A 285,026-nucleotide genomic window follows, 5' to 3' on the forward strand; every position below is an offset into this window, starting at 1 on the left:
CAAAGCCCCAGGTTCTTCCCACTATTCTAGGACCAAGGGCTGCAGACTGGTCATGCAGGGCAGAGTGAGGTATGCTGAGAGTCACAGGGGTTCGGTAGAGGCAGCAAAATTTCCAGATGGAGGGAGGAATCTAAGAAGTCTTTTTGGAGGAAGAGGCCTCTGAGATGGAAGTTAAATGATAGGCAGTGGTGGTGAAGAACATTCTAGGTGAAGGAAAGGATGTGAGCCAAAGTATTTGGGTGAGGGGTTAGGAGAGAGGGAACGGGGGAGTTCTGGGCAATTGGGGTGTTTTAGCATACATGGAGGGGAAGGGTATGGGATAAGGTTTATGTCAAGTCCGTAGGAAGTTGGGTCTTGAAGTAGTGGGGAGTCCTTGAAGGTTGTGGGAGAGGAGATTGATCTGATCAGGACTGTGCTATCAGAAAATGTGTGGACAGTTATTTCTCCTCAAAGGCCAGGCTTTCACCTTGACTGTTGTCTTCAGACAGAGGTGGACAGGAATGGGGCAGAGCTGAGGAGATACTGGTTGGCACCACCACCTTCAGCCCAAGACCAGAGTGGGAGAGAGAAGAGAGTGATGGGTGCTCAGGACTCCAGGCTGAATTGGGGGTGGAAAGTAGGGGGAGGAGCCAAAGACGCCTTTCCCTTCTCCCTTGGCCACCAGCCTCTGCTGGCCTGAGGTCTGGTCTGTGAGGCAGAGCACAGAGCAGCCTCCGCTGTCTGCGTGAGTTCCTGAGGGGTGAGATCTTTAATTTTTGTCTGCTGAGCCCTGATGGGCGAGGGGCCAACCTGTGTTACAACCTCCTAGAGGCCCCTGGGCCAAGGCGCTCAGACCAGAGTGGACAGAAACAGGGAATGAGTCATGCGGCCCTGTTGGGGCCCCTCAGGATCTGGCAGCAGCTCACCCCTCCCCCTCCTCAGCCTGGCTGAGGTGGCCTTTCCTGGGGATTTTCAGGGCCTCAGCCTGTCCCTAGGGCTTGGCGTTCTAGAGAGAGAATTGGGGCACCTCACTGAGTGCCCACGCTCTTGATATGTGATGCAGGGGGAAAAGACTAGATTGATGGTGACATCATCCTCTATTGTGCTCCTGGAGGATGAAGAGTGGGAGAGGCTGCTGAGGCCTCCCTGGGGAGGCTTATTGTAGGAAAGACCCCACAGAAGTTCCTCTTCCCTGCCCACAGAGACCTCATCCTTCAGGTGTGAGGAATGTCACTGTGTCCCAGCCGGAAGCAAAGAGACCCTTGGTGACAGCCACTGCAGAGTTCTGTAAGGCTGTACACTTGTCCTGCCTGGGGACTTGGAAGAATTCTGCAGGATGTGATTCTTCCGTTACCCCGACTAAGCACATGAAGTCCTGTAGTTACACCGGGAGGAATGGAGAGGAGGACGTCTCCAGCAGCTCTCAGTGCTGGTCTTCAGAGCCTCTGCTGGAGGAGAGGTTATGCTTCAGTACCCAGGAATTCTAGAAGATTCTGCTCCAGCCAGAGTCTGGGGGAATTTATACAGGTAAGTAGGAAATAATGTCTGAGATAACAGCTATCGGCTCACCCTCGTGCCAGAGCCTGGGAACAAAGGGAGACAGAATGAAATCAGTCATTTTGAAGAGCGGCCCATTTTACATCATCCCAGGCATCCTGGAGTGGGTACAGCATGCCGTAGTGGAAAAAGCGTGGACTTGGAGCACTTCTGACTATTTAGATGAATCCCTGATGGACTCCTAGCTCTGTGGCCTTGAGCAAGAGCCTTCACCCTTTCTGGGCTTGTGAAATGGACATTATGCTGTCCTCCACAGAGGGATCCATATACATTCCTTTTATGCCCCATTTCCGTTCCCAAAAGAAAAACAGAGGGTAGAGATTGAACCTTAAACAAACCATATCATGCAGGGTAAACTTGATTTCCTCCCTTCTCTGTGGGTGGGAATCAGATTCACTGAATCTCAGCCGGCTGGCATGGGTGGGAGATGTAGTGCAGTGGTACTGCACTTGCCTAGCAAGCACAAGGCCCTGGGTTTGATCCCCAGCACCCCTATCCCCCCAAAAGAATTCCATGTGAAACTCACTGTGCTTCGACCCAAAGTCAATCCTTAGCTGGTAAAAGGCCTGGACAGGTGGGGTATACTTGTGTGATAACTGTGACTGCAACTCTGTGTGGCTATCAGCAACACATCACAAGTGGTGTGAGAACTTCTGGCCACCAGAGGTGGTCTTTCCACCTCTGTAAGCTGCCTGTGGTTTAGTGTCTGCAACTCCACAAATCCAGAGCAAGTCCCCATGTAGCCACATACTGGCATTGTGGCTGTGGGTGAGTAATTTTTACCTCCCTAAGACTTTCCTTGTCTGCTACACTGAAATAATAGTGCTTCCTTCCTCAGATGACTATGAGGATTCGTGAGAAAGTGATTGAGACACGTAGCACCATGCCTGGTACATTTTAAGTGGCAGTGAGTGGAAAAGCAGACATTGATCTCCTTCAGTGACAGAGTACATGGGACTGGCTAACTAATTTGCCCTGAATGAGAAAGTAGCAAGAGAGATCATCATTATCTCCATTTTCAGATGAGAAAATAGAAGGCAAGCAAATCTCAGACTGAGCTCCATTTACAGAAGACAGGGGTATGGGAGCCCCTTTCAAAACACTCACCGTGATGGGCCCAATCTCTGGGTAGGCATCCACCACCCAGCCAGCACATCTTGCTCATCCAGAGAAGAGTGGCACTGGCAGACCAGGCAGGGTGGTTGTGAGTTCTGGGGAGATGCCAGGTAATAACATCTGAGGTAGAGTCATCCTGGCAGTCTCTGCGAGCCTTGAAGACCTTGCACAGGAGGGACCTGAGGCCTCCCTGTATCACCTCCATTCTCCAAACTGGAGGCTGAAACTGCACCGTGTGGAGTCCTAGCTGCCCAGCGTCTGCAGAAGGAGTCCTGAGCCCATGAACTGTTCCCATCTGGAAGGCTGGAGGCCCAATCACCCTTCCTCTTGTGGTTCTGACTCCTGATTAACCAGGAAATGTGTTATTTGTTCTGAGCAGGGGAACAAGCTCTCCTGGGGAGAGGAATTCAGGACTGGAGGTCCAGTCACTTCCAAAGAAGAAAAAATCCTTGGAATTCTGTCCGGAGTCTGGGTCTCAACAAAGAGAACAGAAATGCAGTCCTTGTTTTTGGTCCTTATTTACCAAATTAGTTCAGGTTCTGGTAGCTCTCTGACTGCCAGCATTAGTCCAGCAAGACATGGGAAAGCAATTAGGTTACTCTGCGTGTCCAGTAGACTGCCATACCCCGGGTGGTGCAGTGTCTGGGCGAACCTCACCCTGCCAGAATCTCTTCATCAATCCCTTGAGACTCTTTCTGCAGGGCTTTCCTGACATGATTTCCCTCCTCATACCCAAGAGATGGGTGAGTGGGTTTAGCATCATCAGTGGTGGGGAAGTGACACATGGTGAGTCAGTGGGCCATGCTGGAAAAAGCCTCCTTTCTCTTACTGGGCAAAGAGGATTGAGGGGAGCAGTAAGTTCTGATCACCCCACTTCTCCAGGGAATTAAAGTGCAGACTAGCAGACAGGGTGGAGGGCATTTGGAAATATGCACTGTAGGTCCTTTGGTGGTGACAGCAGTGGAGGTAGTTAGAAAGGTCCCCCTTCAATTGTAAGAAGGGCTCAGAGTTAAGGCAGGATAGTGTGGTCTTAAAAGCTTGGACTCAGGTGGGAAGTGACCTGGCTTTGTATCCTGCCTCTGCTGCTTGAAGCTGGCTGTGTCATCTTGGGCAAGCCCATAGCCATCTCAGCCTTGGTGTTCTCCTTAGTACACGTGAGATCATAATGTCGCCTTTGACTGGTTAAATGAACCAATCTATGCAGCATGCTTAGCACAGTGCTTAAACCATACTATTAGTCTCTATAATTTTTTTTGCAACTAAAAACAAAACAAAACAAACAACAACAACAACAACAACAAAAACACTGAAACTCAAGTGTTTATGGGAGAGGGGATGTTGAGCTGCTCCTCAGGTTCCAACACTATGGGACAGGGAGGCATGGGCAGTACTTGGAAGGTGGGGACAGAAGGATGGCACTGTGATGGGGGCAGCAGATGCCAGGCTTTGGAGTAGATGACCCAGGCTGTGGGGCCCAGGAGAACAGGGTGGGAATTTCCAAGGACCACTTGTACTCACCGAGGGGTGGGAGGGGCGCCGGGTGGGGAGGGAAGTGTGTCTGCGCCAGGGTTTTGGCTGAGGCAGCGGTGAGAGGCTGAATGGGCGGCAGACTTCCAGAAATGCAGACGGAGGAGACGGAGCAGTAATAATGACTTGGACACACAGGAGGAAAAAATAGCTCAGGGACGAAGATGACGCCAAGGTTTCTGGCCTTGAAGGGCTCTTGGGGATCCGAGGTGAGCATTTAGGGATGAAGAGGAGAACTTCTGAAGGCAGTGAGAGAGGTAGGGAGCCTGAAACTGAAGAGCTGGGCAGATGTCCAGGCAAGAGAAGGACAGTGTGGAGCTGAGGCTTCTATCGCTGTGAAGGGAGAGAACCGAGCATTCTGGGAATTGAGGTGGCATTTATCCTAAAGTGCAAGGATAGGACACAAGGAAATCTTCAGGGCCATCCCGAAAGTCAGCAAGCACAGGAACTTGAACCAGTAGCTACTACCTGGTATTCAGTCTTTCTCTCTCAAAATGGGTCTCCTGACACCATTCCTTTTTATCCAATGAGATCATTCTGTCTTTGGTTCAATTAGCCATGCACTGAACACACGTGTTGGCTATCTATTAGAATCAGGCACTGATCTAGGTTCGGGGGGAGCAGTGGTGAGCAAGAGATTGATTCCTTTAGAGATATTATCGTGGCTTGGGAAGTCAGACAATAAATTATTTATAGGTTGTTGAACAAGACTCTTCCTAGAAGCAGCAAAGCCTAGAAAAACAGGGCTAACTATTCTCACGTTCTGAAGAGATGTACAGGATATCTTACTAAAGAACAGGTTCAACAACTCCCAAATGACATCCCTTGCTTTTAGTCTACAGATAAAAAGGATGAGGTGACTAGGTAGAGAACAGTTGTATTAGCAGACAGCTCTGAGATTTCCTCCGGAGTACTCCTCACTGCAAACCTAGTGAAGGGGGCACTGATTGTCTGCAAGAAGAGGATGGCTGACTGCTGTTATGGTTTGGATGTATTATTATTATTTTTGTACTGGGGATTGAACCACTTAACTACTGAGCCACACCCCCAAGCCCATTTTATTTTTAATTTTGAGACAGGGTCTAGCTAAATTGCTTAGAGCCTTGCTAAGTTGCTGAGACTGGCTTTGAACCTGCAATCCTCTTGCCTCAGCCTTCTGAGCCACTGTGATTACAGGTGTGCACACCATGCCTGGCATGGTTTTGATCTTAAACGTCCCCCAAAGTCTCATGTATTGAAGGCTTGGTCTCTGGCTGTGATGCTATTGAGAGGTGGTGAAACCTTTAATGGGTGGGGCCTAGTGGAAGGAAGTTAGGTCACTAGGAGTATGTCTTGAAGAGGATAGTGAGATCCTGACCCCTCTTCCCCTTTTTCTTCCCAGTCTTCAAGAGGTGGGCAACTTTGCTCCACCACACACTGTCCACCATGATGTTATGTTTTGCCCTAGACCCAAAACAATAGGTCATGAAACCATGACTACTCTGAAACCATGAGCCAAAATAAATCTTCCCTCTTTTTAAGTTGGTTATCTCAAGTATTTTGTCACAGTTACAAAAATCTGACTAATGCAACTCCCTATAACTGTCCCTCCATGGATGCTGGGTGAGTTGTTGGCAGTTACTGGTATCCCAATGTACGAAAGCATAGCATGAAAGTTCTTGGGAGAACCCAAGATGTCTTTCGGAATTGAGGATGTACATAAATAAAGAGGCCTGTGTGCACCCCCATCTGGAAAATTGTGACTATGGAGCCTGGCAGGATTGGCCTTTGTGGCAGGGTAAGGAATGGCCAACTCAATATTGCTTTGCCTGGCATGGACTGAAACATCTCATGGGTAGACAGGGGATGCAGAGATCTTCAAGAGGTTGTCCAGAGATGGCTCTGCTATGAGAGTGCAGGGTGGAAGTCCCCCAAGAACCCACAATTGTGCTTATGAAAAGGAGGCCTGCTACATAAGACTTTGCTACTTTTCCTCCAATATCTCTTGCCCAACTTTGGCAGACCACATCCCACTATCCCTGCTACAGGGTCTGAGGTCAAGGCCTGGGGGGGGGGTAGATAAGAAGTATAAAATTAGATGTAATATTGATTAAGTTGAGATTTTAATTTAAACAGAAGACTGTAGTGTCTGAAAGTTGGTTTTAATTACAGAAATGAAATGGTCCTTGTGTTTGGTAAGGATGGGCAAGCCATCGACTTTACCTGAGATGTCATTAAGGGCAGGGAAAGGGAGTAATGGAGAAAGCATAGCTGTTTCCTGGTTGTCCCTCTTCAGATTCAGTCCATTCAAAAAATGAGTTGCTGGGGTTGGGGTTGTGGCTTAATGGCAGAGTGCTTGCCTAGCATGTGCGAGGCACTGGGTTCGATTCTCAGCAACTCATATCAATAAATAAAATAAAGCTCCATTGACAACTAAAAAATATTTAAAAAGACAAGTTGCTGACCAAATTATATTGTTATATTGTATGCATGTGTGAATTTATAACAATGAATCCCACCATTATGTACAACTATAATGCACCAATAAAATATGAAAACAATGACAATGAAAAAAACATTTGCACATGTAAACAAATAACAAGATCATTTAAATGGGTTGGTGGAACAATAAAAATGAAGTAGGGTGATGTGGGAGAGAGAAATGACATGGGGGTGGGTGGGTCAGGGATGGCCACTTCAAGAGGTATGAGCTGAGATGCAAGTGAAGTGGTGAGGAACAAGTATTGAAGACATCTTGGAAACACAGGTTCCAGGTAGAAGGAAGTGGGCACTAACTTGGCTTGTTTAAAGAGCAGAGAGAGGGCACAGCAGCGGCCATGTGATGAGTACCAGGCCAGGAGGTGAACTAAAATCACAGCAAGAAACTTCTTGAGTGAGCCTTGGTAGGCCAAGGTAGGACATTAAGGTTTTTTTTTTCCCATCATTAGATATTATCTGTGACAGTGTGGGAGGCTGTAAGCCAGTAGCTCCTGCCTACTTTTTCACTCTGCCTCCCTAGGAAGTAGTGCCCCATAAAAATGCACCCAGGGCAGCCATGTTTGCCCAGGCCTTTAGGCTTTCAGGCAGGGGGCATGGGTGAGAATAGTGGGCTGCTTACTTGCTGGTACTCAGATGGGAGGCAATTGGCACTTGCACACCTGTCTCCCTTGCATCCAACACAAGATGTGAGACTAAATATGCATACAGGCTCAATCAAAACTCCTCAGGTCCCCCTTGGAGGGAATGAGAAGCTGGGGTAGGTATCCAAGGAGTGGATTGTGAGCCAAAAGCAGAACGCCTGGATTTCATTCCCCTCTTTGGCACACGCTATTTCTGAGTAACCTTATTCAAGAGGCTCCATGTCTATGCCTCCGTGAAAAAGAGGACACCTTTTCTAGCAGCCACCACCACTGCCCTGACACCACAGGAGGGGGATTAAGATCAAGGAGCCAAAGCAACTGGCAGACTAAAGTTCAAACTCCAGGATTGCTAGGGGCTCGGCCAACTCCACCAGGGGGCGCGCGCCCCAGGCGTCCTTCCAGGGCTGGGTGTCCCGCTGCGGCGGAGCGAGGCCAACTTCTGAGTGCTGCCCTGCGCCTGCCGTCTCCTACGGGGGGGCACCCCCAGCGTCCAGGGCAGGAGGCAAAGGGGATAGACGCCAGTGCCTCTGGCCCAGGCCCTCTTGTCTTTGGGGTCTCCGTACCTCGCCTAGCCTTTCAGACTTGTGAAGCTGCCGCACTGGTCATCAGACCAGGAGTATGTCTGTGGAGTCAGGCGCAGAAGATAAATTCGGAACAGGTGGGCAGTTGGAGCTTGTCCAGGGCAGGAGAAAGGTGGCTCAGGTGTTCCTGTCCAGGCAGACGCCATCTGCCCTATCAGCTCCCCTGGTCAGCCCCGCGCCGCCCCCAGCTCCTCACGGGTTAATCCCCCTCGCCGCCCGCTCGCTTCCCGGTGCCAAAGTGGGTGTTGCTGGAATTCCTCTCTCCCTCGCTGGTAATGAGGGGGCCGAGCTGTCCCTCCGAGGAGGGGGCATGGCGTGGATAAAAGAGACGAAAAAGTAGGGGGAGGTTTCCAAAAATAACCCCCTCCTGTTCCCCTTCAGACGGCCACAGTGCCGGGGAGGGATCGCGAAGGTACCGTGGCGGTGCGCGCCCAGCTGCAGAGCAGCGCGGACTGAGGCTCAGGGCGCGCAGTCTCCGCCGCTCGCGCCGCGCAGCCCTAGCTCAGGGGAGAGCCAGACCCCTAATCAACTGCTTCGGGGACCCATAGACGTGAAGAAGCGGGCCGCGGGGCGGGTCCAGAGAGCAGTGTGCGAAAGATCGGGCTCACCCATTGCAAAACCCTGCGCGGTTCCTGACGCCCACCCGCCAGGCGCCATGAGGCCGCCGACTGTCGCCCGCTGTCTGGGACGCGCCCTGCGGAACCCCTGGAGTGGCTTCCTGCCGCTTACCCTGGCTTTCTTGGTGGGCATAGGGCATGCCCAGAGGGACCCCATAGGGAGATACGAGCCGGCTAGCAGGGACGCGAATTGGCTGCGGCGCCCCGGGGGTAGCCACCACGCAGCGGCTGCAGCCAAGGTGTACAGTCTGTTCCGGGAGGAGGACCCGTCCGTCCCGGGCTTGCGGCTGGCGGAGCGGACCCAGCTCAGCTGGGGGAGCCCCAGGAGGCCCGTCGAGACCGAGGCCAGGAGGCCTCCCCGAGCGCAGCAGCCGCGCCGAGTCCAGCCACCTGTGCAGACCCGGAGAAGCAGTCCACTGGGCCAGCAGCAGTCTACACCCCGGACTCGGGCCGCGCCGGCTCTCCCGCGCCTCGGGACCCCTCAGCGGCCGGGGTCTACACCGCGAGGGCGGCTCACGGGGTGAGCACGGGAGAGGGAAGCATGGCGGGTACTGGGGACAGCGGGAGTCGGGACTACGGTGCTCACATTCGTGGAGAGGTGTGCAGACAAGAAGAGACGGCACTGGACTCGTGTCCTTGTGCCTCTGTCATTAGCACTGCGGGGAAGCAATCCCAAGGTTCCCACGCCAGGGATCTGAAGAGTTTAGGGCAAAGACCAACCGTCCTCACCCTTTCAAACCTATTCACACGAACCTCGACGTTAAATCTTTCTGCAGGCGCCTCTACAGGCGCCCACGCTCCTCCCGCCCTCAGCCAACTAGCTCTAGCAGACGCACTCAGCGCAGTCGGGATCAGAGAGGCAGCAGGGAGCAGGGGGGCAGCTGGGTGAGCTCTCCCGGCCCTTAAGGCCAGGGGGGAGGTAGAGCTGGCTCAGGGCGCGAATAGGTGGAGGATGTGGAGGGCACCTGGTCATGAAGACTGATGCGTCTCCAGGAAGGGGGCTGGCAGCAAAGCCGGTGCGCTGAGACAAGTGTATGGTCTGGGGCACGGGTCGGCCTGGGCACGCAGAGGGCTGGGTGTAGGCGTAGGTATGGGCTTAGGGGCAGTTTGGGCAGGAATGTCTGTGGCACAGTGGGTGTGTGGAGAATTGGGTCTGTTGTGTGCGGGTGCATCTAGGTGTCAGCGCCATTTGACCGCGTTGCAGGGCTAAGCCTCCTTCCACACATGGGATTTTTTTTTTTTTTCTTCCTTTGGGTACTACCCGCTACCCTCCAGGGGCCCAATTTTAGCATGAAAAGGCTTCTCAGGAACTCTCGCTCCCAACAATCCAGGATCATAGGGGCGCAGCAGGGCGCTAGGTCTTGCACAGGTGTCTCTGTAATAAGGGCACAGGAGACCTTGGCAGTGCACAATAAAGTCTGGGAAGGATTCTGGCAGGCCCTCTTGGCTTGACCCTGATTTACCAATAGGGTTTATTCCCCGAGAACAGCACAGACACTTGCACCCCCAATTTATTCCTGAGGACCTTCTGCCTCATGGCCTTTGTTCTGCATGTTTTTTCTTGACTGGAGCACTCTTCAATATTTCAGCAGGATTCACTCTGTTTCATTCAGATCTCTGATCAGAGGAGCCTTCTCTGACCACTCCCACCCCATCTCTCCCTTCATCCTGCTTTATGTTTCTTCATAGCACTTATTCCATCTGACACATTATCTTTCTGTTTCTGTTTATGTATTTAGGATCTGGCCTCCAAGCCCACACTAATGCAAGTTCTATGAAGTGAGGACTTGGTTTTTTTTTTTTTCCCATTTCTGTGTTCCCAGTGCCTGTACATAGTTCCCTAAGTATCTGTTGAATGAGTGAATGATCTTCCTGCTGCCCTCCCTAAAGCCAGCAGAGAATGAAGCCCTTTGCTGCCAAGTCCTCCCACGTAGAATCATTCAATGAGTACTAATGGAGCACCTGCTGTGTTTCAGTCTTTTCCTTTCCTGACTTGTGCAAGTGAATACATGCTTCATAAGAGCATGTGCTGAGCATGGGAAAGGGGGCAAGGGCCTAGAGACCCAAGAGTTGTTCCTGCGGGGACAGCAACCCAATTACTTAAAATCAAGTTGGAGAAATGAGCAGATATGTGCTGGTGAATGTGCTTTTGAGTACTGGAAACTTCATGTTAAATGCAAAGAAATGGGACGGTGTGGCTGAGGAACTGAGAAGGAGGCCCTGTGACTTGGGTCCCTAGACTCAATGGACAGCAGGTGAGGAAGCAGAGGAGTGATGACCAGAGTGGGGTCTGGAAGTGAGAGTGGCTGATGTAGCACTGCCCAATGACAAGGATTTCCACTGTTGACACTGACCCAGGGGCAGAACTGCAGACCTGATGTAGAGGAGGCAAGGGAGCTGAGACCAGAGATGGAATTTGGGCTGGATCATGGAGGAGCTTATACTGTAGGCAGTTAAGTGCAAGTGGAGGAAAGATGAAGTGGGATCGGAGTAGGAGGGTGCACTATTAGAAATGATAAAATAAGATGTAGTGAGCAAAGGAGATCATCACCCCAACAAGGCTGGTGGATAAACACAGGCGTGCAAATGCTTGGGCTGGGTTGAAACCATAGGTACCTCTATACACAGGTGCCAGGTCACGTCATGTGTGGGTTAGCTCCTCCCCCAGATTGTCTTCTGCATCTTTGGTAAATAATGGGTTCCTCTGATGTGCCAGTCAGCCACTCCATGGCAGCTGGGGAGGGACTGAGTGGTATTTTCTTATACCGACTCCCTCAACCGGAGTCCATTCTGGCTAACGGTTTCAGACTGATCATTTTGGCCGTTGTCTTGTGACTACTCAGCGCCGAGGACCAAGTGCCACCTTCTGGTCAGTATTGGAACTGCATCACTGCTACTGGAATGATTCATTCACTCATTTCACTATGTGCCAAACACCATGCTGGACCCTCCCGTCATTACATCAGTGGCCAAGCCAGACAACCTCTGTCCTTCTGGAATTTTTTAATGTAGTGGGGATTTATTTTACAAAGTGAAGATTTTTGAAGTATGCACCAGGCACAGTAGCAGATATCTTTCCTGAACTAATGAATCTTACTGTCTATAGGGGGACTTTTAGAGCAATTGTATTCTAGTCTTCAGTGTTTCTTGAACAAGTCTCAGAGCATATCACCTCCATAATAATTCCCCTTATTCTATTATTTTCTTTAAATTGAGGAGCTTCTAAAATAATAGGACTTAGTGTTTTATTTGTTCTAAAGTACTTTATTAAGTTTTACAAACATACAAAGAGATAGTGAAAAGAATGGAACTCATAACCCAACAAACCATAATATTTTGGCATATTTTGTTTCCAATTTTTTTAGTTGAAATTTCTTATATAATTTTGCCTCTCTGTTTCCCCAGAGTTAACTATTCCCGTGAATTTAATTCCAACATATATTTTTTTTTACTATTATTACAGATGCATGTACCCATAAAATATACAATATTATTTTTTGCACTTATTGAATGTAGAATACTGGGCTCATCCAATCTCAGCAGTATTCTCCTTCTACAATTTGATTTTTCCCCTTCCTCACTAAACTTTGGAGATTTAACCATCTTAATATAATTAGCCCAAGTTTATTCATTTTAACTCTTGTTAATTGTTCCTTTGTCTAAATATACCACAGTTTATTTATCCATCCTCCTGTTTTGGGACATTTAGATGAATTACATTTTTTTTTGCCATTACAAACAGTGCTTGACTCATTGTTCTACATAAATAAATTCTTAATTAAAGGGAAACTTTGTATCATTATCATAAGTTGAAAGTAGTACCACTTGTCAAAAGGAGAAGGTAATTGTAGGAAAATGGAAATGAAAACAAAATGTTCTTCAGTTCTGGTCACACAGACACCATTCATTATCTTAGAAGATCAATCCTGTAGCATGTTCTCCCCATGAAAAGAGGAACTGGTGTGTTTTCAGGGGAGGATCTGGCCATGAGGACCCAGCCTCAGACAGAGACTTGCTCAGTGACCTCACAGGTTAGAGCGATCACAGAACAGGCAGGCACTTCTCACTGTGTTCCTCAGCATTGCTGAATGTTGTGATCACATAACCCTAGAATCCCCTTCACTCCTTCCAGTGTTTTTCATTCTGCTTTGGAGGAAGCACTGGATTCTACGGAACAAAGACATATTCAATATATCCCACATGTCACGTACTGTATGAGCCTCTAGAGGTACCAAGAGCAAAGGGAAAGAACCTTTGAGATCCCCAAGACAGAGACCCAGACACCCAACCACCTGAGACAGCGGGTGCTACTGATGGCATTCAGGGGAGAAGGGGAGAAGCTGATAGATGTCAGAGGTGGTTTTACACAGGGGAGGCAATGTCTGATCTGGAATGTAAAGGATTTCATTCAGCATGCAAGAGAGGGAAGGAAGGCTTCCTAAACAGAGGGAGTAGCGGAAGCAAAGACATCCAAGTGTGACACTGATGGTGACAAGCTTATATCCTTGGAGGAGCACAGCCTTGGCTGTGGATGGTCATGGAGATGGGGGAAGAATGTTGAGGGCAATTAGACTATACAGGCAGTCCATAGAGAGCTGGGGGAGATTTTCAACAAAGGGCCAGTCTGGTCAGAGGTGTTAGCCAGATGTATACCCAACAGTGATGCTGGACACTGGGCTAATGTTTGCTGAGTAGTTTTATCTGGAATACTGGGCTCATCTGATCTCAGCAGTATGAAAGCTGACTTCCAGCGAGTCAGAGCCAGTGAATCTGTGCCCCAACTAGCCAGGCCCATCTGCTCTTTGTGCTGGCCTGAATGGTCATCTCCCAGCGGATTCTCCTTGCTCAGCTGTACTTAAGACTTTCATATTGGCTTTGCAGGGACTTTAGTGTCTCTCATGGAATAGTTGGATCTCTCTTGAGTGTCCTCCCAGCCCCCAGCCTGGCCTCTTGACTGGCAGCCTTTGATTCTGGCCAGTCCTCACTGTGGCCCTGACATTCCTCAGGGCTCCACTAGGGGCAAGCCGGGCAGCTACAAAGTTTTGCTGAGGGCATTTCTGGTGACAGATGGCTCAGGGGGGGCTTCCTTGGGCTAAGCTCCGTGGCTTGCCAAGCAGACCCCTCAATGCATGCTGACGGGGTTCCCACAGGTCCTAGTTCTCAGAAAACCCCAGGACAGCCAGACACAGTGGCACACTCCTTTAATCCCAGTGCTTGGGAGGCTGAGGCAGGAGGATCACAAGTTGAAAGCCAGCCTCAGCAATTTATCAAGGCCCTAAGCAACTGAGTGAGGCCCTGTCTCAAAAAATAAAGAGGGCTGGGGATGGGCTGGGGTTGTGGGTCAGTGGTAGAGCACTTGCCTGGCACATGTGAGGCCCTGGGTCCCCCTCAGCACCATATAAAAATAAATAAAAATAAAGGTTTTGTGTTCACCTACAACTAAAAAAAAAAAAAAAAGAGGCTGGGGATGTGGCTTGTTGGTCAATCTCTGATATAAAAAAAAAAAAAAAGGAAACCCCAGGGCATTCAGTCTGTTTCCTCTCAGAGACAGTCCAGCCCCCTCAGAGGCTGTGTCTTCCACAGTCACAAAGGGTAGTGACTTCCACAGGGTTGGGTTGTTTTCCCCTGCCACCAGGGTATGCTCTCAGATTCACTGTGTCTGAGGAGCAGCCCCTTCCTCAGGACCTGGTGACTTGGGCCCCGACAGGGAGTTGGCCTTCATGGAACCAGAAAGCTGCTGAAGGTGGTGGCCTGAAAGACAGAGCTCTGGGCCAGCGGGACATTCTGGGAGCTCCCTGGGAGGCAGCTCCTCATGACTTTGGACCAAAGGACTAGGAATGGGCCTCAGGTTTTTCAAGCTGCAGGAATTTATTCTGAATTCTTTGTAAGGCTCCCAAAACCACACAAGCTTTGGGGTCCGCTCAAATGTCAAACAACCTCCTAAGCGGGACCAGATGCTCGCCATACTGGCCACAGGGATCCCAGGAATGGCCAGCTGCTCCATCCTCTGGCTGCTGTACCTCTCTCTGACCTCTGCTCCCAGTGAGCGCTCAGTGGACAACTTGTACTCATTATTATGGAATGCAGGGCACTGGAGCCAGGCCCCAAGGGGTCAGCTTTCCCCAGGAGGGACTCTTGTGGGGAGTCACCCTGGTCCAGACATTTAAGTCTTTGGCTGGACAGAGAGGACTGGGAAATGTGCTGGTCCTGCTAGTGTCCCCCAGACACCTGAGAGCAAAGTTCGGGGGAATGGGGTGAATGCCCTACTCAGCATGGAAGGTCAGTGTCTCCTGTAGGTGCCCTCCAAGCCAGCATCAAGGGGCAGCTGGGGGAAGGGCTCCATTAACCTTCCCAAATGAGAAGTGTGCTAACCATGTCCCCAGCCCCATTTTCCGCCCAGCTTGCCTTCCCAGAATCCCCTCTCAAACAGAGACCTGAGCCCAGCTCCTTCAGCCTCTCGCTCAGCACTCAGTCTGATGAAGACAAGGTCTCCTCCTAGCGTGCGCACATTTGTTGACACATACTTAAGACTGTTCTGTGTGTGTCTTCTGACTCCCTTAGGTTGCCAGTGTTCACAGGGCAAGGGGCATGGTGATTGTGTTTTGGTGAGGAGCAACGTAGAGCTGAGCCCACCCAGGTTTGAATCAGGCTCTGGTGCTTTCCTGTTGTGTAGCTTTGGCAAGTCACTGGACCTCCCTGAGCTTGCCTATCATCTTTAAGGTCACTGTCCCGTTGCCTTCTTTTGCATCCGGTGTTAATCATCACAGCCACCTGATGAGGCAGGCTTATCAACTCCACTGGGCAGGGGGAGAGAGTGAGGTTCTCAGGGCCACACAGGGAATGGCAGAATCAGAATTCAACTTAGATTTGCATGACCCCACAGTTCCTGTCCCTGGGCCAGGCAGCCTCCCTTTGGAATGGGGAAAATCTCCCCAGCCTTGCAGTGTTCTCCTGTGCCTTGTCTACAAAGGGTGGGGCCATTGGAGGGTTCTATGAATAGTTCTGGCTCTCAGCATCCTTGTGTTGACCCTGTGCTGGTGACCCCTTGCAGGAGGAATGTCTGCGGGGGACAGTGCTGCCCAGGATGGACAACAGCAAACAGCACCAACCACTGCATCAAACGTGAGTGCCTCCTACACCATCTACACCTACCCCCCCACCCCCACCCCCTGTAGGCTAGGCTGAGGACTGAGGACGTGGAGCAGGGGTGTCTTCCTCAGCCTGGCTCCTGAGGGTGCAGCCCATCCCCGGAGTAGAGGACATGTGCAGGGGAAGGGAGGAGATTTCAACATCTTCCAACTGGAAGTGGCTTCTCCAAGCAAATTCCCACACATGGTTTAAAGATTCCTGTATTCCCTTCTGCAGCACCACTGTGCCCATTTGTGCCTTAGGTGCCCACACATACTTGTGGTCTGCAGAGTGTTTACTATTACACAACATTACTCCAATCTCTTCCCAGGCATTATCTGGCCCCAGAGCCTCCCTATAGCACACACGATTTGTGTTCTGTGCTACGGGGATCCACCTCTATTCTGGCCCCTGGCCCAGCAGTCCTGGCCTCTGTCAAGCATTTCACTGGGATGAGGCTCTCTCTGATCCTGAGTCTGGACCGGTCTTCCCTTGGACTGCTCTGGAGCCTGGAAGTCTGGCTCAAATGAAAGGAAAGAGAGCAGTGCTCTTAGCTCTGTGGAAACCAAGGCTTGAGGTAGGAAGAGCCATAGGTTCCGGGGGAAGCCCCATGGTCTTCTGATCTTGAGCCCCCTAAGAATGGCATCAAACAAAATAGCAATGACAAAAGCCAGTACTGATGCAGTACTCCTTTGTGCAAGATGTACTTTCTATATCCTATGGGGCAAGCAGTGCCACTCTCCATTTTGTGGGTGAAGAAACCAAGGCACAGATACTAACTTGCCAAAGTCACATTACCAGATATTGGAAGAACTAATTGGAACCCAGAAAATCTAACTCTGGGATCCCACTTCTTAATACTTGTACCCTGCTACCACTGATCTAACCTTATTTTTCTGGGCCTCACTTTCCCCATCTGTGAACTGGGTATGACAGTGTACTGCTGCTGCTGCTGCTAGCTAACAGCTGAGCATTACTAACACAACACTGTGCTGAATTGTTCACATGCCTCTCAGTAATCCTATGAAGTGGGTATTTACTTATCAACTTCACTTACTGATGAAGAAACTGAGGCTCTGCTTGGTTAGAAAACGTAGCTGAGAATATGTTGTGGCTACAGGTGCTGGAGCTGGGCTGGATTTGGGCAGTCTGACCCAGAACCACTATCTTCTGATCTTTGGGGCTTTATTCCCTCCCAACACCAACTGAGTCTGGGCATCCCCACAGGTGATATCAGGAGCCCCTAGCATCTTTTGCATTTGTACCCCAGGACCCCTTAGGTCCAGGCCAGAACCCCTGTTTGACTGCTTCTCCTGTAATGGCCACTGCCTCTGCCAGACCCAAGTCTGACTGCAAAGCCTCTTTTTTTTTTTAATTTATTTTTTTTATTGGTTGTTCAAAACATTATAAAGCTATTGACATATCATATTTCATACAATAGATTCAAGTTGGTTATGAACTCCCAATTTTACCCCAAATACAGATTGCAGAATCACATCGGTTACACATCCACATTTTTACATAATGCCCTATTAGTAACTGTTGTATTCTGCTACCTTTCCTATCCTCTACTATCCCCCCTCCCTCCCCTCCCATCTTCTCTCACTACCCCATCTACTGTAATTCATTTCTCTCCTTGTTTATTTTCCCATTCCCCTCACAACCTCTTATATGTAATTTTGTATAACAGTGAGGGTCTCCCTCCATTACCATGCAATTTCCCTTTCTCTCCCTTTCCATCCCACCTCATGTGCAAAGCCTCTTTACACCAGCTCCCCTTCCTTCCTCCCTCAATGGTGAGCACCAGGGCCTCACAGCTCACAGTCCAGGCAGGCGACAAAATGTATGTGTTCCCAGCATGGTGGATGCTCTTGTTGCCGGTTCTCCAATAACTCCAGATAGGCAGAAGCTCTGGGCTAAGTGATTCTAGCTGTTGCTGAAGGCCACTGAGCAGAGTTTTGGGTCCATCATCAAAAGGTCTGCCTTAGGGACCCTACTGACATCTGGATGTTCCCACAAATCCTAGGGATCCTATTAAAAAGCAGATTCTGATACAGCTGGTCTGAAGGCAGGGACAGGTATTCTGTGTTTCTAACAAGCTGTCTAGGGTTGCTGATGCTGCTGGGCCAGGGACCACACTTTGAGAAGCAGGGCCTTGGGAACTCTGGAAGCCATGGAAGGGATTTGGAGTTGGAGGTGGGGAGAAGGCTGGTATGTTCTAGAGAGCTCAGCCCTTGCAGGGACGGCAGCGTTGGCCAGTGGAGTGTGTTGCTGAGGCTGGAGTTGCGGCAGGGGCAGGGCAGCTTCACAGGGGGTGGGCTTCTCCCCTGCTGCCTGAGGGCTCTGGGCCTGGCCACCATCCCTCTGCACCAGCCTGGAGGCTCAGTTTTCTGACTTGCTTGTGATCTTCCAGCATTTCTCTCTGCCAAACTGGAGTTTCAACACTGGAGACTCGAGGTTGGGTGGGTGTAGATTGTCACAGAACCCGTGTGTGTGTGTGTGTGTGTGTGCACCCTTGCGCTCCTGTGGGTGCTGTTCCAGAATTCCCACTCCCCCATTATTTATTTCTCTCCTGGGCCCTCTCTCTCCACCGCCTGAGGCGGCCACCCTGACCCGGGCACGCAGGCAGGCTGGCAGCTTTCCTGGAGGCGTCGCACTTGAAGTCAGCTGGGGCAAGCTCGCCCACCGATGGGTTGTGCGCTAATTAACTGGTCCCTGCACTGTTTGCTTGTTGCTATTTTGCTGCTAATGAGCTTAATGAGAACCACGTGGGCGGAGGGGTGTTGTCTCTGGATGGCTGGGTCCAGAGCTCTATAGAATGTGGGGCTCTTGGCTCTACACCCTGCCAGCGGACTCCCCTGCATCTCCCTCTCCCCTCTCCTCAGCTGCCCTTCTGGCTGGAGCAGAGACCCCCATGCAGGGGAACATTCAGGATTTTGTCCTAGCAGTTTCACACATGTGGAGGTACCTTCCTGGCCAGTGGGAGATGACCATGGACAGAGAGGGGTGGTGACAACCCCCACTGCCAGGAGTGCAATCTAGGCCCAGAATCATGTGGGGACTCAGTCTCTCCCTTGGCCTTCCAGATATCTGTGGGCCTGACCCACTGCCCAAGTGCAGAGTGCTAGCCCTGGTTCAGTTGCCCCCTGGCCCCAGGCTCCTCTCTCCTCCTCTCACGGAAGCGATCTTCAGTTGTCCTAACACACAGACCATCTCCCAGCTACCACTGGACCCTCGCCACTGGACCTCAGGGAGGCTCTGTGTTTGCAGGTGCCCACTGCGCTATCCCCAGCTCCTCCTTCCACCTTGGCTGGGTCTGGAGCTGGGCCATCGTCTCCTCCCCTGGTCCTGGTACCTGCCTTTCTTTCTGTGGCCTTGCCAGCCCTGTTGGGTGATTTATGTGTTTATGTATTTGTAGAGGCAGCTGCCTGGGGCCTGCCCTGCCTGCCCACTCTGCCAAGGGGAAGAACTGTAGGGTGTGGGGTGACAGTGTCCTGTGTATAGCTGCTGCTCTTGGAAGATTGTCCCTCCTTCCCAGACTGGCTCACCCCTCCTCCATCTCAACGGGGGAAGGGCTATGAAGATTCTCTTGCCTCCTCATTTGATCTTGGCTGGAGTGCATAGGGGCTGCTCTGTGGAGGGCAGAAGAGAGTTGTCCCTGTAGCTGTTGAGGAGAGGCCTATCACCAGGCCCCAAACCCATGTTATAAGGTTCAAGGTTAAGAGCATGTGCTTTAGATTCTGGCACCAAGATTCAGGGAGGTGTGTGTTTGAATCTCAGCTCTGGGTCCTTATGCATGATTGGCCCTCTTTCAGCCATAAAATACACATAACAATGTAGAGTTGTCTTTGAGAGTTAATGACAACACTCTATAGTCCTTACCGTGTGTCAGGTACTATTCTAATACCTTTATATTATTAACTTTGAATCCTCACAATGACCCTATACTCAGGTGCCCACTGCGATATCCCTAGTTTGATTTTTCTCTGCATTTGCAGATGAGGCCAGCTGTTTGTCCTAGCCATACAGCTGGGGAGAGTTCAAGAGTTCAAGACCTCACCTCCATGCTCCCTGCTAGATGAGCAATTGTGTGCAGATAGCCTGGCACATGGCTAGTTTAGCTGGTAGTTCAGGCTGTGCCAGATTGCCTGGGTTTAAATGCCAGTGCTACCATGTAGTGGCTGTGTGACTGTGGGCAAGGTGGTTATGCTCTCAGTTTTCACTTCTGTACACGGTGACTAATGAGAACAAACGAAATAACTTAGGTCAAATGTTTTAGTTCAAGGCCCAGCATGTTCTACTATGTGCTCTTTATGTGTTTGATTTGATTTTGAGGGCAGAGTCTATGTCTCACATAGAGACATATGTAGCACATTGGGCACAAGGTAGAATTTCACTGAGAAGGGATCAAATGGGCTGGAAAAGTTGCTCAGTGGCAGAGTGCTTGCCTAGCAAGCATGAGGCTCTGGGTTCAATCCACAAAAAAGAAGGTACTGAATGATACAGGGCCCATCCCAGGCCTCAGCTGAGAGGTCACTTTCTGTTACTCAAGTTCTATCAGCCTTTCCAGAAACTCTCCACATGCTCAGGGGACCCTGGGAATTAAGACACTGGACATTGCTCCTGACTTCTCCACCATCCACATGGTTTTATTGGTGCATTACAGTTATACATAAGGGTGGGACCTGTTGTTACATAGCTCCTGCCTTCTTGGTCCAGAGTCTCTGCACACATGGTGGGCATTTGAACAGCATTCCCTCTGGTTCTCATCTCAGTCCTACAAGGACCACATTTCTTCCAATCTGTCTCCTCTTGGCTTCCCTAAGGGAGCTTGCCTGGCTCCACCCATGCCAACTCTGTCCCAAAGGGGAAAACTGGCAAGTGGGTAGGCTCCCTGAGTTCCAACCTTTGTTCTATCATTTATCACCACAATGGTATTAGGCATATGTAAGTTAGGGATGAGTTTCCCCATATGTGAGTTAGGGATGAGAATGTACCTTTAGTAGTTATCAGAGCAAAGTGATCATGCTAGGCACAGTGGCACACACCTGTAATCTCAGCAACTCAAGGGGCTAAGACAGGAGGATTGCAGCTTTAAGGCCAGCCTTAGCAACTTAATGAGACCCTGTATCAAAATAAAAAATAAAAAGAACTGGGGATGTGGTTCAGTGGTAGAGCACTCCTGAGTTCAATCCCTGGTACTGCCAAAAGAAAAAAAAATGGGGTGATTTCATGAGGTGATTGATACACCGTGCACATAGCTCAGGGCTTTGTCTTGGTAAGTGCTTAAAAAACCTTAGGGAAAAGGGTGAGATTATATACATAATGGAATTTACTCAGCCATAAAGAATGAAGTTATGGCATTTGCTGGTAAATGGTTGGAACTGGAGACTATCATGCTAAGTGAAATAAGCCAATCCCCCAAAACCAAAGGCTGAATGTTCTCTATGACATGCGGATGCTAACACACAATAAGGGGGCAGGGGAGGGAAGATTAGAAGTTCATTGAGTTAGACAAAGGGGAATAAAGGGAAGGGAGGAAGGGGATAGGAAAGACAGTAGAATGGATTGGATATAACTTTCCTATATTCATGTATGAATACATGACAGTGTAACTCCACATCGTGTTCAACCACAAGAATGGGAACTTATACTCCATGTATGTATTGTATGGCAAAACCACTCTATTGTCATGTAATCTAAAAACAACAACAACAACAAAAGGTGCCAGGAGCCAGAGGTTGGAACCTGGGGGTGGTCATCTCTGGATGGACCATCCTGTGGACTCAGGAGTCGGTCGGTTGGAAGGTGGGAAGTGACTCAGGGAATAATGGTGTGACCTCAGAGTCTCAGCAGTACCTTGTATGGGACACCTTAGATCTTCCTGGTGAGCATGTATGTGTCCCCGTGGGACTCTTTGCCCAACATAACATTAAGAATGGGTCCTTCTCTGGGAGCTTTCTGCAGCTAGGTTCTGGGTCCTAGGATACCAATGGAGCGCCTGGCGCTCCCTCCACACCTTTATGTCCTTTGTACCTGCTTGATACATGTTTGTTAAAGGACTGAGTGAACAGTGGATCACATAGGTGACCTTCTAGTTTCCTCTATCCCCAGCTGCTTGTCCTTTGCTTGTCTCCTTCTCTACCCAACATCTTTGATTTTTTTTTTAATTGATGCTGGGGATCAAACTCAGGGACTTGAGCATGCTAGGCAAGCACTCTATCACTGAGCCACATCCCCAGCCTTCTTCCCAACATCTTAATGTTGGGCTTCCCCTGGATCTTACAAACCTTCTCCTCCAAAGAGGGAGCCATGGGCACCAAATCTAGCAAAATTGGTGCACCCGTAGGTACATGCAACACACAGTGACAATAATGCTGGTGCCTACTTTGCCAGGATGCACTAAGCACTGCCATCTCCCTTCACTCTAGAGTGGTTGTCTTGCTATTCCATGTCTTGGTCTCCCCCAAACCCATGTTCCTGCCTGTTGTTTCCCCTCTGTCCACTTTTAAATATTGGGTTTGCAAGACTTGGTCCTGTGTCTTCTTTTCTTCTGCACTCTTCCTGGAACAATCTAGCACTTTCTCATAAATGTAAACATCGTCTCGGGGCCACTGAATCCTAGATTTATATATGTCTACAGCAAGACCTCTCCCCTGACCTCCAGACTGCTGCATCTGCTGCCTGTTCAACATCTGTTTGTGATACCTCCCAGACAGCCCAACCCCACCTTGTCCCAAGCGAACTCATGATTTCCCTCCTTCTGAGCCAACTCCCTACCCAGGTGTTGCCCACCCTGTGAAATGCCATCCTCAGACACCTCAGAGCCATCCAGGTCACCTTCCACCAGGTCAGGCTTTATCACCCATCCCTCCCCGAGGTTCCACCTCCACTTTTCCTAACATGTGTTTTCTGGAACACTAACAACCTCTCCCCTGCTACAAGATCTCTTTCTTACCTGGAAGCCTTTGCAAACCAGACTTCCCTTTCCAAATCTCTTGTGTACCTTCCTTTACCTCTCTGCTTTCCCCCTGCTGGCTGCTGTCCCTGCTGCCCACTTAGCCTCTTGTTGTGTTGTCTCTGAACCTGACTTGCTTTCTAGCCTGGACTCGGAGCACTTACCCCTGACGTGCAGAATCCCGCCTGGACTCCTGGAACCTGCCACCTCCAGGCAGTTGCACATGCTGCTCTCTTCCCATCTGCTTCCCCTCCTCAGGACCCCTGTCATCTGTCCTCCAGAGCCGCCTGCCTCCAGCTCCCCTTCTCAGAGGGGCTACCCCCAACTGCTGTCAAGAGCTGCTCTTCAGCAGCCTCATTATTCTGGATCTCAGCCCTTTGACTTCACGTCTCACATCCTGATTTCTGTTGTACTTCTGGATTAGGGATGGTCTCTCTAAGTTGGAAACTCCATGAAGAGAAGGAAAATGTCTATCTTCATTACCATCGTAGGCAAGTAGTAAATATGGGACGCGTGATCATTTTCTAGGTGAGGACAGGAGGCACACAAGGGAAGGAAACTGGCCTAAAGTCACATGGTTAGAATTCAAACAGCCTGTAACTGTTTGAAGCCTGGAACTCTTCTGTGCTTCTGTCCCACTGTGATTGAAGCCCCAGAGCTGGTGCCCCATGATTCGTAGCTGTTTCCCGGGAAGAGACGCATCCCTGGCTCATCCCTGAGAGTGGACATCCTAGGTCCTCAAATCTTTCTCCCTCACTTCCTGAGGCTTCTGAGGATGGATCTGCCCAGAGGTCTTGCTCCTCATGCCTGCTGGAGCTGGTGGGAATTGGGGCTGCTGTCTGCCCCAACCCCTGGCCCCCGGCCCCCAACTGGCCCAGCATTGCAGCATTTGCTAATGCAATTAACAGGCCGGTCCAGGCGGAGAGGCTGGGGGCCAAGGTCTGACTCACACCTCCCCTTCCTCCCCTCGGGCCGCCAAACGGTAGAGGCCCACTTGGCCTGCCAGACGGTGTCTGCAGAGAGCGCGCCAGAGGCCAAGAACGGCATCTTTCTCTCATTAGAGGCTTTTATGTGAACACAACTGCTATTTTGGAGCTGGGCGCTTGGCCGGCCACTTGGCCGACTGCGGAGCCCAAGTGCTGTCTCCAGCAGTCCCGAGCAGCACAGCTGTGGTGGCAGACGGGCAAGGCCCTGAGGCCCTGACTTCTCCACAGCCTGGGGGCTCAGGCCTGGGGTCAGGGCCCTGGGGACATTAAACCTGGTCAAGGCTTGAGTGGGAGAGAATGAGTCCCCAGTGGGTTCTGAGCGGATGTGTGAGCCAGACGGGAATTCCTCAGGGCTCTCTGATATCATGGCCCCCTTCCTGTGGAAACCAAGGGTCATGGTAGAGGAGAAACAGCTCAGGGCCACAGGTGCATCCCCCAGTAAGCAAACTCCAGAGGCCAGCTGAGGCCTCCACATGGGAGCATCAGGTGAGGTGCCCAGGAAGGGGCTGAGGCAAGTACTGCAGGTGGATAGAGATGGTCAGGGATTTGCAAAGTCTTCCAGGTGAGAGAGAGACCCCTTAGCGGGGGAGAGGTTGTTAGTGTCCCGGATCACAAATGTTAGGAAAAGTGGAGGTTGAACCTGAGGAGCAGCTCAGTTTCAGGGTGTGGGGGCAGGGCCTGGAGTCTGGACTGGAGCTGACATTTACCTCCCCAACAAGAGAGAGTGGTGCTGGAAGGCTTAGAGGAGGGAACAGGCTTAGGGGGCCCATTCTGACATCACAGATGAAGGAGAAGATATCTCTGGGATCTAGGAGAGAGAGCTGATAACCAATGCCTTGCCTGAGAGTATGGGTCAGGGAGGAGAGGTAATGGCTATACTGGACATTGGAAAGCAGCTCAGCCTCTGGACCATTTCTCTAACCAGGGCCTAAGTTGACATGGCTTTCCCTGGGAAAACGGTCATGCTGAGAAGTTCAGGAAACCATCTTGCCTCTGGGGATATTTTTCTTTAAAAATAAAACAAAAGCTTTGCAGCACTATTCACTAGCATTTTCTGTAATGATAGAAATTTCTGTAACTTGCTGGCCAATATGGTAGCCATAAGCCACAGAAGGTGGTTATTAAAGCTCTGGGAATGTGACTAGTGAGACTGAGGAACTGAGTTTTAAATTTTATTTCATTTTAATCTGTTTAAATTTCAATGCTTCACACCCAGGATCTCTGTTGAGACTTAGAACAAGTCTTGGAGACAGGAATTGTCAGCCCCCATCTTATGGAGAAGATGTCTGAAGCACCGTGAGGCATCTCAGTGAAATGAGAGGTGACCCAGGTCATGCAGCTGGGATGTGGCTGAGCTGGTGTCAAACAAAATCCTTCTGACCCCCTACTCCATGTTCTTCCTGCTATCAGGGAGCTGATCACCAGAGGCCCTGAGCAGAGGCTATAGCAGCTTGCATGGTGGGAGATGTTTCTAGATTCCCCCTCTAGGCTTGCCCAATTCGAGTTTGGTCTTCTCCCAAAAGTAGAGGTTTTGTGTGGAAAATCTGAGCAAATCTCTGCTCTGGTGTTTTGGAATTGAGTGAAGGTAGAAGGGGCACAGGCAGAAAGGTGGGGGTGTCGGGGAAATAATGCCTTCTATTTCTTGCTTTTGGAGCAATTTTAAGAGTTTTCTCCTCCCCACACACCTCTTTTGGGGTCCAGCTAACTCTGTAGAGCCAAACTCTCCATATATCCAATGTTTAGTGAAGAAGAGAGTATGGAAAAGACAGGGTTCCAGAAGATCCAGAATTATGAATGGCTAAAGACTGGCCCAAGTGGGCATAGCTGGGTACAGCACAGCCTTGTATTGTCCGAGGGCGCAGATCTCTGGCAGGGAGGGCCTGGTGTGTCTTTCTGTGACCATCAACCCTGGAGGGCTAACCATGGCAGCGTCGTGCTGATAACCTCTACCAATAATCCAGCAAAGACTGATTAGAGCCCTATAGCTCATATTGTGCTGATTTCTCAAGTATGAGGCATGATCTCTACTCTGTAGGAAAAGTGCACAGGATGAAGTTCCAAGGGCAAAACATGAAGACTTCCTGGCCCACCGTGGTTGTGGGTTTTCTCTCTTAAAACCCCACTGCACTGTATGGAGCCAGCTCTCTGGGGGGCTTTGGCCTTCCCTCCACTTTATGCAATAGCCACCACACTGGTGAGTCAAAGATAACTGATTTCCTTTAGATACCTTAGTTTTAAAATCGGTGCTTATTTGATGTAGATGTGTTTTTACAGTCTCAGGATACAGACCACTGTTGTTCCTCCCAAAGTATCACTGGATTTTATGCACCATTACAATACTCCAAAATTTCTTAAATACCAATGTACAGTGGCTGGTTTTTCATTTTTCCAAGTGAGGATATTAGGGGAAGAAAAAATAACTATCATTTATCAGCACCTTTAATTAAAAGAAACATTTTAACACCCCTCTTCCCTCCACAAAAGATACTTTTTTTCTTCTTCTTCTTCTTCTTCTTTTTTTTTTGGTATTAGGGATTGAACTCAGGAATGCTTAACCCCCAAGCTACCTCCACATCCCTTTTTATTTTTAATTTTGAGACAGGTCTTGCTAAATTGCTTAGAGCCTGGCTAAGATGCTAAGACTGGCTTTGAACTTGTGATCTTCTTGCCTTAGCCTCCTGGGCTACAGGGATTATAGCCATGTACCACCATGCCCAGCTATGGACAGTTTTTAAATTAGAAAGACCAATATCAGGCCAGGTAGGTAACTCTGTGGTAGAGTGCTTACCCAGCAGTGCTCTGGAGGCCTTGGGTTAAATCACTAGTACAAAAATAACAATAATGAAATTTAAAAAAAGGACTGGGAATGCAGTTTGATGGTAGATCTACTGGCACAGCATACACAAGGCCTTGGTTTCAATTGGAGCCCCCATTGTGGGCCATTTGGGGGTGATTTGGGGGAGTAAAGAAAAGAGGAGTTTACCCTCCAATCCCACAGTGCATATGTTCAGCTCAGAACTAAACATTTGAACACCTTAGTGAGGAGGTAAGGCATTCTGCCTCTTGCTGAGACTTGTGAAAACCACACAAGACAGGACACACGTGATAGGATGCAGGTGAAGCCGGCGAGAGCTGGTTCAAAACCTATGAAACCCTGACAGCTGTTGGAGGATCTGCCTCCACCAGTGGGGCCTCTGCGCCGGCTCCCTCCTTGATGGCTGATCCTGAAGGCTTACCTTCCCAAGTGGATTTTTTCCCACCAACACAACTGCCTGGCTTGGAAGCCTTTTCAAACTTTTATTTACCATGTTATATACATAAAGTGCTTTTTCATAGCTTTCCCCTCACCCTGAGTTGTTCATTGCACCAACCTACGTCCTCACTGAGGACTGAATTCCCTGTTGGGCAAGGGACTACCACACACGGAAAGCCCACCACTGGGCTGAACCACCTCTGTGTGGGGCTCAGTCTTGCACATCTCTGTGTCCCCAGCACCTGTCTGATTGAGAGGAGGAGCTCATTGATGTCGGTAGAAATAAGGCAGGACCAGAATTAGGTGGTCAAAGCAAGGCACAGGGGCTTACCTTGCAGGACTGGGGTCCTTGAGTTTCTAGAGAATAAAAGATCTTATTGTTAAAGTCAAGGATGGGCCATCTTTGGGGCTTAGGAGGAGAAAGTGGAGACTAGACTCTTTCTGATGACCATCTTTGGGGCTACCATCACCTGCTCAGAGGGGGGAGTTGTATGACCCTCCTTTCACCCATGCCAGGCATTGGGCCTCTGCTGGCACAGAGGGATGGGACCACTCAGGCCTTCCCTTGCATCTCCTCTCTAAAAAGAAAAACAAGGCAGAATGTTGTCCTGGGCACATCTGCCTTCCCCAGTGTTCATGGACCTTGGTTTTGTCACTGGACAGGAATGGAACAAGGTCCCCCCAAGAGGGTGGAGGAATCTCAGTTCAGCCTGTGTGGATTCTAACTTAGCCCCTGAAAAGAGTTTCAGTATGTGTCAAAAGCAAGTCACAAGCAAAGATTTATTGGAGGACAGCAAAGCACATACCCAAAGGCAGTGTGCAGACACCCCTCACTGCTCAGACAAGAGAAGACTGGTGACACACCCAGAGTTGAGCTCTGTGAACTTATGTATGATTTTCCTGCGAAGAAAAGTGAAGGTTCCCAAGTAAACTTTTGTGAAAATAAAGTCCTATGTCAATCTTTTGATATTTGGGATCAGAATGTTTCTTTCTGGATAAGCAATCCAGCCATGAACCAGTTGTGGGCCCATTACATGAGTCTTTGACTCTGGTGACATTAAAATTGAATATGTTTTTGTTCTAGTTGATCTGATGCAGCATTTGCTGGAGATTTTGTTCATGTACCTAAAGAGACAAGCACAGCTGGTCGTGTTAAGTAGGTCTGGGTCTACATCTAGTAAGGGTCTCTTTCTCTCTCCCTAAGAGCCCAGCTGTCTTGGTTTTGTAGCAGGCTGGCCCCAGCTGACTGCTCTGTGGTGGTGGTCACAAGGGCCTGCTGGGTGGTCAGGTGGGGGCTAAGCCTGCTTAGGAAGATGGAGTGGCAGCCAGGTGGTAACCAATATCCTGCTGTGGTGGCAGTTTGTACTTGGAAAGTGCTCTGGTTACAATTGTCTGGCATGGTCTGGGGGCCTGGGGCCTTCTGGGAAGGAGTTGCAATCCTCCAGTGAGACATATTATTTCTCCACTATCTGCTGATTGGGCAGGCTAGCCCTTGGTGATGTCCATTCTTCTCACCCTCTGAGCTGCTGACCAGCAGCACCTCCTCCAAGAAGCTTTTCCTGACTTTCCTACTCCCTGATCCAGCCTGGATTGGGGGCTATAACTGACACAGCACTTGTCCCATGGCCTGTGTGTCCTGCTTTCTGCAGGAGACGGCATGCTGGAGACTCTGTCTCAAGCCTCCCACCTAGTGAGGCCCACGAATGGCCGTAGAGTGGCAGCAAGGGCTGATTTACATCTGCCCTCATCATGTCAAGGTTACTGTGTGAGCTTTGGAAGGGTCTGGGGTTCTGGGGTCTCCACCACCAGGACTGACCTCCCAGGGCAGCTTTTCAAGACAGGGTTCCAGGGTGCATTTGGTGGTCTACTTGAAGCCAACAGATCCTTTTTCATTACCAGCTCTGGGCCAAGGCTTAGAGTTAGTGGGGAGGAAGAGCAGCCGCTCCAGCCTTGCTGGGGGTCAGTGAGGGCAAGAGTCTTGGCTCAAATAGACCCAGATTTGAATCCTGGCTCCATTATCATTTAGCTGGGCAACCTTAGACAAGTCTGTTAACTTGAGAGGCATGATCTATACTTGGAAATCATCACACCTGCTGCCTAGGATTGTCGTGAGGATTAAATGAGATAGTCTAACAAAGCACTATGCCTGGACAGCGCTCATTGGGCAGTAACTGCCATAATGAAAAAAATAATGGTTGTGTCATTGTGAGGCATATGCTGAAGATACAAAGAGATATAAGGACAAGCACTGCACTCAGAGGGACTGACTCTATAGGTTGGGACATTGAGACACAAATGTGAAAAGCCCCTTGTACCTGGGCATGTCCACTGAGTGCTGTGCACAGTAAGTGCTTTTCCTTGTTTGTTTGGAGGAGGAAACGGTAGCTGAGAGGTGGGTCATCAGGGATGGGGAGGTGACCTTCAGGGTATAGTAGCTCTTAGGTAAGTGCACAGGAAAGAGAAAAGTGTTCCAGGGAGGGGACCCAGCACGTGCAAAGGCAGGAAGAAGAGAGCAGAGGCGACTTTGGCCTGAGCAGCCTGACTTAGAGGAATGTTAGAGGGGTCAGACTGGCTTCACTGCCAGTCTACGGACTGGTCTCCTGAAGATTCTGGGGAGCCACTAAAGGTCTCTGAGAGACAAGTGACATAGGACGTGTGGATTTTAGTGCTCCTTTTGGAAGGAAGGGTCAGCCAGGCACACCTGGACTGGATAAGGGCACCTGACAGTTTCACAAATAAGATTAGAATAATTGAAGTGACGAGGTCTGTGTATATGTCTTTGCTTTCTCAATGACCCTGGATGGCCGTGCCTACTCTCCCTCCTCTCCCCAGCACCCAGCCTGCTGGTTCCTGGAAGCCTCCAGGGCTTTGAGCCTGCCTAGTCCTCTACCTGGGTCTCCCTGCACTGCTTCCACCTCACTCTTCAGAGAGGGGCCCTGATCACTCTTCTGAGTGCCCGGAACGCTGCCTCGCCCAGTTATTTAGCCCTGGTGGTCTTCACAGCCCTTGATACTGCCCGACACTCTATCATGCTATTGTTTTCTCGCCTGCAGTTGGTCTGCCTCACTGGACTGTAAGCCCCACACAGCAAGGACATTGTGCTCGCTACCCAGCACACAGTAGGGCCTCAACAACGATTTATGGAGTGAATAAGTGACAGATAGATGAAATACTGGGTTTAGAGGGCCCAATATGCTCTCCGGGGCTCATACCTGTTCTCCAGGAGGTTCCAGGAGGCAGAGGGAGGGCTCAAGGTGGGCCTCCGCATGTGACTCTCCCTTGATTGCTCATCAGTGGTTGTGGTTCTGAACTTTGCAAGGTGAAGAAAGGCAGTGGAAAGAGAAGTCATGGCCTGATGGCTGCTCCCAGGGTTGGATTGGAGCAAGGGCCAGTTTCAGCCCCACCCCACCCCTAGGCTGGACCTGTTTGGGGATGGAGAGCAGGTGTTCTCTGAAGAGGAGACAGGAGAGACCGTTATGCTGAAGTGCCTTCGAGAGGCCCTTTAGCGTTTCCAGCCTCCTCAGTCCACTCCCCGTGATTCAAGAGGAAACAGGCTCGGTGGGTCACACAGCTCATGAGCAACAGAAAACCCCAGCAACTCAGATCTGACTTACAGGCCAGTTGTTTTAGTCAGCTTTTTCACCGCTGTGACTAAATGACCCAACCAAAACAACTGTAGAGGAGGAAAAGTTTATTTGAGGGCTCATGGTGTCAGAGGTCTCAGTCCATAGACAGCAGGCTCCATTCCTCGGGGCCTGAAGAGTGTGGCAGAAGGAACCAGCTCACATGATGATCAGGAAGCAGAGAGATTCCACTCTCCAGATACAAAATATATACCCCAAAGCCAGGCCTCCAATGAACCACTTCCTCACCTGCCTCGTTACCACTTGGTGAATCCCATCAGGGATTAATTCACCAATTAGGTTAAGGCTCTAACCCAATCATTTCTCCTCCAAACCTTCTTACATTGCCTCACACATGAACTTTTGGGGGACATCTCACATCCAAACTGTAATACCAGTGTTGAGGCCTTTCCCATAACAGATATTTATTTATTCAAAAATTTAAAAGATATTATCTATTCAATGTTGACTGAGAGTCTACTCTGTGACAATCTTGAGTCCTGGGTCTACCAGAAGGCACAAAATCAAATGCCTCCTCTCAAGGGGGTTCAGCCGGGGAGGAGTGGACATTTAGGTGTAACTACACTGCCAGCCAGTGTGCTTCCCGGCAGAGAGTGCTGCTGTGAGCCAGCCCATCCTCGACTCTAGTCATTCAGTCTTTGACGTCTGGTCCAAAAACCAAAGACAAACTCCTGGAGGCCTCTGGGTAGAAGGAAGAGAGAAACGAGCCCAGGTTGTCTTCTGGGACCAGGAATTTGGCTTCCTTGGTGAGTGAGGGGCCTGGCAGCACTCAGACCACTCGCTGGGTCAGGAGGGTGCTTCTGATGAGAAGGCATCGGGCATCCCATGGCCTAAGAGTGCCAGGCCCTGCTGTCACTTCTCTCCCTGTCTCCTCAGCCGTGTGTCAGCCGCCCTGCCAGAACCGAGGCTCCTGCAGTCGGCCCCAGCTCTGCGTCTGCCGCTCTGGCTTCCGGGGAGCCCGCTGTGAGGAGGTCATTCCTGAAGAGGAATTTGACCCCCAGAACTCCAGACTGGCACCCCGACGCTCCGTTGAGGGGCCGCCCAACTTACGCAGGAGCAGTGCAGCTAGAGGAGGTCCTGTGGCTAGAGAACAACCCCCGGAGCCACAGCTGCCACCAGCTGGGTAAGTGCCCACCTCATCGGGACCGCTGGGTCCAGGGCTGAGACCCTGTCGGAGGGGCTTCTTCCTTAGGATGGTGCGGAGAAGGCCGATGGTGTCCCTCCTTCCCACTATCCATCCCTTCTCCTGCCCCTTCAGGGCTGAGAGCTGGGAGCAGGCATTGGGGTTGGCAGGGGCTTCACAGGTGGGGAGGAAGGGTTGGGGAGATGAAATCTTTCCCCTTCCAGAGCTTGGGAGAAAAAGCTGAGGAGGACCTGTTCTGCATCAGGGTCTCTTGGTTCTAATCCTTTGCCATTTCCTGGGTGGATGACCCCCGGCAAGTTACTTATCTCTGTGTCTTTGATTCCTCATCAGTAAGGAGCAGACAGTGTTAATAACTATATTATGGAATTGTTATGAGGTATAAGTTAGATAGTATAAGGAAAATGCCAAGTACAGTGCATGGTGCCTGTGTTTATAAATGTTCCTCCTCCCCCTCTCCTGCCTCCTCCCGTGGTCTCCGTGATTGGAAGTGCTCCTCTGCAGAAAAAGCCCCTCTGTTCACTTGCCAATCAGCCTCTCTCCTCAGAGGGGAAGGGAAGAGGCACGTGGGTGCAGGAGATGGGATAGAAGTGGACCCAGGGAGTGTTCCGGGCAGGAGTCCCTGGCCTGCTTGCCAGTCGATCTGGCTAGACTTTTTCTAGCTCAGGACAGGAAATCTGAACTCTGTAAACTGGTTATTTCTAGGGGGCCGTGTTTTGCTTTTGGTTTTTCACGTTGGTTTTTCCATTTGCTTCTACTTAGGAAGTTCTTTCTGAGATGTTGCAATCTCGTCTTGCTGAACTAAGGGGAAAAAGGACTTGTACTCTCAAAGGCCAAGAGAACTGGGGAGGATGCTGACCTTGAGGTCAAGTCTCCAACAGGAAAGGTCAGAAAGACCTGCTGAGTGGGAGGGAGAGAAAGGAAAGGAGGCGGGGGGGTGCATCCAGAAACTCTGAAAGGAGGTAGGACAGAAAGAACAGGGTCTTGGTAAGTTGGGGTTCCAGGGTCCTGAGCACAGGATGATTCCCAAAGGAAGAAAGGAAGGATAGATTCAGGTCAAGGCCTAGCAAACTCCAGGGTCAAATCCAGAAGAACTAAACCATGTAGCCAAAGCCTGGGGATGCTGGGACAGAAACAAGGAGAAAGCCAAGGGTCCAAGTGGACAATACAGAGGGCCTGGAATTGACTGTGAGCTGGTGGGCAGGGCTAGGCCTTATTCCTATTGGTCCCAGATGTGGGTCCTAGGCAGGGGGGCCCAATATGAAGGCACCTAGAAATATATGAGAAGGGTCAGCTCTGGGGCCACCCAGAGGCAGGGTGCACACAGAGTCTAAGCTGGGCTTTTCCCCTGCAAGTTTCCGGCTTGTGGGATTTATTAATGTGTAATATGCATGTTCATGCTACTTGGCAAGTCACACTACCCCTTGTGCCCCTGAATCAGAACCATTGGATGCTTCCTGTCCCCTCTTCCACTCCATCCAGCTCCTCCCCACCCTTCAAGGCCCAAGTCCACTTCCTTCAAATGCCTCCCCCCACCTTGTCCACCCTGCTATCTGCCCTCTTGCAGCACTTCCTTACTAACCCAATGGGGAGTGTCTGTGCCCTGTACCTGCCCCTGGACTATGTGGGGCAGAAACTTGCTTCAAATTATAGAATTAGCCTAACAGAAAGGATGGTGCTATTGAGAGGGCAAAAGAAGGTGACACTCTGCTGGTCCCCAGGCAGGTGCTCCATGCTGCCCTTGTGTGGCCCTTTTCACTCATCTTGGGATGCTCTGTCCATTTGCTCATAGGACCAAGTGCTCCCTGAGAGCAGGGACTGTCCTGATTGTTCATGAATGTGTCCCTGGCACCTACCATTGTGCCTGGCACACCACGGGTGCTCAGTCGATATAATCTGAATGAATAAATGAACGGCTGGGAGGTTGAGTGTGAGCCTCAGTCCTCAAGGATGATTTCCTGTGTGTAAAGCACTGTGGGGGCCCACAGCAGGGCTGTCGTCTCTGACTTTCACAGGCTCCCTGGCCAGGGGCTACTGTGATGTTCTTAATAAGCTGCAGCCTCCAGGCCAGCCCTCTCCCTCTCTGCCCTGGGGCCTCCATGCCATGAAATCTGGGAAAGTCCGAGCCGGCGGCTGCTGTCGGCTCAGCTGTGTTTTGATTTGGGAGGCCAAATCCCACTTGCCTGGTGGTGTCAGACATTTCCTGTGAGTTTGGCCAGGTTTCCCAAGCAGCCGTTGGCCTTTCTCCTGATCGCAACTTGGACAGGCCCTGTGTGTCCAGATAGAGGAGTGACATGCCTCAGAGGGCCTTCTAGGAGTGGGAAGGGGACACAAGATGTCTGGGAGGGGAAACACTGCAGGAATTGGTGATGGCCAAGAGGCCTGTTTCAGAGGCCCAGAGACTTGTGTCACAGAGGCAGACAAGAGGGAGGGGCCAGGAGCGTCTCAGGCAGCAGGCAGGATGCCCTGCAGAGGGCCAGATGTGGATTGATATTGTGCAGCTGCAGCCCAGGCTGACTGCAGGGGCCTGGAGACTCCCCCGAGCCCCAGGTCCAGAGTTCTTCCCCAAAGCTGGGCAGAGGTCTTCCCACCTGGGGAGCAACAGCTAAGCAGTTGGGCAAGGGCCTTGAGAGATGGAGAAGGAGCCAGTTACAAGAATTGGGGACCAGTAAGCTATGGAAAATAATGGTTTGGACTAGTATGCAACCACTATCTGAATCTCCTGGGAACTTGACAACAGGCCACTTCTGACTTGGCAGGTCTCTCGGGTGAGCATCCCTAACATGGGTGAGGCTGATGCTGTTGGTCCTTGGACTGTAGTGAGTAGCAAGGGTCAGAGCCTTGGCTTTGGATTCAGAAACTCCTCAGTTCCAGTTCTGAACTTACCACTTATCAGCTGTGTGACATGAGGCACACATCCTAACTTCTCTGAGCCAATAGTCTTCACCTGATGGCATTACAGGGAGGATTAAATGTGATTATGTAAGCGGAGCCCTAGTTACAGTGCCTAATGTGAGTTAGCATTCAATACCTGGTAACCATTAGCAGCAGGTTTTCTTCACCATGAGGATTTGGGTGGAAGAGCATAGGAAACTGGGTTCTGTGTGTGTGCGTGTGCGTGTGCATGTGCATGACACTGGGGCACACCTGTTCTAGGGAGAAGTCAGAGCCCAGATCCAACCTCAGAGCAGGTGTGACCTGACAGTAGCAGAGCCTTCAGTCATTAGCTGCCACTGGCCATATGGGGAGGAGCGTGAGGGGAGGTTTAAAGAATGGGGGGTGCCTGCTGGGTTTGTTCCTTGGCCAAACCTGAGGGCCTAGAGGTTGAGCCCTGGGGCCTCCCTAAGCAGGCCTGGTCAACATCCAGGTAACAAGGGGCCTGAGGACATGCTGATCAGGGTAGGTGGGTGGCGGAGAAGTGTCTGGGGAACTCTGGCCTCACGGTGATGGCTCCCAGCAGGCGCCCCCATAGAAGCGCTGGTGTCTGCCTTCTGTTGAGTCCCAGTCTCTGTCTCTTCTGGATGTTCCCTCTGCACACCCCACCTCTGAAAGAGTCCATGTCTTCATTCTCTGTGGCCGCCAGAACACATTACCACAGATTAGCAGGTCAGAACAACATGGGTCTGTTGGTGTGCCGTTCTGTCCATCAGACATCTGACACGGGGCTCAGCAGGCTGACATCAAGGTGTCCCAGGTGTCCTGGAGGCTCTGGAGAGAACCTTGCTCATTCAGGTTAGTGGCAGATTTCAGTTCCTTGCAGTCGCAAATGGAGGCCCTCATTTCCTTGCCGGCTGTCCCTTGAGGGCTGTTCCTCATCCCTTGGCTTGTGGCCACCTTCCTTCATCTTCCAAGCTGGTGAAAGCAGAAGTCCCTTCATGTGTGTCTTTCCTCTGCCCCGCCCTTCAGCTGCGTCCCTCTCCCTGACCCTCCTGCCTCCTCTCCACACTAAGGGCTCCCACAAAGACCCTGGACCCAGCTGGATAATCAGGACGGTCTTCCTGGATTCCTAAAGCAGCTGATGGAATCTCCTTTTAGCCATTTAGTGAATCGTATCCACTATACCAGGAGACAAAGATCATGGGGGACAACCGCACCCACCCCCTGTAGCCCGCCCCAGCTGGGACCCTCTAAAGTGTGACAGCTCCCTCTTATCCAGGGCTTGCCACAGGTGTGGCCCTACATGATCTGTTCCCCCTAATCTTGCTGATACCGCCAATATCAACCCTCACCCCATGGTCCCCTCACTCACCTTGCTTTGTCACACTGGCCAATTGTTTTTTTTCTGCCAGAGATGCGCCCACCCCAGGGTCCCTCAGAACTTGCTAACTCCCCTCCTGGAACACGGCTATTTCTGTTGTTTCTGAGGGATTCCATATCAAAGCGATATGGTGGCTTAAAACAGATACTTCTCTCCCAGTTCTGGAGGCCAGACGGCCTAAGTTGAGGTGTCAACAGGGTTGGAGGCTCTGTGGGGAATCTGTCCCAGGCATCTCTATTAGAATGGGGTGGCTCCTAGCCATCTTTACATTCCTTGGCTTGTAGCTTCATCAACCTGTCTCCAAGGGCTGGGATGGAGCTCAGTGGTAGAGCATTTGCCTAGTGTGCACGAGGCCCTGGGTCCAGTTGCCAGCAAAGGGGGTGGGTAAGTTCTGACCTCTGGAATCAGCTTTCTACTGTCATCTCTTATAAGGATTTCTGTTGGATTTGGGGTCTGCCCTAGTCTGTTATGGCCTCATTGAAACCTAACTAATTATGTCTGCAAAACCCCTATTTCCAAATAAGGCCACACTCACAGTCCAGGAGTGAGGACTTTAATGTCTCTTCTTGTGGGGACATAACTGAACCCACACCAGAACATTCTTCCCCACCCCACCACTGCCGGACCCTCTGTAGCCATCTAAACCACACTCTCCAAACTCCCTACCTACCACCTGGCTACGTTTTGTTTTTTTTTTTCCTTCTCCAGAACTAACATCTTAGATATTTTAGTTATTTATTTGATTTACTGTTTTTCTTAGCCCAGTAAAATGTTCAGTGCAGAGGGCCCAGGGTTTCTGTCAGTTTGCCGACCCTGAACACTGCTCAGCCCAGAGTGGAGCTACTGGCCTTGTCTCCTGAACGTCTTACAGTTCACAGCCTCAGGTTGCCAGGGTCCTGATATGGTTACAGGGAAAGAGGGCCTCAGAGAGGTGAGGTGACTCGGCCCTCTCCCGTGGCCCCACCTGACCCATGCTGCACACTAGCCTCTCATGCTTTGGATTTTGAGGAGAGGTGGAAGGGGACCCCTGAGCACATGTGGCAGTGTGCGCCCAGGTAGAGGCCCTCTTGGCACTTCCCCACATGTGACCTTAACCTCCTGTTGCTAGAGCGAGGCCTCAGCTGGGAGAGCTGCTTCCCTTCTTCCCCAGGCCCTGCCTAGATCTCCAGTGGGCAGAGCCAGGACTGTGTCCCCAGATGGGTGGCCTCTGTGAATCTGAGGGAGCAGAACGATCTCTCAGTGGACCTTTGTGCCAGGAGTCACTGCAGGGAGACCCAGGCATTCCTTCCTGAGGGCAAAGAGGACAGAGAAGCCAGCATCCCTTCCTGACATCGACAAGGGATTGTCCCAGGATTTGATGAGGGTAGCTGGGAGCAGATGCCAGCATGGTGATCCAGCTGAGCAGCTTGTGACTTCTGTCCTCTCCCCCAACAGCAGCAACAGGGGTGGGGGTGGGAGAGGACAGGGACAGGGCTTCCTGCAGGGCTGCTGTGGACAGTTCTCCTGGTGACATCATGAACCTAGAGCCAGAACTCAGCTTTGGTTAGCAGGAAAGAGGCTCCATGGCACTGGTATTGGGGAGTCCAGGCTGGTGCCTGGCCGGTGCTGGGCGCCCTGTGGGTAGAAGGCTGGTGGTTGGAGGAAGGGCTAATGATAAGGTGCAGAAGGCAGCTCAGTGTGTGGGTGTCAGGAAAACTAATCCCCATCGCTTGGGGTGGTTGGGAGGATTGGAAGTCCTGCAAGTGGGGTGATAGGTGGGGGGTTTACCATGCAACAAATCTCTACACCTGCTGACCTACTTCCCATTCTATGGCAAGTTAACATAGGGCACCGCGTTTACCAAGATAGGATTTTCGCCACTTCACTGTCTGAGATGGGGAAACTGAGGCAGTATGGGAGTTGGCATCTAGGTGGTGGGCCTGTCCTGGGAACCCAGGAGATCCTGGTCCAGTCAGAGGCTTGCCTGGGCCTCTAGTCCTGGCTTGGGCTCCAGCTGCCTCCCACCTCATCCTTCCCTCTACACGCCTGCTTGTTATTTTGCATGGCATAGCTCTGTTTGCCCTCCTTCCTCCTCATTCAAGTCCCTCAGACCCCAAACCATTCTTGGATGCCCTTGGGACATGGCAAGAGACCAGCTGGTACTGGAGAACTTGGGAAGGTCTTCGTTCTCCCTGGGCTTCAGTTTGCACCTTTATAGACCAGAGGGCTGGATCAGCTGTCCCTAAGCTCAAGAGCTGAGGTCTCAGATTCTGGCTTCCAGCCTGGCCATTTTCCATCCCTGAAGGTGAACATGCCTAGTCCCCTGCTGCCTACTTTTAGGGTCATGACAAGGACACCTGAGCCCCTGAACAGGACAGACTTTAGCCGTCCCTAACTGTCCAGCCTCAGATCCTCCTTTTCAGTGCAGCAGGTTGGGGTGCCTGCACCCTTCATCAGTGTCTCCCCTTCCTCCTGGCAGCGAGCGGTGCCTCCCAGCTGGGTTGATTCAACTCTAGTACTTTTGGGGGTCTCCAGGGCTTGAGCACCTTCCCTCCCTTTCTTTTTTCAGCCCCTCCCCCTTTACCTTTTCCTAACCTGTTTTTATAATCCTGAATCCCCATTTTGCCTCCTAAGGTTTCTGGAACTCCCCAACCTTAAGGACCTAGAAAACACTATTTTGAATAGACAAAGAATCTGGAGACCAAATTTTGCTTCCCATCTCAGCCACTCTGACCTTGCAAGCCACTGAACTTCACCAAGCACTGATGTCCTTGTTGGTAAAATGGGAAAGACAATTCCTTTTTCACTGGGAAAGTTATCAGGATTAACTGAGACAATGTGTGGGAAAGATGGCTTGGGGAGCGTCTGTTATTTTTGTGTAGCAGTCCTGACAGAGAGCTGGGGTATTTGCTTATGCCTCATGTGTGTGCATGGGCCACTTGTAGAAGTTCCTCATGGAAGTCCTCTCTCACAACCTTTTCATGATTTTAACCTCATGGTTAATTTTAGCTGCTGGACTCAACACCACAGATGTCCCTCCCCATAGTCTCTGGGACAAGGTACACCAAGAGTTGTGCAAGGCCACACCTTCCTGGAAAGCTATATATTACAATCCTAAACTATGCTTCTTTCCAGGTGGGAGAAAGATGTTTCCCGTTTCCTCACAAAGTATGTTGCTTCAAGCAATTTTCTCCATCTGGGTTTGACCACTGAGTTTCTTTCTAGGTTCTTCTGAAAGGGAGGTGGACCTCTGGGGTTTTGTAGTGTTCATGTGCATTTCTTCAACCCACACACATAGCTGGGACTCGTGAGTTCAGGCCCCTGGCAGGACCACAGCTGGCCGTAGGGTATGAAGTATAAAAAGAGAGCAGATCTGGACAGACACAACCCAGGGCACGCAGTCTGGCTATGCTTCGAACTGGACCTAGGGGTCCCTGGGGAGGTTGTGAGGAAGGTGGGGGCCAGTGTGTCTTCTTTCTCCCTGTGTGGTGGAACTGGTGAGTCTCCCCTTTCCACCATGCTTTGCTCAGTGCAGATACCTTGGGGTTAGTGACGAGCCTCTGAGTGCTCAGGGGAGAAGGGGAGCCTGAGCCTTCTGACACCTCCTCTCTGCTCCTCACATAGGACAGCTGGGCAGATTTGAGGAAAATGGTGCCTGCTTCCTGCACACTACCTCTTCCCTCCCCACCCTCCTATTTAAGCCCAAAAGTAGACATCTGGCCAAAGGTGGCCCCCAAAGACTGAGTGCCTCCCTTCTCAGAATGGAGGATTGTCAGGACCTCCCCAGCTTTGCTTCCCAAAAAGGACTGCATTGGTCAGCTTTCTGTCATCATAACAAAATACTTAAGATCATTAACTTTATAAAGAGAAAAGGTTTATTTCAACTTACTATTTTTGGAGATTCCAATTCAAGATCTGATTGGCAACCAGATGGTAAAGGCTGGGAAGGTGTGGCAAAGCAAACTGCTTACCTCATGGCCAGGATGCAAGAGAGGAAGAGAAAGAGACTAGGCATTCAAGGGCATGCCTAGTGACAAAGGACCTCCTACTATGTCCCACCTCCTAAAGGTCACACCACCTTCCAACAGCACCACCCCGGGACCAAGCTTTTAACACAGCTTTTAACACATGGGATTTGGGACATTCGAGATCCAAACTAGAGCAAGGATGCCTGCCAGCCCAGCCTCAAGCCTTCCGAAATCTTCTGAGATTTAGACTATGGCTTCCTTCCTGCCCACAGCCTGTGGCTTGGTGATGGAGAAAGCCTTGGGTCCTTTCCCTTTTCTGAGTCTTCTCTGTCATCATCATCATCATCAACAGGACTCATTCCCAGCACTCCCATCGCACCCCTGCTGTGTTTTAGGCACTGTGCTAGTTGACCCTTCTCTTTCTCCTCCCTGTGGTCCCCAAATCAAAGTCACCAGCAAAGTGATATGCAGAAAGTGGGTGTTGCACGGAGGTCTTTTGGCCAACTGTGTCCAATAGTGGCCTATAAATGGGGGGTGGCAGGCAGCTGCACCTTTCACTGGGATGTGGGCAGAGGGGTAGGGGGAGGCCCAGTGCTCCCCATAGCCTTCGTGGTGGGTCTAGATTTCTGGTTAATGGGTAAATGTTTGGGTTAGGATTGGGTAGAACTAGGCTCTTGGTCAGGGTGACATTCATTTTACTCAGTTTAACAGTGGAGTGGTGGGTAGGATAAGATTAGAGGCACAGCAATGGTGTGGCTTGGGGGTGAGATTTTAACCTGAGGGTTGTGGTTGGGGTTGGGGTTGGGTTTATGGTCAAGTAGAACTTAGCACTGTGGCTTTTTGAGTGCAGTGTGGTTGTTTTTGTAACCTCCTGTCTTGGAGCCTCAATGAGGAAGCCAGCATCCTACGGGCTCCACCTCCTTTAGTTCTGGGGACACCACAAAACAGGGGTTGAGAACCTGGGCTGTGAGCCAGACAGACCTCAGTCCATCTGATTCTGTTGTTCATCCTCCATTGGATGTGTGTGTGGGGGGTTCCCACCTCCCTGAGTCTCGGTGTAAAAGGACACTGCTGCTAATGCCGGCCACCACACAGCATCCAGGTCTGAGTCACAAAGGAATGAGGATGAAGGGCTGAGTCACGAGGCTCGCTGCTCAGTGCTTGAGAGCTGATCGTTTTTCTTCTCTGAATCATTCGGAGTCCCAGCAGCGAAGAGAGGACATACTCAAGAACAGTACAATAAAGGGTCCATTTATGAAGGCATGGGCATAAATGGATGGGGCATTCCAGGGTGGCCATGTGTGAAGCCCCAAAGCTTCTGGGTCCAAAGGGACGAAGGGCCAGCAGTGGTTGGAACCCAGAGTAGCACAGCTATAGGACAGCACCACTTCCAGGGCTACCCCTGGGGCCTATCTGGAGGTAGTGGGAGGATGGGACCCCCTTGAACCTCTTCCTGCCCTTTGACACCTTGCTGGGTTCCTCATTGGCTCAACCAGGCTGAAAGGCAGAGAGTGAAGGAAACTCTCAGGCCCTACCATGGGCGAGGTGGCAGGGGTCTGCAGTGTCAGGTAGGTTTCCAGCACATTTACCAGTTCTCACAATGCCCTGGTGAGGACACTATTCCTGTCACCACCCCCCCCCCCCCCCCCGCCTACGACAAGAGAACTGAGGTTAACCTGTGCTTCCCAGCATTCTGCTGAACAGCCTCTGAAGCCAGTGAGCTTGGCAAGTGCAGGGACTTCTACCTCAACTAGAAAGCTACAACTAGGGCAGGTGGTGCATCCAGAAAAATCCAGAAAAATCTGGGAAATGGTAAGAGCCTGGGGCAGTGTTCCCCACAGTCTCATGTGGGGCATGAAGGGAGCTCAGCAGCCTCAGTAGAACACTAACGCTGGCAGTTTCCAGCACAGGACTTTAAAAAGTAGCCACCACAGACCCTGTAGCTTGCTGTACTCACAGCGCTTAACTAACTTAACTACTCTAGGATTTTTGTTTGGAAGGAAAAGGTTAGGGAGCAATGAAGCAAGAGGAAATGGAAAGACAACCAAAGCTCTTTTTCAGATGCCTGGTAAGGTCTGCCCCATGTGAAAGCTTTGTACAGAACGCTGGCTCCTCAGAGGGTGTCATCCCCTGGGGCTGTGCACATGTGACACAGGGCGTGAGCAGAAAGCTGTGGGGAGAACATGCTTCAAAAGTTCTAATGGAGGTTTCTTGGGCCCTGTGACTGGGGCTCAAGGTTTTCAAATACATATCAGGTTCCAACCCTTGTCCCGATGTAGAGGAAGTTTCTGATTTATGGGCCCAACAGTTTTTCCAGTTACTCCATCTGTAAATCTGCCATCAGTTAATTCAGTTGCTCCTGTCAGAAAAGGCACTGGGAGCTTACCAGGTAAAACTGCTTCAGCAAAGCAAAGTGGTGTTATGATAACAGATCTAAGAAAAGGACTCGGGAACGTGCAGGCATTTCCACTCGAATGGAGCTCACTGGATCACGCATGCACACATTCACCCCACCACGGGAGAGGAGCTGAGGGGGGATTTAAGCTTAGCAAAGGAGAAGTCATCTGGCGACCCTATTATAAGATGGCTGCATTTAGGACCCAGAGGGGTGTGTCTGTCTGTCTGTCTGCCTGCAGATGACATAGCGAAGATTGCTAAATGATTTCCAATAACGAAATGTGAAAACACACAGTTTCTTTGTTAGTCGCATAACTGTGGTTTTGTGTTGGTGATTCACTATGGAAGTGAGTAGCTGGTCCAGGCATTCTGTGGGGATTTTTCTCGTCTTATTTCTCCTAAAAAAATATTTGTGAAAGGTCTAAAATTCAAGGAAGTGGAGTGCTTTTTGAGGAGAAAAATCCCTGTTCCTTGCAAAACAAAGATTACAAATCTTTGTGGAGCTACCACACTTCTTCTCCCAGGGGGCTGCCCACCCAGTGTTTTCCTCCCCGGCCCCCAGCCCCCCACCCTGCCTAACTCCTCTACCCACCAGGGTGGCACAGGGCCTGGCTTGCGTCAGAGGCGCCTTGCAGGAGTCTGATATTGCCCATGAGGCGGTGTCCTCTCTAAGCCCAGCCAGGCCACACCCTTCCAGGGCCACTTTCTTGGGGAAAAAAAAAAACAGATTTCATATTTCTGTCTTGGATGGAGATCAGAGGCCTTACAGAATACAGTAGCGTGAAAGGAAGGAGCTATGAAATGATTTATCCCCCAAAGATAAGCCTGAGTGCGTTTCAGCTCTACCACTTAACAGCCAGGCCTCCTAGAGCAAGTGATTCTGCCTCGGAAGCCTCAGTTTTCCCACCTGCAGGATGGGGGAATGACCACCATCATCTTACAGAATTGTCAGGTGTTACTAACATGTAAATGCACCCGGCAGCGTTTAGGTCTTCTATGAATGACATCCATTCTTATTTGCCCATGATTCTGGGGTTACCTGAGCCTATTGTTTATGTGAGAGTGATAACAGCAGTCACTAGAAACTCTTGAGAATCTGCCCAGAGGTTCGAAGGTGTTTCTGACCTTATTGAGGCTTCCTGCCATAGGCAGGGTCAGGAAATTACCCACTGAAGGCTGAAGGCTGACAGAGCTCAGGCCTGGAGACCCCACCCCTGCATTGAGCCTGGATGGTTAACAGCCTATCTTTGCTTTAGTTTTCTCATCTACAAAATGGGGGGTGACAGTTCTCATGGCTGGGGTTCTTATCAAGGAAGCTCCTTACCAATGTCAAGACATAGCTGAAATGAAAAATGAGATACCTCAGCAGGTGCATTTTAGTGGCAATAGGTTGGGAGGGTTAGGCTAAGTTGCTGAATGAAAACTTCTCAGGTTGGAGTCTGAATTTCTGTAGAAATCTTTTGTATGTAGCCCTGGATGGGAAGAGCAGGAAGAACAGGCTGGCTGTGGACAGCCAGGACTTTGGCCAGCTCTCTGAGGAGTGCACCCTTGACCTAGGCCTCCAACTGCTTTGTTGATGATGGGTTTGTCCAGGAAGCTTCAGAAGTGGGGAAACTCATTTGAAGTCATGGACTGGCCTTACCGAGCAAGCTGACACTCTAGAGGATCCACCTAGCAGAATACTGGGGACACAAGGGCACAGGGGATGAGAGTACGGGTTGTGAGTTGCACCCTAAGCCAGGCCTGCTAAGCTCTGTGTGTGTATGCACATTGGGGAGGGGGTTCAAGATGGCGCATGGAGAGGTCCCAAGAGCTGTGAGCTGGGAACTCCAGGGTTTGGGAATCAGACACTTCATAGCCAAGTTGGTAGTGGTGATGTGCCCATATACCAGGTTTCTCTATGGCTTTGAGAAATGGCGCTTGCTCCATTCCAGCAGCCTCATGTTCTTCTGCCTCCTGCTCCTCCTCTAATCTCCTGCCCCACTTGTCAGGTCTCGCAGGCCTTGCCTTATTCTCTGGATGGCTTCAGTTGTCCCACCACTCCTGGGTTCATCCACTTTGTAATTCAGGCATGACACCATGGCAGCCTGTGGCCAGAGCCTGAGAGCTGGGGGTTCTGCTGTAGTTATGGGAGGAGCAGGCTGAGCCTCGGCACCCATCAGATCCCAGCTTTAGAACCCAGGGTGGTGGTTCATGAGACACAGGAGCCCTGCCAGCTCTTCCCTTCCCCATGCAGAAGTCATAGGTCATGCTGGGACACTGAGTCCTACCTCTGGGGTTTTTGTTGGGAAACCTCTATGAAGTCATATATTTTGGTGCTTAGTTTGTGTTCAGTAAGTGTCACTGTCATGGTAATCCCCTTATCCCAGGGACATACATCCCAGGATTCCCCAGTAGATGCCTGAAACTGCAGATTGTACTGAACCCTGAAATTGAATACTTTTTTTTTTTGGTCTTCACTAGACACTTATGGCTCACTGTGGCTATAGCTCTTAGAGTTTGGAGTATGACAATAAAACTAGGACCAATTTATTTTCCTTTCTTCACAGTTTCAAGGATAGCAAACTCATAGTTTTTAGAAAACTCAGCAAAGTTTTGTTTTGTTTTTCTTTCCTTGTTAAATCAAGAACTTTTACCTAAAGGAAGCATTATGCAGCTTTTCTTTGGCTTCTCTTTTGGCATCTGAATTGTCAGCATCATTACTTTTGCATGTTGGGGCCAGTATTAAGTAAGATAAGGGCTACTCTAACAGAAGCATTGTGATAGCATCAATCTGATAAGCAAGGCAGCTACTAAGTGACTCACGGGAGGGTAGTGTATACAATGTGGACATGCTGGTTGAATGAGTGGGACAGAGTTGGATGGTGAAAGATTTCATCATGTTCCTCAGAGTGGAACACAATTTAAAACTCATGAATTATTTCCAGAATTTTCCATTTGACATTGTTGAACTGTGGTTGACCTTGAGAATAACTGAAATGGCAGAAAGCAAAACTGCAAATAAAGGGGGACTACTTTATTTGATCAAGATGGGTTCTATAGGGCTCCTATAGAACACTGTGGCTCCCAAAGACTCCACTGCTTCACCCCAATCACCTACCCTGGGCAGCAGATTCTCAGAGGAGAAGTCTCGTGGTCTCAGCTCAGCTGGCTTCCTGTCCTTGGATTTGAGAGCAGTAACCTCCCTTCAACATGAGCATGAGCATGAGCATGAGTAATGGCCAGGGGAAATTCAGGCCTTGATCTATTCTCCAGTCACACATCTACACACACCTTTGGTCCTTGGGTTTAACATCCCCAGGTGTCTGCCCCACAGCATCCTGTGCTATTAGCTCCCATAGCTGCACCCCCTAAGAGACATTCCAATAAGGCAGGAATAAATAACCATTCTTGTGTGAATTCCTTACTACCTATTAATCCTTCTACTGTTCATTCTCTGTATGTCCTGATGGATTTTTCAGACCAGTTGGAATAAAGGGTGTTCAAAAGAGGGATGATCTCTGAGTCAGGTAACTAGCAGAGATCTTGTTCAGGCACAGCCTTGCCTGCGGCCTTCAGTCCCACCCTCCGTCCCTCCCTCTCCCCGCTCCTTCCTTCCAGCACTAGGAGTACTAGATGACTTGGACTTGTGCCTTGTCCCTAAATGCTCAGATCCAGGGATCTGGCATGCAAAAGTGGCTAAGGCACACCCAGCTCATTGAGGAGCACTGCCTGCCTGGGCAGTGTGGGCGCAGGGCAGGATGGGGGTTTCATCTTCAGGGAAGGGTTTTGCAGGCTTATCTTCCTAAGGCACCCCTTTGAACCATGTTACTTTCTGGTAAAAACACCTTCTTCAGGGCTCCCCTTTTAGGCATGAGGCCCACAGGATGAGGCCCAGACTCTTGGTCTTCTACAGTCTAGTCCCAAAATATAGTTCTCAAGCAGAGACCTAGTATAGAAGTTCAGAGTCCAGGATCTGGAATCGGAATATCAGCAGGACACAGTATTTGACTCCTAGCTGCTAGTCATTGCCTGGGTGACTAGACAAATCATCTAGTTTCTCTATACCTCATCCATAAATAGGTATAATACTGTCTTCCAATTTTCTTTTTTGGAACCAGGGATTGAACCCAAGGGCACTCAACCACTGAGCCACATCCCCACCCCTGTTTTATATTTTATTTAGAGACAGGGTCTTGCTAAGTTGCTGGGGCTGGCTTTGAGATCACAATCTTTCTGCCTTAGTCTCCTGAGCCACTGGGATTACAGGCCACGCCTGGCTCTGACTTCCAAATTTTAATGATAAATACATTAATATATGCAAAGTACTTACCATAATGCCTGGCATATAATAAGCATGAAGAAGCTATTTGCTGTTTTTATGGTCATCCTTGCCTCCTGTTTCCCTTTAACCAGACAGGCCTCATCACACACTGGACATCACTGCTGACACATCCCTGAATTTGTCCCTTTGTGTTTTTGGTCTTCTCTGCTCTCCCAACCCTTCCTCCAGCTCGCTTCTTACAACTCTGGAAAGCCTTCTCCAGCCACCCAGCCCTAGTTCCCCTCTTAGGAGGCCTGGAGCATTGGAGCTGGACAGCTTACCTGGCCATGAGGCCGCTGGCTCCCGCAGCTCTCCTGCTTTTCCTCTCTTGAGTTGTTATGAAATGCTGGCATGCAGGGCCTTGTCCGTGGGCCAGCGTGGATGGCTGTGCATGTTGCTCCCTGCACCAAGAGTGCTGGTCAGGAGATGAACAAAGCTAAAATATGGCCTCCTGCAATCTGCCTGAAGGAAGCGGGGCAACTTCTGTCACTGGCCACCCAGAGGCTCCCTTTTCTTTCTTTCTTTCTTTTTTTTTGTGGTTATTACCATCAATTCTGATTCTTTTTATTTTTTTTATTTTGTTCTTACTAGTTATACATGACACTAAAGTGTCTTTTGGCATATCATACATACATGGAGTATAACTTCTTGTAGATGTAACATGATATGGAGTTACATTGGTCATGTATTCATATGTGCACATAGGAAAGTTATGTCTGATTCATTCTACTATCTTTCTATTCCCATCCCTTACCATTCCCTTCATTCCCCTTTGTCTAATCCAAAGCACTTTTAATGTCCACTGCCCATTGTGAGTTAGCATCCACATATCAGAGAGAATATGTGGCTTTTGGTTTTTGAGGACTGGCTTATTTCACTTAGCACAATAGTCTCCAGGTCCATCCATTTACTGGCAAATGCCATAATCTTGTTCTTCTTTATGGCCGAGTAATATTCCATTATGTATATGTACCACATTTTCTTTATCCATTCATCTGTGGGAGGACTCCTAGGTTGGTTCCCTTGTTTAACTGTTGTGAATTGAGCTGCTCTAAACATTGATGTGGCTGTGTCATGGTAGTATACTGATTTTAAGTCCTTTAGGTATAAACCAAAGAGTGGGGTGACTGGGTCAAATTGTGGTTCCATTCCAAGTTTTCTGAGGAATCTCCATATTGCTTTCCAGAGTGGTTGTACCAATTTGCAGTCCCACCAGCAATGTGTGAGTGAACCTTTCTTCCCACATCCTCACCAACATTTATTGTTACTTGTATTCTTGATAATTGAGGGACCCCTTTTCTAATCCATGCAAAGGCAACAGGTATACTAGGCCACCCTCCCTCCATTTCCCTATCTGGATCCATGCCTTCCCATGGTGCATGATGGGTCTGTGCACCTTTCAAAGGCCTCTTAAGTGCCCTAATTCATGAAATCCAGGTTTCCCACAAGCTGAAAAGTCTTCCCAGGGGGATATCAAGAGGGCAAGACCCAGTCCCTTCCCCTCTGGGGGTCTCTGTCCCTGGCCCAGCTCCAGGGTGGTCCGGTGGGCCCACAGGGAGGCAGAGGACTCTTGGTGGAGCTCTTCTTCATAGTGGGAGGGAGAGGGCCGTTGCCCCAGGAATATGACTCTTGGGCAAGTAGGTAGAATAGGAAGGGCATTGCCTGGGCCCTGGGCAGCCCCTCGGGGCCACCTTCTCCTCCCAGCTGTGTCCCACACTGGGTGTGGGCCTCGTGCCCAGGAAGTCTGCTGGCTCTCCTGCCCAGCCAGAAGAGAACACAGGCAGGCAGCAAGCCAAGGGGTGTGGGCTTGGCAGCCGGGGGCCCCACAGAGCTTCACAGTCCACAGAGGTGTGAGGCGTGGGGTGGTGGAGGAGAGCAATGAGGCTCTTAGGGGTCTCTGGACCCTTTGGGAACTGAGGCAGCACCTACTTCAGGGCCGCTCTGGAGGCAGGCCTGAGGTCTCTGGCGGGGGCTGGGTGTCCTCCCTGATATTCCCCAGAGCGTGCAGAGCTGGAGCCTCCAGCTTAGTTACCTGCCTGGAAACAGGGATGCTGTGTTCTCTTCCAAGCTAGCTTCCAAGTAGACCAGGGTGCAACTCTGGGAAGCAGAGACCCCTGCAGGGTTCGGCCTCCACCCCGCCCCCATCCCTATCCTGTCAGCCGCATCCCCTGGGGTCTGTGTGCCAGAAATCCAATCTTCTCAGACCTGGGTGTGGCCACGGAAAGAGCGAGAGGCCCCAGGCTTGGCCTCAGAGCAGCGGGTGTAACTCACAGGGCTGAGTGGGGTCCTCAGGCAGACCAGGGAGGCTGACGGGGTTGGGAGGGTGGCCCAGCAGCAGAGTGATCTTGAGACACCTGGGGGACACCTGGGAAGGGCTGACTTTCACCCTTCCAGGATGGGCAGTAGGGAGCGAGGGTACCTGTGTAGATGGTGCCAGGCAACAGGCTGGTACTAGCCCCACCCAGGCAGTACTCACTAAGCTCACTGCCCTATTCTCTCTGCCTTTGGTTCCTGCGGTGTGTGGCAGCCCAGTGCCATCTGACCCTGGCCCGTGCAAGGCCTCCCTGGCCAGCCAGATGGAGAGAGGAGGCAGATCTCTGCCCTCTCCAAGCCTTGACAGCACCCAGTTCCTCCGGTAAGACTGAGCCACTTGGGAGGCATCAGGGTGTGTAACCTGCAGCGAGCTGGGCCTATAATCATAGGAGGGGGCTGCTGCTGCCCCTTCGGCCTGAAGCAGAGGTTCTGGGAACCGGTCCTCCTCTCTGATGCCCTTACCCTACTCCATTTCCTTCACTGCTGCTGCCTCCCAGCTGCCTTCACGGCCTCTACCTTGTTTGTCCCAAGTCCTGTTGGCCCAGGGCTCTCCACCCTTCTCTCGGCTCTTCACACTTACGTTCCCCGGTGTTTAGGTGCCACAGCTTCCGGAAGTTACAAGGAATACTGTGAACTCTCAATACATTGAAATCCATGATGGAACTAACTGGAAACTATGACAAAGAAACAAAACCAAAGCCAAAAGGAAAAGCCGGCCCTAGGCACACATGTGCCCGTGAAAAGAGCGAAATGTGGAGATGTCGAGTGACGCGGGTGGGCTCCTGGCATGGTTTTCTGCTAATACGAGCCGATTGCCTGTTCATTTGTTTAATCGTGCCCTAGCAGACAAGTGGTAGCAGGCGCCAGAGGTTGGAGAAGGATTTACGGGAGTAAAACTTAAAACTGAGACTGCTCTGTTCATTAACAGATTTTCCCCCTTCCAACCGGGAAGCAGGGTTAATGTCCTCTGCAGCTAGTTCTGCGCGCTCTCCCTGATCGGGAGCAGCCCACACCCCAGCTCAGCAGCCAGCACCTCCTCACTCAGAACCCCCCCCCACCCGTCCTGTGTCTTTGGCCCCTGGACTCTATTTATTTATATTTTTAATAAAGTGCTAGGGATTGAACCCAGGGTCTTGTGATGCTAGGCAAGCACTAACACTGAGCTACATCCCCACCCAGTCCTTAAGATCCATCTTTTTTTTTTTTTTAATATTTAAGTTGTAGGTGGACACAATACCTTTTTTTTTTTTTTTTTTAATTATTTTTATGTAGTGCTGAGGATCCAACCCAGGGCCTCATGCATGCTAGACGAGCGCTCTACCTCTGAGCCACAATCCCAGCCCCTTAAGATCCATCTTGAGGTACAAAACACTCATCATGTCCAAAACCAAGCCCATCATCCACATCTTGTAGGACTCAGATTGAGGTCTGGGCTCCTGGAAGCCCCTCCGTCCATTCCACTGGGAATTTTCTTTTTCTACTCTTGAACATCCCTTGAATTCATACCTTTTTCTTGGTCCCATATTTGGTCACTCCTGGCCCAGACCCTAGCCAAAGCATTCCCCAGCTGGTCTGTAGCCCTCCCCTTCCTAGTCTGTCAACCACCAGGGAGTCTTTCTCCAGAATAATCATCATTTAGGAATGCCCACTGCATCCTGTCCTAGACCTACTTGGAGACCAAGAGTTCTCAAAGCCAATGCTAGCTTCTCCTGAACCTCTCACCGTTTTGTTTTGTTTTTGAACCGGGAATTGAACCCACTGCACCCCATTCCCAGCCCTTTTAAAAAATATTTTATTTAGAGACAGGGTCTCACTGAATTGCTTAAGGCCTCACTAAATTGCCAAGGCAGACTTTGAACTTGCGATCCTCTTTCCTTGGCCTCCCAAGCCACTGGGATTACAGATGTGCGTCATTGTGCTGGGCTACCCTCACCTTTGGTCAGGTGCTGGTCTCTTTGTCCAGCCTCCATTGGAGCTAAGAGGGGAGCTAGTGCCTTGGCCCCTAGTGCCTGCATGTGACAGACACGCACAAGTGCTTCTTGATGAGTGAAAGAGGGTAGACTCTTCCTCAGACCATGTCGTTTCTCTGCTCCAAGATCTCCAGGGATGTCCCCTTACCCAATCAATACAGCATTTTAGGCCCTCGTCCATGAGGGCTCAAACCTATTCTTGAATCCCTCAAAACCTTAATGTCCTCATCTGTAAAATGGCGATAGAAGTGACAGATGGTGGGTGCATTTAGGATGACGTTAACCTGGCTTAGTAACTTGGCATTTGCACATATGTGTTCTGTAAACTTCAATAGGGCATAGAACTTCTGCTCATTCTGTTTCCTATAAAATGGACTATAAAATGGGGTAGTGAGTACTAACTCTTAGGTTATGGAGAGGCCTACGTGAGGGAATGCATGTGACGTGCATCATTGGCACCAAGCTGGGCACAGAGTAAGTATTCATTCAATTATAGCACTGGTTGGTCCCCAGCCCCAGCCCCACTTCCTACCCACCACCCCTCCCACACATGTAAGCACTGTTATTAATTTTCCAGGGTATCCTTCCAAGGTTGCTTTATGATTCTGCAAATAAATACAACATGTATCCTTATTTTCTGTATTTTTACACAAAAGTTTACATGCCCTACACCAGGAGTCAGCAAACTTCTTCCATAAAAGGCCAGAGAGTAAATATTTTAGGCTTCCTATGACATATGGCTTCTGCAACTACTCAGCTGAATGGCTGCAGAGCAAAAACAGTGCTAGACAATGAGTGTGGCTGTGCTCCAAGAAGGCTTTATTTATGGAAACTTAAATTTGAATTTTATATCATTTTCTCATGTCAAGAAATGTTACTCTTACGACTTTTTTTTCTTCAACCATTTAAAAACTTAAAAACCATTGTTAGGTTACAGGCTATATGAAAACAGCTGGTGGGTGGGATTTGAGCTGTTGTTTATTTCGCATTTCAATATATATCTTGGAGAACACTCCTTACTGATGTCAAGGAGCTGTTTCTATGTCCAGGGTGCATGACTCCATTCCTAGATAGATCCTAGTGTTCTGGTTTTCTTTTTTTGCCATGCTGGGGATCTAACCCAGGGCCTCAAACATGATAGACAAGCACTCTACCACTGAGCTACATCCCAGCCCTGTTTATTTTATTTTGAGACAGGGTCACAGTAAAGTGCCAAGGCTGGCTTTAAACATGTGATCCTCATGCCTTAGCCTCTAGAGTAGCTGTGGTTACAGGGGTGCATTACCCCCCCACCACTGTCTTTAGATTCTAGTTTTTAAAACCAATCCCCTGAAAGGACACTTATTCTGTACAAAATATTTCGCTATTACAAAATAGTTCTGCTACGAATGGTCATGTATCATCTTGGATATATACCACTGCCTTAGGTCAGGTCCCCCAGAGGTGGAATTCAGGTGTGTGAGATTCAGTGGGAGAATGCTAAGGAGAAGGAAAGCAGAATGGGACATGGAGAGACCCAAAGAAGGATAGATTCCCAGGTAAATCAAGCTTTGGCCCAGATGAGGCTGGAGTTTACAAAGTTGTCCCTTCTTGAGACAAAGGGGGAGAGGCTTTTGAAGTTCTGTTGGGGCAGCCATTGGCTGGGCAGTCATTGGCTGGGTAGTCAAGGTGGTGGGAGGAGCGTCTCAGGAGGTTCCCATTAACCAAGCTTGGGACTCAGAAGTCCCAGGTGGAAGTCTTTGGCTCTCCTTTACAGCTGCTGGGAATGCAAAGGGGGCCTCGGGAGAACAGCAGTAGCACCTACCACAGCAGGTTTACCTGCAGAATAGTCTCTGAGGGGGGATTGCAAGGTCAGAGCATACATGCCTTGTGCTGGGAGTATAATGCAAAATTGTCAAAATGCTGGCCATAAGAGTCGAATCAAGCCAGGCACAGGGGCATACACCTGTAATCCCAGCAGCTTGGGAAGGCTGAGACAGGAGAATTGTGAGTTCAAAGCCAGCCTCAGCAACTTGGAGAGGACCTCAGCAATTTAGCAAGACCCTGTCTCAAAATAAAAAGTAAAAAAAGACTGGGGATGTGGCTCAGTGGTTAAGCACCCCTGGATTCAATCCCTGGTATCACCTCCCCCGCAAAAAAGAGTTGTATCAGTTTATATTCCTGCCAGCAACATCTGAGAGAATGGCCTGTTTCTGCAGTCTCACCCATTGGGAGTGTTATTAAACGTTCACAGTCTTGCTAGTCTGATGGATTAAGACTTCCTGTCTCAGAGTAGTTTTCATTTGTACATTTCTAATAAGAGGTCGAGCATATTTCTTCCTGTGTAAGAAACATTTTTTTTCCCCCTGTGAACTGTTTCTTCATATCCTTTGCTGGCTTCCTTTCAGGGCCACTGGACTCTTTCCTGTTTCTAGGAACTCTTTAGATGTTACCGAGATTCCTCTTTTGTCTGTGATGTGATTGCACATATTCTCCCCGTTGGGTCATTTATCCTCTACTTTGTTTTAGAGCAGTTTTGGCCAAGCAGAGGTTTTTGATCATAGAGTTTTTGATTAAGTAAATTTTGGGAAACACTTAGCAGACTTCCTGCCACCTGGTAGACACTGACTGGCTTTTATTTCCTTTCCCTTTCTTCGCCTCCATTCTGTGCTTTATTCAAACTCTGCTCCTGATTCTTTCTTAAACATGGCTGGTGCTTCCCACTTATGGGCATCACCTTATTTTTTTCCTAATCTAGAAGAACTTCCTCCTAATTCTGGGTTCTAGAAACCCTACGCATCCATTTAAGTACCAGCTCAAAGGTCGCTTCCTCCTGAGACTTTCTGGAGTCCTTCTAGTCTTTCTTGCATCTGCAAACCTGTTCCCCACCACAGTCCAACTTGGGTCCTAGTTGTTTGCAGGCATTTACATGCTTTTCTAAGCCTCCATTGCCTTATCTCTAAAATGGAGTTTCTGGGAAGGATAGAGATTTATTTTTATTACAAAATAAATATATATTTATTCTGTACAATGCATATTTGTTGTTTAAAAAATTCCCAAAATACTGACATATGTAATGTTTAAAACTGTAGTTACCCACGCACAGGCACTCTCATCCCAAGGAGCAGCCACTGTATACAGATCTTTCCAGATGTTTCCTTTTGCATATATCAATGTCTAAGGCAGAGGGCGAAATTTTTCTTAAAATATAAAACCGGAAGCATATCATCCATATTATTTTGCAACTTACTTTTCTAATCACTAAAGTAACATGGATAAGGGGACATATTTAAAGCATTTTGGCTCAGCTGGATGTGGTGGTGCATACCTGATTATAATACCAGGTACCTAGGAGGCTGAGGCAGGAGGATCACAAGTTTGAGGCCAGCCTGGGCAGCATAGCAAGACCCCATCTCAAAAAATAAAAATATAAATAAATAAAAACTGAGCAGTTGACTCAGTTTTCAATGAGTGGTAATGATAATGATTCTACCTTATATTGATATAATGATATTTTCAACTTGTCTTTTAACAGCAAAGACTCTTCAATAACAAAATAGTATTTGGAAACCTATGTTATTTATATCTCTATAAATTAGAGTGAAACTGCCAGGCAAGGGTGGAAATGGTTGGGGTGGGTGACTTGGAGCCCCTCACTGAGTGTCTCCACATCACCATTTGAAGATCTTAGTGTGGGGTCAGGGTATGGGCACACTCTGCACATTTAACTGTGTGGCACAACTGTGGGTACACACTATGCAGGTTGTTTTCATGTGGTTTGGAGGTCCCACGTAGCTGGAATGGGAATTTTTCCCCCCGAATTCATTGAAAGACTCCTGGAGTCTGGGTGAGAGCAGAACTTAGTGGATCCCCCTTGGCGTGGTATGGTGCTCTCTGCAGTGGCCTTTTTTTTTTTTTCAAGGTTTATATTTTAGTTGTAGGTGGACACAATACCTTTATTTTATTTCTATGTGGTGCTGAGGATCGAACCCAGTGCCTCACGCATGCCAGGCGAGCACTCTACCTCTGAGCCACAACCCCAGCCCCCTCACCCCCACCTTGCTATGGACTTTTTATGGTCCACAAAGAGGCAAAATGAAGTCAACGTGGTGAGATTCCCATAACATTAAACTTATTCAAGTGTGTTTTGGGCACTGCGATGTCTTTTCTTTCATGAAATGATGGTGGTAATCATTGGTAGGTGTGCATGTTTTAATATTACACCTAAATAAAACGTTGGCCACTTACGTTGGTCCCCCAGATTTGCTTCACAGTTTCACTAATCCATGAAATCCTGAGGTCTAGATGACGGTTTGGGTCCATTCTGGCAGCTTTGCTGGGACTTTCCTGGAACAATCCAGAGAGATAACAAGTTCCATCCTGTGCTGTATAAGTTTGGGGACCCCTGTCCTCAGCTGAGGTGGCAGCAGCTCTTCTAAGAAAGTTACCTTCTCACTGGGGCTCTGCTCACCTCTGTTGCCCTTGCTCTATTGTCCATAGGGGGACACTGCTTCTTTGGACCACCCTGGACCAAACAGGGCACCAGACTCTTCTGATGCCCCACCACCTGTCTGAGATCAGGATGAGACATGCAACCAAGACCTGGCTGAAGGCTTGTGGTTGGTTAAGGGAAGTGAGTGTAGAGCTGGCACAAGGCCAAGTGACTGGGCTCACAGACCCCACGGCTCACAGTCTCTACCCTGGCCCAGCTGCCTCTGCCTTCTAAGCCAAGAGGGGAACAGCAGCCAGCTGGAGACCCCCAGGGGGGCAGAGCCAAGAGCCTACAGCCCTGCCCACTGCCCTCTCTCCCTGCCCACCTCAGAGGATGAGGCTGAGGTGAACCATTGGGATAGCAGCCTCTATGCAGGGAGAATCTGCCGGGAACCTTGCTGTTATTCCTGTTACTTAATTCTCCATCACAGCAATAGATGACAATAAATCAGGCTCAGATGACTCTGGTGGTGAAAACATGTTGATACCAGATTAGGCACTTGGGTTTTTATATATAAGGATGCTCGGGCAGCAGTAGCAAGTTTGCTTGTTTAAAATTATTTTTAATTTTTTTTTAGTCTGTTTATTCCCTTTAGATGAAGAAGACTTTTAAATGACTCAGTCACATTTTCTTATCTGGCTTGGCAAGAGGTATTTAGTACAAACTGTAACTAACCCTTTTCTGTCCCTTTGTTCATGGACTTTAAAATTCCAGCAAACTTTTCAAATTGTGACCATTTACTTGTTTTCACAAAATAACCACACGGTCTCCATGTGTTCTCAGTCCTCTCAACAGTCCAGGGATAGGAATCTGGGGCTGGTGGGTTACAATTTTATGAGACAAACAACTCAAATAGTTAAGACGTCAAAGGTCATGAGCAGAAAGTTTCCATACAAATAGGAAATAGATTGATGAACAAAATTTCAACCTCAGAAGTAATTTTAAAATGGGAGATAAAATCAACTTTGAAGTGCCGTTTTGTACTCATTCAAAGAACAAAGTACAAAAAAAAAAAAAAAAAAAAAAAGCAAAAACAGCAACGAAAACCTAACATGCTATGTGGTGAGGTTCTGCTCTACAAGGTGTGTTTGTATATTTTGATGTGATCCTTCCAGAAAGCAAAGCGCCATGCATATTAGAGCCGTGAATGTTTGTAACCTTTGACACAGCCATTGTAGCCCAAGGGACTGAGTTAATCCTAAAGTAGTAACCCTTTTCAAAATGTTTATTATTTTAAAAAATTGGAAACATGTAGAAAAGATGAGAATAGTCCAGTGAATCCTCTGATAAATAAAAATGTTCATTATTTAAAATTTTCAAATATACAGAATGAAATAAAATAGTAAAGGAATATTTTAACAGAAAAAAAAATCCTATGTGTAAGAATGTTCACCATGAAAAGTTTAAAGCAATTAAAAAATACTAGGCGACTATTTGAGAAAGTTGTGATTCATCTTCAGATAAAGTATCATGGGACAGTGAAAAATATAGAATCCCAATCCGGTGGCTTGGGAGGCTGAGGCAGGAGGATCAAGAATTCACAAAGCCAGCCTCAGCATCTTAGCAAGGGCCTAAGCAACTCAGTGAGACCCTGTCTCTAAGTAAAATATAAAAAGGGCTGGGGATGTGGCTCAGTGGTTAAGCACCCCTGCATTCAATCCCCAGTACCAAAAAGAAAAAAAAAAAGTGGAATCCTGTAGAGTGTGATCTAATGTTAAGTGAAAAGATCAAGTTAACTTGTATCTATGGATGATGATGATAGTGTAAAATCACTTATCTGAGCAAGGGTTGGGAGGAAATAGGCGAAAGTGTTTGCTGGTTGGGTGGGGAATGATGCATTCATGTTTTTCTCCTGGAATATTGTTACTATATTATTTATAATAAAAATAAACATTAGAGGATAGGAAAGGCAGCAGAATACAACAGACACTAGTATGGCAATATGTAAATCAGTGGATGTGTAACTGATGTGATTCTGCAATCTGTATATGGGGTAAAAATGGGAGTTCATAACCCACTTGAATCAAAGTGTGAAATATGATATGCCAAGAACTATGTAATGTTTTGAACAACCGACAATAAAAATAAAACAAATAAATAAATAAATAAACATGATTCTACGACATGTACAATCAGAAAAATGAGAAATTATATCCCATTTATGTATGATATATTAAAGTGCATAAATACATTCTACTGTCATGTTAAACTAATTAAAACAAATTTTAAAATTTAAATAAATAAATAAGAGGGAGATTCTGGGCTCTGTCCCTGAATCCACCTGTAAATGGGTGCTCCACAGTTAATTCATATAAAGGGTGATATGAAGAAGTGGCCAGATGAGGGAGGGCACAGAGAAGCTGCTCCTGGGATGTGACCCCTATGCCATGGTTGTCTGTCTCCATAGGACCCTGAGTGGGCTCAGCCAAGTCCTCCCCTCCCAGCAGCACGTGGGGCTGTCCCGAACGGTCAGACGTTACCCAGCCAGTGCTGCCAGCGGCCAGCTGACTTCCAATGCTCTGCCCGTGGGCCTGGGCCTGGAGCAGAGGGATGGTCCCCAGCAGGCAGCATCTCCGGACCACCTCTTGTCTCCCTGGGGTAAGGCTGTCCTGCCTCGGGACCTAGAGGAACAGGACATCTAAATCTCCACCCCTCTTTAACCCACCTCTACTTCCTTCTCCACTGTCCCAGAGGAGTTGAATTGACACCTTGTCCGTCATTCTTTCAGTCAATCAAAAAACAGTATTTGGGTACTTGCCCTGGGTTGACTCTAGGCTTGCCAAACCAGCTGGTCTGGACTTGGCCCCTGTGGAGACCCTGAAACCTTGGCTGCTCTATCTCTGCCTGTCACCACCCTTCCTGGATCACGAGTCCCCCACATTTCCTCCTTGATGTCTTGCTGGTGGCTTCCCTACACGTACCAAATGTACCAAATAAAGGGCTTGATCCTTGTTCCCGTAATCGGGCCCCCAAACCTGCCTCTAATCATCCCTCAGGCCTTATCCTCCCCGCTTCCTATAGAAAGCCCTCCTTCCTGGTCAGCTTGAGCAACATTCCATTCCCTGCCGTTTGGTCCAAAGCCCAGCTGCTGCACTTGCTAGCTGTTGATGGGGGGCCGCCTGGAAGTCTCTGAGCTTCGGTCCAACAGTTAAATGGAAATCTTAGGCTAAACGTACCCAAACTGCCCATGCTCAGCCATTTTATCCTACACAAATGACAATTTCTAGTGGCTCTGCCTAAAGCAATACCCATCACGAGGGTTGAGAGATAAGGTGTACAAAGCTGTATCTGTGAACTTCCCAAAGGTGTTATCCTGCCCCCACCGTGGACCTGGCATTCCATAGGTACTACGCAAATGCTCTTGGGGTGGATGTACCTCCTGTCCCACGGGCCTCTCTAACCACGCTCTGGAGGTCACGGCTGTGCCTCTCAGCCCTGCCCCCTGGACCCAAGCCCTCTCTCTGCAGGGCAGAACCTCACAGAGAAAATCAAGAAGATCAAGATCGTCTTCACCCCCACCATCTGCAAGCAGACCTGTGCCCGCGGGCACTGTGCCAACAGCTGTGAGCGGGGCGACACCACCACCCTGTATAGCCAGGGCGGCCATGGGCATGACCCCAAGTCCGGCTTCCGCATCTGTGAGTCTCTTCCCAGCACCCAGATGGTTCCTGGCTGGGCCTGGAGGGCTGGGGGGCTAGAGGGACAGGCCTGCCGTGGACCGGAGCCCAGTTCTCCCAAGGAAGGAAGCCCGCTGCTCTGTCCTGTGGCTCCATCCGTTGTCCCAAGTCACAGGGAGGGCTGGCTGAGTCTTCACCCAGCCTGGCTGTGTGACTCTAGGCAAATCACATAACCTCTCAGACCAAGTTACCTCCACAGAGAAATGAGGGAGTTCACAGTGGGGCCACTGCCTAGTGTCCTGGGTCATCATGGGGAGACATGGAAGGACTTTTTAGAAAGAAGGGCTGGTTACTTCTTTGCTCTGGGGACTCAGTGGGTACTGGGTTCCCCTAGCCATCCGCATCTCCTGTCCTGCTCTGCCTGCTTCTCTCTTGTTACCAGCAAGCAACATGGGGGGATGGGTGCCACTGTTCTCTTGTAGATTTCTGCCAGATCCCCTGCCTGAATGGAGGGCGCTGCATTGGCCGGGATGAATGCTGGTGCCCTGCCAACTCCACCGGGAAGTTCTGCCACCTGCCTGCCCCGCAGCTGGAGAGGGAGACTTTGGAGAGGGGCTCCCGCCACAGGGCCCTGTTGGAAGGCCCCTTGAAGCAATCCACCTTCACACTGCCTCTCTCCAACCAGATGGGTGAGTGCAGCGCAGTGGGCAGCAAGCCTGGGAGGAACCCCAAGTGGGGGCGGGCCACCTCGCTGTGCTGGCTGGGGACAGGGAAGCACCTCCAGGCCTTCCTTCCCTGTCAGTCCCCCATCTTTCTCCCCCACCGCAGGGCTCTGCTCCCTTCCCTACTCCTCTTTCCCTTCCATCTGAATTCCTCCCTGTGCTTTGGCATTTACCCTGGGCTGGGGGAAGGCACAGCAATGTGAAGTCAGGGTCTGCCCTCAGGAACCCATGGAAGTCTTAGGTTGGATGGGAAGGATGGATGGGAAGCAGAATTTCAATGCGCAACTTTTCATTTTCCCTGTCTTTCATTAGCAGGGGCCCCCCAAAAAAATCTTAAAAAAAAATAAATCAACCAGGTACATTGGCACATGCCTGTAATCCCAGTGATTTGGGAAGCTGAGGCAGGAGGATCCAAAGTTCAAAGTCAGCCTCAGCAAATTAGTGAGGCCCTAAGCAACTCAGTGAGACCCTGTCTCTAAATAAAATTCAAAAAGGGCTGGGGATGTGGCTCAGTGGTTAAGTGCCTCTGGGTTCATTCCCTAGTACCAAAAAAAAAAAAAAGATCCCCCCAAATAAAAACAAAACAGAACAGAGTTCTAGAGTCAGAGATGGAGGGGCCCTTGAGCCCAGAGTGCTCTGGAGAGGCTGTGTGGAGGGAATGACAATCAGTTAGCCCTCCACTGATGGGCAGCATCTGGATCAGCAGTGGGGAGGGATTGGTGTTAGGAAGGCATGGAGGGGGACCAGGTAGCAGCCTTGGTTAGAGGTCAGGGCTGCACAGTGTTGGGGTCAGGAAGGTAGATAGAACTTCTTGAAGGTCCTTCTGCCAAGGAGTTGGCATTCCATCCTGTCTTCAAGGGCGGGGGCGGAGGTGGTTGTTCTGTGGTTCCTAATTGCAAGCAAAGAAATGGAAAGGGAGTTTTGGGAAAACACACGCCAGTGACGCGCCTGGCTCAGGGCTGCAGGCACTCTTAAGTGGGTGGGGCAGTGCAGGCGGGACCCCGCTTCTCAACTCTGAACCCCACTCTGTGCCCAGCTTCTGTGAACCCCTCATTGGTGAAGGTGCACATCCAGCACCCGCCTGAGGCCTCCGTGCAGATCCACCAGGTGGCGCGGGTGAGGGGCGAGGCAGACGCGACCCTGGAGGAGAACAGCGTGGAGGCCAGAGGTCAACCCCAGCTCCCCTCAGGCCCAGGCCACAGCCATTGGGACAGCAACAGCATCCCTGCTCGGTCTGGAGAGCCCCCTCGGGCGCCCCCCGCAGTGCTGCCTAGGCATCGGGGACTGCTGGGCCGGTGCTACCTGAGCTCTGTGAACGGACAGGTAAGGACGCAGCTGCTGCCTCATCCCTGTCTTCCAGGACAGCAGTGGCCCTCCACCCTGCCCTCCACCCTCTTCTTTCTCCTCCTTGTTTTGTGGAATGTGTCCTTAGAGTCTCCCATTTCCCAGATGGGAAGCCCAGGGTACAAAATTATCTGCCTCTGTAGAAACTGGCCTCCTTGGTCTCCACTTGGTACCTGTCAGTCCCCAGGCATGCAGAACAGGACCTAGGAGACCTCTGCAGAGGAGCTGTCACCAGCATCCTCAGGCAAACTAGAGTTTGGTGCCAGAACATCCTGGGATCTCTGAGAGCTGAGCCTAGGACCCTGCAGCTCATGGGCAATAGGGCTGTTAGGGTCTGGCAGGGAGTTTGGCCTCTGGTCTTCATGAGTCACAGAAGTGTGGAAGTAGTGAATGCAGGTTACACAACAAAACCCTGGTGGTGCCAAGATGAGAGGCGCTCCATTTCCCCTGGAAGAGACGCTAGGAGGTTAGACCTGGGGTGGTTTTTCTTGAGGTTGCAGCTCTGTTTCTGAGGATACGGGAGCTGAGCAGGTGGAGAGCTAAGGGATAAGGACCTGAGCCCCAGGTCCTTCCTGGCCCCCCAGCCTGTGGTGTTCCTGAGCCTGGCCCTGCTCACAGGGAGGGTGGCCCCAGAGTTCCATGGAGGTGCTTGGAGGAAAGCCCATTCTTTGGGACTCTCAGCCTATGCAGACCTGCCCAGGCAGGATCTTGTGTCTACAGTGTGCCCCCCACCGATACCCGGTTAGTGGCTAGCAGGGTGAACTGGGGCTTCCTTTCTCCTGGGCCCCCTGGCTGTGCGCCTCCCTATCCCCTCCCCCACAGTGGGGCGTCCTCTGGAGGTGAGCATTCTGCATCCTGGGCTTTCCTGGTCCAGCTGTGTGCATAGCCAGAGAGGGAAGTGGAGGCCCACAGGTGTATCCATGTCCTCTTTTCCAGTGTGCCAATCCTCTGCTCGAGCTGACTGCCCAGGAGGACTGCTGTGGCAGCGTGGGAGCCTTCTGGGGGGTCTCCTCCTGTGTTCCGTGCCCACCCAGACCAGGTGAGTGCTACTGCCAAGGTCAGGGGGTGTGGGAAATCTCTCCCAGGGCCTGGTCTCTCCTGCAGGGCATGCCCATGACCACCTCTGGCCCTAGGCAGTGAACAGGCTGGTAAGCCTGCAGGCTTTCCAGATCGCCTTGAGGGAGCCTCTGGCCAGTGCTCAAGAATCCAGACAGCTCGGCCGGCCCAGCCCCTCTGCCCAGGAAACCTGGCCCATTGCTGTCTTCCTGTGAGGGGCTCCTCCTTCTTGCTGGTGCTGGGCCCCCTCCACCTACTCCCTCCATATGCCCTTGCCCAAGCACCAGGGGCCCAGAGTTTTGATTTGCTGACCCAATGTTTTCCTCATTTTCTCCTTGGAGGGACCCTGAGGCCTCTTCCTCACTCATCTCTGTTTCCATTTCCCATTCTCTGAACAAGGGTTGATTGTCTGTCCCGGAATGTCCTTAGTATTTTTTGTTTGTTTGTTCTGGGGATTGAACCCAGGGGCACTTTATCACTGAGCTACATCCCTTTTTTATTTTGAGACAGGGTCATGCTAAGTTGCTTAGGGCCTTACAAAGTTGCTGAGGCTGGCCTCAAACTTGTGATCCTTCTGCCTCAGCCTCTGGAGTCACTGGGATGACAGGCGTGTACTGCCATGCCTGGCTCCTGCCCTCTTCTAAATGGTAAAAAAGCCCAACATTCATTCACTCAGCAAATACCCCGGGGTACCCCATGTGCCAAGCACTGAGACTCAGGAGTGAGCAAAACGCCCGTCAGTGCTTGCTCTTGTGGGTGTTGGTACGACATCTGGGAGGGGTGACAGGTACCTGTGGCTGGGCTGGCTGCTGCCTGCTTGGGCTGGCTGCCCCTCGGGGCCTCATTCCTTGGCCTGGGCCTGGTGTGTGTTGCTTTGGCCTGTCGGCAGTCAGCTCGGTGAGTGTGTTTTGGGGGGGCCTGGAGTGAAGCCCAAAGGTGGGAGGGGCAGGGCTGTTCCCAGCATGAGACTCAGCAGTGGAGCAGTGGATACACTTTCCAAACTAAAAATAAGCGCAGACGGCTTCTCGGTGTGATAGAAATTTTAGGGAAGCCGCAAAGGTTAGCATTCAGATCTCAGGGTCCCTCCACACTGCCCCGGCTCTGCCCGCCAGCCTCTCCCTGCTTCATCTGCTCATCTGTGAAGACAGGCTAGTGCCAGGCTTGGGGTCTGCTGTGGAGGCTTAACAGAAAGGAAGCATGTGCTCAGCATTCGGTTGAGCACTCGGCATTCGGTTGAGCACTCGGCACTAGGTTGGGCACATGGCAGCTGCTCCACTCGGCCCTGCGTGTCTGCGGGTTCTGCATCTGCAGGTTCAACCAACCACAGGTTGAAACTATTTGGAAAAAAACCCCAAAGGGCTGGGGTATACCTCAGTGGTAGAGGGCTTGCCTAGCAGGCATGAGGCCCTGGGTTTGAGCCCCAGCACCCCCAAAAAGTTAAAATAAAAATTCCAGAAAGTTCCAAAAAGTTAGAAATTGAAGTTAGAACTTGAAGTTGCCCTGCACTGAGAACTGTGCTGAATCCATACTATTGAAGGAAGTGTGGTCCTGTGCTCCTACAGCCTCCTGCTTGTCACAGACCCTCGGTGTGTCTCCTGCGCTTGTTTGAGCAGGTTCACCGCACCCCCTTGTGGGTGCATTAGGCCTATGATGGCTGCTTCTGTACTGAGCAGGCAGACTTCTCTCTTGTCATGATTCCCTAAACAGTTCCATAGAACACCTGTCTGCGTCGTGTTGACATTGTGGAAGGTGTTGTAAGTAACCCTGCGATGAGTTATAGCATAAGGGAGGGTGCGTGAAGGTTGTGTGCAAATGCTACCCCATTTCATGCAAGGGACTTGAGCTCACAAGGATTTTGACATTGATGGGACCCTGAAACCAATCTGCCATGGATACCAAGGGGTGACTGCAATGATGACCATCTTCATCATTATTAGGAGGTCTCCTCAAGAAAGGAGAAAAGGACCAACCCACCCACCTTGGGAAGAGATGCATGAATGGCTCAGCACCTCCCCTGCGGGCCAGAGATATTTTTTGCACTTTTCTTCTTTCCTCATTTTCTTTTTTTTTTTTTTTTTTTTTTTTTTTTTTAGAAAATGATGAATTAAACAGAATTTATTTCCAAGATCTTCAAAGATTATTCCAAACACGAAGTATCCTTCTAAAAGTATCCCAAATTAAATCAAAGGCACATCATCAAAGTCAAACACTTGTGACATGAAGAATTCTTTTAGGTCATAATATTTTCACATTACTTTGTTTTTAATCATTTGCAATGCTCTGTATGTAGGTCCTACTTTAAACATTTTTTTAAAGGCATGAAATAATGTAGTATCTTTTTAAAAGTGCAACCACAAAGTAAAGGAACTTAAAAAGAGTTCAAATCTGCTTCTTACATAAAATGAGACAACCTAATATATATCATAACATGAATCTTCCTAAACAACACCTCTTGTGTTAAATAAAACAATCTTCTTATTTAGAAAAAATCAAGGCATCATTTGATTAGTAAAGTCTATTCTTCCCCCACAATTTTATACTTTCTTATCTTCATTTAGTAATTATAAATTTATGATAGAACAAATTTTATTATAGTATAAAAATCTTAGGAACAACAAATTACAAATACTCCATTTTTTTTAATAAACAAAAGTGTTTTCCTTCCTAAAATGTAAACATCCAGTTAATAAAACATACATGATATTCTAGGTATAGCAACACCAGTAACTCACTTATTAAAGAGGTGTATTTTAGTATATTGGTGGTAAGGTTTTTATCTTAATACAAAGCACTTCTTCAGGAGAACCAAGCCATTATTACTTAAAACAATTCTATTTCTTCACTCAGTTTCCTTATTTGAGTAGAAAATCATTAATTTCTGTAGAATTTTGGCTGTAAGATCAGGACACTGGAAAGGTCTGAAATATCTCAGTCATTTGGCTAAAGAAAAGTGTTTTCTTGAGACTTGGAGTCAGTCATTCATTACTTTGTGCTCGAAGGCATTTCTCAACAAACTTCTTCCAAGTCTTCAAAGTAAAATGCAGGATCTGGGCTCTCGGAAGGGGTTGCTTCCGGCTGGAACTCCAACCAGCAGAGCATCCTTACAGGCATTCTGCATGCAGTACTGCTGAAGCTCTGCCGCAGCCTGAGAGACCTTGATCCTCTCCACGCTGGCCTCCAGCTTGAGCTGCTCCACCAGGCGCTGCAGGGCGCTCACGCTGGCCCCGGAAGACATGGCGGCGGCGGCGCTGGCTCCGAGGGCGGCTGAGCCAGCTCTTTCCTCATTTTCTTTCCTCCTTCCTGTCAGACCAATTCTTGAGACTTCTATTTCCCGCATTCTGTTTAGTCAACAAATATTTGCATCAACCAGGACCCCTTGAAGTACCCCTAATGGGCAGGCTCTGAGTGGACGTGGTGAGGTAAAACCAGCACCTCTAGCTCCAAGCTTATAGTCTAGTGGAGGCCATGGTCAGTTGCAGGGGGTGCATCAAGGAAAGAGGCTCCTGTAGTAACTGGACAAGTGCCAGGTTCTATGAAGACATAGACAGTGGAGCCAGGCCATCATGGGTGCCCTTTCCATGTGTTCAGAACCATATTCATAAATATACAAATCTAGGATGCCAGTGTCTCCCTTAAATGTGGTGCTTTTGTGCAGTGCCCAACCTGCATGTCTGTACACTGTGGGGAAGGGGACCCTACCTCAAACTGGTAACTCTTAGAGGAAGTGATATCCAAGATGAGGTCTGAAGAGTGGTTTGGGGGTAGGACAGTCAAAGAGGCCGGGAAGAATTTAACAACCCACAAAAACTGCATAGAGGTGAGACCAGGAAAGTGAGCAGTAGTCCCTTGTGGGCCCTGAGAATTCCTGGCTCTCCTGAAGGAAGCAGGCAGGTCTGAAGCCATGTGTGTGGGCGGGTTCTGTTCCCTAGAGCTGGCTCAGGCAGACAGGGACCATTAGTTCTCCTAGGGGCATCCAGTACCTGTTGCTGCTGACCAAGGTGCTGACCTACCCAGGAACCACCTGATCCAGCAGGGCTGTCCCAGGAGGGCGCAGAAAGGTTTCATCCAAGTGCCAATTCCACAGTAGCATCATAAGTTTTTCTTGTTGGGCTGGGGTTGTAGCTCAGTGCTTGCCTAGCACTGCCCCCCCCCCCAAAAAAAAAGGAAAAAACAACCTTTTGAGGCCTGGACACGCCATGGTGGTGCCCAGGAGGGAAAGAGTGGGCTTAGCTGCCAACAGCTGTGGGTGGAAAAGGAAAGGAGTGGTGCGCTGTGGCCGAGAAGTGGGGTTCTGGAAGGGGCCTCCCTAGAATCCTGCTTCACTGTTGGGTTCCACCTCTAGCCTTCTTCATAGCTAAGGACTGTGCCCCTCTCAGAACCTTCCTTTGGGCACATCTTCAAGCCTGTGGTATCTCAGGTTTGGCCCTCAAGCATGATCCTGAGCCCTCGAGATGCAGCCCTCTGGGTGGGGGACAGCACTGAGGGTCCTGCAGGGTCCTTTGGGGTCAGTTTCTCCTCTTCAACTCCACGAGCCCACTTGACAGTGATGTTAGTGACCAGAGACATGTCAGGGGATAGTAGTGGAAATGACAATGGAAGCCACGCTCGATCCTTCAATTAAATGTCGCATCCAGTGCTTATAGGATTTAAACAGGAGCACGAGGCATGGCCAGTCAGAGTGTGAGAGCCCCTGGGGGATGCAGGCTGGGAGGCTCCTGGTCAGGGACAGCTGCTGTAAGTGGAAAATCCTGTGCTTGATCCCCTCGGGCAGGGCTGCTGGGCAGTGACCACATTCCTAGACCTCAGAATCTGTTCAGAGCACGGGGGAGCCTTCATTTGGGAGGAGAAAGAACAGGAGAGAAGACCAAAATGTGCACTTCAGGGACTTCCTGCCCACCCTGCCCACCCACCTGCCCCATTCCTGGTCCCAGTGGTGTGCCAGCCTCATGAGCTCAGCCCCCCTGCCTGTCCAGAGACCCTGATCCCAGCAGAGCTGGCCCGCTCTGTCCAGTAGTGGCGGGCACAGGAGCAGAGCTCTGTGACTCAGGTGCCCAGATGCACGTGTGGGTGCAGAACACCAATGGCATCCAAGGCTCACTCCCCTCCCCCACTGTGTTCAGCACAGCTCAGCAAGCTGGGCACCAGGGTAGAGACCCCAGAATGTCAAGCATTCTGGAACACATGAAAGTGCGGCTGGGCAAGGCATAGAGAAGGGGCAAGACACTGGGGAACCTAGTTTCATGTCCGAGCCTCAGGCTGGGGGTGAGGGGACATTGCTGTAAGCAGATGGGACAAGCAAGCTGCCATGCAGGCTTCAGGGACTGAAAGGATGAGCTGCTAGAATGGTTTTGGGAGATGCTTGGCTAGAGAGGCAGGACTTCTGGGTTCTAGAACATTCTTGGCCTCGGTGGCTTTGCCTCTCTTTCTCCTCTGATAAATAGGATTATGCCTCCTTGAGGAAGGCCGCTGCAGAATACTGTTTCCGACAGGGAAAGAACTGCCTCGAGCATCCGTTGCATGGCACAGACAAATCCCTTTTCTTCCAGAAGAATTCCACAGAGCCTCTTTCCTTGGAGAGATGGCTCCAGGAGTCGATCTAGGCTGCCTGTGGCAGCATGTCCCCTGCTGACCTTACAGGACTTAGCCTGAGCCATGTCTTCCTGCCTCCTTGGGAATTATCAAAGGTCCCAGCTCAGAGCCTCCGCAGTGCCCCTGCCAGAGTCTGGGGAGCACACAGCTCTGAAAAGCCACTTTGATTGAGGCCACATTTTTAAGTTTCCATATAAGACAGACATCTGGGTTGACTGGAAAGTTGGCTGCTGCCCCATGGAGCTTGGCACCGACTGTGTCAACCCCAAGGCCCCTTTGCTGGAACAGGCGGGGCTGGCACACGGCTGGAGGCCCGCAGTGGTGGTTCCAGCTGTTTGCCACGAGATCATCTTCCATCTGCCTGGCCTGGGACAAGTTCACCTCAGAGCCCAGGCCCCTCCCTGTATCACCAAGGACAACTGACTCTCTCCCTCTGTCCCTTCAAGGAATTTGTCATCCTTCCCTCCTAAAAACAAGAAAGGCTTCCAGTTGCTGAACTACACTATGCTAGCTCCTCACCTGTGCGGTCACACTTAATTTGCATGGCCACCTGCAAGCTGAGGATCTTGAACCTGTTGAATGATGAAGAAAGCGCCCCTCAGAGAAGGCTGAGGAACTTGCTTAGGTCACACAGCTAGGACAGGTGGGGCCAGAGCTCAAACCATGATGCATCTGATTCTCAGAAGACCCAGAGCTTACCCATCATCCCAGAGAGACTGGCACCTGCCTGAAGGAGACAACACTTGGGATACTAGACTGGAATTTCCCAGACAAGAGGATGCACGCCAGGATTGTGCATGAGTTAGTTGTGCACAGAGGACAGTGTCTGTCAAGAAGATTGGTTGAATAGACAGGCAGTTTAGCAACACAGCCAGGCCCATGAGTTACCAGCAACAATGTTTAGAGAATTGGCCTAGGCAGGTGGTAGACTTGCTCCATGTGGTTCTAAGAGAAAAAGCCAAAGTGTGTATGTTTCTGGTGAGCAGAACTCAACTTGAAGCTGAGCTCAAGGGACAACTTGTTAAAAACCCCAGGTGCCCAACAAGGCCTCAAGCATGCGAGACAAGTGCTCTTCCACTGAGTTACGTCCTCAGAGTCAGAAATTGACTTTTGAAGGGACAGGTATTTATTTAGACATGTTTGGGGATTTCTTTGAAACCTTCAGCAGAAAGAATGCTTTGATTTGCTTTGGTCCTGACCCTGGGGCATGAGGAGTGTCACAGATGGAGCTCTGGGATGCCAGCCCCTGGGGAGGCTGGGGAGGTGGGCTGGAGGGGAGATTTGAGGCAGGGAGCCTTGGGGCAAGTCACAGCAGCAACATCACTATTGTCCTGTATCCTCTGGAGAACTGGTAAGTGCCAGGCACCACACTAAGTGCTTTCTCATTTTATCCTATGATAACTGTGTTCCCAGGCATTGGTTGCTCCTGTGCCTATTTTACAGATGTGGAAGTTGGTCCTGAAACCACAGGTCCCTCTGACTCCAGACCCCTGCTTCCAGTAGCTCTTGCAATGCGCCTGCCTGAGCTCCTCCTTGTGTGCTGCCTCAGACATTGCTAAACAGAAGACCCTGGCTTGGGCAACAGCCCCTGGGTGGGGCTCCATTCTCTGGGACTCTGGGTGAGGCACCCAGTCCCCGGCCCTAGAGAAATGGGATTTTCGGAATTCCAGTTGTTGGGCTGAAAAAGTAACAGCTGGTGATGTTCCGAGAGCTTCTCCCAGGAGACTAGAAACCTCCTGGGAGCTGTGGTCCAGGCTGAGCTAGTTCCTTTCCTGCTAGCAGGAGTGTGTGTCCAGGAGGCATATCTGTCCTGCAGGGCTCCAGGGAAGGCTGGGGTCCTAGGGCTGGATGGCTCCTGTCTGAGGTGGAGGTCTGCCCCGACCTCCTCCAATGTGGTGACATTGGCTTTAGTGCCACTCTGAGGCAACAGTCAGAGGCCATCTGTGAGAGAAATGTCCATCATCACCAAGGGGAGCTGCTGGCACCTCACCAAGGAGGAAAATCTGAACAGTGGCTATTATGTTCATTACTAAAATTTGATGACCGTTGAGCTCAGAGTTTCACATGCTTATTTATTGCCCACAATAGCCCCATGAGGAAGGACTTGTCATCCCATTTTATTAATAAGAAAACCCAGGCCCAGAGAGGTTGAGTAACTCACCCAAATTCATCCAGCTGGTGCAGGGCAGCAGGCCAAGGTGCTGTCCTGGAGAGATGCTGGAAAGAAGGAAGGATGGGAGGGGAGGGGATGAGAGGGAAAGGCAGGGCAGGAGGGGGGAAGGGAGGGGAGGAGAAGGGAGGGGAGGGGAGGGCACTAGTCCTTGGGAAGCAGCCGCTGGGCCGTGCCAGGCATCCTGCTAAGTTCAGTCTGATGTTCATTGTTTCTGCAAAGTTAATCCTCATGACAACCCTACAAACTGAGTTTCTGTCCCCACGTCTACAGATGAAAAACTCCAGACTGAAGGAGGGTAAATGTGCCCTGGTCACAGAGTGAGACAGAGTCGAGTGGGTAATTAGATGTGGGTCCAGCGGCCCCAGCACCCACTGGGAGAGTAGAAGTTTCTCCCCAGTGGATGTGCCTGAGGTTGCAAATCAAGTGGGCCAAGGCTCCTGCCTGTTCCTGTGCCCCTGAAGCCCCAAGCTCAGCCTCATCAGCCATGTGCATGTTTTCCCTGGGGAGAGAGGGTGTGTGGCAGGGACCCTCCATCCCTCCCTGCTGTGGACACCTGTCACTGCAGGCAGAGATCTTCAGGCTTGTAAACAGCACCATGGCCAGACACATGTCTTCACGTCTCCTCCCAGTTCTGCTCTGGGAGTCAGGGCCAAACCCTTCCCCAGCGATGCGTTTGCCTTCTGTGGGAGTCCTCACAGCCGGGGGAGGATGAGTGGGACAGGGCAGGACGCAGTCAGGGGACCCTCTGCTCCTTTCCACAGTCTGTGGACAACAGGAGTGTGGACAGGGCGAAGGTTAAGGGCCAGAAGAGCAGAAGTCAAGGCCTGGAGACCACGTAGCCCTGTTTCTTATCAGGAATGTTGCCCACGCTGCCCTACGTGGCTCTCATGCATTTTGTGGTGTTTAGACTCCTTGGAGTTCAAGCTGATCCCAACGGGTCCCTTGGGAACCGCTTTGGTTTTGTGGGGTCTCAGCGTGCCAACTGCAAGGATGCTGAAGCCCCCAAGTGTCTCCTTGAAGCATCCGTGGGAATTACAGCTTAGCCACTCTCTCAGGATCTCAAATTCTCTCTCCTCTGACCCTTTCTTAGGTCCTAGATCTGGTACGGGGCCATGAGGATTGGGACGGGCCCTCACTGTTTCCTTTGTCAATTCTGCTTGGCACTCTGGTCAGACACATTGTGGGGCGCTTGTCAAATATCTGATTAGTTATTCTGACCTCCTTCTGAGTATCTCTACGTGTTGCTTTCCATTCCTTCTCATTAAAAATAAAAATAGTGGGGGATCTCGGGGAAGATATAGGCTTCCTGCTGGGCAGCTGCCTCCCTTGGCCTCCCGTGGACCCTAGGGTTCTCTGCCTAGACAACTCCTAAGGCTTGCTGTGAATCCATCCATTAGTTTATCTGGAGGCAGCGGAAAGAATGGTTCAGAATTTCTCCTCTGAAGCCAGACTGCCTGTGTCCCTCATGCCAGCTCCACCCTTAAGCACATTTCCTAACTTCTCTGTGCCTTGGTTTGCTCATCTGTAAAATGGGAATAAGTACACACCTCCCAGGGTTTGTCACAAGTATTAAATAAGTTAATACATGTAGAGTCCTTCCAATAGGGCTTGCCCTGAGTAAATGAGGTTCTGGTGTTTGCTATTATTATTATTCGATTCCATTTGAAGAGTGTGACCCTCCTGCTCCAGGTGCAGGCTTGGCACGAGAAGCAGAGCAATGATCTGACAAGGTCTCTGTCCTCACAGAGCTTACGCTTGGCGAGGAGATGGACAAGCAAACAGTCAGACACAACACATAGCAGGTTGGGAGCTGGGACCGGGGAATGCTGATGTGTGTTGGGTGTGCAGGAGAGGCGCCTGCCTGCGCCCTCACTGTGTATTGCTTGAAGTTGCTGGTGACTGAATTCCTGCTCCAGGCCGCATGGCCATTTCTTCTTTCTTTCTCCCAAGGAGTGATAAGCTGAGTTTTCTGGTTTAGATGTTGACTTGGTCTCACTGATGCTGGGCACCTCTAGATCCTCATGGGAGGGGTGAGGAAGGAAGCTGAGAGCCCTGGCGGTGCGGGGAGGGGTTATTTGGTGATGCAAAAACTGGAGCATCATCAGAGACAGTGGCTCGGTACTTGGTCCTCTCTAGAAGCCTGCCTTCATGAAGCATTGACCAACCTTTCTCTCCAGCCCAGTGAGAGCAGAGTCCTCTTACCAAGGCAGGACGTGAAGTCACTATAGAAAGAGCATGCTCCAGGGCTGGGGTTGTGGCTCAAAGGTGGAGTGCTAGCCTCGTATGCTTGAGGCCCTGGGTTCAATCCTCAGCACCACGTAAAATAAATAAATAAATAAAAATAGAGATATTGTGTCCATCTACAACAAGAAGAAGGAGAAGGAGAAGGAGAAAGAGAAGGAGAAGGAGAAGAAGAAGAAATCTCCCACATTAAAAAAAAAAAAAAGGAAAGAGCGCCTTCCAGACTGGCGGATGCAGCGAGTCATACAGTCCTGAGTTCTCAGGTTTTCTGCAGGTGCCACAAGCTGGTTCCCCTCCAGCTCCCCTCTATCTAGCTCTCTGCCACTCCCTTCCAGATCACTGATGTTAGGTGCAAAGACCTTCCACTTAACATCTCCCTCTTGACATGTGGAGAGGCTGTGCTTCCCTGGCCCACTGGCTCATCCACATCTCCCCAGCCTCTGTCTGTCTGTCTCTGTCATGCAGACGGGCAGTGGAGTACCATAGAAAGAGCATGCATGGCCTTTGTGACTGGAGGCCTGGACTCAACCCTGACTCCGCTCCAGCTAACTTCCTCACCTGGGCAAGTTACTTTACCTCTCTGAGCGTGGTTTTCCTAATCTGTCAAATGGGGATCAGGAACCCTGCCTTACAGAGTTGGAAACAGAACAGCATGCTCCAGTGTCCTTACAACTCCGAAATGTCGCCTCCATGTTTGTGGGTACTATTCCTCAGCCTGCTGGAGCTGCCCTGCATTCTCCCCCACCTCTGCTCTTCATAGTGTTCAGAGGCTGCATCTAACCACAGGCTGCCTTCTGAGTCTTTCCAAATAACATCCTCTCTTCCCTCCTCTCTGTCCTCAGTTCATACCACCAGGCTCCATGCCAGGGACACCCATGTTTCCCAGCCTCACTCCCATCGTTCTGTCTCAGTCTAAGCATTTTCAGAATCCACAAAAGTGATCTCCACAAAAGTGGGCCAGAGCCCAGTCCCCACAGCAGACAGTGCAAGACAGGCCAGGACATGAAAAAAATATTAGCACTTCAGATTCACATTTTTAAAAATTAAATATTAAGCTTTACTAGTGTATGTCCTCACTGGCCTGTCTGCATGTCAGACGGTCACATATCTTGTTTGGTATGTGATGTGTCCTCAGGGAAGGGGTGTTCCAGGAGGCCGTGGCACTTACTTATGTTTGTCTTTGTCACATAACAACATAGCATGGTTCCCAGAGCTCGGCTGACTTGACTGGACTTTTATGTTGCCTGGTGTTAACAAAAGCAACCCTCACAAAGTGGAGAAGTGACTCGAAAAACTTCCTGCAAAGAAACCATGGATTCAAAATAATACTCCTAACATAATTGAAAGCAATCAGAAGAAATTTATTGCTGACACCCCTCACTAGGATGTATGATGTATGATGTATGATGCCATCTAACGTTCCATCAGCCATATCCCAAGGGAAAAATAATGATGACCTACCAGATGTGACCCAAAAGGTGCCCTAAGAGCCAAATGATCAAGACTCTGTGAATGTAGGTATGTAGCTGCTATCATCAATAGCAGACCTTTCCTTTAGTGTGTAATGTGCCTGGAAAGAGCAGCTATGATGAAATAAAAACTACTGCTATTAGAAAATATTTAACAATGCAATGGAGGAAGGATAGCATCTTCAAATGGTGCTGGGAAAACTGGAAATCCATATGCAACAAAATGAAACTGAATCCCTTTCTCTCGCCATGCACAAAAGTTAATTCAAAATGGATCAAGGAGCTTGATATCAAATCAGAGACACGCCGTCTGATAGAAGAAAAAGTTGGCTACGATCTACATACTGTGGGGTCGGGCTCCAAATTCCTCAATAGGACACTCATAGCACAAAAGTTAATAACTAGAATCAACGAATGGGACTTACTCAAACTAAAAAGTTTTTTCTCAGCAAAAGAAACAATAAGAGAGGTAAATAGGGAGCCTACATTCTGGGAACAAATCTTTACTCCTCACACTTCAGATAGAGCCCTAATATCCAGAGTATACAAAGAACTCAAAAAATTAGACAATAAGAAAACAAATAACCCAATCAACAAATGGGCCAAGGACCTGAACAGACACTTCTCAGAGGACGACATATAATCAATCAACAAGTACATGAAAAAATGCTCACCATCTCTAGCAGTCAGAGAAATGCAAATGAAAACCACCCTAAGATACCATCTCACTCCAGTAAGATTGGCAGCCATTAGGAAGTCAAACAACAATAAGTGCTGGCGAGGATGTGGGGAAAAGGGTACACTTGTACATTGCTGGTGGGACTGCAAATTGGTGCAGCCAATTTGGAAAGCAGTATGGAGATTGCTTGGAAAGCTGGGAATGGAGCCACCATTTGACCCAGCTATTCCCCTTCTCGGTCTATTCCCTAAAGACCTAAAAAGAGCATGCTACAGGGACACTGCTACATCGATGTTCATAGCAACACAATTCAAAATAGCAAGACTGTGGAACCAACCTAGATGCCCTTCAATAGAGGAATGGATAAAAAAAAAATGTGGCATTTATACACAATGGAGTATTACTCTGCATTAAAAAATGACAAAATCATAGAATTTGCAGGGAAATGGATGGCATTAGAGCAGATTATGCTAAGTGAAGCTAGCCAATCCCTAAAAAACAAATGCCAAATGTCTTCTTTGATATAAGGAGAGTAACTAAGAACAGAGTAGGGACGAAGAGCAGGAGAAGATTAACATTAAACAGGGATGAGAGGTGGGAGGGAAAGGGAGAGAGAAGGGAAATTGCATGGAAATGGAAGGAGACCCTCAGGGTTATACAAAAGTACATACAAGAGGAAGTGAGGGGAAAGGGAAAAATAATACAAGGGGGAGAAATGAATGACAGTAGAGGGGGTAGAGAGAGAAGAGGGGAGGGGAGGGGAGGGGAGGGGGGATAGTAGAGGATAGGAAAGGCAGCAGAACACAACAGACACTAGTATGGCAATATGTAAATCAATGGATGTGTAACTGATGTGATTCTGCAATCTGTATATGGGGTAAAAATGGGAGTTCATAACCCACTTGAATCAAAGTGTGAAATATGATATATCAAGAACTATGTAATGTTTTGAACAACCAACAATAAAAAATTAAAAAAAATAAAACAAAGAAGGATTTATGATAAAAAAAAAGAAAATATTTAACAAACACAGAGACACTCAAACATAGCTGTACAATTGATGAAAGTATAAATCTTTCTTTTGGGTTCCAGGCATTGAACTCAAGGGCATTTAATCATGAGCCATATCCCCAACCCACTTTACTTTTTTTATTTTGTGACAGGGTCTCACTAAGTTACTTAGGGCCTCACTAAATCACTGAGGCTGGTCTTGAACTTGCAATCCTCCTGCCTCAGCCTCCAAATTGCTGGGATTAGAGGTGCCACTGGCTGAAAGTATAAATATTTCTAGCATGTCTCATGGTATTTGCAAGAATCTATTTCAACAATAGAACATATGAAGAACTAATTTTTTTGTAAGTCACCAAAGAAGGGAAAAACCAGAGAACACATATTCTTAATAATAAATGACACTTTGGATAAAAATAAACTATCAAACAGTTCTTGTAACTGGTGGTATTCGATTGAATGAAAAGATCTGGGGAGCTGGGCATGGCTGGGCATGGCAGACTGTACACATACCGTATGCCTGTCTCCCAAGCTACTTGGGAGACTGAGGTGGGAACAACGCAGCAAGGTTCTCATGTCAAAAGAAAAAAGAAAAAAGGAAGGAATTGGGGTAAGGTGACAGGGAAGGAGAGATAAACTTTTGTCAGAAGTTTACAGGAAATCATGTATAGCTAACTTGGGAAAGCCAGGGCTATCTTTTTATGGAATTCTACATGGAATAAGGCCCATGAAAGTCACTCGTGCCACTTGAGGACGACTTCCTATGTTTTGGCACAAGAATTATGAAACTTAAAGATGGGTTCTGCCTGGTTTTGTTTTTGTTTTTTGCAGTGCTGGGGATGGAACCCAGGACCCATACATGCTAGGCAAGAGCTCTACCATTGAGCTACATTCCCCACCCCTTTTTAATTTTAATTTTTAAATTTTTTTTATTTGTTTTAATTAGCTCTGTATGATAGTAGAATGCACTTTGATGCATCATATATAATGGAGTATGATTTCTCATTCTTCTGGGTATACATGTTGCAGAATCCCACTGGTCATATAGTTATACATGTACATAGGATAATAATGTGTGTTTTATTCTACTATTTTTCGTACCCCCACACCCCTCCCCTCCCTTTACTCCCTTCTACCTAATTTAAAGTAACTCTATTCTTCCCTAGCCCCCCACCCACCCTTTGTGAATTAGTATCCTCATATCAGAGAAAACATTTGGTTTTGGGGTTTGGGGGATTGGCTTATTTTGATTAGCATAATATTCTCCAGCTCCATCTATTTACCAGCAAATGCCATAATTTCATTCTTCTTTAAGACTGAGTAATATATATTTTATGTATATATACCACATCTTTTTATCCCATTCATCTGTTGAAGGTCACCTAGGTTTGGTTCCATAGTTTAGCTATTGTGAATTGAGCTGATATAAACATTGATGTGGCTGCATCACTGTAGTATGCTGATTTTAAGTCTTTTGAGTATGTACTGAGGAGTGGGATAACTGAGTCAAATGGTGGTTCCATTCTAAGTTTTCTGAGAAATCTCCATACTACTTTCCATAACGGTTGCACCAATTTGAATTCCAACCAGCAAAATATAAGTGTACTTTTTTCCTACATCCTCACTAACATTTATTGTTGATAATTGCCATTCTGACTGGGGTGAGATGAAATCTTAGTTTTGATTTGCATTTCTCTTATTGCTAAAGGTGTTGAACATTTGCTCACATATTTGTTGATTGATTGTATTTCTTCTTCTGTGAAATAGATTCACTTACTTAGCCCATTTATTGATTGGGTTATTTGTTTTATTGGTGTTGAGTTTTTTGAGTTCTTTATATATCCTGGAGATTAATGCTCTATCTGAGGTGCGTCTGGTAAAGATTTTCTCCCATTCTGTTGGCTCTCTCTTCCTGTTATTGGCTGTTTTCTTTGCTGAGAAGCTTTTTAGTTTGAATTCATCCCATTTATTGATTCTTAATTTTACTTCTTGTGCTGTAGGAGTCTTGTTAAGGAAGTTGGATCCTAAGCCAACATGGTGATTTTTCTTCTATTAGGCACAGGGTCTCTGCTCTAGTGCCTAAGAATTTGATCCACTTTGAGTTGAGTTTTGTGCAGGGTGAGAGATAGGGATTTAGTTTCATTTTGTTACATGTGGATTTCCAATTTTCCCAGCACCATTTATTGAATGGGCTATCTTTTCTCCAGGGAATGTTTATGGCATCTTTGTCTAGTATGAGGTAACTGTATTTATGTGGGTTTGTCTCTGTGTCTTCTATTTTGTACCATTGTCCTGGGTGTCTGTTTTGGTGCCAATACCAGCTGTTTTTGTTACTATGGCTCTGTAGTGTAGTTTGAGGTCTGGTATTGTGATGCCTCCTGCTTCATTCTTCTTACTAAGGATTGCTTTGGCTATTCTGGGTTTTTTATTTTTCCAAATAATTTTCATGGTTGCTTTTTCTAGTTTTATGAAGAATGTCATTGGGATTTTAATTGGGATTGCATTAAATCTGTATGATGCTTTTGGTAGTATGGCCATTTTGACAACATTACTTCTGCCTATTCAGGAGCATTGGAGGTCTTTCCATCTTCTAAGGTCTTCAATTTCTTCCTTTAGTATTCTGTAATTTTCATTGTAGAGGTCTTTTAACTCTTTTGTTAGATTGATTCCCAAGTATTTTATTTTTTTGAAGCTATTTTTGTGAGGGGGGTAGTTTTCCTAATTTTTCCTTCAGTAGATTCGTCACTGATGTATAGGAACACACAGGTGTTGATTTTCTATCCTGCTACTTTGCTGATTCATTTATGAGTTTTAGAAGTTTTCTGGTGGGATTTTTTGGCTCTTCTAAATATAGAATCATGTCATTGGCAAATGGTGATAACTTGAGTTCTTCTTTTCCTACTTGTATCCCTTTAATTTCTTTCTCCTGTCTAATTGCTGTGGCTAGAGTTTCAAGGACAATGTTGAATAGAAGCAATGAAAGAGGACATCCTTGTCCCAGTTTTTAGAGAGAATGCTTTCGATTTTTCTCCATTTGGAATGATGTTGGCCTTGGTTTAGCATATATAGCTTTTATGATGTTGAGGTATGTTCCTACTATCCCTAGTTTTCCTAGTGTTTTGAACATGAAGGGGTATTGTATTTTGTCTAATGCTTTTTCTGCATCTATTGAAATTATCATATAATTCTTGTTTTTAAATCTATTGATGTAATTAGGTATGTTTATTGATTTCTGTATGTTGAATCAACCTTGCATCCCTGGGATGAACCCTACTTGATTGTGGGAAACTATCTTTTTAATATGTTTTTGTATGTGATTTGCCAGAATTTTATTGATAATTTTTGCATCTATGTTTATCAGAGATATTGATCTGAAGTTTTCTTTCTTTGATGTGTCTTTGTCTGGTTTTGGTATCAGGGTAATATTAGTCTCATAGAATGAGTTTGAAAGGTTTTTCTCCTTTTCTATTTCATGGAATACTTTGAGGAGTATTGGTGTTAATTCTTCTTTAAAGGTCTTATAGAACTCAGCTGGAATCTGTCTGGTCCTGGGCTTTTCTTGATTGGTAGGTTTTTTATATATAACTTTATTTTGCTTATTTATTTTTTATGTGGTGCTGGGATAGAACCCAGTGCCTCGTACAAGCTAGGCAAGTGCTCTACTACTAAGCTACAACCCTAGGCCCTTGATTGGTAGGCTTTTGATGGCATTTTCTATTTCATTATTTGTAACTGATCTGTTTAAGTCATGTATGTCCTATGTTTGGGCATGTCATATGCCTGTAGAAATTTCTCTATGTCTTCAAGGTTTTGTATTTTATTGGAATATAAATTTTCAAGATAGTTTCTAATTATCTTCTGTATTTCAGTTGTGTTCATTGGGATATTTTCTTTTTCATCACATATTTTAGTAATTTGAGGTTTCTCTCTTTTTCTCCTCATTAGTGTGGCTAGAGGTTTACCAATTTTATTTATTTTTTCAAAGAACCAACTTTTTGTTTTGTCAATTTTTTCAATTGCTTCTTTTGTTTCAATTTCATTGATTTAAGCTCTGATTTTCATTATATCCTGTCTTCTACTGTTTTTGGTGTTGATTCATTTTTCCTTTTCTTGGGTTTTGAGTGTAATGTTAGGTCATTTATTTGTTGACTTTCTATTCTTTTAATGAATGAGCTTAATGCAATGAACTTTCCTCTTCCCCTTGCCTTCATGATGTCCCAGAGATTTTGTTATGTTGTATCACTATTCTCATTTACCTCTAAGTATTTTTTTTTATTTAATCTCTGATTTCTTCAGTTATCCATTCATCATTCAATATTGTATTATTTAGTCTCCAGGTGTTACAGTAGGTTCTATTTTTTTATTCTATGATTGATTTTTAATTTTATTCCATTATGATCTGATAGGCTGCAGGGCATTATCTCTATTTTTTTGTATTTACTAAGAGTTGCCTTATGGCATAATATATGGTCTATTTTAGAGAAGGATCCATGTTCTGCTGAGAAAAAAGAGTATTTGCTCATTTATGGATAAAATATTCTATATATGTCTGTTAAGTCTAAATTATTGATTGTATTATTTAGATCTAGACTTTCTTTGTTTAGTTTTTGTTTGTAATATCTATCCAGTAGTGAGAGAGGAGTGTTTAAGTCTTCCAGTATTATTGTGTTGTGGTCTAGTCGGGTCTTAAAGTTGAGAAGGGTTTGTTTGATGTACATAGATGCTCCATTGTTTGGGGCATAAATATTTAAAATTGTTATGTCTTGTTGATATATATTTCCCTTAAGTAGTATAAAATGTCCTTCTTTCGTCCTCCTGATTAACTTTGGCTTGAAGTCCACTTTATCTGATAGGAGGATAGAAATCCCTGCTTGTTTACATGATCCATGTGAGTGATATGTTTTTTCCCATCCTTTCACCTTTGGTCTGTGGATGTCTTTGCCTATGAGGTGAGTCTCTTGGAGACAGCATATTGTTGGGCCTTATTTTTAAATTCAATCTGCCAGTCTATCTATGGCTTTTGATTGATGAGTTTAGGCCATTGACATTCAAGGTTATTATTGAGATGTGATTTGTGTTCTCAGTCATTTTGGTTTATTTCTGATTTTTAATTTGACTTAGTTTCTCCTTTGATTGACTATTCTTTTAGCTATTGACTATTCCTTTGTTCCTCTCTTTGCTGGTTTTCACTTTTTTTTTTCCTCACTTCATCCTCATGGAATATTTTGTTGAGAATGTTCTGTGGTTCTGGCTTTCTACTTGTGAATTCTTTTGTTTATCTTGGGAGGTTATTTCATCTTCAAATCTGAAACTTAATTTTGCTGGATATAAAATTTTGGGTTGGCATTCATTTTCTTTCAGAGATTTAAATATATGATTCCAGGACCTCCTAGTTTTGAGGGTCTGGGTTGAGAAATCATTTGAGATCCGAATTGGTTTCCCCTATATGTAATTTGATTTTTTTTCTCCCACGGCCTTTAAGATATTATATTTATTCTGTATTCTCACTATAATGTGTCTTAGTGTGGGTCTGCTGTAATTTTGTACATTTCGGGTTCTGTAAGCCTCTTGTATTTGATTTTCCATTTCATTTTTTAGTTTTGGGAAATTTTCTGATATTATATCATTGAAAAGATTGTGCATTCCTTTGGTTTGTATCTCTACTCCTTCATTTATCCTAATAACTCTTAAATTTGGTCTTTTCATGTTATCCCATAATTCTTGGATGTTATGTTCATGGTTTCTTACCATCTTCTCTGCATGGTCAACTCTATTTTCAAGAGTATTCATTTTGTCTTCATTGCCTGAGGTTCTGTCTTCCAAGTGGTCTAGTCTGTTGGTGATGCTTTCTATTAAGTTTAAAATTTTGTTAATTGATTCCTTTATTTAGAGGACTTTTGCTTGTTTTTTCCCCCCACAATCTCTAACACTTTATTGAAGTGGTCTTTTTTTTCCTGTGGTTTCTTTTCCTTTGATTTCACTCCTTATACTATCCTTAGTTCACAGATCAGTTTAACTATGTATAGTCTAAACTCCTTCTCTGACATTTCTTCGACTGTGTTGTCTTGATTCTGTCATTAGAGCATCTTGGTTTGGGGGGGGCATTTTATTCCCTTGTTTTTTCATGTTGTTCATGTGTTCTCCCATCTAGTAGTATGGATCTCAGGCCACACAAATTCTACCAAAGCAGACTTATAGTGTCCCTGAAGGTTTCCAGCACCTTGCCTTCAAGGGGGGAGACCAACATCAACAGCACCCAATGCAAACAACACACAGCCCCAAACCCACTAGATCCTGTCAAGACTTCCACAGTTTTCTTGCAACAGAGACCCATGAGTTCAATTACTGTCCATACTATCCACAGCAAATTTGCCAAAACGGTTCACAATTCCAAATGTTGGACAAAGAGAGAACAGAAGTGTGCAGAATATGATGTTCATGAGGAAAGGAGAGGGAAGACAGAAGCAAAAATCTACAGTAAGAATAGACAAGGAATTGACAGAGACTGATGGTTAGCTGGAGAAAAGATAGAGAATCCAGAAAAACAGACAAGCAAAAGGAAAAATATATACAATTAAAAACTTAAAATGTAAGAATACATAACAAAACTGCAAAACACCATCCATACACCACAGTCCTCAACAAACTGATGTCTGAAAAATACCCAATCCCCAAAACAGTAGAGATGCTAGAGAAGAGAAAAATATATATATTTAAAAATAAAAACAAAAGAAAGAAAAAAAATTCAATGGAAAACTGAAAAACTGTTTGCGTCGAGTTCAAAGTTTTCTCAGTCCCGTCTCTGATTCTTCATGCGATTGCCAGACCCAGACCGGCCTATGAAGACCCCCTCACTATCATGCTGATCTGGGTTTCAGATACCCCAGGCTTGGTCACATTGCAGTCCCAAGATCTCGATCCTGTTCCAATTTGCAGAGAGATCACCAGGGATGCGCTCACATAGAGGAGCGACCCTGAAAAGAAGCTGCAAGATGGCGGTCACCAGCACTCCCAGTGGAAGACTCTAGGAGCAGCCAATTTTGCAGACACCCTGATACTGGACATCCAGGTCCCAGCCAGTGTCCCCAAACAGAGGCAGCTGTACCCCGAGATGGCAGTGGTGGTAAACCTGCTGGCACCCTGCCCCCGTCCCCAGGCACTGGCCAGTGTCCCAAGGGAGCTGGCTGTGTGTAACCAAACCTTGCAGGCACTCTGGCAGTGGACCTCTGGGCAGCAGCAGCAGCAGCAGCGGGAGATGGGTCGTCAGCAGCGACACAGGTGGTAGTGGCGCCCGGAGAAAAGACCTCCAGGCCACAGTAGCAGTGGCTTTAGGGGACAGTGGAGTAGATAGTAGCTGCGCTCAGAGAGAAGACCTCCTGGTGACAGTAGCAGTGGCATGGTGGTAGCCACACCCAGGGAAAGACCTCCAGGTGTGGTGGAAGCTGCTGCAGCTGCCCTAGGAGAAATGACTTCTGGTGACTGTAACAGAGGCGACTGGGGTATAGGAGGCGGGGGCAGTATCTGCCCTTTTTAAATTTTTTAAACAAAAAGATGATGTTCCGTGTCTCCTGCGCTTTCCAGCAAAGGCAGGGGTCTGTGAATAGCATGCTACCAGCAGGAGCTCTCCAGGAAGGTGGGCGCACTCTGTCTCTCCATAGTAATGGAGATGTGCCCCTGTTTTATTTCATGTCAGTTATTTGGGGTTGTTGTTTCTCTGTGGAAAGGGGCGGGCATTGTGAAATCAAGGCAGGTTGTGCATCAGCTTAAAACACTGGTAATCATTTCCTTGTTAGTCAATCTGCAATCAGACATCTCCTGTGTATCTGTAATTATTTAAAAAAATAAGACCTGTTGAGACATATGTTATGTTGCATAACATGAATGTAGTACAATATATACTATATGTAATATCATAACTCTATATTAGGTATATAGTCAGAAAAAAATATTTTCTTCTTTGTATTTTTATATCTTTATTTTATTTATTTATTTTTATGTGATGCTGTAGATCGAACCCAGTGCCTCACATGTGCTAGGCGAGCGCTCTACCGCTGAACCACAGCCCCAGGCCCTTCTTCTTTGTATTTTTGAAAACATTTTTAGTTGACAAAAATTGAATATATACACATATATACATATGATATACAGCATGATGTTTTGAAATACGAATACACCACGGAGTGGCTAACTCAAGCTAATTAGCATGCATATTACTTTGCATGTAATATACATGTTAATTAGTTCAATTATTTTTTGGTATTTTTATTTTTGTGTTGAGTATACTTAAAATCTACCTTCTGCATGACTTTTCAAGTATATAATACATTGTTATCGATTATAGTCACCATGTCCTGGAATAGGACTCTTGAATACTCCTCCTGTCTAACTGAAATTTGTACCCTTTGACTAAGATCGCCCTAACCTGACCCAGCCCTGGTAACCACATTCTCCTCTGATTCTGTGTGTTTGCCTTTTCATGTTCCACACAGAGGGGAGATCGTGCTGTATTTGTCTTTCTGTGCCAGGCTTATTTCACTCAATATCATTTTGAACACTAGCAAGGTGGCCGAGTGGAGCCTGGTGAGAGGGAGGCAGTGTAGTGGCCCAGGGCGATGGCTTAGGGGGCCGGGCCACAGAGCTGCTGAGGGGGCTGGACATCCAGACTGTGCCTCACTTCCCAGGGTGGGTGACAGAGGAGCCCAGGGGACCTCCAGTGAGACCTGTCTGTACCTTCACTCCTCAGCCTCCCCAGTGATTGAAAATGGCCAACTGGAATGTCCCCAGGGGTACAAGAGACTGAACCTCACTCACTGCCAAGGTAAGAATGACCCAGGCCAGGGCTGGGCTGAAGTGGAAATGACCGGGCCTGCTCTGGGGGAGGCAGCACCACCCCCAGCCCCAGAAGGAGGAGTGTCTGTCACTTCCTGGATGGCCTCCACTGGCATCAGCTTGGGGAACCTATTGGGGCTGCTGGTTCTAGAGGCCAAAGGAAGCCAGGGACATTTGAGGGAGTCAAACTCCCTTCCTCCTTCCCATCTTCACCCTGCCCACCCAGAGCATGGCCAGGTACCCCCCTGGGGCTGTGTGTGCTTCCTGGAAAGGGAGGAATTTCCACTGAGGCAAGGGGTGGAGTCAGCCTGAGCTGGTGGGGACTGTGAGATTTTCCCAACAAGGAACCTTTAGCTGCTCAGGCCTCCTTCCCACCTGCCTCACCCCACAGCCAGGAAAAGGAAAGAAGTTTATACAGGTGGCCTCGGTAGGGCGCCATGAAGCCCAGCCCTGCCCTGGCCAGTGCTCTGAGGGCCAGCTGAGGCTGAGGTGTTTGCATTATAGAATCCACAAAGGAGCCAGGCCCCTGGGCACCTTGGGACAAAGGGTGATGGAGGGGCTCATGGCTTTGTCACTACTGGAAGTTAAGGGAGGGTGAGAAGTGGGACCTGGATGGCCAAGGGGCTAGAAGCCTTCACTGAGGGGAAACTACTGCCACTGAGCAGAATCGGTCTCTGAGTGGGGGCCCTACTGAGGTGTGGGCCTGTGATCTGAGCAGATGCCTCCTGCCAGTAAGAGGCTGCTGGGGCTGGTGAGGTCAGCGGGGAGTCCAGGCAGCTTCCCTTTGGAGAGCTTGGACAACTGGGCAAGTGGTCTGCATGGTTTGCTTTGGAGGAAGAGGGTTAGAGTCAGGTGATTGCCCAGATTGCCACCCTAGATCCCCTAGAACCCTCTTCAGGAGGGAAGAGCCCTAGGAAGCCTGGGTGATGGGATGTCTACTTGTGGGTACAGGCTTTAGAAGGAATTTCTGGCACGAGGATAAGAAAAGGTGCTTGGACCAGGCAAAAGGGAAGGCCTCTGGCCCAGCCTAGCTCAGGGTCAGACTTTCTCCAAGACAGTGGGCTAAGGGCCTAGTGAACAGCAGGTGCAGGGAGGGCTCTGTATTTTTGTCCTTGATGGCACAATAGGACTGTTCACATCCAAACAATTCCCAGCATCCTCTCCTGCTAGTTTACCAGTCTGGAGTTTTATGTTTTCTGACTATTCTCAGATTCTCAATGAGCTTTCTTCCCTTCCCCACCCCCCGCCTTTTTTTCAATTTTTAAAAAATTGTTGATGGACACAATACATATATTTATTTATTTACCACTGAGCCACAACCCCAGCCCCTTTCCCTCCCTTTTTAGAGCTCCTTTTTAGAGCTGGATACAGGACACCAAGCCCCTCCCCCAGTCCTGTCCCCTCAGCCAATCCTGGTCTCCATGTCTGGGAAGGAACCCGCCTATCCCTGCACCCACAGGCCCCATCCCTCCTCTCTATTTTCATTCCTATTTCCAAAGAATATGACAGTGAGTCCTGTGAGCAATATCACTGTGCTAGTTGCTAAATACACAGTAATAGGCAAGACCCAATCCCTGCCTCAGGTAAAGATGGTCCCCTAAACAAATTACAAAGGAGAGAAGGTTCTTGACGGGTGCCATGGGATCCAGTGGTGGATTCCTATCCCAGACTGGGAGGATCTGGGAGAAGTGATACCCAAACCAAGACTTTAAAAATGAGCACAAGTTGGTCAGCTAAAGGGTGTGCAGACCTTCCAGGCAGAGGGAATAAGCACAGGGACAGTATGAGCTGGCTGGAGTGTCTGAGAGGTGCTGGGCTCCCAGCCTACGGAGGCACAGAAGGTAGATAGTACAGGCAAGCCAGGATCTCATCAGAGCCACCTCCTCACCCACTGGCTTTGAAACATGGAATACCATGTTTTGAGCTAGGGGCTCCCTCTTAAAGTGACAAGGAGGCCTGAAGCTTCTCAAGTGAAGGGAGGCACATCAGGTTTGTGAGGAGATGTGTCACTCTGGACAATCTGGAAGCATGTGGATGGGTTTCCCTTCCCAGCTCTCAGTGATGTCTCCAGGTGCCTCTGCCCCGATGGGGTGTCCTACCAAGGCATGCTACCCCTTGGTGTCCTAATGGCGTCATCTTTTGGCCCCCTCTTCCTGTGCCAATTTTCCCAAACCTTCAAGTGAGCCAGTGACTCATGACTGGCTGCCTGGCTTATCTGCTAGCCCCAGGTGGCTAGCCCTGGCCTTTCATGCTCAGCATCTGTGCTGCTATCATGGTTCACAGAGGCACTGTCACCAAAATGTCCCCTGACTTCTTGGAGTGTGAGAGTTGGGACTTCCCCTTGGCAGGAAAAATATGCAGCCTGAGAAGTTCTAGACAGGATAGAGGAAGCGAATGCACCTTCTTGCCCGAGGAAGAACACGAGCGCCCGTGGGCTTGGGGGTGTGCAGCCTCACTGAGGTGTTCACAAGGCCTGCAGACGTGCCCTCCTAGCCCTCTGCCTCGGCTTACCCTTGCTGACCCTGCTCCTCCTTTCCCAGCCCCTTCAGCACTATGCCCTGGCCTCCTTCTTCCTGTTCCCCCCCTGCAGACACTTCCCCAGGGTCTCGCGCTCCACAGAGGTGCTCCTGTCTTTCAAGGAAGAGAATAAATAAAAAAGGACTTGGCTGTCATTTATCTCTCCAACCCAGACAGTCCCCCTTTCTGTTTCCTCTGCGTGCCACTTACCAGAGTCACCAGGGTTGAGGAGCCTCAGTTTCTTTATCTATAAAATGAGGACACTTGCACCAACCTGGCAAATTGGTTTGTGAGAGTTAAATGGGATAGTGTACATCAAATACCCAGTATACTCTGCAGCATGACAGCCATGCTCTAAACGTGAGCTCTTACTATTAGGACCATGCCAGTTATTGAACCAAGCAGTTTGCAATTTTTCTCTTATTTTATCTTCCCCCAAACACTGTCTAGTAGTTATTCCCATTTTGCAAATGAAGAAACTGAGGCACAGAGAGAAGCATCACACTTAAGAAATGGCAGCTCTGTTGCCATCTTGTTGTTCTATTTGGAGAAAGCATTCCTAGACCCCTGAGCAGCCCCTCCCTGTTGTCAGGCCTCGGTGGGACAGGTGCTTGGTCTCTCCTCCATCCCTACAGATATCAATGAGTGCTTGACCCTGGGCCTGTGCAAGGACTCCGAGTGCGTGAACACCCGGGGCAGCTACCTGTGCACGTGCAGACCTGGCCTCATGCTGGATCCGTCGCGGAGCCGCTGTGTATGTGAGTGCTGGCAGGGACCAGGGGTGGGGGACACCCTCCAGGTGCACCGGCCAATCCCAGAACAGTATATTTCCCTGGGCCCTGTCACCCTCTGCCGAGGGCCAGGGTCTGCTACTCAGCCTGGAGTTGGAGCAATGAATCAAACTGATTGGCCCATCCTGAGGGAATAGAGAGAGGTGGTTACTGACTCGAGTTCTGCCTTGAGCTTTCCTTCTGGGGCTTTGCAGGTTGGAATTCAGGTTTTCTATTTCTTATTTTTCCCCTCTGATTATTTCTGTCCCATGTGCTGCCCCACTGACTTTGGGGTACACGTTTATCCCTGTTGTAGCATCAGGTTGAGCCAAGGCTGCTTCTTCCAGCGCCTGAGCTTAGCAGCCTGGTCACGTGGCTAAGTGACCTTTCTTAAAGGACCATACACAGATCAGTGGTGCAGCTGACTGTTCCCTGGGCCTTTCCATAATACTGTGGTCCCTTTTGAATGTCCATGAACATGTATATGTCATGAGTCATGAGCATTAACATGTGCGGGCACACATGTACACACAGGCAGCTCTGTTTCCAGTTACCCCTGTAGTTTTCAGCTGGGAGGGACTCAGGCTGGCAGCTTCTGCCCTACTTCCTAGTGGCAGAGCTGAAACACAACCCACAGGGGTTTTGTTGAGCAGAAAGGTCAGACCAGAGCTGAATAGACTGGTACTGACTGGCCCCTGGGATGCAGCCACTTCCGGCTCAGCAGGACTCCCTGCAGCAGCCAACCCTTAGGTCTGCAAACTGCCTGGTACTGGGACTAGGAAGGCCACAGGGAGGAGTGAGACTCTGGTGCCACCCAGAGGGAGCAGCCCATGGGAAGGGCAGCTAGACCCAGTGTCTCCAGGTAGGAACCTTAGGAGGCGGACCTGGAGAGTGAGGGAGCCCAGAAAGGGAGAGCACATCCTGCCACCCTCAGGAAACATCACAGGGGCAACGACAGGTGATAAAAACCTTGAGGGGCTTCCAACCCTTCCTTCTCCTCCACATCACTTAGGATTCCTTTACATCCAAGGTGACTTTTATTTATTAGGCCCAGAAAGAGACCCTTAATTCAGGAAAGCTCTTCATTTTCCCTCCTCCTCAGTGTTACCTGCTCCAGCCCCTCCATCGATTCCTCTCCCTGTGGGTGGGGGTGGCGGGATGTTTCCCTCCCTCCTTTGCTGCACTTGAGCAGGGTCAGCAAAGCAGTCTACAGGGGCCGGTCCCCACTGGGGTCAGTCATCTCCCCCCGAAACCCAATGGGACAGGACCCTTTCTTCCCAAAGGAGCTGGCTGTTAGAGGCAGAAACTGCTCCTGAATGTCCAGGGCTCGTGAACTGACTGACAATTGACCTGTGTGTAGCATATGACCTTGACAAGTCACTCTCACATACCTTGCTCCTATCTCCACGACACTGTAAAGGTGTATTAGTCAAGAGTCTCTGGGTTGCAGGCGACAGAAAACCAATACAAACCACCTTAAGTAAAACATAATTGATTGGCAAAACTAGGAAGTGTTGGGGGCAAGTGTGGCCTCGCTGGTTGGATCTAGGCACCTGCAGCATGTCCCTGTGGTTTCTTGTTCTCTTTCCTGTGTCAGTTTCATAGCTCCTTCAAAGTGGCTGCCAGATGCTATGGTAAACCACATTCTGTCTTGCAAACTCAATTTAAAAATGAGAACCTCTTTTCCAACAACCCAGGTAAAGTCCCATAGCTTCTTATCTTTGGGCCTTCCTAGGCAAGTGCCCATCCCTGACTCAATCACTGACCAGGAGTATGGGCTATGCTTCCTCAGCCAGGAAGAGGGCCAAAGCTGGGAATGGGGCAGTATCCGTAGAAACCAGGATGCTTATACCAGAATATGGGGCACAGACACTGTACAGGCAGAAACAGAGGTGCCCACTACCAAGGCACATCATTATCATCCTTATTTTATACATGCTAAAGCCAAGGCCAAGGGAGTTGTGTAGCTCAGTAGGCATAGGGATTTGAAGTTAGCCTGACCAAGGCACCCAGGATCATGGACTCCTTAGCCTTGACTGTTGTCCTCTTCCCCCTTCCTCCACTCACCTGCAGAGAGTCTAGTCTGTCCTTTAATGAATCAAGTCTCTTACAACCTGGCATGGCCTCCACATCTTTCACTGAGGTAATATATCAGTATTTACTGTCAAAATACAAGAAAGGGGGACACATGGGGACTTTAGTAAATACTGGAAAGAAGCAACTGGAGACAAGAAGCTTCATTCTTACTCCACGTGAGGAGGGAGAGCCCAGAGCCTCACCAAGTGGATAGCATGAAGAAACTCAGAAGTATTCTGCTTAGGCATTCCTCCCAAAGTTCTTGGGAGCATTTTTCAGGGTCCCCAGTTTCCAGACTGAGACATAGGCCAGGCTAGTCTGAGCACATGAAGCCAGACACACTTCTATCCGTGGCCCTCAGTCTGCACTTTGCCCCTCCCTCTGGCCACCTGCCATCACCATGGGTTGTGTCTGTTGCAGCGGACAAGGCCGTCTCCATGCAGCAGGGACTGTGCTACCGCTCCCTGGGGCCTGCCACCTGCACCCTGCCTCTGGCCCAGAAGATCACCAAGCAGATATGCTGCTGCAGCCGTGTAGGCAAAGCATGGGGCAGCAAGTGTGAGAAGTGTCCCCTGCCTGGCACAGGTAACCCCCTGTCCCCATCCCAGCTCTGGCTATCAAGGGGCTTCCTCAAAGTCAGTGACCATTTCCCCAGCCTGGGTAGACCCTCTTAGGCCAGAAGACTCTTAGTCTTCCCTTTCTGCTTAAGTGCTTATCCCAGCCTGGGGCTTCCTCCTTCCTTGCTGCCACAGTTGTCCCAAACAGGGAGGGAGAGGGAGGGGCCTGGTTTCCTGCAGGAACTATGTCACTCAGCTTGTCCTCTGTGCTGGCTTTGCAGAGGCCTTCAGGGAAATCTGCCCTGCTGGCCATGGCTACACCTACTCAAGCTCAGACATCCGCCTGTCCATGAGGAAAGCTGAGGAGGAGGAACTGGCCGGACCCCCAAGGGAGCAAAGGCCCCTGTCCCAGCCAGCAGAGAGGCAGTCACTCCGGGCAGCCACCGACACCTGGCTTGAAGCTGGGACCGTCCCTGACAAGGGTATCTAGAGTGCGGGAGATATTCCCCTTTCCTCTAAGTTTTCAGCACCTTGAAGAAGCTTGAGGTGTTTATCCTATGTTCCTGGGGTCCCATTTCTGGGGCATTAGGAAAGGGAACATGAAGCAGCAGTATGCAGCCCTGGGAGCCTTCTCTCATGGCCTGGCTTGACCAGAAGGCTTCATCCCCTTTCTTTCCTGTGTGGGGTCAAGAAGTGCCACATCCCAGGAGGTTGCTTGCAGAGGTGGGAGAGGTCTGCAGCAATACTTCCCCAGCTGACCGAGCCTCTCAATCCCCTGCCCAGCTATCCCGATTTTGGGTCTGGTGGTCACTGCTCTTGCAAGTGAATCCTGGAGCACCTGTAGGCTTTTGGTTCCCTGCCCTGACCTTAGGGTCAGAGCACTAATTCCAGCTCAGTTGCCTAGGACTCAGAAGGTGCCCGGCCAGAAAAAGCCTGGGTCTGAAGCTCCTTGGCAGGTGCTATGGAAAACCATGAAGTCATGCCCAGGTTACTAAGCAACACTGAATTCAGGAGGCCGTGAGTGTATTAGGAACAAGCCAACTGTGCAATCACCAAAATGGGCCCAGGAATCTGGAACAGACACGACAGGGAGGACAGAGCCCCTGTTGTCATGAACGCGAGCACTGGCCAAACCTGGGGCAACTCCTCTCCATCTAGCACTGTTCCCTGGCCCTTCGCCCAAGGTAGGGGGCTGAGTGACCCATGTGGCCAGAAGGAGATGGTAGCTCAAGGAGGTGGGTCATAGGACTGATGGGGTGGACTGGCCTAGAGGGGTAGGACTTCTGTCACTGGAGGCCTTAAAGTAAATCAGAAGACTTCCCTTCACCAAGCAAGAGGCTGAGCTGGGCTACTTGCAGACTTGGACTTCTATGATGATCAGTCCCAGTGGGTAGGAAGGGCAGGCAGAGGCAGGTAAGAAGAGTCGATTTCTGCTGCTCATCCTCTGGGGACAGGATCAGGGGTGCAGACTGTGAAGCAACCAGGCCACAGGTGAAAGGCAGAGAACTGCTACTACTTTTCCCTAAGCTCATGTTCTAACCTTTACCTCCCCAGGTGACTCTCAGGCTGGCCAGGTGAGTAAGTCCTCCTACCAGGGAGGGGGTAAAAGTGGTAGAAAGTGGGAACTGGAAGCCACTAGAGCCTCAGGGAAGTGTCCCATGAAGGAGGAAAAGTAGAATAGACTATTCTTCCAAGGACAGACTCTCCTCTCCACATTGATTTTACTTGGGGAGATGATGAAGTGGCAGGGAGGGGGAGAGGTGCTGATCCTAAGACCCCATTGTCCCCTCATGGCAGTGATAAAAACAGCCCTGGTTATGGAGCAGCCTGTGTAAGCACCCTCTGACGGGGATGGTCTGGCCATTCGGGAAGTTTGAAGGGACTGTGCCATTCTAGTGTTCAGTGCCACGTATGAGATCCAGAGCTGGTTCCAGTTCATTCCAGATCTGGCACTTCCTGAGTCAGTTTAGCTTATACCTCAAGGTCTCTGCGGGTGGCTCACGGGGAAGTATAGGTACACTATGAAGAGTCTCAAATGGCCCCACAGAGAAGGGACATCCAACTCCCTTCCCTGGGCCCAGAATTCCCCTGTGCTCCCAGGACTGGGCATCCTTCTAGAAACCATTCTAGAAGCAGAAGTGGGCATGCTTCAGCCTTTGCCAGGCTGCTAATAACTACTATTCCCTGCACCTGCAACCTGCAAACTTGACGTCCCCCAATACTGTGTCTCTTGTGTACTTGTGCTCCACCAGGAGCACCACAGGCTGTCCTCCCAGACCAAGGCTTTCCTTCCTTGCCCTCACAGTCCCAGTTATATCCCAGCCTTCTTTATCCTCTGCTTCTCCACTGCTTAGCTGCCTCTGTCCACAGCTGCTGTGAGGGACACCAGGTGTGGCCCTGGGTTCCAGTTTCACCACACTGGTCCGGTGACCTAGGGGTCTAGTTTACCTCTAGTTTACCTCTCTAGCCTCTATCACTGTGTCTGTGATGTGGGGATCATAGCCTTGATACCATACCTACTGATGTTCTGCCATGTGCCAACACTGAGCGGGCACAAAACATACATGAGCTCGTTTAGTATTCCAAGCTACCATCATTAGGCAGTTGAGCAGATTAATTAAAAGCTTAGATAGAAGTGCCCACCAGGATGCCAAGCACACAGGAAGAGCTCATCACCACCTAAATGAATGAAAGGGAAGGAGCGGGCAGGAAGCCTAGGTGGAGTGAGTGTGAGGGGAGCTCACGTGTCATGCAAATGACAGAGGAATCCAAAGTGACCTTCTATTTTCATACAGATAACAACCAATGTCACCTACTTACCTGCCTGGATCCCAGGTGAGTCCCTCCTCCTAGAAGCTCCTGGGGAAAAGAGAAGAGAAGGAAAGGGAGATCTTAGTCTAATAGTGGAGTTACAATGCATGAGCTGGTCCATGGGGCTCACATTGGAGGAAGTCACAAATTACAGTGGCATGTATACACTCTGGGAGCCCTAAACACCTGTGGGATTGGCAAGAGACCCTGTGATGCTGTGCAAACATTTCCCTATCCACCTCACTCTGAATCTCATGGTGCCATTTAGTGTGTAAACCAGGCCAAAGAGGAGGCACTAGCTGAAACAGGGGTTGGCTGGGTCCCCAGAATCTCTCCCCAAGGGCCTTGTCTTGCCTCCTGAAACTGTGGATCTGCTTCTCACTGGAGCTGTGCTCAGAAACCAGGAAGCTGAGTTTCTGCCCATAAAATGGACATTGCCACCTGCCCTGCTGGGTCAGGCAGTGGGTGTTGATATTTGCGATAGAGTTCTGTAAACACTGAAATGCTTTGCAAAATTGAAGTGCTTCAGTTCTGCCTCTATTAAGTTGGCTCACTTGGACAAGGGGCCATTTTTGTACACCCTTAGCCTCCTTTCCTAAAATGGAGGGTGAGACTGAATGCATGTTAGAATTCTCTAACTCTATATAGTGCCAGGTCAGGTTTCAAGAGACTGGGAGGCACAAGGGGTGACCCACCTAGGCTCCAGGTTCTTGTGAGTCTGAACAACAGGAAGGAGGGAAGGGTCATTGCCAGCCTGGGGGCCATGTTCCCATCTGCCTTCTGTAGGTGATGACATCAGAAGACCAACACCACCACTGCCTGGACAAGGGATTCCAGAGACCTGGGAAGAGGAGCAAGTGACCCCCTCCACTGTTGTGAAAGTGACCCTGGCCCCCCCAGGTAGCTCTAGCAGTCCTTGAAGCTCTCTGCCCCAACCCTGGGAGCTGTGACTATTCAGAGCTGACTCCAGGGTAGGGGCATCTCCAATCAGATGAACAGACTCCAGTGGATTCTGTCCAGGCTTTGTGGCCTGCCTCATTTTATAAAGAGCACAGGGTCCCCCTAGTGAACAGGGGCCCTCCCTGGGACACTGCTCAAGCCCAGGATGGGGAAGGGAAGGGATGCAGGGTATTGGGGAGGCTTACTCAAAGGCCCCCAGGAAAATCAGGGTACCCTCTTGAGGGGGGCTCATGGAGCAGGAGCATGCTGCCTGCCCCCAGGGAGAGAGATTTCAGGAAGGAACCAAGTTCTGTTACCTAAGGTTGTCCAAGTGCCAAGAGCAGGCAGTCTGCTTGCTCCCTCTGGTCAGCTATAGTGAGAGGCGGGTGTGGGGGAGATCCCTGGCAAATCCACCTTGCTCTGGAATGCGCCCTCCTCAAAGGTCCATTGTCTGGGGACTTGTTTCAAGAGAAGCCAGACTGGTAGTGTCGCAGCTGCTCCCTGTGCACATGTGTGCCCTGGAGCCTGCCCTCTCTAGAGGCTGGCTGTGTTCTTAGCCTCAGAGACTGAGATCCAGAGACTAATCATCTAGAGTAGGAGGCAGGGTGGCCCCAGCCCTGGACTTCCTTCAGCAAAGGGAAAGATCCTGTAGCCTGAGGGAACAGTCTAGAGAGTGAGGAGTGGAGTGGGGTTTGGACTTTCCCAGGGTCCCCTGCTTACTCCCCCTCGGCTCAGCTCCACAGAGCTTGATGTGATGTACCCGGTGAGGGACTCAGCTGGGAGTGCTGAATCTCTGACAAAAAAAAAAAGGGTCTGGAGGAAGGGACCGGGATACAGGGAAGCTGGGCCAGTCTCAGCAGTGTCTCTCAACAATGTGTGTAACAAAGCCCCACCTCAGCCTTTTACCTAATCCCCCTTCTCCCCTGCCATCCCCTAACCTCACCCTCTGGGCAGCACATAGAACCTGGCTTGGGACCCCCACAGGTCCCCAGAAGGGCACAAACTTGTTGCTAGGCCCAGGAAAAGGTAGCCAGTGTATACATTGGGTTTAGTTCAGTTTAGCAAATACTGTGAAGCCCTCTGTGTCCACACACAGGTCACTTCCCATCCATTTCCTTAGAGATCCAGGGCTCTCTCAGAGTGGTAGGGGCAGGCAGGGAGCCCTAGGTGTGTGGGCTTCAGGCTAAGACCCCAAGGAGATGCAGATGCTGAAAGCCTCATTCATTCATTCATTCATTCATCCATTCACTCATTTGACACACTATCAGTGCAAGGTGCTTCTCTAGTATTAGGGATACAATTCAAAAAAACTACTCTCTGCCGTCTCTGAGGCCTCAGCCCTGGAGTCTGCCCTCCATCCAGCTTCCTAACTTAGCGCCTGTCTCCCTACTTTTTACCCAATTACTGTCACCCAAGGCATTTCCTCATTTCAATGATTTTGGCCTGTTTCTAGGAGCTCTCCGGGCCCCCAGTCAGTCCGTCTGCCTCTTGCTCCCTGAGTGACCTGAGACAGCTCTGATCACAACCCTTTCCATGTTGTCCTTGCTCACACATCAGGCTTAGGGCATCCTAGACCCTGTTCAAAGAGCCCAGCCCTCCTCTCCCATTCTCCCCCAGTGCTTTCCCCTATGCATTCTACTCAACAGATCTGTCTGTCCAGGGTAAACTGGGCTGGATTTGCCAGGGACAGTAGCCCTGGGCTCTGTGGATGAGAGCCACCCACATTCAGGAGAGGTCAGGCTGGTGGCTCAGCAGTCTTCCCAGCTGTTTGTCAGTAATTAAAACTGATCCCTGTAGGCCAGGGGAACACACTACTGTGAACTCCATCCTGGATAGGGTACAGGGACCCAGCAGAGGCCCATCTTGGATAGGGTGCAGGGATCCAGCAGAGGCCCCATGGATCTTACACGAAGCCATGATACACACGGATATAGGGGGCCTGGCAAAGGTGGGATGGACTTCTGTTGGCCATCCTAGACCCTGAAACCCTTTCCCCCAGGCGTTCCTTACCCCACTCCACTGCCTCCCACCCCTCTTCACCCTGCCAGAACCTCTGCTCTGCTCCGTCTCCTGTAGGCATTGATAGATGTGCTGCTGGAGCCACTAACATCTGTGGCCCTGGAACCTGTGAGAATCTCCCAGATGGATACAGATGTGTCTGCAATCCTGGCTTCCAGTTGCACCCCAGCCAGGCCTACTGCACAGGTATTTACCTGGGTGTCCTGCACCTTCTTAGTGGCCAGGGTAGATGGGAGCAGGGACTAGGGGATGGGAGTCCAAGCAGTGTACAAGCAGTGCCGTGTGGTTGAAGAGTTAGAAGCACAGTCGCTTTGGACAAAGCTAACTTGACCTTTTGGAGAAGACCAGTCCATGAGCCCCATCCGATGATTCTCCAGCCCCAGGAGAGTGGGAGGTACCCCAGCCAGTACCTGGCCACCTTCCCCTTAAACTAGCCATGTTGCTGCCTACAAAGCAGATCACTGTCACCACTGGGGCCATCTCTGGGTGAGATTGAGGCCAAGATAAATCATCAAGTGTGGGCCTCATTCCTCCCTCTGCAATACTTTTGTGCAAAGGAGACACACACACTGTGGTCTTAAAGGAGAAAGAAAGTAATCATGGGGCCACTGGGAGAAGGAGACAAAAGGCAGGAAGGAAGCGGAAGCAGTCACCCCAGCCCCTAGTGCCTGTGTGGACCTGATGGGCCAACCCTTTAGCTTTTAACCTAAAATAACTTCATTTCCCCATCCTCACCCTTTCCGTGCCACATAGCACCCTCCCTAGTGTGGGCAGTTTGCTGGCAGATACCCAGAGAAAGGCATGCTGGCCTCCCTGACCTTCCTCCCTCCCTCCTTCTGGTCAGATGACAACGAGTGTCTGAGGGACCCTTGCGCAGGGAAAGGGCGCTGTGTCAACAGCGTGGGCTCCTACTCCTGCTTCTGCTATCCCGGCTACACATTGGTCATCTCAGGGGCCACCCAGGAGTGTCAAGGTAAGCCAAGCCTGCCCTAGCCCTGCTTTGGGCTGTGATGGGCGGAGGAGAATGAGTTTGTCTAGGCCCACACAGTGAGGAACCAGACGTTCACAGCCCCCAGGCACAGTGCAGCAATGTGGTGGGCACGGGAGGCACAGGAAGAGGGACGGGAGTCTGGCCTGGAGCTGGGAGGAAGCTGCCCATACACAGGGATGGCAAGGAGGCAGTGTTTGCAGGCCTCAAGGAATTGTGCCTGGAGCCAAGAGGGGATCAGGACACTTGGCTGGAGATGGGGATCAAAACTCAGGTCTCTAAACCCTGTGTGACAAGGAGCTGCTTTCATTTTAGGGAAGGGGGGCAGCCTGTGAGGATGCAGAGCTGGGACTCCTGGCAGGCTGGAGAGCCTCTGAGAAAGGAGCTCAGGTCCCAGCAGCTTAGAGACACTGCAGGGCTTTGGGCTTCCCTGGAAAGAACTGCGCCACCACTAGGGAACCCTTGGTAAACACTCTTCAGTGCAGACCCTTTAATAGTATAGAATACTCCCTGTCACGTTCCTAAACTAAACTAAAACACTCAAGGTCACTCCAGGGGAACTGGGCTATGCAAAATAACCACACAAGAGACAGAGATATCTTTTTCTTTGGGGGTCCTGGTATGGCTCCTGTGACCTTAAGGGTCTTCAGAAAGAGAGAGAGCAGCACATACTGACCCTTTTTTTGAGGAGAAGCCATTCAAATGAGGCAAGGGGTCAGGTTTCAGGGGTTGAGTCTAGCTTTATGATGTCTGCTGTCAGCAGGTTGAGTGACATCAAGGAAGGCCACACCCAAGGGCAGAGTAAGAAAAGGGGACACACAAAGTGTTTCCTTGGAATATTCTATCCCAAACAGGGCAAAGGGATAATATCACAGGTGAGCATAGCTTAATCCATGGGGCAACATGCCTACGTCTGAAGACGCGTCCTTAAACTTCTGGGACCGGGGCAATGTCCAGGTCACTATGAGATGTAGTGAGGTCAGAGCCTCTCCGCTCAGGGAAAGAGAATGTGAAATCATTCAGACTGGCTGCCCACAACTCCCCATATATTTTTATGAATGAGTTCACAAAGGATATAAGGAAGCACTTTTCAGGCAGCACCTTAAGATTATAACTGTTAGGAAGCCTTCATCTTGAGAATGGCACAGCCTCTTGTTGGAGCTCACATTGCTGGTCCTGACCAGGGAAGCCCAGTGGTCACTCACAGTCCCCCTGGGGTGCCTGAGGAAGCTGTGTATCCTTCCACTGCCAAGGTCCCCTTAGGTTCTGATCCCCAAGAATCTTGTCTGCAAGATCCAAAGCCATCCAGCTTCTCTCACTTGATTGTGTTGGGGAATGAAGGAAGAGGGGACAGATCACCCAACTTCACAAAGAGTGGGAGAGTTCTATGCACCTTTCAGTGACACTCAAGCATGGAGCCCCTGGGTGCCAGGCACTGTGCTGAGCTGAGGATACTGAGATACATGAATGCAGGTGGTAACACTATGGACTCCAGATAAATAGGCAACTAGCTCTGTAGGAGAGAACTGGGGGAGACTTCCCCAATGGGGTACTTAACTGGGGTACAAAGATAATAACTGCCATTTAATGAGCACTTATTATAAGCCAGCCCTATCCTAATTATTTTAGTTTATAAAACTCATCATGCCAACCCATATAGTCCTTAACCCCATTTTATTGTTTAGCAAGATTAGGTTTAGAGGGATGAATTGAAACACTCAGGGACCTCACACCTAGTTGTGGTTGAACCCGAAATAGAATCAAAGTCACTCCAGCTCCAAAGCATGATTTGCTTCCAATGACACACCCCCTTACATGAAGGGTGTTGGCCACCACTGTGAGCATGAAGAGGAATGGAGGGAGCATGAAGAGGAATGGAGGAAGCAGAAATTATTCCAGGCAAAGGGAACCATTTCTATAGAGACCAGAGTAGTATTCCCTGGCACACCCTGGGAATAATGATCAAGTCAGTATGATTGGAGTGGGGTACACGGAGGAAGTGGCAGGAGTCAAGGCCAGTTTGGGAAGTGACTCAAGTGCCAGACTAAAGTGCTTGGACACTGTCCTGCGGGCAGTGGCAGCCAGGAGAGTGTGTAACAGAAGGTGGTGGTTGGGTCAGCTGGCTGTCAGGGAGGTGGCTCAGGCAGCAGTACTTCTCCAGGCTCCAGTGGCCTGGGCAGGTGTTGTAGCCAAAGAGGCTCTGCTCTCTGCAGACCCAGCTTGGAGAGCTGGCCCAGGATGAGCCCTGGCTGCCACAGGGAGCTGTGTCACCAGGACTGGCCCTGATGAGGCATGCTGCTCTGTGCCAGCCCGGGTGTCCAGATGTCTCTGCCAGCCTCAGCAGCTGGGAGAGGGGGTGGGGCTTAAGGTCAGCTAAAGTCCCCCCACCCCCATGGAACTTGGCTGCCGCTTGAAGAGCTCTTATCCAGCATAACACTTCCTAAATTTTGCCAGTCTCATAAAGTAGTATCACGTTATTTTAATGATTTCATTTCATATTGATTTTTATTTATGAATCAGTTAATTTATATACTTTATTAATAGAAGTCATCACAACTTGTGTAAGATAATATAAGTAGAAATAATATGTTATTTAAATATTAAGTATTTACATAAACATTCTAAATAGTATTTATATTGCTCTTAAGCATGAGCATCTCCTTGTGCATTAGCCTTTGGATCTCCTCATGTGTCAATGGCTTGTTCCTGGGGTGGTTGGTGGCTATTTTTTCTTGTGGCTTCTTAGGAGCCTCTTCTCTATGCTAAATGTTTGCCTGGGTTTAGATATTATAACTCTCATTTTGTTCTCTTTCTGCTAACCTTATCTACTTGTCCTTCTTTAAATGTAAATCCTTAATTTTGATCTATCAAATTCACCTTTTTGCCTTGATTTTAATGCTTTGGAGATTTTATTGAAGAAGCCCTTTCTTTCTTTTAGGTCACAAAAATATGCTCCTACACTTTTTTTCATAAATGTTTTATCTTTACCTTTTATGGGGCACCTTAATTTATCTGGGGTCCATCTTTGCATGGCAGTTAAGAACATGCCCCATCCCCCTTTTCCGTTTCCATTTTTCTTCATACAGAAAGTCAGTTTTCCCAACACCATCTTCAGACAGTGGTCCTAGCCCCACCTTATTTAAGGGATTTTTATCAAATTCCCACATATGGTTCTGCCTAAAAGTGTTTTTTTCTTTTCATTGGGATTAGAACTTCTCAAAGTGAAGACCAGTTATTTACAAATGGCTGGAGAGTTTTTACTATGTAGGTTCCTGGGCCTGTTCTGCACTGCAGGATCAGGGCCTGCAGATGGGAGCCTAGGAATACGCATGTGACACCTCTGTCAGCTCCTCTGCCAGATACTGGGGGTTTTCTGAAGAACTGCTCAAATGAAAACACTGCCCGTAAACAAAGACTTATTATTGGGTTCCTTTATAAGCACTTAATGGGGTTCTGTGCCGGGCTTGGAAGACGCCAAGATAATAACGCACATCCCCAGTAGTTAGGGAGAAAGAAGCCAATCAGTGAACAGTTGTGCTAAGGTCTGAGTCCAAAGGGAAGCTTGGGAAAGAGCATACAGGCTGGAGAGGAGGGGTTGGGCTTGCCAAAAGATGAGTAGGAGATAGTCAAACTGGTGGGTGGAAGACCATTCCAGGCAAGCAAACAGCACAAGCAGAGGCTCAGAGGCAGGTCCCATGTGTCAGAAACCAGGAGGTGAAGAGACAAGAGGTGGAAACAAGGAGAGAAGTGGGTGGGCGCCGAATCCTGGAAGATCTTACTTACCAGGCCAAGAAGCCTGGATTATGGGGTAGGCTTAATGCTGGAATAATAACGGCTAACATCTTCATGGTTACCACTGCCAGGTAGGTACAGTTTTGAACACTTCACCTGGATTATCTCATTTCAGAAGGATCCTGTGGAGTATTTGAACCAGTGCTGGGGAGGAGCAGTGTGATTAATTTGACTGTGGGGGCAGGGAATGGGGAATGGTCCCAAGGACCCAGAATTGATGCATCAAGTCACTGCTGGAATAAGAGTAGGAATCTGCTGGCAATGGATGTTAAATGCTCCAGCAGAGGCATTTATGTGAATGGAGACTCAGAGGTTGGGCCAGTGGAAATCTGCTAGGAATAAGGTTATACCGAGGGGTGTGTGCAAATTAGAAAACACAGTGAGGCCAGGCCAGGGTCGGGAGCCAGTCTGCCAGGGCTGGAGGTGGCAGGGAGCCCTGGGAAGGTATGTAACAGGGGAGTGGCAGACAAGGCTGGGGTTTAGAATCATCATGGCACACCAGTACGCTTTGGACAATGACATAAACCTCTCCTAACCTTTCAGAAGGTCCCCTAGGGGTAGCACAAATGGCTACTGTACTGGGGCCAGGAAGGGTGTGGTGTGTTGTTGGCCTCCTCAGATCATGCCATACAGACTGTCACTTGACTCAAGATCAGCCCTTGCATCAGGATGAGAAGATAGCTGAAGGGGTCTTCAGGGTCCCCAAAAGTAGCTACCCCATGGGAAAAAGGAGCTTAGGGGTCAGCAGGGGTCTGAGCAATCTCTGACCTGGCTCAGGAGCCCTCTGGGCCAGCATGGCTGCAGCTAGTGTGCCCTCTTCTACTGGACCTTGGCATGGCATCCTTATCCTCAGCCTCTAGAAAGGATGCCTTGGGAACACCCCCTCCCCCCTCAGAGCTGCCTTTGACTCAGGGCCATCCTGTGTGTTTGCAGATATAGACGAGTGTGTGCAGTCATCAGTGTGCAGCGGAGGGCGGTGCAGCAACACGGAGGGGTCCTATCACTGTGAGTGTGATCAGGGCTACACCATGGTCAGGAAGGGACACTGTGAAGGTAAGGAATGGCGATATGGGGTCAGCCTGTTGCCCCACACACTGCTCATCACCAGCTCCTCTTCTAGCTTGTCCGCATGATGCTGAGCCCACGCCTATGGTCAGGAACATGTCTGTGAACTCTTGAGCCTTTCTATCCTTCAGTGACCTTTTACATCCCCCTGAAGCAAGAAGTGCAAATCTATATGACACTCAGGGAGCATCTCTGCACATCTCTGCCCTTTTACTTTGAAAAATGGCTCTCTCCACATGGCAGTGGAAGAATGGGTCTGTCTGGGAGCCTTTGTCTTCTTGCTAAATCTTAGACACCCTCTTCCCAGGCCAGGGTGTCAAATCCTTGCAGAAGGACTAGGTCTTATGCTCCTGAGACTGGTTAAAACACCAATAAATGAGGGTAAATCAAGGTTCTTTCTGTGAAAAACACTTCCCTGGACCCGAGCTTAGGCTGGGCCTTCCCAGGATTCCTGGGCCAGGACTTGCCTTGTTTGGGAGGGTCCTGGAGTAAGGGAGAGCCCACCTTCCCAATGCCTTGAGAATGGAGAGCCCACCTTCTCAATGCTACCACCATGGTATAAAACACAACTGTTTTCACCCCCAGTGTTACCTTCTTCTCCCAGTGCCTCCCTCTTTGAGCTCCTCCTCTAAAACTCAGGCTTATGCATGATCAAAGCTGGAACTCACTCCCCTTGACCTCATTCTACCCAAGGAGACAGGACAATGGGGCATTTTCCAGGCAAATGGACAGTGAAGGTACCCACCACTGGATGGATGCCTGCTATATGCAGGGTGACTTACCGAGTGCTTGGTCGATAACCTTATTTAAGCATCACAACAATATCATGAATTTTATATTTGGGCTTATTAAAAAGAAAAACATAATTAAAGAAAATGAACCAAGAAAATACCAGAGCATTAAAAATATCAGATTTATACTAACCAGTCTGTCTTAAGGGCACAGGCTCTGGTGCAGACAGGCCTGGGTTTGGCTCTTGACTCATGTCTGGAAATGGAAACCGTCATGCACATCGCAGAGGCTCTAGTGAGGACCAGATAAGCTAATATTTACCAGGTGCTCAGTGCCATCTCTGGCACTTACAGACCCTCAGTAAATAGGGAAAACATTGTTACCTGAGAGCCCTGTACCTTTTCATGTTCAGATTCACCACCACCACCAGTACCCTCCCCTGGACAGCCTCCTTCCCATCCAGAGGAAAGATTCTAGACACACACCTCATGTGGAAGGTCAGGCTGAGTTCCTGGCCCGGGTAGATGCTCCAAGACTGTTGAAAGAAAGAATGATGTAGTCTGCGCACTTCTCCAGGTTTCCACTAGTAACCACAGACCCGGCCCATCACCCCGGGAGCCCAGTCAATTTCCTCTCCCTCTTTCTTCTTTCTCCAACGAAGAAACCACTTTCTCCACTGAAACCCAAAGTCTCTGGTGAAAGGCTGAGTGGTCTGGACAGTGGCCCATGCAGTAGTCTCAATGGCATTTCCATCGTACCAGAACTCTGGGTTCCCACGGACAGGGAACAGATTCTCTTGCAGACTGCCAGGGCCTTTGCTATTCCCCACCCATATCCAAGGTCCCCTGAGCTTGTGGGCCCTGCCTAAGCATCCTCCCCCTCTCTACCCCGTGCTTGCACAAGGAACAGAGCTGGTGCTTCTGTATCTCTTCATGCAAAGACTGACTTCTGGAAGAGAAGCTCAGGGATCCTCCCAGTTCATAGACAGCAGACTGGCAAGCTGGTCTCTGGCATGACCATTTCCATGGGTCCCTGGGAATCTCCTCAATAGCCTTTTGCCCAGAGGATAATGGGCAAACTTTTCAGGCACATTGTCCCATTCTTTAGATGGCAAACATTTGTTGAGCACTCACTGCAGGCCAGCCATGGCTGGGAATACAGCAATAAATAGATAGCTACCAAAACATGCTGCAATCTTAGATTAAAAATCAAACCCTTGACTAGACAGAAAAATCTCCACCCAGTGAGTGGCTTCAGTTCAGGGACTGACAGATTGGTGGAACAGCCTTAGGATATCTGGATATTAAGATATCCACTCTGTCCAGAATCTTCATCAGGTTCCTTTGGCTTGGCTTGGCTAATGGCTCAGTCATACCTACTCTGTGCTGGAGAGAGAGTGCTTCTGTGGCTCAAGTGGAGACTAAGGGGCTCCCTGGATCTTCTGCCCTCTCTTTCCCTCTTGCTGACAGAACTCACTTATGATCCTCGCCACTTGGGGCTCTGGGTAAGGAAGGAAGCCAGCAGTGGCATGCTGGGACAAACTAGATAATGCTGCATTACCATGTTAGTGACACAGAACACAGCAAAGCTCATCATTGCCATGTGACCATCACGGGTCAGCTGGGAACTGCCCCATGTTTCATTTCTCTAGAACAAGGCTAAAGGAATATCCAGTCCCTGGTATGTGAACAGTCTCCATGGAAAAAAGAGCATGCTAGAGCATGGCATACAACTAAATGCTTTGATCCATAAATGACACATATCATACCCACTCACAGCTTATTGGCCAGAACTAGTCTCATGGCCCCAGGGACCAGGAGGCACAAACCTACTATGGCCCAGAAAATGAAGAGCTGGAATATTTGATGAAGAGCTTCAGTGGGTACCACGTGTCTTCTGTGCAGGAGCCCAGCATCACTTGCTGCCTGGCACATTAGGGGCAGGAGAGATCTTACGGCAAACCTAATCTTCCTACATTGCCTGGTTCCTATGAGAGAGATCTAAAAACTTCATTTTTTTCTCAATGTACTAGAAGGATCCTAGCCTCAAATTCTTTCTCTTCATTCCTGAAGTCTTGCATTCTTGAAGCAGGGATTGCTTCCCAATAACTTTGTGCCTCCTCCTCCTTCGGCAGCCTCAGCCAGGACCAGCAGGTCATGAAGGTAGATGCTCTCTCCTGGGTGGCCAATGTCATCAGTCCTGGGTCCTTCTTCTCTCCATCTCTGTCTCATTCTTTCCACCTTGTCTTTACAGAGAGCCTTAGAATATCTGAGCCCACTGTTACCATAACCCAACTAGGGGCTCATGGTTGCCTTTACCAAGATGGGTATTAACTTAGTGTCTCCTGAGATCACTTAGGAATTGTGAGCATCTCCTTGCTGATGTTCACCTGAATAACCACCTGTCCTGGGCTTGAAATGGTCTCAGACCACAGAGGGCTTGAATGTGTCCTGAATTCTGCAGGCCAAAAAACCTCAGCGGGGACTCATTTTCACCCTCCATCTTTGGGTCTCTCCTCCTCTGCAACACTAGCTGCTGGCATTAGTCCCTAAGCAGAAAGCCTGTGCTCTGCCCCTTGACCTGGCCCTTGCATTTCCTCTGCGGTGCTGAGTAGGTCTTTCTTCTAGGTAGGGGCTCTGAATCTGAAAAAGCTGGTGAACTTCCTCCAAGAGAATGGCAGTTACCCACATAGGAAGAATAAATTCTCCTGTTTCCTTTGGAGCTTGGCCAATCATCTGTCACCACTGGTGACCAGGAGCTATATGCAACATTTGTGCCAGAGAAGCAGAATGTCCTTCTGCAGTTTCAACCTTGAGTTCAGCCACTGTGGTCTGATTTCCCCACCTCATTCTAGGTCCCCTGGGTAACTCGACGATAGACTCCCCGGGATGCCAGGTCACTGGGGGAAAAGCCTGCACTCAGCTTCTTGGGGAAAGAGCTCCCACCTCTTCCTTCCTAGCACTCTCCCTCCCTGGGTCCCCTCTTCCCCTGCATATCTATCTGGTTGGTGCCCAGGTCATCCTTTCTATCTAATGTCCCTGGATCTCGGCAGAGTGGGATCCCTATGGCTTTTGGCTGGAAGAAAGGGCTGACACCTCCCTGGCAGGGAAGATTTGCCGGCTTTGCCTCTTCAGTCTGAACTCGGCCTCAAGGCTGGTCTGGGCCAAATCCAAGATGGGAGTTTCATCCTTGATCCTCATTTCCTGGGGCAGGAAAGTTCATTTTGATTCCACTGCCCCTCTGGTGATCTAGTCTGGGACCTGTGGCAACAGTCCAACTGGTGACTGTGCCAAGCACATCTAGTCCCAGTCATGTCATCTTTGTAAAGAGTAGGCCTTCACCCAGGAAGATATGAAGGCCCATCCCAAAGAGTTCAGCTCACAAATAGAGCCCTCTGACCTCCCAAGCTAATGGCAACCACAGCCTACTGTACCCACCCAGGGAGTCTCCCTGTCTTATTTTTAAGTTCTTCCAACCCTCTTTTTTTTTGTGGACAGTGGGTGGGAGGCAGAATTGGGAACATGAGGGCATCTCTCATTTTTTCCTTGTTTTCATCTAGGCAGAAACTCCCCAACCAAGGGCAAAGTCAAGGATTTTCTGTGTCCCAGAGCCGCCCATGACCTGTGGTTCCCAGGGATAACTAAGGGAGGGACGGTTGTTTTATAGATATCGACGAATGCCGTCACCCTGGCACCTGCTCTGATGGGAGATGCATCAACTCCCCTGGCTCCTACGCTTGCCTGGCCTGTGAGGAAGGCTACAGGGGACAGAGTGGGAACTGCATAGGTGAGGGCTGCTTGCCAAGGCAGCGAAGGCTGTCCGGCCTTGGGATACTGGTTGAGCCCACACACAGGGAGAGAAAGGTGGGCAGAGGGAAGTGGCTGGGAGGCAATTGTCCTCCATGACCCAGTGTCCCAGAGGACACAGAGCCTGACATGAGTGGGCTTCAGTTATGGTGCTCTGCCCTCTGAATCAGCAAGGGTGGAGGCCTCTTCTGCTCCCTGGCCACATCCGTTCTGAAGCTACAGCCCCGTGTCCCAGAAGCTTCTGTGGATGACTCCTGTGGGGTGGGGTGAGGAGCCTGAGGGTCTTAGGATGAGACTGAGTGGTGGGGAAAGCCGACAGCCAGGCCCTTTTGCTCTCCTGCATGACTGCACTATCTAAACAGTGCCATTCAGCAAACGTGGTGTCCTCCTCCCTCCAGAGGCTGCTTGGTAGCAGTGGGGGGAGTGCTCCTTCCCTTCAGCCCCCGCAAGAAGGGCCTGGGGTTCAGAATGCCAGGAGGAACTTTGTTTTGAATAGATGCTTTGAGGCTCTGGAGAGGGCAGACATTTCCCAGGCCCTTGAGACTGCCATAGCCACCCAGGCATGGTTTGGCCTCTCTCCACACTGCCCGCCCACCTATTAAAGCTGGTGGTCAGGCTGGGAACGTGGGTTGTTTGATGGCAGGTAGGAGAGGGTCAGACCCGCAGTGAGGTAAATCTTGGACATCTCATTCTAAGTGTCCTGAGATGGGCTAAACCAGCCCAAGGCTGGGGGACCTGGTCCTTTTTTCTAGGACATATGCAGAGTACTCTGTGTTACCAGATGGGGTTGAGGAGAGCTCCTGGGGAGGGGACTCTGCCCTGCCCAGGTGTGATAAGGAGCCTGGCTTCATAGCCTTCCCAGTGTAGCCTACCGAAGCCAGCATAGTCCCTCTGGAGGCCGATTCCAATTGAAATGCTCCATGCCTGCCAAGAGCAGCTGCATGAAGGGGAGGAGGCCCTGTGACATCTTCTCACCCACAGATGTGAATGAGTGTCTGAGTCCCGGGGTCTGCACCCATGGAAGGTGTATCAACCTGGAAGGCTCCTTTAGATGCTCTTGTGATCATGGCTACAAGGTCACCTCAGACGGGAAGGGCTGCCAAGGTACAAAGATACTGAAGCACCCCACCTCCACAGGCAAATCAGCCTGTGGCTCTCTCTGTGTGTGCCCCCATATCCACCCAATCACGTATCCCTAACCACGCTGACCTCACACATCCCTGCCAAGACCTGTGCTTGCCCCAGTCCCTGCCCACCTGTCCGTCTGGCTATCCCGGCATGTCTGCCCTGCAGAATCCCACACAGAACTCAATGGCCTGTTTCAGATGTGGACGAGTGTGCCACCCGGGCCTCGTGCCCTACAGGCCTCTGCCTCAACACTGAGGGCTCCTTTACCTGCTCGCCCTGCAAGAGTGGTTACTGGGTGAATGAAGATGGCACTGCTTGTGAAGGTAGCCCTGGGGAGGTGGTGGCCAAAGGGACAGAAGGAGACTCTATTTTCTGGCCAGTCTTGGGGCAATGGAGAATCCAGCTTAGGCTAGAGGGCCCTATGAAGGGACTTGGCCCCAAAGAGAGCTTCTATTATCATAATCCCCATGTTCAAGGGTGAGGACAGGATGAATAGGAGGTCACAGAGACCAGAGGAAGCTGAGGTGGGAGCTACCCATGGAGCAATCTAGAGAAGAGTCGTGGGGATTGACATAGAATTCCCCCAGCCAGGGCCTGCCCTTCCCCAGAGGCCCCAAATGTCCTCCAAGCTTGGAGAGGGGCTAGAGTGTGTTGAGGGCCTCACTGTCACTGGCTGGGGGAAGCCCTCCTGGATCACTGGCTATGGCTGTCTGTCTGCCCAGACCTGGATGAGTGCACCTTTCCCGGAGTCTGCCCCACAGGAGTCTGCACCAACACTGTGGGCTCCTTCTCCTGCAAGAACTGCCACGAGGGGTACCGGCCCAGCCCCCTGGGCCGCACCTGTGAAGGTAAGAGCCCCGTCGTGTGGGAGCACAGTTAGGATACTAACCTGCTCCTCTGCAAGCAAGAAGGAACTGGGGCCTCCCTAGAATGGCGGGCTGGCTGGAGACACACATTCTCTCTCCTCCCGGAATGGAAGTCAGAGAGGTGACCACAGATCTGGGTCTTATGAGCCAATAAGCCACTGGTTCACAGGCTTCAGTCTACTTGAACATCACTGAGGGGCATGGTTCACTGTGCAGCTCCCTGGGCCTTGTCCTAGATTTACCCTGTGGACTCAAGGGGCCCTTGGAATCTGTGCCCTGACAAACTCCCTAAGTGTGCTTCATAAGGGTGGCTGCTGGGAGAACATTGACCTGTACCAGGCAATCTGTAAGCCAACTTGAAGAATCAAGTTTCTGGTACCTTCTCAGATTCACTGTATCTGTTTTCTTGGTTCATTTCCCATTTGTTTTCCCATTGCTTCTCATTGAAATCAGAGGCCTCTTAGCAGTGACAGGGGCATAAGGCTTTGGCTTCACTGGGCTAGGGCTGCTGGGCACTGTGGGCTGTGAATTAACCTGACAGAGCAGGGCCAAGCAGAAGGAGCAGTAGTCATCCTGCTCCTATTCCGTTCTAGATGTGGATGAGCATCTGCCACAGACCAGTAGGAGGGGGTGCACTGTGTCAACACCAAGGGCTCCTTCAGCTGTCTGTGTGAGACAGTTTTCCAGCCCTCCCCAGAGATTGTGGAGTGTGGGGGGGAAGGGATGCTACTCCCTCACCAGCTTCTCCCAGCTGCTCTATGCTGGGAGGATGGTCCCAAAGGTTCAGTCTCCACAGGCAGGCGACAGGTCCTCTGGAAACCTCCCCCTCAAAGCTGGCCTTGGGAGGTGTCACCGTCAGCTGCCTCCCTCCCTTGTGTGGCCCTGCAGATGTGGATGAGTGTGAAGACACCCAGAACAGCTGCCTGGGAGGCGAGTGCAAGAACACACCTGGCTCCTATCAGTGCCTCTGTCCCCCAGGCTTCCAATTGGCCAATGGCACTGTGTGTGAGGGTGAGTGGCCTGACTGTCCCCACTGAGGGTTGAGACAGTAAGTGAATGGGGAGGTTGGGACACCTCACTGCCATCTTTTCCCCTGCAGATGTGGATGAGTGTGCAGGGGAGGCACACTGTGCGCCCCATGGCGAGTGCCTCAACAGCCATGGGTCCTTCTTCTGTCTCTGCGCGGCTGGCTTTGCCAATGCAGATGGAGGCACCAGCTGCCAGGGTGAGAAGCCAGCTGTGTCTGGGGGCTGGGACAAGGAGTACTAGAGTCAATGCAGGGGCTTCATCCTTCTTCATACCGGTACTGAAATAAAATAAAATGCTCATGGCTGCCTGCATGCACTAGAAGATGGAAGGGCAGGAGTGATGCGGGGAGCCAGGTGGGCAGGGAGGGACTCAAGAGTCTCTCTGCAGAGCCTCTCTGTGATGTCTGTAGCAGGCACCCTCTCTCCAGTCACCCTTTACCCCTTGACAGAGGCCTGGCCCCAGCACTCCTCCCCATAGCATGGTCTCTGATATCCAGCTCTGGACTCTCCTTAGGATTTTCTAGCCCTTTCCTACCCCAAGCCACTCTGTAGCCATCTTATGGGCTACTTGGAGCCCAGAGGAAGCTGAACCAGGTGATAATAGGGAAGAGATCATTGGCTGGTTCTGCTCATATGTGTCTGTTTTCTAGATGTGGATGAGTGTGCAGCTGCAGACCAGTGTTTGGGAGGACACTGTGTCAACACAGAGGGCTCCTTCGACTGTCTGTGTGAAATTGGCTTCCGGCCCTCCCCAGAGAATGGGGAGTGTGTGGGTAAGGACTCCAGAGGAGTGGACAGGACTCTACCCCATGTCTGTGCACTTCCACCCCCATCTGGTCCTCAGCTCCCTGGAATAAGAAACTTCAGCTCCAGGGAAGCAGAGTGCTTTGCACAGATTGATCATACGATAGATAATGCATTTGAGCCTCTGCTGGCCCCAGGATTGTTCAAGGATGATAAAATGAAGACAATCACAATTTTTGTGCTGGCACAACACACAATCTAGTTTTAAAGGCCAAACTGATTTAGTCAACATTAAACACCTGCCAAGTTCAATGTTCTTTGCTAAGACAAACAATTACAGACAATCAAGAGACAGATACAAAGACAGCTCCCTGTTATCCACTCAGGAAGGGTTGCATGCTCTGCTGGTAGAGCATGGAGGAACAGGAGTTTCACTGAAGGCTAAGATCTCAGTGCTTCCTTTTTTTTTTTTTTTTTAATACCAGGGATTGAATCCAGAGGGCACCGAACCACTGAACTCATCCCCAGCCCTTTTATATATTTTATTTAGAGGCAGGATCTCATTAAGTTGTCAAGAGCCTTCCTTTGCTGAGGCAGGCTTTGAACTCACAATCCTCCTGCCTTAGCCTCCCAAGCCACTGGGATTACAGGCGTGTCCCACAGCGCCCGGCTCAGGGCTTCCTAAATAGCAGACAGTTCTCTTTCATTTAGCCCTGCTGGGTTGGGAGAAGTTTCCCTGAACTTACTGTTCCAGGGTTGAGGCGAGCATAGTAAATTGGATCAGATGAAAGACCTCAGAAATTATGGGACATGACCTTGTTGCAATGCCAGTGAATTAAGGTTACTGGGGTCAGAACAGTGACCTGGCCACATCTGTCTCCTCTCATGCCTCTGGGGACAGACATCGATGAGTGTGAGGATAACAGAGAGCCGGTGTGTGGGGCCTGGAAGTGTGAGAACAGTCCTGGCTCCTACCGCTGCGTCCTGGGCTGCCAGCCTGGCTTCTACATGGCCCCGACTGGAGACTGCATCGGTGAGTAGGAGTGGGGTGGAGCGGGAGGGCTGAGGACATCTGTTTTTCCCTGTATGGAGCTAGAAATGATTTTCTCCTGAGGACACTGTTTGTACAGCTGTTTGAAGTTTGTATGTTTTCCATACAGCCCAGCTTACCCCAAAATTGAAAAGGAATGTTACTGTTAGTTTTCTTGTCCCATGTTCAGAGGTTGCTTTACAGATCTTGGTGTTAATGGACCAGATAAGTGCTCACACACACTCCCTCTACCCGGCCCCTACTGTCCCACAGACATAGACGAGTGTGCCAATGACACCATGTGTGGGAGCCACGGCTTCTGTGACAACACGGATGGCTCTTTCCGCTGCCTCTGTGACCAGGGCTTTGAGACCTCGCCCTCAGGCTGGGACTGTGTTGGTGAGAAGCCTGTGGGTCAGTCACCCAGGGTCTGGGCCAGGAGGGCCACTGGGTTCTTCTTAACCTCCAGGGGTTGTGACTATCCTTAAAGGAAGCCCTAGCACCTCTTCCTGAATCATTTGTGGGTTCATGGCTCCATGATAGGTTCCCAAAGGGTGGGCAAGGGAGCTTCAAGGAGGAGAGAAAGATTTCAAGTCACCTCTCTAGCTGGCCCCTTGGCTAGGCTGGTAGGGGAAGCATGGCCAATCCTGCCGGCAGAGGAAGCAAGTTCATGAAGGAAGGTGCCCACCCCCACCCCTCTGGCTCCCCCTTCCCTGGAGACCTCGGGGGCTTGAGAAGCCCCATGTTTGGAAAAAGTACACAGTGGGTAGACCTTACTCTTTGGCCCTTTTGTGACCCCTTTCTGCCACTCCTCTCTTCCATCCTATGCCTGTCCATCTGTCCCTCGTTCCTGCTAATTCATGCCCACTTTTGCTTCTGCCAAGGCCTAGCATGGTTCTTTTCAGTGGATGAGGACCTGCCTGGCTGGGCTGGAGTCAGGGACAGGGCATACAGGCTGCCTCTTCTCTGCCCAAGAGCCTGTCCTCACACCTGGCAGATGTGAACGAGTGTGAGCTCATGCTGGCGGTGTGTGGGGCCGCCCTCTGTGAGAATGTCGAAGGCTCCTTCCTGTGCCTCTGCCCCAACGACCTTGAAGAGTATGATGCCCGAGAGGGTCACTGCCGACCTCGGGTGGCTGGAGGTGAGACCTGTGAGCTTCCCACAGGACCACTCCCCCATCCCCCACCCTGCCTCCCCTTTTGTCATTTACCATGATGATTCTCTGCCTTTCAAAAGGCATCCCTCCTCTAGCCTCTAGTTCCTGAGAGGGAGCCGGGTCGGGACTGTGCAGTAATGGAGGTGCAGGGTGGGAATGAGGCACAGAGCGGGGAGGGGAGCGAGAGGCCGCAGGAGCTAAGACGAGTGGGGCTCTGCTCCAGCCTGTGCAGCGTCCAGGCTACTGGGCTGGGATGACCTAGAGGAGGCTCAAGATCTGAGGCTGACTTCGTGTGGCCCCAGGACCTCAGATTAAACCTTGGAGTGACCCTAAATCCATCCAATCTCTGAATGAATCTTCGGGATGAGGGGAAATTTGAAAGTGAGCTAAGCTGGACTCTCCCCTCCTGCTTCCCATGCTTCCCACTCTGCCCCAGAGCTGCGAGCTCAGCCTCTCAACCAACCAAGGCTGGGCTGAGTCAGCTGGTGACCTTGCAAGGAACAAGGAAAGGTGGGAAGGGCAGGGTACCTGTGAGGCAGAATGAATCAGAGGACAGACAGGGTACATCAGCATAGAAAGGAAAGGTACAGTACCCACTCCTGGGATGTCCAGTGGGCCAAGTGAGACAACATAGTAACAGCATTTTGTACACTTGTAATGCTATAGAAATGTTGAATTTAAAAGATACATTCAAGGGCTGGGCGACTCAGTAATGAACTGACAATAATAAGGGGCCTCTAACACACACAGCTCAGAGCATCCCTGAGGCCCCGACAGGAGACCACGCCCCAGGCCCCATTCGCATGGAATGCTACTCTGGGCAGAAGGACCATCTACCGTGCTCCAGCCTCCTTGGTGGGAACTCCACGCAGGCTGAGTGCTGCTGCACCGAGGGAACCAGGTGGGGGGATGCCTGTGACCTCTGCCCATCTGAGGACTCAGGTAAAGCCTCAAGGGTCCCAAATCTTCTTACATCAGCTCTGCAGTGTGACAAAGTGGGGAGGGGAAAGGGGGCACATCCCTTCCCTCTCTGAGTCTACTGCCTCCCTACAGTTGAATTCAGCGAGCTCTGCCCCAGTGGTAAAGGCTACATCCCTGTGGAAGGAGCCTGGACGTTTGGACAGACCATGTATACAGGTGACCTCCCTCCACACACACCTCCCCATACTCCATTTGCCAGAGTAGGCCCTAGTTTGGTCTTCTAGGAGGTCCCTAGGGAAGTCCGGCACCAGCCCTGGCCTCCCTGATTACTTCCGTCTTTTCCGTCCCAGGGCTGACTCCCTACAGAGTTTTAGCTGGAAACTCTAACCCAAGCTCCTCCTGGAGTGTCCATATGACCCTCACTCAGGTTCCCTGCTCCCTTAAGTCTGCACCCTCTGGAAACAGACTATGGTGCCTTGGCCAACACTCAACTGCCTGTATGTGAACACAGGGACAGAGGCGGGGTACTGCTGCACAGAGGCCAGACACACTAACCTATGTCCCTGGCCCCATTTACAAAGCCAGAAACTTAGCAGAGCCCATACTCCCAAAGGGGAGTTTCAGGTATTGAGCCTTAGTCTTGAAGCTAGTTCTGAGGAGGAAATAATAGAAACAGAAATACCCTCTGTGTGTGTGTGTGTGTGTTGTCCTGGGGAATCAAATCCATATATGCTAGGTAGGAGTTCCACCTACATGCTGAGGACCACAGCCCCAGAAGTAGCATTTCTTGAGTGCTTGCTATGTGCTGAGTACTGTTTTAAACACCTTAAGTATATTACCACCTTCTCATCCTCATGACAAGTATAAGAGGTGAAGTGATATTATCCACAGTTTTTTAGATAGGAAACTAAGGAGAACTGAAGAAACCTGCCCAAAGTCACCCAACTCAGAAGTGGCAGGGCCAGGATTCAAACCCAGACAGTCCAGCTTTGGAGCCCCTGGTCTTAAGTACCACCTCATCCTGCCTCCCCTTGTCCTCTCACCTCAGTTCTACCCTCCCACAGATGCCGACGAGTGTGGGATGTTTGGGCCTGCTCTCTGCCGGAATGGCCGGTGCCTCAACACGGTACCTGGATACATCTGCCTGTGCAATCCCGGCTACCACTACAACATCTCCCGCAGGATATGTGAGGGTGAGGATACACATGGCCCCTCCCACCCCATCCCCTGCTGGCTAATCCCTCTCTTGCTGGGAGACCCCTTCCTGGGCAGGATGCCCATTGCAGGCAGGTCTGAGGTGAGGAGAGCTCAGGACCATCAGCAATTGTCCCTCAGGAGGGGTCTTCCAGGTTGGGCTGGACTGGGGAGATCTTCAGGATCAGCCACAGGTGAACACCCTTCCATGAATGTAGTCCATGGACAGGCCACCTTGGCCCTGCCATACTCCTGCCACCACAGATCACAATGAGTGCCAGGACATGGCCTGTGAGAATGGCGAATGTGTGAACACGGAAGGCTCCTTCCACTGCTTCTGTAGCCCCCCGCTCACCCTGGACCTCAGTGGGCAGCGCTGTGTGAACAGCACCAGCAGCACAGGTGAGTGACCTTAGGTATGGGCAGCAGGGGGCACAGGCCTAGGCTGAGAAGCTCATGTGCCCCTGGGCCTTGTGCCACCAGAGGACCTCCCTGACCATGACATCCACATGGACATCTGCTGGAAAAAAGTCACCAATGACGTGTGCAGCCAACCCCTGCGTGGACACCGCACAACCTACACAGAATGCTGCTGCCAGGATGGCGAGGCCTGGAGCCAGCAGTGTGCTCTGTGCCCCCCTAGGAGCTCTGGTGAGGGGGACACCTGCAGGGCTGGGCCCACCCTGGGAAGGGAGACACTCTCACCTTGGAAGGCAGGAGTAGGCGATCAGATCAGTGACCATGTCTTACATCTCAGTTATTTGAAAATAAAGTGGTGGTGGTGGGTGGGGAGCACTACTAGGAACTCCCAGGAGTCATTAGTTACCATGTGTTCCCTGTCTCCTGGGGGAGTGAGCCAGTTGAACTAGCCCCCAGGCTTTAGCTAGTGGGAGTTGAAGCCCAGCTTCTTTCCTCCATCCTTCCTGAAAGAGGTCTATGCTCAGCTGTGCAACGTGGCCCGGATCGAGGCAGAGCGGGAAGCTGGAATCCACTTCCGGCCTGGCTATGAGTATGGCCCAGGTCCAGATGACCTGAACTATGGCCTCTATGGCTCAGACGGTGCCCCCTTCTACAACTACCTGGGCCCTGAAGACACTGTGCCTGAATCCCCATTCCCCAACATGGTCAGTCACTTGGGAGACCTCACACCAGTCTTTGAGTCTCCTCTGCAGCCATCTCAACTCCAGCCCCACTACATGGCCAGCCATCCAGGTATGTTGTTGCAAACACAGGGAAGAGCAGACACTGAGACTGTTTCCCTTTTTTCTCCTCCACCTGCCCATCATATTGCCAGTGGGGTGAGGCTACAGAAGGTGAAAGATGCGCCAAGCCACAGGTCACTCAAGACTCCTAATGCCTGGGTCAGACCCCACCAATTCCCAGTGAACTAGCACAGAGACACAGGGACATAGGGACAGGACATTGTCCCAACCTCAAAAGCTTCCCTGTAGAAGTGGAGAGAAAGCAGTTTTGCTCAGGTCTGTTCTCCCTCCACACCACTTACAGGATACAGAACAGCCGCTCTGAGGAAGCCTGACATTCAAACTTGTGACCTGAAATGAGAATTAAGGATTTTTAATGACTTTAAAGGTCCACAGTGGTCACCGCCCCCCCCCCCAGTTGGTGAACTGACTGCCCCAGGACTCAGGCCTTGAATCCTCATAAGGAATTCAGGCCTGGGCACCTGGACACAGTACATACCACAGGCACTGCCACCACATCAGACTAGGACCAGTCAGGTGGGATGGGGTTTTGTTCAGAGGGTGGGAGGTGCTTAGAGAAAGGGGTAAGGCAGATTAGGGTTGTGTTGACTGAGGCCTGCTGCCACTCTCCCACTTGGAAAAAAAAAAAAGAGGATGTAAAATTTTAAACAATAGCACCCCCAACCCAAAAACTACACAAAATACCCAATGGCTGGGTGCAGTGGCACACACCTACAATCCCAGAAACTCCAAGACTGAGGTAGGAGGATCACAAGTTCAAGGCCAGACTTAGCAACTTAACAAGACCCTCTCTCGAAATAATTTTTTAAGGGGTAGGGATGTAGCTCAGTGGTCAGGAGCCCACTTGTGAAAGCAGGGAGTCTCAGCCTTCTTGGAGCCCTTACTTGTCTCCCACCTAAAATGACATCAGAGTGTGGCCTTTTGATTTAGCACCTTTCTATGGGAATTTTATGACCTCCCAGCCTAGCCCACTCCTGGGATCACCAGGGACAGCCTTTGTTCTGGAAGGTGAGGGTTGCAGGACTGAGATTCGTCTAGGCACAGGCCTCAGCTTTCCTCTCACTCCTTGCCAGAGCCCCCAGCCGCCTTCGAAGGGCTTCAGGCAGAAGAGTGTGGCATCCTGAATGGCTGCGAGAATGGCCGCTGTGTGCGTGTGCAGGAAGGCTACACCTGCGACTGCTTTGAGGGCTTCCAGCTGGATGCAGCCCATATGGCCTGTGTGGGTAAGTTTAGGGTCCTGATGGAGAAGTGAGACTGCCCCAACAGACATAGGACTGCCCTTGGGATGGCTGGGAAAACCACTGCTGCCCCCTAGTGGGGTGCAGGGCTTCAAGCCAGGGTGAGAAAGCCAGAGGTTCATGGTGGACTTATGAAGCTCTTCCCCCGGAATTGCTAGACAGAAGAAAGGCAAAAGGCAAGGTCTTGGGCACACTGTGAGGTCACTGCCCCTTGCTTTTTGTCCTTGAGTTGTTTGGTTTTGGGAGGAAACTTGGCCTGTCACACCAGGATTCCATTGCAGAACGGGAGCCAGGGCTTAGTGACCAGAGGACAGAAGGGCACCCTTTAGCTTTCTCCTTTCCGTTTCTTTTAGATGTGAATGAGTGTGATGACTTGAATGGGCCTGCTGCGCTCTGTGCCCATGGTCACTGTGAGAACACAGAGGGTTCCTACCGTTGCCACTGTTCCCCAGGATATGTGGCAGAGGCAGACCCCCCACACTGTGCTGCTAAGGAGTTGCAGTGAAGGGTCAGTGTGGGCAGCTACCTGGAAATGGCCTCCTGCCACAGGCAGAGGCCTTGAGGATGCTTTCCTAGCTGGGACAACACCATGATATCAGGCTGGGGCCCTCTGCCCGGGTCTGACAGCCTTGCCTGCTTTCATCTCTCCCAGCTTAGGCTTTGGCTGTGAGCTTCCACCACTGCCTCCATGCCCTTGCTTGGCTCAAACACCACCACTTTAATGCTTCAGCCACTGGCCTGAGGCCCAGCACACCACCTATCTTGGCCTTGCTATGGGATACTTGTCAAAGGACAGCTGTCATTCATCTCTCAACCCCAGGCTATGCAAACATGCAAGGTCTCATGGCCTCACACTGCAGACACCCCTTTTCAGCCATGATCCACATATCAACTGATGATTCTACAACTGGGACAGAGGCCACATCTGCCCTGAATGGTCCTTCAGAATCTGTGGGACTAGAAAGGGTTTGGGAGAGTTTGAGGGATGACTCTAGTGCCCCCTCTTGAAGCTATCACCTCCACCTAGCCACCTGCTCTAGGCCCTGAATTTGCCACAACTCCATCCTGTAGCCAGTTCTGTGGCCCCAAGGAGGGGAAGAAGATACCCTCATCTCAAAGAAGCAAGACTGGCATTAGCTTGCCAAGTGTAGGAGACACAAATGAAGAGGGGCAAAGATCCCGAGAAGTCTCCAGGAGAGCAATATGGGAAATATGAGAGTCAATACAGAAGGGGGAGCCAAGGCTTCACTGGAAGTCTAAAGAGTAGTCTGGAGTAAATAAATATTCAAAATCCACCCAGTGATAGCTCCTGTGCACCAGCAGCAAGGGCTGCCCCAAGACAGAAGATCCACCTCCAAAGACCTTTATTAAATACATATGCTTCTTCCAGAAAACAAATCTCTTCAGGACTCTCTTTTTGTGAAAATCAGTTAAATTCTCTAACAATAAAAAGGTTTATTTTCTAGTGTGGTCTTGTTCAGCAGAAACCAGATTTCCAAATGTTTGCCCCACCCCCACTCAGAGGCCCCTTCGCCTCTTCCCCTTCAGAAAATGAATGTCCAGAATCCCTAAGTTTGCAGGTAGAAACTCACTCCATCCTGGGCTAGCTGTGAGTTCAAAACCATGGAACTTTATCATGTTGGTTAAATCAAAATGTTAGATCTGAGACTGTGCCTACCCCTGATGGCCAGCTCTGGCAAAACCCTATCAATAGGTTTCAATGGGAAAGGTTCTTACTATTCCAAGCCAAGGACAACTCTTGACTGCATTTCTCTATGAATGGCAATCTAAATGAACAAGGCTGCCTGTGATGGGAGACATGGAGATGAATGCTACTTTCTTAATTTAATCTGTCTGTCCTACCTGCTGCTCTGATTGTCGGCTATCACACAATAATTTATTGAATGCTTGCCACATGCAGGCACTGTGTTGAGTGCTGTGCATAAATTTCACTTAATCATCTAACAATGCTACCTACTATTTTTATTCCCAATTTACAGGTGAGGAAATTGAGACAGAAAAACTTAGATCTGCTCTAGATCATTATTCTAGTTGATTTAAACAAAACAAAAATAAATGGTTCTTAAACATGTGAAAGCAGTCTTTCCTTTATAATAAAAGAAACTGAAAATGCAGTGAAATACTGTTTTACAAATATTGGCAAAGATCAAAAAAGTTGTTAAGATTCCTAGCTAGCAAGCATCTGGAGAAACACACCATGATAGCTGATGGAAGTATAAATTGGTACAACCTCTGAAGAGGACAATATGGCAGTGTCTTTCAAAATTACATAATAGCACTAACTCTTTGATTCAGTAATTCCACTTCTAGGAATTTAAGTTTCAAGATATATTCTCACCAAATGTGAAATGACTTATGTAAGAGGTTATTTATTACAGCACTATTTGTAATAGCAAAAGATTAGAAACAATTTCTACAGAACCCTAAAAATCAAAACAAATTGCCTTGATAAGAAAGATACCCAGGAAAAAGGGAGGTTATTTATTAGCATGTAACATCCTATTTATCTACAGAGACAAGAGAAGTGGATAGCTGTTACTTCATCCTTGCCACTCCACCTTACACCCCATCATTCAGAGAACTTTTTACCATTCCTCAAATACACTCTGTTGGCACTGTGCTCCTAAATGCTGTTTCCACTGCCCTCCAACCTTTCTCTCTTGTCCTAGTAGACATATTGAATGCATACAGTCACATTTCCTTATTAAAATTTCAAATGGCATATTATGTATGCTGTTCTGCACTTTGCTTTTTTCCACTTTATGCTTGCAAATAAATACCTGTCTGATTCTATTTTATAGCTGAATACTATTCCATTGAATGGATAAACCATAATTAATCACTGACTCATCAAAAGATAGTTCCACTGTTTCCCATCTTTTACTAAAAATGCTGTAATGAATATCCTTGGTCACATGTTATTTCATGTTTTATCTATGGGATTATATCTCTGGAATAAATTCTTAGAAACAATGGTGGTTGTGGGGAGGGTGACAGGGTGGACAGGTACCATAATGGAACACTTTCCACTAAACCCCTTTTGTGTCTTTTTGAATTTGTACATGTACTACTTATCAAAAATAAATATTTTTAAATAAAGCTGCTGACCACAGACTGCTTAAATGTCCTCTCCCTTTATATTATTTATCTGACTGTAGTTTACAATTAAAGTCAGGTGATGATTATTTCAAAATTCCTTAAAGCAAACTTCCCTTAAGCAACCCTGTTGAAAAGAAAACATGGATTTTAAGAAAACAATTATAAACATCAATCTCAAACATCAAGAAAAGTAAAAAGAAGCTTCCTGCCTTTTAGACAAACATGCAAAACCATAATGTTCAAATGGACGGTGGTAGGCCCTGCCAAAGGCCAGGTTCTAGAGAGGGCTATACTATTTGGTACACCTGGTTGCTCCTGCCAAATGTTGGTCCTCCACGCTGATGCTTCCTAACAATAGAACAGGATGCAATTCTCAGAAGAAAGTATTTCAGGACACTTACTTTAACAGTTCTTCCCAATCTCTTACTTCTGAACAGTTTTCCTCTTCATCCCTTGAATTCAGTCAACATTCCCACAAAAAGAAAGTAGGTGGACACATATAGTATATAGTTTACATATAGTCACTATCACTACATAACTGAAGAACGTGATTCCATAATAAAATCAATGAAGAGACCCTAAGTTTTGAACCAAAACATAAAGCAGACTGAAGAGTTCCCTGTTTTTTTTTTGTTTTGTTTTGTTTTTTGTACTGGAAATTTAACCCAGGGGTGCTCTACCACTGGGTTATACCCCCAGTCTTTTTTGAGACAGGATTTCACTAAGTTGCTGAGGCTGACCTTAAAAACTTGCAATCCTCCCATCTCAGCCTCCCATGTCACTGGGATTACATACATGAAACACCATGCCTGGTAATCTCCCTTTGTCTTCTTTGGTTCTTGCATTAGTATGGTGTTTGCTAAAGAAAAGACAAGGTGAGTATTGCCTAGCATGCATGAAGCCCTGGGTTTAATTCCCAGCACTCAAAAACAAGAGGGTGTGGGAGGGGCAGGAGATGGCCCATGATGCCCAGCACTTGGATACAAAGTTAAATAAACTCAATTTCATAACAAATAAGTTCTTGACAACCTCCTCTTGGAAGAACAGGTAAAACCAAAGATCTTTCCATTGACAAAGGGAAAATATAAAGGATTCCTAAATGAATTTATACAGTGAGTAAAATTTGTGAAAATATCTTGTTAGCCCTTATGGCTTGCCAGGAAGAGGGCAACTGGTCAAAAAGGGCCTGTAGAGGAGCCTAAATTTGTTTAGCATGCTATGTAGTTCAAGCAAATGGCTCAGTGTCCCCTTGCTGATGTCATTCCCCCTTGCCCTGTGTTCTTAAGTCACCCCACTCCAACAAAGACTTCTTGTGGTCACTTCCAGCTTCCCCATGAAGCATTGTCAGTGTGAAGTAAAGTGATTTCTCCCGAAGCCACCATTTTTTAACCACCAAATTCCACTTCTTTCATTAATAGTAGACACTCACATATAATGGCTTCTGCAGTCTAAAAGACCTAGTTTCTGCCCAGTTGACCACTGCAATTTAATGGAGTATATACTTAGCAACTAAAGCTGTTATGCTTGTGCTCAAGAGTTTTTAAACCACTAAAGCAGTAAATAACTCATAGCCAGCTCAATGGTGAACACCTGTAATCCCAGTAACTCAGGAGGCTGAGGCAGGAGGATCACAAGTTCAAGACCAACCTCAGCAACTCAGTAAGACCCTCAGTCACATAGCAAGACCCTGTCTCAAACAAAAAAATAAAAAGGGATGGGAATGTGGCTCTGGTTAAGAGCCCCTGGGTTCGATCCCTGGTACCTCCCAAAAAAATGTTCTGAAAGAAAGGTTCATTTTTTCACTTTAAATGTAGCAAAATCTCTTTTTAAGGATGATGAAAGTACTTAAGTAATCTGAATTGAAAATGTTATTAGGCCCAAATATTGGCAGCAATTTAACTCTTCATTCTCAGCGTCTTAGTAACTTGTGTACACAGACACTTCATGGTATGTTCCTTCCTGCCACCTTCCATAGACTGCTAAGATCTGCTAAGTTTCCAAGAGTCCCCTTCTTTCCTCTAACCACGTGACAGTTTTCCCCCCTCTATGTCCTAGATTGTCCCACACATAAGTATCTAAGGTTCAGTCACAGATACTTTGTTTCTAAACTCTATTTTCATTTTTTTTTTTTTAATATTTATTTTTTTTTAGTTTTCGGCAGACACAACATCTTTCTTTGTATGTGGTGCTGAGGATCCAACCTGAGCCGCACACATGCCAGGCGAGTGCGCTACCGCTTGAGCCACATCCCCAGCCCCTCATTTTTTTAATAATAATATTTTTTTTTTTAGAGAGAGAGAGAGAATTTTAATATTTATTTTTTAGTTTTTGGCGGACACAACATCTTTGTTTGTATGTGGTGCTGAGGATCGAACCCGGGCCGCACGCATGCCAGGCGAGTGCGCTACAGCTTGAGCCAAAACCCCAGCCCCTCATTTTTTTAAATATTTATTTTTTAGTTGTAGTTGAACACAATACCTTTATTTTATTTATTTATTTTTATGTGGTGCTGAGGATTAAACCCAGGGCCTCACATTAAACCCAGGGCAAGCACTCTACTGCTGAGCCACCACCCTAGCCCTTATTTTCACTATTTTTAATAATGAATTTTCATATCAAATGACCTTAATTCCTATCTAGTCCAGAGATTCAAGTTTCTGCTATAACAAACTTTAAGTGAAAGATGGATTTAATCAACAACTCTCAGAATCAACCTGATTGTGGTTTCCCCCACATTAGTATTAAAAAGTTATCTGTTAGCTGGATGCAGTGATTCACATCTGTAATCCTAGCAATTCAGGAGGCTGATGCAAGACGATCACAAGTTTGAGGCCACAGTGAAAATTTAGCAAGACTCTTAGCAACTTAACAAGACTTTCTCAAAATAAAAAATTAAAAGGACTGGGGATGTAGCTCAGTGGTAAAGTGCCTCCAGGTGCCAAAAAATTAAAAAAATTATTTGTTATGATGGTGGTGCAAATTCTTTTTCAGTTTTCTGTCTTTACTATTCTGGTCCCCTAGCATCATAATAGAATTATTTGAACCTCCATAACCCATTTAAAGGCAAACCTAAACAAATACTTTAAAATGCACTGGAATTTGTGGTTTAAAATCTTTTCATTTAGACACCCTAAAGTAGGATTGCCATGTTTAGCACATAAATGTTATGTATTGTAGACAAAGAGTAGACATACTTATATTACAAAGATTAAATGATATTAAAAAATTTGTTGTTCATCTGAAATTCAAATTTAACTAGGCAGTTTGCATTTCATTGGTAACCCACTCTTAAAAAAGACCTCTATTAAAGAAGTACTCTAGATTAGACAAAGAGAAATGAAGGGAAGGGAGGGGGAATGGGAATAGGAAAGATAGTAGAATGAATCAGACATTACTGTCCTATGTGCACATATGATTACACAACCAATGTAATTCTACATCATGTACAACCAGAAGAATGAGAAGTTAAATTCATGTGTATAATGTCAAAAATATACTCTACTATCATGTATAACTAACAAGAACAAATTTTAAAATATTTAAAAAATAAAAAGACTTCTATTACTGGGCATGGTGGTGCATGCTTGTAATCCCAGCACCTTGGGAGGCTGAGGCAGGAAAATTGTAAGTTCAAAACCAGCCTCAGCAGAGACCCTGTATCTAAAATATTAAAAAAAAAAAAAAAAAAAAAAAAAAAAACTGGGCATGTGGCTCAATGGTTAAGTGCCCCTGGGTTCAATCCCCAGTACTGGGAAAAAACAAGAAGACCTCTATTAGCTACATAATGGAGTTACACTTTCAACTATGCATAAGAAAGACATTTTATACCATAAGGAAGATGAAGCAACATATCCTAATAGGATTCGATTACTAAATGGTCACAGATCTTGAAATGTCTGTATGAATACAGAGTATCGAGGCTATTTTTCAAGTTATTCAGGTACCAGAGTTTGTCCCAAGTTTTATGGGGGATGGCTCTTGTTTTTTTTTTAAATCCTAGCAGATCTGTGAATATGACAATATCACATGGGAAGTAGTTAATGGGCTGCATAGAAAATAAGAAAATGTCAGTAGCACACTCATAAAGGGTGAAATGTGAAGCTAATTTGTGGCACATACCTGTAATTTCTGCTTCTTGGGAGGCTAAGGCAGGAGAATTGTAAGTTCAAGTTGAACCTGCATAACTCAGTGAGAAAAAAAAATGTATATAAAAACCAAAAAGGGCTGGAGGTGTAGCTCAGCAGTAGAGCACTCCTGTTTCAAGCCCCAGAAGGTGGGTGGGGTGGGGGTGTGAAAGGGTGAAATGAAAAAGATAACAATTCATATGCCTTTCTCATCAGTTCTGACCTAGTAATCAGTGTTCAAGTTACCCAATCTATAAAATTGATCCAAAACACTCTAAGGACTTTCTTTAAACTTAGGCTTTTATACATTGTTATACATATATGTTCAAACATTCTGGAGGCTAGAAAAGTAACTCCAAATTTGGAGGATTGGAGGCTCTATAGAGTACACTAGTAATTAAATATGAGGTAACAACATCTATAAGCTTGGCCTTAGCATTGTATAGGAGCTGGGGAGTAATTTAGGCCAAGTGTAAAAGCTTCACATTCTGAAAATAATAGTGGAAAAACACAACACTTCTGAATTAAGAAAAATAAAATTGAGAGAGGGACATGATTAGAAGGAAACTTCTAGAATTCTACTAATCGCAGTTCCTCAGATTGGTACAACTGATGGCAATCTCTGGATCACTAGTCATCAAGTCAAAGTTTGACAGAGAAGGATGACCCACAGGAGCAGCCTTGCTCTGCTTGAGGATTGTTCAATACTTGAAATGAGCTTCGGATCAGTTCTTGGCTGAAGTCCACCTGGGCCCCCTTTACGAAGGCCAAGCTATCAGAATCAACCACAACTCTTGCACCACCCTGTTCGAATACCCTGAAAAGACAGGAGGAAGCATTAGTGAATACCACAAACACCAAAAACAGGATACCCTCTAGGGCCAGAAGTGCATATTCTAAAGCGGGTGATTCCTTATTACCTCTTAATAGGTGCTGATTGTCTTTGAAGCAAAAAGAATAAATACTGGGAAATATATATGGGCTTGGGCCTGGAATCTAGTCCAGCCTGACTCTCTATCCATTACCCCATGGACTAAGCAGGCCAATTTTCCTTCTACAATTTAGTTATTTTGAATCAAGCCGACCAATCTTACTGCATCCTCACAGTGTCAGAAGGGCGGTCGTTAATCGTCCTTAACAAGCCCTTTAAATCTGGAATAAAATTGCACCTTAAACTGGTCACTTTTTCCCCTCCCACATATTCTGAGGACCCGCCCCCTCCTCCTTGCCTGTCGTCGGGGTTGACAACTGTATCCAGTGAAAATTTATACTGGAATCCCGAGCATCCACCTCCCTCCACCTCCAGCCTGAGGAATTCTGACCCTTCGGTGATTTCCAGAAGCCTCTGAAATGCAATAAGAGGAATCAAAAATGTCAAGCCAGCAGTGGTAAAAGGGTAGTAAAGGAGAGTCCCAGAGCTTGGCTGGGCACCGCCGCCCCGCGTCTGGCTGGCCTTCTTACCCGGACGCAGCTGTCTGTAAGGTGGATCTGCCCTTCGCTAGCCTCGGGGCTGGAAGATGACGCCTCCCAACGCGTCTGAAGTCCCGGACAGGATGCGGAGAGCCTGTGGTGCAAGGGAGGAGGATGAGCCCGGGAGCAGAAAGGGTCCCAGGCGACCCCCACCTGAACCGTCTCATGCCAAACCCTCACCTCCCCCGGGGGCTTTAGTTTCTTATTTGCTCTGGAGGCGCAAAACCTGACACCCTTCCAGTCTTGGTACCTGCCCCTCCGCCAGGGAATGACCGCTCTTAGGGCCGTGGCCGTTAGGGACAGGCCCCTGGCGGCCGCCATCTTCCCCCAACAAACTCCGCCCCTCGGTGCGCCCTTCTCCCCTTCGCCGCCTAGAGCTCAGGAGGCGGGAAGGCGGTCAGTGGGCGTGGCCGCAATGAGACCCGCCCCCATCGTGCCTATTAGGTCGTGTAGAAGAAGTTTGATTGGCTAGAAATGCTCCCGATTGCGGAAGAGGGGCCGCACCAGTAGAACCGGGGCGGAGTCCTGAGGAGACAGGCAGGGGGCAGCGGGGCTGATTGCCGCTCGGCCCCGCCTCTGAGAGGACAAGATGGGCGGGGACAGCGGGCTGCCTTCTGGCCCGGCTCCTTGGAGCGGAGCGGGGCGGGGCGCAGGCGGACCGCAGGCGGACCTCAGCAGTGGTTGCTGGTGACAGGTCGCCTGACTGGGCTCCTCCCCGCGCCCGCCCCGACTAGTTTATCTTGTGACCGCGGCAGCCACTTCGTATTTCGAGCTTGGCGCCTCGTTATCCACGATGGGTTTCCTGGCTATAGCGATCCTGCTCCTAGCGTTCTTCGCTACCATCCAGGCCGAGCCGGTGCATTACAAGGACTGCGGTGAGACCCTCGCCCGCCCGAGATTCCTGCGCCCTCTGCGCAGCGGCGCCCAACGCTGAGACCCCGGGGCCGGGTTGGGCGGGTTCCTGGGATGACGAGGCTCAGCCTGGACTCCGGGTGCAGTGGACTGGATTGGGGGAGGAAGTACCGGCCTTGACGAAACTTATCGCATACAATTTTGTATCTTTCCTGTGCAACAACTCGTGTTTGGGGAGGGGGGGTTCCTTGTACGCTTTTTAGGTGGTGCTCTTGCTGAAGTTCCCTAAAGTTTGCAGGGAAGATATCTGAAGGTCTGTATACAACACAGGGGTTGAAGGAAGGGGCGCTCTCTCTTTTTCTCTCCCTCTCTTTCTTCCTTTTTTCTTTTTCTCTCTCCCCCTTCTTTCTTTCCTCCCTCCCTTCCTCTTTCGTTTATTTAGGGGGTACTGGGGATTGAACCCAGAGGCACTTTACCACTGAGCTACATCCCCAGCCCTTTCTATTTTGTATTTTAAAACTAAGTCTAGCTGGGTGTGGTGGTGCATGCCTGTAAACCCAGGGGCTTGGGAGGCTGAGGCAGGAGGGTCATGAGTTCAAAGACAGCCTCAGCAATGGTGAGCGCTAAGCAACTCAGTGAGACCCTGTCTCTAAATAAAATACAAAAAGGGCTGGGGATGTGACTCAGTGCTTAAGTGCCCCTGGGTTCAATCACCCCCCCCACGCACAAAAAAAAAAAAAAGAAAGAAAGAAAGAAAGTAAGTAAGTCTCACTAAATTGCTTAGGTCCTCGCTAAATTGCTGAGGCTGGCCTCAAACTTGCCATCTTCCTTTCTTTGCCTCCCAAGTCACTGGGATTATAGGCATGCACTACCGGCAGAAAGATCGAAAGTTTCCCTTGGGCTATAGAATTTTGTGATTTTTAATCAGTTTTTCCTCCTATAAAAATCATGTTTCTAATCATATCTTATGACACATTATTCCCTGTTGATGCTGTGGTTGGAATCTTTGTTGGAAAATACAACAGGTATAGAAATTCTGAGTTCATCAATGCAGTCTACTGTCATGAATAACTAGAAAGAACAAATTTTTTAAAGAAAAGAAATTCTGAGTTCATTTAGTCAAGTCTATAAAATTAATTGTTGGAGCAGAACTCCAGCAGTTGTATTGAAAGGTAGAGATGGAAAGGTATAATGATCAATGAAAGAGGTCTGAAACTGATTTTGCAAAATATGTGAGCAGGAAGGAAACATGGAGATCACATAGTCAATCGTGAATTCCAGAGATGTTAGGTAACCTACCTAAAGTTATACAGCAGAATGGGAAAACAGGGTAAGTTTGCTCCTTTATATCCAGTGCTGGGGTAATAGTAACTGCTTACTAAATATTTGCTGAAAAAGCAAATGAGGTAATATATATATTTCCCACTGGGTCATCAAAACTCACGTTGAGGGAAAAGCAAAGTTGGGGACTTGGGAAATAAGAATTAATAAAGGCCTATTAACACTTAGCAAATGTTAAGCAAAATGTTCCACTGAATTAGAGGACTGGCATTTAAAAGATGCTACTATTGCTTCAAACTACTGCCTTTCCCTGCATTAAACTGAGTGTCCCACATTTGGATGAAGACACTATGTTAATTGTTTGGAGGTACTGGAGATGAACCCAGTGATTCTCTACCATGTGCTACATCCCCAGCTTTTTTTTTTTTTTTTTGAGACAGGGTCTCGCTCAATTTTTCAGGTTGGCCTCTAACTTTCAGTCCTCCTGTCACAACCTAACAAGTCTCCAGGATTATAGACTTGTGCCACTACACCGCTGGACTCTATTAATTTTAATTTTAATAATGCATTCGGTCCTCACAGTCTGTTTTACAGAAGAGGAAACTAAGAAACATAGAATACCTTGCTTAAGATTTTACAACTAGGGGCTGGGGATGTGGCTCAAGTGGTAGCACACTCGCCTGGCATGCGTGCGGCCCGGGTTCGATCCTCAGCACCACATACAAACAAAGAAGTTGTGTCCACTGAAAAACTAAAAAATAAATATTAAAAAAAAAAATTCTCTCTCTCTCTCAAAAAAAAAAAAAAGATCTCACAACTAGTAAGCAGTAGGAAAGAGGTGGGTCTTTGTGACCCACTTTAGATTTAAATAGTAACATTAAAAAAGAAGTGAAATAAATCTGGAAATTATTCTATTCACTTGGGGAAAAAAACAAACAGGTAAACACCTATAGGAAGAACTTCTTAAAGAGAAGTAGGATTCCCATCACAGCTTTTCAATATACTTTTTTTTCATAATTAATAAGCCAGCTAGCATGATTTTTATTAGTTATGACTAATTTGAACACAGACTGTAATGTGATCAGTGAATTACAATTTAGAAATATTCATATTATTGAATCTCTTTAGAAAAATTATACCAAAATATTTCAGAAATGTATATTGATTGCTATATCAGGTTTTTTTCCCTTTTATTTTATTTTTTTAATTTTTAATTTGTTCTAATTAGTTATACATGACAGTATAATGCACTTATATACATTGATATATCATACATAGATGGGATATCATTTCTCATTTTTCTGAGTATACATATTATAGAATCACATTGGTCATACAGTAAGAATGTCTGTTTCATTCTACTATCTTTCTTAACCCCATATCCCCTGCCTTCTCCTCCTTTCTCAATTTACTTTTGAATTGACAAATATAATGTAAAAACTTCAGCAACCACATCAAAAGATTTTGCATTCCACTTTCCACCCACTTTCCCCTGGGGTGGGATTTCCTCAAGTGAGAAATAGAACTAAGCAAACTTTGGTTTTGTAATGTTTGCAAGTTAGAGCTCAGTTTGTTCTATTGACCCTGGAAGTTCAAGAAGCTCTTGTTCTTGTAAGGGGAAAAAAAATGGATGAAAGAGTTACAAGTACAACTTTTTACTTTGATCCTACTAGATCATGTGACCTCACCTTTAAAGAATCAGGTAGACTATAGACATCGAAAGCCTTAATGTAGGTGCTGAGATCAACAGATTGTTAAAGTTCAGGGATTTTTGTTTATTTTCTGTCTACAGAAGGTGGGATGAAGTGAAAGAGGGTACATCTCACATTATTTAGGGTGCTGAATATGTTCAGTTTAAGAAGTTTACTATAAGTGGGGTATGGTGGTGCTCATCTGTAATCCCAGTGAATGGGAAGGCAAAGGCAGAAGGATCACAAATTTGAGGCCAACTTCAGCAACTTAGCAAGGTCCTAACCAACTTAGCCAGAGACTCTGTCTCAAAATTAAAAAAAAAAAAGAAAAAAACTTTAAAAGGGCTGGGTATGTGGCTCAATGGTAAATTGCCTCTGGGTTCAATCCCTAGTACCACCCCCCCCCCAAAAAAAAAAAATAACTTTGCTATAAAGGAGAAGCAAGCTGAGGAATAAGTGTTATTTCCATCCTTGCTGTTGCAGTTGGTCAATATAACTTCATTTTTTATTTGATTGGAAGAGTCTGCTTTAAAAAGACTCTTCCACCAAGGGCAAGCACAGAGAAAGCAAAGTGCATCCACTTGGGCTTCTCAATTCATGTCCCACTTTTATAGTATTAAGCTAATTTGGTGACTGCGCCAAGTGTACTCTCAACCTGCAATTTGCCTGCTGTTTTCATGCATTCTGCTTTTAAGACAGTAAGACTCCATTCTGTTGACTACAAACATAATTTCTGTCCATGAAGTGTATTTGAGGTTGGAGGCTCAGCTTTGGTGTCAAACGAAGCCATCCAGGAATAGCTATTTAGATTAAATTAAGGGATCAAATCCAAATATGATAAGCATAATAAAGACTTAAATGGCACTACAGTGTTCCAGATACTCATCTAAAAGCTGCATGCATATGTGTTAACTCACCTACCCTCTAAGGCAGGTATGATTATTATCTTCAGATGTTAACTGTATTGCCCTGAAGTTACATGGTAAGTGATGGAGCTGGTGAGATTTCATACCCGAGCAGCAGGCTCCAGAATCTGCCTCTCAGCAATGATGGCTAAATGGCAACACTTGACCTAAACTGTTACTGTTAACCAGACTCCTTACTCAACATTCTCTTCCATTCAACTATCCAGTTTTAGGGGCCTAGATAGGGAAATGGGATTGTTTTTCAAAATTTGTACTTACCCGGTGCAGGTGGTTGCACACACTTGTAATCCCAGTGGCTCTTGGGAGGCTGAGGCAGGAGAACTGCAAGTCCAAAGCCAGTCTCAGCAAATTAACAAGGCCCTAAATAACTTGGGGAGAACCCATCTCTAAATAAAATATAAAAAAGGGCTGAGGATGTGGTTCAGCATTTAAGCACCCCTTGGTTTAATCCCCAGTAACCCCCCCAAAAAAAAAGACAAACGTGTGTGTGTGTGTGTGTGTGTGTGTGTGTAGCATTTATTATGTACAAAGAGCACATTTGTCGTTGATTAGAATGAGATTAAAAGAAAGAAAAAAAAAAGACACACTCCCTGCCTCAGGGACACTTTAGGGACCACTGATTTAGAAAGACACCAGAGCATAACTAAAAGATGATGGGAGGGATAGGGACAAATTGGGAGCAGCTGGTATCGGGATTGCAAATGGCAATAATAGTACTACAACTTAAGTCATCCTGGTGGCCCTTGTGTGCTGCTTTACAGACCTGTTTTAAGATGGAAGGAGTTTCCTGATACCACCACCCCAGGATCTAAAGTGGGAGCTGGAGGGCTTGCTTACTCTATATACTACATAATTTGCTTCTATCAAATAGGAACAGTTTGTAACTCCTTTTAGGGAGAGTTAGTTCAGAGACTTATAGAGAATATTAGCTATTCCTTAGTATCTTATTCTCTTCTTTTAGCTAACTCCTTTTAAACCTAATTTGTGAATCATTAATTTTTGAAACTGCATAATCAATTTTTGAAACTGGCAGGTCAGATTAATTCTATTGATGACTCTTCCTCGCATCTTCCTGCACTGCCTTATTTTTAAAACACATATAGTGTTTGTAAGCATATCATTTAGTTATATAGACATAGGCCAAGTATGTACTTTAAAGGAAAGGAAACCTAGACTCCATGTTCTTGTTTAACACAACTGATATTTCTGCCATCTTGACTGTGTGAAACAGCCCTATCTGGAGTGAAGTTAAATTTGGGTCCTAAGTTTTATTGGAGCTATAAAAACCTTGATACAGATCCTCTGTATCTCTTTGATTCTTGAAAAAAAAAAAATCAAGGTCCTAATGACTTAGTCAAGATTTGAGGCACTGCCTATTATTTTTTGAGCCAAAATATCTCATGACTTATAGAGCAGGACTCAGGTTTCTTCCCCATGGAAGACAACAGAATCCAGTACTATGGAAAGAGTGCAGTTTGCAGTTCAGAAATGGAAATAACTTCTCTCAAGAGTCATTTCCTCTCAAGATGGAAGGTAATTCTTTCTAGGGTCATTCCTCTTTGCAGGGTTAAGATGGTCATTCTTCTTAAATTTCTTAGTCCACTTGCAAGTGGGTGGGCTTCAGGATCAAATTTAAAAAGCCAAGACTGGACATTCTGACACATTTCATTGTTTTACCCATACCTTTAGTAGTAATCCTTTGTTTCTTTAGGAAGCCAGGCTGAGGTGAAAAAAAATGAAGAGATTTCAAGAAGATAGGATACTAGGTTTACCAAATGGTTCACCAGGAGTTTAAGGAAAGGCTATAAAATCTGGACAGAAGTTTCTTCATCACTGAAAATCACAAAGGATATGGGGTTGAACCTCTAAGACAAAAAGAGAATAATCATGAGGTGAAGGAAACCTAACAAGGTTTTTTTGGTTGAGTTTGAGCCAGGATCTTCATCCAGGTTCCTCAGAGAGTTCTCAGTCTGAATTCCTTAGTGTGTCCTTTCATTTGTCACCGTGGCTGTGTATGTAAACCTTCCTCCAGGTTCCATGACAGGGCTTCCAAGTCTTAGACCTGTTCATTCTAGGCAGTGTGACCTTGGAGAAGTCACAGTAATCCTTCTGCTCTTCTGTTTTCTAACCTCTAAAACAAGGATGGTAAAGTCATTGTGCTGTTATTTTTATTTTTTTCCTTATCCTCAGGGGCCTCAGCTTTCTCTCGTTCTTGCCACCCATGATATAATCTTTATTCTAAACATAGAATGACTCAGGAGCTAAGAACCCCTGGAGCCTGGAACTCTAAAGAGGTTCTATCTTTTCTGAGTTCTGGCAGACTTCCCAACAAATAATAAGCACCTTAAAACAGAATTTGCTCTTGAAGAATTTGGGATAGAAAGATGATATAACTCTTTTTTGTTTGTTTTGCAGTACCGAGGGTTGAAGACAGGGGCACTCTACCTCTGAACTTCATCCCTAGCCCTTTTTTTAAATTTTGAGACAGGGCCTCACTAAGTTGCTGAGACTGGCCTCAAGCTTATGATCATCCTCAGCCTCCCAAGTAACTGGGATTACAGGCACATGCTACCACACTGGCTGATGTGACTCATTTCTGAGCTTCCTCCTTGGAGGAAAAACAACCTTTTAGCTATTTTTACATAAGGTACAGTTTTTGAACAACTTTCATCAAATTTACATACTTACATCTTTGCTAGAAAGGGGAAATAGGAATATTTTTATTAAAGGAAGATTGGGGCAACTTTTTTGTTTTTTGGTACTGGGGATTGAACCCAGAGGTATTCTACTACTGAGCTACATCTCCAGCCCTTTTTTAATTTATATTTGAGATGGGAACTTGTTAAGTTGTCCAGATTGGCCTTAAATTTTAATCTTCCTGTGAGGCAAACATTTTCAAGGCTTAAGTTTAAATTGTAACCCGCCCCCTTACCATTTGAAATGCAAAATAAGAATCTGGAAGCATTTGGAGTTTCTTTGATTGTAGTTTAATCTCTTTAATATAATCTTTTGTGTGCATGGTTTCTAACAAATATTATCTTTCTCTTTGTCAAGAGACCAACTAACTTCCTTTTTGTCCAATTTATAGGATATGGTTTTAGCAGCAAGACAAACCAAATTCTCATTTTTAATTGAAAGAATCCATACCAGGAAAGCATCAAAAAAGAACAGGCACTCACTAAACGGGAGACAGCGACCTTTCCGTTAGGTAGTGGTCAATATTTCCACCTATTTCAATAAGTTTTTTCTTTTTTCCCAGGTTCTAGAGTTGGAGTTATAAAAGAGGTAAATGTGAACCCATGCCCCAACCAGCCCTGTGAACTGAAGAAAGGACAGTCCTACAGTGTCAATGTCACCTTCACTAGCAGTGAGTAAACATGGTTTGACCTTAAATTTATGCTAAAGCATAGCATAAACATCAGGTATTAGAATCAACATGGGAACATAGGGGTGGAGGGTTGGTAGTCAGGAATTCTGTGACCTTCCTTCCAGTTTGTGCAAAGCTGGATTCACTATTCCCTTAGATACCCTTCTTGTACCAACTTCCCATATGCCCCTTTCTAAGAGCCCCTCCCAGACTCCCTCTAAGCCTGGAGGGTGATTTTCCTGTGTTCACGGGTTAGAAAAGACAGCATGACTTTTCTCTCTCCTACCTTGGCCCATATTGCACAGCAGGATTTTATAGCTACAGACTGTAACTTTAGTACAGATTCCAATACTGTAAACTTTGTAACTTCCCCAGAATGTTATTTCAAGCACCCTACCTTTCAGCCATTAAGCCTGCATCCATCTGAAAATGAAGGTACAATTAATACTTAGTAGCCTCTGTAAGGTTTAGAGAATCCACTGGGACACACAAACCACTTCTGAGCCATCTTCTTCAATGTGAAGAAGCAGTATTGGGTTGTTGTCATGTACCACGTTCATCACATTCAGATTGCCAGAAAGAAGAAATGTAAAATGTTTATTTCTGGATAGAGTATCTACCTTGAATCTGTCTCTCATTTCTGTGCCATGGAACTTGACTAGACAGTCAATAAGAAAACTCAAAGTGCCTGTCATGTCTTTTCCATGAGCCTACAGACTGCTCTAACTGTGAGCTCCCTGTTCTCTCTCTTGCACTGTACCATGGCCCCTCAATTATTAATAAATAAAAAAGTCAGGCGCAATGGTGCACATCTATAATCCCAGGGGCTCAGGAGGAAGGAAGATTACAAGTTCAAAGCCAGCCTTGGCAATTTAGCAAGGCCCTAAGCAACTCAGTGAGAACCTATCTCTAAATAAAATACAGAAAGGGCTGGGATGTGACTCAGTAGTTAAGTACTCCTGGGTTTAACCCAAAAATAAAGAAATAAAAGAAATGCCTTCTAAACATAAGTCATCCCAATCCAGGCAGAAAGAATGAAACAGCCATTACTCTAAATCTCCAAAATACCTATCAGCTCATGACTCTTGATTAACTTCATAATACCTTTATTCCTTCTGCCCATTCTATCATATGGAGGGTAGAGGCTACCAAGAAATGTACCTCTTTTTAATCTTACCTAATATCTAAAAAGTTAACGATTTCATGTTGTAACAGATCATGGTATTAAAATATATTTATATACAATATACTTTTACAGAAACTCATGTAACTAGTAATTACTAAAATTTACTGCCGAAAAGTAGTTGCCTTCTCAGGTAAGCTTATTTCTCCAGGTAGCTCTGTTCTCCTGAGAAACTATGAAAGGCAGTGGAGAGCAAGGTGGGGTTAGAAGAGAGAAAACAGCTCCTGTTGCCTGGCAGGCTGGGTATCCCTACAATCCCAGCTACTCAAGAGCCTGAAGCCGGAGGATCACAAGTTCAGGGCCAGCCTGGGCAGCTTAGCAAGACTCTCCATAAAATGAAAAGTTTAAGGGGCTGGGTTTGTAGCTCAGTGGTAAAGTGCTTGCCTCGCATATGTAGGGCACTGGGTTCAATCCTCAGCACCACATAAAAATAAATAAAGATACTGTGTGTTCATCTACAACTAAATAAATATATTTTTTAGAAGAAAAGTTTAAAAGTGTGGGGGGCGGGGGGAGCAGGGATAAAGCTCAGTGGTAGAGTGCTTGCTTAATATACAAGAGACCTGGGTTCAATTCCTGGTCTCCCACCGCCAAAAAAAAAAAAAAAAAAAAAAAAAAGCAGCCCCTGTTGATTGATTGCATGGTGCTAGGTACTGAGCATAACTGCGAGGAGAAGTACCTGGGAATTATGAAATGTGGACCTGCTGATTTGCTTGAGAACCTATCTGAAGATTTGATTTAGAGTTTTTAGATAGGCTATTTTCTTCACCTTCTGATTCTTTTTCCTCGTAGGTACAGAATCTGAAAATAGCACAGCCTTCGTGGAAGGCATCCTGATGGGTGTGCCAGTCCCCTTTCCCATTCCTGAGTCTGATGGTTGTAAGAGTGGAATCAACTGCCCCATCCAAAAAGACAAGACCTATAGCTACATGAATAAACTGCCAGTAAAGACTGAATACCCCTCTGTAAGTGACACTGTTGAGGACTTTGGGGACCTTGGGACAGGATTAGAAACCTGAGGACAGGGGACTAGAAATCAAAGATTGGGGAACAGGGCACCTCATCTCTATGATGAAGAAGCAGGAGACTTAAGGGAGAGGAGAAAGATTTGAATGTTAGAATCATGAAGAAGGGCAGATATTTTTATGTGCCTTTGTTCTTTCACTGGACCTAATGACATCATTTTTACATATAGTATTTTACTTGATATCATGAACAACCTGTGTGGAGGTGATATCAGCTCTGTCTCAGAGACAAAGAAGTCTGAGCCTTTGATGTTATATAGTTAGTGGCTATAAGAATAGCCTAAGTTTAAAGCTGAGTCTTGTAACTCCCAAGCCTGTGCAATGTTAAAACATTTCAATGAGGTACCAGATAGTTCAAGGTCCGAGTTGACTTAGCATTGTCATCAGAAAATCCTGATTTTTCCTTCAATCTCTTAACAAGAGAACAATACAGTTTGTTAGCTCTATAGCAGAGAGGTAACTTATTGCACCCTCTCTTCTTACCTCTACCTATACCTCTGACCCATCCCTGCTTACCTATATTTTCTGCCAAGCACTTCTGAGTAGATGGTGCCGGGGTGAGCCTGTTTAAAGGTATGACTCGTAGCTGGGTGTGGTGGTTCACAATTGTAATCCCAGTGACTTGGGAGGCTGAGGCAAGAGGGATCACAAGTTCAAGGCCAGCCTAGGCAACTTAGCAAGACCCTGTCTCAAAATAAAAAATAACAAGGACTGGAGATGTAGTTCAGTGGTAGAGTGCCCCTGGGTTCAACCCCCAATATATAAAGAGATTCACATATAGGGAATCTATGCTTAAGGGATGTTAGCAACCCTGAAGGTCAGAGACAGGTTTGTAAAATAGCAGAGTAGGCCATGTGATCCTGGGACCTTCCAAACCCCAGTTATGTACAGTGTCTAGTCAGGGCTGCACGCAGGGTAAGTATTTAACATTTGATAGTCACTTGATTTAAGTCACTCTTAAATGAATTACATTTAATTTGAAAATTAGCTCAAACTGCATTAGTCAATACTAAGTAAGTGAAGCAGTAGTTCATGCATATAGTCATAAAAAACTTACAAAGCAAGTTTCCAAAAGCTTTTATCCTTGTCAATCAAATATTGCATGGTGAAGAAACCTTTGAGTACAAAAGAGAGGTAGTAACTAATGACAAGTGAGCTGATGTCTACATAAGAAAGGACCTGCGGGTGTGGGTGAGTTAAGAATTGGAAGAAACAGGGCTGGGAGTGTGGCTCAGGGGTTGAGTACCCTGAGTTCCATCCCTGGCACCAAAATAAAAACTCTTTGGGCCATCTTTTGTGCTTTGACATTTATATTTCTGGTTAACAAGAAAGTTGCCTTATACCTAAGAATCTTTCTGTTCCTTAAGATTACTATTGGAGGGCTGGGGTTGTGGCTCAATGGTAGAGTGCTTACCTAGCACATGTGAGGCACTGGGTTCGATCCTCAGCACCACATAAAAATAAATAAATAAAATAAAGGTATTGTGTCCATCTACAACCAAAAAAAAAAAAAAATTACTATTGGAGAAGGTTAGATTAGACTGCCAAATATTAAATGTAAAATTATTATTCCCAGAAGGCTTTATGTAAATGTCATTGATCTAAGAGGGACAAGAATGCTTTAGAAATTATATTTGATAGATTGACTTTTAGAATGGCTATTGTTAACACCAAATCATAGGCATAACTTGGTTCATTCCTCTAAGTTTAAGCCACAGTTGGTGCCCATTTCCTAAGTGGGCTTCCTAATGGCATGATTTAAGAAGAAAACTATGAGGAATTAGGTGGTTGTTTTTTATAATTTCTATTTAGGCTACATAATTAAGCCACTTATGGATTAAGGTCAAGTCCTCATTTCATTTTTCCCAATTCATTTTCTCTTTTTCCAGATAAAACTGGTAGTAAAGTGGCAACTTGTGGATGACAGACAAAATTCCTTCTTCTGCTGGGAAATCCCAATACAGATCAAAAGCTAGAGCTATTTGATGCTGATTTGTCTATGTGGAGGTGAGAGGGCATGGGTGGAGGGAGGGGAAGAAATCCAACCTGAAACTGCATGAGTGCCATAAGATGAAAGGAAATTCATCATGAAAGGAAATTATGCCTCTCAACTTCCAAAAGCATCTGAGGCCCTGTTTCTTAGAACTGGTACCTTTGTAATATCCTTTGTAAAAAGGTGGAAGGAAAGAAGAGAAAGTGAAGTGAAACTGTAGGGTTTGGTTCAACTGTCTCCATTGTTTTTTGCTATTGGAATAAGGTGGGCCCAACCTGACAGAACAAAGGAAGTTGCTTAGGGCTATCAGATACCTTCCCTAGGGCTACTGGGCTTCCAAACCACTTCTGTCTAACTGGGATGTTACATCTACAGGTTCCTCCTCTATAAGTGCCTCACTGAGTCTGGTGCATCTGAACAAGAAATCTGCTGGCTCTGAACAGCACCTCCACCTCCATTGCCTCAACAGTAGTGATCTGTTCTCTACTGATATCCAGAGATTCATAGGAGATGTCATGTTCTACAGCAGAAAGTCAGCTGTGGATAACTGGTTCTCTGATGTCTTTTGTTCTGTCTTAGGTGGTTTTCGTTAAAGGCAACAGTTGGTTACCAGATATTTGATTCTTTTTTTTTTTTTTTAACAATATTAACTTGTATCCTCTTTCTGAACCTGGAAATGAACCTTCGTATAAATAAAAACTTGTCAGTCTTGTCTTCTGCATTTGGGCTGTGGTCATGTGCTTCTTACACATAGTGCATTCCCCAGACCTGTGGGAGGTGGGTACCCAGTTCCATGTCCCTGAGAGACTCTCTTTCCTCCTTTTGCCCAGTTAGACCTCATCTATCTTTTGATACAAAGTGACCTTGTTTCACTTTATTTTGCACAATCTTAGACCACAGAGTATGCTTGATAGAAACAGTGAAAGCAAACATCACCTAGTTGAATAATAACACCTGAAAGGGTGAGGCATGGTGATCTTTTGGGAACCATCCACCATGATGGAGAAAGCCTCAGAGATTACAAATAAAATGTGAAGTTGAAGCAGGTACTGGTCAAATTAGCTAAAGTTTGGAGTTTTCTGCTCTCAAGGTAAAAAGTATAATTATGGGGTGCATAGTTTGCCATTTCAAATCCACATACTGTGAGCTTTTAGGTGGGACCGGGGTTATCACGATATTCATAACTGAGTTGAGTAATGAGCACCTTGGAAAGTCATCCATTGTTTTTTTTTTTTAAGAGAGAATTTTTAATATTTATTTTTCAGTTTTTTCGGCGGACACAACATCTTTGTTTGTATGTGGTGTAGAGGATTGAACCCGGGCCACACGCATGCCAGGCGAGCACGCTACCGCTTGAGCCACATCCCCAGCCCCAAGTCATCCATTGTTAAATAAAAATAACTCTTTTCTCAGTTGAGTTCTGACAAAATGTTTATGAGCAGATAATTCATTTTGGTCCAGTTCTTATTATGCCCATAAGTTCATAGACCCTTGAATTTCTTTGGCCTGTGAGTTTCCCAGGATAAACCACCAGGGGACAGCAATGGGTCAGGAATGAAGTTATCAACACCCAAGTTTGCTAGTTAATGCTGGCAGCCGTTCAACCACAGTACCATTTAAGCCATCTTTCATATATCCTATCCCACTGAGTCTAGAGGAACAGCCCACCTTGTCTCCCAATGCAGACCCCAAACGTATCAGAATTGTGTGAATCCCAAAGGTGGTTAAGTGCTGTGGTCTCTGGCTTCAAACTGCCTGTGGTTGAATCTGGCTCCACCATTTAATTCATAGGACTGCAAATGAGAGCTTTCAATCCCTTCATCTCTCTGTGTTTCAGTTTCCTTATCTGTTAAGTAGGGATAATGATAGGAGGGGAGGGCTGAGAGGATTAAATGAAATGAGGCATGTGAAACGCTTAGATGACCCATGGCATGTATTATACTTGTTGTCAAAGTTAGCTTTTGTTGTAGGAGACAGACACTGTTCTTTGTCTGGAAATAGCAGGAAAATCAGGAGGTTCAGTCTGATGTGTGTGATGTCTCCTTAGGAGTGAGGCTAGCTTCTGTGCACAGGAACTTCCTCGGGGACTCAGAAAAACTCAGTTTTTATGCATGTTTGCTGACTCCCTATTCCCAGAAGATTCCTCATGCTTTTTAGCTTCTTTGAGGTTAGCAGCTACCTGCCCTCGTGTGTTTTTAAAAAAGGACAAAAGCAGCTCAGCTAGTATAATGCACTCTTCCCTGAGAAGGGGAACCCAACAGCTGGGTCTATTTACCCATCAGCCATCAGGAGGCTCTGCAGATCCTGCAACTGTGGGTTAGGTTGGCTCCTGTGGGGGGATTAGTTTGAAAGGTCTCCTACAACAGAAAGTTCACAGTGGTTAACACTGGGAAGCACTGAATCTTAAGTATACAAAGAAAAAATGAGAAGCACCTCTGCTTATAGAATAAAGGGAACACACAATGTAACACCTCAGATCCCCAGTTTGGGAGAAGGTCAAATGTGAGTGCTGGTATCTAGCCCAATCTTCATGCTAGTAAAAGCAACAAGCATGGAATCATTTCAAATGCTGCATACTTGGTTTTGAAATGGCAGTTGATTTTTTTTTTGTCCTTTCCTTTTTTTTTTTTTTTTTTTTTTTTTAAGAAACAGTCTTATGATTATGCTTTGCAAAGGTGATAAAACAGACTGGTCTCAAAAAACACCCGCAGGCATAGGAAAGGTGACCTGAAATAGTTCCACTTAAAATGATGTTGGATTAACCATTCACTGCAGATAATCCAAAAAGCAAAGAATGCTTCAAGGACTAGGTTGGTATGAGGACAGTCATGGCACATAGAAGAGTGCTGGCACGGGGAGTTGGGTGTACAAAAGTCATCAAGGTGAGAGTCACATTCATTTACCAAGGGCCTTCTCAGAAGCAGCCAACCAGGAATAGAAGTCAGGGTGTGCCTTACTCAAAGGCCTGGGATACTCAGTTGAGATGTTTGCTGGGAATGTTGACTGGAGGACAGTGTTGTGTGACCCAAGGTAGAAAGTGGCTCTGGATCTCCACCCATGTTGCCTAAAAGTCTTTAGAGGAGTTGGGCCATTTTAGGTGGCTATCTTTTTCTCTGGAGAGAATATCCTGGCCTGTCTTTCAGTTTCTAAACTGAATCCGATTCACTTATAGCTGTCAATTGACTAGCAACTAAATGGTCTGGGTGTTGGTTTCCATGGAAACAGCTAAAAGGCCCATTGCTATGGGAACCTACCATGTTCTCCAGATCAGGGGTTTGGTTGCTAGAAAAGGGTAGTGGGAGGAGGGAGTCCAGGAACTGGGTTGCATAGGTGGCTTAAGGATCCCAGAAGAGGGTGAGCAATGTGTGTGAGCAGGTCTGGCAACCTCCTAGAGTGTCCTCTTCTACTTTCTGCAGGCCTTCCCGGTCTGTCCTCTGCTCATTGCCCCATGGCAACCACCGAGCACAGATGCTTGTTGTTCCAAATGGACAGTAAGAGCATGCGATTCTGGAGCAGATTTGGCATATTGATGCTGTCACCCTCATCTGCAGGGGCTCTGAGAGGGAAAGTCCTGGCTCCTTCCGTCAGTCCCCTCTCCACAAATCATGTGTCCCAGATAAGCAGCCAGCAGGTGAAAGGATTAGCTTAGCTCTGACTGCCAGCGGGTCAGACCAATAACTTGGCAGACCAAACGGATGGCTGCTGGCCTTGAACATGGCAGACACTGGGTGTACCGGATCCAAAAGCAGAAGGACAGGTCAGCAGCAGCAGTCTCTGTTCTCTGCATTAGAGAAATGCATTATTTTGCTCTCTACACCCCTACCTAACCTCATGCTCACCCACCAAAGGGAGCCCTGCAGACAGATTCAAATATAAAAAGTGAGGCTTGATGGAGATTCTCAAAGTACCTGCACAATGGTCGGAAGATTCTTTTTGTGTTTTAAGGGAAATAACTCTTAAGCCAGTGTTCAGTGGCAAGATGTTTCTTTCCTGAAACAAAGAGAAAACATCCTCGAAGCTCTGCCATTAACCATTGTAAATGTGTAAAGTATAGATTGAAGGGACTGGCCTGTGTCATCTCCAGGGCCTCTGTCAGGATTAACAGCTTATGATCACTGAAGGGAAGCTTGAGCACCACAGGCAGGTGGACACAGACTCATCTCTTTTTAGTCCCCATACCTGTGAGGGTGAGGACAATCCCTGGAGTCCAGATGGGCTCAGGACCAAGGCTAAGGCCAAAACATTTGATTTAGAGATCATCTCAGATATGGTCTGGGTGTTGGTTTCCAAGGAGCTTTCCCCTGAGTCTCCAGAGCTCTAAGATCGGTGGTGTTTCCTCTCCCAGTCTTGCCTGCTCCTGCCTGGAATTTTTGTTTGTTTTGTTTTTTATTTTTGTTTTGTTTGGTCCTGGGGGTTGAACCCAGAGGTACTCTACCACTGGGCTACATTGCCAGCCCTTACTATTTTTTTTTTTTTTTTTTTGAGATGGAATCTTGCTAAATGGCCCAGTTTGGCTTCAAATTTTCAATCCTCCTGCTTCAGCCACCCAGTAGTTGGGATAACAGGTGTGTGCCACCATGCTCTGCTGGAGTTTATTGATCTTGGCCCCTCCCAAGGAGTTGTAGAGCCTAGGAACCCGACGCCAGAGAGAGAAGCCACCAGGATTTGGACTGCGCCACAGGACAGTGTGTAGTGGCAAGATGCTTCTTTCCTGAAACAAACAGAAAACATCCTAGAATCTTTGGGGAGGGTTTTTCACTTTGGAAGACAGCTGTTAATTATAGATTTTAGTTGGGTTTGCATCTCATCTCTAACTTTCTCTGGCTGCTTGACTTTGGGGTAAGTTTATTAACCTCTTAAGGGCCCAATTTCCTCAGCTATAAAACAAAATGATAAGAATACCCACCTCTAGTGATAACATGAAGTGATAAGTACCCGAGAAAGGTCATTAGTATTATTATTATCATTGTCCTAGATAAGGAAGGAAGGTTGCAGCCATGGAAACTGCTGTGGCCTAGAATCATAGGCATTTGTCATGCATTAGTCTTCCAAATTTAATTCCAGGCACCTTTCAAGATAGATGGCCTCCCCAGTGCCCCACTCTGCTTTGCCTTCATTAAGCCAGAGTCTAATCCTCTCTTTATGACACTTAACCACATTCTTTTTCATGTCCAATTTTTGTGTGTCAGCTTACCTTCCGACTAGACTGTAAACATCTTGAGAATAGAGACTGCCCTTTCATCTTCAAGTAAATGCCTAGAACTTAGACTCAGCAATTATTTAATGAATTTTTTTAGTAGAGAAAAAAAATGCTCTTTTTATTTAGGTTTCAAATCTGACCGTTTAACCCTCTAGCAGCCTTGTCTCCAAAGGGAAGGAAAGTAGCGGTAAACTTGGTGTCATTCCTCTGAAAAATAGCACTGGAGTGCCCTATCCTGGATTAGCTCTGGAGAAGACAGGCTCACATCTCCTAGAAGCCAGCTGTCATCTGTGACTAGGACTCACTGACAAGGCTACCTTGTCTCCAGCCTGAGGCTTCCTGGCCTCCCCTCGATTGCTGCTCTCTGGGTCACAGTGATGACTCTTAGCCGCAAATTGTATCAGATTGCCTCTGGGAAGAGGAAGCAGATCTGGTTTACGCAACTCTCTCCCCTTGGGTACACTGGATGTCTGCAGCCCTGGAGCCCCTCAGCTCCCCATCAGAACTTGCCAATGTGTGGCTCAGCAAGAACAAGGTCTAAGGTTCTAGAGAGGGTCTCCCAGATTGTGGTCAGGGAGAACTATCTCCCTTCAAGATGGGTAACAGGGAAAGTGTTGGGGTCAGGGACGAAAGCCGAGGAATATAGAAGAAAAGGCCTCCTCAGCCTGACTCATGTGCCATGTGACCTTGTGAGTCAGTTAACCTCTTCTAGTTAAATACCCCACAGAAATGTTGACTGGACAAAAGCAAATGATGGGTGTGCAAGTGTAGTTTAGAAATACAAAAGGAACACAGATGGCTACCAGTTGATCCCTTATGTTTTCCTGCTTAGATGCTGTTGACTGGATGATCTAGCTGGGAACACCCACAGAAACCCCCAAACCCCACAAGAAAAACAAAGTCCTAGATTTTATTTATAAGGACAAGGTTAACATTGACTCAATAAAGACTTTGGCTATGGAACAGACCTATAATGCAGCTGACTCTTCTGAAATATTAGTTCTAGGGGTATTAAAAGACTCAGGTGAGCCAGGGGGCATGGTGGCGCACGCCTGTAATCCCAGCAGCTCTGGAGGCTGAGCCAAGAGGATCACGAGTTCAAAGTCGGCTTCAGCAACTTAGGCCATAAGCAACTTAGTGACACCCTGTCTCTAAATAAAATATAAAAAATGGCTAGGGATGTGGCTCAGTGGTTAAGCAGCCCTGGGATGAATGTTCAGTACCAAAAAAAAAAAAAAAAGTACCCTTTGTCATCCTGATCATCTGCAGGCTAGTGGAACTTATATGAACAGGATAGTGTGCATTTCTTCAACTAACACTTACTGAGCAACTATTGTGTGCCAGTCACTGTGCTGAGTGCTGGGGATGGGGAAAAAAAATGAATAAGGCAGAGTCCCTGCCTTCAAGGAGCTCAGAGTCTAATGGGGAAAGCTAGTGGCAAGCCATCAGTGTGATTTAGTGGTACAATGCCATCGCAGTTGCATGTACAGAATGCCATGGTAACAAGAAAGAAGAGCACTGTGGGTAATTCACTCTGGAAGAGAAAGAGCCAGGTTGAGCTTCGCTGGAAATAAAGGCATTTAACACTGTACTCAATCTTTCTTTTTTCTTTCTCTCTGTCTCTTTTTTTTTTTTTTTTTTGGTATTGGGGATTGAACCCAGGGTCACTTAACCACCGAGACACAAGACGCATCCTCAGTCTTTTTTTTTTTTTCTTGAGATAGGGTCTTGCTAAGTTGCTTAGGGCCTTTCACTAAGCTGCTGAGGCTAGCCTCAAACTTGCAATCCTCCTGCCTCAGCCTCCCAAATTGCTGGAATTACAGGCATGCTCCACCATGCCAGCTCAGTCTTTATTAACCCATCCTTCTTTCATTCTTTTATTCATCCGTTCAACAAACAACCCTGCCCTTTCTTTTCTAAGATTTTTTAGAATATTTATAGAAGTGAATTTACCTCCTCCAGAGCTGCTAGTCTTGTTTTCTCTTAAAGTTCCTCCTACTTAATTTACTATAGAACTAAACATATTTGGTTACATCCTGACTATGCACCCAGTATAAACCAGGTTAGAATTATCTGTTTGGACATTAGAATTCTGGCCTTCACCAGGTGTAGTGGCACATGCCAGTAATCCTAGCAATTTGGGAGACTGAAACAGGAGGATCGCAAGTCTGAGGACAGCCTGGGCAACTTAGCAAGACCTGTCTCAAAATAAAAAGATAAAAAGAGCTGTCAGTATAGCTCAGTGGTAGCGTGACCCTGGGTTCAATCCCTAGTACCAAAACCCAATAACAACAAAAAGGTAGAATTCTGCGCACACACACAGCCACCCGCCCCCCCGGCCCCCGCCAGCCCATCTTGTGCCACTTCTCACTCTGTCCATGCTCCAACCACATTGATCTGTTTCAGTTCCTCCAGCTGGCTGTCCCTTTCCCCAGTCATGGGACCCCTCACACCCACCCTCTTTCACTTAGCTGACTCTTACTTGTCCTCTGCATTTCTGCTGAAATGTTACTTCCTCGGGGAAGCCTTTCCTGACCACCTCCTCCAGATCAGATCAAATACTTTGCTAGACATTCTCACAACACTCTATTCTCTGCCTTCCTGGCATGATTTGAAATTATACCCTAGTCTGATAGTCTGATTGTCTTTCCCAGTAACTTGTAAACATCATTGGAACGGACATTTCTGTTATGCTCATCACATGACCCCAGGGTCTTGCATAGCTCTCAGTTTAAGGAACAGATGACTAATAATTTTTTAAATGATTAATAAATGACTGATTCATAACCTTTTTAAAAAAATTTTTGTGACGATCTTCCTTGGGCCTAAATGGTTGTGTGTCCCCAATCCAAAACAATACCAAACATGAAAGCAAAGGCCCCTAAGAAAGAAGGTAAGCCAGGGGAGGGACCCAGAATAGTAGGCTTAACTGAGCAAGTCAAAGCAGAAGACTGGAGCCCTCGGCAGGGTCAGTCCTAGCAGGTAGTTTGAGAAAAAGGAAGAACTCTTGATTATCTTATATCGCCTAAGGTTTTGAAATCAGCAAATAAGTATTTGTATCTATAATCTTGATGCTCAGGGTTACTTGTGTCCCTTGGGTGTAAGATGATGTACCAAGGACACAAAAGACTGGATAAAATTAACCCACTTTTCTTCTTCAGTATTATAACTAGACTTTGTGAAATGAGGGGTTGGGGAAGAGGAGGATCATTTTATATTAAAACCAATACTGATATACAGTAGAATATAAATTTCATATGATTATAAAAACTCACAGGAGATTTTAAAGACATTAATGTCATGACTTCAGCAGTTTGTTCTGGAAAAAAGAGTCTGAGAATTATTCATACCTCAGTATATTATTCCAAAGGGTTCTGTACAAACTGAAGTTTTGGAAATCAAATAATATTATAAATGAAAGAAGGTCAGGTGCATAGATATACCAACTGTAATACCAGGAACTCGGGAGGCTGAGATAGGAGGATCCCAGGTTCCAGGTCAGCCTGGGCAACTTAGCAAGACCCTGACTCAAAATAAAAATTAAAAATGACTGGGGCTATAGCTCAGTGATAGAGCACTCCTTGGTTCAATCCATAGTACCAAGAAAAAAAAAAAATCCCAGCTCATTTAGTCTGATTGGTGAATTGTTAATTAGATCTTATTATCAAGATTCATCCTCAGGCTGGGGATGTGGCTCAAGTGGTAGCACGCTCGCCTGGCATGCGTACGGCCCGGGTTCGATCCTCAGCACCACATACAAACAAAGATGTTGTGTCCGCCGAAAACTAAAAAATAAATATTAAAATTCTCTCTCTCTCTCTCTCTCAACCCCCTCTTAAAACAAAAAAAAAAAAAAAAAAAAAAGATTCATCCTCTTAGTCACTTCTCCAGAGAGACTTGAGGCCACTTCTTTGTCTCTCTAGGAAGGATCTAGATGAATAAGCTCCATAGGGTATTGTGTCCAAACTATTTTGGGACAGAATCCTGGGGAGGGAGATGAAAACAGAAAGAACAGAGAGACTGTAACTTCCTGTCATTGTCTATAAGGAAATTATTCTCTAATCTCTCCGTGTGATTCCATTGCTATCTGTGTTTACCTTGACTCCAAGAACAACCTGAGCTCCCTGAGATGGGCCTGTCTGTTTTTGACTCTAGGAACCTTGAAACCATGCACAACAATACTAGCCACTGTCCACCCAGGGAATCTCTGAGATCCAGTAGATAAAATCCTGGGAAAGATAAACATCCCAATTGAAGAGCTCTCATAAGGAGCAAAGTTCTCCAAGGCAGGCAGAGGGAGCAGGGAGTTGGAGAGAATGGTGGGCCCTTTTCCTCTCCTAATCTCCCTACCCAATGAGGGAGCTGAGCCTGGGAGAGCAGCCATGCTGATAGGCTTGTGATCACAGGGGTTGATTCCCAGCAGGGGCTGAGAGGAAAGAGACAGTGTTCTCAGACTTAATCGCTACTGCTTTTAACTCCCCCAAAGCAATCTCTAATGGTCCCTGGTTGGTGCCACTCAGAATCTCCACCCCCAAACCCTATGCTCTGTGCTCTGCCTACCTGAGTACATCCTTCTCAGCTTCTTAGCAACTCTGAATCTCAGATCCACGCCTGTCTCTCCTTGTCCACTGCATGGTGACCCTATTTATTCAGTGTCCAGAAAAGGAGAGGAAGTGAGGCTGAACCTGCAGACTGGATACTGCTTCTGGAGTGTTCCATCAATCACCCCCAAAGCAGCTCTTAGATGAAAGGACCAGACCCACAGGCAAAATGTAGCAAGCCAAGGGTCCTGGGTGGCAGATGCTTGTGAGATTCCAATGGCGGTGATGTGATCTGGAACCAGAGGGCCAGGCTGCACCCATGTCAGGGAACGGCTGGAAATAAAACCAAATAGGACAGAGTGGAAAAACGAGAGTCATCTGCAAAGAAAAAAAGGGACGGTAGCGAGCCAAGCGCACAGACTTGTTGCTAGAGAAGTCAGAGATGAGGACAAGAACTCCTGGACAACATTGTCTCCACTCCCTCTTGACAGCATTTTCTCCTTTTCTCATAACCTCTTCCATAAATCACCTGTAAGCTGCACTGTGCTGGCTGCACCCCCTTGAAATTGCAATCTGGCAGCCCAGAGATTGGCATTCAGGGACTGTCTTTGTCACGAAAAGCAGAAATCTTGTTTATTTTGGTAAATTAATTGCTGGCGGAGAGGATTTTCATTTTCTAACCAGAACAATAAACAGAGAGATGGCAAGGGCTGGAAAGCACCTAAAGGTGACTCTGGGTGAGATTGCCAGACAGGGTGGCAGAGATGCACATTTCTTGGTGCCTCTGGATTTAAAACCAAAAAACATCGGTCAGGACTATGTGTTGAGCTGCATCTGTGCTCCCACACAGTCCCTGACCTCTCACCCCTCAGCCATCTGCAGGGAGTGCAGACCATCTAAGCTGCCCTCAGGTGCTGGGTGACCATGTCTGGACCTCGGCCACAATCCCAGCCACAGCTCTCAAGTGATGAGTGCTGCAGAGCAGGGTTAGGAGAGGATGCCACGTGGCCATTTTCATAAAAATGCTCCAGGAAATCTTATTGTCATAAATGTCACTGCAGCCTATGTACCTAATGCTTGTCCTGCCATCCTCCTAGACACCAAACCTGACCTGGCCATCTTTCCCCATAACAAGGCTGCCACTCAGGAGCAACATGTGCCTTCTCACCATGGGGAAGGAACCCTTTGTTTCTCACCAAGGATCTGGTCCCTTGATTGAGGATGACCCTCAAGGGACTTAACAGAATCCACAGACACACAGCTGTCATCTGCACATACTACCAAGAAACCAATCCTGTCACAGCCTGGGAAGTGTCCCGTTGATGGAGGACAAGACTGTTGCAAGGTCATTTGGGGAAAGTTTCCTGGAGGGGAGGAGATAGTGAACCAATTATTCAAAGGGCATTTATTGATTTGGCAGAGAAGGGGGAGGGCACTGCAGGTTATAGGAAGGGGATGGTTTGCAGGCAGGAGGAAGTAGAAAGCTGATTATGAAGAGTGGGGGCACTCAGTGCTGGAGACTGGGGGTGGCCCCGTCAGTGAGCAGTGAGTGGGCCTAGGCAGGTCCCCCATGAGTAAGCTGGGCATAATGTGGGATACACACCTGAACATGCTGCAGGTCTCCAAGCAGGAAGAATAGTGATCCCAGCACAGCACGTGGGATGAGGTGGAGCTGGAGGCTGAAACACAGGTTCCAACAGGAACTTCTGCCTTATTAGTTGCTCAGCACCAGAGGCAGAACCAGGACATTAGCTGCAGAAAGAAAGGGGGTGGGAAGAGAGTTGGGCCCAAGAAGGAAGTTGGGCCGGGCAGGGTGGTGCACACCTATAATCCCAGTGACTCGAGAGGCTGAGGCAGGAGGATTGCAAGTTGGAGGCCAGCCTGGGAAATTTAGCAAGGCCCTAAGCAACTTAGTGAGGTACTGTCTCAAGAAAGAAAAAGGGGGCTGGGGATATAGCTCAGTTGGTAAAGTGCTTGCCTTGCATGCACAAGGCCCTGGGTTCAATCCCCAGCACCACAAAAAAAAAAAAAAAAAAAAAAAAAAAAAAAAAGAAAGAAAGGAAGGAAGGAAGGAAGGAAAAAAGAAAAAGGTCTGGGGATGTAGCTCAGGGATAAAGCATCCCTCATCACCAGGAAAAAAAGAAAAAAAAGAAGTGGGTCAGGGGGTGTTGAAGGAAAGTCCACAGGAGGGAGAGAAGAACAGCCTGGATCTCAAAGGAGCAAGTTTATAAAAGCAAACCTAGAAAAAGCAGACACTTGCCGACTACACCCCAGCCCTCTGACCCCTGATCAACACCTATGAGGCAGTTCTACCATTGAAAAAGAAATATCTTCACGTCTGCAATCTGATTTGACCATAACAACCCAGTGAAGAAGGCAGGATCCAGGGTTATGTTCATGCAACAAGAGAGGAAATAGAGACCTGTAAGGGTTAAAGTGACTTGCCCAAGGTCCCAGCATGCCCCATCCCTCTCACAGGGCACCCATGAGAGGAGCTCAGAGCTCAGAGGGCCAGGCTTCCCTTTCCACAGGGAGTCCTCCTGACTTGCCAGTGACCTCATCCTTCAGGCTCTACTCCTCCAACCACCCCAAAGTGACATCCAGCTTCCCAAGAGGCCTGGCCACTAAATCTCCCTTAGCACGTCAACCACAGGTGCTGCTGTGTCCTGAGGTCCTCCCATCCTGGGTTGGACAGGGGACCCATGGGTCCCAACTCCACTTCCCTCTCCGGGCACTTTTCTCTGAACTGTCTCTGCCTCAGGGCTCCTCGCTGGCTCCACATCAGCTCAGGCGTCTCCCTAGGTCTGGCTGGAGGGTTGGGTCATTCCCCACCCAGCTGTTTCCAATCCACCTTCCTCCTGCTCTGCAAGGACTCCCCCCTCATTCTTCCTTGGGTATTTCGCTCTCTTTTATTGGAAAAAATATAATTGGCTGGATGGGAGCTTGCCTGTGTTTTATTGTTCAGAGCAAGGGATTTTCTATCAGTCCTGATGAGAAAGAGTCAACAGAATATTCTCACCACCTGCTGCAATAGGCCATTTCATTCAACTAAGTCGGGATGCATGTGGGGAACTGAGCTTCCCTGGAGATGGAGGATGACAGATTTGTCAAATGAGCTACTGTCCCTCACTTGGGGTTGAAAAGAAACTGAAATCCCTACTAAGGTAGGTGGGGTGGGAGTAAGGTCAACTTGGACACTCTCTGCTCGGCTCCTGTTTTAGACCTGAGTGCTTGTCCCACCCCCAACCAGGACCCTTATCCTGGAGAGGTCAGGGTGGAGACGCTCTAGCTTCCAAAAGAAAATAGCAATAATGAGAAAAAAAATGTGAGATAACTGTATTGCACAGATCCCACCTCTACACCCAAAGCCAATAATCTGAAAATGTTCTGTAGGCAACAGAGCACTCCCCTGTTGAGTGTGAGGAATCTGGGAGGAAAAGAGAAGAGAGACGGGTATCATCCAGAGGTTGTCATATTCCTGTCTACAGTAAAAATTTGTTAATTCAAGAATGGCCCCTGCTAGTCACATGACTCAATATTTCCAACTTGCGATCCAGCCACAGCCTCCAAGGGATCCTTTCCAATTGTGTAGCCCAGTGGATATCACTCTTTGTAGCCACAGGACCCCTGTCTACCGGAATCTTTCTTAGGCAGCTCAATATTCAGGATTGGTAACAATGACACAGCCCTGAAAAAGGGGTAGGAGAGAACTGTCAATCCAGCACTCCCTTTCCTTCCAACTTAAACCCAGCAGCACCCCTTACTTATGGTCATAAGGTATGAAGATGAGGGGTGAGAAGTGGAGGTAGAGTTGTGGTCCATGGGGGTAGTCTGAAAACCGCTTATCTAGTCCCCTTTTATAAATGAAGAAACTGAGACCATGTGGAGTTCCCTCAGGGACCAGGTCTTGGTCGATGGACCAGTTGTCCCTGCTCTCATTCTCTCCTCGGGGCCTCTGCTCTGCCCATACATGGATTCATTCATTCTACCAGCATCAATGGAGCTTGTACCTGCCACTACACTGGCCACAGATGTAGCAATGAATATTGCATGGACCTGCTCCCTGCAGTCAATGCCACCTTCTCAGTAAACCTGGTAGCCGCAAATTTTTTCCCACCCCAGCACAAGCCCCCACCCTGCCTGTCACTCAGACTCCCAGAAGCCAGAGCTAAAGATAGAATTGAGGGCAGCGTTTTAAGTCAGCAGCAGCAGACCTGGTTGGCCGAGTGAGGAGGGGGAGCTAAGCCGACCTGGCTGGTGGAGTAGGGAGTCAGGAAACTCCTCAAAGCCGTCAGGCTGCATTTCTCTGATAATGAACCATTCCTACGAGACTGGCAATAGCTGCTGCTGGTTTTCAGACAGAGACCTGGACGGGTTAGTGGAGCTTGACACCTCACTCTAGATCCCAGCCTTCCCTGGGCTTCAGATATATTCTCCTGGCTTTCACTCCTCTGTACCCACCACCTTGCTGCCCTGAGGCTTTGGTTAGTCCCACACTCAGTACAGAGATCCTGCTTCTACAGATCTGTTCTGATCTCAAGTTGAGGTTCACAGGTTAGGGCCAGGGGAGGCTGAAAGGTGAGGCCCAGGATGAGGAGATCAGGCCCTCTGCTGGGAGCCTGCAGGGCATACATCCTGGAGTATTCTGCTGGCTGACAGAGCCTGGATGTGGCCTGAAGGACTTCAGGGAGCACCGGGTGGTCATCAGACCCCACCCATCTGGGTTTCTCCTCCCATCTCTGGGCCACCTGCTTCTCTTTGCTGCTCCCTGGCATAGGTAAGCTGATGCTCACAAGCCTCACATATGTGTGCCAGGAAAGGAAATGGTGGGAGGGGAGAAGAACCAGCTTTACGCCCACTTCTGGCCAGAGCTCTCCATCCCCAGGCATGGTGACCTTCAGACAGTAGTGAGGCCGTGGGAAGAAAAGGGGAAGGAGAGATAGGATGAGCCACCTGAGCTGCTCACTCTTCCTCAGAAATGCAGAAAAGGAACACAAGCTGCTTCCTTATGCAGCCGGGCCTCATTGAGCTGGGATTCCCGTGATCTAAAGATGGGTCAGAGGCTCCCAGGGAGACAGGATTTAGACCAAGTGATGAGATTTGTCCAGACCTCCCGAGGAAGGGTCACCGCAGCCCCTCACCAGCAGCACCACAGCATCAAATGAAGTAACAGAGACAAAATGCCACCTGTATCCCTGCAGATGCCCAGAGTCCCCTGTCAACCATACTTTCTGAAACAAAGGGCTTGGTGAGAGCACCCAGGAGGGACAGGCCAGGGAGCCAGAGGAGGCCCGTCTTCCCACCATTCACCCTCTTCCTCCCACAGTGGCAAAACAAGGACTAACCCTTCAAGAACCTGCTTTCCAGGTACAGAAATAGTATGGAAGGGTGGGGTGCGGGGGCTGGGGCTGCCACATGCTGCTTTTCCCTGGGAATTCTGGGTAAGAATAATAATGAGGCTATTAATAACTTCTTACCTCTGTATAAGTCTTAAGAGACCTTTCTCAAGATGTTTTTACCGCCTGCGCACCCAAGAGCTCAATTGATTTTTAAGACAACCCTGTGAATCTGAGGTATCATCAGCCCCGTTTGGTGGATGAGGAAACTGAGGCACAGGGAATCGATCAGGTCAGGCTGCTAATAAATGGCCGAGCAGGGCCTGGACTCAGACTTCTTTGGGTCATCTCTCCAATTACCTTGTAGAAATGGGGTTCCAGAAAATCAGGGCTCTCTGCTAGGCTGTTATGAGGTTAACTCCAGGGAGTTCACACAAAGTCCCCCAAGGTGGTACATTAGTTCCGTAGGTCAGTTAGTCAAGGCCACTTGCCCAGCACTTCCCATGATTCATGCCCAGTGCTAGGGCTCAGAAACACATTGTTTCATTCTTTTGCCCAGACTGGCCTCAGACTCCTGGGCTCAAATAATCCTCCTGCCTCAGCGTCCTGAGTAGCTGGGACTGCAGGCAAGAGGATCTATGCCTGGACAAAACATAGATCTTACCATCAAGAATCTCAGAGTTTGGCGAGGAGAGAGAAACACCTTTGAATGGTCTCAATCCCACTTAATTAGAACCAAGACAGCACAGAATGTCTTTGGAAGCACAGAAGGGAGCCCGAGCCAGCATGGAGGATCAGAGAGGGCTTCCTGAAAGAGGGGATGCACCAGCCAGCTCCTTCACCAAGGTCATTCTCTCTGACTGTGCACCTCTTCTATATGCCAGCCCCCTTCTTCCTAACCTCCTGCCTCCTTCCAACTGGTACAATCAAGCAGCAGTGGCTGCAGGCCAGAATGAATCCATCTGGCAACCCAGACTCCACTGCTAGAAATGGTCAAGGGTCGGATTCTGAATCCACCTGTACTTGGACTTGCCTTCATGTAGTAATGAACTGCACACCATCCATAGCACTCATATACACTGCCAGTGGACCTGCTGACTATCAGGAGGAACAGGCATACTGCCCAGTCTGCAGCAAGCAGGTAGATCCTAGGGTGTAGCAGGTAGAGAGAGCTAAGGGCAGATTAGCTCCATCTACCCAAGGATCATCTCACATGTGCAGTAAACTAGCCTACTTTAAAAATCCGCTGATCAGATTCCACATTGTTCTAGCTAATTCCTGACACTTAACGGCTTCTCTGTCTCTAACCTGGGTCTATCATGTCTGCCATTATTAAACTTAACCTTCTATTTAGTCCTTGAAGGAGACAAGACTGTTGGTTATAGTTCTCAGAAAAAGGGTCTTCCTTAGATTTGAAATCCATATTAGGGAGTGATATCAGCCAAACTATATTGTTATATCGTGTGCATGTAAGAATATGTAACAACAAGCCCTATCACTATGTAGAACTAGAGTGTACCAATAAAAAATATGGAAAATAAAATAAATAAATAATTTTTTAAAATCCATAATAAATTACTTCTCCATCTGAAGCTAATGAATCTATAATTTTCCCTCATTAACTCAGGACTTATCCTTACTTCCTGTTAGGGCTTCTCCCCTTCACCTTTAGTTGAGAAATCCAACCCTGCACAAAGAGTAATCCTAAGGAGCTGATCTGCGCTGTGGACAGTGGGAGGAGGGCAGGAGCCAGGGGACATTCTGTGGGCTTGGCACAGACTGTGTGGAGTACCTGGAGGGGCGGGAGACCCCGTGAAGAGTTGCCTGAGGGCTGGATGATCACACCGGCTCCTGGGAGGGGCTGCAGGGTCTCCGCAGGCTCTGGACCACAGTCGCCCTGTGTCTGGAGGTGCAGGGCACCTAGCGTGGTTTGAGAGGTAATTATGGGTGCTGAGGCTAGCAGAGAATAAGAGTAGGTATTTGCTAAACCCTTTGTCTCAGAACCTCATGTGCAGCAGCTCACTCATGTGACACAGGATGCCTTTCTTATGTGTCCCCTCTTCCTACTGGTTTCTGGCCAAAAGCCAGCTTGCCAGCACAATGATCCTGGAAGTTGTCCCCATGATGCCCTCTTCTTTCTAAGGAGGTACTCCTTGTGCCACCCTGGTTAGCAGAGGCTACCGGGCTGCCCTCACAGCTCTACCTGTATGCTCTGGAAAATGTCCCCACTTGGCATTTGGTCCCATCCTCTAAGACACTGCACACCATTCATAGCACTCTCGTACACTGCTAGGGGCTCTGCTGACTATCAGGAGGGACAGGCATACTGCCCACTCTGCAGCAATCAGGTGGAGGGTGGGGAAAAGTGGAGGAAGAGGCAGAGCTCCCTGGGGCTCAGCCTTGACCTCCTCACCCACAGAATGGGGCCACTCATATCTGCCTTCCCTGCTGCCCAGCAATCAAATAAAGGTCATTGAGACGATGTATGTGTAAAATTTTTGTTGACAAACTGTTTAAAAGTGCTCATTTAGTTATTTTCTGGGCACAAAATAAAACCATGTGAGTGCAATAATAGATTTCTAGGCTTGTCTGCAATAACCTAGTATTTCCCCAGCACTTTCTAATGTACAAAACATGCTCATTTGCTTACATGCCATCATATTTGAAAGAGCCTAGCATGACGCCTGACATAAGGAATACGCTTAATAAATGATGACTATTCTTTTCTCCCTCGGTCCTCCCAGTACCTCTCTACCCCACCCCCTGCCCCATTACTGGGAATCCAGGGGCACTTTGCCACTGAGCTATATCCCTTGCCTGTTTTATTTTCTATTTTTAAGAAGACAGGATCTTCTTAAGTTGCTGAGGCTGGCCTTGAACTTGCTGTCCTCCTTCCTTTCCCACGAAGCTGGGATTACAGCTACACCACCACTCCTGGCCCATTCATTTTATAAGTGAGAAAACTGAGACTTAGGGAGGGTAATGGATCTACCCAAGATTCTTTCAGATTTGCAACTAAAGCCCTCAGATTCCAAATCTTGGGCCCCTGAAATCTCCCTACTTGACTCAGGGAAACTGCAGCTTCCAAGATCCTAAACTTTGGAGAGAGCGAAGAGTCATCTGTGGGGTTGGGGGAGGCCGGTACGGCTCTGGGGCTCTTTTCTGCCCCATTCTGCAGGACAACCCTGGTGAGCAGTTTACAGAAAGCCCAAGTCTGGGAACAAGTGGAGAAAAGGGAGCAGGAAGTGGGGAGAAGAAGAAAATAAACAACAAGCTGAAGACAGCCGGAGAAAGCAAATGTGACCAGCGAGGCAGAGAGCTGATGGATGGCAGCGTCTCTGGAGGAGGAGAAGCTGGGCCCAGAGGATGGAGAGAACAGGCTAGAGGCCCAGGGAGGGTGGGGAGAGCAGTTCTTGGGGAATCAGGCGTGCAAAGAGCTGTAGTTGCTTCTCCGTGCAGGATATTGATGGCTTATTGACCCGAGGCACGGGAGGGTGACTGCAGGGGAGCTCAGCTCAAGGGTGATGGTGGCTGGCTGGCGGGGGAGGCAAGGGGGGGCCAGACCTGGGCAGAGATGAGGGAGGGCGGAGGTGAAAGGGAGGGAGTGGGGTGACTCCTGGAGGAGCTGGGGAGGGCACTGTCTCAGTACCTAGCCTGAGTTGCTTGAGGTCACCTGGGGTCTCTTGAGCCCTAGAATCCCTCGGCGACTGTGGCCTGCCCTCTGGGAGTCATGCCTCTGAAGGCCCTGGGCACCCTGGCCCTATTCACACGCCACACTGGCCTAAATGCTTAGCATGCATCGGACAACACTCAGATAGTTGCGACAAAATTAGCCAATTTCCAAAACCCATTAAATACGCCTCCTGATAGCATCTCTCAAGGCCATTTTCAAAACTGTGAAGTGCTGGGGGGAGGCTTCACAGTGACTAGCTCTAAGCTCTCCTCTCCCCCGGGCTGGCCTGACTCTGTGGATGAATGATTCCCTCCCTGATTCCTGCAGGGCTAAGACCCCGACTCCTGGAACCCCACAGCTGGCACCTGCAGTGGCCGTCCCCACAAGGTGGGTCCTGGTACACTCGTGCAACCCTGACTGATGCTGCAATGTACCGGGCTCCTGGACTGTGGGTTCCAGCTCCCACTTGGCAGGAAATTGGTTGCGTGACCCCACTTCTGAGCTCCAGTGGCCCTTCTTATAAGATGAAAACAAAATGAATTTGTAACTGAATAGGGAAAAGAAATGAAATTTTTAAAATCATAGTGTTGAAAGGGATCTTTAAGGGCTGGGGATGTGGCTCAAGCGGTAGCGCGCCCTTTTGGCGTGCGTGAGGCCTGGGTTCGATCCTCAGCACCACATACAAACAGAGATGTTGTGTCTGCCGAAAACTAAAAAATAAAATATTAAAATTCTCTCTCTCTCTCTCTCTCTCTCTCTCTCTCTCTCTCTCCTCACTCTCTCTTAAAAAAAAAAGAAAGAAAGAAAGTGCTTCAAAGGAACAAAAAAAATAGTAATCTTAAGAAAAAAAGGGATCTTTAAAATGATCTATTCTGCTTGCCTCACTTTACATTTAAGAAAACCAAGCCAACAAATTTCAGAGAAGGAATGAGACTATCCAATGTCACACAGCTAGCTGGCAGCAGAGCCAGGACAAGAAACAGGGCCTTCAGCTCTGGGGGTCTACTCTTCCCATGGCTCAGTTTGAAGAGCACAGGAATAGATATGAGAAAGAAGACTGGAATTGGAGTTTGAAGACCAGACCTCAAGTCCCAACTTTGTCACTTCATAGCTGAATAATCTTTGGTAAGTTATTTAACCTTATTTGCTTCAGTTTCCTCATCTGTATCGTGGGGAAAATAGAAGCTTCTACATGGGTTTTTTGATCATATAAGTAGATAGTATCCTGCCTGGTTCATAAATAGGCACTAATGATATTAGGGATCCTTCCCACCCCCCCCCCCACTCTTGCCCTCCTTTCTCCCTTATTCCATAAGAAATTCTACCTTTCATTTGATTATAAATTCCTTGAGGGAAAGGGCTGTGCCTTATTCATCTTTATCATCTGGGTGCCTGCCACATAGTAGAGCCTCAATAATAGGAGACTCAGAAACACTAGGAAAACACCACAAAGTGGCCCTCTGTGGTCCCTCTGGCTATTGCCACAATTTTCTGAGGGAACTGAGGAGAGAACACCTCTGTTGGAGGGTGTGAGGCTGTCCCCTCCCGGCTTGCAGTCTGGAGCCCAGGACACTACAGCAATGAACAGAGGCCAGGCGCTGGCTGGAGATGCACAACAGGAAGCCACTCCCTGCAGGCACGTGTTTGAGGGCAGCCAGGGGATCTACTGAAGAACAGTACCTGGGCTCCCCTCTAGTTTCTTTGTGCCCCTCCTATGTAGAATGCAAATAGACAGCCCAGGGTAGGGATAGGGATGGAGGGAGAGGACAGTGTAAGTGGAATGCAGCCATTGAGCTGTACCACCTGTCTGCCCAGACCAGCAGTGCTCAGCTCAGCCACACATGAGAGACACTGGGAGAACTCTCCATATATACTGATGCTCAGGCACAGTGATGAAAACAAACTGCACATCTATAATCCTGTTACTTGGGAGGCTGAGGCAGGAGGATCTCAAATTCAAGGCCAGCCATAGTAGCTTAGGGATACCCTATCTCAAAATTTAAAAATAAAATAAAAAAGGGCTGGGGGCATAGTTAAGAGGTAGAACACTCCTAAGTTCAGTCCCCAGTACAGCAGGAAAAAAAAAAATACTGATGTTCAAGCTCTATCTCTCAGAGATCCTGATATAATTGGAGTGAATCTCGAATATTGGGATTTTTGAAAAGTTTCACAGGAGCTACTCGTGTGCAGCCAGGACTGAGAGAGGACATGGGATACCAGAGGAACTCTGTGTTATCTGGTGGGTGTGTCAACACAGTCAGTACTAGAGAACTAGATTGGGAATCAACAGCTCTGCCCTGCCCTTGCTGTGGATTCTGGGCAAACCATTTTATGCTCAGGTTTCTAGGCCCTGTTTAAAGAAGGGATAGACTGGGGCTGGGGTTGTGGCTCAGTTGGTAGAGCGCTCGCCTAGCATGCGTGAAGCACTGGGTTCAATCCTCAGCACCACATTAAAAAAAATAAATAAATAAAGATATTGTGTCCACCTATCACTAGAAAATAAATACTTAAAAAAAAGGGATAGACTGGGAGGGGGGATGATCTCCAGTGGCTGAAACCATTCTTTGACTATGAATCTAGGAAAGACTGCCAGGGACTGCTGTGCTTCTCTTTCCTTCCCCTACCCCCTGAAGTTGATAAAAGAGTCCCAGAGAAAAGCTGGGCATGGAAGGGCACACTTTTAATCCCAGTGGCTTAGGAGGCTGAGGCAGGAGGATCGTGAGTTCAAAGCCAGCCTCAGCAACTTAGTAAGGTCCTAAGCAACTCTGTGAAACCCTGTCTCTAATAAAATACAGAAAGAAGGGGCAGGGGGTGGGCAGGAATATGACTCAGTGCTTCAGTGCTCCTGGGTTCAATTCCTAGTACCAAAATAAAAAAAAGAAAGAAAGAAAAAGAGTCCCAGAGAGAAGAGGCCTGGCCCTTGTCCCTACTGCTTCCTGCATTTCCATTTCTGACGTGACCCAGGGAGGGGCCTCATAGGATCCCTTGGACCACTGCCTCTCAACACTTTTTTTTTTTTTCCGTAGTTTTGGGAATGGAACCCAGGGCCTTGCACATTATAGGCCAGCTCTGCCACTGAGCTAAATCTCTGTCCCCTTTTTTCTTATTTTAGGGAGAGTGGAAGAAATAAGTAAATGGGGGGTGTGCTGGTCAGAGTTCTCCACAGAAACAGAACAGTAGGACACACACGTATTAAGAGATTTATTTTGTGGAATTGGCTCACACAGCCGTGGGAGCTGGCAAGTCTGAAGCCTGCAGGGGAAGCTGGCAGGCAGGACCTCTGAGCCAGCAGCCCAGGCTGCAATCTCCAGGCAGGATTTGTTCCTCGGGGAAACCTCCGAGGCCTTCCAACTGGTTGGATGAGGCCCACCTACATTATGGAATATCAATTCCTTTACTTAAAGTCAACGGATTATAGAAGTTAACTGCATTGACAAAATACCTTCACAGCAGTACCCAGATTAGTGTCGAGTAATGGTAGGGTAGCCCAGCCAAGCTGTCCCAAAACTAACCATCACACTGGGAAAATTCGCTTTCCTCTTAATTGATTTGTATTTATTTTCTAATATGTATTAGGATCATTCTGTTTATCAAAACCTTGGGGAAAAAACAAAAACAATCTTGTTTCTCCAGCTATTATTTAAAAATTTAAAAATTGAGCCAATTTTTCCAGGCATGGTGAAGCACACCTGTAATCCCTGCTATTCAGGAGGCTGAGGCAGGGAGAATAGAAAGTTCAAGACTAGCCTGGGCAACTTAGGGAGAACCCGTCTCAACAGAAAAAGTAAAAAGGGCTGAGGATATAGCTCAGTGATAGAGCGTTTGCCTAATTCCATCCCAAGTATAAAAATAAATAAATATATAAATAAAAAGAAAAGAGTCAATTTAGAGAAAAATATTAAGTGAACAATGGTAGGTAGTACTTGAGAAAGACAAAAATCATGAAGGTGGTACCTCACAATAAACTTTCCAAATGATGATATTGAACTTATTTAAAGCACACATGTTTGAATGTCAGACAAATCTGAATTTGGACCAGTTCAGTAGTTCTTTCTCTTTATCTCTTTTTTGGGGGGAGAAGTGGCACTGGGGATTGAACCCAGGGGTGCTCTATCCCTGTGCCACATCCCCAGCCCTTTGTATTTTGAGGGAGGGTCTCCCTACATTTCCCAATCTGGCCTCAAACTTGAGAACCTCCTACCTCAGTGTCCGAGGGGGATTACAGGTGTAAGCTACCACACCCAACCAGCTCTGCCTTCTCTAACTACATGACCCTGGGCAACCCTCCGGATTTATTTCATTAACTTCTACTGATCTTTGTTCTTGATTCTTTGTGCTTTTATTCAGTTGTTCTTTGTCTAACTTTTCTTGGAAACATCTTTTTTTTTTTTTTTTTTTTTTTGCTGGGTGCAGCAGCATGCAGCTTTAACCCCAGGTACTTGGGAGGCTGATGTAGGAGGACTACAAGTTCAAGGGCAGCCTGGGAAATTTAGTGAGATCTTATCTTGAAATGAAATTTAAAAGGGTGTAGTTCACTGGTAGAATATTTGACTAACAAGTGTGCGGCCTTGAGTTCAACCCCCAGTACAAGGAAAAAAAACTTTATTAAGATAGAATTGCCATACCATAAGCTTCATGTAATTTAGGTGTATAATTCGTAAGTTTTGACCTGTGTATCTAAACACCAGGAAACTATCCTCGTAGTAATGAACATTCCTATTTCTTCCAGAAGTGTCCTCATGTTCCATTGTAATTTCTCCTTTCCGTTCCTTCCCCCACTACTCTTCCAGACAAGTGACCTGTTTTTTTTGTCACTATAGATTAGTTTGCATTTTCTGGAGTTTTATATAAATGAAGCAATGCTACATATACTCCTCTTTTTGTCTGTCTCTTTCACTCAGCATGACAATTTTGAAGATTATTCATGTTCCATGATCAATACTTCATCCCATTTTAATGCTGGGTTGTAGTCCTTTCTATTGCTGTCCCACATCTTATTCATCCACTCATTAGTTAATGGCTATTTGGGTTGTTTCCAGTTTGGGATGAGTCTTCACATGGACTTTTGCCTTCTTTTCTAGTGGGAAAATACCTGGGAGGAGAGTAGCTAGATTATATATGATAGGTGCATATTTAACTTTTGAGAAAGACCAAACTATTTCAAAAGTGGTTGTGCTGCCCAGTGGGGCAGCACATGATTGTCATTCCAGCCACTTGGAAGGATGAGGCAGGAGTATAGCAAGTTCAAGGGCAGCTTAGCAAGACCCTGTCTTGAAATAAAAATAGAGAAGAAGGGCTGGGAATGCTGTTCAGTGGTCCCTGTACTACAGGGGTAAAAGAAAAAGTACCTGTATCATTTCATGCTTCCACATCATCAACACTTGGTATGGTCAGTCTTTCCTCCCCACCAACTCTGCTGCTGCATCACCCCCACCCAGGACTGGGGATTGAACCGAGAGGCCCTATACCACTGAGCTATATTGCTAAGGCTGGTCTCAAGCTTGTGATCCTCCTGCCTCAGCCTCCTGAGTTGCTGGGGTTACAGGGATGAGCCACCATGCCGGCTCATCCCAGCTCTATTAGTTGAAAAAAATTTTTTTCTCCTTTTAATTATGTTTGCATTTTTGTAGAAAATCAGTTCTCTGGCCGGTACAATGGCCCACACCTGTCATTCCAGTGACTCGGAGGGCTGAGGCAGGAGGATCACAAATTCAAGGCCAGTCTCAGCGTTTTAGCAAGACCCTAAGCAAATTAGGGAGACCCTGTCTCAAAATTAAAAAAAAATAAAAAGGTTGGGGATATGGCTCAGTGGTTAAGCCCCCATAGGTTCAATCCCAGGTGCCAAAAAGAATTTAAAAAAAGGAAAAAGAAAATCAGTTGTCCATATATGGGTAGGTATGTTTCTGAGCTCTGCATCTGTCTCATTGGTCTATTTTTCTATCTTGATGCTGGCATTCCACTGTCTTATTTATCATAGCCTTTTAAGTCTTGAAATCAGATAATGTTGGCCCTCCAACTCTGTTCTTTTTTTTAATTGTTTTGACTATTCTATGCCTCTTTTATTGCCATATTAATTTTATAGAAACTTGTTGATTTCTATCAAAGAAAGGCCTGCTGGAATTTTCAATGAACCCAGTGCATCTATAAATCCATTTATACAAAATTGACATTCAAACATTGAGTCTTCTGACCTACAAAGTATAATTTATAATTTATTTGTTTAGTTATAATCTGTACATCTTTTGTCATCATGATTAGAAGAACTTAATATTTTGCTATTTTGTTGAAGTTTTGCAAATGGCCTGGGTATTTTAAAATTTAAATTACTGAATGTTCATTGAGCTATAGAAATACTGTTGATTTTTGTATATTAATCTTAAGTAGGTTGATTTTTTTTTCAGTACTGGGAATTAAACCCAAGGTGTATATGCTAGGCAAGCATTCTACCACTGAGCTACATCGCCAGCCCTATATGTTGTTCTTTTGTGTAAGATCACTTGAACATACTTTTTTAGTAGATTCCATAAGATTTTCTACAGATAGTCCCATTGTCTGTGACAGTTTTAATTCTTTATTTCCAATATAAATGTTTTTTTCTTGCCTTTTTGCACTAGCTAAACTTTATTACAATGTTAAATACAAGTTGTAAGAACATATTTTTTTTTTCCCCTTTTCCCTGATCTTTGGGAAAAAACATTCAGCCTTTTACTTTTGAGTATGCTGTAGCTGTAGGTTTTACAAAGTTTTATTTATTTGTTTGCTCTTGTCTTTGTTTTTGTTGTTGTTTTGTTTTTAGGTTGAAACTAAGTTCCCTTCTATTCTTAGCTTGCTGAGAGTTTTTATTAGGAAAGATATTGGATTTTGTAAAATGTCTTCTTTCTATCTATTGAGGTCTATGGATTTTTTTTTTCTTTTCTTTTCTTTCTTTCTTTCCTTTTTTTTTTTTTTTGCTTTTTTGGTGCTGGTGATTGAACCTAGGTGCTTTACCACTGAGCTACATTCCCAGCGCCAGCCACCACCACCACCACCACCACCACCCCCCTCCCCCGCCGGCTTTTTTGGAGACAGGGTTTTCTAAGTTGCCCAGACTAGCCTCAGACTGCAATTCTCATGCCTTAGCCTCTCAAGTGGCTGGAATTACAGGGGTATGCCACTACAAACAGCTCTTTTTTAAAAATTGAGATCTGAGATCTTATGGCCTTTATTATCGTAATTTACCAATCATTGCAAGAAGTGTTAAAATCTCCCACTATGATAGTGGATTTTTCTAGTATTTTCTTATAATTTTGTGATTGTTCTCCTCCCCATCCTGCCTTTTTAAAGGCTATGATGTTATTAGGAACATGTAAGCTTGAATTTTTGCTATAATTGTTTGACCACTGAATTAAGCTTTTTATCATTATGCTGTGACTCTCTTCATCTACAGTTATGCTATTTTTTTCTTTTGGCCTTAATGTTCATGTTAGTAAAATAGATTTTTAGAGGGGTTAGTGTTTGCCTAGTGTATTGTTTTACATTTCCTTTGTATTTTTATATTTTTATGCTCTTTAAAAATAGCGCATAAAGGCTGCGGCTGTAGCTCAGTCGGCAGAGCGTTTGCTTAGCATCTTCAAGGCCCCAGATTCAATCCCCAGCACTGTGAAAAAAAAAAAAAAAGCTTATAACTAGGTTTTGTTTTATAATCTAGTTTGAGAATATTTTACTGTAGCATTTAATCTACTTATATTTCATGCAATTACAATAAACAATATTTGGATTCATTTCTATACTGTACCTTTTACATTTCTTCTGTCTCATCCTTTCTAAAACTTTTTTTCTTGACTTTGTTTGCATTATCTCAATTTTTCTCATTCTATTTTTTTTTTTTTTTTTGGAGAATACCTTCTCTATAATTAGCCTCTTACTCTGATTTGGCGAGGGGATGTTCTGGGGATTGAACCAGGGCCACTAAACCACTGAGTCACATCCCCAGCCCTTTTTAATATTTTATTTAGAGACAGGGTCTCGATAAGTTGCTTAGGGCCTTGCTAAATTGCTGAGGCTGGCATTGAACTTGAAAGCCTCCTGCCTCAGCCTCCTGAGCTGCTGGGCTTACAGTTGTGCACCACCATGCCCAGCTTCTATCATTAGTCTTTTGATGATTATCTCAGAAAATTACTACAGGCTTAATTTATTGAAATCTAAAGTTAACAAATATTTATTTATTTACTTAATGATACTGAGGATCAAATCCAGGAACATTCTATCTCTGAGCTACATTCCCAGTCTTTATTTTCATTGCCCCTTTAAATTGCTCAGACTCTGACCTTGAACCAACAATCCTCCTGCCTCAGCCTCCTGAGTAGCTGGAATTGCAGATATTTGCCATGCCATGATGCCCAGTTAAAGTTAACTAATATTTTTACTCTCTCTTCAAACATTACAAGGAATCTCGAACATTTAGGCTTTGTCTCTTGAACCCTGAGCACCTGTAAAAATTTCGGATTTAATTTTACTAGTCAAATTCTTTTTTATTTTTGGCAGTACTGGGGATTGAACTCAGGGACTTGCATGAGCTAAATCCCCAGCCCTCAAATTTAAGCTTGCTAAGACTAAGAAGACATACTCAGAGTCATAGTGAGCATTAGTGGTCTGCTCGATTATTTGACTTTCTTCTTTTATTGGGTAGATCCCTTACTTCCTTGCCAGATCTTCCACGTTAAAAATATTTTATCTGAATTTTTCAGTGAAAGGATTATTTAGTGTATCTAGTGTTAACAGATTCTCTAAGTAATACTGCATGTAATTAGGAATAGCAGAGGATTATAACCCAGAATATGCAAGCTTCAGGAACCACAGGAATAGCCAAGGAAGTTAAGACAAGAGAAAGAATTTTTGGAAACAAAAAGAACATTATCTCAGGAGTTGGCATCAGTTCATTAGTGGAGACGGTGTGTCAGGCAAATGTTCTTGTGCATCCGGTTAGCCATCCTGTGACTCATGCAGCAAGCTGCAATTTGGAAAGTCCTTGACAAAAGTTCTAGGTACAAGCATAAGTGCGTAAGAGCCCTTCAGAGAGACTTGAGAATGGTTCTTATCGCAGGCATGTGTGCAGGAGGGCCCTCCCTTCTTAACCTCTGGGCTTCATTTGCTTCCTTATTTTCCTTGCAGTTCTGGGGATTGAACCCAGAAGCACTCTACCCTGAGCTACATCCCCAGCCCTTTTCATTTTTTGAGACAGTTCTTGTTAAATTGCCAAGTCTGGCCTCAAATTTACACTCCTCCTGTCTCAGCCACCCCAGTGGTATTCATTTATCTTGTTAAGATTTAACTAGTGACACTGTGACACAGTTTGGTTCTGACAATGTTCACACTAGACTTTCATGTTTCCAGAAATAGAGGTCTACCTAATCTCTCTGAGCCTTGATTTTTCTTTTACATTAAGAAGATGTAATAGCTGGTGCATACCTGTAATCTCAGTGGTTTAGGAGACTGAGGCAAGAGGATGGCAAGTTCAAGTCCAGCCTCAGCAACTTAGCAAGGACCTTCTTTAAAAAAAAAAAAAAGTAAAATGGGCTGGGGATGAGGCTCAGTGGTAAAGCACCCCTGGGTTCAATTCCTAGTACCAAAAATAAATAAATAATAAAAGAGATAATGATTTTTTAAGGAATAAGTAAGATTATTTAATAAGAATAAGTTAAATTTAAATATATAAATATTTGTATAAATGCATTCCTTAAAAAGAGACAGCATACATACTGAGATACATATTCTAATACATTGACAGCTAGTTTATTCTCTTGACTCACTTATTTTTGTGCAGAACCTTGAATAAATGTCTTTCTCCCATTTTTTTTTTTTTTTGGTTAACTAAAGGATATTCTGAAATTTCAAGGTAAAACTTATTATTTGCAACTACTGATCTGAATGAATCAGGTTTGGGGGGGTGGGGTCTTTCATGAATCAAAGCAAACTAAAGAAACAAGGTGGTTTCCAAAGTCAGTAGAACTGATTTCTTTTTCTTTTTCTGTCTTTTTTAATGCCAACAGACAGCCTCCCTTTTCTCACTTGCTGATCTTATAATAAATAAACATTGCAAAATTGAAGTTAGAAAATAAATGCCTTCTAACAAATACCATTTTATTGCTCTATTTCTCTCAAATAAACAATTGCTAATTACAGAGGGCTCTAAGTGCCACAGGAGTCGAGGGACCCAGTGAGTTGAAGGAGCTGACAAATCTTCCTAGATTGTGTCTGATATCCTCATGCACTTAAGAGAGAGGGTCTGAGCACCGCAGGCTGAGTCAGGAAGATCCTAAGCAACTTAGTGAGACCCTGTCTCAAAAATAATTATTTTTTAAAAAAGGGATTGGGGTTGTGGCTCAGTGATTCAGCACCCCTGGGTTCAATCCCTGCTATAAAAAGAGAGGGGATTGGGGCTGGAGGTTTGGACCTACATAGGAAAGTCTTCCCTCCCTGCCCTTCACTTCCAACCACAGTTGGGGACTCAGCTTGCCCTCCCTGGCCCCAGGACCATGTGATTCCTGAGGAAGTTACCTTCAAGCTCTTGTCTGGCCAACATCCTTTAGGCCTCCTTTCAAGAGGATTTAGTCCATTTTTCTAGTCCTGGCACCGAAGCCCCACTATCGTCACGCAGAAGCACCAACGCCAGGTATCTGTGTCTTTCAGAAAATTGATATCATTTTCTCTAAGGCCGACCCGCTGCGCCCAGCTTCCCCTGGGTGAAGCCCGTCCTCAGCAGGTTATATGCACCGAATCATCTAAACCTCTCAGGACTCGGCTGCCGTCCAGTCTCTTGCTTCCCCTTCACAGCTGTAAGAACCTGCTCTGCATTCACTGCGATCATGTCCTAACTCGCACATCCGCTGCTCCCCGCTAAGGTCACCAAGGATTTCTGAGATGTTAAATGCACCGAGCATCTTCCAGTTCTCATTTCACTTGACCTTTTGCCGTGTTTCCCCATAGCTGAGCACTCCCTCTCTCACGGATCACTTTTTTTTTTAATTGCAGATGAACACAATACCTTTATTTTATTTATTTTTATGCAGTTCTGAGAATCGAACCCAGTGCCTCCCACATGCCAGGCAAGGACTCTACCTCTGAGCTACACTCCCAGCCCTCACAGACCACTCTTCCCTTCACCCCTGTGATTTCTTAGCTTGGTTTTTCCTCTCCCCTCCTGCTTGCTTCCTTTCAGGTTCATTCTTGTCTCCCAACAATCACATGCTAGATTTCCTCGAGGCTGGGACCCACCCTTCTCTTTCCAATAAGCCCGATTCCAGGGGCATCTCGTGCATATGCACAGCTTCCATTATTTTCTCTGCTATTCTCCCCCCAAATTTGTATTTCCGGTTCAGATCCATATATCCCTGCGCCTGATGTACGACTCAACCCGAGTGTCTCAGGCTGAAGGGTTCAAAGTCCCTCAGCTCATTTCCCCCACACCTGCTGCTCTTCTGGGAGACTCTCCTAGCAAATGGCACCATCAGCCATCCAATAAACCAAACCAGAGAGCTGGGTATGGTTCCTGACCTCCCTCCACTATCCCCTGCCCCATCTAATCCACTGCCAACTCCTGTCAGTTTTCTCTCTCTTACCTGTTCAGTCTCTCTAATCCCTTCAATTCTAGCCAGGTCTGATGGCCCATGCCTGTGATTCCTGAGACTCAGGAGACTGAGGCTTGATTGCAAGTTTAAGGCCAACCTGGGCAACTTAGCAAGACCCTGTCTCTAAACAAACAAACAAACAGTGCTGCAAATTTAGCTCAGTGGTAAAGCACCAAGTTCAACCCCCAGTACCAAAATCATCATCATCATCTGTTCACTTCTAACTCTCCATTCCTACCCCACTGTAGGTTGTCTTTTTTTTTTTTTTTTAAAGTGGATTGAACCCAGGACATTTTACCACTGAGCCAAATCCTCAGCCTTTTTATCTGTTTATTTATTTTTGAGACAAGTTCTTGCTGAAGTTGCTAAGGGTCTTGCTAAGTTGCTGAGGTTGGCCTTAAACTTGGAATCCTCCTGCCTTAGCCTCAGTAGTCACTGGAATTACAGGCATGCACCAACACAGCTAGGCTAATATATTATTTCATGTGGGCCACAGTAATGGCTTCCTAGCTGGTATGCTTAAACTCATTTTGTCACCTTCCCCCAAAATCTGCTAGCTTGAGTGCTCTTCTAAAAACAAATCTGATCATATCAATCTCTTCTTAAGCCTTCAATGGCCTCCTGATAATTTTAGGATATAAACAAATTATGTCTTAGATCCTGTTATCTCTCCACTGTCACCTGGATCATTGTTCCCTTTTATTTTCTTCCCACTGGCCTCACTGGCCTTCTTTCTTATCTTCTACCACAGGGCTTTTGCACAACCTGTTTCTTCTTTTATCTGGTTAGCTATCTTCATACTTTAGTGCTCAATCTTTCCTGAAATTCCTTACAATATAAGATATGTCTCTTTTTTAAAAAAAATTTATAGTTGTAGATGGACAGAATGCCTTTATTTTATTTGTTTATTTTTATGTGGTGCTGAGGATCAAACCCAGTGCCTCATACATGCTAGGCAAGCGCTCTGCCACTAAGCCACAGCCCCAGTCCCTCAGATCTCTCTCTTACAGCTTCTTATAATATGTTATTGCCATTATTAGTAGCTTTTGTCAGTTCCAGTCTTACCTGTTTAATTATTATGTCATTGTCTAATGTGCAACACAGACACCTCAAGCTGTTTTTTTTCCTAACTGTATCACAGTGCCTAGCACAGTGCCTGCCTCATAGTGAGCATTCAACCGATACTTGTAAATGAATGGATTCAAAAGAATAGATACTACTGTTAAGATAGATATTTTGTTTTTCTCCCAGTGCTAGGGATCAAACCCAGGGCTTTGTGCATGCTAGGTAGGTGCTCCAGCACTGAGCTCCACCCAGCCCTGATAGGTACTATTTGTGACCCTATATTACATGAGCAAGTTGAGTCTCAGAGAGGTTAAGTAATATGCCTAGTTAAAAAGTGTTTGAGTCAAAATTTGAATCTACCTTTTTGATTCCAGAGCCTACAACGCTTTAGTAACATTCTGCTTTCTCAAATAGACAAACATCAAAACCAGATTTACTGACAGATTTCTGTGAACAGCAGTTGCCTGAAGTCACATCTGCATAGTCCTGAAAATAAAATAAAACAGAATCATGGGAGTCAGAACAGAATCCTAGAATACTGGAACTGGAAGGGATTTAGAAATCTTCTGGTGGGGAAAAAAAATTAGGGTGGAGGCTGGGTGCTGTAGTTCATGCCAGTAATCCCAGAGACAGGAGGATCACAAGTTCAAGAACAGTCTGTGCAACTTAGTGAAAATAAAAAATAAAATAAAATAAAAAGAGCTGGGTGTAGCTCAGTAGTAGAGTGTCTCTGAGTTCAATGCCCAGTACCTAAATAATAATAATAAAATTCATTTTAAAAGGATGGGGGTGGGGTAGCTCAGTAGTAAAGTGCTTGCTTAGCATGCACAAGATCCAGAATTCTATCCCCACTACAGAAAAGGAGAGGAAAGAAAAAGAAAACCTCTGATGAGAAGTAATCTGCCCAAGTCACACAGTAAATTGACAGCAGATTTAGGGTTAGAACTGACTTGAAACTCAGGGCTTTATATCTGAATTTCATACACCCACCCTGCCTCCTTTTCCAGAGCAGGAGCTTAGTGTCCAAGGTCTAAGGTTCAATCCAAGAGCAGTGGCTTCCAATGTTGTGTTTTGCTTTTCTTTTTCTTTTTTGGTATTAAGAATTGAACCCAGGGGTGCTTTACCATTGAGCTACATCCCCAGTCCCTTTTATTTTTTATTTTGATACAGGGTCTTGCTAAGTTGCTTAGGACCTTGCTAAATTGCTGAGGACCTTGCTAAATTGCTGAGGCTGATCTTGAACTTAACAATTCTCCTGCTCCAGCCTCTCAAGTTGCTGGGTTTACAGGGGTGAACCACCACACCTAGTTTAGCTCTAAATTTTTGAACCACTATGCTGTGTTTCCCCAAAACAGAGAGTTTTGCAAACATGTTTTAAAGTCTAGTCACTTATGTCTTTCTCTAGCATTTGCATATGTGTCTAGTACATTTGTCATGTCAATTTCAAAACCTAGTGTAATAAAAACAAACATGAGACATTCTGTATGTTCAGCTATAGTAAGATATATTATTAAGGCCAAAAATAATAATAATAAAGCCACAGTAGACTTTGTATAGTCTTCTATTGTCCTAATAAGTACGTGTGTATTCTGGGAGAAAATATAATCAATCATACTCCGGTTGGGAGTTGGTCTAAGGAGCAAACTTTTACTCTTCATTTTCTCTACTTTGTATGCAATTATTACACTATTATTTTTAAAGCTGAAAATATGCTATAAATGTAAATATACATCATTTCACAGTATGATTAACTCAAACCCACCACAAGCTGCAATGGTTTAAGACTAGCAGTCATGTAATGCCCCTATTCACACACAAGTCAGCACCCACAACTGTGAAGGCAGCAGAGAGAATACAGGCTGGTGTCAGTTCAATCAGGGTTCAATTCCCTACTTCTGCCATTCATCAGCTTTATTTAACCTCTGTCAACCTCAGTTTCCTCGTATATGAAATGAGATAACACCACCTCAGAGTAATGATAAGGATGAGAAAGATAATGCACATCAATCACTTCTTGTAGAGGTTGGCAGGTACTGAGCAGTTAATTCAACAAAACATTCTTCCCCCGTCACAGGACTCCCAGCTATGCTCATGCATGTGTGATAGGAGATGTGAGTCTGCTCAGCCAAGGTCAGCCAGGCTTGTGAGTAGAAGAAAGGCCTAGTGGCTATTTTTTTTTTTTTCAATCTGTGTGCCACCCATGTGGCTTCCAGGATTTCCAGCTATACCCCAAGAATTATGAACCATTATCCTGGGAAGAAGTCTTGCTTATGGATTTTTGTTACTGTTGTTTGTTTTTTATTTGCTTGTTTCTTGTACCTGGAATTAAACCCAGGGGTACTCAACCACTGAGCCACATCTCCAGTCATTTTTTTGTATTTTATTTAGATATAAGGTCTCACTGATTTGCTTAGGGCATCGATAAATTGCTGAGGCTGGCTTTGAGCTTGTGATCCTCCTGCCTCAACCTCCTGAGCCGCTGGGCTTACAGGTACATGCCACCACATCTGACTTGCTTGTGGATCTTGAAAAAGGGTATAGGGAGTTTGTTTGAAGAACGGATCACCTGAGTTGCTTCTTCTTGGTTTAGTTCATTCCCAGTCAACCCCTTTCTCTAACTCCCAGCCAAGATTTTTACAAGCTTGGAAAGTTCAAGAAACCACAGGATTTTTTGCAGATCAGTCTGACCCCAGGTAAGGTTGGAGTCACTGTGGACCATCTTAACCAAAATTCTGAAATCCAAGACAATTTAAAACTAAAAGCTTTTATTTGTGTTATAAGTCTAAGGTGAACCCATTTGAAGGAATGCCCTCACTTGAACTGCTGAGATCATTAATGTCTTTATTGGTCATCTTGGGGTGACTGGTGATACATTTTACTGGAGAGATATTGATATGTTTGATTGTGTGGTGCCGCCCCAGACCTCACTTAGGGTTCTATGCAATATCCAATAAAGCATCATATGGTCTGGTTCAAATCTGAAAAATTCTGAATTCTGAAAAATATTTCACCCCAGGGGTTTCAGATAATAGGTTGTAGATCTGTATTTCCAGATAGGACTTTAGGTCTTCCTTGTCCAGAGCCCAGCTTCTTCCTATCATTCATCACAGTGTCATCTGCTGGGATAGACAAAGCTGGCTATTGATGTAGATGCCTAGGGGACCTATCAAGGTGTCAGCACCACGGATAGCGACAGCCCATGAGAAGCAGCTCAACAAAATTTGATAATGTCTTCAATTCAGGATTGTTTGTGTTTGGTTTTTTCTGTTGTTGGTGGTGGTGGTGGTTGTAGTGGTGGCATTTGGTTGGCTTTTGGGGAATCGGGACAGGGGTAGTAGAGATTGAGCCCAGGACCTCACATGTGCTAGGCAAGTGTTCTACCCAGAAATTTTTGTTTCCTTTTGAGAAGGGTCTTGCTAAGTTGTTCAGGCTAGACTCAAACTTGTGATCTTTCTGCCTCAGCCTCCTGAGTAGCTGGGATTACAGGCATGTCCCGCTGTGTCTAGCTTTGGACTCAGTTTTTCCTCCTAATAGAGAGACTGACATTTAGAACTTGCCTGAGAAACACAGCCATGTTGTTTTCTAATAGTAAAACACAAGGTATAGGCATGGTGGGGGGAGGGGGCAGCTGATGTGGTCTGGGTTCAGGAAATAAATGTGTTTCTTATCTTTTTTCTTCAGCTGGTCCCAGGCTCTTCTCTTTTGACATTATTAAAAGCCTGGCAGGTACTTTGAATGTTTGTTTCTATCAAGTTTCCTTGCCATTTTAATCTGGAAGTACTTCTGGCTGTTTCCTTTCCTGAGTGTTCTGTGTTGCCTAGCCACTGAATTTTCTGAGCCTTACCTGCCCAGCAACCAGGTAAATGGGTAAGAATGGTTAGGAATAGGCAGGAAGTTCCCACTGGACTCCTGCCAACCCTGGTCATTCTAACAAAAGAGATGTGCTCAAGTTATCATTAGGTCCCTGAGGAGAAAAGAGCTGGTTTCCTTCGCTACTAAGTGAAGTCATGCCCAGTCTCAAAGAAATTGAACCATCATTGTTAAAATAAATGCTTCAAATTGCAAGCATAGCTGGGGTGCACCCAGTAGCTGAGTGCTTGCCTAGTCTGCACAAGGCTCTGGGCTGAATCCCCAGAATTGCCAAAAAGAAAAAAAAAAAAAAGGCAAGCAAAAAGTCGCATATGTTAGCACTACAAGGGATCTCAGAGCTTGTATGCTGGAAGCAATAGAAGTAGAATAGTTTTTTTTTCTTTATTTAATAAATATTTACTAATGCTGGCTTAAGCCAGGCATAGGTTAGATGTGGGGGTTAGAATACAGCCTTATCCTCCTCCCAGAAACACAGAGTCAGGAGAGGGAGAGAGACAAGTCACAGAAGAACAGTGTGCTAAATGTTATGGTGGGGAGAATACAGGCTGCTGCAGGGTGCCAGGCGAGAGGCATCTGATGTAGGCCAAGGAGTCTGGGAAGAGACTGGGAGGAAGAATTACCTGAGATCAGCTTTAAGAACATGCAGAAAGGTGGGAACAGAACAGTTCATTCAAACGCAGTGTGCACCGCGAGGAAACTCAGTCTTGTCCTCTCTTATTTGTATTTATTTGATCTTATTTCACAGCTAAAAATAATCCTTTCTCAAATGACCAGAGTCATGTCTGTCTTCCATCCCCAGAACCTACACTGTTTCCTATGTACATGCTGCCTGTCAGTCCATGATGGGTTGAAGTCCTCACACATCAGAACTGTAGCAGTGCAGATGATTTAACACTAAAAACCAGAACAGTGCAGTAAAATTTGGACACACTCTAGGCCTCTAATACTTGTCATCCTGCCCCAAGAAAGATCCTTGGCCTGGGGCCACCCGCAATGCAGAAATTGAAATTGCTCCTGTGTTCCTATGACTGGTAGTTCCTCCACAAAGTGTGTGGCTAAAGTCTCCTCTACATGTTCTTGAGAAGATTTAGTTTGATCCCAGAATGAGCCGTTGTCAGCCAGTGAGGCTTGTCTGAGCTGCTATATTTCAATCTACAAAAATAGAGCTTATTCCTGGATTACCTATCCCGATGTATATTACAAGGGTAAAAAAAATGGTAGATTCATAATAGGCCCATTGAAAATGCAAAACAATACTCACATTATCAGTGACCATTCTAGGGAGGGGAATGTAGCTTATGCCAGAGAGCCTGGTTAGCATGTGTGAGTCCCTAGATTCAATCCCCAGTAGTAGAAAAAAAAAATTAATGTTGGCTGAGGATGTAGTTCAATGGTGGATTGCTTGCCAAGCATGTACAAGGCCCTGGGTTCCATCCCCAGCACTGGGGGAAAAAAGTGATCATTCTACTGGGAAGAAATCAAAGTCAGGCTACCCTGCCAACCAGCTATTGACCTGGCCAAGTCTTCTTCTGTCTCTAACCCTCATGATTTTCCCCATAGTTGGATTCTACAGATGACTCTTGAAGGTCTCACATTGTTTCATGATTTTTTTTTAATAACACTTTGGTTTATAACCTGGAAGCCTTAGGCAGCCCTTGTACACTGAGCGCTGGGACAACTGGGCATTAATCCCAGTGTTTATGTCCTGATTCATGTCCACTGGTACCAAAGCTCCCAGAATGGGCTGGCTGGATTGCATCAGGGATAGGTCTAGTTGTCCCTGGCAAATTGCAGTGGCTACCGTCCAGTGAGGTCCTTCTTGGCTGGAGCTGTGAGGACTGGGTGGTAGCCAGGGAGCTGGAAGAGAGATTCAAGTTGCAAGTCCTGGGAAATTCTTTCCCTAGATGTAAGCAGAATTTAACTGCGGAAAATAGTTTCTGTAACATTGGGACAATCCACCGCAGCTTAACAGGAATCTTGATGGATGAAAAGAGTTAAACCTATTACCAGTTGGCTATGTGGTCTCCCTCTCTCTTGCTCTCTCTTTTCTGGCCTCTCTTTATCTTGTCTCATCACTCCCTCGCTTTCTCCTCTGTCAGCACCTGACCTTTGTCAAGATTCCAGCTTTCCTTTATTTCTTCCCCTTTCCTCCCCTCCATCTCCTCTGCCTCCGGCTTCTCTCCTGCCATTCTCTGCTTCCTCCCCACTGTGTTCTTCTTTGCCTTCCTTTTTTTCCCCCGCTAGGATCACTAGGGCTGTAAGGAGAACATAATCCTTTAGAAAGCTGACCTCATTTATTGTAATTCTCCCACCAAGGCAGGCCAGAGGTAGAGGTCACCCCCAACTCCATCATTGTTCCTGCTGGGAGTAAAGATATTGAAAGAAGAGGTGAGTCCTCAAAGGGTACCCAAGGTCTCAACCATTCCCTTGGTGAATATTTTTATTTAAGCTTTAAAATAATTTTAAGGTAATGCATGTATATTGCAGAGAATTTAGAAAGTGAAAAAAAAAAAAAGAATAAAGAGGAACATTTAAGTGAACAATAGTCTCCTCTGTCAAGAGGTAACCATTGCTGAGTGTGATGGTTCATGCCTGTAATCCCAGCGACTTGGGAGGCAGAGGCAGGAGGATCACAAGTTTGAAGCCAGCCTTTGCAACTTAGTGAGACCCTGCCTCAGATAAAAAAAATAAAAAGCTCAGTGGTAAAACACCCCTGGGTCAATCCTCAGTACAGCCGAGAGAGAGAGAGAGAGAGAGAGAGAGAGAGAGAGAGAGAGAGAGGGGGGGGGGGGAGCAGAAGATCCCTTGGATCCACAAGTCCAAGACCAGCCTAAACAACACAGCAAGACCCTATTTCAAAACAAAACAAAAAGAGAGACAACCCTTAAAATCATTTTAGGGTTTTTCTCCCCCCCTTGGTTTATGTGCATGCCTGCAGTTATGATATATGTGCCATTTTGTAACCTGTTATTTTCCCCGACTTTGCAATTCCTCCACTGTATTGTAAGCTTTTTAAAATATTATTTAAGTTTGTTTACCCATCATCCTGTTTGCTAGACATTTACATATGTTCTAAATTTTCTGTCCCAATAATTTATGCCATCATGGTTCATTTCATGTGCAAAGTTTACACAGTCAATCTGTTGCAGGGTGGGAGAGGGAGGCCATGGAACCCAGCTGCCCAAGTTGGAATCTGTTCTGCCCTTATAAGCTATGTGGCATGGAATAAATTAGATGTCTCAGTTTTTACATCTGAACAATTGGGATGATAAGAGGAGCTGTTATAATTTTAAAAATGGTTCATCTAAAGCAGTTAGAGCAGTACCTGGCGCATACTAGTTACTCAATAAATGTCACCAATTAGTATTGCTCTGGCACAGTTTCGCATTGGTATTCCCATTGCTCCTGCCTCTCTTGCCCTTTCACTTGTGGGTGAGTCAGCCTGGGATCTTCAAAAGGTGTTTCAGAAAAATGAAAGAAAAACAAAAGGGAGTTGAACAAAGGAAGCACATTAACATTCTTAGCCTTTGAGTTTGGCAAGCACAAGCATCTAAGCCAGCAGAGATGTGGGGCCTTGTGCCGTTCCAACCCCAACTAAGGGGTTACATATCCAGGGAGCCTCTTCCTACACTTTGAGTTGTTTCCTCTTGTTTCTTCTCCTGCTCCCTCATCCAATGACCCAGTCGCTGGGATACTGGTGAGGGTGATTAGGGCTGCTGGGAAAGAGGGAGCAAAATCAACTCTGGCATCCAAGAGACCTGGCTTCAAACCTTGCTTGCCATTAGCTGAATCATGAATCTGGCACATTGATTTAATCTCCATGAGCCTTGATTAAAAACAACCTAACTAAATTGTTCTGTGGATTAAAAGATAAAAGCTTTTGACACAGAATGGGCACTGGGATGGGCTCTCACCTCTTGTCTTGGGCTGAAGAGTAGAAGTTCCCAAGAAGCTCTCTGGATTGGGTTCTTAGTACTATTCATTCTTTTGCCTTCCGGCAGCCTATCTCCTCAAATCAGGATCTGGAGAGGAAGGAAGGCCCATTCCCCTCATCAGCACATCAGACATAGACAGAGCAGGGTAGCACACGGAAAGTGTCTTCCTGAACACAGAGGAAGAAAATCTTTCCTGGCTTAGAGAGTCACTCCTGGGACAAACACACCCTACCCTACACAAGTGTTTGTGCGCACGCGCGCGCACACACACACACACACACACACACAGGAGCAGTTCTGGGTCCTAAGTGTTAGCTCTTCAGAAGACTCCAGTAGGAGTTTGGACCCACTCTGTATTATTCTCATGCTACTAGACTGGCTCTGGCTTCCAGAGCAGGGACAATGTGGGATCATGCATCCATCTAATTTATTTTCCCTTGACTTGGTATTGATCTCCAGCTAGTTCTTTTTTCAAGTTGGAATTAACTTCTCATTGCCTCATCTTGTACATGTATACAAGAATCAGACAAAGTAGTGGCTGAGCATATGCTTTTAAAACAGTAGAATGCAAGGCAAATAGAAAGCACTCTCATTCTTCTACCGGTTTTCATTCTGCCACGGTGTCGGGTGGAAAGAACACTTTAGTCTGCTTGCCACTGATGATCATCCCCACCCCATCACCCGACACCCTCACACTCATATGCTCACACATCTCTGCTCTGCAAAAGTGAGAGAGTGCCAGCAGTGCAGGTTTCTCTGCCAGGGAGCAAATGCTCACATGCCCCCAAGGCAGCTGTGGATGCCAGAGTTAATGTTGGAGTTCTGAGATGTGCAGTCTGCCGTTGCCCTGTTTTTCCACCTTATGCTCTTGCTCAGCCTCTCAAAGTTGCAGTAACTCACACCCACTTTCCTCCCCAGGCTTGAGTGAGCATGTGTCTGGCAGGAAAAGGGGGAGTTGGGCAGAACTGGTGCTGAGAACTCTCCTCATCTTTCCTGGGAATGAATCAGTGTGATTCCAAAGAAATGGCCTTGTCTTCAGTTTTGCAACCTCCTATGAGAGAGGAAGTGAGCAGCTGTTAATGAACTTGCAAAGTCCCCAAAGGAAAAGTTTAAGAGATAGAGAATAGACACCATTATTGGGTGTGTGTGTGTGTCTGCCTCTCACCAAAAGGCCTGACTCAGAAGCAGTGAGGGTTTCCAGGTTTCTTTCCCTCTTGGATCTAGAGTCAAGAATTGGTTCCCTCTACCTGCCTACACTCACAGTGTGTGGAGCTGGGCCACCCTGAAGCTGTGTCCATGGGCACAGGATGTTGCTGATGGGTGGTCCAAAGGCCCACCTGTCCCTGCCTTTTGCCAGCCTCCCTCTCCTTATTACCCAGGGCTTTGTCGGTCACAGCACAACGTGGCCCTGACCATGAGCTTGACCATGAGGAACTGGGCTCACTGGGCTGGGAAGGGGCTCACCTTCCCCTTTATGGAGAGGATTCAATATGAGGCCTATCAAGTAGCAAGGAAAGCAGATTTCTCTGTACTCGGTGCTGATTTACATCCTCTAGGGAACACTGGGGGAAAAAAAATCAACCCCTTGTAAAAAGAACTAAGAGTTTATGCATGAAAAAGCATATGAAAGGAAGTCCCCAGGTGGAAGAGATTAGCAGCCCTAGCTGACTCTAACAAAAACTCACCAGTGGTTTTTTATTTTATTTTTCCCCTCTCTTGAATACTGTCAGACAGGTGGGAGGAGAAGAACAAGGCACAGGGGCATCTTATTCCAGATGTTCATCCAGTGCTGCTCTGTCCTTTATCTACAGGCGTCACTCTGATTCCAGCAAGGATACCTGCTGCCTCCTCCAAGTAGGCTTCTAGGGCATCTCCACCTCCCAGCTCTCCTGGCCCATGTTGGACATTACCTTTCCATTAAGACAGTCAAGAGAAGATAAGATGAAAGGGTTGTTTTGTGTTGTGTTGTGGTTTTTTTTTTTTTTGGCTTAAAATTTTTGTCTAGCATGTGTGAGGCACTGGGTTCGATCCTCAGCACCACATAAAAATAAATAAATAAATAAAGGTATTGTGTCCATCTATAACTACAAAAAATTTTTTAAAAATTTTTTTCCTAGGAACTAAAGGGAGATTAAAATTGAAAAAAGAGTATAAAAGCCTGGAAACTGGGCTGGGTTGTATGTAGCTCAGTGGTATAATGTTCACCTAGCATGCACAATGCCCTGGTTTCCATCCACAACACTGCAAAAAAAATAAAAATTTAAAAGCCTAGAAATTTGGGGGTGACTGGGTACAGTGGCACACGCCTGTAATCCCAACAGCTTGGGAGGCTGAGGCAGGAGGATCATAAATGCAAAGCTAGCCTCAGCAACTTAGTGAGACCCTGTTTCAAAATAAATAAATAAATAAATAAAGGGGGGGCAGGGATGTGGCTCAGCGGTTAAGCGCCCCTGGGTTCACTCCCAGGTACCAAAATAAATAAATAAATAAAAATCAGTTTCCTAGACACAGGAGTCCCCAACATTATTTCTTGATGTCCATGCCCTTCCCCACAGTCAGTCTCTCCTCTATTCTCACCCCAAAGTGTCTAAAGTGTCTTAAATCCATCCCCTGCTCCCCAGCCTGCTGACCTGGTCTTGTTTGAATTCTTACCACCTCCTTCCTGGACTCTGCCGCAGTTTCCTCACCTGTCCTTCAAACACCTCTCTCACTCCAGTCTTCCTCCCAAAACTCCCTCCTCCCTGAGCCTGGCTGGCTTGCCTTGTGAATGTCTCATTCTTTAATAAAATTTAACCTAAATGTCACCTCCTCCAGGAAGCCTCTTGGGACTACCCCAGGCAGAGCACTTTTTACTTACTCATGACAGCATTGATCTCCATGTGTCCGAATTGCTGGTCTATCTACCCCAAACCCTTCACCACTAGGACTTGTGCTGTACTCAGAGGGGCTGACTTCCATTGCAGAGCAAGGAATGCTTGATGGAGAAGGGAAGGAAGGGATCGAGAGGGAATGGGGAATGGAATGGGCAGTTGCAGGGTTAGACTCTTTCATCCCAGAGCCACCATCTGAACCTGTAAAAAGTGATTTCCTTAAAAGAAACTCCATTCTTGTGCTTGTTTTAGCCCTCTCTTCTCTGTTACAGATTTCCTAGGGTGCTACAGTTTGTTCAAAGCTCCTGCCAGGGCTTAGAATTCTAAGGGAGCAAAGACCCAAGAAGATTAGACAGCCTCAGGTGGCACTGCCAGTTAGTGACAGAGGCAACTAGCACCTAGGTTTCCTGGCACCCAGAGCAGGGCCTTTAACATAACACCAAAGGCCTCTCTTGGAGCTTTCCCTCCAGGCAGTAGCGTATAATTATCAACATTAGTTTTTTGGATTTTATATGCAGCTTTTGCTTCACTGGCTTTTTTTATTATCCTTTCAATTAGTAATTCGGTAAGCAGCCCAGTCATGGAGCAAAGCCAAGGTAAGAAGGGAGAAGCAGAGAGAAGCCAAGTAGGGGCCAGAAGCCCTTGTGAGAGGGAGGCCAGAGAGAAGCAAAGGTACAGAAAGGCATATGAAAACAGGGGACCAGGTCTTGTGGAGGAGGGAAAAGGGGATCTGTGCAGAGCTGTGAGGTCCAAGAGTCCTCCTTTTCAAGGGGTTTATATTCTAATGGGACTGGGGCAGGAAGAGCAGAATATATTTAACACAATGATCACAGGGACAGACCACAGGCAGAGGGAGTTGATAAAGGGGGCTAGCTCCTGGCCACTCCTCTGCATGTTGGGAACTAAAAGGGACAGCTCCAGATGTTCCATGTCTTTTGGAGTTTACCATTCAGTGTGCTGTGGCATCCCTGGATAGGGGAAGGGAGGAATCCCATGTCCAGAGCCTGGTTCCCAGTGCCTTCCAGCTCCAGCCCCCACTTCAGTCTGTTCTGCTGTTTCCTCTGCAGGTCCTCACTGACCTTCAGAAAATAAGAATGCTCTTCCAGCCCCTACTCTTGAGTCTCACTATGGTAAGACTCAAGACTTCATGGGAAGAATAAGACTTGAATAACTTTATCTACTCACAACATCCATTAAAAGGAAACTGAAGTTGGGGTCAGATAAAAAGCAGAATAGATATAGTGACACATGCCTGTAACCCCAGCCACTCAGGAGGCTGAGGCAGGAAGATTTTGGGTTCAAGACCAGCTTCGGTAATTTGGTGAGACCCTCAGCCACTTAGAGAGATATTGTCCTAGAATTTAAAAAAAATAATAATAATTTTAAAAGGCTGAGACATAGGGGCTGGGGTTGTGGCTCAGTGGTAGAGCACTTGCCTAGCATGTGTGAGGCACTGGGTTTGATTCTCAGTACCACATATAAATAAATAAATAAAATAAAGGTCTATCAACATCTTAAAAAAAAAAGGCTGGGATGTAGCTCAGTGGTAAAGTGCCCCCTTAGTTCAATCCCCAGTACAAAAAAAAAAAAAAAAAAAAAAAGCATAGAATCCCTGTGGTTAGATCTGAGCTCTCTCACTGAAATAACAAGAGACTGCTCAGCCACTCAGAGCCTGTTGGTTGCCAATGTATCACATATGTCCCCATATGACCCCTCAGAAGTTGGGTTCTCAGAGTCACGAGAACCCAAAGGTTTTGGGAGGTTAAGTAACTTGTTCAAAATCACAGTTCATAAGTGGGACACTGCAAATAAAACTTAGACCTATGGGTTTGCAGCATGCACACTTCTCAGCCGAGTGCTGCCATCTCGAAATTGAGAGATTTAATCTGTGAGCCCTGCGTCCTCATTTATAAAAATGGGAGGGGTGGCTAATAGAATTAAGACAATTGAATGCGATTATGTTGGTTAAAAGATAACCTGGCATACTAGCGTGCACGAGGCCCTGGGTTTGATCCCTAAACAATAAATAAATGACCTGGCATGGTATCTGGTATATAGTAAGCACTCAATAAATGTTTTCTGTGTATTTCTCTTTTTAGGGCAGATCAATATTAAAACTCAGGGCTTGGGAGCCCTGGAGCTCCTAAAGGCTTTAAGAAACCCAAGGGCCGCGCATCGCTGCTGGAGGTGCGGGGGAGAAGGGCTGGGAGAAGGGCTGGGAGAGAGGGCTGGGCTCCCGGCGCCAGAGCAGCGGTTCCAGCTGCGCGCCCCTCGCTCCGCCGCCTCTTCTGGGCTCCGCGACTTCCCGCCCCGCCCCGCCCCGCCCCTCCCGGGAGCTGGGTCCGGAGTGCCTGGTGGGCTGATTCCGGAGCGTGGAAGGGAGCACGGAGCACCGAGGCGGCGGCGGCGGCGTGAGGCGAGGAGGGGGGAGTCTCCTCGCTGCTCCCCCAAGTCGGCGCGGAGCCGCCTCGGGCCGGGCTGAGGGCTGCGCGGCGGCGGCGGGGCCCGGCCAGGATGCGAGGCTCCCGGGACCGCGCCGGGAGGGGCGGGCGGCGGCGGGCGGCGGGCAGGAGCTGTCCGCGGTGCTGAAGCGGCGGCGGCGTCAGGACGCGGGGCCAGGAGCCGGGGAGCCCTTCTGGGAGCTCTATCGCGGCCGCGAGGCGGGGGCGCCGTCGCTCGCCGGCCGATGCCGGGTCCCCGAGCCCCGCGGAGGAGGCGGGACCGTCCGCAGCGGGACAGGTAAGGGGCCGTCTGGGGGCGCAGAGGGCGCGCAGAGCTGGGCGCAGAACCTGAAGTGAGCCCGGAGGGCAGTGGGAGCCCTCTCAAGGATGGAGCTCTGATTCCTTGCTGGCCTCACCTTGCGCTCTTCCAGAGCTTGTGCCATGTCCCTCTCAACCTCTCACCCCATAGTCTGGGGCCACTAGGAGGGGTATGAGGCACCAGGACTATGACAGGCACCTGGGCATCCTGAACCCACATCACCTGGCCTTGACCTAGACCTCCAAACAGCTTTGGGACACCCTGCCCACTGGATACCAAATCACTGATAAGAGTCTCCCAGAATCCATGGTACCCCAGTACCTTCCACAGTCCTGCCAACATTAGCCAAATCTGAGCTGTCTTCACTAAACTACCCTCTCCTCCTACCTAAGCCTGGTTATCAGGGTCACTGCGGTAGCTGCAATCCCCTCTGCTCTGAGATTTATTTGCCCTGGAAATGGCCCTTGGTCAAGGGAAGGGTCCACCCCCTCAGGAATGATTAACCCATTTACCCAGCTAGAAAGGAGGTACCAGGAGATGCCTCAATCTTCTCTGGTGGCCCTCTTCATTCTCATGAAAGAAGGCCAGTTTTGCATCATACTGTTTGGTGCATGAGGACAAAGAAGGGGAAACCTAGGTCCTGTTTCCTATTGTGTGCCTGAATGCTGATGACCCTAGATAGAGCCTCCATTTGGAGTTCTTTCTGGCAAGAGTGTATTGAATGAGCTCATTCAGGCCTGCAAAGTGTTTCCAGTTCCTCAGAGCAGAGTACCAAGAGTAGCAGAATGTAGCAATCAGAGGAAGACTTGGCTAATGGCTGTGGCTGACCATACTTTGTAGGGCTTCATCCCCATCCTCTACCCTGGCACAACTTCCCTACCCCAGTGGTAGAAAGAGCCCTAGAATAGGAGTCTCTGGCTGGGCATTTAGCAGCTTTGGTCAGTTATCCTTGCTCTCTGACCTTTTTCCTCACCCCTAAGGTGGGAATAAGAACTCTGAGGTTCTGTTCACCTTAGGGAACTGCCTTGGGACTCAGTGAAACAGTGCACCTTATCAGAGGTACAAGCTTCTCACTTGTGCATCTCCAGACCAGTGTGAGCCACTGCCACTCTTCCCACCCCCTAGCCAGGCCTGCTGGCAGTGACCTGATCACTATCACCCTTACCCTCTCTACTCCCAGCCCAGCCATGACTCCCTTTGTCCTTGTCCTCCCTGGAGTTTCAGAATCAGCAAAGTCCAATTCATAAGTCTTGAAGAGATTAAAAGGTTTCCTTCCCTCTCCCTCCTCCTCCTCCATCATCACCTATAGAAGATAATATAGGGTGAGAGTCTGACTCATGGGTTTTTATTTTTTTTAATTTTTTTCCAAGAATCACAGATCTAGGGAAACAGCTCCTTGAAGGCAGGGATTGTGTTGTTTTCATCTCTTTGCTTTCCTCCCCACCCCCTCCCCCACAGCACCTGGAAGATAGTAAGGACTCAGTAATTGGGTAGAAAATAAGGGAATGAAATAGGGAAATGTATCAGAACAAAAGCATTTGACTGGGAATCAGGAACCTAGCGTTCTGGTCCCAGATCTGTCACTGTCTCAGGCAGGTCCCCTCCCTTTTGTGAGCTTCAGTTTTTCTCATCTGTAAAAGAAGAGGGCTAAAGCAGATAGATGAGCTTTAAGATCCAGGCCCTAAAATTCTGTGGGGCTCTCTGCAGCTTTCCTGAACCCAAAAACCCCTCAGTTCTCCTTGACTACAGCACACCATTTCTTAACCTGGTTTGGGGACAGAGTTAATGGCCTTTCAGTGACAAACTGGATTTTATGAATGGAGTAGAAAGGAGCATTAGGAACCAGAAAATATATCTTTTTTTTTTTTTTTAAGATCCTTCTCTTCCTTATTTCCTTCTGAAAGTCATGAGTGTCTACAGAGTGGCTAAGTTGTTAAGACCCCTACCTCCAAGCCAGGAGGCCAAAAGCCACCACCACCATTAATAACCTTTGTGAGTAGCCATAGGCCAGGGACCTGACCTTTGGCCATCTCTTCCCAGGGACCCTGGCTGGCTGGGATCTCCCTCCTTGAAGATTGAAGGAGGGGACAGTTAGGAAAGATCCGTTCCTACAGAGAGGTTCCTTTTTATATATAAAAACAAAATGAGCTTCTCTGACAATAATTTCCCTCAACTATGGCAGGCCCAGCCAGTGCTCAGAAAAACCTTAGCTAATTGGCACTTGGGTAGAGCTGAGTAAGCCATGCCAGTGACCTCCCTGACTTACTGTGTGAGTGCCCAGCCAGGGTGGGGAAGCAGCCCTCCTTCTCCACATCAGTGTTTTCTGGCTCCCAGCTGTTGGTGCAGCGCTGGCAAGAATCAGCTCTCTGGAGTTAATGGACAGTCACTAACCCTCATAACAAAGTGACGGCAGCAGCAGCGACAGCGATCACAGAGAGGGGCTTTATTTTCTGCAGGACTGGTCTGTGAGAGAGCTGTCCTGATAAGGGTCTGAGCACAATATGCTACCCCTCCATCTGCAGCTGGCTGGTGTCCACCCTACCCCCACAGCGGTCAGGGTTCAGACCATCTCTGGTCACCCAGGCAGATAACATCAGGCTTCTCTTCCAAGCAGGGAGAACTACCCATTGCCTATTGCCTGTGTCTCCCTCCTGCCCTCTCCTTGCTAAGACTCTGGCTCTGGCCCTTCTGAAAGGCCTCAAAGGAAAGAAAGGAGTCAACCATAGCATATTTTTAGGCAATCTTGGTTATTTGGGGCATGGGTTGGAAGAACTGAAGAAGAGGCAAAATAAATGCCACATGGGGATTAAGAAACGGAGAGTGCAGTTCTAGTTCTCCAGTACCACGAAAGAAAGAAAGAGAGAGAGAGAGAGAGAGAGAGAGAGAGAGAGAGAGAGAGAGAGAAAGGAGGAAGAAAGGAGTGTGGATGTGGGGGTATAGCTCAGTAATGGAGTACTTGCCTAGCATGCATGAGGTCCTAGGTTCAATCCCCAGTACCAAAAAATAAAATAAAGAAATGGAGTGTGCATGTGTGTGTGCGTGTACATGTATGAGGGGTTGAAACATTGAAATACACACATACAAGTCCCTTCCCCTGCAAGACACGGGCAAAATGGCAGAAGCAGAGAATATCTGGAGATGTGCCCATTATGAATCACCTTTAGTGCAATTCATCTATGGCTCTTAGAGGAACGTTGAGCCCAAAGTATAACACTTCAGGGAGAAAGACCCAGAATGAACAGCCTTCACTTGAGGGAGAAGAAACTTCGCAGTTCTCAAAATTTTCTGCATTTTCTAATCCTCTTTCCTCTCTCAGAGGCTCAGTTGGCATCCTATCTGGGACAAGGGTCCCTCTGCTGCAAGCTGGGGGAGGAATGAAGACTGGGTCTCATTCCTGTTCTTTGTATCAAGTCTTCTTTTTTTCCTTTTCTCCTCTTTTACTCTCTCTTCTCCCTCTTCCCTGCCGCTGCCACTCCTACTCCCTGCCGCCCCCAAAGCAAACCAAGCAGGAAAGAGGGCCTGATGCTCTACCTCTCCATTAGGTGTGTTATCTTCCATCATTAGATGTGCTGTTTGCTTCTAAGTGGTTCGGAATGAGCTACTTCGGTGGAGAGACAGGTTGTTTCAGCAAGAATAAAGATTTGATTTCCACCTGAAAATGGGCTAATTTGAGTAGTAGAGCCACCATTCCAATCCTCCCAGCGATTTTCACCCTCATCAGCCAAAACCCAGGCTGGTGAATATGCTTTGAGGGAGAGGCCAGTGTGGCCCATGGGAGCCCAGGGTGTCGGGGTAGGGCGGGGGCGATAGAAAAGAGGACAGATTGATTCTCCCCAGAAGGTAGCAACAGCAACTAAGACACCTCCCATGGAAACAGAAAGATTCCAGTTGTTTTATCCATTTTTCTTGGGTTCCCCCCTCAGCCCTCTCCTTTCTGGTCCCCTCCTCTGCTCTGCTGTTCTTTTCTCTCACCAAAGGTCCTTCTATGATTCTCAAAGCTCTCTCCAGTCCTGATCATTACCCAGGGCTTTAATTCCATTTCTACCAGAATATCCTAAAGGCACTTGCAAAGCAAACTCGTTCACTTCTCCCCACCCTGCTTCTTAATGTGTGTGCTCATTTCTCCAGCTTGGTACTTGGCAGGTCTTCTCAGTCTAAATATTCTTTTTTTTTTTTTCCTTAAGCCCAAGAAATACTTTGGGCTTCTTTAATTATTTTTAAATTTAATTTTAAATGGACAAATAATGATTGTGTATATTTATGGTGTGCAATGTGATACTTCTTAAATTATTATTTTTCTTCTCTATTCTTTTTCGGCAGTTGTGGGGATTGAACCCAGGGCATCATACACTAGGCAAGCACTCCACCCATGGAGCCGCATCCTCAGCACCCTCCTCTCCTCTCTCTGTTGTGAATTTCTAAAAGTCCTCTTAGAGGAATGTTAGATCTCCTGGGAGTCTCTTCCATGTCTCTTAATTTTCTTTCTTTTTTTAAAATTTATTCTTAAGTTTTAGGTGGACACAATATCTTTATTTTACATTTATGTGGTGCTGAGGCTTGAACCCAGTGCCTGGTGCATGCTAGGCGAGCGCTCTACCACTGAGCCACAACCCCAGTCCATCTCTTAACTTTCTATCATATGTTTTATATGTTCTGTTTTACTAATATGTTTACTTTATATGTTCCGTTTATTAAAAATTTTACAATTTCTTCTCTTACACTAAAAGATTACTGTTGAACTGCATCCATTCTATTGTCCAATCTCTTTGCTGAGTTTTTGAAAAATTAGACAATTATTTCCAATTTTGAAAACTTTCCTGTTTGTGAATTGCCCCTTTTTCAAAAGACCCTGTTCATATTTTATAGGTAAAATGTTCTCATATCTCTCTGAGGGTATGAATTCAGAAAAGGTTTTCCAAAATTCCTTCCTTTTTTAATACTTCCTATCACATGAAGAATTTGGGAATTTTATTGAATTGCTTGTTCTATTTTTTTTATGAAATGCTTCTCTTTTATTTTCATGAATTTGGTTTTTTTTTTTAGTTTTTTAGTTATACATTGACACATTATCTTTATTTTGTTTATTTATTTTTATGTAGTGCTGAGGATCGAACCCAGGGTCCCTCACGTGCGAGGCGAGCCCTCTAACACTGAGCCACAACCCCAGCCCCCATGTATTTGTTTTTCATGATTCTTTTCTGTCTATTTATACTTATGAATGGGGGAAGATGTTGACTAGAATAGGCAGCTGGTATGGATTTCCTTTGAGGTTAGGTAAGTTTATTTCCTCAATAGGTCAATTCCTTGAATGGGAATTGTCCTGTAGTGTTTGGGGTCTGTAGGTTTAGCCACAGTCACTTCTTCATCAAGGATTCTTATTTGTGCTTCTTCTTTTCTTTCTTTCTTTTTTCTTTTAAGTATTGGAAATTGAACCCAGGGGTCCTCTACTACTGAGCGACATCATCCCTTCTTATTTTTTAAGACAGGGTCTTACTAAGTTGCCCAGGCTGGCCTCAAATTTCTGATGCTCCTGTCTGAGGCTCCTGAGTTGCTGGGATTACTGGCGTGTGCCACCACACTCTGCTCTCATGTGCTCTTCATCTCTTAGGAACCTCTCAGTATTTCTGGCCCACTGATATCATTCTTTTTTCCAGTTTTGTTCTGATTTCATTCTTTTAAAAATACGCATCCCATCATTTTAATGAAAATTAAGAAAAAAAAATAGGTGGTCTTTGTGCTCAGGCTGCCCTCTTGAACCTGCAGCCTCTCCTTAGTTCTTTCTGTCCTAGCTGGTCACATCACCTTCTATTTGATTGACAAAACCAGGAACCTGGGGATCTTTCTTGACTCCTCTCTCTCACTCATTTCTAGTTAACAAAAAACTCCTGTCCATCTAGCCTCCTAACCACTTCTCAGATATGACTGTTCTCCATCCATTCTGCCAAAGAGCAGTTCAGTCCCCCCAACTCTCTCTCTTCCCCCTTAATTGTACATATTAATGGGGTTTGGTGTGCTATTTTAACACATACATGCACAGTGTACTGGTCAAATCAGGGTAATAAGCATTTCTCTATGCTTATCATTTGATTTTTGGAGCATTTGAGCTCTTCTCTTCTAGACTGTCATAAAATGTATAATAGGTTATTATGAACTCTAGCCACCCTACTGAGCTGTGGAATACAAGAACATATCCTTCTTCCTGGCCATTCTGATGCCCATTGTCCAACCTCCTTTTATGCATCCTTCCCCATAACACTTCCTGACTCCAAAAATTACTATTCTACATGCAGGTCAATTTTTTTTTTTTTTTAGCTTCCATATATAAGAGAGAATATGAAGTATTTGTCTTTCTATGTTTGGCTTATTTCACTTAATAGACTATCTTCCAGTCTTGTCCATTTTGCTGCAAATGACAGGATTTCATTCTTTTTTTTATGGCTGAAAATATTCCATTTTGTATATAGACCATATTTTCTCTATCCATTCATGCAGTGATAGGCAACTAGGTTGATTCCATATCTTAGCTATTGTGATTATTTTCAAAACCATAATAGTCTCTCTCTGATTTTTGTTTGTTTTGTTTTGATTTGATTTTTGTTTTCTGTGGTACTGGGGATTGAACCCAGGGGTGGGGGTGCTCTACCACTGAGCCATATCCCCAGCTCCTTTTTATTTTATTTATTTTGAGACAGGATCTCACTAAGTTGCCCAGGCTGGCTTCAAATTTGTGATCCTCCTGCCTCAGCCTCCCAAGTCTCTGGGATTACAGGTATGAGTCAGCTACAGTCGTCTCCCAACAGGACCCCTAGCCTCCATTCTCACTCTCCTCTCCCTCAATCCTTTCTATCCACCGGGGCCAACCAGAGTGCTCTGTCTGAAATACAGGCAGGACCAGGACTGTGTTACTTCCTGGCTATGCCCATCATTGGCTCCCCACTGACCACAGGGCACAGCTTGTCTGAGGGCATGGGAAGCCTTTCCACCCTGCCTGCCTCTATCCCTCAATACACACCATCCTGGCATCCCCTCCCCCACCACCCTGTGCCTTTGTTGGTGAAGTTTCCTCTGCTGGAAGAGCCCCTTTCCCATTGTCTCACCTAAATTACTGCTCTTGGACTTTCAAGACTCATTTCAGATTATCTCCTGCTCTGAGAAGTTCTTCCCAGTTCCCACCATCCACTACCACCCCAGGACAGGGGTCCCTTGTGCTCTATGTGCTGCCAGCATAACTTCCTCATTCTATGGAACCTTCATATTGCTAGTCAGTATTTCCCACCCCTGCTAACTTCTTGTCTGTCTTCTCAAGAGTTGACCTGAAATAACTGCTCAAGAAATATTTTCTGTGCAATACCAACATCCCCCTGGCAGATGTGCTCCATGCATCCCAGATCCTGGAAAGTACTTTTTTTTTTTTTTGGTACCAGGGATTGAACCCAGAGGTGCTTAACCACTGAGCCACATCCCCAGGCCTTTTTCTTTATTTTTAATTTTGAGACAGAGTCTCACTAAGTTGCTTAGGGTTTTGCTACGTTGTTGAGGCTAGCTTTGGACTCATGATCCTCGTCTCAGCCTCCTGAGCCGCTGAGATTACTATACCACACCCGACTGGAAAGTACTTTCTTACCAGGGAACCCCAGTATACCTAGCTCACTCACTCACTAATCACTCCATTCATTCAGGAGATCAGCTGTTTATTGAGTGCCTACTATATACCAGACAAGGGGATTCAGGGATGAGCAAGACACGCTGTCCCCACCCCTCTGGATCTCACAATCTGGTGAGAGAGAAAGACACTAATCAACGAATCACACATATATAAATAGAGCCTGTGATAAGCACTTTTAGGAGGAAGAGCATGGAGAGTAGATATCCAGGGAATCAAAATCTAAACTGAGACTGTAGGAACAGCCTCCCTGAGAAAGTGGCCTTTGAGCTGAGAGCGAAAGCATGCTGCAGTGAGTAGAGCTTCCGAGAAACATGGCCGTGAAGTGAAGGAGAGAGGGACAGGAGCTGAAGGGGGCCACGGCACAGGGGATGGACATTTCAGTTGTCTGCTGCTGCCTCAACTACCCCAAAACCTAGTGGCTTAAACATTTTATCCTATCTTGTGACTTTGATGGGTCAGAAACGCAGGGAAGGGCCAGCCATGTGATGGCTCCCCTGCATGTGGCCTTAACAGAGCTTACCTGGTGACAGTGGGTTCCACAGAGCAGAGCCTCTTCTCACACATGGCCTCTCTGGCATGGTGGCCTCAGAGTATTCCAGCTACCTACAGGACAGCTCCAGGTTCCAAGAGTGTGCCAGAAAGCAAGGTGAAAGACACGTGACCTTTTATAACCCAGCCTCAGATGTCTCATAGCAGCACTTTTGCTGTGCTCTGTGGCTAAAGGAGTCCCAAGCCCTCCCAGACTAGAAAAGAGGGGCGTAGACCCTGGCCTCTCCATGGGAGGGGTGTCAACATATTTGCAGTCAAGATTTTACAATCACCACGATTTCATTTTTTAAGTGAGGAAGACCACAGTATGTTCAAGTGCTGTTAGGAAAGGTGAGCAGTCAGGAGCCTTTGGGGACAGAAGAGAGAAAAAGGATCATCAATTGTGTTAGGTTTGGTGATGAGGTGAACAATGCTAAGTCCCCAGCTTCCCCTGACTCTGCCAGCCTCGCCCCCATCCCCACACCAGAGGATGCTCTCCTTGGCTGTCAGATGCAGCAAACTGTAGCTAGAGACTCCACCCTGGCCTGCTAGCTCACTCACTTATAGCCAGAAATCAAATCCAGCCCTAAGTCTTCTGTAAACAGCGACCACACTCCAGCACCTCACAGTTTGCATAACAGTTTGTATATCATCGGGCTAGGAGATGGTCTAGCACCTATTCTTAAAGATTTTGCCTTTTCCTTAGGTTTTAACCATTTATATTTAATATCCTGCCTCAGTAGGAAGTTCTAGCTTTTATCTTTCAGATTGATTGCAGTCTCTCCTGTTGCACTGAGTGACTGACAGCAGATGACAGTTCAGTATCCCCACAATGGTTCTGTATTTATTTGAATCCAAGCCTTCCAGGGGTTATCTAGGCAGCCACCCTGGGCTGCTAAATCACCCCAAATCTCTTAATCTTTTCTTAAAACTCCCATTTCTCATTCTCTTCACCAAGAACTCTCATTTTAACCCATTCTAAACCAACTCCTCGACATTTTCACCACCATCCTACACCATTTATTATGAACCTCCACAGAGCTATACCTGGCAGGTTTAGTAAATGAAAGCCCAGGCTTTGGACTCCATCAAGTCTGAGTTCAGCATGGTCCCTGTTGCTTTGTAATTGTGGGCAAGCTCTTTAATCTTTTTTTTTTTTTTAAGTTATAGATGGACACAATACTTTTATTTTATTTTTATGTAGTGCTAAGGATGGAACCCAGTGCCTCACATTCTAGGCAAGCATTCTACCACTGAGCTACAACCCCAGGTCCTAGTTCCTTAACCTTCCTAAGCTTTAGTTTTCTTGCCTAAAAAATTGGGAAGTTACCAGGCACAGTGGCACACACTCGTAATCCCACCGATCTAGGAGGCTGAGGCAGAAGGTTTGCCAAGTTCAGGGTCAGCCTTAGCAATTTAGCAAATGATTGATAGATAGGTAGGTAGATAGATAGATAGATAGATAGATAGATAGATAGATAGATAGAAAGGAAGGAAGGACTGGGGATATAGCTCAGTAGTAAAGTGCTCCTGGGTTCCATACCTAGTACCTACCACGAAAAAAGGCGGGCGGGGGGAGTAATAATAATTAGCTTCATTAGTTGTCAGGTTTTGAGATATTTGGAACACCTTGCTCAGGTGAGGAGGATGCAGTCAATTGTAGCTGTCATCAGGTCTTAGGGTTCTGGTAAATGTTGGCCCCATCCTGAGGATATGACCTAACACCTGGCCACACATCACACTGTCCTCTTAGCCTCTCCTCCCAAGCATGTCAGAGCCTGCCATGTGGTGCACACAAAAAGAGAAAAAGCCACCTCCTCCAGGCCTCAGCACTGCCTCTGATCCTGGAGAACTTGATACTGTCCTGGCTAGCCCATGGGTTCTCCCTGCACCGTGCTGCAGTTTAATGGATAAACACGTCCACTGAACAGACCGACCTGGACAAATGGGACTCTGCCACTCTCCAGCTGAATGAACTTAGAAAACCTATTAACCTCTCAGAGGCTGTTTTCCCACATGGGAGAAAAGGTGGTAAAATAAGATAATGCATCCGAAGCACTTGGCATGGTGTTCAGAATTAAGAAAGCACTCAATACATGGTAGCTGACACGCGTGTGAGCACTGGGGCAAAATGACTCTAGGGTTGAATTTCCAGAGTTCATGTCCAGCTCCCCACTCAAAACCTGTGTGCCTGTGGGCACACTTGCAACTTGCTTGTGCCTGAGTGTCTTTATCTTCAAAACAGAGGCAATGGTGGCATGTACTTCTTAGAGCTACTCTAAGGGTTAATGAGATAATATGTAGCATTTAGAACAGAGCCTGGAACACAGTAGGAACTTAGTATGGAGTGTTATTATTCCATCTTTTGTCAACCCTTTTGTGTTTTAATGTTTCAGGTACAGTGTTTCTATGCAGCTTCCAGCTGGATTTTGTTGTTGTTGTTTTTAAATCCAGTCTGTATCTTTTTTAAATTTTTATATTTACTCTTATATAAATACTTTACATCGATGTATATTAAATTTAAATTTTTAAAACTTTGAGGTATGATACACACATGATAATTCACTTTTTAAGCATACAATTCAGTGTGGTTTGTGAAACACATACAGTCACTTGACTGCCACTATAATCAAGATATGGAACTGTTCTGTCACTCCAAAAAGTCCTCAGGCCCCTTTTTAGTCAATGTCCTCCTGCTGTCTCTGGGCCCTTTGCTACCACTGATCGGCTTTCTACAGTACTCACCTTTCCTAGAATTTCATACAAATTCACTAAATCACTCTATGACTGTCTTCATGGCAATTTTACTCCATTCACATTCTAAGTAACTGCTATCTGATAGAGTTGGGTGTAAGTCTAATAACTATTTTTTTTCTATTGGTCTTACCTATTCATTTTCCTTTTTCTATCTCTCCTTACCTCCTTTTGGATTGAGTATTTTTATCATTTTATGTTTGCATCAACTAACTTTTGGTTATACATTCTTTTACTCTTCTTTCAATGATGATTAGAGCATGCTCTTTTTCTTCTTCTCCTTCTTTCTCTTCTTCTTTTTTTGTACTGGGGATTGAACCCAGGGGTTCTCTGTGACCGAGTTACATCCTCAGTCTTTTACATTTTTTGTTTTGCGGCAGGGTTTCACTAAATTGCCTATATTGGCCTCAAACTTGTGATCCTCCTGCCTTAGCCTCCCCAATCTCTGGGATTATAGGCTTGTGCTGCCACACCTGGAGAGGAATGGTTCTTAAGTGGTCGCTGGACCACCTGTATCAATATCACCTGGGAACTTGTCGGAAATGCAAATTCTCAGGCCCTTTCCGAGAATCATTAACAGTAAGGAAGAAATCCAGCAATTCGGGTTTAATAACTCCCCAGGAGCTGGGCACAGTGGTGCATGCCTATAATCCCAGACACCCTAGCTATGGGAGGCCATCCTTGCACATGATTTGAGTTACCTCCCTGGCTGGGTGAGAGGCGCTCAGACACAGCTATGTCAGAGCTTTCCCCACCCTTCTCCAGGTCCGAGGCCTTGTCTGTGCAGAGGCGTGTCTGGCCACTGCCCAAAGACCCAATCGTCGCCCCTGACCTTGGGATGCTGCCCCCCTTAATCTTCATTGGATGGGATTTTCCCCAGAATTTCTTGTTCCCCAATAAAAGTCCACTCCCTGGTGTGTTCTATCTCTCTTGCTAGCCTCTTCAGTAAACCTCGCTACCACATTTGGTGGCTTGAGGCTGGAGCTGGGAGGAGCCGTCCTGGAGCTGGTTTTAAAGGTAATTAGAGTCTTGTCTCTTTAATTTAAAACTCCCTAATGGTTTCTCACGATTCGAACCTTCTTTCATGAAGCCAGCGCAGTTCACGGGCTAAAACCTAGCAGCTCAAGAGGCTGAGGCAGGAGGATTGCAAGTTTGAGGCCAGCATCAGCAACTTGGTGAAATCCTAAACAACTTAGTGAAACCCTGTCTCAAAATTTAAATAAATAAAAATAAAAAGGGCTGGGGATGTAGCTCAGTGGTAAAATGTCCCTGAATTCAATCCCCAATAGGAAACACACACACACACACACACACACACACACAGACCACTCTGGCTTTCAGCAGACAGCTAGGTATGTGCAGATCATACTTTGCAATTAGGGGTAGCTGATTCCAAGCCTGGCTTCACTCCTTGGGGGAGATGGTTTGTCTCTTGTTTACTCCTACTTCTAAGGCCATAGCTCTAAGAGGTCCCAATTGAAAACCCAGGGTGTCTACTGGGGAGTTCATCCCTGGACTCCAATTTTTATCCCCAGCTCCTGATGCTGCTAGACAGCTGCTTCATGAACCAGCCCCTTGTAAATCAGGAAAGGCCTCAGGAAGAGCCTGGTGTCAATATCAAGTTCACCTCTCCAGGCCTTTGGTTCCTCTGGGATCTTGGCATTTGGGCCCCTTGAGTTCTTGCTCCCTTGGTGATTCTTCCAGTGCCTTCGTATTTCTCCTCTGCTCTCCCAGCTGTTGTTGGCAGTTAGTCTGCTGCAGCTGGAAGAGGAAGCCCCCATCCTATTGTTTTGTTCCCACTAGAATTATAGAGTCAAATGAGCAGTGAGAGCAGTGTGGTGCCTCACACGTGGTAAAAAGCTCCATAAGTGTAAGTTATTGTTCTTCTTCTCCCAGTAGAATCCCAGGGCACTATTGAGCTGAGTTGTCAATCATCAGCCCTCCTAACTCTTATATCTACATTTTCTGGATGTGCAAACCAAGGTTACACTGCATGGCTGGACTCCAGTGCAGACACACTCCAGGAGATCCCTGGACAGTTTCCTAGCCCTGGTCTGGCAGATGGAATTGTGTCCTCCAACCCCAAATCAGGAAGTGAAAAACCTTAGATCCGAGAGCCCAGCTAAATTCTCAGCCCAGAAGGAAAGAACTGGGCTCATTCCTGTAATCCCAGCGACTCAGAAAGCTGAGGCAAGAGGATCGCAACTTCAAGTCCGGCCTCAGCAGATTTGTAAGACTCTATCTCAAAATAAAAAATAAAGGGACTGGGGATCAGCTCAGAGTACAGCATCCCTAGCTTCAATCTCTAGTACCACAGTGGGGTACCGTGAGGGAGCAGACAGCCCAGAGACTGTGGATTCACAGAGTAACCTTCTCTCTCTTCAACATCTGGAAGGACCCAGATCTACAGCCCGAACTGCAGAATTTGGAGCAATATTCTTAGCTTCAGAACCCAGATTTCTAGTTCTTTCTTCCGGAACAGAATACACACATGGAGGCACACCTACCTGGGAGTCCACAAGCAACCACAACAACGTCTGGGAAGCACACACAGCCCACCTGAGACCAGGCAGCAGAGGTGGTGATAATTGCTCTGCCTTGAATGCTGGTACTTCGCTCCAGGGGACAGGAAGAGGCAGACCCCAGGGATAGAACTGGGTTCAACCCTAGCCAGGCCAAGAGCAGAAAAGGATGCTCTAGAGACCTATTGCAATTTCTTTCTGGGCAGGACTCAGAGCTGGGTCCCTGAATCTGACCGTGACTCTAACATGACCCTTGTAGATGACTGAAGGCACATAAGCTGACCAGTGGCTGTGCTGTGAGAGGTGCTGCAGCCACTAACTTGTGTCACTTTGTAAGAGTGAGGATGAGATGAGCATGTGGGAGATGGATCAGGCTTTAATACTGTGCTTAGCCACCAAACACAGAAGGACCCCACAGCCTGAAAGATTTTAAACTGATCTTAGATCATTTGATTCAGAAGAAATCTATGCATTTAATTTTTTTTTTCTGGTTTAAAAGTAGTACATACTCATGGTTAAAAAAAAAAGGTAAATAAATAAATGGGGAAAATATAAAAAACAGAGTGTAAAGAAGAAAATGAAAAGCATCTGGACTGTGGTCCTTGGAGCTAATCACTGTTGACATTTTGGAGGAATGGAGATTACATGCACATAGCATTTTCTTTTATTCCTTCTCACTGAATGTGCAATGAGCATTTTCTCATGTCATTACTCCTTGTAAACCTGTTCAGAGGCCTTGTTCCACAATATTGTGTAGCATAATTTATTTAACTTGTTTCCAGTTGTTAGACATTCAAGCTGCTTCCCTTTTTTCCATATGTAAAAGCGGGATACACGCTGGGAACAGTGGTAGGTACACGCCTGTAGTCCCAGGCCTGCAGAGGCTGAGGCAGGAAGATTGTAAGTTCAAGGCCGTCTCAGCAACTTAGGGAGACCCTGCCTCAAAATAATATAAAAAGTTCTCAAGAAAGGAAGAAGGAAGGATGGGGCATCTTTCTGTTTTTTTGGTAGGGATTGAACTCAGGGGGCACTTGGCCACTGAACCATGTCCCCAGCCCTATTTTGTATTTTATTTAGAGACAGGGTCTCACTGAGTTGCTTAGTGCCTCATGTTTTTCCTGAGGCTGGCTTCAAACTTGCAATCCTCCTGCCTTGGCCTCCTTAGCCACTAGGATTACAGGTGTGTGTCACCATGCCTGGCACACTTTTTATATTTTATTTAGAAATAGAGTCTTGCTGAATTGGTTAGGGACTCACCAAGTTGCTGAGGCTGACCTTGAATTCATGATCCTCCTGCCTCAGCCTCCGAGTCACTGGGATCACAGGTGTGCATGCTCAGCAGGATCACGCATCTTCATGCACAAAGTGCCTCAGGGCCCCATCAGAGTGCCAGGCTTGGGGACCTTGGGGGCTCTAGGCCCAGGTGGCATACATTAAGACCAGTTGAAGGAGAAGTTTAGAGGCCTCTGGGAGCCCGATCTTAGACTCCCAGAGCATAAGGAGATGGGCAGGAGAGGGAAGGACTGGGACTCAAGCAGCACAGGGGGACTTGAAAGCCTGGAGGTGTGGCAGGGCTCTGCACCCATCTGAGAGTAGAGGTCTCGTTTTTCCCTTGCCTCCTCCAACCCGCCCAAGGGTGACAGTGGGAGTCATGACGACCCTGAATCTCTCTGGGCTCTGAATGTGCTCATCCATCCCTGACTCTTAAGTGGAAGCCACAGGTGGGGATTCATTTCTGTGGGGCTCTGAGGTCATGGGACCAAGGAATGTTACTGCCACAGTTGACCTCAGTGGCCACTTCCTCCAATCCCTTATGGAAGAGACTCAAAGGTTGAGGGACCAGGGCTGAGGTTGTGGCTCAGTGGCAGAGCGCTTGCCTAGCACATGTGAGGCACTGGGTTCAATCCTCAGCATAAAAATAAAGAAAGAAAATAAAGGCATTTTATTTTGTGTCCATCTACAACTAAAAAAAAAAAAAAAAAAGATTGAGGGACTAGTCAAGGTCAATAGCATTCAGGTGCAGTGGCACACACTTGTAATCCCAGTGGCTCAGGAAACCGAGGCAGGAGAACCACAAGTTCAAAGCCAGCCTCAGCAACTTATCGAGGCCCTAAGCCAATTAGCAAGCTAAAAAATTAAAAAAAGAGCTGGGGATGTTGCTCAGTGGTTAAGTGCCCTTGAGTTCAATTCCTGGTACCAAAAAAAAAAAAAGCCGGCCAATTGCAGGTGGACCAGGAATGGAACCCCTGTGTACCTGGCACCTAACCATTAGCCCTTCAATTCCACCCCTGTGGGTCACATATGCTTGGAGGAGGAAGGGCACTGCAGTGCTCAGAAGATGACTTTGACCTACTAGGAATCCGCCCAGAGGAACCTGGCACAAGCCTAACTCATGAGCCTTGGCCAGAAACACCTCTGGTCCAGGTCTGCAGGAAGAGGCTCTCTCTGCTGGAGTCCAAGGGAATCCTTGCATTTTTGGACCCCTAAAGGGGAAAGGAGAGGCCCTGCATCTGTGAACCCTATCAGCAGTGACCCAAGAGTCTGGGGGTGTAGCACAATCATAAAGCACTTACCTAGGACGCTTGAGGGCCTGGGTTCAATCCCTAGCACCATAAAAGGACCCAAGAAGAAGTAAACAGCGCCCTGAGCCTGCACACCCCATCCCTGCAGATGGGGAGGCTTTTGCCACAGCTGGGTAACAGTCACATGAAACTCACAGCCGGTTAACACATCAGCAGGGCCCCCAGGCATGCGGCAGCCCAGCTTCTCCAGCACCATCTGCGCCCTCAATATGAGGATTCAGGTCTTGGGCACATCTCCTTCTCTGTGGCCCTCTGTGATTCTTCATCAAACATTCTTAGAACTCCTCATGGAGATTCAGAGCTCAGGGCCATGGGCAGCCTCTCCTCGCTTCACCCCTCCTTCGTGGCAGGTCAGCCAGGGGAGCCTGGTACCCCATGGACATGCCCTAGTCTTGTGGCCCCCTCTCCTCCCTTCACTCCCCTCTTTGTCCCCACTACCTGGGCATTATTTCTGGAGCAGCTCTCAGTCTTCAGATTCCTTATGAACCAGTTTTGTAGAATCCAGCCACTTCTCTGGGCAAAAGTAGAAATGGCCATTTGCTAGATTTTACTGGTGCTTTTTAATTTGTTGTTTATTGATTGATTGGTGCCAGAGATTGAACCCAGGGGCACTTAACTACTGAGTCATATCCCCACCCCCTACCCTGCTTTTTTTTTTTTTTACTTGTGATCCTCCTGCCTCAGCCTCCCAAATTCCTGGGATTGCAGGAGACCTGCTTGTCAGTGCATTCTTGATAGGGGCTGGGATTTGGGAGGGGGACCAGATAAAATTATCTCTGGAGCAGAACTCCCTTCTTTCCTTTTTAGCATTAGTGAAGTGGCTGCCAGGAGACCAGAAAAGGCCCTGGTGGGTGAAGCCCAGGCACAAGCACAACAGCCTCTGTCACTAACCTACATCACACTGTCACCTCAGCCACTTCTTGCCTGTAATCCCAATTACTCAGGAGGGTACTCAGGAAGTTAAGGCAAGTTCAAGGCCAGCCTAGGCAACTTTGTGAGATCCTGTCTCAAAATTAAAATAAAAAAATTAAAAAGGGCTAAGAATATAGCTTTGTGGTAGAGAGCCACTGGATTCAATTTTACTTCCTACACACATACACACACACACACACTCGCACACAAAGACAACCTGGTGGGGTGGACAGGGATTATCATGCAAACTTTACAGATGAAGAATCTCAGAGGGGACTGGCAAATTCACCCAAGGCATCAGGGCCAGGACTAAATTCCTATCTTCAGATAGAAGTCCAGGGCAGGCCACTGTCCAATCACCCTCCAGCATCGTGAGGGACCCAGAGAAGAGCAAGAGGTCCCTGAGGCTACCTGGCCTGCTCCTCCCCTCTCTCCAGCCCTCACATCCACCTGCCCCACCCCAGAATGCCTGAGTCTGTGGTAGACACACTTGAGGGCTGCTTTCCCTCTTTAAGCCAGCCTAGCACCTACCAAGAGCCCAGGAAGGAGGGCAGGCAGCCTGGAGTAATCTACACTTCCTGCTGGATGTATAGGTCCAGAGCTCCACAATCAGGAGGCCCTGCCTTAAATCCTGCAGGAACTTCCCAAAGCTAAAATTTGCTTTAGAGAGGAGATTAACCTCAGCTGCAACCCCCTTGGGACTATACTCTCGGGGAAGCATTCTCCTCTAGGAAGACCTAACAGCTCTGAGCATGGATCATGTGCCAAACTAAGTGTGGTGCCTCTGACCCCAGAACAAATCCTTCCTCAACCCCAACTCCTCCCTGCCACCAAGTCCTTCCAATATCTCCCAAGGCCATCAAAATTGCCTTTTCTCCATCTCCACCACCACTGAATCCCTTATGGCTTATCTGAAGCCATAAGGCAAGCCTCCTAATACTGTCAGGTCAGCCATCTCCAACCCACTCTACATAGAGAGCCAAGGGGAAGCCTTCAGGAAATAAATGTCATCCCTGCTGAGAACCCAGCAGCACCCTTAGACCTCAGCAGAGCTGCATAGCCTGAGCCCCAAGCCCCATATCATGCCTCCCTCTGCACCCTGAACCACACTAGCCTTCTCCCGGGTTCTCATCCCTATCATCCTTTGTCCAGTCAAGGAGTCTCTGCCTATGTTCTTCCCTCTGCATGAAATATGTTCCAACAAAATGCCTAAGATAATCAATGTAAAAAGAGGAAACAATCATTTTGGCTCATGGTTTCAGAGGCTTCCATCCATGATCTATTGGCCCCGTTGCTTTGCGCCTATGGAGAGGCAGCACATCATGGTGGGGAGCACATGGTAGAGCAAGCTGCTCACCTTATGGTGGCCAGGAAGCAGAAAGGAGAGAGAGGGAGAGACTGGCATCCCACAGCCCCCTCAAGGGCATGTCCCCAATGACCTAAAGCGTCCCACTGAGCCCCACCTCTTAAAGGTTTCTACCACCTTCCAAAAAAGCAAAGCTGAGGACTAAGCCTTAACACACGGGCCTTTGGGAGACACTTCAGATCCAAATTCTAGCACCGTCCCATTCACCCTGTTAGCCTGCACTCCTCCAGAACCCAGCTCCAAAGCCTTTCCTGCATCTATGTTGGTTCTGTCCAGTTTGAACACCCACCTGCCGTTCTTCTCATTTAGAACAGAGATGATATTTTACAGCTGTCTTCTGCACCTGCCTCTGAGCTCCATGGAGACAAAGTGGGCATCCTTCCTTTCCTCTGCTTCTCTCCTTTCTCACCACTGTATCCCCAGCAACTGGTACAATATCTGGTTGGTGCTCAATAAATATGTGTTTAGAGGATAAATGAGTGAATCAACTCTCTGAGGTGAGTATGCTGTTATCCCCACTTCACAGACACAGAAACTGAGGCTCTGGGAGTAGCCAGCTCAAGGTTCCATAACTGACAAGTGGCAAGCAGGGGAGAGCCAAGTCAGAAGGCACAGCGCGCATTCGGAACCACTTCAGGTCCTGCATGAGGTGCCTCGGCCTCAGTGTCTATCTTGCTCTCCCAACAGGCTCTGCGAGGGCTGTGAGGCTGGCCCGGTCTCCCCTGCCTGGCAATTGCCCGCAGAACTATGGAGAGCCTGAGTGAACTACAGAACCCACTGCTGCCTGGGAGCCCCGCCCACCTCCACAGCCCCGCCCACCTCCGCAGCCCTTATCCCTACGCAGAGGCCCCGCCCAGCTGGTCCTACCAGGAGAAGCTCTACTCCTACCTCCTGGGTGGTGCTGGCCCTGCTCACACCCACCAACTCCTGGACCCAGGGTCCCTGCAGCTGGCTGTGGAGGCCTGGTATCGGCCCAGCTGCCTCTTGGGAAGGGACAAGGTCAAGGAGCCCCGGGCAGGCAGCTGTGAGACCAGCTTCACAGAGGCCAAGGAGCCCCAGGCAGGGCCTACAGAGCAGTGCACGGAACCTGGCCAAGCTGAAGAGGATGTCACTATCCATACTGTGTCCTACGGGGTTCAAGAGGAGCTGCAGGGCCAGGAGGACAGCCAGGAGGAGGAGGAGGAGGTGAGCAGATATGTTTAAGATGCAGACTCCCAGGAGCAGATGCAGATTGAACAGGCTTGGACGATGGCCCAGGAATCTATTTGCCACCAAAGGAAAGGTTCTTCTGACCCAGGTGCAGCCCACACTTTGAAAAACACTAGCTTAGCTGGGCACCGTGGCACACACCTGTAATCCCAGTGACTCAGGAGGCTGAGGCAGGAGGATGGTAAGTTTAAGGCCAGCCTCAGCAACTTATCAAGACCATGTGTCAAATAAAAAGTAAAAAGAGTTGGGAATGTAGTGCAATGCAAAGGTAACCCTGGATTTCATCCCCAATACTGAGAGAGAGAGAGAGAGAAACATTAGCTTGTGTTGAATATTTATTAAGACAAGTGATAAATGACAACTACTTATCACTCAAAAACAACATTATTATTTTGGTGGATGATTGTCTAAATCTCTTTTTATTCACATGGGTTTTTTCCTCTTCACCTTTCCCCCAAAGAGATCTTTCTATTCATAGTTTCATAGCCTGGTTTTTCAATATTGCTCCATATAATTTAATATTTTCCACAAGGTGTTTTTTAAACTTGTGTGGTCTTCCTTATGACTTCTTCTGTCGTTTATTAACTCAATCTCCTGGTCACTGGGCATTGAGAGTGTTTCTCATCTTTCACACAATTGCTATGCTATGATGAACATCCCTGGATATAGAGACTTGCATTTTCCTGGAGATAAATTCCCAAGAGTAGATTCAGGTCTGTCAAGGCTTTTGGTAGAGCTGCAAGATCAACCTACACTCCCTGTCGCTCCACATCATTGCCCTGGATAGTACCTTTTTTATTTCTTTTGAACCCTTGCCAGTCTGACAGGGCTGGGGTGACCCCACTGTTCCACAGAGTGAGGCAACCTCCACAGAGAGTGAAAGTGAAGACAACTTCCTCAGGCTGCCTCCCAGGGACCACCTGGGTCTTACTCTGTTCTCCATGCTCTGCTGCTTTTGGCCACTGGGCATCGCTGCCTTCTATTTCTCCCAGGGGGTAAGTACACCTGGGGCCCAGGGCTGCTTCTCTGGCCACCTTTCCCCACTGGAGGGCTTGACACCCTCATCTGCAGAATGGGGTCCTGGTGGGCTGGACTGTTTTGTGGGTGTGAGGCTGCTCCCTTACATCAGCACGTCTCTCTCCCTAGACCACCAAGGCCATCTCCAAAGGGGACTTCCGCCTGGCCAGCACCACCTCCCGCCGGGCCCTTTTCCTGGCCACACTCTCCATCGCAGTGGGGGCTGGCCTCTATGTGGCTGTGGTGGTAGCTCTGGCAGCTTACATGTCCCAGAACGGACATGGCTAGTGGCCAGTAGAACCTGCATCCTGATTCCCCTGGTCTACCTGAGGAAGCCGCGGGGCTTGGGGCTGCAGACCACGAAGAGTCCTGGCCCCCAGAACCGTGAACGTGGCGTGCAGAGCTCAACCTTCACTTCTTCCCACCCACTGCTCCCAGCCTCGGAGCAGGCCAGGACCACTGACAGGAAGCAGAATCAGGGCTGTCCACCCTGCCTACAAAGGCCTAGCCCGGCCCATTCTGCTCATCCTCTATAGGGTCTCCCACCCTGCAGGCAGCCCACCAGCTACTCACCAGCTTCCCCACAGAGAAAGAGCAGGAGGTTCCAGGGAAGGAAAGGGGTTGCCAGGGGACAGGAGTCCTTACCTACTCCTTTTAGCCCATCGGGGTCTTCACCTGGGGACAGCTTGAGCAGCTTCTCCCAAGTCTACTCTCTGGCCCCATGGTGCCCCAACCCAGTCAGTCAGGAAGGAAAAACATGGAGACGAGGTGCACTGTCTGATTCTGGGAACTGTTTGTCTCCCCTGTGAGCAAGTAAGACACTAGACCCTGGATAGAGAAGGGAGTCTCAGCATGTAAACTCTGAACCAAGGGCAGGACCCTGGAGCTGCAAGAACAAAAGGCGAATGCAAAGGCAGAGAGACCTAGGGCCCTGAAACACTGCTGGACCTCACGGGCCTCCCCCTGTGCCCCAGTTCCTCACTCCTACCATCCTTTCTGGGCTTTGCCTGGGGTGTCCGAAGCTGCTGTCCTCCCAGGGAGACTGAGAGAACATGCTCTCAGCCCAGCCACAGGGCACAGAGCCCTAGGTCCAGCCTGCAGGAAAGATGGCGAGGAAAGGGGGGATGAGTCTAGTGGAAAGGAGGGTCCCAGGAGAGGGGAGTGCTAAGGAGCCAGCCAAACTCAGGAGGATCTTTCCAGAGGAGGGGTCCTCTGAGCAAGGCCTAGAAAGATGAGTAGAATCCTCCTAAGGGAATTGTTTCCACATAACTCCTTGTCTTGGTGGGCAGGGCTGTGGCAAGGGCCCCCCTGGGGTTTCCAAGCTATTTAGATGCTGCCTGAAACATTCAAGCTGGAGCCAAATGGCAGCCATTTCTGAGTACTCTGCCAACATAAGGAGCAAGGTTGAGCTGCTCTCTCAAAGGCCAGTAATGTTTTCTCATCTCTGAATGCTGGGGGTTCAGTGGTTGGGCCCCTGGCCAGGCTAGGGGCATTGTCACTGATATGTCAGGGTTGCTCTTGACACCTGCCTCCTACCCCCACCCATCAGGCAGACAGGCAGGCAGCACCTCGGGAAGGCAGGCCCCTGGGGGCTCTAGTTACGAGATGATTGCTGCAAGATTTGGGGAATGTGGTTATTCCTGTGCCCCGTCCAGAGCTCAGATGGGGTTATGGCTCTACCCCCCACGAATCCTTGTCCCACATCTTCCCTTACATTATGCATCACCCAGCCCTTCAATCCCTGCAACACTGGCAGTTTTAATTCCCCTTATTGTATTTATTTATCCTGGTAATAAACTTTTCTGTAACATTTGGTGCCCTCTGGGCCTCTCTTACTGTCCTCGCCTGTGGCCACCATGCCCGCATCCCATGTTCCTCCAGTATTGACCTCCATCATCATCTCTGCTGCTTCTGACCACCAGCAGCCTCTGGAGAGGACAAGCCCAGTTTGGGCTTCAGGAGGAGGGGTGACCAGAGGCCCTGCCAGCCCAGGATGTACTCCTCTGGATGTAGGCAAATGGCCTGCATAGGTAAGACAAGGCAGGATCTATGCCTGGAGAAAAATCCCTCATAGGCTCAAGAGCCTCAGAGATCACTTGAAGGAATGTGAGCTGTAAGGGTCCACAGAATTGCCTGGAGCTGCCAAGAGTGGACATAGGGTGTAGGGAGCCAACGGCTCCATTCCCCTGCTGTCTATTCTTGCACCCCCCATATCTTCCATCCCAGGAGCTGTTCTTGGGTGGTTGGGAAGCTATCTCTACCTGCCTCAGGCTCTAGCCTCAGCAGCAAATCCCCAACATCTTCTTAGACCTGGACCACCTTGCTCCTGCCTGGGTGAGCAGAGGGACTGGCCTGGCCTTTAGACCACTGAGTATGGGAGACCTGGACAGGTAGGTTATGCACACCATGCACTCTGTGTGCACCTACTTGCACAGCTCTGCACTTCTGCACACTCACCCACACATGCATGTGCACGCGTTCATGCACACCACCTAGGTTGGGTGTCCCTGGAAGAGATTTATGCACTTATGGAAGGGTAGTGTGGGCAACTGTGACACAGTCTCAACTTACAGTCTGGGCCAACCCTCAGAAGAGCCAGGATGCCCTCCAGAATTGATACAAGGCAGAGCAAAGGGCCGAGTCTTTCTACCTTTTTATCCATCAGTCACTGGATGTGGGCCACCGGAAAGGGATGTGACCTTGAGCAAGGCATCTTTATTCAGCTGCAGTGACAACCCCCCACCCCCACCCCACCAAGGGAACTTGTTCTGAAACTGTTCACTGCCAGCACCTACAGCAGCTGGGGAGCTGTCCATCCTTCCTGAAGGGCCCTGGGTGCCACATCACTGTGTCCACCTCATCCCATACCGAGCAGATGTGCCAGTGTCAACCAGTGTCTCCTCTTCCCTTCCCTCTGCACACTGAAAGCCACTTCCAGGAGACTCTGTGACACATGGCCAACAGGCAGAAAAAGTAGAAAATGCAGGAGAAATAACCCAGGCTCCAGCCAATGGCCAATGCCGGTAGGTGGGTAAATAGCCTTGATGTCTTGCCCCTTGGGTGGAAGAAGACCAGTCCGATTCCACACTGGTTCCCAGAGGTCCACAGCAACAGTCTGCTCAGCAGCCTGCCCCTCCCTGCTGCTGCTTCTGTCTTCCTCCCCACTTCTGCTCGCTGGTGTCACCTCCCGGTAAACTACCTGCCAGTGAACCCTTTTCTCACGGTTGGCTTTGTAGGGAGCCCAAATCCAGGCACACAAGTATGTTCACACTCACCTATATGCACCTGCTTGCACACACATGCACCTACACAGACAGACCTGTATCGCATGCACAGCCATGCAGCTATGTATGCCTTCATTCACAGACAAAAACTGCAGGAGCCCAGGCACCTGAGCACCCATTGTGCAGGGGTAAGAAGAGGGCGTGGCGGTTGAGCAGTCTCACCTGGTCCCCTGCTCTGGGGCCTCATCACATCACCAGGCACTGCCCAGTCCAGGCTCTGCTTGGGCTAAGCGGACTCCTCACAGCCCAGCAAATTCCCACCTCCTTCCCAGCCCCAGTATGTTATGCCAGGCCTTGAGAAGAAGAAAGCCAAGTGATTTTGTATTTGGTTTGATTTGTACTTATTTACTTTTGAGGTGGGGTCTTGCCATGTGGCCCAGGCTGGTCTCCCACTCCTGACTCCGCAGTTCAAACCATCCCACTGCTCAGCCTCCAGAGTGCCGAGTCGCCTGGCTTGATTTACTATTTCCACCCCTTTCACCTCCCTCCCCACTCTCAACCGCAAATCAGGTTCTACAGGAGAAAGGGGGATCAGAAACGGAGCCCTGCAGGCTTCCCCTGCCCACCTCTACCCGCTAGGAAGGACCCGTCCTGTGGAGCCTGGGCTTGTCCTTCAGTTCTTGGAGCACAGGCTCAGTGACACTCTGGGCGCCTGGCTGAGGCCTGCCTCTGGCTTGCCTGGGGCGCTTGAGGCCTCCTGCTTCCCAGCTCTGCCTGTGCCTCCTGCCTGAGGCTCCTGGGAAGCTGGGGGGCTCCAGTCCCTCCCTTTCAGGCTGGCAGAGAGAGGCTGGGGGTAGGGAGGGTCCCCTGGGTAAAGGTGCCCATGATGAGCTGCAGTGCCAGCACATCTGTGCAAATATTACCAATTATTTTGCTCACTATAAACACCCAGCAGGAAGGCAGGGAAGCAACCAACCCAAACTGTTTAAAATAGAAACCGAAATTGCCGCACAGGGAAGTCGGGGCAGCCGGCAGAGCAGGGGCCCTGCACCAAGAATCCAGAGTCTCCCCCCACCAGCTGCCCTCAAATGGCACCTGTTCCCACTGCCCCCCACCTCCCAACCCCACCACCATGCTCTCCTCCACAGCCAGGCAGGAATAAGATGGGCAAGATCCTCACCTGGAGGATGGGGGACTTAGGGAGGGGTGCCAAGCAGTATGCTGGGCTGGGAGGCTGAGGACTGAGCAAGGTGGACACAGAGGAACAAGGAGCTGAGGCCACCTAGTCTGTGATGGCCAGCTGCAGGGCCAACTCCTGTCCTGGGTAGGCCACAGGGCCAAGGGTGCCATGTGGGAAGGAATGAGGAGACGAAGTCCTATTCATTGAATCCCAGCCCCCGGGGAAGAAGGGGTGTCCTAGGGTGGCAGGCCAGGGCCTGCAGCAGGGGGCTAGGCAAAGCAAGGACGCTGACCTGTCCCCACTTTGAATAAAAGGAATTTTTCTGATGGCGGAAATGACTAGAAACCAACTCACGAGGCCTGGGCAGCCTTCTCTGACCCTCCCTCCCCACAAACAAGCTGATGGACAGCAGGTCACGGTACAGTCACACGGGCTGTCAAGTCAGTGACATACTTCAATGCAGTTAATAAATAGACCCCATCCTGCATCAAACCCTCCAAATAGTTCCCTTTCTGCTTCCCTGGCTCCTCTCTAGGACCCCCAGCCCTCCCCCACCCCAGAATGAAGGGTCAGCAGCTGCCACAGCAGCCCTTCCCCAAATACATTGGTTCCTACTGGAACTGAACTGCTAATTAAATATCCCCAATGTCACCCTGCCTGCTCGCCCACGAAGCCATCCGCTGTCCTGCGCTCACAGCCTCTCCTCTTCCTGGAGAAGCTCCCCAAGCAGGGGCACTGGGCAAAGCAGCCCCTTTCGTGCACCCTGTACCGCTGCTGCTTTCCAGAGATGGTGTCAGCACATGTCCTGGCTCAGCCAGGCCAAGGCCTGCTCAGAGGGTGATTGTGAGTGGATGGTGCTGGGGCAGAGGGCAGGGCCAAGTCCTAGAGGACACGAATCCTGGAAAATTGCAGCACAAGGAATCTCGGAGGTGAGCAAGCCAGTCCTTCATACTATGGAAGAAACCACTGAGGCCCAGAGAAGGTGATAAGAGGCACAGTGTCACACAGAAGGCTATGAGCCAAGGCCAGGTCTTGCTTCCCAGGCCCTGAAGTGGCAGACTAAGCTGGTGATGCCTCCTGCCACAGAGACACAGAAAACCCAGGGACATCTGCTGCTGCACCCTGTGCATATCAACACACTTGCTTCCTGGGCCAGGTCTGCTTCAGAGGAGTCCCCAGCCAGCCCCTCCCCAGGGCTGACACGGTGGCCCTTCTATTTTTGGTGGCATGGCCTGAGTGGGGCTGGAGGGTGACAACCTTGCTTTAACTTGCCACAAGCCCCCCCAGGGGTTCTCACATCCTCTCCATGACAGGGGAGCTGCTACTCTGGACAGGAGAACCCCCATGGGGAGACTCAGATGTTCAGAGCAAAAATAAAAGTGCTCTCTCGTGCAGCCCGTCTGCATTTCCAAACATTCCCAACCCACATCCCTTGAACTGCCTTTACCTCTCTCCCTCTGAAGTGCCAGGCAGGCTTCAAAGCCGGTTCCAACTCCAAGAGGAAATGACAGAAACTACTATAGGGCAGGGTCCACCCAGAGGTGGCCAGGAAGGGCACAGAGGAAACAGTGGGCAGACATGTTTGTACCAGTGGGTGCAGCCAGGGTGATGCAAGAGAAGGCTATGTTAACAGAGCATCTTAAGTGCACAAAGGACCCTTTGGGCTCTCTACCACAGAGGCAGAGACTCCTGGCCCTGTTTTACACACAGGAGACTGGAGGCTGGGGCAAAATTCCACAGCTCCATGAATGGCAGCATGGCTTGTGGAAGCCAGGTGAGGTTCCAGCCTCACCCACTGCCTTCATTCCACCTGAAGCCAACTCCTGGTCATTTCCCCACTGGTCACCCTCCAGCCCTTCCCTGTGCTTCTGCTCAGAGCTGGCCAGGGATACAGTGTGACTCAGAGGCTAAAAGCACCACCTCCTTGCAGCCAGATGCTTAATTCAAGCTCCATCCTCGGCTGCGCAATTGGCTGTGCAATCCGGCTCCTTGATGTCCCCCCATCTGGAAAATGAGATTCCTGGGTGTGGCTACTGCCAGGGTGACTGCAAACATTGCAGAAATAAATACTTATGTGGCTCCCCATAATAGCATTGGATGTGTAGTAGCCATTATATGGAATTTATTAAAGTGATTTCCAGGGCTGGGGTTCTAGCTCAGTGGTAGAGCGCTTGCCTAGCACAGGAGAGGCACTGGGTTCCATTCTCAGCACCATATAAAAATAAATAAATTAAATAAATGTATTGCATCCAATAACAAGAAGAAGGAGGAGGAGGAGGAGGAGGAGGAGGAGGAGGAGGAGGAGGAGGGGTTGTGGCTCAGCGGTAGAGCGCTCGCCTAGCACAGGTGGGACCCGGGTTTGATCCTCAGCACCACATAAAAATAAAGGCATTGTGTTGTGTCCATCTACACCTAAAAAATAAATATTAAAAAAAGAAGAAGAAGAAGAAAGAAAGAAAGAAAAGTTATCTCCAGCAGACTCTGACCCTCAATGCCTTCCCTGTCAGAGTTCCTTACCACCTTTCCCACCCCACCAGACACTCAAGCCAAAATCCTGGCTTATCCGGACCCCACTGATCCAAGGTGGACCCCACTGACAGCAAATAAAGACACAGACCTTTTCCCAAGCCCCCACCTTTGCACAGGCTCGTCCCCCTCCTGGAATTCCCTTATTTTTCTCTACTCCCCAAACTTTTTTATCTTCCAAACTGATATTTTTAAAAAATCTTCCCAGAGAAGTTTCAAGAAATTATCTTCTGCCGGCCTTGGTGGTACACACCTGTGATCCTAGCAGCCCCAGAGGCTGAGGCAGGAGGATCGAAAGTTCAAAGCCAGCCTCAGCAACTTAGCAAAGCCCTAAGCAACTTAGCCAAACCCTGTCTCAAAATAAGAAATAAAAAGGGCTGGGGGTGTGGCTCAGTGGTAAAGCACCCCTGGATTTAATCCTCAGTAACACTCCCCCTCCAAAAAAATATACATACATATATATCTGTGGTGCAGCCCTCTGTCGACTCACTTCCACCCCACACCACATGGAACCAACCACCCCTTTCCTGAGCTGCCACCACACCTGCTGACATGCGAGGCCACATCTATAACACATCTGCTCTTCTCAGAGTGGGGTTCGTGCCCACACCTGGCTTCAGTGGACTCGCGCTCTCTGTGAACATCACTGGGCAGAAGCCACTTGGCACACTCTGCAGACTGCCCCAGTGGGGATTCTCTCTACAGAGACCTCTCTCAGAGGGAGGATGGTCACTTCTTGGGGGAGCAGGGAGGGACCTCAAGGCGGGAGGGGCTTTACAGTTCAAAGAAGGATGAGACCAGAGAGCAGTGGGGACCCTAGGGTGCGGCCAGCCTCGGAGCATCCACATATCCAGGGCAGAACACCAAGCCTTACCTACCTCCTCCTTTCATCTGGGCTGTCATAAAGACCACCCTCTGCTGCTGTGAGGCCTGAAGACAGCAGGACAAAGAGCCAGAGTGATTGCTTGCCCTTCTTCTCTGGTTCCCTGAGGCTCTGGGCTGAAATCAGAAAAGAGGTTCTTTCACACTTTTCTCTGCTCTCAACTCAGTCACAAACAGGCCCTGGGTCACTCTTGAGTCACATCCTCCAAAGGAGCCCACAATTATAGGTGCCACTGCCCTGTCCACATCCCTTTCTGAAGCCATTAATCTTTTAACTATATGTTTGCAATGACTGTTCTTTTTTATACATACTAAACACCATTTTTTTGTAATTGTGATGTCAAGAATATGAAGATTTGCCTGTGACACCCTAAGAATGAACAACAAGTTTTGCACTGAAGATTATAAACAATTTATCTTTTCTTCATTTATTTTGTACTATGATTTGAACCCAGAGGCACTCTACCACTGAATTACATCCCCAGTGCTTTTTATTTCTTATCTTGAGACAGGGTCTCACTTAGTTGCTGAGGCTGGCTCGAACTCATGCTCTTCCTGCCTCTGCCTCTTGAGTCACAGAATTACAGGTGCACTCCCAGTTGATTCTACCTCTTGCTCTCTCTGCTGCTAAATCCAAGTCCCAAATCAGTTCTTGCTCAGACTCCTGCAAAAGCCTCCTAAATGACCTGTCACATGCTACAACATGGCTGAACCTCAAGGACATCGTATCCTTTTGTCACAAAAGGACACACACTGGATGACTCTACTTACAGGAGGTATGTACAGTAATCGACTTCATAGACACAGAATGTAGCATGGTGGTTGTCAGGGACTGTGGGGAGAAGTGGGGAATTGTTGCTTAATGAATAAACAGCTTCAGTTTTTCAAAATGAGAAAGTTCTGGAGATCAGTTGCACAACACGAGTATTTCACACCATTAAACTGTGCACTCAAGAATGAGCAAGATTAGCTGGGCGCCGTGCAGCTTGCCTGTAATCTCAGCCGTCTGGGAGGCTGAGGCAGGAGGATCATGAGTTCAAATCCAGCCTCAGCAAAAGCGAGGCACTAAGCAACTCATTGAGACCCTGTCTCTAAATAAAATACAAAATAGGGCTAAGAATGTGTCTCAGTGGTCAAGTGGGCCTGAGTTCAATCCCCAGTGTCAAAAAAAGAAAAGAAAAGAAAAGAAAGAAAGAATGAGCAAGATTGCAGAGCCAGCAGGGAGCCAGGCACCACGGTGCACGCCTATAATCCCAGCAGCTCCAGAGGCTGAGGCAGGAGGATTGCGAGTTCAAAACCACTCTCAGCAATTTAGTGAAGCACTTAGCAATTCAGTGAGACCCTGTCTCTAAATAAAAATACAAAATAGGGCTGAGGATGTGGCTCAATGTTTGATCACCCCTGGGTTCAATACTCTGTACCAGAGAAAGAGAATGAGCAAGATTGCCGAATGCAGTGTCACATGCCTATAATCCCAGTGACTCAGGAAGCTGAGGCTGGAGGATCTCAAGTTTGAGGCCAACCTCAGCAATTAAGCAAGCCCTAAGAAACTTAATAAGACCCTGTCTCAATATAAAAATAAGGGCTGGGGTTGTGGCTCAGTGGTAGAGCACTTGCCTAGCACACATGAGGCACTGGGTTCAATACCCACCACATTAAACCAAAAAAAAAAAAAAGAAATAATCAAAATAAAAAGGGCTGGGGATACAGTCAGTAGTACAGCACTCAGGTTCAATATCCAGTACACACACACACAAAAAAAAAAGAACGAAAGAAAGAAAAGAAAAGAAAAATCAGAATGATAAGTTCTATGTGCTTTTTACCAAAATTAAAAAAAAAAAAAAAAAAAGACTGGAGCAAAATGATAAGAACAAAAGTCTAATAAATACTATGTTAAATCTGTCCAATAATTCTTTAAAGATTATTTAAATGAAAGAAATAAAATTAAAGGAAGAGCAGAGTTGTGACTCAGTGGTAGAGCTCTTGCCCAGCACATGTGAGGCCCTGGGTTCAATTCTCAGCACCACATAAGAAAATACATAAATAAATTTTTTTTAAAGTGTATCCAAAAAAAGAAAGAAGAAGAAAGAGAACCTCTGAAATGGTCTCCCTACTTCCTCCCTGGCCTCCATTTAGCTAAAGTAAACTTTCCTTAAAGCAAGTCTGATAGAGTTGACCTTCCCCAAATAAAATTTTGAAAGGATACTCATTTCTCCTAGATACAAATCCTAACCAGAGCAATTAGGCAAGAGAAAGAACTAAAAGGCATCCAAATTGGAAAGAAGGAAGTCAAATTCTCCCTGTTTGAAGATGAAGTGATTTTATATACACAAAAACCTAAAGACTCTACCCCAAACTGTTAGAACTGATAAAATGAATTCAGCAAAGTTGCTGCACACAAGGTCAACATCCAGCTGTGTTGGGGGGTGGCGGTGTGCACACCATGCACACCTGTAATTTCAGCAACTCAGGAAGCTAAGGCAGAAGGATTGAAAGGTCAAGGTCAGCCTTGGCCTAATGACACTCAAAATAAAAATTTTTAAAAAGGACTGATAGAGCACTCCCAGGTTCAATTTCCAGTACTGCAAAAATCAACAATAATAATAACATTTAAAAATCTGTAGTGTTGCTGGAGAGTGAAGAATCTGGGTCTGCCAGCTGTGACCCTCCTAGCTAAAATGGGTAGGCAACCCCTGCTAGGATCAGCTGCTAACATTAAAATGGCTTTCTCAGCTGCAGAGGCTTGCAACTTACACAGGCCTACCCACTGAGAGAAGCAGAGAGTCTGGTTTCATCTTGAACTCCAGTTTCATATGAGATGTCGCATTCCTAAAACTTATTCTTATTCATGGATCCTAGCAGTGAGGTAAAGATGAGGAATGTCTGTAGAATACATTACATAATATTAAAAAAAAAAAAAAAAAAAAAAACCTTTCAGTTTTTAAAGTATCCAGTTTGACTTAATTTTTCAAACCAGTCAGCATAGTGTTAATATAGTGTCTTGCTTTGCCCTGGGAGTCTCCAGAGGATACCATTAATTACCCTGGATTATAGGGGGCCTTTAGGAACCAGAATGGCCAAAGACAGATTGTTTCTGTAGGTGCAGATTCCATCATGTCCCATTTAGGACTGAAGTGCAAGGTGCTGTCTCTCTCCTGTTAGGCAAATTTAGGTGCTTCCAGGGAAGTTATCTAAGCCCCACTGTACTTTGTTCAATGACATGTGTTTCCATGTGTTTCCTTGTTAGTGCATTTATGCAAAGGATATATTGGAATCTAAGCTGCCTATGTTGTGTTTTTGTAAAATTATAAATAATGTTCATATAAAAAAAATCAGTACACCAGTGATGAACTGACTGAAAAAGAAATCAAGACAGCAATTCCATTTACAATAGCTACAGTAAATTAATTAATTAAATTCCTAGGAGCAAATTTAACAAAGCAGGTAAAAGAACTCTACAATTAAAATTTAAAATATTAAAGAAATTGAAGAGAACACAAAAATGAAAAAGTATCCTATGTTCATGGATTGAAAAAAATCAATATTAAAGTTTCCATACTACCCAAAGTAATTTAGATTCAATGCAAAATACCAGTGACAGAAACAATTCATATTAGTATACTTTATTTATCCCAATATGACAAAAATATTATCATTTCAATCCCAGCAGCTCAGGAGGCTGAAGCAAGATGATTGCAAGTTTATAAGCCAGCCTCAGCAACTTGGTGAGGCCCTAAGCAACTCAGTGAGACCCTGTCTCTAAAGAAAATACAAAAAAGGGCTGGGATTTAGCTCAGTGGTTAAGTGCCCCTGAGTTCAATCCCTAGTACCAAAAGTGGGCGGGCGGGGGGGGGGGGGGTTGCTAAGCAATATATATATCAATCATACATATATATGTATCAGGAAAAAACATATATATATATATAAACATATATAATTGTTTCACTATTTAATCAATTCTTTTTTTATGGAGGACTGGTACTGGGGATTGAACCCAGTGGTACTATACCACTGAGCTACATTCCTAGTCCATTTCTTTCTTCATTTATATTTTGAGACAGGGTCTCACTTAGTTGCCAAGGCCAGCCTCAAACTTATGATCCTCCTGTCTCAGCCTCCCACGTTGGTAGGATTACAGGCATGTGCCATTGTGCCCAGCTCAGTATTCTAAAATTATTAATGAAATCTTTATATATATACACACACACACACACACACACACACTAAGTCGCTGAACTCTAGCATGTACTTTACACTGTAACACATCTCAACTCAAACTGGATACATTTCAAGTGCTGGATAGTCACATTCTACTGTACTGGTGCCCCTGGGGAGAGATCTGGGGGGAATAGATAATCAGGGAGGGAAGAAATAACTTTATGTGCTCTTTTGCTCTGTTTGACTTCTGTTCCCATGTGTGTACATTACCCATATCTTAAACTAAAAAAAGGGTGGTTGGCTGGGGAGGCTGAGACAGGAGGATTGGGAGTTCAAAGCCAGCCTCAGCAATGGTGAGGAGCTTAACAACTTAGTGAGACCCTGTCTCTAAATAAAATACAAAATAGGGTTGGGGATGTGGCTCAGTGGTTCAATCCCCAGCACAAAAAAAAAAAAAAGGGTGGGGTGGAGATGTGACACAGTGGTTAAGCACCCCTGGGTTCAATCCAGTACCAAAGAAGAAAAGAAAGGTAAGAAAGAAATATTCACTATTTTTAAAGTAAGGAAAGTTTCACTGAAAATACAGAGAGGGATACAGAAAAGCTGTGGTGTTCAGAGTCAGGCATTCCAGATAGGCAGGGACAATGTCGAGGAGGTCAAGAGAGAGGAGCTTTTCAGAAGATGAGGGGGAGGAGGAGAAGGAGGAGGAGGTGCCCTGAGGTGACTTCAGATTTGGCAACTGGGACATTGCTCATCACTCATGAATGACAGGAGAGCTGCTTCAGAAAGGGAAAGGGTGGAACCAGAATGTTGCCGGTTAGGAGGGGGAGGCAGTAGGTGACATCCTGGCAAGAAGACACACAGACTCCCACCTGGGAGCCAAGCCCCTGATAAAGACCTCAGAGCTGGTCCAAGTGGAAGAGCTGCTGGGGACAGCTCCAGGGAGCCCGGATTGGGAGGATGTGATAGAGACCCAGGGAGAACCGGCTGCTCAGGATGCCAATAGGACCTGGAACCAGCAGCTGCCAGGGACTGGGGAAGAGCCTGGCCTGGCCAAACGCAGGCAGCTGGGAGAGAGCGTCAGCCCAGCTCTTCTTTGGGGACTCAGACCCTTGAGAATTTAATGGCCACTATGTGGTCAGGCCCATAGTCCCTGAGGACCACCTCTGATTACAAACCTGTGCTAACAGCCCACTGTGACCTAGGGATGTGGGCAAGATTCTTGCCCTGGCCTGGCCTCACCTCATTCTCCGCCCTCCTTACCTGTGTTTCCCAAGGGCCAATTATCACCTCCACTTTGTAACAGGTTAGAAATTCTCCGGCTTAGAAATTATTCCTCCCTTCAGAAGCCAGCTCCCTCCCCGAGGCACATTAAATTCTATTAAATTAGATTAAACTTAGTTTAATTTAATTAAGTCTTCCACTTGGTACAGACTTCAAGGTAAACGTTACAAATCATAGTCTGTGTATCGGAGCTGTTTCCATTTCCTTCCTACCCAGATTTTTTTTTTTTTTTTTGTATTTGGGATTGAAACCAGGGGGGCTTAACCACTGAGCCACATTTCCACCCCTATTTTGTGTTTTATTTAGAGACAAGGTCTCGTGGAGTTGCTTAGCACCTCGCCTTTGATGAGGCTGGTTTGAACTCGCAATCCTCCTGCCTCAGCCTCCCAAACCACTAGGATTACAGGTGTGCGCCACCGCATCCAGCTTTAATTCTATTATTATTATTATTATTATTATTATTATTATTATTATTATTTTGGTGGTGGTGCTGGGGATTGAACCCAGGGCCTTGTGCATGTAAGGCAAGCACTCTACCAACTAGCTATATCCTCAGCCCTCAAATTTTATTTTTGAGACAGGATCTCACTAAATTAGATGGCCCAGGTAAGCCTTGAACTTGCAATCCTCCTGCTTCTGCCACCCAAGTCACTGGGATTACAGGAGTACACCACCACCCAGTTTTTTTTTTTTTTTAACATATATTTTTTAGTTGTAGATGGACACAGTAACTTTATTTCTTTTTATGTGGCATTGAGGATGGAACCCAGGGACTCACACATGCTAGGCAAGTCTTCTACCACTGAGCCACAACCCCAGCCCCCAGTTTTTGTTTTTAATTGAGATAAAATTCACATAGTATACAACTGATTTTTTTTTTCCCCAGCACTAGGGATTGAACCCAGGGATGCTGTACCTCTGAATCATGTCCCCTGCCCTTTTAATTTTCTATTTTTTGAGACAGGGTCTCACTAAGCTGCCAAGGCTGACCTTGAATTTTCAATCTTCCTGCCTCAGTCTCCTGCATAGCTGAGATTACAGAAGTGCACCACCACAAACAGCTGCAATTGACTATTTTAAAGTGTACAATTTAGTGGCATTTAGTGTGTTCACAATGTTGTGCAGCTACTGCCTCTCTTCAGTTTCAAAACTTTTCATCACCCCGGAGGAACACCCACGCCTGTGAACAAATTACTCCCCATTTCCCCTCCTTTTCTCCCCCCGCAACCATCTATGTACTTTCCTGTTCTAGCTACTTAATATAAAAGATAACATGCTGCAGGTCGTGATGCTGCATGCCAGTAATCCCAGCCGCTCGGGAGGCTGAGTCAGAAGGATTACAAGTTCAAAGCCAGCCCCAGCAACTTAGCAAGACCCTAAGCAACTCAGTGAGACCCTGTCTCTAAATAATATACCAAATATGGATGTGGCTCAGTGGTTAAGTGAGCCCCTGGGTTCAATTCCTGGTACCAAATATATATATATATATATTTGGGGTGTGTGTGTGTGTGTGTGTGTGATGCAATAGGTGACTTTCTGTGTCTGGCTTCTGTCACTTAGCATGTTCCTGAGATTTATCCATGCTGTAACAGGTATCAGTACTTCATTTTTTTCCCCATGGTCTGGGGATTGAATCCTGAACCTCATGCATACTAAGCATAGTCTCTACCACTGGGCTACACCCCTTGCCCTACTTCCTTTTTATTATTTTGTTTGGGGGAACAGTCACATATATATGATAAAATTTGCTTTTTTAACCATTTTTAAATTTACAGTTCACTGTCAATAATTATATGTACAATGTTACACAGCTATCATTACTATCTATTTCTAAAAGTGTTTCATCACCTCATACAGAAACTCTGTAACCAGTAGATGATTTAACTCCCCTTTCCCGAACCCCTTGTGACCTCCATCTGCTTTCTGTCTCTATGAATTTGCCGACACTAGGTCCTCAGATAAGTCAAATCACACTGTCCTCCTGTGTCTAGCTAAGTTAAATAAAATTTATTTTAATGTCTTCAATGTTCTTTTTTTTTGGGGGGGGGGGGTTGAGTTCAAGGTTCATTTTCATTTTATTTTTTACATCATTATTGTTGTCATCATTAATGACCAAGATCTATACACTGCTTGTGGCACATTTATATTCATCCTATCATTAGATTTTTTTTACTATTCCTTCAAATATTTGTTGTATTTTCTTTTATTGTTTTTTGTTGTTGTTTTTGTTTGTTTGGTTTTTGATACTGGGGGTTGAGCCCAGGGGCACTCTACCACTGAACTGCATTCCCAGACCTTTTCATTTATTTTTTTTTAATTTTTTTAATTTTGAGATAGGACCTCACCAAATTGCTGAGGTTGGCCTGAACTTGTGATCCTCATGCCTCTTCCTCCCAAATTGCTGGGATTACAGGCATGTGCTAACATTCCCAGCTTATTTGTTGTATTTCTTGAGCACCTACTATGTGCCAGGACTATATTGGGCCTTGAAGCTAATCCAGAACATTGACTTTTGAGCACTGATTCTCAACCTTGGGTGCACATTAAGACTGGAAGGTCTGATGTCACAGTGCATACCTTGAATTGGGTGGCTCAGACAGGAGGATAGTAAATTCAAAGTCATCCTTGGAGAATTTAGTGAGATCCTGTCTCAAAGTAAAAAAAATGAGAAGAGCTGGGGATGTAGCTCAGTGGTGGAACACTTGCCTACCTTTCTTGAGGCCCTGGATTAAAATCTCAAACCTCAGTACTACAAAAAGCAAAGAGAGAGATAGAGGGAAAAAAAAAAAAAAAAAGGTTTGTATGGCTGTAATACTGAAAGAGTGGCTGAGACCTAAGAAGAGGCTAGACTATACTGGACCTCCAAGGCTATGTTAAGGATTTTCTTTTTATTTTGAAATAACTTTAATCCTATAAAAAAGCTATAAAAATAGCCCAAGGAATTCCAAAATACCCTTGTACTTAATTTCCCTAATATTAACACCTCACATAAGTATAATAAAATGATAATAACCAGGAAAATGGTATGATACTATTAATTTAACTACAGTGCTTATTTATGTTTCACCAGTTTGTTTTTTTTTCTAACTCCTTTTTTCCCACGTGGATCTAATCGAGAGTCCACATTGCATTGAATTATCTGATCCCCTTAGACTCCTCCAATCTGTGACAGCTTTTCATTTTGTTTTATATCACCTGGACACTTTTTTTTTTCTTTTTCTTTTTTTTTTTTTTTGGTGATGGTTCTAGGGATGAACCATCACACAGCATCAACACAGCCAGTGCCTGTGCATGCTAGGCAAGTGCTCTACAATTGAGCCACATCCCCAACCCCAAGATGGACACTTCTGAAGAGTTCTGCCTAGTCACGATGCAGAATGTCTTTCAATTTTAGTTCGTCTGATATTTTCTCAGGATCCAATCAAGGCTATAAATTTCTGGCAAGAATTCCACAACAGTCACATGTCTTATCACTGGTCTGGTTAACCTTCATTGCTTGGCTTCATTTAGTGTCTTCCAGGTCTCTCCACCATAAAGTGATTATTTTTATCTTTTTCCTGAGAAAATAAGAATGACAAGATAAATTTCTTGTTTAGCTTTGCATCTCAAAATTTCCCTTCCTGGTTGTGGCATAAAGAATAGAGCTGAGAGCTGGGGATGTGGCTCAAGCGGTAGCGCACTCGCCTGGCATGCGTGCGGCCTGGGTTTGATCCTCAGCACCACATACAAACAAAGATGTTGTGTCCGCCAAAAACTAAGAAATAAATATTAAAAAATTCTCTCTCTCTCTCTCTCTCTAAAAAAAAAAAATAGAGTTGACCAGGTGTGGTGACGCACACCTGTAATCTCAGCTATTCAGAAGGCGGAGGCAGGAGGCCAGCAAGTTTGAGGCCATCCTGAACAACTTGGCCAGACTCTGTCTCAACAACAACAAAAAATCTAAAAGGGTTAGGGGTATAATTCAGTGGTAGAGCACTTACCCAGCACATAAGGCCCTGGGTTCAATTCCCAGTGTCAAGAGAGAGGCGGAAAGGATAGATTAAAGGAGATAGAGAACTAGGGATGTAGCCTAGTGGTAGAGCAGTTACCTAGAATGCATATGATTCTGGATTTGAATCCCCCTCCCCCTGATAAAAGAAACAAAGAAATGGCTAGAATGGGAGATGAGTTGGGAGTATGTCACAGCCTAAAATGTGATGATGGAATTAAAGGGGACAGATGCTATATTTAGAAGAAAAAAACCATAGTGTGGGTTAATGAAACTATGTGGAGCTTCTGATTTTAATTGGGCTGCAGTTGACCTGGGCATCCAGGTGATTGTAATGTTCCTCTATAGGTGAAGTGTAGGGCCAGCCCAGAGCTCGCTCCACCCAGGCCTCAAATGAAAGCTCAGAGTGATCAAGTTCAAGATGCCCAGTGCCTCTCAGAACAGGGCGGTGAAGATGGAGTGGGCCGGAGAGGGTATTCCCTGCAGCCTCTCACAGCTCAGAGAGAGCAGACAACGCACCTGGATAGGAGGAAGTTAATGAGCAGAAGACTCAGGGAGCACTCCCCCACACACCACTGACTCCCCAGAGAGGAAACACAATCATATTACATCTGAATTTCAGGTAAACAATGAGTAATTATTTAATATGTCTTTAATATTGTGTGTAACATACTTATACTAAAAAAATTATTGTTCATCTGAAATTCAAATGTAATTGGTAGGCCTTATTTGCTAAACTCAGCGACCCTATTCTCAAGACAAGGACCTGTTAGGTTTGGCCCATTCTCATCCAGTTCAGCAGGTCCCAGACTAACAGGGGCTTGCCCCTCCTGGTAATCATCCTCTGTCTCATCCTCATGTGGTCTGGCCAAGAGCCAACCGGTACCCAGCATTGGGCTCCCTCTTGCCCACTGGCCACCTCTCCACCGCAGCCTACACAGGGTCTCTGGAGAAAACTGTCCATCTCCAGCTCCAAACCTTCTCATTGCTTAATTTTTATTTGTTTATTGAGGTACTGAGGATTGAACTGAGGGGCGCTCTCCCACTGAGCTACATCCCCAGCCCTTTTTATTCTTTGACAGGGTCTCACTAAATTGCTGAGGCTGGCCTTAAACTTGGAATCCTCCTGCCTCCGTGTCCGGAGCTGCTGGGATTACAGGTGTGCATCACAGTGCCCAGTTTGATATATGTTTTTGAGCACCTACTATGTGCCAGGCAATGTCTGGGCAGAGGGGTAAAATGTGTTTCTGCTCTCTGGGGACTTGCATTCCAGTGGGAAGAGACAGACAGACAGACGTAGCCCAGACAGTGACTACTTCTGATGGGGATGAGCGGGTAAAGGACATGGTAACAGCAATGAGGTGACTTGACTTGGGGTCAGGCCCTTCTAAGTAGGTGACATGATTTTGACTGGGAAGCCTGACCAAAGCCAGCTGTATAGATTTCTTTCATCTGATGGAGCTCTAGCACCTCTGGGCTGGTTTGTAGGATATGCCAATTTCTCTGGTAAAAATACTTTATCGTGGCCAATTCCACACTTCCAATGTGTTATGGTGAGTTTTAGGAAGCTGACATTTTCAATAGTTTGGGGTCTCAAAATGCGGGAAGCAAATGACTGAATTGAAAGCCTATCTTCGGGGTTTCTCCCAGCTCTAGGCCTAGCACCCTCAATTCCTTCCTGCCTGACTTCTCCACGCACTGCACTGAGTTTTAAGAGGCTCTTTCAGAAATCCCTCCCAACCCTCAGCACACCAGTGAGGTGTGCCGGAGCTTGACCCAGGGAAGACCCTCTCTTCCATCTCTATGTGGCTGGTTTTGTCAGTCCTTCAAGTCAATCCTCTGTTGTAGTTCATATTACAAGGACCTGGTTTGGGGAAAAACTGACTTTAGAAAACAAAGTTTAACTGCATAAAAGTGTCTGCCAGTGGCAAAGTATCACTGCAAGGGTTCCGACTTAATCTAATAAAATGAGTTATAAGGCCGGGCACAGTGGCACATGCCTGTAATCTCAGTGGCTTGGGAGACTGCAGCAGGAGGATCGCAAGTTCAAAGCCAGCCTTAACAAAAGTGAGGTGCTAGGCAACTCAGTGAGACCCTGTCTTTAAATAAAATACAAAAAAAGGCCAGGGATGTGGCTCAGTGGTCAAGTGCCCCTGAGTTCAATCTCTAGTTCCCTAAAAAAAAAAAAAAGATGAGTCATGGTGGTACATACACACAATGGAATATAACCCAGCCATAAAGAAGAATGAAAGTATGGCATTTGCTGGTAAATTGGTGGTAAACTGAAGACTATCATGCTAAATGAAATAAGCCAGTCCCATAAAACCAAAGGCTGAATGTTCTCTCTGATATGCGGATGCTGACTCACAATTGGTGGTGGGTAGGGGGAGGTAGGGGGAGTGGAAATTCATTGGATTGGACAGGGGAATGGGGGAAGGATGGGGGGATGGAAATAGGAAAGATAGTAGAATGAATCGGACATAACTTTCCTATGTTCATTTATGAATACATGACCAGTGTAACTCCACGTCATGTACAACCACAAGAATGGGAAGTTATCCTCCATGTATGTATGTCAAAATATACTCTACTATCATAATAACTAAAGAGAACAAATAAAATTTTTTTAAAATATGATGCATTATTTTCTAAGATTCTGAATGAAGACATAAAATCATAGTGATCGAATCCCTGAGAATCCTTCGACCTACGATTGAGAAACAGTTATACAGTCATAATTTACAAATGATTCCAGGGGGTCAGGTCTTATTATACTTTGTAACCTTTCTCCCCCTCACCCCCAGGACCCCACAAATGTGAATGGAATAAATATTGACTAGCCTCTATCCTGTCCACACAAAGGCAAGCTCTGAGGATCAGTGGACCCCATAGCCATCAGCAGCTGTCAGGATACTGTCAGCCTAGCTGTGCCCTAATTCTGCCAGTGACAACAGATAACTCAGCCCGAAGGCAGGGAACTTAGAAATTGTCAACACCCACAAGACACAGAATGGCAGAGGCTCCCGTCTGAGCCAGGCTGGGCTTGGGGGGAGGAGGAGGGAGCCCAGAGCACTTAATGCTCCCTAAGGCCTCCCTGACTCCCGACCGACACCCCTGCTTTTCCTCTTCCTGGACAGAGGGCTACTGTCTGGAACAGAGGGAGGCCCTGTAGCCTCTCTGCCCTCTGCTATAGCCATGAGCAGAAAGTAAATCACTAGCAGCTGCCTGACCGGCTACCCTGTCCCCCACTCCCTCTCTGCCTTGCACAGAGGATTTCATGCTATTTTCAAAGTCATTTTCCGTGGGGTAAAGAAAATTTATACCATTAAACCTATTTTCTGCTGCTTCTCATCTCCCTAAAAGCTTCCCTCCTCTCCCATGAGATAAACGAGCAATGGGGACACTTAGGGACGCACCAGTGACATCCCACAGGTAACCTGGGTGGCACTAGCCAGGGATGTGGAGAAGAAATCACTCTGGAAGTTTCCTGTAAGAAGTAGGACAACAGCACCCAGAGCTGGAACAATTTCCCCTGCAAGCACTTTTTTAGCTTTGCTTCTCCGCCTTCCTGCTCCTTCCTAATAATTCAGAAACTTATGACAGACACCAAAGTGGGATGAGTTTGTTTTTTCTCCAGTGCCAGGGATTGAACCCAGGGCTTTGCATATGCTAGATAGGGCTCTACCACTGAGCCTCACCCCCCAGGCCCTGGGATGAATCTTATTATTTATTTATTTTGGTACCGGGGATTGACCAGGGGTACTTAACCACTGAACCATATCCCCTAGCCCTTTTTTGTATTTTATTTAGAGACAGGGCCTCAATGAGTTATTTAGGGCCTCATTAAGATAGTGAGGTTGGCTTTGAACTTGTGATCCTCCCCCTCAGCCTCCAGAGCTGCTGGGATTACAGGCATGCACCACCATGCCCAGCAGGGCAACTAGAATCACCTGAGGGGCAATAGAGGTTTTTTTTTTTTTTTTTTCTCATAGACCCCAGGCAGCATACGTTTCTCAGAGGAGAGTGAGACCTAAGTAGCTACAAGTTGGAAGGAGCCAGGATGAGCTATGAGATTCCAAGCCACACCAGCACGTGCTCCCTTGTGATCCCACGGCACTCTGTGCACTTCCTGTGGAAGCCTCTGTCATGTCATGTCACACTTCAGCTGCCTGGAAACCAAAGCCTTGGAAAACACAAGGCTTGAGGCCAATGACTGTCTCCTTAGTTTACAGCATGCTCCACAGCTCATCAGAGAGTATAGGATAGGAGCCTGTTGTATCTGCCAGATCCCTAAACTAGCCAAGTACTTCAGCCATGGATGATTAAACCAGACTTGGCCTGGCCAGTGGCCCCGGGTATGACCTGTGATCAGCCAACAGTGTGCGATCTTGTGAAGCCTGCAATGCTCCTAGGGTCCTGCTGGGAAGGAGATCTGGGGGACAGAACATTCTAGGCCAACTTGGCTTTCTGGCTAATTCAACTGATAATTGGATGCTACAGCAACCAGGGTAAAAAAAAAAAAAAAAAAAAAAAAAATGCCCAGATAAGAATGGGTTAGTGGAGAATGGGGAAATTAGCCCAGAGTGGCAGTTGGTAAGATTGAGGCACTGTCAGACATTCAGGAGGGGAAGTTAGGATTTAAGGTGGGCACTCAGGACCCCAAAGTCACCAGCAATGCCCCAGAACCTGAGTGCTGAACTCCAGAGACATTTCTGATGAGCCACCTCATGTGTCATGTACATAGAATCATCACCACCAAAATATAGGACCCCCTTCTCCCAGAGGTAAGTGTAGAGATAATAGAGGGAAAAGTAATTATTCATGTTCCTCCAACTAGGTTTTCACAATGAAACATTCATATTTAAAATCTTTGGAGGCCAGGCACAGTGGTGCACATCTGTAATTCCAGCAACTTGGGAAGCTGAAGCAGGAAGTTCAAGGTTAGCTTCATCAATTTAATGAGACCATCTCAGAATAAAAAAGTAAAATTAAAAGGGCTGGGGATGAAGCTCAGTGGTAGAGTGTCCCTAGGTTCAATCCCCCGTACCACTAAAAAAATAAACAAAATTTTTGGAACCAGTTGTTGCAGTCTGTTGGAAATGGATATAAAGCTAACTTCACATATTCTGTTTTCCTCCTTTACTCACACTTTGTGTATTTTACTGGAATCTTTCCCCATGTGTGTATCTAAGAAAGTGGTGCAAGAAAAAGATGCAAATAATTTCAACAAATGCCAACTTCAAAATCAGCATGAAACATTCTTAGCAAATATGGTCACGGCTTAGGTATCTGTGCCTTTCTAAGCAGATTATAAAGGAAACAGCTTTTCCACACAAGAATAATTTAACCCTACTCATAAAACCTTTCCCAAATCAATAAATATTGAATATCATTTTTAATTGTTTTCCCAACAGAAGCTAAAATTTCTGCCATAGGTTTAGGACTCAGTGCTGACCTCTGACAAAAGGAACTTTCTGCCTTAAGGCAAGCGTATCTTTAGGGGCTGGGGTTGCGGCTCAGTGGTAGAGAGCTTGCCTAGCATGTGTGAGACACTGGGTTTGATTCTCAGCACCACATATAAATAAATAAATAAATCTCCATTGACATCTAAAAAAAATTTTATAGACATTTATATATGAGTATCTTTAACCTGGAGGACAACCTTGGGCCTTAGCTTCTCTCCCTAGAAAGTATGAATTGGACTCCAGGAGTTCTCCACTGGTCACCCCAGTTACTCTTATCAAATACTCGTCCAGCTCTTACCATGTGCAGGGTATCATGCTACAGGCATGACTAGAAATCCCATCTTCAGATGGAAAAAGTGACGCACAAGGCCAGATAATTCCTCTAGTGCACACATGTCTGATGCAAGAATCAGCCGATCTGGGTGGAACCCTGGAATCCACACCCCTCATAGGGCGACAATCCAGTGTGTTGGTGGTTGTCATTGTTTGCAGTGCCAAGATCTGAACCCAGAGCCTTGCAAATGCCAGGCAAGTGCTCTACCACTGAGCTACATCCCCAGAGCCAATATGGTTTTTAGACCCACTGTTCTAGGCATCGAGGACCTGCTCTGGTGCCGAGTAACAGGAGGAGAGCAAATACAAGAATCCAGAGCACCAGAGGTTGGGGCCAACCTGATGGCCAAACCAGTTGGGCTGTGCACACTGAGAACCCGAAACTCTCTCTCTCTTGCTGCACCAGATTGCCATCTGCTGGCTGCAGACGGGCTATCATAGGCTAGACAGCAACATGCCTGGGTCCCAATCCCTTCATGGAATCTTGAGAGATTCCATCAGTGGTGGCGTTTCCGTGGAGACCCCAGGGCTTAGCCCAGAGTGTGAGACCTACAAGCATCAATAATGCCCCAGGTTTAGCGCTGTGGGAGGGAGAAAACAGATAGGTGAAAAGGACATTTGGATGAGCACAACATAATTGAGAAAAATAAGCTGGAGAGGTGGTAAGGGACTGGATTCAGTTTGAATTTTGTACTAAGGGCAATGGGAAATCTAGCAATGAATCAGATTCAGGAGTTAGTAAGATCATTCTGGCCCTTGTCAGTGCCCAGGGCTGGAAGTGGAGGCGGAGTCAATTTGAAAAGCATTCCAGTATCAACGATGAGAATAACTGCTGGCATAGAATTTGGAGTGGCTGTGACAATATTAAAAAAACAACAACAAAAAAAAAATCCGCTCTTTTTAGAAATACTTAGGAAGAGTAACCAATTAGGTTTGATAAAACCAAATCCCAAAGGGTAACAGCAGGAAAGGTAATAGAGGCCCCACCCATCTCATTCATTTCTCCTTTGGCAAATTCATGCACCTACTGTGTACCAGCAACTAATCTACTACTGAAAATATAGTGATATAAAGCAAGTCAGGGGGGAAAAATGCTTTTCAGGGAGCCTATGTTCTAATGGGCATAATGGCAGGGTGGTGGGAAGAAGTAGGGAGGTACACAATAACTAAACAAATAAACAAAAAAATCAGAGGGGAATGAAAACCACCTAGAGTCAGGCATGATGGTGCATGTCTATAATCCCAGCACCTCGGGAGTTTGAAGCAGGAGGATCACAAGTTTGAGGCCAGTCTAGGTAACTTGGCTAGATCCTGTCTTAAAATATAAAGGGGCTGTAGTTCAGCATTTGTCTAACATGTGTGAAGCAATGAGTTCAATCCTTAGTACCACATAAATATAAATAAATAAAATTATAAAAATTAACATCTTTCAACTAAATAAAAATTTTTTAAATAAAGGGCTGAGAGTGTGGTTCAGTGGCAAAACACCCTGGATTCAATCCCCAGTGCCAAAAAAAAAAAAAAAAAAAAAAGTAAAAAGGGCTGGGGATATAGCTCAGTGGTAGCATGCCCCAGCATCGGGGATTCTACAGAATTTAAAAGGTTGGTATAATAGTGGCTCTCAGATATAAGCTTGCATTCCTAGACCAAAAGAACAAGTGCGAAGGCCCTTAGGGCAGAAGTGTAGCATGTTCAAGGTCAAATGCATCCAGTGTGGCTGGTGCAAGTGGGCAAGAGAGGAACAGAAGTGGGAGAGAGTCTGAGATCAGATTATAAAAATGTTCCTAAGGTGACTGCAAGAAATATTAGGAATGAATTGGATTCATAAAGGTCTCCGTGGCTGCTCTATGGAAATGAACTGTGAGGGCAAGAGAGGAAATGGGGTAGGGGCCAGTAAGGGAGGATTCTGGGTATAACCTTGGAGTCAGGGTCAATTGCACAAGCTGATGGAATGAATGAGAAGTGAACAAAGAACAGAACCAAGAATGACTCCCAAGGCCACAAAGACAGCCACTGCAGGAAACCTAAACAGGAGGGAGTGCATGAGGGAACTTCCTTGGTGATACTTCACCCCAACAGGAAAGGTCTGGGCTTAAGGCCAGGCCCTGTGGACAGAGGGAGCATGCAAATTAAGCACTCCAGAGGTTCAGTTTCCCTATCTACAACTGGACCTGGCAGGCCTGGGCATAACACGATGAACTAAATAGAAAGCACAGCAGGTAGACCGTCAGTGCAGGTCTGGCCTTGAGCACACCTATATGCCAGATTTTCCCATTGAGGGGAGGAGGTTTTCCAGGTGCCAGAATCATCTCCTCCACTGCCCCAACCACCACCCACCACTGTGAAGGGCACAAGCTCCCACCTACACACACACCCAAGGCAGGGATTGAACCCAGGGCCTCCTGCATAATAGGCAAGCACTCTACTACTGAGCTATATGCCCTTTTAAATTTTTAGTTTGTGACAGGGTCTCACTAAGTTGTTGAGGCCAGCCTCAAACTAGTAATCCTCTGGCTTCAACTTTCTGGGTAGCTGGGATTACAGGCATGTGCCATCCCGGTGCTCAGCTTACCAAATGTCACTTCTAAATCCAATTCAAGGCAGAGTCTCCAAAGCAAGCCCCTTCATCCCCCAAGTCCTGGTCCTGAACATGTCCCATCAAGAGAAAATGGTCACTCTCCATCCCCATAAACCAAAGAGGAAAATGGGAATAGGCAGTCACATCCTAGCAGAACAAATAAGACTGACCAAGGGCTGTGGGTACCACATCACTTTATTTCTTTGGTTTTCCAACTTCACTATTTAATAATAAAAATTCAGTCTTCCACCTGCCTGGCCCCCTTGCTGACCCTCATTGAAGATGGCTCTGAGAAGATGGCTCTGAGAGGAGGCTCAGCAGAAAGGCAGGATCCCCAACAGCAGCCAGGCTGACAGAGGCTGGGGGTCCCCAGCAGAAGAATCAGACCTTCCTCCCACCCCTTTCCACACTCTGCTTGGGACAGGCTGCACCTCAGTGGCCTTATTGCCTCAGGGCCTTGGCTTAGAGGTCATCCATGACTCCTCCTGTGCGTTCCTGCTGCTGCTCATGTTGAGCCTGGCACCTTCTCCACTGGGGATATGAGGCAGAAGCTTGTCCCAGATTCAATTCTAATATTATTTTAGAAAACATCTTTGAGTAAAGAGGGTCCCACCCCCCAAAGAAACTGAAGGCATATATTCTGCCCACTGGGGACAGATGGCCATGCTATCATACTCCTCTTGCCCCCAGGAAAAGCTGAAAACAGCTTTAGCTACCTCTCTATACACCCCAAAAATATAGCTTTAAAGCTTCCAATGCTGGCAAGGGGGCCTGGCCAACCCACTTAAATCAAAACAAAAACACAACAATACAAATATGACCAGCAAACAAGCAAAAAAGAACATCTGTGCTCCTACAGCTTTCTACAAGGGACCAGATGGCCGATTTCTGGTTCTCTGCCCTTAAGCCAGAAAATAACGCAAATATGCTCTTAGAGTTAGGATAGACACTGTGGGAGCCAGAGCAAAGGCATCCTGGCCAAGCCAGGGGTCATCTCAGCTTCCTTGACCCTCTCCAAACTGGTCCCTCTTCCTCCGCAGCCCCTCTGTACTCCCATCAGCCATCAATCAGGGTGAGGCCTTCATAGAGTGCTCGCTTCCACATGTAGTAGGTGGAGCGGGCAGTGAGGGGGAAAAGGGCACTGAACTCCTTGTAAGAGGGGAAGCTCTTGGACTGGAATCGCTTCTGCAAGAATAACTTGGCCTGGGCCTTGAACTTTGTGGTAGTGAGCATGTCCATCACCAGCACCTGGCCATCCTTGCCACCTGCCACTGACACCACAGGTTGGCTTGACAGGGACCCACTGTGGGGCTCACTCTGAGCTGTGGCTCCCTCTCTCGGGGCCTCCTCTTTGGAAGGCCCTCCCTGGGCCTCCTCTGGATCCTTTCCTGAAGAAGCACCCAATGGCAGGGTGCCCACAGGTGGGGTCACTACAGTTGTCACATTCCTGCCAGCTTCCTTCTGTTTCTCCTCCCCTTCCTGGCCCTCTCTGCCCAAGGAAGAGGCCCGCCTCCGATATTTGGACAGGCCTCCAGGCCGGCCCCGGTCCCTGGCAAGACTCTTCCAGACCCAAAAGAAGGAAGGTGACAGGCTAGGGTAGCGAAGACGAAAGCGACAGAAGGGTAGATGCCCACTCAGCACCTGCTTGCAGGCGGCCCTGCGCAGGTGTCTCTGCCAGCGGGACAGGTGCATTCTCTGGGGCAGGAGCTCCCGGGGTCGGGGGAGCTTCTCACCTGTTGCTTTCCCTGTCCCCTCCCCCACCTCATCCTTCCAAGGGAGCAGGGCCCCTTCCCCACCAGATACTAGTTGGGGAGTTCCTGCAGCTGGGAGGGACGGGGCTGGCTTGAAGCTGGGGTTCCTCCGGAGGGCCTTTCGCCGCCAGTTGTAGTAAGTGGACCTTGAGATGCCAGGGAACCTGCGTTTGAAGCAGCGATAGGGTACCAGGGTGTTCAGGGAGATGCAATGCTCCAGGTACAACTTGGCCCGCTGCATTACGACCATTCCAGGGCTTGCCACCATCAGTGGGGAGTGCCCCGGGCCCTCGGCAGCCCTCTGCCCTGGCAGCTTCTCCATGGCCAGCACCTCCTTTGGGGCCCGGGCTAGGGTTGAACAAGAGGCAGAGCCCAGCAGCTCGTGCTTCCAGGCATAATAGGTGGAGCGGGAGATCTCAGGGAACCGCTGGAGGAACTGCTGCAGTGGCACGAGGCCCCCACGGTGGAAGCTGTCCTGCAGGAAGTGCTTGGCGGAGAAGCGGGTGGCCACCTTCCGCCGATGCTCCTGGGACTGCCGCCGCCAGCGGTAGAAGGTGCTCTTAGTAATGCTATAGCGATCGCAGAGGTGGGAGTAACTGAGGCCGGGGTCCCGGTTAAGCAGCTCAAGGGTCTTGGCGGGGGTGGCGGGTGGTGGCAGTGTGGCGGGTGGTGGCAGTGTGGCCTGGGCTGGAGGAGTGGAGGCTAGCCCCAGAGAACCATCAGCCTCCACCTCCTCCAGTCCTACCACAGGGGCAAAGTACTGGTGGCGGAAGAGGTGCCTGGTGAGAGGCTGGCCAGCCCACATGATGTGCAGTGTGGAGGGCATGTTGTCGCAGCGACGGGGTCGGATGACGCGGTTAAAGTAGGGCCGGATCTTGAGGTTGCGCATGGGGTAGATGGAGTATATGTTGCGCTGAAGGACGGAGGCGAGGGCGTACAGGTGCCACACATTGCAGAAGCTATTCGGGAAGCAGGTGGCCTTGACGTCCGCATCAAAGATGGCTTCCAGCGTGGCAGATGGCAGGCTGGTCATCTCGGGGGACTCCTCGGAGCACAGGGAGTAGCGCACGGCCTGCAGCATCACCTTGGAGTCGATCATGCCCTGGAGATAATAGTGTCGGTGCAGCAGCATCTCCACCACCGTGCGAGCCCGCAGCTCCAAGCTGAGGCCAGCGTCGCCCCACAGCAGCATGCTGGCCGCCTCGAACAGCAGGCTGCCCTCGCCCTTGCACACCAGTGGCAGCATATTCTGTGGAGCATCCTCTGGGTACAGGCTCAGGGCCACCGAGTCCACCTCCAACACCTGGAGACCAGTGCCCTCTTTCCGGCAGGTGGGGAGGGTGAAGGACGATAGCACCTGCTTGGCCTCCAGGGCGGCACTAACCAGACCCTCCAGGCCCTCGGACTCCACTGCCTCCTGCAGCTCCCCCAGTACCTGCTGCACCAGCTGGTCCCGAGAAGTCATCCTGACAGGGCAAAGGACAGAGGGAAGAGGTTAGGAAGAAGTACCCACATGACACCTGGCAATGGTACCTCATCCACTCCTGTACTTTTCCCCTACAGCTGGTGTCCATCTGCTCTCATTTCCCCACAGCAGGTAACAGCTACCTGCCTCCTTGGGCACTCACTGGTACTGAGGAAGAGCATGGTCCCTGGAACTTGGCTTTGAATCTTGGCTCTGATGTTAGCTTGGCCACCTTAGGCAAGCCACATAACATCCTATGCTTCTGCTTCCTTTTCTGCAAAATGGGGATAATACATAATTTATCTGATAAAATTGGGTTGTTTTTTTTTTTAATTTTATTTTTTAGTTGTAGCTGGACGCAATACCTTGATTTTATTTACTTATTTTTATGTGGTGTTGGGGATCGAACCTAGGGCCTTGCACATCCTAGGCGAGCACTCTACCACTGAGCCACAACCCCAGCCCTATCTTATAAAGTTGTTATGTGCATAATTGAAATAATGAAAGTAATGAATGGAAATACAGATTTATATATACAGTCATCTTAAGAACAGTGCATGGCACAGTGAAAAGTAGCTATAATATATTGTTATATAGTATAATATGTATTATACAGGGCTGTGGCTATAATACAGAAATAAAAGTGGTACTGCTAAACTTGGTAAAGACTTGCAATCACATATCATCAAAATTGGTCTGCCTTTTCCTAGAACAGCGATTCTCAAAGTATGCTCTCATGACCCTCAGCATTCTGAGACTATATCAGAGGGTCTGCAAATTAAACTATCTTCATAATGTTACTAAGCTATAAATTTAACACTAAGGTATTATTTGCCTTTTTGCTATACTATCATTTGTATAAAATTGGGTTATCATGAATCAAAGTAATGCCCGTCATTGTTCTTCATCATGCACTCATTTAAGAAAAAAGAAAAAAATGTAAAGACTAGTTTCACTTAGGAACATCCTTAATGAAGCAGTGAAGATTATTGGTTTTAGCTAGGCACAGTGGCACACGCCTATATTCCCAGCAACTCTGGAAGCTGAGGCAGGAGGACTGCAAGTTTGAGGCCAGCCTCAACAACTTAATGAGACCCTGTCTCAAAATAATAAAATTGAGCTGGGCACAGTGGCACACACCTGTAATCCCAGTGACTCAGGAGGCTGAGGCAGGAGGATCAAGAGTTCAAAGCCAGCCTCAGCAACTGCGAGGCACTAGACAACTCAGTGAGATCCTGTCTCTAAATAAAATACAAAAGAGGGCTAGGGGATATAGTTCAGTGGTAGAGTGCCCCTGAGTTCAATCCTTGGTATCCCCCCACCAAAAAATAATAGCAACAACAATAAAAATGACTAGGATGTCATTCAGTGGTGAAGTGCCCCTAGGTTAAATCCATAGTTCAAAACAAAAAGTCATGCACTTTGAGTTTTGGTGTGTTTTTAAAAATCCACTGAAAAAGCTATCAAAGTATGCTTCCTTAGCAAGCCTCCGGCATGCTTGGGTCTGCAGTGACCCTGTCGCATTCCTACAGTGCTTGCCTGTACAGCTTTGAAATGGATTGAGGCCTTGCCCCACCCTATCCAGAGCAAGGTTATAGGAACTTCAGACAATCAAAGAAAAAAGGAAAAAAAAAAAAAAAAGCTTTCTTTTTCCATCTACAAATCTGAGTAAAGTTGTGTTTTCTTCATTTACTTCTACCAAAACAAGGTATCAAAATAAACCAATTAAGGGCTGGGGTTGTGGCTCAGCGGTACAGCGCTCGCCTAGCACATTCGAGGCCCTGGGTTCCATCCTCAGCACCACATATAAACAAACAAAAGAAAGTAAAAAAATAAATAAACCAATTATACAGACATATACAAGAATCTACTTATGTTCTATTAAACCAGATATTACAGCTATTTGAAAAAAATGTAAAATAATGAATTCTACTACTTTAGTTTTCCAGCCTGGAAAAGTTTTGTTGTTGTTTTTCTAGGAGGGAAGGGGGGTACCAGGGATTGAACCCAGGGGCACTTAACCACTGAGCCACATCCACATCCCCAGCCTCAGATACAATTTTGCTAAGTTGCTAAGGCTGACTTTGATCTTGTGATCCTTCTCCCTCAGCTTCCTGAGCAGCTGAGCTACAGGTGTGTGCCATGGTGCCTGGGGAGTCCTCAGATTTTAAGCACACATGGTGGTGTGTGCTTAAAATCAGGAGATCAAGTTTTGAGAATTGCTGCCCTAGAACAAAGGCAGTCTTTTCAAAAGGGCTGCAAGTCTACCCATAGTGCAGATCATAATCTCATAACTAGGATTTATTAAATATGCATTATTTGCCATGCAATGTTCTAACCTTGACAGCAGGACTTTAAAGCAGATAGTACAATTATCCCCAATTCACAGGTAGACAAACTGAGGCACTTGAAGACAGTCTAATTTGTTGTGAACCCACAAGTTAGTGAGGTGGCCAGTAGCTGAAATTAGATGCTCCTTAGGACCTGGGATTCATCTTCTATTTAAACCACCAACCCCCTTTTCAATGCAAACTAATCCTAATTTCAGTGTTCAAATGCAAACGAAGCAGAGTGGTAACCTTGTTTTGTTTGTTTGTTTGTTTTTGTTTTTGATTTTTGTAAAGGGAAACAGGGTCTCACAGAGTTGCTTAGCACCTCACCTTTGCTGAGGTTGGCTTTGAACTCTAGATCCTCCTGTCTCAGCCTCCCAAGCTTCTGGGATTACAGGCATGTGCCACCACACCCGGCCCTTTTTATTTTTTGAGACAGGGTCTCCCTAAATTACTTAGGGCCTTGTACAAGTGCAACAACAACAAAAAGAAATAAAGGATTGGGGATGCAGCTTTGTGCTAGAGCTGCTGGTGTAGCATATATAAGGCCCTGGTTTCAATTCCCAGTATCAAAAAAGGGGGAAAAAAAAGGGTGTGGGGGGGAACCATTATCCATTATCCTTTCTGATTTCTCAGATCTTTTTTCTCAGAGTTCATGCTCTAATTAGCCTTAAATTTATATTGTTTAGGTATACACATTTTTTTGGCTCAAACTGTTCACTTAAAAGGGATGTTATTTGAGGGTCAAGAGAGGTGGCACATGCCTGTAATCCCAGGTAGCCAGGAGTCCGAGGCAGGAAGATGGCAAGTTCAAGGCCAGTGTGGTCAATTTAGTGAGACCTGTCTCAAAATTAAAAAGGGCTGGGATGTAGCTCAACGGTAGAGCATCTCTGGCTTCATTCCCCAATACCGCCCCCAAAAAAGGAGGGGTGTGTGATGTGTTTGAATGTAAATTATGATTCAGTAAAAAATAATCTTAAAGCACCAAAGAAACATCTACCAGAATTTTACTTGATAATCATAGAGAAGGAAAACCTTTTAAACTTTGGTAATCAGAATCACCTTTGGAAAAATTTCTAGGCTACAGATATGTTTTAAATGTGTATAACTCAGTGGTAGCATGCACAAGGCCCTGGGTTTGATCTCTAACGCTGTTTTAAAAAACTGTTTAATAGCAAGTCTTATAACCTCTCGCCAAATATCAATTGGTATAGGGCTCATCAGATATTATTTAATCTGTATTTGGGTTTTTCATCTATCCATCTTCTATGCACTTTATAGTTACTTTTAAAAATCTATTATTTTTGTTTGGACTCGAGAGATGAATTTCAGTCCTTAGTAAAAAGAATACATATGCAATTAAAAAAAAAAATTGAACTCTGAGAACAAACTGCACATAGAAGAACTTTATCACTCTGGCAGACAATCATCCCAACAAACAAGATTGTGGTTTTTCTGTTTTTCTGCATGATGTCACTTGATGAACACCATTATACCACTACATATAAATGACTGCTCTGCCAGACACTGTGCAAATAAAATTAGGAAAATAGCTACCATTTACTGTCTGCTCACTATATGCATTTAATTTAGGTAATTCAACCTAAATTTCAAAAAAAAAAAAAAAAAAAGGCGGGAACAATTAATTTAAATTGTGTAGGTGATTTTTCCTGCTCTTCCAATCAAGGAGAGCCTGCTTCCTGAGCAGAGAATGATATTCCATCGGTGATTACAAATTTCTGTGGACTTTTGTGGGGGTGAACATTTGAATTTCTGGGTTTGGGGAGGTAATTTTGTTGATGTGGGGTCTCACCTTCCCTCCATCATAACTATCAACCCTGCCCCATTCGCACATCACTTTTCCTAGAAGGCAGAACTCAGAGGGAGAGGGGAAAAAAGGAGTCTCAGGGAGTCAAATTAAGTAATTTTTCCAAGACCATCCACTATCAAAAGCTACAAAACGTAAGCAGTCTGATTCCAGAACTCCCGTCCTAATCACTATAGTTCCAACACATCCCCCCAATTCTCAGGTTCTGAAGGACCTTGCTTTGAGACCAACCTAGTCATTTTATAGATTTTTTTTAAAAAAATGAGGTCCTGAAAGATAAAATTGACTTGCCTGAATTCATGCAGCACTGTCCAGATTCTTCCAACAGTGTCCAGATATGCCACACTTCCTCTTGGACAAATCCCACCCTTTCCCACCCTACCTCGTCCCACCCTACCTCCTCTTCCCAGTCCCACCCAGTTCAACCCTCCACCCTATCTCATTCCTTCCAATTCCCCAAAGAAGTGAAAAGTTTAGGTAAGACCCTACTTCTTTCTGGCTTCCTTAAAAGCCTGATAAGAAAAAGCAGCCCCCTGGAGATTGTACACCAACCTCATCCCTCAGCCATGCAAAATGGGCCGGCCTGCCAGCAATGCGGGCTATGTGGGAAGGGCGGGGGCTGCACGGGGAAGCCCATCACCCTTAAGTAGATGATTGGGGATGGGGTTCAGGTGCAAGTCCTCTGATGCCGACTCTTCCTGAAAGTGCAATGCAAAGCCCTCGGACCGCTGCCAGGTGCGTTCAGGGAAGGAGATACAGAAAGTGAGAACTAATCTAAGGACTTGGCCCAGCTGGCTTCTGCTGGCCCCTCTTGAAAGGGATCTTAAAAGGCTTCAAACAAGGAGGCAAACACCCTCCAATTACACAGGCTTCTCTGCTTCCCTGGCCTGAAATTAGCAGGGAAGATGTAAAGATTGGGTATCCAGAGTGTCCAGCCAGCATCTTAGCACCTCAGATGGACTCTGGGGATAAGGAAGAAATGAAAACAGACTCCCAAACAGACTCCTCATCTTCACCAAGGCTGACTTCCTCCTTCTCCTTGTTGCAAGCAGATGGGGGTCTGGGAGCCCAGTTCAGGTGTTTAGCTCCTGGGTTTTAAAAGGCTGAGCCAGGGCTCTGGGTAGGATGCTGGAAGGAGGGGCTCTCCTCTGGGCTCTAGAATAAACCCCTTCACCACCAGCCACAGCCTGGACTCTGTGTAGCTCACCACCTAGGATCCTCCCTTTTCTCCCTGTCCCTCCCAAAGCAGGCTCTGCAGTCAACCAAACCCAACAAGCATGCGTGCCACGCAGGTCTCAGGCCTCAGTAAGGCTGTGAGGTGAGATTCTCCCCTGGACGGCTGCCTTCTCACCCAGCCTGGCTCAGCGTCTGGGCGACTGACTGCACACCACCAGGGGCCGAGGGACTGCCAGCCATCTTGGTTCACGCCACTGTGTTCTGGAGACCCGGCTGGGCATAAGCGAACACTGGGTCCGTTAGATGTTACCTTCCTACCACTAAGGGTAGCTGTGCACCTAGAGTCACCGGGACACGCCTGGGGGCCACCAAGTCAACCAGACCTTAGAGTTCCCAAGTTCAGTTGACGACGTGTCTGGAAGGGAGGGAGTAGGAGAAGCGCAGCCCATTCGGGGAAGCAGCACAGGCACTTGGGAGTGCCAGGAGGCTGAGAGTGGCAAGGGGGAGAGCTGACGGACTTGGGGCAGCTGAGACAGGCACCCACCCTGGGAAACTCTGGCAGTGTGGGGAGGGGCCCAGGCAAGACCCCAGCCTCGGGTGGGGAGGGGAGATAGGCAGGCCAGTGGGGGTGGGGATGGGGATGGATGTGGGGGTGGGGAGAAGGAGAACTTGAAACAATACCTTGCCTCCCCGCCCCCGCCACACACACACACCCGCAGCATCTTCATGGGGCCATCTCTTGACTTGGACCCTTTGGTGTTCCGAGGCCATTTCCCACACTCATGGGGCCTCCAGGCTGTAGGAGGCACCCACCCTGCCTAGTTTTTAGAAAAAGTCCTGGTTTACTGACCTCAAGGGTGGCCCAGAGCCCTAGGGGGCGTCCACTTCTCTCTCCACCTTCCAGCCTGGAACATTTACATCACCCTGCAGAGAAAGGCCTTCCCGGGCAGCGTCCCCAGGCGAGCGAGCTTCACTCCCACTCCAGAACCAGTCTCATATCTGTAGTGGACAATTGAGCATGGACGTCTACAACCAACTGGCCAGTGGGGAAGCAGTTTAGGCCACTCCCCCCCAGGAAATCGCCCACCCTCCAGGGCTCTGGTCCCAAGATGAAAGAAGTGCAAATTCGGGGGTCACTTCCAATGGTAAAGTGATAGCAGCTATTGTCTTATCCACTCTCCCCAGCTGGGGGTGTTAAAGTGCTCTAACCCAGCTCTGAAACAGATCCCAAGCTACCCAGGGAAAACTTGAAAGAAAGTTGAAAGATTTCCAAAGAGTTTGGGGGGAGGGGAGGGGAGGAGAAAGTTTTTGATAGAAAGACCTAAGAGAAAAGTTTGTGGCCAGGCTTAGGGGAGAGGCGGGGGTGAGAGCTTGGTTGGATCCAGGAAACCAGTGGTGGAGGATTGGTTAAAGAAGGTCTTTGGAGCTCTCTGAACCCCTAAAATGCATCTCTGCCTAAGTCAGCTCCCCTAACTCTGGCCCTACAAGACAGGAAGAAGCAGACAGGCTGGGGAACAACTCACTGCCCCCCGAATTGGTGCAGGCACATTCCCTTCCAGGTCTCCACCATTCTCAGAATATCCTCCAAGTTTCGGGTTCAACATCCCTTGTTCCCAAAGCATGCCTGGGTGAAAGCAGCATCATTCAGGGGTCTGGGAGCCTGTCCCAGACCACCTAACTCTGAGTCCCACAAAAAGGAGAGACTGTGTGGCACCTGGGACTTCAGTCCCTCCCTGCAGCCTACCTGAGACCCAGGGGCTTCAAAAATCCCCCGGAAAAAAAAAAAAAAAAAAACTAATTGCATCTGCAGGTCTACACCTTGGTTGGCTGGGGGTGGTTAAGGGCTGTGCTCAGCCTCGGGTGGTAGCTCCCCTCCAGCTCTCCTGCCTGCCTTTAACCCTTTGTAGTGCTGGAGCTACTGGATTCTTTCCCGGGCTTCCAGCTCCACCCATCTCCCCCCTGTAGTGCCTTGATCACTGTAAAACACCACCCCAGGATCCATTATTTCTGACTGCATTGTTATCATTCTCGACTCTTCCAATCTTGAAAGCTACCTAATCACCAAATTCAAAATCCTTTCTCAAACACCGGTTCCTAGGAGCTTTGGATGAGGGGCGGCCCTATAGGAGCTCAAGTACAGGGTCGGCTTCACCAACTCACCAGTCCCACCTACCATGACAGTGGCCTGAGGCGATGGTTTAGCTGGTTTCAAGGGCTTCGATTTGAATGCCAACCCTGCCCATTACTAGAGATGGCCTTAAGCAAATTGTTAGCCCTTGGAACCCATGGTTAATGGGACATAATGGTATACCAGTCATTGGGTACATTCAATGAAATGATAAGTGTAATGCATTTTGGACTCTGCTGACACAAAGGGCATATATCCTAGTCCTCAGCCTCTCTGGTCCGTGTGAAGTTATTTTCAAGTTCTTAATATAAGTACGCAGCATTTTAAAAGTTTCAGAGATGAGTGGGTTTTCTCCTAGAAGGAGATGGAATACAAGACTTTTTCTTGCCACTTTCTGTTGTTTGACAATGCTCTTGCATTGCCTGCTATCATTTTAAAAAGCAATGAAGATAATTGAAAATTCTATAAAGGACTATAATGGAATCTTTAAAAGTGTTTTTTTTGTAAAAAAAAAAAAAACTTATAGTGAAAAAAAGGTTTTTTGCTCTTTCATTACAAAAGTAAGAGTGTTATTTATAGAATAATTGGGAAAATTTTGAAAGAAGAGTAGAAGAAAAAAGTTACCTGTAATTTCATTATCTAAAGAGCTATTATGAACATCTTGGTATGTTTTGTTCTAATCTAGCTTTTTTTATATACTTAGAATTACATGAGCTAAGCATTCTCCTTATAAAAGATTCATATGGTACAGAGTAAAAAATAGAGAATGGAGCCAGTTCACCCTTTTCTGTTCCCAACAAGTTCCCCTCTTTTTTCCAATCTGCCAATTCTTTTTCTGTGCCTCTTCATCTTTTTGGAGTGACATATACATGTATATTTCTTTAGTTTCTCTGTATATTTTCATTCTATGTTAAACATTTTAAAAACTACTTTTGGATTAATATGTATAATATGTGCATAGTATATCATATCTATAATGTATAAATAAAACATAAATGATATTCAAAATAAAATGCTTGTAAAAAGTCTGGTTCAAAATTTATAAAAGGACTTAGAATTCAAAGGTCAGCTCTGTTACCTGGCTACAGTTTCTCTCTCCCATGTTGTACTAGTGTAGCATCCCAGAAATAGATTAAATAAGCAAGTCAGAGAAAGGGAGAAAAAGAGAATGATTTTTTTTTTCTGTTCTTAAAAGCACAATGGCAGTATACTAAACATTTTTATGTGCCTTGCATTTTTCACTTTATTTTTTATCCAGAGTTACCACTGTCTAGTGAAATTTCATGAGATCCCATGTACTTTTACATGTTCTAGTAGCACATTAAAACAGTCAAGCCAGAAGTGTGGTGCATGCCTGTAATCCCAGCAGCTCAGGACACTGAGGCAGGAAGATCATGAGTTCAAGACCAGCCTCAGCAATTTAGTGAGGCCCTAAACAATTTAGCAAGACCCTGTCTCTAAATAAAATATAAAAAAGGGCTTAATAGTTAAGCATCCCTGGGTTAAATCTCCAGTACCAAAAAGAAAGTTAAAAGAGGAGTTGGGATGGGGGTATAGCTCTGTGATAGAATTTTTGTATAGCATGTCCAAGGTCCTAGGTTCAATCCCCAGCACAAAAAGAATACAAGTAAGAGAAACAGGTAGGCTGGGTATGGTGGCCAACTCCTGTAATTCCAGTGACTAGATAGGCTGAGGCAGAAAGTTCCAGGCCAGCCTCAACAATTTAGCAAGGCTTTAAGCAACTTAGCAAGACTCTGTTTCCAAATAAATAAATAAAAAGGACTGGGGAGGTAGCTCACTGATAAAATGCCCCTGGGTTTAACCCCCAGTATACCCTAACTTAAAAAAAGAGGAATTAATTTTTACCATATATTTATTTAAAATAATAAAGCCAAAATATGATCATTTTTACAGGAAGTGGAATTCCAATAAAATTCCAATATGAACAATTATTGAGATATTTTGCATTTTTCTCTGTTTATTTGACCTAAACATTTGGATCTACATTCCTTTTTTGTATGCTAAGTCTTCAAACTCTGGTGTGCATTTTACACTTAAAGCACATCTCAATGTGCTAGGCCCTGGCCTGGGTTTGATCCTCAGCAGGACAAAAAGGAAGGAGGGAGGAAGGAAGGAAATCTCAATTAGGGCTAACACATTTCAAAGGCTCCTCAGCTACACATTCCTGGTGGCTTCTATACTAGCATAGACCTTCACATAGCATGAATTCTGCTTTATGCATGGACATAATTCATTGGTCCAATCCTCTGCCAATGAACATTTAAGTCCTTTCCATCCTTTGCTAATTAATCTATGCTACATTGGGTAACCGTGTAACTACTTAGATCTTCCACAACTATAGGTATAGCAGTACTTCCAAATTATATATGTGGTAGTGATTTGTACAGTTTAGATTTTTCAAATTTTGTCCTTAGAAGTTTTATCAGTTTATTTTTCTAAAAATAAAGTATTAAAGTACAGCTTCCCTACCATAGTCAGTATACCATGTCATAAAAAAAAAAATTTTTGTTTTTTAATCCTTGCCAATCTAATAGGTAAAAAATTAGTACCTCAGTTTTTGTTTGTTTATTTGGTTGGTTGGTTGGTTGGTTGGTACTTGTTGTTGTTTTCTGTACTGGAAATTGAACCCAGGGGTGCTCTACCACTGAGCTATATTCCCAGTCTTTTTTATTTTTTTTTATTTTGAACCAGGATCTCAAATTGCCCAGGCTGTCTTCCAACTTGCCCAGGTGCCCAGGCTGATCCCCCCAAATCAACTGGGATTGCAGGTAGGCCCACATCCAACCTCAACTGCCTTGCTCCACCACACCCAGACCAGAGTTCCTGTTCATAAATACAAGCAGGGGTAAACTATTCATTTGTGTTTTGAATGCGCCTAAAACTAAAACCAAAGTGAATTCAAATGGAGAAAACCACAAAACATTCCAGATAAATAAACATTGAAGTCCCTCTGGAAGTTGTTAGCATTAAGATCTCAAATCAAGAGGGTAGAAAAAATCCTCAAAGAAGAGAGAGAAAGAGGGGGGAAAGAAAAAACAAACAAAAAACACCTTTTAGAAACAGCTGAAGAAAAAAAGCAAACAAGCAGAAAGAAAGATCTAGAGAGAATATTTTAAGAAGGAAGTGGCTAATTGGCTAATTGTGTCACCTGCTGCTGCTGTGTGTGAGTAGATCTGTATGAACCAACCTGTAAAAACAATCAAGTTCAAGCAAAAACCTACATCTGACAATTCCAGTTTTGCAAAAACCCATCTAATATAAGTAACTGTACCCATGTATTCAGTGACTAAATATGGGAGGTTAAGTGAAGCAAAAGGGGAAATCCTGGTAAGGTTTGTGGGAAGAAGTGTCTTTTTTATTTGCCCACTTCAGGTTCTATTGGTTTGTTTTTTTTTGTTTTGTTTTTTTACTTTAGTTGTTTGTGTTGTTTTTGTTTTTGCTGTGCTGGGGGATCTAACCCAGGGCCTTACACATGCTCGAAAAGAACTCTATCACTGAGCTACAAACCCAGTTCTTATTCTTCTAATTTTTAATTTTAATTTTTTTATTCTTTGTGGTAGTTTGCATTTTTTACCGCAAGAACACATTCTTTTTGTTTGTTTGCTACTGAGGATTGAACTCAGGGGCTGCCTACCACTGAACTACTTCCCCAGTCCTTCCCATTTTTGATTCTGAGACAAGGTCTTGCTGAATTACCCAGGCTGACCCTGAACTTGAGATCTTCCCATCTCAGCCTCCTAAATAGCTGAGATTAAGAGTGTGTAAACCTGCATTACCTCTTTTTGTAAATAAATAAAAAGGGAAGAAACTACTGTTTAAGGCCATTTATCTTCAAAATTTATGAAGCTACATAGAATAGTGATTAAGAGCTCTGGCTTCCACTGGGAATGGTGGCGCACACCTATAATCCCAGCTACTCTAGAAGCTGAGGTAGGAGGATTTCAAGTCCAAGGCCAGCCTGAGCAACTTAGTGTAGACCCCGTCTCAAAATGAAAAAAACTTAGGATCTATGACTCTGTGAATATAGCTTAGTGGCAGAGCATCCCTGGATTTAATCCCTGCTACTACAAATTTTAAAAAATCAACTTTTAAAGGCTGGGGATATATCTCAGTTGGTAAAGTGCCTGCCTTGAATACACAAGGCCCTGGGTTCAATCCCCAGCACCACACAAAAAATAAATAAAATAAAGTTTAAATTCTCTTTTTAAAAATATTTATTTATTTACTTTTAGGTGGACACAATATCTTCATTTTATTTTTATATGGTACTGAGGATGGAACCCAGTGCCCCACGCATGCTAGGTGAGTGCTCTACATCTGAGCCACAACCACAGCCCAAAGTTTAAATTCTTAAAAAGAGAGAGAGAGAGAGAGAGAGATGCTTAAAAAAAAAAAAAAATCAAACCAGACAGAGATGTCACACTTATACCACATTAGAACTCATGTCAATGAATCGTGTTTTCTGTGTCACACTTTGGACCTCCACTGGGAGTGATTCTAAGAAATTGTTATCTATTGCTACAGTCAAGTGTATAGAACCACGTCCTGTACAAGGTGCTCATGGGTGGCTGTGTAATGTGGAAGATGGTTCTTGTCAGAATTTTCTTTTTTTTTTTTTTTTTGAGAGAGAGAGAGAGAATTTCAATATTTATTTTTCATTTTTTGGCGGACACAACATCTTTGTTTGTATGTGGTGCTGAGGATCGAACCCGGGCCGCACGCATGCCAGGCGAGCGCGCTGCCGCTTGAGCCACATCCCCAGCCCCTCTTGTCAGAATTTTCATGTATATCTCTCTGATCCCTGGTTCATTTCAATTTCTTTGTCCTTTTTCTTGTTTTTCTTTTCTGTTTTTGTGGTGCTGGGGATTGAACCCAGGGCCTCGCCCATGCTAGTCCTCGTGCACGTTCTGCCACTGAACTACATTCCCATCGCATCATTGTCTTCAGTTTCTAATTTTGTGCTTAACAGTACACATAGCAAACAGTGTATACATTGTTAATAAATAAATAGACCTGTATTGGGACATTTAGTATTTTGGGGGGTGGGTTACCTGGGATTGAACTCAGGGGCACTCAGATCACTGAGCCACATCCCTAGCCCTATTTTGTATTTTATTTAGAGACAGGGTCTCACTGAGTTGCTGAGTGGCTTGATGTTGCTGAGGCTGGCTTTGAACTCATGACCCTCCTGCCTCAGCCTCCTGACCCGCTGGGATTACAGGCATGTTCCTGACAACATTTATTCATTTGGCCTATGGAATATGAGCCTGTAAGATTGGAAAACAGGGATGGAATGTGGCTCTGTAGGAGAGTGCTTGCCTAGCATATGTGAGGCCAGAGTTCAATTCCTAGCACCAAAAAAAAAAAAAAAAAAAAAAAAAAAGCTGGCTGCAGTGGTGCTCAGCAGCTGGGCAGCAGGATCATAAATTCAAAGCCTGCTTGAGCAATGTAGCCAAATGGTTAGACCCCACCTGGGTTCAATCCCTGGTACCAAAAAAAAAAAAAAGGGAGAGAGAAAATGGGAAACAGTGTCATCTCCATTTTTCCCCCCATGACATAGTCTCACTATGTTGCCCAGACTGGTGGGTTTTTGGGTTTTTTTGTTTTTGTTTTTGGTGCCCAAGAGTAAACCCAGAGGTGCTTAACCACTGAGCTGTAATCCCAGCCCTTTTTATTTTGTTTTTTTGTTTTTGGTTTTGGAGTTTTTTTGTTTGTTTGTTTGTTTTGAGTCAGGGTCTTACTAAATTGCTTAGACACTCACTAGGTTGCTGAGGCTGACATTGAATTTCCTGACATTGATCCTCCTGTCTCAGCCTCTCGAGCTGCTGAGATTACAGGTGTGCGCCACAACACCTGGAGTGTGCTGATCTATTTGGAAACAGTACCTTTGTGAGTTCTTTCAAACTCAAGATCACAAAAAGCTGTATATTTGTACAAAGCAAATGGCTTTGGTGGGGGGACGTTGTATTTGGTTGTGTGTGTATGTGTGTGTGTGTGTACATGGTACTGGAGACAACCCAGGACTTTGTGCAGACTTTGGGTAGTTTTTTGTTCTTCATGAACTTTTCTGGGTGCCTTTCTTTCTTGACCTTAGCTGCTACTAGGCAAGTTCACAACCCAGCCCTATGCTTAGAGTGCCTCTGACTGGCATTCTGAGGGCTGTGACTATAAGCACAGTTTCCGGAACCACACTGCCTGCATTCAGATCCCACTTGCTACCTGTGTGAACATAACTTCTTTTTTGAGACCCTGTTTCAAAATAAACTGCCTCAGTTTCTTCATTTGTTAAATGACAACTGTAACTGCAATTATCTCATAGAATCATTTTAAAGATTAAATGAAGTCAGATACGGTGGTGCATATATGTAAGCTCTGGAGGCTGAGGCAGGAGGATCACAAATGCAAAGCTAGTCTCAACAATTTAGTGAGGCCCTAAGCAACTTAGTGAGACCCTATCTCTAAATAAAAATAAATAAATAAACTGGGCTGGGGATGTGGCTTGGTGGTTAAGCGCCTCTGAGTTCAATCTCTAGTATCAAGAGAGAGAGAGAGAGAGAGAGAGAGAGAGAGTATTGCTTCTGCCTCCCAGGAAAGGCTCTGTCTATGGAGGAGATATGCATACAAATCACTATAACCTAAGTACAGAATATAGGAAGCTATAAGGTAGAGGTGTCCACATTGCCACTAGGACATGGAACAGCTATGATCCATGAAGCTTTCCTGGAGAAAGAGGCACAGGAGCCACAAGGCCAGGAGACAAAGATGATGGAGCAGGGAGTCCAGGTAGAGGCAGCAATGGAAGTTGCAGATGGACTCTCCCACCTACACTGCTGGCTGTTAGTGGGTGCTCAAGCCATCACTGTTGGGGTGCTGGGGATCAAACCCAGAGCATACTGAACTAGCCCAAGAAATTCCTGTTCTGTTTTTTTTTGTGTGTGTGTGTGTGGTACTAGGGATGGAGCCTGGGAGTGCTTTATCACTGAGCTACATCCCCAGCACCCCTGCTTCTTGCTAAATTGCTGAGGATGGCCTCAAACTTGCAATCCTCTTGCCTCAGCCTCCAGAGTCACTGGGATTACAGGAGTGCACCATCGGGCCCCACAGCCTTTCTGATTTTCAGATGGGATCTCACTAGATGGCCAGGGCCTCAGACTTGCAGTCTTCCTGCCTTAGTCTCCAGGATTCCTGGGAATACAGTGCCACACCACTCCCAGCTCAAAACCCTGGTTTTCCATGGGTATGAGTCAAGCACTAAGAAAAGCATTAGAAAGAGACAATAAGTCAATATCAAAGGGCACTGTCAAGGTTGTCACAGTAAGTAAAAAAAAAAAAAAAAAGGACTGAACAGGAAGAGAACCAAATTCTCTGAGGTGGGAAGATAAAGTGCCCTGCCAGGCCAGGAAACACAGGTGTGAAAACTGGGTGAGGGGGAGTTGCTTTGAGGGAAGAGGCAGTGGAAGGCTTGGGGTGGGGGTGAGAATGGGGGTGGAGGAGGCTCTATCTTCAGTGCAGAACAAAGGCCCAAAGACCTCTCCATTCTCTTGGAGCCCAAAGATAGAGCCTTCCTTTTCTTTTATGGCATCGCTTTGCCTTCCAGAAACACATTTGGGCACAATCATTTTTCTGTGCATGGGCTGGGAATGTAACCCAGTGCCTGGTGCTTGCTAGGCACATACTGTACCACTGAGCTAAACCCTCTGGGCACATCCCCACCAGCACTTTTTATTTCTTATTTTGAGACATTGGCTTGCTAAATTGCTGAGGCTGGTCTTGAACTTGTGGTCCTCCTGCTTCCACCTCCTGAGTCACTGAGAGTATAGGTGGGCACCACCGCTAGGCATAGTCTTTTTTTTTTTTAAGATGTTGATGGACCTTTATTTATATGCAGTGCTGAGAATTGAACCCAGTCCTCACACATGCTAGGCAAGCTCTCTACCACTGAGTCACAACCCCAGCCCTGGGCACAGTCTTTTTAAAGTCCTATCATCTCTAAGCAGTGATCCCATATAACTTCAGCCACACACTGCCTTCCTTTGGAGGCATATAAAAATGCACATGAAGCTGGGCATGGTGGCACATACCTCAATCCCAGCAATTTAGGAGGTGGAGGCAGGAAGATTGCAAGTTCAAAGCCAGCCTCTGCAATTTAGCAAGGCTGTAAGCAAACTAGTGAGACCCTGTTTCAAAATAAAATATAAAGAGGCCTGGGGATGTGGCTCAGTGGTAAAGCGCCCCTGGGTTCAATAAAAAAAGAAGAAGGAGGAGGAGGAGGAGGAGGAGGAGGAGGAGGAACATGAAGAAGAAAAGATTAGACACAATTAGCCCCCCAACCCAAACGTCCCTAAGAAGTAACAGTATGGGGAGCAAAATACAGAATTTGGAGGTGACAGTATTGTCTTTTAATTTGAATAGGCCCAGTTTCCTCATCAGTAAAATGGGGACATCAGCATACCTGCTGCAAACACTTTGTTTTGAGGAGCACACAATATAATGTGTAGAGCCTGAGCCTGCATGGACTCAGATCACCTCTGAGCTCCCTCCATCCAGAAAATGGAAATTGCAGGTTTATTGAGCACCACTGAGTCACGCCCAGTGCAAGGTACTTAACTGGAGATTCTGTCCTTCAGAAGGTGGTGGCAACGTGGGCTCTTTCCCTTGTCTCTGCTCTTGAAGATTTGATCTCCTGAAGCCAAGTGGGAAGCTTCCAGAATGCCTCAGTTGAGAGTTCAATATCTCGAGGGCCACAGTTTAACTAACTCCACACTTAACTAAGTGTCATCACCATTCGAAGCTACACCTGGCCCTTTGTATTTCCAGAAAGAGCAGGGCAGGGAATATGTGTTGAGATTTCATATAGGGCTGGGGTATAGTTCAGTGGTACAGGGGCTTTTCTAACATGCACAAAAGTACAGAGTTCCATTCCCAGCACAGAAAGAAAAAAAAAATTCAACTAGAATTAACACCTTTTATTACTTTTTGAATCAGCCCTTCCTTCTATCTCTTAATTTTTCAGTGAAGGGTATTAAAACTAGGACCTTGTGTATGTGAGGCAGGCGCTCTACCACTGAACTATCTGCCCAGTCCTTTTTATTTCATTTTGAGACAGGATCTCAAATTTGTGAACTAAAATTGTGATCTCAAATTTGCTGGCCTCAAATTTGTGACCCTCCTGCCTCAGTTTCCCAAGTAGCTGGGATTACCTTTTGGTTGTGTTTTATTCATTTATTTATTATTTTTACCACATTGGGGGTTGAACCCAGGGGAACTCTAACACTGAGCTATATCTGAAGTCCTTTTTTTTTTTTTTAAAGAGAGAGAGAGCGAATTTTTAATATTTATCTTTTTTTAGTTTTCGGCGCACACAACATCTTTGTTTGTATGTGGTGCTGAGGATCGAACGCGGACCGCACGCATGACAGGCGAGCGCACTACCACTTGAGCCATATCCCCAGCCCCTCTGCAGTCCTTTTTTAAATTTTTATTTATTTATCTTTTTCTGGTACCAGGGATTGAACCCAGGAGTGGTTTACCACTGAGCCACATCCCCAACCCTTTTTTATATTTATTTATAGACAGGGTCTTGCTGAGTTGTTTAGGGCTCACTAAGTTGTTGAAGCTGACTTTGATTTGTTTGTTTGTTTTGTGGTGCTGGAGATTGAACCCCAGGCCTTGTGCATGTGAGGCAAGCACTCTACCAACTAAGCTATATTCCCAGCCCTACAACTTGCTTTTTATTTTTTATTTTTTGATGCTGGAGATTGAACCCAGAGCCCAGATTGAACCAATTGCAAGCACTGAGCTGCATCCCCCACCCCTAACTTGCTTTTTTTTAACCCTATAATACTTCTTCTTCTTTTATTTATTTATTTATTTTTAAAGAGAGAGAGAGAGAATTTTTTTTTAATATTTATTTTTCAGTTTTTGGTGGACACAACATCTTTTTTTTTTTTTTTAATGTGGTTCTGAGGATCGAACCCAGCGCTCTGCGCATGCCAAGCTAGCATGTTACCGCTTGAGCCACACCTCAGCCCCCTATAATACTTCTAATACTTCACAGATGTCTTTTCTTGTCAGTACACATGAAGTTACTTCATACCTTTGAGTAGCTGCAGAATATTTATTGTAGGGGTGCATAATTTATTTAAGCAATCCCTTCCAATTGAATGTTTAGTTTGTTTTCAGTTTTTCTTGATTACAATGTTGCAATTAACATATTTGCAAATATGCAAATGTTTCTGCTCTGTGACTATTCTGATACATCTGGGAAGTGGAATTTCTGTGGCAGGAAGAACTCATGTTCCAGGCCAACCTCAACAATTTAGCAAGACTCTGTCTTAAAAAATCAAAGGGCTGGAGGTATAGCTCAGTGGTAAAGCACCCTGGGTTCAATCCCCAGTACTAAAAAAAAAAAAAAAAAAAAAAAGTATAAATAATTTTTTTTGGTAGTGGTAAATAAAGAAAGCATTTTATTTATTTATTTAAATCATTTGGTGGTTTACAGGTGAAATTATTGTTTCTTCAAGGGGCTGCAGGGATCCATTGGCCCTTGAGCCAGAGGGCTGAGTGGGCAGGCTGGACACATAAACACCTCTGCCAGGTCCATTTTGACTTTTCTAAAGTGGGTTGGATACAGGGTGTCCCTTCCTGTCCCTGCAGGGTGCGCTTTGATGTGTTGGCTCATAACCTCAGAAGTTGGAAAAGTTTCAATGGGCTATTAGGAGAGGTAGAACATTCCAGTTAGAATCAGCCAGTTCTAGTTGGGCATGGCAGGGCACATCTGTAATTCCAAGGACTCAGAAGCCTGAGGTGAAATTATTAATTATCAGCCAGCCTGGGCAACTTAACATATATTCTGTCTCAAAATGAAAAAATAAAAAGGACTGGTGGGGATGTAATACAGTGTTTGAGCACCCCTGGGCTCTGTCCCCAGTACCCCCCCACACATACACACACATACACACAGAATCAACCAGCCCTCATTTTATCTGAAAGTAGGCTCAGTCCACCAGGTTAGGGCCTACAAGAGAAGGAGGCAAAATCAGGGAGTAGCATATCCAAGGCAAGTCTGGATTCTGAGGGGGCTTCAAGAAGTGAGAGGCACAGTGGAACATGTTGGAAATCCCAGCAGCTCTGGAGGGTGAGGCAGAAGGATTGAGTTCAAAGCCAGCCTGAGCAACTTATTGAAGCCCTAAGCAACTCAGCAAGACCCTGTCTCTAAATAAAAAATTAAAAAAGGGCTAGGGACGTGGCTCAGTGGTTAAGTGTCCTGATACCAAACAAAGAAGAAGAAGAAGAAGTAGCAGTAGTAGTCCAGATGTCCTTGAGGAGACTTGAAGTAAGCCACTATTCTCCTCTAAAAGCTGGGTCCATGTTTAATTCAGCTTGGACAGCTGTGAGAAGTAAATGAGGGAACAGAGGCAGAGCACTTATCATCATCCCTGACACACAGTAGGTGCTCAATAAATAGGCTCTATTTATCAGTGAATAAGAGAGCCATCTAAGAAAGACAGGGGCTAGTATCCTACAGGGCAAACACCATGTGTGGCTCAGATTCACAACCAAGTGATAGGCAAGCAGCTTCCAGTTGCTGCTGCTGCATGGTGGGTGGGATGTGTTGTTCTGAACAAAGGCTCCCCCCATACATCCAGCTCTGGAATCCAGAAATTGACCCCCACGCACAGCACACTGGTGTCCCTGCCCTGTGCCTACCTTCTTCACTGGCAAGCCCCTTCAACCTCCAAGGGACCATGAGAAGGATCCCAGGGTCTAACAGGGATGTGGCCATGGCAGGGTGGGGAAGCTGTAAAAAATGTAAATGGTGTGGTGTGGAGCCTGGCTCCAGCTGTCTGGCACTCCTCTGAGCTGGCAGGAGCCCGAGGAAGAAGCTCCAGACCCCGGGCGCCTTTTGTCCCAGGGCTTGGCTATGTAAAAGGAGGGGGAAGGGGCAAGAATTCTCGGATTCTTGGAACTTGTCCATTCATCGGAGCCCCCGCTGCCAGCAGGTGCGACAATGGGGGAGGGCATTGTGGACTGGGGCCTGGAAGATTTAGAAATGAGAATGGCAACTCAGCATGCAGTGAACCAGACAAACAGATTCCTCTGCTTGCAGCCTGTAAGGCTGTCAAACTTCTGGCCAGCCAGACTCCATCCTGCTTAGGATGCTGCCACAAAGTGGCTCCTCCACCCCTGAATTGTCATCTCGAGCCCCCATCTCTCCAGTTCCCATTTTCTAGTTCTGCCAAAATTGGTTGATTCCCTGGCCCACTCCTAAGAATTTTGGATTTTCTGGGATTTGGGAGGTTTGTTTGCTTTGGCTTTTCTGTGCCTCTTCAGCTACGTGGGATTCACAGCTTCAGGGCCTTCTCCAAGTCACTTTATTCAAACACAAGATGTTGCTTGGACATATAAAAATATATTTGAGGTCCTCAATAAGCCAGTGCAGGGGGAGGAAGGACTTGGAACCACACAAACCTGGGTCCAAATCCCCTGTCCTTGCCAACTGGGTAAATCCCCAGCAAGTCAATAACCTTTCCAAGCCACGGTTTTCCATAGGTAAAATGTGGATAATGTTTGTTCCTACTTCTCAGGGTTTTGTTTAAAACGATTCAATGCTGAGTTAATGTTTAGAAAGCTCTTAGCACAAAGCCTGGCATAGAATAATAACATGCTCAATTAATATTATTTTCCCCTCTAATAATCATAGAAAACAAGAAATCCCCCGTAGTGTTGTTTTAATTTGTATTTCCTTGTTGCTAGAGGATATGTTTGCCATTTGCATTTTCTTAAGTGGATTGTCTGTTCATACCTGTCTTTTAAAATTTTATTTTTTGCCATGGTGGGGATCCAACCCAGGGCCTCATTCATGTAGGCAAATGCTCCACCATTAGGTTGCAACCCCAGCAATCAATCTTTTTTTTTTTTTTTAATTCTTTTTATTTATTTACTTAGTCTTTGGTTTTATGATTGATGGATTGTCTTCCTCCATTTTTGGAAGTCTTTGTAATGCAATGCAAATTTTTTTCTCTTGCTCTGTCACTTGCTTTTGGTTTTTTGGTGACTTTCAACATACCAAATCTCTTTCCTTCTACATGATGTATGCTCAAATTTATACTGACTTCCTGTTTTCTGCACTATCCTCGCATTGATGGTACATAGGAGTTTGTCCTGTATAGGATGATTTTCTGGGCATTTTGGGGGTCCGCACTAATTCAGGACCAGTGCACTCCCAGGACTTTTCTTACACCCTCTTTTGTTCTCAAAACAGGAATCCTACAGCTAGTACTGTTTCCCTGGATCCTGTTATTATTCCAGCCCTGTCCCAAAATGCACCTACTCCCCCTACTGGTATCTGGAAGAATCACACTTTTAAACTTCCCGTTTGAGGACACTCCAAGGTCTGATAGAGAAATTACTAATTAGTGCTACTAGCTCTTTCTTTGGGGTCCGGGACTGACTTGAGCACCATCTCAGCCAGCTGCCAGGCAGTCTCCAGACTCATGTAAACTGGCAGTGGTCATTTCTGCGAAACTTACATCAATATAATTGATGGCTTATGTTTTAATGCTCTAGGAGATACTGATATTAAAATAAATGTTATGAATCCTTGTGGCTCATTTATTAGGCTCTTACCATATGCCATTTGCCATGCTAAGCACTTTTTTATGACGATCTTACTTAACCATCATCACAAGAAAAGCTCCAATTTCTCCATTTTATAGATAAGGAGAAGAAGTTCAAAGAAACTATGCAGTCTGGCCAAGGTCTCCCAGTTGAAAGGTTGCCAGGTGGGGCAAATAAACATGCAGGACATCCATTCAATTTGAATTTCTTGTGAGAGACATCCAAGTCTCCCGATTCTCTGGCCTCCCAGTGGTAGGACTATGGGGTAGTTGCATGGAATTCTTTGCAAAGCAAGATATTTCTTGTACTAAATCTGACTTCACTTCATACCCCCAGAAATGCCCAGGAATCTGTACCATGTGCACACATGTGCAAGTGTGTTCCTGCTACTAGGGATGGAACCCAGGGCCTCATGCATGCTAAGCACATGTTCTACCTCTGAGCTATACTCCAGCTCCCAGGAACTTGTACTTCTTAACAAACACTGTGATTCTCAAAGGACTCACACTTTCCAAGAATTCCTATGTACTCTGAATTTTCAGAGCATTTTGTTTATATTATTTATATCCAGTTTATAAATGTAGCTGCACATAATCAGCTATCTTATGGCTTCCAATATTCCTAAGTGCAGTTGTCTCTTGGTATCTTCCCTCCTCAGGATACCAAAAGCTGTGGATACTCAAGTCCTTTCTATAAAATGGTGTAGTATTTGCATATAACCGGCACACATTCTCTCATACACTTTAAATCCTCTTTAGATTACTTATAACATCTAAGACAATGTAAATGCATTAGTTATCATACCGTATTGTATGTAAGGGAATAAGTCTGTACATGTTCAGTACAGCGGTAATTTTTTTCTCTGAATATTTGTGATCCAGGCTTGATTGGATCCTTGGATACAAAATCAGCAGATACGGAGGGATGATATTTTACATTCATTCAATCATCTATCTATTCAACTACTTGACAAAAATTTACTGTATGAAAACTGTCTGTCCAGGGATGGATGGGTGAATTAGATGCAATCCCAGCCTTTGAGGAGTACATGCTCCACTGTAGGAAACTGAAAAGTGAACAGACGCAATATGGTGATGACAGGGACTCTGATAGAGGTTTGCTCTGGATGCAGAGGAGGTAGGGGTAGGAGCAGTCAGGTACAAATTCCTGGGAATTACCTAATTACCTATAACTGAGTCTTGAAAGTCCAATAGTTCCCCAAAGGGGAAACACATGATAATGCATATAAATTTTAGCCAGCAGTTAAAATTTAGAATAAAAAGGTAAATTTAGGCAAAAAAAAAAGAAAGTGAGAATATGGGCTGTGAAATCAGACATCCTGGTTATATCCAAGTTCCCCCACTTATCACATGTAGCTGATCCCTTCTGTGCCTCAGTTTTGTCTTCTATGAAATGGGGATAACACTATTATTGGATAACACTATTGGTTGTGTGTGTAGCTTAAGTAATCCACATGAAATGCCTAATGCAGTTCCTAAGACTTACTAAATATTGGATAGAGGGAGACATCAATAATTTTCCTCTCTGCTAGGTCTTCCCTTAGCCTACAAATGTCTTTTTTTTTTTTTTACCTTTATTTTATTTATTTATTTTTATGTGGTGCTGAGGATCAAACCCAGGGCCTCACACATGCTAGGCAAGTGCTCTACCACTGAGCCACAACACCGGGCCCCCTGTAAACTGACACATTATCTGTTCCTTTTTAAAAGACATGACTCTGAAAGAATTAGCTATAATCACCATTTAACACCACCCCCACCCCCAATTTCCTCCATGGAACTTGGTCTTATCAAAGTCACTGATAAGATTCAGGATGCAATTCCAGGGGGTAATTCTCAGTCCTCATCCACACTTTTCAGCAGAACTTGACACAAATGATCCTGCCTTGCTCTCCCTGCCCCCTCCCCTGGCTATTGGAGTAATGGAACCCAGGGCCTGATGCATGCTAGGCAAAAGGCTCTACCAGTTTTTGTTAAGGAGATTGAACTCAGGGATGTTTTACCACTGAGCCACCATCCCAGCCCTTTTTATTTTTTTATTTTAAGACAGGGTCTTGCTAAGTTGCTGAGGCTGGCTTTGTACTTGCGATCCTCCTGCCTCAGCCTCCAGAGCCACTGGGATTACAAGCATGAGCCTGGCCAGCCATGCCATTTTGAACATCTCAAGAAATTTCCCTCCCGGGCAGTTGTATTTGCTGTTCCCTTTATCAAGAAAGCTTTCCTCAGCATGTGCCTGGCTCCTTCCTTACTTCATTCAGGTTGCCATCAAAACCTTCCTTCCCTAACCACCCTATCCCAAGGAACAATCCTATGCCAGCCCTCGCCCTCCTCATACTCCTTGCGAGGAACATGGAGATGCCGCCCAGGCCCTTTCAAGAAGCCTTGTTGCCTCAGCTGCTGGGAGTGCTGTCAGCCCCTTCAAGGATTGTTTCCCTACAGCATGGACTTGCCCAAGGCCATGATTTTTTTTTTTTAATAGGTAACCCATGTCTAAAGACTGGTAGGGTGGGTAGAAAAGGTGGCTATTTGGGCCCAACAGGGGACAACTTAGGCCCTTTTAGCTCAGATACTCCTGATGAGGTTGACCAAGGATGTCATGGGACCCACCTCTCAGCTGGATTTCTCCCTCTGCCAAATTCCTCTTTCTTCCACAGGTGTGATCCCAAGAGTATTTGTAAATGTCGAGAAAAGTTGCACAGTATGGGTCCCAGTGGACTCAACCTGTGATACCCTATAGTTTCCTTAGCACCACCTGAACTCTTTTTGTTTTGGTTAGGGTTTTTTTTTTTTTCTTTTTTTGGTGATGGATTATTATTATTATTACTATTCTATTATTTGGTAGTACTGGGACTGAACCCAGAAGTTCCTCAAATGTTTGACTCTGTTCAGCTGACAACTTTAACCCTCCTGTTCCATCGCTATCTGGAGACAAAGCCTGGTCTCACATGGAGAAGCTGCCACTGGTCTTTGAACCAGCTACAATACAGTTGTTTTCACTTGGTCAGCCCACGGGGATACATTTTGAATTAAGCAACTATTCTCGAGTACTTTTCTTTTTCAAAATATTTTATTTAGAGAGAGGGTCTTGTTAAGTTGCTTAGGGCCTTGCTGAGGCTGGCTTTAAACTCATGATCCTCCTGCTCAGACTCCGGAGCTGCTGGACTTACAAGCGAGTGCCACCACACCCAGCCTTCATTCTTGTTAATGGCTAAGAAATGTATTCCATAAAGTGAGTGTGTCATATTTTAACCACTGCATTCTGGTAGCATCTGGTATTTTGCTATGATCTGTTATGCTGCAGAAACTTCCTTATGATTAACCCTGCGCTCTCAGGCAGACACAGCTACAAGTCCTGGAGATGAAACTACTGCATCATCTAAAACTTAACAGTAATTTCAAAATCACTTTCTTTCTCCCCCCTTTTTTATCCTCTCTTTATGTATGAGAATGAGGAAGTAGTCTAAGAGTCTATCAGCTGGAAAAGGAAGTATCATCCTAGTACAAGAAAAGCATAAGCAGAAACCATGCCTGTGTGTTTTTCAAAGTTTGGGATGTCGTGTTCATTTTCTTCCTGGCCTCTAGGCACAGCATTCCTTCTCCAGTTTACAGGGCAGGACCCACCTGGAACAAAGGTCTTTGATCAGAGAATTTCTTCATGACTGGCTCCTACAGAGAAAGGTGGAGGAAGTTTCAATTAATATTTATAGGTTTAATGCCTAGCTTTGGGGGAGAGAGGTTCCAGTTTCTATGACCTGTCTTGGTAAAGAGGAATTCTGGTTTCTGTGATTTGCTTCAAGGAAGAAAGAGAGGCTAGAGGACAAGAAGTAAGAACTTGCTTCTGAAGCCTTTCAATCTCCTTTAGTTCCAACTACTCAGTATGTCAAAGCACAATGTCATGTTTGGGCCCCAACACTTCCTAAGTTTAAATACACAGTGTCAAGGGGGCCTGGGACAGTAAAGCCACTAAACACCAAATCAGAACTTTTTTCCCCCCTTTGGTGCTAGGGGTAAAACCCAGAGCTTTATGCATTTAGGCAAGTGCTTCACCATTGAGTTATATCCCCAGTCCCCTGATTCCTGTTTTTATTCTATTAATTAATTAATTATGTATTGTCATTGAGGATTGAACCCCGGGCTTGCTTTACCACTAAGTTACATGCCTCGCCCTTTTAATTTTTTTTTTTTTTTTTTTTTTTTTTTTTGGTGCTGGGGATCGAATACAGGGCCTTGTGCATGCAAGGCAAGCACTCTACCAACTGAGCTACATCCCCAGCCCCTTTATTTTGTATTTTGATACTGGGCCTTGCTAAGTTGCTGAGGGTCTCCCTAAATTGCCCAGGCTGGCCTGGAACTTAAGATCCTCCTGCCTCAGCCTCCCGAGTCGCTGGGATTACAGGCGTGGGCCCGGCTCTGATTCATGTTTTGTTTTTTTTTAAATGATCTCGCCGGCTTCCCTGGGAGAACGTATGAAACATCTACTATGGGGGTCTGGGGTTGTGGCTTAGTGGTAGAGCACTCGCCTAGAACATGCGAGGTGCTAGGTTCGATCCTCAGCACCACATAAAAATAAATAAAATAAAGGCAATGTGTCCAACTACAACTAAAAAAAAATTTTAAAAAAATCTAGTCAGAATCTAAATAGTTGTCATAAAATAATTACATCCCCTGCGACCTCCTGTCAAAGGGGAAATCTCCCAGATCCAGAAGGGGACGCTCTAGCTAATGGGCCAGCCAAATGGACGCTGGGCACTCGTTGGTACTTTCAGAGAAGTCGGCCACTTCCGGGAGCGACCGAGTCGCACGGCGCCTTCCTCTCTATCCACCACCCTCTCTGTGGTCGCTGGGGCCCCGCCCCTCCCCGAGACTGGCCGCGAGCTCCGCGGACTCTGCCCAGGGCTCAACTTGGGGTGCCGAGTTCCCTGTCTGTCGGATCCCGGGCCATGGCGGTCCGGGGGCCAGCGCCCAGAGCTGGTGCCAGGTGAGCAGAGTGCTGGCGAGGAGGGCTCGGTGAGCGCGGGGCCTCTTCCCAGGACTGTGGAGAAGCAGCTCCTGCCTCTGCGCCGTGTCCTCCTGGAGCCCCCAGCCGGCTCCAGTGACGTCTGAGCGTAAAGAGCAACTCTTGAAAGGACGCCCACCTTCCGCCCGGATCCTAGGCTGCCTTGCATCGGCTGCTGCCCTTTGTTGCGGTCCTCAGGGGTCATTTTGCCACCCGCTGCACCCTGGTTGTGGTATCCTGTCCCTCGAAACTGACTGCATGCGTGGGAGCCACAAGTGCACAGATTTGAGTGGATGATCTTTCTCAGTTCTTGGCACCGCTTTAAATTTTAATTTCTCTTTAATCCATCTGCAAATTTCTAATCTAATTCTTTTAACTAAGATCTATGGTACTCCACTGAACAAAAATATTCGTCCTAATAAAGTTAATTCCATCACTTTTTTCTTTATAGCCTGGATTTTCTACACAACAGTGTGTAATTATCTCCATAACTGCTTTATTCCTCTCCTTTGTTTGTTTGTGTTGGTTCTGAGGATTGAGCACATCCCAAGCCCTTTTTATTTTTTGAGACACAACCTTGCTAAGTTACTGAGGGTCTCTAAGTTGCTGAGGCTGACCTGGAACTTCTGATCCTATTGCCTCCGCCTCCCAAACCACAGGGATTACAGGTGTGTGGGCCTGGCTTTCATAACTGCTTTCTAAGGCTTACAAATTTCTGGTCTTCTCTCTGCTTCCTGACTTTTCTTCAGGCCCAAGTTAGATCTGCACTTTCTCCATCGGTTCCTAAGGATACAGAAGGTTTTGTTTCCTTCTTGGTCGTCACAGAATGTCTTGATGTTCCTGACTCTTTTGTTTGTGGCCCTAATGGGTGAGTGAGTAACTTGGACTTTGAAGAGGTGGGTAGAGCCCTGGTTTTGGGTCCCTTTCCTTCTCTCTGGGGTGTTTAAGAAGCAAGGATTCAAGAAGCCTCCCTCCTTTTCCCTCATCACTAATTTCTGACTCCTCTTCCTCCCTGCAGAACAACTGGTAATCTACCAGGTCGGCTTGATCCCCAGTCAGTACTTTGGGGTCCTGGGAAACAAAGACTTGGATGGGTTTAAGGCGCTGACATTTCTGGCTCTCGTGCTCATCGTTCTCAACTCCACAGTAAGGGTTTTCCTTTCACCCAGGCTAGTGTGAGTGGATTGCCTAGTGGGACTTCAACTCCAGGAAACAGGAATCAATGTGCAATGTGTTTCCTCCTTTTTCTGGCAACTGGAGGTTAGAACTGAAGGTTTCCCTGAAAGTTAGAACTCTTTGCAGGGCATTGATCTTACTGTTGCTTTCTTTGGAACTATTGTCTCAGGTGTTTCAAACTCCAAGGCTACGCTGCAAGGTTCTGGATGAATTCACCATTTAGTGGAAATAGTCATTGTCCCTTAAGTTCTCAGAACTCTTGCTTCAGGGAGCCAGAGCACTTTAAAACCAGGATCAATAGCTAGAGCTGCTGCTGCTCCTCTGGCTGCTGAGGCTGTGATTCATCCTGGCATATGTCACAGCTCCAGTTTTAGCACCTGCTGCTTTCTTACAGAATGGCCTTCTTCCCCCATCTCTCTCATTCACTTGACTATGGCCTGCTCATTTTTTTCAAGATACCTCCATTGTCCCCTCTTTTGAATCCTCCTCAAGTTTCTCCTTCATGTTTCCTCCATCAAATGCAGCCCTTTTCCTGTACTTAACTAATTCCTTGAGTTGACCTCTGCTGTCACATACTTATCATTGTCTGCTCCCCGGATGGCTGTGAGCTCATTCCTCTTTCCCTAGTGCTTAGCACAGCAGAAGTGCTTTGCACATGGCAGATGATGAGTCAGGTATCTGCCAGGACTCAACTTAATGTTCTCTCAAGCTGCACCAGCTGTTTTATAGGGACCCCCCCTCTCATCATGCTGTGGCCACTTTTGATGGATCTTCATTTAGAAAAGCACTGGCCACCCAGAACCCTCTTCCACACTTTGGGGACAGAGGAGTAAAAGCATAAATGATGATATGGTTCCCAAGCTCCAGAAACTGTTATGCTTTCAGTGTAAGATAGTAAATTGTAGAAAGAGGCTTGAGGGTCTTGCTTTTGGTAAGTCCTTCAAGATTCGGTAAAGGAATAAACACATGAGTGAAGGGAAGGGTGAGTCCCATGATTTGAAGCTTTACACGAAGAAAGTGCTGAGTGATCAGAATGGGCTGGGCCTAGTTAGCAAAGGCTCCTGCCAGCCCTGAGCTTTGAACTGAGTCTTGCATGCCTTCTTCCTGTCTCCCCCACTGCACAGCTGAAGAGCTTTGACCAGTTCACCTGCAACCTGCTGTATGTGAGCTGGAGGAAGGACCTCACTGAGCACCTACACCGCCTCTACTTCCGGGCCCGCGTATACTACACCCTCAACGTGCTGCGGGATGACATCGATAACCCGTAGGCTTCCCCCTTGGTCCTTGTTCCCTTTGCATGCCCATTCATCTGGCTGCAGGCCTCATGGAGGTCATCTTCAGCAGGCAATGTTGCTTCCCAGAGCTGTAAGGAAGGGTGCTCTGCAGAGAACTCCCGGAGAGGCTGCAGGGCTGAGAATAGGGAGCCAAAAAGAGTTCATGAGCAGCTCCCTTTTGTTCATTTAATAACCTGGGCTTCTAAATAAGGCAAGTGAAGAAAACATCCTTGCTTAAAAAAAACAAACAAACAAAAAACAGGTTTTGAATTTTTAGCAGCAAAATAACAAAAAACCCAAAAAGTTATTGCTGTCTGGGTCTGATGTAGTATTTAGTTTCTCATTCTGTCACCTCTCAGCTTCTATTCTTTTTTTATAGGTGAGGAAACTGAGTCCCAGGAATTGCAAGTGACTTGCCCAGGGTCACATCTCTCATTGGGAATAGAAGTCAGGGTAGCCTTGGTAGTGCAGTGAGATCTATGGGGTTTCTTCTTATCACTCCCCTCTCACGCCACCACCCTGCCCCGCAAGCACTTGGCTACCTGGGAGGCCCTTCCTCAGCTGAAGCTGCGCTTCACAGTGAAGGTGCTGCCTTTGCTGCTTACTTAGCCCCTTCCTGATGACTCCACCCTGGAGAGGCTGTCCTAGGCAGACCTTTGTACTGGGGCAGGCTCAGAACTGCAGAGAGACTAGGGAGGATGAGATAAAGGGACCTTCCTAATTGTCTGGAAAGGTAGCTCTTCTACTCTCAAGTTTTCCTTTGGCTGTGCACAGAGCTAGCTGAGGCTCCTGCATGCTGGGCCTTTCATTTCTACTTCTCTGGGGAGTAAACTGAGGCACCATAAGAAGCAGCTGCCTAGAACCGTGTACAGAGGTTCTAAGGGTTTAGTTCCCTCTAGGAAACCAGCCTTGTCTGGATGTTTGTTTCCCTGGGGTCGTTGCTGAGGGCACTGAAAGGCAAAGTCAGGAGAAATGAGAGTGCCCTGCTTTCTTGGCCCCTGAACCCAGCTGATGTGATTGGCTGCAGGGACCAGCGCATCAGCCAGGATGTGGAGCGATTCTGCCGGCAGCTCAGCAGCATGGTCAGCAAGCTGATCATCTCCCCGTTCACACTCATCTACTATACTTACCAGTGCTTCCAGAGGTACAGCCCCTTCTCCCCCAGAGTTTCCCCAGAGTCTGTCTCTCAGAGGTCAGATCAGAGTCCAAGACGTCTTGCCTTCCCTGCCCCCCACCTGACCCAAAGAAGTCTTCCTAGCGGTTGTGCCCTGGCCTCTGTTCTCTTTGACCCCATGTGATATTTCAGTGTCACAGTGATCCTGAAACTCTGACAGCTCACACCAGGTATCAGATGTCCCCACATAAGAGGAGAGGGTCCACAGAGCTGTTGAGACTGGACAGGGACTATCCAGGAAGGGGCAAGGAGCAAGGCTGAGGCCTGTGGGGCCGTGAGGTGCCCCACACCCTCCCTCACCCTCTCACTCTACTTTCAGCACAGGGTGGCTTGGGCCTGTGAGCATCTTCGGATATTTCATCCTGGGAACCATGGTGAACAAAACTTTGATGGGGCCCATTGTGGCCAAGCTGGTGCAGCAGGAGAAGCTAGAAGGGGATTTTAGGTGTGTCTTTTGCTTGAGGTTTCTGGGCTGGGCATGATGGTTAAGGGATAGGGTCTGGGGTAAGACTGCTGAAGTTCAGATCCCAGCTGTGCTAGTTACTAGCTGTGTGATCTCAGGTGAATGCTTTCAACATCTCAAATGTTTAGTTTTCTTATCTCTACAGATTAGAATGGGATGTATGTTTGCCTACTGAGAAATAAGGAGATTATACATGAGAAGCATTGAGAACAGTGTCTGGTTGTCCATTGCCAAATTCCTTGCTTGCCTCCTTTTTTTTTTTTTTGTGGTACTGGGGATTGAACCCAGGGCCTCGTGCATGTTAGGCAAGCACTCTACCAACTGAGCTATATCCCCAGCCCGCCAAAGTCCTTATTCTCCCTGGGTCTTCTCATGTGCTTCTGGTCTAACCAACATGACTCAGGTCTGTTGGGGCTGTCATCTAATTGATCCAGCCCTTACTCTATGATTTTCTTGGCCTCCTGGCTGGGCCTGTGGAGAGGAGGGATTGTGAACAGGAATGCACCTGTCCTGTCCTCTCTGTAGAAAGCTGAGGGTGGCCCTGTCTTTGCATGGCTCTTGCTACCCCAACAGGCCTTGGGATTTCCCACCCCTAAGACAGACCAGGGAAGGGTTGGTTGAGGCAGCCAGAGCTCTTAGGGAGGGGTTTCCTCTCTATCCAGAGTTCGCCATTGTTAGTACACATCTCCTTTTGGTCTGCCTAGGTTCAAGCACATGCAGATTCGGGTGAACGCTGAGCCTGCTGCTTTCTACAGGTGAGTCTGGTAGAGAGAGTTCCCCTTCCACTTTGCAGAGAAAGAAAGAAGAAAAGTTGAAATTGATAATTCTCCCACCCACAGAGCTCATACTGAACACTGTCACATTTGCCTGAGACCCTCTCACTGCCCTTCTCTGCCTTGCCCTTAGGTCCTAGGATTTGCTTCTAAAGCTGGAGTCTCCTTATAGTAGCTAGTTTTTAGTCTTAGTGCCTAACGTGGGACCTGAAATGGCCACAGAATAAAATGAAGGGATGTGTCGCCGTCTTGCTGATGTCTGATGTCTCTACCTCTGTTTTCTTGTTGTGAATTAGCTTTTTTCCCTAGCACCTGACATCCAAGACTGTTTCTTTTTCTCTGTAGCATGGGACTTCTCGGGAGACCTACTCCCCACAAACACCACCAGAATATGTGGTCTCCTGATGGCAGTGTTGTGAAATGTCCCTTCCCTCCAGGACCAGGGCAATCCCTGAGCTCTACCTTGTGTAAGGCCACTATCAGTGTTTGGACTGATAGTCCAGGGCCCAGAGGTTTATGTTAAAAAGTTGCTTATCTTTGGATTAGCTATACTTGGGGTGGATCTAATGGCCTGTGTCCTTTGTTCTTCTGTCAAATTCTGCTGTATTTTGCATCTACCACTACTTGGGAACACCCAGAGTATTAGGATTCTGAGCCAGAGTTGAGTGGTGGGGTGGGGAGAGTTGGATGGGTGGCGAGTTTGCTTTCAGATTCTGCAGTTTCTTCTTAGCTTTGGGGAAAACAGTTCTTGGAGGTATTGTTCCTCTGTGGCCTCTCTATGCAAAATCTGAAGTGCCCCCCTCTTCTCCATCTTTTCTGCCTGGAGAATTTCTACTTATCCTTGAAGCCCCAAGTAAGCTCCAAGGCACTTTCCCAGGCTTCCTCAGTGGGCAGGTCTGTTTGTTGCCATAGCCCTAAGGACAGACATGCTCACACTCCATACTCCAGAAACAATGCAGTATGTCCACATGATCTCTGAACTGGGACCTCTGGAAGTCAAGAACTGTTTGTCCACTTCTTCATTGCACTGGCTGACTAGCACAGAGCCTGGCGAGTAGTGACTGCTGCAATTTATTATTTGATTAATAACAGTGGCTTTTGTTGAGGGCCCCTCATGTCTGGTACTTTATATCCAGAAACGTAATTCTCAGCCTAACCTATTATGTAGGTATTATTAGCTCCATTTGACAGATGAGAAAAAATAAGGTCCTAGAGGCTTACATAACCTGCCACTGTCACCTGCCTAAAAACTGGCTAGAGCCAGGATTTGAATCAGGTCTGGCCAAGTCTAGAGTGTGTGTTCTTTCCACAAACAATATCATGAGGCAGAACAAGCAATGAATGGTTGCTAGTGACAGAAAGGGTCTGAAGCTAAGATTGTTTGGATGGGCTTGGTCTCTAAAGGAGGCCGTGATGAGGGGTGGGGTGCCCCTGCAGGCCCTGTGGACATCCCAGCCTTTCTCATCAGAGCTGGGCATGTGGAGCACATGAGGACAGACCGCAGGCTGCAGAGACTCCTTCAGACCCAGAGGGAGCTGATGTCCAAGGAGCTCTGGCTGTACAGTAAGCAGAGGGTTCCCTGGAGGCGGGAACCATACAGTGGGAATGGTCCACTTCCCTTCCCATACCTCCGTGCTTGTTTACCTGTCCTGAGAAACGTGTTCTGATGAAGGAATTAACTCAGGGGAGCCACTGCCTCTGCCGTGGGTGTCCTCAGGAGAATGAGGATCCAGGGGAATTGTGGTCCTGCTTGACTTCCTGCTCCCCATCCCAAGGATTGTATCCCCTTCAAAGCACTTGAGTAGTTCATGGGTCTCCCACTTTCTGTCTCCTGTAGTTGGTATCAACACCTTTGACTATCTGGGCAGCATCCTGAGTTATGTTGTCATCGCAATCCCCATTTTCAGTGGGGTCTATGGAGACCTGAGCCCTACAGAGCTGAGCACCCTGGTCAGCAAGGTAAGAATCCCTCCTGGTGACTCCTCATGCTGCACACCCCATCCTCTGGTCTGTGCCCAGGGTCTGGGAGTTGAGGCCGGCACTGACTGCTCTCCATCCTGTCCAGAATGCCTTTGTGTGCATGTACCTCATCAACTGCTTCACCCGACTCATCGACCTCTCCACCACGCTGTCAGACGTGGCTGGTTACACACACAGGTGAGGCTGCGTTCCACTCCACTGGACTCTGAACTGAGTGTGTGCTGTTGCAAGAAGCAACTAAGTGGGAAAGGGAACAAAAAATCTCCCCATATACTAGAGGGTGTGAGTCAGTGTCAACCTTACCTGGCACCTCAGACCCTGCCTCAGGTTCTCGCTTCTTGCTCAGGATCGGGGAGCTTCAGGAGGCTCTGATGGAGATGGCCCTGAAGTTGCAGGACTGTGAGGTCCTGGATGAGACTGAGTGGGACTTGGACAAGTGAGTACTCGTGAATCCCCAGCTTGGGTTCACCCTGGTGCCCTACTCCTCCCAGCTGAGTAGCAGCAGAGTCGTGAGGTGAGTGGAAGCAACCTCCATCTGGTGCCAAGCACATTGTGATTGCTGTCACACGGTTTGGCACCCAGTGTGTGGGTTTACATCATCCCCCAGCTCATGGAAGCAAAGTGCTCACACCTGCCTGGGCCCCTTAACAAAAAAACAAAAACCTGAATGGTATCATCTCCCTCCTCTTCTTCCTGCTAAGCTCCAGCCTGCCCTTTTCTGCAGGGTGTGTCTTCTTTGTTCCCTGTGCTTCATGCAGATCCAGAGATGTCTTCATTCTCCTATCTTTGGAAATTAGGAATGTTTCTTACCTTGCCCTGCCTTCAGGATCTGCTTCATCTCTACTTTTCTTGGGCAGATTACTTAACTATTCTGGGCCTCAGTTTCTTCATCTCTAAATAGGGAAGTTATGGAATCTTCCTCCTGCCTGGTTGTGAGGATTAGAGTTTATAGTACTTAGAAAGTGCTTGGACTCTGGCCACATGGTGAGCTTTCAAAAATGTAACAATCTGAATTACAGGTCCCGTGTTCAGCTCTCACTTCTTAAGAATGAATGTCTTAACAGTTGACCTATTTAGGCTGGGTGCATGGTAGCTCATGCCTTTAATCCCAGCTCAGGAGGCTGAGGCAGGAAGATTGCAGATTTGAAGCCAGGGCAACTTAGTGTCTCAAAATAAAAAAATAAAAAGGTCAGGGGGTGTAGTACAGTGGTCAGGTGCCCTCAAGTTTAATTCCTGGGGCACACAAACATACACACACACACACACACACACACACACACAGAGCTTCATGTCACTGTGGGCCTGGAGGCTGGAGAGATGACACAGGAACTGTAGGAAATGGGTTGCTGTTCTGTGGGGAAGACAAGCATCCACGAAGAGCTAGGAATTCCAGAGCTTAACCAGAGTTCTGTTCCAGAGTATTAACTACTCCCATGTTACTATCAGTTTTCTGATCACACCATGACACCATGAAAATCCACCAACATTAGAATTAGCCAGAGTCAGCTCTGCAACTCTGAACAAGCTTCTCAGCCACCTGACCTGGTTTCTTTGCCTTCCAATTGAGAAGAATATCTATGATTCATGTGCATTGAGACTGATTAACATGAGTCACATCTGGGGCTTTGCTCAGTGGGTCTCTGAGTAGGTGCCCCCAGCATCCACTCCTGTATTAATGGACTCAGGCTGCCATGACACGATACCACAGACTGAGACTGACTTCAACATCAGAAATTAATTTTCTCACAGTTCCAGGAAGTACAAGATCAAGGTGTTAGCAGGGATGGTTTCTCTTTTGGCTGCTCTTGGCTTGCAGACAGTCACCTTCTTGCTTGTCCTCATGTGGCCTTTTCTCTTGTCCTGCCCCTAGAGTCCACCCCAACAGCCTTCCACCATCACCTCTGTGAATAGCCTGTCTCCATAAGAGGTTATGTTCTGAGGTCCAGGGAGTTGAGATGTTAACATAAAACTCCAAATGCAGAAGGCTGTCTCTGGAGAAGCAGCGCCTCCCACGCAGTACTCACGCTGCCTACCCTCCCACCCATCTCTTCTGTACCCCAGAGCCTCGGGACGGCCAGCCACGGAGCCAGCAGACACAGCTTTTCTGCTTGAGCGGGTCTCCATCTCTGCCCCCTCCTCTGACGTACCCCTGGTCAAGGACCTGAACCTGAAGATCTGCGAGGGGCAGAGCCTGCTCATCACGGGCAATACGGGCACGGGCAAGACCTCCTTGCTGCGGGTTCTGGGCGGCCTCTGGGCGAGCACACGGGGTGAGAGCCCAGCCCTCCCTGCCTCTGACCCCTCCTTGGCCCTGGGGGAGGGGGCAGTGTGGTGGGCTCCAGCCTTCTTCGCTGAGGAAAGAGGGGGAGAGTCAGAGAGGAGAGGCAGTTACCTTCTCTGTGAGATCTCAAAATGGAGGCTTCTGTGGGCTCTTCAGGCTCCGTGCAGATGCTGACCGACTTTGGGCCCCATGGGGTGCTGTTCCTGCCACAAAAGCCGTTCTTCACTGATGGGACCCTTCGGGAGCAGGTCAGCCTGATCAGAGGCCTGCTCTCTCTCCTCACCCCACCTGCTTAGCTGGGACCTCTAGCAGGGCAACAGATCTCAGGCCCTAGGGAGTTACTGGACAGAAGGTGGGGTAGGAAAGTGGCCATGCTTATAATCCCAGTGACTCCAGAGGCTGAGGCAGGAGGATTACAAGTTCCTGGCCAGTCTTGCCAACTTACCAAGACCCTGTCTCAAAAAATTAAAATGGGTTGGGGATGTAGCTCAGTGGTACATCCCTAGTACTACCCTCCCCAACACACACACAAAAGTGGCAAGCCCAGAACCTGGGTTCTAAGAATGTTCTACTCAGCATCTGTGGATTCACTCTATGTACTCAAAACAACTCCTGGGTACAGGGAGATCTTCGAGGGCGCTGGCCAGTTAACATGTTTATTGAGCCCTCAGGAGACTCAGACTCTTGCCCACTCCCTCTCCCAATCACTTTTGAAGGTTGCAGTGGCCCTACCCCACTCTCTGTGCCCTGTCTCCCACAGGACTCTCTGGCCAGAGTGTCCCAACTCTGCTTAGGTGGAGCGGAGCTTGGCCTTCCTGGGTGGTTCCTGGGGGTTTCTGAGGGAGGGGGTTGTGTGCACCTCTGTCTCATTAGCCCTCCTCCTAGGCCAGTGTGGTTTTATTTTCAGGTGATATATCCCCTGAAGGAAATCTACCCAGACTCAGGTGAGCTGGACCTACTAAGGTCATGACTTCCATCTCAATTGCCCCTGCTCTGCCTGACTGTGACTTCACTTGCCCCCATTGGAAGAGGCTTCAGCCAGGCTGCTGGTTTCAGGTTGGGTCCCCTCCTCCCCCTGTTTACTGTTTGAGGGTCTGTACTTTGCCCTCATCTTACATTCTCTTCTCTGCCCTGAGGAGGGGTACCCATTGGAGGAAGGGAAGTCATTGTTTCAGCTGGCCCTTTCCTTATCAAGGGTGATAATGCTGTGCCTCAGCCCAGCATTCTGGGGTACCCCCCACCCCATGATGTGCCCTAGCTATTCTGGCCAGCCAGAGGAGCTGACATGTTAAGGAAGCCTTCTCTGTTTTGCAGGCTCCACTGACGATGAGAGGATTGTGAGGTTCTTGGAATTGGCAGGCCTGGTAAGTGGGGCAGGGGCCTGAAGACCTGAGCCTCCTTGGGAGCACTGACCATAAGTCTCTGGCTGATGACTGGGGTAGAGAGTGGGAGTACAAATTGGCAGTGGGAGCCATTGATCAGGTATAGGCCATAGAGGGTTGTAAAGAATTTTAAAACATGGGCTGGGGATGTGGCTCAAGCGGTAGCGCGCTTGCCTGGCATGCGTGCGGCCCGGGTTCGATCCTCAGCACCACATACAAACAAAGATGTTGTGTCCGCCGAGAACTAAAAAATAAATATTAAAAAAAAATTTAAAAAAAAGAATTTTAAAACAATAAAACTGACCAAGTCTGTCTGCTTTTTATCATCACCATGCTCCAGCAAGTCTAAACAATGTAGTTGATAGCATCCATACAGTACTGTGGTGTGCAGAAGTGTTAATGTGGTGGTGACTAAGACTGACAGGAGCACGGATGGGCCCTTTCATGGACTTTATGCCCTCTGGGTCTCTTACAGTCCAGCTTGGTGGCAAGAACAGAGGGTCTAGACCAGCAGGTGGATTGGAACTGGTAAGAATGGAGTGGGGCACTTGGCCAGATCCCTCATAAAGACAGTGAGTTCCTGGGGGCACTGCCAAGGGATGGGATAGCCCCTGACCCCAAAGACTAGATGTTTGGTCCATCAGGCACAAGCTGTGCCTTGAGAACAGAGTTTGGGCCTCTGGTATGGGCAGCAGGGCTGTGGCACCTCTGTCTGGGGCCAACCTCTGCACAGAGAACCTCTTCTTGCCCAGACCCATTCATGGCAAAAACAAGCTGTCGCTTCCTTCCTTGAGCATTATCACTTGTTCTCTTTTCTAGGTATGATGTCCTGTCCCCAGGGGAGATGCAAAGGCTCTCCTTTGCCCGGCTCTTCTACCTGCAGCCAAAGTATGCAGGTGAGGCCTGCCCTGCTGTCCCAGGGACTTATGTGCCCACAAGGGTAGCAGCTTGTGTTCACGTACACCCAGCACACCTGGGCATGGCTGGGCATCTCTCTGTCCCTTGCACAAGAGGAGCAGTAGCTGGCACCTCAGGGCAGCCCTGGGGATGCTACAATACCTGCTTTTAAGCTTCCTGCTTTAGCAGCAGTTGAATCTCAAAAATTGGCCATGAGAGGGATTGTGATATAGCTTCTCTGGCTCTGCCACCAAATGAGTGGGCATCCCCACAGCTGTGCCTGTGGCAGGTGTGGACTTTTCCAAAGATACAACCTTAGGGAACTGGGCATCCCTGGATTAGGCAGTCTTAGGGAACACTGTGCTTACTACAAGAAAGAAAGATTCTGTTCTCAGATGTAGCCCACGGCTCTCTTGGCTCATCTTCTCCTCGAGGTGGGGTTCCTGTAAGCCAGACCAGCTTTCAGCCTCCCCTGGGGCCCAGCTGGGGGTGAGTGTGGGTTAGAGGAGGCAGAGGATCGAAGTCCTGTCCTGTCCTATGTGCCTTCAGTGCTTGATGAAGCCACTAGTGCCCTGACAGAGGAGGTGGAGAGTGACCTCTACCGAATTGGCCAGCAGCTGGGGATGACATTTATCAGCGTGGGACATCGGTCCAGCCTTGAGAAGGTACCAGTGTTCACGAGGGTAGACTGAGGGGAAGGAAAAACCCAGAAGCTAGGCCTGGCTAAGGCCAGGGGCTCCTCACCTTGGAGAGTCAAGGTGGCAGAGGGAATAGATTGCTTTCTTTTGTGTGGCTGAGCAGTCTGATTGCTGTGTGGTGGTTTCTCCTAGTTTCACTCCTGGGTTCTGAAACTCTGTGGAGAAGGAAAATGGGAACTGACTAGAGCCAAAGAGGAGTGAAGCCAGGGATGTGGATGGCCACCAGCAGGAGAGCCCAGCATCCTCCAGGAAGCCAGGAAGACCAGGCGGGCAAGAAGGAGCCCCAGGTTCACCTCCCATGTCTTACGCAGGAGCTCTTGCAGCAGTGGACCCAGCCCAGGGTGGCCCTGCAAGGAACACTGAGGTCCACTTACGGCTGCTTCTGTGGCCTCAGCCAGGGCCTCTGTACTCTGGAAATGCTGACTACTTACAGATGACTTCATCTTTGCTCAAGAAAGGTTTTTGTTTTTTGTTTTTTTGACAAGACAAAAACATACCTTTCATTCTGTGTGGTTAATAGACAAAATATCCTCACTTCCCCTGAGAAATAGTATATCCAAAATTCACTTAGAAGAACACTGAATATTAAAACATTATATGACAATATATAAGTGGACTGAATAGAAGTGAACTTCCAATTGTCTAAGAATATTTCACAGCACTGATAATATAAAGAAAATGTTTGGATTTATTTTCAAATTCAAAACTCTTCTGGTTGTTCTTCACTGAGGGCCTTAGAGGTGAAAAGGTAATCAGATTATCTCCAAAGGAGATGTGTCTGGCATGTTCTTGATGTCTCTCTCCTCTCCACTTGATTACTGAAGTTTAGGCCGAATCAAGAAGGTGGCATTCAGTAATGACACTTTATTATCAAGTAGTACTATTGAAGAAGACTTAGTTTCTTCTTGTTGTGAGATGTTATTTTGTGATGGTATATTTTTTTCAGGGCTTCTCATCAAAACATCTTGTGAGGTAATTGAAGAATTTAGTTCCATTCTTTCTGCAATATCTGAAATTTCTTCCTTTTTGTTAGTTCTGTATTCATCATGGTTTATTTCAATTAAACCTTGTAATCCAGGACACTGAGCATCTTCCACTATGCTATTCCTGCTTTCAGAAATATTTGAAAACAAAATTTTCTTATCAACACGTTCACTTTTGGTGCTCCCAGGATCAGGATTCACTGGTGGTGTCATTTGTCCTAGCAGATCTTCGTCAGCCTTGCTCTCAGGTATGGCATCCAGTGGACTTAGGGGTTCCGTGTCTTTGAGAAAGACGTTCAGAAGAAAGTTCTGAGGAAGATTTAACAGGACTCTCAACTCTGAAAAACCCAGCATCAACACTATTTTGACAAGTTCCTTTGATGTTATTGGGCTTGCCTCAGAGTGTTCTTCCTGCTTAATTTTGCCTCATTGCATTATTTATGGCAGCGAGGGGATTTCCGGCTGCAGTCCTTCCACCATCATCTTATTTTGGTTTACTTGCCATGCTTGAGATGATTTTTTTCCAAAACACTTTTTTATTTGTGCTGTTGTTTTGCCATCTAGATTCCTCAAGCTTGGTCAGATTGGTGAACTGTTGGTTTACATCTTCCATCTGAAAACTAACCATATCCCCAAATGCATCCAGCTCTGCCTAGGTAGTCTCCATTTCACCTTGTTTATGTTCACAGTCATTCTCCAGTCCTTCACACTGTTTGACTCTTTCCTTAATAAGGAGTCTTGTTTGACCAACTGCTGTGCAAAGAACATCTTCAGCATCATCTGGAATGTCCGATTCAAGCTTTCTGTCCCACTCAAGGCAGTGTGAAGTCAGTTTCTCAGTTTCTGAAATATGGACATCATATGTTGGCGGAGACATCAGATCTTCATTTAATTCAAATGATGGGACATCTTTTATTGAAAGGCCATTTGAATTTTTAGTAGTAGTTTCAATTTGATTTAAGCTATGTTCTTGATTCAAAACTGTTAAGAGAACCCAAAGGACACTGTAATTTATTTGAATCTTGCTGTACAGTCTTGGTTGAGTAAGTTTTACATTTTTGGGTCAAGATTTCTTTTTGTTGCTTCTTGAGTCTTCTGGTTTTAAAGGATTCCAGGTATAACTGGGTGTCAAGAAAGCATTGGCACTTGTGGGAGTCATGACTGTTACTTGATAGGTCTTCAAACCATCTAGTGGATGAAACATAAACTCATTAGGTGCAAAGGAATTCTTCCCTTTGGTTTTTGCAGGATTTATCTTAGGTAAGTTACATTTTTGATAAGGTTCCATCTGGATCCATTCCATTTGTTGCACTGGTTTGTGAATCGAAAGTATTTTCTTCATTATCAAGTTTGAAAGAAACAACCTTATCAGGTTCTGTTTCTATCTTTTCCACAGGGCTTCCTTTATTTGGTACCTTTCTTTCAGGTTCATTATCATTAGTAGCAGATCAGGTCATTCTCACTGATGTGGGCACAATAGGCTGCACAACTGTTTTCTCTTCGTCTAATACTTTCTTTTCTGAAATCTGTCTTTGACCAGGTTGGATTGCTCAAACATCAATGCCATTCTCAATCTTAGTTTGGCCTTTGATCTTGTAATCCATGAAGAAGATGGAGTAGTCTTTTTTGGCTCAGTTTTCATAGCATTCTGGTTTGATAAAAGAAAGCAAGATGCCTCAGATCTACAAAGACCCATTTTAAATATTCCTCATTTAGTTTTTCTCTGTTCTTTTAATTTTTGAAGTTGCTTTTCTTCTTTTATTTTTGAAGCATTTGTTTTCAGTTCTTCACTTAGGGGAGTTTCATTGACTTTGGCTTGGTACTGGCCTTTTCTGAAACAAGCTCTTGCAATGTCTCATCTAATTCAACAAGACATCTACCTTCCGAGGTTGGAATATTGACATCTTTCAAGCCAAAGTTTCTATTTTGCTGGGATTCCTTAGGTCTGTTTTCTTTCTGAGACGGAGATTTCCTATGAGCATATTTAGTTCAGTACTTAAATCCTAGACTCCTCAAGTTTGGTCAGGTTGGTGAACTCTTGGTTTACATCGTTTCAGTACTTAAATCCTTTCTGTGGTGACTGGCAAAACGGATGAAGACATCCTGAGGCACTCTCTAGTGGGAAACGTCAACCAAACTAAAAGTACAAGAGTCCTCCGGGTCTGGACAACCTCGGTCACTTCCAAAGGAGTAACTCCAAAAGCTGCATCTCTGAAGAAAGGTTTAAAAGGGCACGCTGTAAGAAATGAAGGGTCAGGGTGTGCACCTGACTAAATTTTGTAATGATAGATTTCTAACTTTAATTAACGGACTTTTTATCTTTTTTAAAGGAAAAAATAAACATTAATAAATGTTTTTGCAGCTTTTGCTCTTACTCTCCTCTCTATTATAAAATGATCTTCTTTATTGACTGTCTAACCTCAGAGCTTAGAAGGAGGGAGCTCTCCCCTCTGCCCTGGCACCTGCTGCTCATGGTTTTCCACTTCTCACTTCCTCCCTCTGAAGTGGGCACCCCCTTTCTCCACAGAAAAGTCCTCTTCGCCATGGCTGATTTTGGGACTGTCAGCAAAAGAGTCTGTGCAAAAGAGTCCAATGTGGATAAACTTCCTATTTTCGTGTCACCCTGTTTACTTGCCACTGGCCAGGAAGATACCAGCACTCCAGGTGCTGGGCACCCCCTTACTACTTTTTCACAAATGTATCTGGTATAGTACTTTGAAGAAATGTGCAAACAAGGCCTCTGGCCTTGAACTGGGCTTCACAGAGATGTTTACATTTTTAAGTTACAAATGGGCTCCAGGGTAACAGCTGGCAGGGGAAAGAAAAAAAGAGGAGAAGAAGCTCTCCCCTTCTTAGGTGTTGTCCTTGAAGAGTTAACTTGCCCAGAACAGTGAAAGAAAAAGCTGCTTTTATATGAACTTCTGCAGACTGTGAACTTCTGAGCCCCTCCCCTTACACACTGGGTATAGAACTCTAAAACTACCTGAACTTGGGGCTCAGGGGATTGATTGACTACAGCAAAGGCTGTACCCTCTAAACCTGGCTGCAGCCAAATAAAACTGTTTCCTGCTATCTTCGGTGCCTTGCCTCGTTTGTCCCTACTACACCTCCGTGGGCCAGTGCAGTGTAGTAAAGTCCAGGAACCACTAATCTCTAGGGCCTTTCTGCCTGTAGGTGCTGGGGATGGAGCCCAGGCCCTCGCACATTCGAGGCCCGCTCTCCACCACTGAGCCACACCCTCAGCCTCTGTCTTTGCTATCCTAACCCAGATGAAAATAAATGTCCTTCTCCTTACCAGCTAAAATAGGGTTTTTTGTTTTTGTTTTTCTGTATTTGGGGTGGAACCCAGGGGTACTCTACTACTGAATTAAATACCTGGCTCTCTTTATTTTTTATTTTGAGACAGGATCTCACTAAATGGTTCAGGCTGGCCTCAAACTTGCAATCCTCAGCCAGTCGTGGTAGTACATCTCTGTAATCCCCGCAACTCAAGGTGCTGTAGAGGGAAGATCTCAAGTTGAGGCCAGCCTTAGTAACTTAGCAAGACTCTGCCTCAAAATAAATAATAAAAAGTTCTGGGGATGTAACTCAATGATAAAGAAAATGATAAAGAACCCCAATCTCTAGTACAAAAAGCAGAAAAAAAACAAAACAAAACAAAAAAACCCTTGTTATCCTCTTGTCTTAGCCTCCCAAGTAATCGTGATTATGATGTGTACCACTCTGTCCAGCATTTCCTAATGTATTTTTAAGTATTTATCCATTTATTTTGGTACTGGGGATTGAACCCAGGGGTGCTTTACCACTGAAATACATCCCCAGCCCTTTTTAATTTTTTATTTTGAGATAGGATATTGCTAAATTGCTTAGGGCTTCGGTAAGTTGCTAACTAACCTCAAACTTGGAATCCTCCTTCCTCAGCCTCCTGAATTGGTGGAATTACAGGCATGTACCACTGTGGCCAACTTTTCCTAATATTTTAAAATACTCTCAGTATAGTCTGTACCTATAGTTCCTGTTGGGAGTCTCCCTGAGAACTCCCCGGGCCTTTCAAACATGGCGGCAGGCAAATTGCCAGTGGGCAGCTAGAACTCCCCGGGCCTTTCAGATAAGGAGCCCCCAATGCAACATGGCGGCGGGCAAGTTGCCAGTGGGCGGATAACAAGTTGTTTTGAAAACCTTCTAATCGGTCCTCCCGTCTTCCGTGATCGTGATCGTGGACAGCTCGTGCCCCCCATGAATCTTATGCAGGGTGGACGTGCATGCACCGTAGGTGATGATCTGACCTTTACTATGATTGGCCCCGGGAGTTTCCTGGTTTAAGATAACTGACTCTCACTTTCTATATAAACTAGCACCAGCTTGCAGTAAAGTGCTTCATCTTTGTCACTGCTATCTGTGTGTGTGCATTTTAATCTCCGATGAGGAAACTTGGCCTTTCAGTTCCAGCTAGCTACTTGTGAGGAGGATTGCATGAGTCCAGGAGTTCAAGGCTAGCCTGGACCACCAAAAAAAAAAAAAAAAAAAAAGAATGATTAACTCACTTTTTTTTTTTTTTTGGTACCAGGGATTGAACCCAGAGGCACTTTACCACTGAGTTACGTTTTACATCCCTGGCCCTTTTTATTTTTTATTTTGCTAAATTGCTTAGGGCCTTGCTAAATTGTTGAGGCTTGTCTGGAACTTGCAATCCTCCTGTCTGGGCCTCCCCAGTCACTGGGATTACAGGCACATGCCACCATGCCTGGCTAAGTGAATTTTTTAAAAAGAAATTTTACATTTGATGTAAATAGACAATAACTATATGAACAATGAAAACCAGTGTTTTTAAATTGCAGCTACACACTTTACCTACTAAAACTGAGCCTGAAGCTTGCTGTCTTTGGGGGGGGGGGGGAAGAGCGGAGTTTAAAAAGTGTTTGAGAAGAGTTAGGTATAGTAGCACCCATCTGAGATTTTTTTCCACTTAATGAAATTAGGTAGAATGGGAATTATAAGGTAAATAACTTTAGTCACTCTTAAGATTTGCGGTTATTTAATGCCTTATTACTACCCTATAAAATGATCTGAGATGTGAAAGTGGAAGATTCTTACATGAGGAAATGTGCCCCAGACCAGTGCAGCCTAGCCCATGGGGTGGGCCCGGCCTCAGGCCTGTTCTTCTGGAGCTCCCCCCTGAGAGCTGCTGAGGAATTGCAGGATTATGACACTAGAAAGGCCCATGGTAACCCTTCAGCCACACTCTCAAGGTTAAAGGGGCCTTCTTCGCATTCTTGAATCTTCTGGACATAGCCTTCCAAGAGGTTCTACCTATCTTTTTTTTAGATGGTGTGGATTGAACCCAGAGACTTACATGTGCTAAGCACGTGGTAACACTCCAGCCTCCAAGTTGGTCTTGAGCCTCTGTTCAGATGCCTCCAGCACTGGCCCTGCCTTTCCTCCTACAGCTCTAATGGGAAACTTCCTCCTTGGGTTAAGGGAACACCTGCTTCCCCAGATTGCCCTGACTTCACCCCTTGGGCATGTGTCTGTGTAGCTGTGGGGTCTGGGCATGGGAGGACTCCCTCTGGCTTAATTTCTGCACGTTACCGCTAACCTTTAGGGACCACTTGTCCTTACTGGCTTCTTGGACTCCCTGTCTATCACTCACCTCAGAGACAGAGGCATTAAGAGGTGTCAGGAATTGGTAGAAACCCATATGAAGGCCAGGCCCTCCATACTATATGACAGGACAAGTATGTTTTGTTTTTAAATGCAGTGTGCATCAACCAGGAAGTAATTGCACAAGCTTATTGACCAGTAATTGCCCATTTGGCTCCCAAGAACCTACATAGACTCAGGTAGAGTGCTGTCCCCCTCTGGCACTCTGCTAAAGGGCCCTGGATTGTAGGGGAGGGCAGGAAAGCAGTGTTTTTGTCACCTTCAGCCACTGTCTGCTTACCATATCTATTTGTGTATAGTAAAGGCCTGTCACACTGAATGCTATGTGGTTTGAAGAGGCCTTCTCCAAAACTCATGTTGAAATTTAATTGCTATTATAAGACTTGAGGAGTGGGACCTCAAAGAGGTGACTAGGTCCTGAGGGTGTTGCCCTCCTGGTGGATTAAGGCTGATATGGGAAGTTTGGCCCCCTTTTCCTCTCTGACTCTCCCCTCACCCTTTCTCTCCTTGTAATGTGACGTCTTCTGCTGTGTTAAGACCACAGGAAGACTCTCACAGATACAGATCCTCAATCTTAGGCTTCCCAGCCTCCAGATCATGAGCCAAATCAACTTTCCTTGTTTATAATTTACCCAGTCTGCGTTATTTTGTTACAGTAGCAGAAAACAGACTGAAACACATGTCAAAAACTGTATGCATGGTCTTTCCCAAAAGCTTTTTCTAGAGTATCCTGTGAAAGTGAGCCACACTACTGTCTAGTTACACAAGTCAAAACTCAAGTGGTCCTTAACATACCCTTTCTGCCCCTTATCCAACCCCCAACCAGGTGCTATTGGGTTTACTCTACTGATAGGTCTTCCATCCATCCACCCCTGTCCACCTGCTGGAATCCCATCTCAAAGAAGGCCAGAAGGGAGTCAGGAAAGGGAGAAAAGCCACAAAGAGATCAAGGAACAAAAGACCAAAGAAAGGAAGCATCGGGAGGCAGTGTATGCCCATCACTTGGGAATATTAGTGACTGTGGGGTAGCCATCTATGGACTATGTAGTTCAGCTACTGAAAATGGTGGTGTTTCTGTATTTCTTCATCAGATATCTCTGAACACCAGCCACATGTGGAGTGCCATTCTAAATTCCAGGCCTACTACAGTGGGGAGCAAGATGGGCCGGGGCTACCTCTCCTGGAACTTCCTTGCCCTGTGTGGCACATTGCAGATCTGAAAAACATAAAACAGGAGGGTGCTTCAAGTGAACTTCAAGTGCAAGACATTTACAAAATTGAACATCTGCTGTGATACTGTAGAATCTCCAGTTGCCTTCAGAATCCCCCCAAATGCCAGTTCCCATACAAAACCACAGAAGACCATTAACAGAATTTTGCCAAGGGTTCATGAGATTTGGGGGCATTATCTAGCCTACTGCAAAGCAGAACATTTAAAAATCCCTTGTTAACTTATTTTAACTCCCTGCATATCTTCCCTCTCCCTGTGCTGTGTGTCCCTTTTATCCACCTTAACCCCTGGGGTACTCCTTTCTCTCCTTTCCCAAGGGGTTGGGTGTTGGAGAAGACAACTTAGATTCCAGGATAAACTATGTCAGGAAGGATCAGGGTGGGTGAAGGGATATTAGCTTGTGATCAAAGATGCACGAATGCAGGCTGGGGCTGGGGCTCAGTGGTAGAGCGCTTGCCTAGCACATGTGAGGCATTGGGTTCAATTCTCAGCACCACATAAAAAATAAATAAAGACTTTATGTCCCTCTTCAACTAAATTTCTTTTTAAAAAAATCCATGAATGCAACACCTACAGACACAGAAATTATCAACAGCTGCCGTTCCTCCCACATCCAACACTTTCCACGCCTTTTCTCATCTCCTCCTCACTGCAGACCCAGCAGAGAGGAAGGCTGCAGAGCTTGGGCTGTAGCTGATATGCAGGGGTCTTTGAGTCCTTGTAAAACAATACCCCTAAATCAAGCCTGTGAGTTCTACTGAGGACAGCGAGTTGGTGACCTGGGACAGAGAATTTGCCACTGGGGGAGGAAGTGATGTGGGAAAGGCTGTGGGCAAAGGAAGGAGGGAAGGAGATGCTTGCCTTGGGCAAAGGATAAGGAACCCTATGGAGACTCAGCCATCTCAGTATTTTGATGGTGGTGAGAACTGACAGGTAACACCCAACCTCTATTCCTGGCTCAGACCACAGGTAGTTGTATACCATGTTCTGCATTATAGAGGACAGCGCTGGTCTTTGTCCCAGGAAACTATAGAGGGACAATGCCAATTGCCCTCAGTAAATACTGCTTTTCTAGAAGCATCCTGTCAATGCCAAGAGCTCCTGGGTGATGCCATATCTGCATATTGGGATATGTTAACATCCATATCTTCAGTAGAGGGGGTAGAGAGAGAAGAGGGGTGGGGAGGGGAGGGGAGGGGGGATAGTAGAGGATAGGAAAGGTAGCAGAACATGACAGTCACTAGTATGGCAATATGTAAATCAATGGATGTGTAATTGATGTGATTCTGCAATCTGTATATGGGCTAAAAATGGGAGTTCATAACCCACTTGAAGCAAAGTGTGAAAGATGATATATCAAGAACTATGTAATGTTTTGAACAACCAACAATAAAAAAAAAAAAAAAAAAATCCATATCTGGATGCTGAGCTAAACCCTAGAGAAGAGGGCGCCCTCTAGAGGCACAAAGTTGTTGGACAATCCATCCCAGGAAAAGAACAAGTCAGCAGAGTGGGCCTAGGATCCTTGTTGGAGGCTATGGAGACCACCTGGGAGGTGGGATAGGACTTGAATGGCCTTGTCCCTGGGCATCAGGCAGGGGACACGGGCTGGGGAACCTTGGGCCTCCCAGACCTCTGGGCCACTGGATTCGCCATCTATAAGTAGGTTTTGATCTTCTAGGAAGATTTCCCTGGTAAAGTCTAAGTTCAAGGCAGGGAAAAGAACTTTACCCAACAACAGGGGTGAAGGAAGAGAAAGGTAAGCCCAACCCTGGGCTTGGGAAAGAGGTTTATGGCTCACACAAAGCTTGAAGAAGATGAGGGCTACATTCCCCAGGAACCTTGTGAGGAAGAGCCTTCCTTTTCTTTATAGCCAGATTGAAATGGCTGAACTCCAGGAGCTGAAGTCCCTTCTCCCCATCCCAGCCAGCACTAAGTTCTGTGTGTTCTGACTCCAAAAGACATCTAAAGCACACCCCTTTTCTCCCTCCCACCTCCACCAAGCTGGTCTGAACAACTACAGTGACCTTCTCCTGGTCCCTGCTGCTTCTCTCAGCCCCTACATCTCCTACCAAGCAGCATGATGGGCTTCACAATTGCGAATTGGCTGCTCACCGCCAATTTAAAATTTAAAGTTTAAAATACTACAGCTTCTCACCTCGCCCAACCTCCTGGCCCATCCCTTTCCCCAGGGCTATCAGCCCTCTGCTTTCTGGAGTGGACCAAGCCAGTGCTGCCTCAGAGCTTGTCCCATGCCTCCTTGGTTTCATCCCACTTTAGATATTTCTACATATTTCATGGGAAACAGGCCCTGAAAGGAGAGTTCTGTGCTTAAGGTCATTCAGTGGTAAGATTCAAACCAGGTCTGAGACCCAAAACCAGTGCCCAGTGGTTTCTCCCCTGTCCCTCATCCAGTCATTTTGTGGTGGAGCTCAGAAAGGACAGAGATTCCAGAGTCATGAGACAGCTCAACCTGGTACAGAGCACCCAAGGCACCAGCTGGGGGACTCTTCACTTACAGCCTACCAATCATACAGGCGGGGTACTGAGCCCCGCGTCTTCCTGCTTCTGCCCACCAGCTCCTGATACCTCAACCAGCAGATTGTATGTGGAAAGGGCCAATGAAGATATAAACACCAAACACCAGGATAGAGGGGTAGCTCAATGGTAGAGCATGTGACTAGCAGGTATGAGACCCTGAGTTCAATTCCCAGCACCACAAAAACAAAACAATAACGCCCTGCAAGGATTCATATGACAGTATTTCATTTCTTATCTATTTTTGTATGGTACTAGGGATTTAATCCAGGGGTGCCATTCCACTGAGGTACACCCCCATCCCTCCCTGTTTTGGTCCTTTTTTTGGTCTTTTCTTTTTTTCTTTTTTTTTTTTTTTGAGACAGGGTTTCACTAAATTGCAGAGGCTAGCCTCAAACTTTCAATTCTCCTGCCTTAGCCTCCAGAGTCTCTGGGATTACAGTACTGCACCACTGTGTACATTCTAATGGATTCCTAAATGGTGGTCAAAAGAAACCTCAACAAGCTAGGCACGGTGGCTCATACCTGTAAGCACAGGAATTTGGGAGGCTGAAGCAGGAGAATCACAAGTCCAAGGCCAGCCTCAGCAACTTAGCAAGTCCCTGTCTCAAACTAAAACATAAGAAAAATGGACTGGGAATGTGGCTCAATGTACAGCCCCACCCTGGGTTCAATCCCCAGGACTGGGGAGAAAAAAGAGAGAGAAAGAAAGGCAGAAAATATTAAAATATTCCCTCCCTGTCCAAAGCTGAAGAAAGGTAGTCACTGTCCTGGGTCAGGAAATAGTCCTTGTACATGTTCTTTTTAAAGATGTCAAAATTTGTTTCTATGCTCTGTGAAAGTGCCTTCGGCCTCTAAATTCCAGGAATTCTGATGGACTGTCTCAGCTTCTTAACTGAGTTAATGATACTGAAATGAACATCTGCTCTGTCAAAGGTGGACTCTAGTGTTTCCTTCAGTAACCAGGGGGAGGGACACTGGCCCTTCTCGTTTCCTCTGCATGAAATAAGTCGGTGGCTTGTCAAGATTTCTGATATGAATTAGAAATGAGAGAATATGTATCTCATTTACATTAACATGGGAAATGAAAGAATAAACCTCAACTCTCAGGCTGTATTGGAAACAGGATTTTAATATAGCATTCAAGTTTGGAGACTGACTCTATTGAAATAAAAATAATTAAAAGAAAATACGATGGCTGGGTACAGTGGCACATGCCTGTAATCCCAGAGGCTTGGGAGGCTGAGGCAGGAGGAGTGCAAGTTCAAAGCCAGCCTCAGCAACTTAGGGAGGCCCTAAGCAACTCAGTGAGACCCTGTCTGAAAATAAAAATTTTAAAAAGGGCTGGGATGTGGCTCAGTGGTTAAGCATCCCTGGGTTCAATTCCTGCTACAAAAAAGAAATTAGTATGAATAACTACACCAACAAATAGGGTTACCCAGATGAATAGATAAATTCCTAGAAGCACACAAACTACTAAGACTAATCCAAGAAGAAACAGAAAATCTGAATACACCTTTAACAAAAGATTGAATCTATAATCAAAAACCTCTTGAGCAATATCCCTAGGATGAAGTGGTTTTATTGTTAAATGCTACCAAACATTTAAAGAATATTTAATCCCAATCCTTCTCAAAATCTCCTGTTTTTTTTTTTTTTTCTTTTCCTTTTTGGTACTAAGCAATAAACCCAGCAGTGCTTTACCACTAAGCCACTTCCCTAGTTCTTTTATTTTCTATTTTGAGACAGGGTCTTGCTATTCTTAGGGCCTGGCTAAATTGCTGAGGTTGGCCTCAAACTTGCAGTCATCCTGAGTGCTAGGATTACAGGCATGCACCACAGTGCCTGGGTATTCTCCAAATATTTTTTCAAAAATAGGAGAGAAAACTTCCTAACATGTTCTGTGTGGTGAGCATTATTACCCTGATACCAAAGCCATACAAAGGCACTTATTACAAGAAAATATAAACCAATATCCCTTATGAATATGGAGTTCTTTAACAAATAAAAATGCGGCAATATATAAAAAGGATTATATGTTATAACAAAGTGGGATTATCCCAGGAATGCAAGAGGAACTTAACATGAAAACCAATCAATCATGTAATATACTACATTAGTAGAATGAAGTGGGGGTAAAGCACATGATCATCTCAATTGATAAAGGAAAATATTTGACAAAATTCAATACCTAGAAGGGCACAGGAGCAGGGCACACCTATAATCTTAGCAGCTCATAGCTCAGGAGGCTGAGGCAGGAGGATTGCAAGTTTAAGCCCAGCCTCAGCAACTTAGTGAGGCCCTAAGCAACTTAGCAAGACCCTGTCTCTAAATAAAATATTTAAAAGAGCTGGAGGGGCTGGGGTTGTGGCTCAGTGGTGAAGCACTTGTCTAGCACATGTGAAGCACTGGGTTCAAGCCTCAGACTGCATTAAAATAAATCAATAAAGTTATCATGTGCATCTACAACTAAAAAAAGGTGTGGGGGTGCTGGGGATGTGGCTCAGTGGTTAAGCACCCCTGGGTTCAATCTCCAGCACCAAAATAAATAAATAAATAAAATTGTTAAAAAAATAAATAAATATATATATATATATATATATATATATATATATGGCTAGGGATGACACTCAATGATCAAGTATTCCTGGGTTCAATCCCTCATACAAAAGAAAAAAAAGAGGGGTGGGTTGGAGGTGTGCTCAGTGGTATAGCACTTGCTTAGTATACTTGAGAACTGGGTTCAATCCTAGCACCACCACCAAAAAAAAAAAAAAAAGTCTGAGCTACAAAGAGAATTAGCAAAATCATAATTAAAATAGTTTTTTAAAAACATCTTTCTCAGAAGATAAAACAGAAAAAAGCAATATAAAATATATATAACATATAAAATATATTATAATCCATACAGTATAGCTCAACTGATGGGTATATTATATAAAACACTGCACCCCAAATTAGAGAAAAAACATTATGTGTAATTTATAAAAATTAGCCACTTTTCATAAAAATTAAGTACTATTCAATCTAAATCAACTTTCAATGCATACCAAAAAATCAAGAGAATGAAAGGGATTATCTCTGGTCACAACATGATAAGTTCAGAATTATAACAGGAATAATCACTTCCCCCCATAAAAACCCCATGGTCTCTTTGGGTCTTCACAAGAGCCTGATGAGGGGCTGGGGATGTGGCTCAAGCGGTAACACGCTCGCCTAAGCTGGGCACGGTGGGAACATGCCCGTAAACTCAGTGACTCTCGGGAGGCTGAGGTGGAAGAACTCAAGTTTAAGGCCAGCCTTGGCAACTTAGTGAAACCTTGTCTCAAATAAAAAATGAGGGCTGGGGCTGGGGCTCAGTGGTAGCACACTTGCTTGGCAGGTGTGAGGCACTGGGTTCCATTCTCAGCAACACATATAAACAAATAAAGGTCTATCAACAACTAAAAAAAAAATCTTTAAAAAAAGTAAATAAATAAATTAAAAATGGAAACAGCTGGGGATGAAACTCAGTGTCATGCCTCCCTGGTTCAATCTGAAGTGTTCCCACATCCTTGGAATTTTAAAACACAACATTTAGAAATTTTTTTAAGTGGGCTTTAGTATGTATATAAAACTGTAAATAAATGAAAACTACATACTAAGTCTTTTGGGTTGCAGCTACAACAAACTTTAAAATATATGATTTTAAATGTCTGTATTAGTAAAAAAAAAAAAAAAAAAGAATAAGGTAATTGTTCCACTCAAGATGTTAGCAAAAGTTCCCCCCACTCACACTCAATGTAGAAGTTGGGAAAAGATTTTTTTTTTTTTAAATAACAGCAGAAGTTTAATAAAAGTGATTAAAGAAGAAACAGTATAGACAGGCACAGTGAAGGACACCTGTAATCCCAGTGACCCAGGAGGCTGAGGCAGAAATCACAAGTTCAAGGCCAACCTAGCAGTGTGTCTCAAAAAGTAAAACAGGCTAGGGGTGTAGCTCAGTGGTAGAGCGCTTACCTAGCATGCTCCAGGCCTTGGGTTTAATTCCAGCATAAGGGAGGCAGGGAAGGGGGGAGGGAGAGAGATAAGTGCCAACCTTCTCATGGTCTCTTTGGGTCTTCACAAGAGCCTGATGAGGGGCTGGGGATGTGGCTCAAGCGGTAACACGCTCGCCTGGCATGCACAGGATGCTGGGTTCGATCCTCAACACCACATAAAAATAAAATAAAGATGTTGTGTCCACCAAAAACTGAAAAATAAATATTAAAAAAAAAAGAGCCTGATGAGGGATTATCATCCTTGCAGTTTAACAGATGAGTGCACCAAAACCTGAAGAGGCTGAGGTAACAGAGCTGCACTTGAATAAACTCAGGCCTCTGAACCCACTTAGATGTCCTTTTTTTTAGGCTGCCCTCTCATCAGGGACAGACAGGGAGTCCTCTGATGAGGCCGGGCTCTCTGCTTGGCTCTCGGTCTGTCCCTGCCTTTCCCTGCATGCAATTCTACCTCTATCCTCCACCCCTTCCCCATAACCTGCTCCTTTT

The 285,026-nt window shown here is 46.9% G+C and overlaps 7 protein-coding genes, 2 non-coding genes and 1 pseudogene across 11 annotated transcripts; 5 read left to right on the forward strand and 5 right to left on the reverse strand.

The window, feature by feature from the left end:
* Positions 1 to 8,534: 8,534 nt before the first annotated feature.
* On the forward strand, positions 8,535 to 118,057 carry Ltbp2 (latent transforming growth factor beta binding protein 2). Its single transcript, XM_071607395.1, has 36 exons — positions 8,535 to 9,016; positions 15,548 to 15,618; positions 31,342 to 31,588; positions 57,673 to 57,863; positions 58,733 to 58,903; positions 59,365 to 59,571; positions 60,641 to 60,927; positions 61,885 to 61,987; positions 83,907 to 83,981; positions 87,145 to 87,267; positions 89,776 to 89,940; positions 90,194 to 90,394; positions 91,467 to 91,486; positions 92,708 to 92,751; positions 93,523 to 93,623; positions 95,739 to 95,867; positions 96,526 to 96,654; positions 101,395 to 101,514; positions 105,925 to 106,044; positions 107,046 to 107,168; positions 107,390 to 107,515; positions 107,915 to 108,040; positions 108,947 to 109,069; positions 109,158 to 109,283; positions 109,737 to 109,859; positions 110,732 to 110,863; positions 111,134 to 111,259; positions 111,858 to 112,001; positions 112,767 to 112,958; positions 113,070 to 113,153; positions 114,002 to 114,130; positions 114,396 to 114,533; positions 114,615 to 114,782; positions 115,062 to 115,343; positions 116,428 to 116,577; positions 116,946 to 118,057. The coding sequence occupies exons 1-36, from the start codon at positions 8,535 to 8,537 to the stop codon at positions 117,095 to 117,097; spliced, it is 5,430 nt and encodes a 1,809-aa protein (XP_071463496.1). The 3' UTR covers positions 117,098 to 118,057.
* Positions 64,088 to 65,269, reverse strand: LOC114090961 (guanine nucleotide-binding protein G(I)/G(S)/G(O) subunit gamma-10). The gene has a single exon (XM_027933305.2). It carries the CDS (start codon positions 65,237 to 65,239, stop codon positions 65,033 to 65,035), a length of 207 nt encoding a protein of 68 aa, XP_027789106.1. The 5' UTR covers positions 65,240 to 65,269; the 3' UTR covers positions 64,088 to 65,032.
* A 1,674-nt stretch (positions 118,058 to 119,731) lies between the features above and the next one.
* On the reverse strand, positions 119,732 to 125,637 carry Isca2 (iron-sulfur cluster assembly 2). The gene is made up of 4 exons (XM_027931656.2): positions 125,557 to 125,637; positions 125,298 to 125,400; positions 125,066 to 125,181; positions 119,732 to 124,653 (listed from the first exon to the last, which is right to left on the reverse strand). The coding sequence occupies exons 1-4, from the start codon at positions 125,625 to 125,627 to the stop codon at positions 124,479 to 124,481; spliced, it is 465 nt and encodes a 154-aa protein (XP_027787457.1). The 5' UTR covers positions 125,628 to 125,637; the 3' UTR covers positions 119,732 to 124,478.
* Positions 125,638 to 126,028: 391 nt separating this feature from the next.
* Npc2 (NPC intracellular cholesterol transporter 2) lies at positions 126,029 to 138,345 on the forward strand. Its single transcript, XM_027931702.2, has 5 exons — positions 126,029 to 126,181; positions 133,316 to 133,423; positions 135,399 to 135,571; positions 137,521 to 137,638; positions 138,000 to 138,345. The coding sequence occupies exons 1-4, from the start codon at positions 126,100 to 126,102 to the stop codon at positions 137,605 to 137,607; spliced, it is 450 nt and encodes a 149-aa protein (XP_027787503.1). The 5' UTR covers positions 126,029 to 126,099; the 3' UTR covers positions 137,608 to 137,638; positions 138,000 to 138,345.
* Positions 138,346 to 201,557: 63,212 nt separating this feature from the next.
* On the forward strand, positions 201,558 to 203,324 carry Syndig1l (synapse differentiation inducing 1 like). The gene is made up of 3 exons (XM_027931491.2): positions 201,558 to 201,995; positions 202,874 to 203,014; positions 203,166 to 203,324. The coding sequence occupies exons 1-3, from the start codon at positions 201,558 to 201,560 to the stop codon at positions 203,322 to 203,324; spliced, it is 738 nt and encodes a 245-aa protein (XP_027787292.1).
* Positions 203,325 to 229,710: 26,386 nt separating this feature from the next.
* Vrtn (vertebrae development associated) lies at positions 229,711 to 231,870 on the reverse strand. The gene has a single exon (XM_027931493.2). It carries the CDS (start codon positions 231,868 to 231,870, stop codon positions 229,711 to 229,713), a length of 2,160 nt encoding a protein of 719 aa, XP_027787294.2.
* Positions 231,871 to 233,349: 1,479 nt separating this feature from the next.
* Positions 233,350 to 233,483, forward strand: LOC114089792 (small nucleolar RNA SNORA9). Its single transcript, XR_003582235.1, has one exon. It is a non-coding gene; the product is annotated as a small nucleolar RNA SNORA9 (small nucleolar RNA).
* A 24,363-nt stretch (positions 233,484 to 257,846) lies between these two features.
* Abcd4 (ATP binding cassette subfamily D member 4) lies at positions 257,847 to 274,142 on the forward strand. 3 transcript variants are annotated; one of them, XM_027931646.2, is made up of 19 exons: positions 257,847 to 257,971; positions 258,739 to 258,857; positions 259,008 to 259,135; positions 260,290 to 260,429; positions 261,467 to 261,583; positions 261,933 to 262,058; positions 262,781 to 262,831; positions 264,318 to 264,412; positions 264,687 to 264,808; positions 264,915 to 265,006; positions 265,176 to 265,265; positions 266,891 to 267,099; positions 267,267 to 267,358; positions 268,018 to 268,054; positions 268,425 to 268,474; positions 268,968 to 269,020; positions 269,312 to 269,388; positions 269,939 to 270,054; positions 270,220 to 274,142. In XM_027931646.2, exons 1-19 carry the CDS (start codon positions 257,934 to 257,936, stop codon positions 270,286 to 270,288), a joined length of 1,821 nt encoding a protein of 606 aa, XP_027787447.1. In that variant the 5' UTR covers positions 257,847 to 257,933; the 3' UTR covers positions 270,289 to 274,142. The 3 variants fall into 3 exon arrangements, with proteins under 3 accessions (XP_027787447.1, XP_071463775.1, XP_027787448.1); XM_071607674.1 differs by lacking the exon at positions 261,933 to 262,058; XM_027931647.3 differs by lacking the exons at positions 258,739 to 258,857; positions 259,008 to 259,135.
* Positions 262,340 to 262,413, reverse strand: Trnav-aac (transfer RNA valine (anticodon AAC)). Its single transcript has one exon. It is a non-coding gene; the product is annotated as a tRNA-Val (tRNA).
* On the reverse strand, positions 270,730 to 273,053 carry LOC114089715 (disks large-associated protein 5 pseudogene; annotated as a pseudogene).
* Positions 274,143 to 285,026: the final 10,884 nt, after the last annotated feature.

The sequence above is a fragment of the Marmota flaviventris genome, chromosome 2 (genome assembly GCF_047511675.1).
Source record: "Marmota flaviventris isolate mMarFla1 chromosome 2, mMarFla1.hap1, whole genome shotgun sequence".
Classification (NCBI taxonomy): Eukaryota; Metazoa; Chordata; class Mammalia; order Rodentia; family Sciuridae; genus Marmota; species Marmota flaviventris.

Coding starts and splice junctions, on each gene's coding strand:
- LOC114090961 (XM_027933305.2), bottom strand. CDS start 65,239: ATGTCTTCCGGGGCCAGCGTGAGCGCCCTGCAGCGCCTGGTGGAGCAG.
- Abcd4 (XM_027931646.2), top strand. CDS start 257,934: ATGGCGGTCCGGGGGCCAGCGCCCAGAGCTGGTGCCAG. Junction 264,809..264,914: donor TGAGCACCCTGGTCAGCAAG/GTAAGAATCCCT, acceptor CATCCTGTCCAG/AATGCCTTTGTGTGCATGTA. Junction 265,266..266,890: donor ACTGAGTGGGACTTGGACAA/GTGAGTACTCGT, acceptor TCTGTACCCCAG/AGCCTCGGGACGGCCAGCCA.
- Isca2 (XM_027931656.2), bottom strand. CDS start 125,627: ATGGCGGCCGCCAGGGGCCTGTCCCTAACGGCCACGGCCCTAAGAGCG. Junction 125,182..125,297: donor TTACAGACAGCTGCGTCCGG/GTAAGAAGGCCA, acceptor ATTGCATTTCAG/AGGCTTCTGGAAATCACCGA. Junction 124,654..125,065: donor GTTGTCAACCCCGACGACAG/GCAAGGAGGAGG, acceptor CTGTCTTTTCAG/GGTATTCGAACAGGGTGGTG.
- Syndig1l (XM_027931491.2), top strand. CDS start 201,558: ATGGAGAGCCTGAGTGAACTACAGAACCCACTGCTGCCTGGGAGCCCC. Junction 201,996..202,873: donor GCCAGGAGGAGGAGGAGGAG/GTGAGCAGATAT, acceptor ACTGTTCCACAG/AGTGAGGCAACCTCCACAGA. Junction 203,015..203,165: donor CCTTCTATTTCTCCCAGGGG/GTAAGTACACCT, acceptor CTCTCTCCCTAG/ACCACCAAGGCCATCTCCAA.
- Vrtn (XM_027931493.2), bottom strand. CDS start 231,870: ATGACTTCTCGGGACCAGCTGGTGCAGCAGGTACTGGGGGAGCTGCAG.
- Npc2 (XM_027931702.2), top strand. CDS start 126,100: ATGGGTTTCCTGGCTATAGCGATCCTGCTCCTAGCGTTCTTCGCTACC. Junction 126,182..133,315: donor GGTGCATTACAAGGACTGCG/GTGAGACCCTCG, acceptor CTTTTTTCCCAG/GTTCTAGAGTTGGAGTTATA. Junction 135,572..137,520: donor TAAAGACTGAATACCCCTCT/GTAAGTGACACT, acceptor CTCTTTTTCCAG/ATAAAACTGGTAGTAAAGTG.
- Ltbp2 (XM_071607395.1), top strand. CDS start 8,535: ATGAGGCCGCCGACTGTCGCCCGCTGTCTGGGACGCGCCCTGCGGAAC. Junction 83,982..87,144: donor GAACCTCACTCACTGCCAAG/GTAAGAATGACC, acceptor CCATCCCTACAG/ATATCAATGAGTGCTTGACC. Junction 114,131..114,395: donor CTCCCGCAGGATATGTGAGG/GTGAGGATACAC, acceptor CTGCCACCACAG/ATCACAATGAGTGCCAGGAC.